The 243,793-nt window shown below is 40.2% G+C and overlaps 1 protein-coding gene and 2 long non-coding RNA genes across 6 annotated transcripts; 1 reads left to right on the top strand and 2 right to left on the bottom strand.

The window, feature by feature from the left end:
• Window positions 1-119,668: 119,668 nt before the first annotated feature.
• On the bottom strand, window positions 119,669-156,008 carry LOC146445534 (uncharacterized). Its single transcript, XR_014855308.1, has 5 exons — window positions 155,868-156,008; window positions 124,998-125,159; window positions 123,090-123,661; window positions 121,163-121,307; window positions 119,669-120,617 (listed from the first exon to the last, which is right to left on the bottom strand). It is a non-coding gene; the product is annotated as an uncharacterized LOC146445534 (long non-coding RNA).
• On the top strand, window positions 122,593-227,187 carry HTR1F (5-hydroxytryptamine receptor 1F). The gene is made up of 3 exons (XM_085075648.1): window positions 122,593-122,834; window positions 170,902-171,002; window positions 223,058-227,187. Exon 3 carries the CDS (start codon window positions 223,096-223,098, stop codon window positions 224,197-224,199), a length of 1,104 nt encoding a protein of 367 aa, XP_084931774.1. The 5' UTR covers window positions 122,593-122,834; window positions 170,902-171,002; window positions 223,058-223,095; the 3' UTR covers window positions 224,200-227,187.
• Window positions 162,749-227,925, bottom strand: LOC146445536 (uncharacterized). 4 transcript variants are annotated; one of them, XR_014855302.1, is made up of 8 exons: window positions 220,539-220,600; window positions 219,276-219,361; window positions 180,565-180,674; window positions 168,935-169,321; window positions 168,385-168,506; window positions 168,206-168,293; window positions 164,004-164,086; window positions 162,749-163,108 (listed from the first exon to the last, which is right to left on the bottom strand). It is a non-coding gene; the product is annotated as an uncharacterized LOC146445536 (long non-coding RNA). The 4 variants fall into 4 exon arrangements; XR_014855304.1 differs by lacking the exon at window positions 220,539-220,600 and adding an exon at window positions 227,831-227,925 and having other exon boundaries at window positions 168,206-168,506; XR_014855303.1 differs by lacking the exon at window positions 168,385-168,506.
• Window positions 227,926-243,793: the final 15,868 nt, after the last annotated feature.

Raw genomic sequence — 243,793 nt, forward strand, 5'->3', positions numbered from 1 at the left:
AAAATGCATCTCTGTCCATTCCAAATTTGAAGCATGGAGAAAAATAGACACAATTCAAAAGGTGGTTTTTCTGTTTGTTTTGGTGGATTTTTTAAAAAGATGATCAAAGCAATTTCCCATTTCTCCTCTCTCATAAAAGTGGAATTTCTGAAAGGGTCCATAAAAATTCATCTGAGACTCCCACAAAGCATGAAAAATTTGATTCTGAGTTGTCAAAGCCTGGCAGCTCTGGATAGCAACACACACCAGACAAAGGGCAGGGCAGCCTTAACAACAGGTTATAGCTCAACACGTTTTTTTTTAATTAATAGATATCTATTTTAATGCCTTGAATGAAACAGGAATTACCTGCCCCATGTACAGTGCCCACACACCCCAGCAGGGAAGGTGGGGAGAGAAGCAGAAAACAATCCTTTCATGAACTGGAGGGAGAGAGGAAAAAATCCAAATCAAATTTTAAAAAAATCCCACAAAAACAAGATAACAAAACAAACAAAACCCCAAACAAACAAAAGAGGCAGAGCTTCTGTGCTCCCTGTCCCCATATCCATGCAGAAAGGAGGGAAAATAGATCCCCTTGCAGAACTGTCCCATAAGTCCATATCCACCATCCAACTGAATCCACCTGAAAATCACTTCTGTGCTGTTTAGGACCAAAGGAGGGGCATGGAAAATGGCATGGAGCAGGAGCAGAGAGCACAGACTGCATGGCCTTCAACAAAACCACCCTGCTGCAGCAAGTCCCCTTCAAGCAGCTGCCCTGCAGCTCCTCACACCTCACATTTGGAATGTCACCCCTTCCCCTGGCTGCCACAGGGATGGCTCAGCCTCACCTCCACCCAGCTCCCACTTCCCAAGTCATCAAATGGCTGCTCGAGCAGCAGATGGCACACACTGCACAGGGTTTTAAATCCATAATTGCCAGGAGAGAGCTGGTAATTTTTGTGCTGTGCCAAAGTCTGTGTTATGCAGGAGACAATGAGATTAGCTCCTGAGGCAGGCTGGCAGTGGCCAGCACTGAGCTGTCACACACCCCACACCTTCTGGAGCACAGAGCATCTCCTCAGCCCTTGGCACGTTCTGAATGCACCTCTGAATCTGAGCAGAGATAGGAGATTTAAATGCCACGTTGTGCAGAAGATCTTCAAGGCAGTAGAGGTGTTGCAGGCAAAGGGAGCCCCTGGAGCAGGACACCTGCAGGGACAGGGTCTGCAGCATTGCTGTTGATGTGACAACCTGCAAATCACCACAGTCTGTGTGTTTGGGTTTGAGATAAAAACAGCACGGGCTCTCAGGTAGTCATGCCTAATTCCAGGAGGAAATCCAGAGCACCAACCTCTGCCTGTCATCTTAGTCGTGCTCTGGAGAACATTACATTGAAAAATTGAAAAATGAACAAGAAAGGCATCCTCCTCAGACAAAACAGAGACTGAGTATTCTCAGATTTCTTTGCATGCTGACTTCATCTCTGGGCACAAAAAACTGCTCTTTTCATCCCAGCCAGGTTTTGAAATGCATTTCAGTATGAGCTCTCCAAAGCTGCTATAGGCAAATTGAAAACCTGGAGTATTAATGGGATTACTAAATTCAGGTCTTTCAGGTCCCTTTGAAAACCCAATCCTTAAAGTGGTTAAAAAACCTGCAATAAACCAGAGCTGAACCTTGGTAATTTTTACAGGTTAAGCATTGCTCTTTGAATATTTGGCGATTTGCATAACCTGCAAATAAACCAGCAGCAAACCCACACAAATTATATTTGAGAAAAAGAACATCTATAGCCCCAGTCCCGGCTGTTCTTGCCAGCAGGGAGCAACCCCCAACAGCCAGCAGAGCATCATCCCGGGTTCCCAGCAGGATGAGGCTGCTGCAGCTGCAGTTTGTGTGTGTGCACATCTGCTGGCACACCAAGAGTTCTCTCTCACTGGTATGGAATATTCCAGGTTGGGCTACACAAAATGTGAGCAGCTGAGCCCAGAGCTGGGCAGGGGAAAGGGTGCAGTGTGAGCTCAGCCCATCAGAGCTGGCAACTCACAAGGATTTACAGGAATTGATTTGTTCAAATGAATGAACCATCCAACAACCAGCAGAAACAAACAAACATTGAATAAAAAACCACCCCAAATCCTGCAATACAAGAAATGAACAGATTGTAAGAAAGATACACAGCCAGAGGAGCAGAGCTTGGTTTCAATCCTCTGGCTGATGTTGGGTGGATACATCAGGATGGAGGAAAGGACATAAAACAGCCTAGTTGTTAAAATCAGAGTAAAGAACAGGGGGGGTAGGGGAACCATACCAGTTTGTGGATAAAGTGGGATTAATTTTCCATTTATTTCCAAGGCTGATTTATTTTACTTGATTTTAGAAATCGACACTGAAGATACCATTAGCTGGGTCTGTCACCTCAGACTTTCTTCATAATCAATAGGGAGAAATAAGCACTTCAGGGCCCAATTGTCTGATCTATTTTAGACTACATTCTTTTCCCCCCAGATGAGATCAATTGGAACAAAAAGTGTCTACTTCTCTCCATTGGCCATAAAGGAAACCCAGAACAACCAGGTCAGACTCAATAGGCCTATATACACATTTTCTCAAAGTTCCCTCCCATGAATCTCTGAAAAGCTGTTAACCTTCCTTTGCACAATTAGCATCACCAGATCAGAAACAACCCAGCTACATGCCTATCAAATGTCTCTCCATCTCCCTAAGAAAAAAAACAACCCAAGGTTGGTGCTCCAAGGAATAAAAATTTTTCCAACACTCTCAAGCCATTTCCATCACCCCCCACCCTCCAATACTTTTACTTCTCCCATACACTGGTTTAAAATATGAATGATTCCTGGCAAACAGATAAAGCTTCATACTTTAATTGCAATAACAATCCATTTTAATTATGTGACCACCTGTTGAGGAAATAAGTCAACTGATGAGAACTGAATAAGCCAAGAACAATAAATCAAGCTGACTGAGTAAAGCTGAGAGAATTAGCCTCTAAATATTTGATTTAATCCTTTGATAGAAGCATCTCATGTACATATCTATAGTAAAAGTAGTGAGAGAACAACAGGAAAAAATTAATTTTCTCATGGGCTAAACTCTCAGTATTAGACCATGTTCTGAATACAAAGGGTTCAAAAATCTTAAAAATCAGTGATCTCAAAGCTGTATTTATTTGATGTCTTGCAGAACTAAGTAATAATTACTCTTAGATGAGCATATTGCTCACTGGGAAGAAAAGTTTCTTCATTCAGAATGTTTAGTTTAGTACACACATTTCTGTCTTATTGAGCATAAACTGATAAATCTGTGGGAATAGTTTAATCCATCTCAATTAATCACACCAAAATTAAAACTCTTTGTCCAAATTTCAATACAGTATTTATTTAAATCAGCACCTAGCACACACTGTCATCTCCTGTGCTGACACTGAATACTCATTTTTTGAAGAGAGTGCTTAAAGAAATACTCTGGAAATACTCAAGTCAAGGAAGTGTCAGTGAATTGTTCAAAAGACTTCTCATCTAGAAGAGTCAAGGACAAGAGGACAGTGGTCTCCCACATGGTGTTCAGTTTTCACTTTCTAAAAGCAGTAGGACATCTGCTACAAACATGAACAAACACTGCTCAGTGCTGATCTATTGTTTTCTGAAACAAACAGAAAAATAATAGTAAACTCTGAATAAAGCTTAACAATGCCTGAACAGGGGCTACTATATCACTGCAGGGATCACTGTCACAGAATTCCAGAATCATCAAGGCTGGGAAAGACCTCCAAGATCATCTAGTCCAACTTTAGGCCAATCACCATCTCATCAACTAGACCATGGCACTAAGTGACATGCTGTTTCTTGAGCCCTTCCAGGGATGGTAACTTTCTCACCAACCTGGGAAGTCCATTCCAATGTTCAACACACCTTTCAGTGAAGAAATCTTTCTTGCTTTCCACCCTGCACCTCTTCTGGCAGAGCTTAAGACCACATCCTCTAGCCCTATGCCACTACAACATTGCTTCCAAAGGTAGAGACTCTGCGAGAAACTTGCAGGAAAACCCAAAAAAAATCCAAAACCCAGAAAAACTCCAAATCAGGTGTGATATGAGTGTGTGTGTGTTCAACTCCAGCAGCTGCAGTGCCACACTGCTGAGTCCACGTGCTGAATCAATGTCTCAGTTTAAGAGTCAGTACTAATGTTCAGTGCTGACACTGCTCTTGATTCAGCTTTACCAGACTAAGCTCTTCACACCTCCATTTTTCCTACTCTGAACCTGCTGCACTGAAAGGGAACAAAGATCAGTGCATGCTAATCTGAGGGGAAAACTGCAAGAACTTCCTTTCTGAGCTCTCTGGAGCAATCAGCACACCCATTTCAGTTCTGAAGCATCCTCTGATCACAAAAACCTTCTTGCAGTGGCTGCCACCACACTCAGAGATGCTGAGCTGGTTAAATTCCAAATGTCCTGTTATCTTTCACAGGGAAGAAAAAAATGATTCAGTCAATAATGAAAAATGGAAAATAAAAACCAAAGGAAAGATGGAATTGACAAGGAAACATCTGTTCTCTTAATAGATCTGTTTTCTAGCTCTTGACACACCTCAGTGTCTGTCTATGGCAGAGAAGTGGCTGATAGTGACAGTATCTGAGCCCAGATCTGCCACTGAGAACAGAATGCACAAAACACAGCTTCAAAGCCATGAGCAGCAATTTGATTGCTTGATTCTTATCCCAAGGGCTTGAACCTGGGGGTTTAAATCACTGCTGTTATGCTTTAGAAATATACTGCTAAAAAAGGTGTTCCATATCAAATGGGGAAGGTGGCTGCTCATTTGGGAAGAACAAAGTCATTTTAAAGGGTTGCTATCTCACCATCAGTTTTTGGAAATCCTAGAAATATAAATCTGTGTTCTCTGACACCTCTAACTTCCTCTCTCTAAAAAGACAAACTTTTATTTTCAAAGTTAAGATGCAATAGCCACTCAGATTTTGTCACCAATTCTTCTCAAAGCCCCTTTTCCTAGCACTAGGTGCTGCCTAGTGGGGTTCAGAAAATACATAACCCTAGATGTCTCTCTAAAATGAGAGCCTTGAGGCACAGGTTACATTGAATGACACTTCAGTGACTGCTAAAACTCCCTGCTTGGAGCTGGGCAAGGAACTCTTCTGTGCTCTCCCCTCACTCTTGCTCAGGGTGTTGGGAAGGAGCTACACCATTGCCACGCTTTAAAAAGCATTTTTCCATTTTTTAATGCCAGAATGTTAGATGTGAAAGCACATGAGACTGTTCAAACCTGGATTAGCCTGAAAGATTTCATTCATAGCTTTTTATGCAACAGATGGTCCTTTCATTTTCCTTACTGCATCAAAATTAATAATCTTTCACTTCTTTCTTGTCCAACAGATTTGCAGATTTTGCAAATCAGTAAATTTTCTGCCCTCATAAGCAATAGCAGTATCAATAAAAACACATGATAACCTGCAATTTTTTGTTGTTCTTGTACTAAAAATAATAAACCAAAGCAACCATCACTGGTCTGAGCTAATATTTAATAGGTATTGCAACTTTCATCAGAGCTCACCTACTCTTTTCTGATGTGATTTTTATTTTACCACAATAACTCTTTTCTGATGTGATTTTTATTTTATCACAATAACTTATTCTGAAGTGAAACACTTGTGCACAAACTAGGGCAATGACAACCTAAAATTTATGGTGTTCACCAGAGTGCAGTGGCAGCAAAATAACATCAAACCCTAGAATATTAGCAGGAACATGGCTCAAAAATCTCACGGTTTTAGAAAAAGCTTGAATTTGGAGAAGCAGTAGAAAACATTGTGCTTCCAAAATGACTTTAGGATGGATTTGGGACCAAAGGCACTGCACTGACAGCACAGGGCTGGCCCTGCTGCAGGAGCATTTGGGGATCCTGACTCCTGGGCTCTCTTCTTCTGCAGATTCACAAAGTAAACAGGTGAGGGGAGGGAAGACACTCAGCAAATCAATCTCTTCTTTGCTTAAGAATAACTGGAACTTCAAAGATGCATTTAGTCTAGGCAGAGATAGCAAGAATCAGAGCCACACTTAATCCTAATAATTTAACAAAAATTGCAATTTTCAGCCAAGTTCTTCAGAAACAGGGAAAGCTATACAGGACCTAATCCAGAGTCTGGGAAGTCAATGGGGCTTGTATAGCAGAGGTACAAACACTCATCGTGGGAGGGTGATGAATCTTTCCAAAGACAATGATAAACAGAAAATCAGGTGTGCAGTAAGTATCTGAAGGGAGAGGTGTGGGAGGTAGTGGTGGGAAGTATAAGCCTTTATAATGAAGGAGTTTCCTCCAGAAAACAGACAGTTTTATATTGATTTTACATTGAACTTTCCTTCTGTAAATTCCTAAACATAGTTTTTCATTTAAATTTTTTTTAAGCCCTCACATCAGATCAGTCTTGTGGGTCATGTTGTCTAAAACCCATCAAAGTATATTTAAGTTAGAGACACTTGCTGACAGGACCTGATGGTCACAGGAAAATTATTAGTTCTTTGATATCTTACCAGTAGAACTGGAAACAGAGTTTAGGTACAGAAGCAAAAAAATGAGACAACAAACCTGTGACCACCTCAGTTGTTTTTACACTTATCGTTATCTCCATTATTCTGTAATATTTTTCTCATGCATGGCATCCCTATTAATACAATCTTTCCTCCACTGATGCTTCATCTGATAGACAGTCATTGATTTTGATATTTGTCTACCTGGAAAAATATCAAAAGAGAGGAACCACTGCACTTGAAGCAGCTGCTTGGTGACCTCAGCAGTTCAAGGTTCAGTAAGCCAGGATCAAGTCTAAATATATCTCAGTTGATTTCATTTTGGCTAGATAATGACACTTCCCAATTCACTTTCAGAATATGAAATATGGGAGCAGCAAGGATTGACTCTAAATCCTGTGACTGTATAGGACAATTTCCTAAGCTTCAGCTCCTTGGACTGCTCCTGCAGATGTGTAACTATTTTTATGATTTCAAAAGGCATAGCTAGCTGAATGAGATGGGTTTTTCCCAAGGAAGTCCAGTCAGTTCTCTTGCTACTGAAGGGCTACTGCCTTTCAGATAGATAGTGATTTCTAGTTATGGGTCAGGAAAGCATGGCATGCTGCCAGGAGAATACTAACTAGAACTCAGATGCTAGGAAATCCCCAGCTTCCCAGAGTTTTAACAAGGAACACCATCTGTGCTATTTTTACCATTCTAATCCTCAGGTTTTCCCTGCTGAGGATTTCCTTAAATTTGAAAGCTCCTGAACCTTGGCTAATTTCCCCAACCCCTTCCCTAAGGGATCTGTATTGCTTTTGCTTTCATTTGCACTGTGATCTCTTTCCAGCTACAGAGTGAGAAACCATCATCCTTTCTTAGCATTGAAAATAGATCTCTGACAGAAATTACTTCCCTGGAAATTCAGTAATATAACTTGAAAAATAGTACCAGAAAGGTGCATATTGTAGTAGCAATGACTGATTATCTCAAAAACCAAGCATGTTTTCTGAATCTCAGTGATTTGGGAAAGTAATCAGCTCATGAAGAAAAGAATTAAAATTCCAGAGAGTTGCACCTGTATCGAGAATGCTTTAAAGAATTAGAAAATGAACACTCCTAAACAAACAACCAGGTCTGGGAATTTGGAACTTAATTATAAAACAATCCTCAGTACTTATGGATCAAAAGCTGGATAAAACACAGGGAAATGGCCACAAGGACATACAGAATAATGTGTATACCTTCCAGTAATCACCCAAGTTCTAATTGTGCAGGGAACGAGCTGGCTACTAGCTGAGAAACCAGGACTCATGGCACATCAGCAGACATGGTCAGTCCAGTCTCTCCCTCCATTTCTCTCCAGTTTTGGACATCAGACCAAACCTTTATCCTGCTGCTCTGCATGGTTAAATGGGGAGAGGGCTCCAGCCCAGTGCACTGAACTGTTTTTGAGCCTGAAGTTAATGGACTGCTGGTGGCTCAGAAAACAGCAGAAGGTGAACTGTGAAATGCTTGCTACATCAGCCCCTGCTCCAAATGCACATTCTCACACACAGAAGCAAAGAAAAAAGCAAAAACAGGGGGAAAATAAAGGTAAAAGAATATTCCAATTTCTGCTTAACATTTTCTTAGTGTAAAGCAAATGCTGTGGCAAAGCTGCCAACACAGGTGTTTTCCAAAAGGTAAGCTAGTTCCTAGATTAAAGAAACAACCACAAACCCAAGCACAAAGCACAAGACAGTGTTTCCCTTAGAGGATATCTCGTACGCCCTGGACTTCGGGTCTGTCAAGTGTCTGAAAAACTGCTTTCTCTTCAGGTAAAGAGTAAAGGGAAGATTGTAGAAGCAGCCTTCTGAATTCTGTGTTAGTCTGCTCCCACACATTCCTGTTTGTGATGTGCAGAGCCTGTGCTGTTGTCAGTGAAACCCATAAATGTTATTCTTGATGAATTCAGAATCTGGACTTTAGAAAATTAATTCTTGTACAAACCAAAAAGTATGACTTTTGCACTGATTGAAACTGACAGATTGTTTTTCTCCCTCAGCTCAATCTCTACAAGACCAAGGTGTTCCAACTAATTTCCTGACAGGCAGGTATCCAGATCACAAACACCACTCCATCACAATTAACTCTGACATTCTCACCAATAATCTCAGCAGAGATCCAGAGAGTAAAGCAAGTTTGCAGACCATCCCAAAGACAGTCAGATATGAATACAGTCCCAGAATATGAAAATAGCATATCCAAGAGAAAAAGCAAAACATTTACTATCAATGCATGTTCCATACTCCTCTAAAAGCTTCAGGTTCCAGAGCATCACTCACTGTCTTTAGAGGCAGGGGGAGGAGGGGAGCACCTGAATTAGTGACTGGTGGTTTTTAGGACTTTTCTTGTACTCTCTAGAAAGGATTTTCACTGTGTGTCTGACCTTAAGTTGCTCAGTTTCTGAAAGTAGACATTTATTCTTGACAAGCTCTAAGATCCCTGGATGAAGAACAATTCGAAAACACTTTCTTTTTAGGAAAGGAAAAAGAAACAAACTTTAATTTCCTCAATGATTTCTGGTAGAACACTTACCTATTCCTATCTTACTTCCATCATTCATGTTTAATTCCAGTTAATAAGCCAACAATGTAAGGCAAACAGGGAAAAACACCAGATAACCCACGGATGGGACCTCTCAGAACTACTGAAATGTACAGGAACAGGAAACCTGAATGGGATGAACTCTTTGTTCATTATTTTCATGAAAGCCCTGTTCTAGTGCTTCAGTTGTTCCTAAAATCCTTTCAAGGGAGCTGTGAACTTCACCAGGGCAAACTCTACAAGCCTACAGGTCTACGAATCTGTCTACATTTTCTGTTTGCTACAGATGAAATGCTCTTTGCTGCACCTCAGGACACGGGCAGTGATAGGGAAACAAAGCAAAGCAGTAAACACATTTACTACCTTTGCTGTTATGCAAGTTAATCTTCTCAAATATTCAAGCTCAATACTGCAGTGGTTTCCTTTCAAAGGAAAGTAACTCAAATGTATATATAAACATAGCCAGGAAATTGCATAAAAATGTTAGATGAATAATTTTTCTAGTTTGGTTTATTTTTTTCTTCAGTGTTCAAATATCTGATGTATTTTCTTTGTTTTCCAAAATTCATCAATTTGAAAGAATAAACTCACTTTTTTTTTTAAAGCAGTGGTTGTACTGGTTTTTGCCTTTACATAATAAGCCCACAGAAGAACTTGTCATTCTCTCTAAATAAAGAAAAATATACTACACAGCCTTAGAATAAATCCTGATTTAATACCAGCAACAGAACTTCTGTGTGGTAGAGACATCTTTGAATTTGGAGCATCTTTTTTTTCTACAAATGTCCAGAATTGCCACACTCCAAGTACAGGTACAATTTCTCAAGATAAAAATGTTGTTTCCCTGATGCTTAAGTGTGCCTGCCACTCAAGAGGAAAGATATCCACTGTTAATCATAGTCTCTGATTTACAAGTACAACCTTGCACTTCTCCAAGATCTTCTCTACAGTGGATCAGAATGAACACATCAGTATTTCTGCCCACAAAATAAAAGTAGCTCAAAATACCAAACAAACAAACAAACAAAAACACCCTGGAACATTCTGAATCACATGCATAAGGAGGTTAACTCCAAGCATAAACAATATGGGCAATGACAAAAACTACATATCCATTTAACAAGGAGAAATCCCTGTATTGCTGATTCACCCTGTCTCATGATGGCACCTTACTGCCAGAAGGAAAAGGGTGTAGGTGTTGCCATGAAAAAACCCAATGACAAACCCAAACAACACCCACACCACAATCACACCTGTTTGTCCTGTAGCACTGAACAGTATGAGATGACTCCATGCTTTGTCAAAGAGTATTTATTCTCAGAGTACTGCCTTTCAAAAAGTGGAATTATCTCCATGCTATGCTAAAGTAGTTGAAGAACCCTCAAACTTCAAGTTTCTAATCACTTTCCTTTCTAGTCCAAATCCTCCCTTTGGCAAATGTCATTGTCAAAGCCTCTGCCTCTCATTTTTGTGCAACAGATAACACAAACAAGTGCCATCATGCCCTACTGAAACCTGGAATCCAAACCACATCAAATATAGTGAACTGACTGCATTATTCAATACATGATGCCCAATACCTGCTTTCCAGGCTGTTAATGTTCATGGGCTTGGACAGAAACAACTTTGTCCAGATTGTGGCCATTACTTTTTACAGAGATCTCCTACACTACTTTATTCACCTGCCAGAAGCCAAACACGTGGTGGTTTTCTATTTCCAAATAGCTCTTTATGTCTAGGCAAGCTGTGGCCTCTCCTGCTCCTCACAGAGCACTCAGGTAAGCAGCAAATACTCAGGATGGAAGCACTACCAAACAGAATTTTTCCCTTTCCCTCCCTAAACTTGGCTCTGGTCTCAGAGCCTGCACTGAAGCAGCTTCACTGCCTACCTTGAGGTGACAGCAAATGCTCTCCACAAGCCACACACACCTTCCTAACCCTCTCCAGATATTTCCTAGGAGGCTGGACAAAGCTCCTCCCTTGAGAGCTGTTGAGGACTTTTATACATCACAGCTCTCAAGACAACCAGCTACTAATCTCTGTCTTTTGGGTTACACTGGAAACAGCAAACACAGCTAGAAAGTGCTGGTTTTAAACTCCTGACAGGACAAACAGATTAAAAAAAAAAAAAGAAAAAAAAAAAGACTGATAGGTCAAGTGGCATTGATACTGTTATCTCAACTCTTTCCATGGTGATTAGGACACCTACAAACTATGGACAAAACAGAGATTGTCAGAAGCTGAGGATGCAAGTTAATTCCTGTAGGAAGCAGGAGAACATAACATTCATTAGGTCACTGATATTTCACCAAATTAAGGTCAAGTGTCACAGCCAAGGCCAGAGTGGGAAGTCACCTCCAAATTCCCATTTGACTGGCAGAAGGATAACCTTGTCCTTAAACAAGCAAATTATTTTTTTAGCAGCGACAAACTAAATGAGCTTTTATTGTGGAAACGAGAACAGAAGGTGACTGAAGGCTTCAAAACCAGTTTTACTTAGACAACAGGGGTTTTAGAGAAATAACAAAATTAACATGCTGCTTGTTTTTCTGTGAGTACTTTCCTTAACTGCAGACCTGGACTTTAGGTCTGTAAAATGTCCCATAAAATAAGGCACAAATAACAGCTGCTGTCTCTCTGTAAATACTTTACATTACTGTAAATAACAACAGCAGCAGCTTGGGATCAGCTCAGAACCATTCTGATCCCTACATCAGCAAGGTCATCCATGTTATTGCTTCCTGCCCTGCTTCTGTGGTGTAACTCTATTCAGCTATTCCCTGTTTTGTTAAATCCAAGGAGGGGATATTAAATGTAATCCCAAAGAAAGATGGCAATAAAATCATAATATTATATATAATATTAGGATTATACATGATATATAATAATCCTAATATGATCCTCCCCAAGGTATTAACACACTGCTTTAAATTACCCACATTCTTAGCAATTATTAGCCAGTTAATCCATACTTTGCTGGGTATGTAAATGACAGGCAATGCACATCTCTTAGATAGGTCTGCTTAGCACACTTGAAATTGTTACTAGAAACACACTGATTTTGAAACAGGAATATCTTCTTTTACATCTGTGAATTTAAATGGAACACAACACAGAAGGTGATCCAATTTCTTGTTGCTGGTAGAGAGTTATGTACTCTCACTTATCCATTCCATGGGAAACCCAAATGAACACCGGGAAATATTTTTAAATGCATTTTTTTCCCTTTCTTTAGTAGAGCCATGAGTCAGAATTCTATCCTGTTGGGAGAGGGAGTTTGCTTTGATAGTGTGATTCTATGGAACATACAGAACTCCATGTTCATCCTGTGGTTCTCACACAGCATGGAAAAATGGATCAGATCTATCCATCTAGCCTTAAACTGATATTTTTTAAAGCCAAACTGTCCCTCTTGGAATGAAGGCTCAGATTCTTTATAAAAACACATATTTGATTAACAGTTGATTGGTGTGGGTCATTTCACAGCATGAAGAGACAGACTTCTTACTGAATTTCTGCTTTAAATTGTGAGTAAAATCATTCTCTTCTCTTAATGTACCTTGATCTACAAAATTACACCATGACTAAAACAACTATGCACAATCAAAAGAATGGAGCTAAATTCTTAGAATATTTCTTGGTTTACATCTGTTCATTTACTAGGGAAATATGAAACTTCTGAAATAGTTGCTTTTGCAGCTGTTTCAACCCCTATTTTGTAACAGAAAATATAAACTTGACATTTGGGCTCCTTGATAAGCTTTACAACATTCTGGTTACTACTATTTTGACTAAATTACTCCTATTTATGCTGCAAACCACCAGCAGTGAAAATTGTGAATTACATAATTGATTATTAAATTCAGAATTGGCTCAAATTCAAGCATGCAAGCTAACAATTTATCTGTGTATTCAGATTATTGTGTAAAAAAAACCTGAAACAAAACAAAACAAAACCAAAAAAACTAACCAACACAAAATAAATTAAAAAAAAATTAAAAAAACTAACCAACCAACCAAAAAAACCCCACCAAAACAAAAAAAGCCCCAACCAACTCTCTTTTTTGCCTCAAATTCTTAAGTCGAGGTTGCAAATCAATCCAGTTTCCAGTAGTAAATCATTCATGTTCATTGTATTCCTGTCACTCCACAGGCAATACTCAAAACAAGCACCATGCAAAGAATTTTCTCAGATTGACAGTATTTTCTCAAGCCCGAGTTTTCTCAAGAATAAAAGGCAGTATTGAACTGAAAGTGTTTATTGTAATATCATATAAAGCCCTTCACATTAACCTGGGAGCTCTGCATTTCACATGAGACATAGATCATTGTAGACACAATCCAAACTGCTGAAAACAAAAATCAAAATGTCCACGTGTTTCCAGGACAACTCAAGTTCTTGAAAAAGACACTATTGGTCTTACTGACAAAAATTTCTGCTAAATTAATTATTATGGAGGCATCCAATTTTTTTCACCTTCCCTGAGGGGCATTTCTCCTTTAATTCACTATTACTGGTGAGTAGATATTACTGGCATTAGGATTTCTGTCTCAGTCCACTCGTGCTGACAGTGGGCTCTTTATACACAGATTTTGAGAATATTATTTACTTATTTGGCTAGGGATTTTTTTTTGCTTCAAATACAGTGTCAAACTTCTTAAGTAGGCTGAATGACACCTAAACATCATTCTCTCATACACATGCAGTGTGAGATATAAGATATATAAGAAATATAAGAGCTCTGTCACCTCAATTTCATTTTTTTTTTACTACACAGAGGCTTTAAGACATACATTCTGGATATGTTGCATGCTTCACTTAAATAATATTCTGTTTCTGATAGGAATATTATAAAGAACTTTAGAGCATTTCAGTCTTGAGCAAACAGCAAATGTGAGATTTTTGCTGAGTATCTTCTTCCCCCTAAGTGTCAAATACAACATACAATACTGTGTTGCACCCCTAAAAATTTGAAAGACTGTAGTCTATGTCAATGGCTCACACAGGCCATTGAAAGTTCCATTCACTCACACACATACACAGAGGATTCTGCATTTCCAGCTCTGGTTTTGCTAGGAAAGAAACCCCAAACAAAGGACTGTCTTCTGTCCCTATCTACATTATGAACCCCAAATCTCTGAGTTCAGGACTTCTTTCATGTGCTAGAAATGTGACCATGTCACTCTGCCCAGCCTGCATTCAACATTCACAAATGTTATCCTGACAAGTTTCCTCTCTCTATCAACATAAGGAATACAATTTAAACCTGTGGCAGGAGAGACATGGAAGTCCTAAAGCTGGAAATAGGTAAACTATACTAAAAAGTTTACAACCCAATTTCCAAAAGATGTTTAAAGGCCAAAAGGCACATATAGACAGCACAAGGAGCATCAGATGTTTTTAAGAAATGATTGGAACTAGAAGTAAAGTGTTTGATTAACAGATTGAGAGATTGCAGGTTATAGAATCGCATTTGGTAAAGAGGAGATCACTATCAGGAATTTTGATCATAAAGACAAACATCAGCACAGTCCTGATGCTTCTGCATGGTCCAAGTCATGATTATCTCCATTCACAGTAGTTATTCTCAGTAACTTAGACTCCTTACAAATCTGAGCAAGAATGAATCCTCTCAGACTAAAGAAGATGTAAAAAACCAATAGTTCTGAAGAGAACTGATCTGCAAATAGCCAAATTAACATCTTCATAAACTGAAAGAGAAACAAGACAATATGACTTTATCCCCAACCTCATATACTTCCACTGGACACAAACCTGGGTCTCAATGGCACTTCATCTCCAAATATCTAAATACCAGACACCAAGGGAAGATGGTTTTGCAAAAGACAGGTAAATACAGATAATATACCCATGGCACAGCAGCAGGACAGACTCTGCTTTCCCCCATTCCAACAAGGGCACCATGATGACTTTGCAACCCATCCTGAAGATTTCCTCTCCCTCCCATCCTCAAGTGCACTTCCACAGTTCCAGACCTGCTGTAAGCACTGTGCTAGCACAGAAAAGGAGTAGAAATACTTGAGAAAAACTCCTTGAGAGTTCAAGAATTTGTGTGTGAATTCTTCACGCTCGAGGAGCTGCTGCCTCTTGAGGGAAGGCAATTACACATTTTCTCACCTGGCAGTCTTCAGAGTGAGCTGGGAAGCAGCACTGCCATGCACTGGATAGGAAAGCTAATTAGAGTCAGCTTCCACTTGGGAAAGGCTACAGGTAAGAAAGTAGTATGGAGCATTGTCAAGGCAGTCTCCTCAGACTCTCCTTACCCTGACCCTCTACAGCAAGTCACCTCTAGTGCACTTGTTCACTGCTGCTTGGAGCTACTCATGGGATTTGCTGTCCCTGGCAGTCAGATTTTTTAATTTTTTTTCCAGAGCTGGCCTTTTACCAAATGCCTCTGTATTCACTGCAGGCTGTCTTCCTCTGGCTGACAGAATCACCTGCAGATGAAATCTTTGTGTTACACTCCTATGCCACATGTGCCTGTTATTCTTCTGCCCTGTTATATGACAGTTATTTCTGCCTAATGTGCAGGTTTAAGTTCTGCCTTTTATCCACAAATGCATGGGAACATATGGTCAAATTATCAGGATGTTTTCTTTGTAAAGAAACTTGAGCTCAGCTAAGATTGTTGGTAAGAAAAATTGTTTTAAAAAACAATCAAAAAACCACACCAAATAATGCCACACGAAGAGCAAAATCTGCAAACAGCCAATAGAGTTGCCCCTCAAAAAAAAAAAGAAAAAATATTTAAGAGGAACCTAGGTTGCTTTATAATGGACTTAGCCTTAAGCATGCTCCATAAATATAAGTAATTCTTCACACAAGTCCATACTACTCACAGCCTACCACTCCCATCTCTCTTGCCTTCACATCTATGATTCTGCTTCACATTTGCTTACTGACAGATGCTCCAATCAAAATTATTCATCAACAAAAGTAAGTTTCACTTAGCAACAGTTTCCAGGCAAGATCTGCCATCCAAACCCACTGCAGAGGCATTTTTTTGAAACAAAGGAACATCAAACCTATTAAAACACTTCATACCAAATCTGTTCAAAATACAGCAATCTTTCTCTGCCCTAGCGACTACCACTCTCTTAGAAAAAATATTTACTAGGAAGACAAGCAGGAAAGTAAATTTGCATCACAGCAGGCAAGAGATAATATATTTACTGGACAGCATTTGTCAGAGGACCTGGGAAACAATACAGCTGTATAAGGAAGTTGCAGCTCAGACAGGAAGATTTCAGCTAAGCTTTGAAACAGGAGCACACAATGTTAAAAAGTTCCCAGAGGATCCTAAACTACCTGAGTGCTTCCCAGAATTCCCATACAAACACAGGACAGATGTTTAAAATGGCAATATTGAAGGAGGAGAAGGAAACAAAACCCAAGAACAGTGATGGAAACAGCTAGAAGGGAAAATGATGAATTCAAGACCAAAGGGTTGCCAAGAGGAACCAAAGTTCTTTACATAATAATATTATGGTGTGTGGGAACTCCACTATGAGGCTGGATTAGAGCAAGGAAAAAAACATGATGGAACTGAGTGCCACAGATTCTCAAACACGTTTTTAGGACTAATGGATGTTAACAGCAGCTGTCATTTAAATGTTTGGAACACTCAGCTATCAGAATGTGATGTTTCCCTTTAATCTGTGGTTAAGCATTGTATCAGCACATTTTATGTACTGCCACCATTGCCCATCAGACATTGAGCTCACAGAAGGGAAAGGAACCCAGAACTGCAGACAGACTATGCTGGAGTGAATCCACTCAGTCCTGATGCTAGAATAGATGTTCTTTCTTTAGCACATGCCAATACCAGATCTATCATCTTGACAACACTCAAGAAAAGTCATAGGAATATCTAGCTTTTCAGTGCTTCTAGATTTGGAGGCATTAAGATCAGACTCTCTACTTAAGCTATTAAAAATTACAGGAGGACCCCAATTATCAAGTTATTGCCTTATCTTTTTTTTTTCCCCTCTGGTCCTCCTGTTATACCTCCAACAGATGACCCTATAAATTTCTCTTTATAAGCAGGAAACCTTTTTTTAGGTCATTTCAATATAGAAAGAAAGCACTTTACATGTTTGGTTGCAGAAATGACAGACTTTTAGGGTCTCCAATACTATAGCATGAGCTGAGACTTCAGTGGAAATTGTGACAGAGGGATGGAGACTATACAGAGCAGGCAGATTTGAAATAAATCTCATGACATTTACAGTCTTTTCAGAGTTTTCCTGTCCATGAAGAACAAAAAAGACAGCTTTCTTTTAATTACAAATTCTTTTTGTTGAATTTTTTTGTCATTTGTTTCACTTTTGCTTTAATTTAGAAGCTAACCTGTTTTTTTTTTTTTTAAACAGCAACATAAGGAACTTTTCTTTGACAAGCTCCAATTATATGCTTTGTAAGAGTTCTTCACAGCAGAACTTTAAATTCACTTTCATTCAAGACAAAATGTCAAATTCATTTAATCACCAATACACTCAAATAGGAAGTTCTTCTGTCTCCAGTTATTCTTTAATGAAATACTCCTACACTCCAGGTAGTTATCACAGAGAGGGAGAAATGTAGGAAAAGATATTTTGGCAAAACACAGATGAAAAATTTTAATCAATATTAGTTTATATCTTCTACCTGCAAGAATATCTGCAGCCTACTTGGGGAAAAATTGCTACTTTCAACTTGGCTGCCATGGTAACTTGAAATGGTTCAATTTATTGCAGTTATCACAAATGCTATTAATCCTGGGGATAACGATGGGTGGCAATGAGCCACACTGAGGAGGATTATTTTCTTTTAAGTTTTGCTAAGGGATTTGGGAAGAAGTAGAATAACCAGTGCTGAAGAGAAAGGCTGAATAGGGACATCGAAAAAAATGAGTTAAAACTGAAGATCTAAGCAATTTTTTTGTTCATATTGCTATTCTAAATAGCACCAATCACTGGAAAGGTGGGGCACAAGTCTGCTTGCTTTTGGTAGAGAGTAGCAAGTTGAGATTTCAGTAGTTTCTTTTGCTGCTTTAGTACAGTGGGAAACAGTTTTCTGAATCTACAAGTCTGGTTTCAAGCACACTTTTCCTTCCCATGAGAGCAAAAGGAGACTTCAACTGTCCTATCTTTTCTTTTTCCTCTTAAGCATTTACAGAGAGAACATGCTGGTCTATGCATCCTCTTGACCACATGTCCAGATATGAGATGTTACCTGCTTTAAAAACCACAGGTCATTCTGGTGCAAAGGTCTCTGGAGATCATCCAGTCCAACCTTTAGCTCAAAGCAAGACAAACTTCAAAGTCAAACCAAATGGCTCAGAGTTTCATCCACTCAAGTTTTCAATACCTCCAAGAATGGAGATTTAACAGCCTCCCTGGGCATCTGCTGCAGTATTAGACTTCTCTGACATCAAATCCACCCCCCTTTCCCTACAACTTCTTATTTTCCATTGGAATTTGCCTTTTCACTCGTTCTGAGTGTTGCCCCTTTTACTCTTGCAATGCCCTGCCAAGGGGAGCTCACATCACCATCTCTCTAATGCCCCTCAGGTACTTGAGGACAGCAATTAGAACCTCTCCAAATCATTTCTCCTCTAAGGTGAAAAAATCCAGCATGAGGCCCCTAATGGCACTGACAGGTCTTACAAAGTTCTCACAAGGAATTGCTGATCCACAGCAGTTCGAGATATTTTATTGATCTAAGCAAAAATTTAAGAAACACTTCAAAATAACTATTCTTGCTGCAGAGTGTTTTCATGCTATACAAAAAAGAGGTGTCATCATAAGAAAATTACTGCAAGATAATTTTCCAGCATAAAGCAAAAACACAATCATTATTAGGAGCCAAGACTTGTAAGTACCACGCTGTGCTCTTAAAGCTGGAGGTGATACAGGTTGAAGGAAAAAAATTTACACCTTCTGTTCACATGATATTCCAGAGAAATAGAAATTCATACCTAAAAACTTGTAGGATCAGCCAAGGCACTTATTAGGTGGACCCTAAAAAGTGCCTCCTGATGCTCAGGGACTGAGCTCAGCTCTGAGTAAGGGTTTCAGGCTGCAGAATTTACCAAGAGAGCTACTAATTTCCAGACATGTGACCACGGTGGAAGGTTTTCCAGTCAGGCCTGAAGGACCATTGCCTCACTCCACACTTCTACACTTCATTTCCGGCTCAATTAACAGTTTGTTAAAAGCTGCTCAACCTCCTATTTCACAACATGTTTGTACCTTTGATGTGCAATCCACAGGGAACCTCCTTATCTCAAAGCCCCTGGTTGATGAAATACTTTTTATTAGGTTTTTTCTCTTCTTTGCTTGTCTACAAGCAAATTGTGTTTTGCCCCACAGGTATGACAACTGAACAACACAAATGTAGGCAGCAGAACATAATTTAAAAAGGGTATCCCAAAAGGAAGGAAATTATTTCGAATTAATTCTTTAGTCTTGTTCTGTGGATGACTGAAGTGTAAGGTAGGTATAAGATGCTTCACAGTCACTAATTAAGTGTAAGAAGCTTCTAAAGTGTATTATGCATAAATTTCTAAAGAATTATGCACAGCTGATATGTGTTTACTAAAAAAAAATAATACTTATTAATTTATTTGTATACAAGGCTAATTGTACACTGGCAAAGAGTAAGTCTCACTTTGCAAGTGATTTTGTAGGAACATCTCCCCTTGGAAATGAGTATAAAGGAAACACCTTTCCCTAACAGATATATTTGTACAGAAACCCTATTGAAGCAATTAAAAGCATTCAGCTATTTGTAAAAGGATATTCTTGTGTTATTTCTTTAGAATTGTAAGCAACTATATGCATGAAAAAACCAAACATTCTAATCCTGACAAATCACTAAAATGAAACTTCAAAATGTTTGCATGAGAAAAAATAGATTCCTCTGGGCTATATTTTAACTTCTCATTAAACAGGAGAATTTTTTTTAAAACAAATTATATTCCACGATTTCTGTTCAAATAGAAATTTGTAGGGGGCAGTTGGAATGAAAAGATTTAACAAAGGTTCTTAGAGATAATTGTTTTGCGAATACATCTTATTAACAGAAGATTTCACGAAGGTTAATTGTTACCATCAAAAGGTGATAATTAGACATTTCTCACAGTTCAGCTTACTGAGAGGAATACATCTCTATTTAGGAACATAATAAATCATACTCTTAAGATAAAAGGGAACTTCCCAGCATGCACATTTACAGGAGAACATCTATCATTCAAACCTCCTAAAGAATTAATGAAAGAAGCATTTCCACTATCTTCATATTACTTAATACTACAGATTATTTCAAATGGCAGGACATTCTCCTTAACATTTATTTTTACCTAACTTGAATCAGAGCATTTCTTTTTCAGCCACCTGGAACAAAATGAAGCCAAGAAATAAAGGGGCAGGCAGCAGCTTCTTCTTCACCCTCAAAACCCTTGGTGAATGGAATCCTAAATTAGGAGACACTGAAGAGGTTTGAATAATAAATGTCAGAACAACTAATACCAGAGTATCTGATATAAAAGAGACCAGGGAATTTTCTTTGGACTTGGACAGCTGTAGTTCAAATGTTCTTACACAAGAAGGTACTGAACTTCAAAATTCCTCACTATCCCTTATTGAATACGTCCTAAAACTTGATCTCCTGGTGAAGCCTTCTTTCCTAATTAAAACTATTTGACAAGCATAATCCTATATTAATGGGCAGTTTTGCATTACCTAAAGCCTGTGCTTTTCTACTGATAAGACTAGTGGATGAAAAAGTCCCAGCCTTGAACTACAACATTTCTAAACATACACTTTAAAAAATTCAACTCTAAAGAGACCTTATTTGTTTTTATTATAAAATTGTGTAAGCCTGTTCCTTCTCTTTCTTTTATAGCTAACACATCAAATCCATAAGACTGGTGCTATCTGTGTCACACTTCTTTACAAAGTTGAATTTTGGGGTGAAGAGCTTTTTCTTCTTGCCTTGGATGGGGTTATTTTTTAAAGGAGTCAGCCATTTCAGGAAGAAAATCATAATAAAAGTTTCACTTCTTTTAGAAATGATAAAACATTCCCTTATTAAAAATCTTTCACATCTACTTCAAAGCCAGCTGAAGGATGGGTAGAAGAGTGCATCCCTGATGTTGGAAACACATAATTTCATCTGTTCAAACTTGGCAAGTTAAATGACTTTCAAAACTCTGGGGTCATAAGTAGTCAGCAGACAAGATGACAAGAGCAACTCATTTTCAGGAGCCATCAGCAGCATTAGACAAGCTCCAGCTCTCTGGGGATGCTGAAGGCTGCTGACCTTTTTCCACCCATCACTCTCCTGGGGTGCAGAGAGCAGAACTGCAAGGGATGGGCAGGATTTTCTCTGTTTCCCTCACAGATGCAGAAAGAGGTGCAGGAACAACAAATGCCATTTGATGTCCTTGACCAGCCTGCTGCATCTGAACCCCCAAAAGGCGTGGAAAAGAGGATGCCTTACTGTAATAAAAGGCAAGAGGGATGACAAAGCAGATGGAGAAAAAGAACTGAAGCCATGCTGGTGGCAATGGCAGCTCTGGCTGGCCAAGGAGCCAGAGGGGCTGAGTAAGGAACCAGCTGGGGGGACACCGAAGGTGGCATTGATTTCACCTAGTTTTAGGTATTCATCTCTGAATTAACCCACCCCTCGTGCAGAAGGGAGTGCTAGAATGCAATTCTCTTGCTATATTTTAGATGCCATCAGTGAGAGTTCAGACACAAAAGCCCCACTGTAAATGTCCCCATTTTGTTGTGTCACCTTTTGTGGAGAATGGGAAGAGAGCTAAGAGTCAAAATTGGGATTGTTACTCAGCAGGAGAGCACCAGGACTGGGAGATTCTGCCTGTTTTTCTGATAGCCTTCATTAAATAAATGCTCTCTAGTCTGAACAGTGTTTCAGAAAAGATTCCACTTTGTGTGGGAGGGAGACATAGTAAAAAAAGATATTAATGAAGTTTTTAACATGCATGGGAAAATACTTCCTCTTAATTTTCAGCCCTTCTCTCTCCCTCTCTTTTTTTAGGCCTAAACCATTCACTGACAATCTGAACAAGCTCAGTATTTTGTTCCTGGACATATACTATTGTAAGCAAATCCTTTAATAAAGCATATTCAATAAATTAATTTGGTTCTCCTTGCAGAACACCTGCAATGCTGCACACCATTATTAGACAGTGTTTAACTCAATCTACAAACCCCATAAGGAGTGAAGGCATTGCCCCAATGGTTACAAAATCACATAGGTGAGAATAATTCAGTAATTTATCTTCACATCTGTGGTCTTATACCTAGCCAAAAGGTGAGTGAGTAATAAACTCTTTATAAATGCCAAGGGTTACACTGAATTAGTTTTATTCCTAAGAAATAATATATCTTTTGAGATTTTGGTATCAAACATCAATCCCAAAAATTATTCAGACAAAGGCTTTCTTGGTTCTATGTGTTCAAGTTCAGGATCTAAAAAAGAGTTTTAAGTGAGAAAAGACTAACATATTTGGATTATTTAGATATACAAAAACTACAGTTATGTAAAACTGTTTTCTGTGTGAAGTTTTCCAGACTTGAATACCCTTTCCCTTCTGCTGAAGCTGCAAATAAATCCCATGCTGTGCAGTGCCCGAGTTGTACACTACAAGATCCCAATGACTTTCACAAAAACACCATTTCCCCCCTACTAATCAATATGATTCTGTGTCAAGTACACTACATTCTCCATTTAGCAATTATTCTGCCCATGGTACATCCAACTCCTCCAAGGGTTCTCTAACCTTCATGTACTTCAATAGAGTCAAACTGGCTTTAAATCTGTAAATGCATTGTTCCCTGAGACCTGCAGCTCATCCAGATGATCCAGCATGCTGAAATTATTGAACAGCATAACTAAGCAGCTCACCCTGCACTATTCCTTTAATTTATGGGCTGCCATTTGGACTTGAACCAATGGCAAATTTCTGTGCAACCTGACTGATTGCCAGTACTCTGGAGGATCATGGAAGAATCTCATTATAAAGACAAGAATTAGAAGCAAAATCTACTGCATGCACTTCAGGGTGGATTTTCCTTCTGCCCCAAGCCTGCATATTTGTTTTCTTAACACTGCTCAAGTACTTTTTGCATTCATGCAACAATTTCTAGAGTTCTCACACGCATGACAAAAAACTTTATTGGAGTTTGTAACAGCACAGATCACTTTAGGCTTTACAAAGGTACCTTCATTCATTTTATCTTCCACATCTACTTTTTTTCCCTTTATTGTACTACTCAAAATTTGAGGAGCAGCTGAAAGTTTCAAGGATTGGAGGTCTTTTCTTGTGTGGGTGTGAATTAATGTTTATCATGATGGACTGAAAATACTTCATATACAGTAATTTTTGTTTTGCTAATACTAAAATATTTATCTGTAAAGTCTATCTTATCATATGCAAAGCCTCTTAACCAATCTCTTCAAAGACCTTTAGTGTTCTCTACTACTTGTAGCTAAAAACACCAAAAGATATGGTAAACATCATCTCATTTACCTTTTAATGAAGCAAGAAATTCAGAGTACAAACCCCACTTTCACAAACCCAGCTCTCTTTCCTTGGTGCCACTTTGCTAAGTTGGTGCCAGGGAAATTCTCTTCCAGGCTATGTGATGTTCAATACATCACACAATCACAATACAACACAGGGTTCCTTTCAGGTGTCAGACTTGTTCAGTGGCTACAATAAATCTGTAAATCTGTATTTTTCTCTCCCATTAAGATCAAATGGATCTGACACTCCCCATCCTCAAGAACTGAAGTAGGCCTGAAAACTGAACTCTCTGCTCCATATTTCCCTACATTCCCTCCCTTCTCCCCTTCTCTTTAGATATTTATGCCATTCCAGTTATTTCAGTCAGAGCCATCTGCTGGTCTTCTAATTATCAATAAAAGGAATGGAATAGCTGAGGTTGTCAAGAGACCAGTAACAAGCTGATATTTGGGCAATACACCATAAAGGATCTGTCCCATGACAGGCTTCTTGGTACCAAAGCTGTCAATTGTTCAAGACAAATTCTTCCCAAAAAAGATGGACAGGGTTTGGCTTAATATTCAATTATCATGTTCCATTTTAGTCCTTCTGAAAACAAGAATATTCAAGAACACAGATTATGCAGATAAGTTTTTCTGTTTCATTTGTCATCTCTCTCTTCACACTGTTCCTGGCAAGGATATTTGCACTCTCAGATGCATTGCTTTTTCTTTTTGGTACTTCAGATAACTAAATCACTTACAGACCGGTAATATAGTCCAGTTTGTTATTCCTTATTTAGTTTCCTAAAATATACCCTGTGCATCATCTATTTTATAATAATCTGTTTTATTTATGTGAGAATGCTTCATTGAGATTCAAAACAAGTGGGTTAAAGCTGCAAGCACACACTGGCAGTCAAAAGGCTATAATTTTATCTCAGTCTTCCTTTCAATTAAATACTATTGGCAAAAGTCCAAGGTACAGATCCAGAGATCAATAAGGGCCAGGTCCTGCTTGCTTCACTCTCCAGCAGACACTACCTAATGGAATTCATGGAGATATTTAACTGGGAACAGTGGATGTTAATCAGATATAAGGTATAGAGGCAAGACATGCACCTGCCTCAGTTTTTAGTCACATTATAGGACTTCTATTGCATCAATGGGTACTGCAGCAGCCATCAGAAAATTGTTTGTTAAAAGCATTTCCTCAGAGTCCTATTATAAAATACAGCAGCCTTCAGCCATAAATTATAAAATGTTCCCAAAAATCAAACATTTTTGGCAAAGAATTTCAACCAAATGGCACCATAAGTATAATTTTGCATCCTAAACTAATAACCTGTCATGCTTTACTCTTCATTTGCAAAACTGACTTCAGTCTTGCAAAAGAAGCAAACTCTCTTTGCTGCAAATTTCAGTTCAGAAAAGGACTTTAAAGTAAGTACTGAAAACAAGGTTTAGCTTACTGATTTTTTTGACACAGCATCCTTCTGACATCAGCCAATTAAGGTTTAGAGTGTGCTCAAGCTCTGTAGGAGTCAATAAAGCATAAACTGAGTACATTCCAGTGCAGTTAGGATGGATGCATCAGCATCAGAAACAGCTTAATTGTTTTCTCATGCATAAAAAGTCACCTTCCCAGTCACTCTCTTCTTTGCTGAAGAAAGATGGTTTTATACCACAGATAATTATTCAGCTAATAATAAGGAATTATTTAATACACATTGCCAATTACAATACCAGAAGCCTTGCACTACTGGACCATCTATCACCCTAAACCCTTTAACCATTGGATTTTTCTGCAGCCACTGCTACCTGTTTGCATGTGCCATTTATACAAAGAATTTGCCATCGAGAAGAACAAATGACCTATTTGATTAATGCTTTATTGACTCATTTGTTCAAGAAGCCTTTCCTTCACTAACAAGGATAATTCATAGGCTTTCCTTCACTAAGGGGGGGTTATTCATGGGTTTCCAGCTGGTTGTTCAGCAGTTACGGGAACTGCTGTCCTTGGCCACCGAGAAATGTTAAAATAATAAAGCTTTTGCAGTTACTTTTTGAAGAGAGGCTTACACTAAATGGCTAGCCAGAAGAATACTGTCAATGCCTGAGTGAATGCTGGGTTCTTTAGAGTTTCATTTTATCCTAGACCGTAATCACTTGCTCTTTAAACAGTTTTTCTCAGCCTTCTCTCTTGTATAGATAGGAAATTAGCTTCTGGACTTCCTGAGCACTTGCTGGACTTCCTGAGATTATCTGTGCAATAATCAATATACTCTCATAATTATTTTTGTGGTATTTTTCTCTATGAGTGATTGTTATCAATAAAACACCCAATTTTTCTAAAGACTATTAGCTTGCAGCAACCTGTTGACTTTAAACAGAGACTCAGTGGAATGGAGAAGGAAAAATATCCTCTTTCTCCACACTACTCTTGAAGGTCTCCTCCATTTGCAGGTGCAGGAAGTGGACAATGCAAAGGTGTGCAGGTCAGATTAAGAAAATAATTACTTGAACACTACATATTTTGGCTTAAAAGAAAATTACTGACTTTGTCCCATTTTATCGTCTGCCACTGAAATGGTGCCCTCAGGAAGCAGCAACTTCCCCTCCCCTGTTTCATAGAGAGCAGACAGTGATCTCTGGAGTTTATAGTTTCTTTGCAAGTCACTGAACAATTATCAGCAATAAAACACAACCCTGTCATCAGTTGCTACAGAGCCTCCCTTGCAAGCTGTTCAATTTCATCTGTAAAGTCATCTTCACCACAAAACACGTTTGAGATAAGAAAGTTAAATCTCTCAGAACTAACAACATGATGTGGTATCAACTGTTGTGATAAAACAACTTTTTGATTGCTTAAAAGCCATTCCCTCCTCCCCTTTTACATACTTATCAACTCCCTCAGGTATTTGCAGCCACTAAGTTTCATTTTACATAGAGATACAATTGCTCTGAATGCCATTGTCAAAACTGGAGATATTTTCCTACTGAGTATACTCAGACGTTTGGGTAGATCTATGATCTCCTCAAGAGGAAATAGCTATATTTGTATTACAGTCTCATTAGCAGTTTAGAGCATTTGCAGCATGAAAAAGATTTAAAATTGGTCCATGAGAATGTAGGAACCCCAAGCTGACAATAAGATATACTGAAGACTACACTACCAAGCAGAGAAATTCATAAATTCATGAGTAAAGTTGCTCTCAATGTTCATAATGAATATTTTGCCTCCTTTTCCTGACCTGATTCAATTGCAATCTCAGCACCACTCTTCCTGCTTTAAGCACACATACTGAGACATGAGAGTGGATACAGGTATTTTTATCCCAGTTTCTGATCCATTTATCACACTTGTGATAAAAGAAAGCTTTTCCACTTCAGCTTCTAGCTTGGTCCTCTTGCCAGAATTGCCTGTACTTACTAGCTGTCCTTACTAGCTTTCTAACTAAAGTCCCAGTGACTCCAGACTTGCTAGGGATGTAGGCAAAATCTGGGGGCAGCAGCAGGGAACAAAGTTATAGTAGGTCATGCTCCTCTTCAAAGAAAAAAAAAAAAGGTACAAAACCTACTCTTTGGACTGCTGCCTACACAAGCCAGCCTTAGACAAACCAGAAGTACCTGAGCTATTTCAGACACTCAATCTCTTCCAATTTCTTGCCTTTTCAATGAGACAATACATGATGCAGCATAACATCAAGTAACAGAATTGGATTGTCAGCATAAGGGAAATGCAATATCCTAAAGATTTCATTTATTTAGGCCCTAGAAAAACATGCTTTAAAATTTGAATAAGTTAAAAACGAACTGCTGCTTTTAACCAACATTTTGGCAAGGGGCAAAGGAAACAAATTCCGCTCCAGTGTTTCTATAAGCCAAGTTGAGCTCAGCCAGTCCCTCAGCAGAGGTTTCTGCTCTCACCAGGCAGAGCCCTGGCTGAAGCTCTTTCCCCTTTAGTGCAGAACCACACATCTGCTGGAGAGGAGCAGTCCTGCTCTTGCAGGAAATCTGAGGCAAATGGATTTGTGATCACAACAGCAAGTTTAATTTCCCTTTGTTCTGTGTTTTCATGTTAAAGATTTCTACCAAGTGCAATGAAATACTCGGGGGCTTAGCTGAACAGAAACCCAGTAGGTCTCTCTCAGGTACTGAAGATTCTGCATGTGGTGAGCAAACTTTTAAAAGCAATTACCTTGGCCTGCATTCAATGCTGTGCAGTTCTTATCTCCTACACTGCTGCCAGCCACTAGGTGGGAATGTTCACCCTGCAGACTTTTCAAGACAGCAGAAACCCCACATTCAAATAAATACTTCCCTTGCTTACAGTTGTGCAGCCACATAGTAAACCAGAACTGACTTTGACTTGTTTCCTTTCAGATCAACAATTTTATTTTTAACTGTGTTTAGCTTTATGATAAGCACAGAGAAGCATTGCCACAGCACTTCATATGCAATTGCTGCTGCTTGTTCCTCAGACCTGTGAGTTATTCCAAGGCAACTCCACCTACCTGAAATCAATTTCCTTCAGTGGAAGTTTCACAGAGCAGATGCATATTGCATCACTGCCATTCAAAGCTGATATAATAGCATTTTCCTTTGCTTCTCTGATATTGGAGCTAAGACATGAGCTAGGAAAGAATATGGATTTTATCCTCCCAGTAAATTCAGGGTTTATGATTCGCTCATAAAACTTTACATTTAAGTTACCATGAAAAGCATATAGAAGAGGTCAGAGAAACGATGCACTGAATTTAATGGAGACAGAATATTCCTTCATGCATGCAAATCCTTCTGTCCACTGAAGAACTTATGAGCAAATATGACAGAAAAATGAGGGAGAAAAATGTATTTCAGCACAAAACTCACATACTCCAAGAATTGCAGAGAATGAAAATGAACATGGAAATATTCTGAGTGCAAGAATGAAAAGCTAAAGCTCAGTTTCTACTCCAATCTATTTAATCACAGTATTTTTCTGATATTACGACTTCCCTTCATCTTGTACCTGTTTGTGAAGTTGAAGAAAAGCGGTAACTGCTGCAGTTGGTCACAATGTTCTTTTTTTCTTTTTTTTTTTTCCCCTGAGGAGCTGAGGAACAGGGAACAAAAGGAGATAAAACTATTTCTGATCTGCAGTAGAAACAATTTAAACGAAGGTTCGTTACATAGACCAAGAAAGAAAAGAAAGTTAAAGAAGCTGGTTAAGCTATTTTAGAGAGCTCCCCCAAAGCAGACTTATTCAGGGTTACACCTATGCCTGACAGAGCAGAAATGGGAAACAGATCTCTCCCACCTTGCAGTGTCCTTCCTACAAAGCCAGCAGAACAGTCTTTGTGTGTTCAACTAATTAAATCTTTCGAGGTTCAAGGGGGAAAATCTCCAAATAACATGAGTGAAAAACAGACAGAACTTCTCCCAGCCACACTTCCCCAGAGATTAAAGCCTCAAATCGCTACTATGCAATTAAATGACAAACAATTCTGCTCAGTCTGGTTTCTTACTGGCAGCTACTCAGACCCTTGTGCAAACGTGTGCCACATCCTCACAGATGTTGCCTGCATTGGGGTCTGAGGTGTGAGAGTCCTGTGTACAAATGCTTGCCCCACTAAAAAACAAGTCACTATATTGGCTACAATCATCCCCTTGGACAACAAAAGCAGGTGCTCAAACAGCAAACTTCATTCTTGGTTGCCAGTTTTGGACAGATTTGCATGTATTACTGCAATTACTTCAGAAAAATAGGGGAATAATTCATCTTAAATAGATAATTCATCAGAGAAGACAGCCACTGGAAGCAGGGGGAAATTGCAATACACAATATAATTTTACGGTTTTATTTCACCACTAAAGCAATCTTTAAGAGCAGTTAAGATAATTTGAATTGCAGATGAATAGAACTTCAGGTCTTGGATTGTTTCTCATGTGGATAAACCATAGTTTCAAAGGTCAAACTATGGAATAATACAAAGCAAGGAAAGCTAAGGACCTGCACCTACTTATACCACGACATAATTTAGCCTATTTGAGGTTTTTTCCCTGCATTTCCTCTCTGTCCCATTTCATGAGAACTCAACAGCTTATTCTAAGCATTTGCATTTGTTATATTAGTGCATTCTAACACTCTATCCAAGGCTAACCTTGAAGGATTCCTAACTCCTTGTGAGTCTCATGAGATGCTCCTGACTGCACTTCTTGCTGAACCTCGATAAGCTCTCAGCAATATTTTCATGCAAAACTGGATCAGACCGTATGAAAAGGAAATAACTTCTTTCTTTCCTTCCATACATCTTCATTCCATTTTCCTTAAATAGCTGCAGAATGGCAGAAAGGTCTGGGCAATGTCCAGTGAAACAGCCTGGCAGCTGAGCCATGGCCTGAGACTGAGCTTCGGTAGCAGCAAACAGGAATTATTCATGCAAGCACTCCTCGTGTATTCAAAGGTTGTGTTGCACATGCTGCTCCACAGAAGCAGCCCTGCTAGCTAACCACACCAAACCGGAATATTCTCAAAAACACATCTTGGCCATTTATCACAGAATCAGAAAAGAGTTTGGGTTGGAAAGGACCTTAAAGCCCATCCAGTTCCAACCCCCTGCTATAGGCAGGGACACCTTTGACCAGACCAAGTTCCTTTTCCAGGGAAAGGATGCCTTAGCAGAACAGTTTGCTCAGAACAATTGTGAAGATTTTCAACACCTGTCTTGATAAAGCCCAGAGCAACAAGCTCTGAGCTCATGACTGACCATGCTCTGAGCAGGAATTTGAACTAGATACCTCCCATGTCCCTTCCAACTTGAAGGATCCTGTCACCACATGAACTCACAACTTAGACATTTAATATTAAAGGAAATACTAAGAAACCAGCCATCTTTTGTACTTACTGCCTGTGATGAAAACCCAGATAATGCAATGGGAGTTTTCCTGTCTCAGAGGAGCAAAAGGATTTTAGCTCATTACAAGTATAATTTTTAAGATGATGGAATTTTTCCAAAAACTTTTAACAAATAATGGAAACCATAAAGGGACAAAAATACATTTGAACACTAAGCAGCCATAAGGCAACTATATATGTGGATAGTTTAATCAAACTGCTAAAACGGTAGGAGAGATCCAAAGAGTTAGTGATGCAAAAAAAATCTGTAATTACTTGCAAGAAAAAGATTAAAGAAAACTTAAGAATTCTGGAAGTCCTTTATAAGCTTAAGATAAAAGGTTCGAAGGCATGTGTTGTCAAGTAGCTATTTAAAGCGTTAGCTTTATCTCTGAGATAGCTCTGATAATGATTTAAGCAGGAAGGAACTGGGTTCTTGCAAAGCCAATCTGGTTAAAACTTCATGGTTTGGCATAATGATTTCTTTTTGATTGAAACAAATAGGAATTTTCACTTACTGAGCAAGTAAGAAGGAACATAGTTACTTTGACATCACAGACTTTTGTGAAACATGAATAAAGTCACTACAACTCCTATAGTAGGAGTTTTGATAGAAGATTTGAGAGACTTGTGATCCCAGCAATGTGGCCAATATGACAAATGAACTATTTTTTTAATTTAATAATGGAAAGATACTCCAAATAAAGCATATGATTTATACTTAAAACTGTATATTTATATTCTGCAATTAAGTCACCTTATTCTGCCAAGCAAAGTAACACGTATTAACAATCTTATTTTATTACCTCCTTCATATTCCAAGTATAAATTAAATTTTTAACAAGCAAGGATATTACCCATACATCTTGGATTCCTTCTGCAAATTTCTTTTACAATTTAAGTGTGACAGAGCAGAACCAATCTTGAGGAGAAAAAAAAGCTTAAAAAGCCAAACAAAGCATCAAAGACATTAAGCTTTGTCTTTAGGATCAGCCCCGGCAAGGAAATTTGCTCCAAGATACCTACTCTGCCTAATGTCAAGAAACACAGGCTTGTGATGGGTATTTTTCAGTTTGAAAATGCAGTGGGGAGTTGTATTCTCAGTAATATAGCTCTGTCTGAGGAATACTTCCCAGTACAATAACCTGTGTATTGTACTAAATCATTGCAAATGGTAAAATAATGACACATTCCCTTAATGGAAAAATCTACAGTCCCAAGATTTCATCTAGTTTTTAAAATAAAGCTAACAAAATAATTAGCCACCCAGACACTTGTAGTTTATCCAATACTAACTTTCCAGAGAGACCTAATAATTCTCTCTTCTTGCTGGGCTTTTATTTTGTATTTTTCTTCTTAATGTTATTAATTGCTTGTAATTGACTACCATCAAATCCCCATTTGATCAGTACTTTACTGTTTGTTTTCCTAGAACAGTTTACCTCCCTAGATGAGAGAACATGAGGCACTGTTAGTCATTTCCCCCTCTACCCATTATCCTGACTCTTACCTCTACTCACTGGATTCAGTTGTGAGCAATTTGACACAAAGACCAAACCTGACATAAAAAGGTTAGGTTTTGTTAAGTCAAGTCCCTGCTGAGGCCAAGCTTATGTACTGAAAGATGGGATTTTCTCCAGAAGTAGAGATGTAAAATAAAAACACTGAAATGCCTCAGGTTTTCAGTTTCTGGATCACTGCTCTGGGTATCTGCATGGTTCAGAAGCCTCAGTCAAGGCATTGCAAGGTGTCTGTGGAACCTCAAGCCCTTTAGACAGCCTGTGCTTTTATTCTTTTTCTTAATAAAACAGCGCTTAAGAGAGAGATTAAATCTGTTGAGGAGAATATCTGATGTCTGAAACTTTTTTTGAAAACAAATTTATCAGTGAATTTCGGAATATTGGAAAATTTGCTTAAAGGTAAAATATTCAAATTCAGGATACAATTCAAATAAAGACTAGCTTAGCAGTGTATAGAGAGATTTGAGTTCTCTCCACCCAGTGTCACCTTCAGCATTATTCATCTCTTTTCTCCAGAGGACTGTACAGCAAAATCTCTCTGTATTTTACTATTAGGATTTAAGTCCTATATCTGTTTTTCTTCCTTCCTTGATTTTAATGTTTTCCCTCAAGAGGATGTAGAATATCTGATTCTAGCCAGTGCATTTTTCATGTCAAAAGTGACTATTTCTTCCATTTTCATCACCTACTCTCCTACTTTCTCATCACTTTGCAGGAGTTTGACTCCCATAATTTCCACCTCAGCCAAAACATTCCTCAGTTCTTCTCATCTTTGTACATCAGTTCAGCTCATCTCACCAGGATAAATTTTCTTCTAGCCCTTTTCTTACCCCATGGTAATTGTAGGAGGCTTGTTCAATGAAACTTTAGTTTTTCCCTTGACTTTTAGGGCATCAGATACGTAATGTGCAATGCCTTGCCTTTATTAAAGCCTCAAGGTGACCCTAAATTAAAATTCAAAACAAAGATTGTCATGGGATATATTCAGAATGAGCTGAATAAACACTGACAAATGATAGGACAAAAAGTGAATAAAATGTCACTTGTCAGTGTCAGCCCTGTGTCACTGGTGCTGTTTGGAGAACAGACCTGGCTGAAACATCAGGCTAATCAAGTGACCGAGATGATGACTCAGATAAGAAATATTTGTTATTTTTAACTGAATCAATTAAGGAGCAGGTTTGCCACAATTCACCCCTAAAAGATCCACACAAAAACTGCTTTAAAAATTGTATTGAGACCATTAAACCAGCAGCACCCTTACACTCCTCTTTTTAATTTTTTTTTAAATTGTATGAAGCAATGGGCTGAGATAAGCAATCTAATGGTATAATTTAATACCACATATAATAGTATTATTATTTACACAACATGTACATGAAGTTCCATGGAATTTATGTATTTCTATAATGAGCACCTATGAGTCTAATTGAAGAACACCCAATTATTTGGCCATGAGGCAGAAGGGATCTGGCCTGAAATCCTTCAGCAGCTTGCTTTAGACCAGAGACAAAGGACTTGGAAACCTCAAACTGGGGATTCTACTCTGGGAAAAAACAAGGAATGCAATAAGACATGGAAATCTTCCTCAAGGAAAGTTTTGGTAAGTGGTATTTATGGATTGTGGAGGTCTGGCCAGCAGCAGTTCACCTGCTGGAGCCTTGTGCTGCTTCTCCAACACTTCTGATCACTCAAGCTGCTTTTTCTCACGCTGCTGCCAGAGAAAAGTTCTGAGCACCTGGCACAGAACTGAGCCTCCTGCTCATAAAAGATGTTACAGCTGACTGGACTGTAAATTATTCTGACCTCCAAAAAGAACAGGTCATGGATTAACAGATGTCCTGTAAACTATTTCCTTCCCTCTTCCACCCTGGTTTTATCCAGGCACATACATCAACCCTGCAGATTAAACATTGTGGAAACACCTCTGGATATCATGCCATGTTCCAGAAATAAAGGCAGCCCCACTTTACCTGCCATGATGCCAGACTACTGCTCTATTTACACTCAGGCACTCCCTACATCATCAGCTCACAGAAGGAAGACAGATCCCATTGAGGGGAAATTATAAATACACTTTTCTACTGAGTCAGTGCAGTACATTTAATTGTGGTTTTAATCTACCAATTTTATTCCACTGTTAAATGTTCAAACCACACTCAGATTTGGTTTTATGTGCTTGTGAATATTCTTTTTCTCCTCCTGTCTCCTCCTCTCAAGAGGGAACTGTGCACAAGGTAAAAACCAGCAGTCTTTTTTGTCTTTCAGTGGCAAATATACAGACAAACCCTACCCTGTGCTATAAACAATGAAAATCAGGTCCTCTGTTCCACATTGCAATAATGCACAGAGACCTTTTGTCCTCACAGGAATTTGATGTTCTGAAATGGATTTTAAGCATAAGGTCTCAATTCATTAAACCTATGACATTGTTCTCAAAGGAAAAAAAAATTATTTACTTAATTATACCCCAGTCTTCCTGTTTGCTTGCTATTAGTAGGCTGAAAGAGTAATTGGGGTTTTTTTTACTCCTGGTCTGCATGGGTTTCGTGAGTAAAATAACATTAGAAACCCTATTAGGCTGACTAACAGCTCCATTAAAAAGAAGCTAAGGATCCTACTTGAAATTATGGAGGGTGGATTAATTAGCTGGGTTGGCAACAAGCTGTAAGAAGGGAACAAGCCCAAATCAGCTGCAAATATTTCTGCTGGGAAAATGTGACCTACCTGCCTCAGGAAGCAAGTCCTACACCAGGGACCACTGGCCTGGGGCAGCAAAGAGAAGAGGTGAATTTCTGCTTTTGGAGTAGATTCCATGGTCACACACACATGGCTTTTGAAAGGAGCTTTTTTTGAGAAATTCACACAAATCAGACTTTTACTGTGAAAAGTGGGTGGGAAGGGTTTGTTGCCTTTTTTTTTTTAGTAAGAGGAGGAAATAAAAAGCCTCAATACTCATCAGCTGTGCCCATAAGTTTCCAGGGCTGAAGTTCTAGTTTTAATGTCAAACAACAACAGATTAGTTCTGTACTGCAGAGAAAGTTTGAAGTAGAGGTGTAATCCAAGAGTTTAATCAATCCATGCTTCAAAGTATCACACTCTCCCATCTGCAATCTTTTCCTCTATTTTCTATTGCATGACCTGTTTTGGCATTGACCTTTATCTGTAATCACAAGCTATATCCTAAAATAACCAACATTACCACCACAAGAACCAAACTAACTCCAAAGCTTCATCTGTTGTTTTTTGCTTCCTAGAATTGTAAGTTCAAAAAAAAAAAAAAAAACTTGTTGGAAGTTCTCCCCCTCTGAACATACTGCACATTTCTTTCTGTTTATGTTGCTTGTTAAATATTTTGGCCCAGCTTAGAGTAGCTTAGAGACCTCTACATTCCAAAATAGTAAATCCTCCTTGTAAAAATTTTTTTTCCTCTCTACTCTCCTTGGGTAAAGAAAAAAGCTTGAACAGTTCTCTGAGTTTGGTAGTTTAAGGGGTTATTTTCTAGGGAAGTGTAAAAGTGTTTGGTGTGTGTATATCTTAATAGAATGCACACAGCTTTTACTACAATAGAAGCTCGAGGGCTTTTTGGAGCAACTCTTGCATGGTTACCAAGAACTGAAATGGAGATAATGCAGAAAAACCCCCTTTTTGTTAGAGACTGGAATCTATTAAATTTCAATTTTCCATGCATTCCAGTTTAAGCAACTTGTACCACAGGGAACCAAACGTGTTTGGCTTGGCACTTCAGTACCAGAAGCTGCAGAAAGATAAGGAAGAGAGCCAGAGGGAAAAATCTGTTTGCAGACACATATAAAACACTGACTCCTTTTCAAGAACAGGTAGGAACCCTTGTTATTAAATACACTTTTCATCTTACTTTGTCATCTTAGCTAATCTCCAGGGATGTTTCTGAACCACAGCCAGAGCTGTGTAGCAAGAGAATAGTTTGTCACACCCAGCAATGAACAGCTGATAATGGAAGCTGTTGACAGTTTCTGCCCTCTCTCATAGTGTCTTATATCTCCATGCTCACATACTTGCACTTTTAATCACATCACTTGAAAGGACTCACATAAAACCTGTGTTCTGTTAATCATCTCTCACTTCCAAGCAGAAAAGAAGCTCCATGGCCACCAACAGTGTAAAACACCTCAGATTTTAGTGTAAAACATGTTGGTGGGATCGACCATCTCTGAGAAACTGGACATGTGCAAGCAGAGTGGCAGACTTAAATATGTCTGCATTTTAACCTGGCATTTTTTCTTCTTTCACCATTAAGCCTTCTGATGGCATTATTTAAAAAAATAAAATGACTGGCTTATTTCATATTAAGGAACATAGAACTGCTCCAACATAAAGCTGGAATAAAAAAAATATTGATGTATTTTAATGCAGTTGTAGTCCCCATTTCACCTTATCAAAAGCTGTTTTCCAATAAGAAATATTTTGAAATCTTACAGAAAAATACATAATTGTTAAGTCAGGCAATACTGTATTTTCAAAACAGATTTATGTTTCAGACAGTTCCTAACACAACACAAGCAGAAATACAAATAAATCTTTATGCAAGTATCTGAACATGGATGTTATAGACACGTATAAAACAAAGCATTGCAGGCTGCTGGTGGATGAGCACTGAGCTTAACTACTTCATTTATCTTTTGTGGGAGCAAAACAGAAATCCTGGCATTAGGATATTTGGGTAACCTCATGCTCAAGCCTTGCAGCTCAAGGATTTGAGGAGAATAATGTACTACTGGAGACACATGTTGCAAAGTGCCCATTTATCAAATACCAGGCAGTCTGGCAGAGTATTTCTGCTCCCCTCACAACATACCTGCAGGTGATTTTATAGAGGGAAATGTCAGGAGAAGGAAAACACCCAATTAGGACAGAACCTTAAGGAAGGGCAGAGGCTAACAAACAAGAGGAGGAGCACATTGCTCACACATTACTTTAGACACCAACAGAAGCTATAAAGTCTAATAAGAAGAAATAGTCTTCTTGATAAAAACTTCAACAAATAAGTGAGAGAGATACTCTCTTCAGGAAGGGGATGGAGAGAGAATTGTTTTCCAGAGCTTTCCTCAAATACTATTCTATTTAGTGACAAGTAGTGATGCTACTAAAAATACCTTTTCAGTGAAGCTTATAGAAACTCAGCAGGGGATTTTTTTGAAGGCACTAAAATGAATGTCATTATTAAGCTTATTCTCCAGTAATTTACATGCATTAATTCATTAATTAATTTCATGGTAGTCCTGTTGTATATGCAGTTAATTCTTTTTATTTTTTTGTATCATCATGTCTCTTGCCTCAAATGGAGATTCCATGAAGAGCTCAAATGCCCCAAATCTGAGCAAAAACTTTCAGTCTTTCTGCTAGCAGGCAAATTTTCTTCCTCTTTCACATGAAGTCACATGAAATAATTGACTGAAAACATTAGAGTTACATTTAAGAGAAGGCAATTCTTTAAACTCTGATGTCTTTCACAATACAAAGCCAGAAAAATGCTATGTACTATTAGAGTATCTTTAATTCATCTCCAATAAAGTAAAATATTTTTCCTATAGATCAGGGGTGGTTTTTGTTAATTCCTGGAAAGCACCATCATTAAAACATTGAGACACTTGAAATGGATGAATTAGTTTCAGATATGTCTATTTCTACTCAGGAAAGGTAGTACAAAAGCACTTTTCACTGGTCATCATTAAAGGCTGCCAATTGCTTAATTTGATGATCTAATGTAAGGTAATTTTAGTTCCAGGTCACAGAAATCAGACCTACTCAACACATACATAAAAAGGAAAGCTGGTAGAAGGCAAAAAGACAAAAATATCCTTAGACATGTATCTTGTGTTTAAGTAGCCAAAGTTTTCAAAGCAACTAACTTGAAGAAACACTAGTTTTAATAGTTAATTTGCAATATCTGTAGCACCATGTAAAGCCAACAAGATTATACTTTTTCTTGTATCAGGATTATCACTCAAGAACTGACATAATTTCAACTAAGCAATGATACTATGCAACTTTTCCATTTCTGAGGTCTGTTCCTCTATTCATGTCAATGGACAAGGTCAAGTAACCTTCTCCTTTATTCCTCAAATCACATGTCTCATGAGACACTTCTCAGTTTTAGTCATGTAAATATCAATCCCTATTAACTCCAGTCCTGATCACTGCTTTTAGGGGTTTTTTTCTGGCTGCAAAATCAGGATGGCACATTTATTTGGTGCTTTCAGGGACTAAGTTAACCAAGAGAGTTGCTGTAAAAAAATATAAAAGTATTTTCTACCCTCAAAAGAGGGATTATTTTATTTCTGTATCTAAGAAGTGTTTATGAACACTTGCATAGGAATTGTTACATCAAGACAGCAGATAATATTTCTATAAATTTCTATGACTTACTCTGGTATTTAAGTTTCCAAAATTGGCATTCACTGTAGTGACCAATTTAGGAATAAAGAAGGTACAAGAAAATGTTGCTAACTTTTCCACTTTGGAGATTGATACAAAGTTTCCAAAGCTATCCACAGGCAAATTCTAACTCCCAGCATCATTTCTGGATTAACATTTATGTAATTTCTGTGGTGTTACACAGGGCCTTTCCACAGCCTGTGGGACAAATCCCAAAATAAAAAGTAAAGAGTTGGGAAGCCATCCAAAGCTAACTAGATATGAGTGGAACTGTTACCTTCCCAGGTGGACATGACTGCCCATGGATGGTTTTGGAACTGCTGTAATTACTGCAAATTTTGGTTCACATTGTATTCTCAGCTGGGCTGTTTGCTAGCAATCTTTTATCATTTGCAAGGTACAGAGCCTGCTTAGTTAAAAATAAGAATAGTATTCTACAAAAGAGCCTCAAATCAGCAAGTGCCAAATCTACAGCTCAGACATAAATTAGACACTCATGTTTGCTTAGAAAGAAGGTGGATTTTAGTTTATTTTCCTCCCACAGGCTGACTTGAATATTTGAACACTTAAAAACAAAAATATCCAAACCCTTAAGATCCACAACCATGAGGTCAAGGTCTTGGCCATATTAGAATGTAAGGCATAAAGGATATACACTGTAAGAGCAGCCAGGCTTAAGGAAAATAGCTGAAACATAAATTTACTTCAAGTTTCCAGGTGGCAGAAAGTATTCAGGTGGAGTAGCAAAGGGAGGCCATGGGCTCAGACAGATTGCTCCTCAAATGACTCTGTTATACCATGTAATTTCACACAGCTAGGATTGGCAAGGAATAGTTGTACATTAGCCTGTCCTGCAGAACAAAACACGAGAGAGTGCAGCCTTCCCACTCTGGCCACTCCAACTGATTTTCCCTTTGGGCAGACTGTGTTCTGGGCCAGGACAATGTCCTGAATGGTCCATTTTGATTCCAGTAAGTGGCAAGAGATAATTATCCTACTCAGCAAGACCTTCTGAACAATACAAAGTTTTAAATATCTTTTAAAAAAACGGTGTCATAACATTAATTCCTTCTGATATGAGGAGAATCAAGCTGTTTAAGCCACAGGAAAAATCAGCTTCCAATATCATTACCAAGAGCAGGACAATGGCAAAGTAGAAAACAATTACAAAGAACACCAGAAAAACAAAAAAGAGTAGCAAGTGTGCAAAAGTATTTTTGGAAGGATTATCTCTCCATTTTTATAATTCAATAGCATTTGTAATAAGCACATCAGAGTTGGCTTTCCATTAAGAAGCTTGCTTCAGCTTTCGTATTTTTCACATTAGCAATGTAAAATCCACAAGTAGCTACAGATTTTATTATAAATTAAAACATACACAACATGGAGAAAAGAAATAGTGAAACTTCCAAAACCACAACTGCTTCCAACATAACTTACAGTAATTAAATGCCACCTTTAAAGTGTCACTGTCATCGAGGCACCTCAAAAAAAATAGTCATAGTAGGTTAACAGTGGGACTCTGTTAAAAATATTCAGAAACTAATTTACTTTGTTCAGAATGAAATATATCCCAGGATGCTCTTTGTCTTTCACTGACCTGTGGAAACATTTTGGCATTTCTTAAACACTTCCTGCCAGGCAGCACAGATTTCCTCTTGAATTTGTGTGGATAACAGAGTCAATACAAATCCAGCCTACTTGCCAGTGAAGGATTTTATTGGCTGGAAGCCTCGGAGAGAAGCCAAGATGAGCTCTACATTTCCACTTTACCAAGAGATGCTGCTACCTGGGTCCAGGAGGAGCACAAGGGAACATAAATGCACCAGAGATGTGTGAATGTGCTCTGCTCCTGCTTTGCTTTGTTGATTTGCTGCTTACCTGGCAACAGCAGGAACACAGAGGGTTCATTCCAACAGATATTTGTTTGAACATTCTAAAACACATCCCTGCCCCTCCCAGCAGAAAATAGAGCTGCATGATAGAGAAAAAAATACAAATGATGCAAAGGAATCAGGGTCAAAACCACCTCTCATTAAATGCTGTGTAATTAGGAAAACTGCCTTCAAACAAGGGCTATGTATGATCAATATTGCTCTTAAACATTTATTTCTTTCTGTTTTTTTTCCATTCTTGCTAGTTTATCTGCACCAGTCCCAAAAGAAATACAAGCATGGTTCAAGTTTCACAAAGTGACCACTTAAACAGCATCTGCAGACCCTGTGCAGATCTTCCCCTGCTGACAGGAAAAGCTCTCATATGAGCTAGTATATTCAAAATCCCCAGACAATCCCAACAAAAGGAATAGCTCCCCAAAGACTGTCATTTGGAGTTTGTTTCCTCCTTTCTGGAGCTCAGACTTGTCCTTGGTGACAGAGGCAGAGCACTGACACACTGTCTGAACACTAACAATTGGTATTTCCCACTGCACACCTCTGTTCCCCTCATTACTGCAGGAGCACAGCAATGCCACGAGCCATCCTCCATCACCTCCTCCTATAAAGACATTATCTGTCTGCAATTACATTACTAATTCAAGGGAAAGCAGGTGGTAGCTTTGAAGTTAATGAGAACAGAACACAAGCAATGTTTTGTTTTCAGATTAAGAAATCCCTAGAGAAATGACAGCTTTGTAAAATCACTTGCACAGGCAGGCTCTGCAGCAGCAGCCCAAAACCTGAGCACAGTCAGAGAGCCTTGCTGGGATTATTCCCACAGAGCATGAGCTCAAACAGCAATCAAACCATCTAAAGCTAAATGCAAAAGGAGTCTTCATACATCAAATGAGAATGAGATCCTGGGAAATCATGTTTAAGTAAGTTTTACAAGATGAAAATGAGGAAGGAGCCTTAGTCCTACAGCAGCTAGTCACACTCCTGAGTTTTTCCTCACTAATACTTCAGGGTTTTGTGCCTTTCACAAGGTTATCTTCTCAGTGCTCTCACTTCTTTCTTGCTGAGCTTAAAAAGTTCACTGTTGTACACCTCTTGTATCTGTTGGTTACACGTAAACTTTTTGAGCCTTCATCAGAAGCTGTTTCTAAAGATGATATCAACCAATCTAGATAAAGTACCAAAAGCAGTTTTAAGAGTCAGAAGTTCCACTGTACCTTTTCACTGTGGGACCAAACATGTTATTGCACCAAGTACAGAATTCTTTAAACTTGCATGACCTAAGAAACTCAGAATTAATACACATCTCACTTCATTTCTATTGACTGCAGAGTAATTATGCCACTATTAGAGTGCCCTAAAACCCCAGTGTTTCCATTTCTGAGTTTGTTAAAGGCACGAGCTTTTCTGTCAAGAAAAAATTCCACCACTGGGATGTATACAAAAATCAGACACAGCAAAAGAAATTAACTTCAATTTAAAAGAACAACTATTAAAACCAAAACCACACTATACACTAAATTAATCCCAGAGACTCTAACTCGAGTTATTTCATGATTATTTACTTTTTCTGCAGCTTTTGTTCCCTGTGCTTATCTTGTGGGCTATTTACTATTCTGGATAGGTGTGAAATAAATTAACTTCTATTCTGAGAAGTGTTTTGACTGCAATGAAGTACAAATTAATGGCATAATTGACTTATTGCAAGTCAATATCAACATTATAACAACAAACTTCTATCTCAAGAAATAAAACTATGTAAAATGATTTCAAAGAGGAACTATGGATAGGCAGAAAACAGCTGTTCAAACAACAAAGATGTTATATTAAAGTCAAATCTCACTTCTTGGACAGTGCTAAAATGGCTATGATAAATCACAGGTAATAAAGACCTCAGTTTTACAGTTTCTTTGAAAAATGGCTTTTCTGCAAGCATAACTCAGACAAATTACATCCTTCATTCACCCTAAAACAACCTAGAAGACATGAAATGCTGAATTCCAGCATTCTGTGAAGCTTTCCCAGGACTTCAGCCATGCTCTCCCTTACTCATGCCAGGCCAGACTGGTCCTGGCTAAAAGCAATTCTGGCAACATGGATGGATCCTGCCCATGGGTTTGTGTTTTAAACTGAAACCCATGCAGAAAGTTTGTACTAATCCATTTTCAAAGCCAAACTAACTTGTATGAAACAGAATTTTGCTTTCAGAGGTCAGAGTAAGCTCTTGCTAACTGCAAGGAAAATCCCATCCACTGATCCTACTGCTGCATTTGGACCTGTAGAGAGAGGGTTTCACAAAATATATAAAGTCAACATCAGGACTGAGTATAAAGTTCCTCCAGCTAATGTTTCAAAAATTTTTCTGAGAATGCACTGTAATTTTGGTTTGCTTTAAAATATGGTGTAATTATTACTCTCCAGTTCAATGCAACCAGTGCTTTGTTCTCAGTGCAAAAAGACTCCATATTTAGAACAGATGGTTCTTGTGTGTGGCTGTCAGCTGACCTGATCAAACACAATATTAATATCCTCTTTATATCCTGAGGAAAGGAGAGTAGCAGAATTTCAATATTCTAGAGTTTCAGACACTATGAAATAAGGCAGAAGTGGTTGCAGTGAAAGGCTGTGATAGAGAATATCCCGTGTCAGAAGCAGAAATCTCTAAGAAGTCCTATTCCCATTCCCAAGGTCTGCATGCATTTAGGTTTGGCAAAAGGTTCCAGCACTTCCCCTGGACTGGATGCAGAAATTGTGTTCCACACATGGATGTTCCTCAAACCCCTCCCCAGCTGCTTACTGCTCCTGATCTCGTATGAAAAAACCACCAATGTCCTTAGGACAGCTCACTACAGCTCAGAAACAATAATATTCAGTTCTCCAAGAATCTTACCCGACATCTATTCACATACTCAAAACAATATAAGACAACAAAACCAGAAAACGTTGCTCTGGTAGACAAAATTCCAGAACAAACCAGTACAACCTACTCTACATTCAGTAAACCTATGGGCTATATAGTGGCCTTCACAATTTCTGCACAATTATTAATCCTCAAAGCTGGAAAGGTACCATCAAGGCCAGCAGGCTCCTGAAGATGGCAATGGAGCACAGGTTTAGTTCCATATCCCAGCACTTGAGTTCCTTGACTCCTTTTGCTTCCTTATCTCAACTTGTTGTCTGTGCAATGGTCCTGAAATGTCCTGTTATGCTGATAAAGGCTAAACAGTGACACAGGAAATTCTCAGAGTTTTCTCCTTCCTGTTTTACTGTCAATCTCTTTCTCTCACTGTTCATCTATTCCATGACTCATGTCCTCAGATTTAAACAGTAATCTAATCTTCCACTCTAATCATACCAAAGCAGCAAAACTACAGCTTCTCGTGAAATCTAGCTGCACAATCTCCATTTTACACACAAAATGTCACTGAATTCTGAGATAGGACTCTGCACTTCAGATTTTGAAGCTCAAGACCCAAAATAACTTTGCTTCAAAATCTCTGTGAAAAAAGTTTCTGCTCTACCACTGGAAACAGACTCTCAGAAGATGCAGCAAACTTCATTATATTAAACCTTTTAGAAAAGGAGATTTAAGTCTGCTACCTTCTCGTCCCAATAACTTCAGTAGTGTGGTTGTTCTCTAGGCACTGCACATGATTCAGCTCAGCTCACCACAAACCTTGTGTTGTGCCTTTGTCATACAGACAGCTCCCTTAGACACTAAATGGGAAAAGCTATAGAATACACAGAATAGAATCTATTCTATCTGTAGTGATAGAATGCTATCCTCATTTAAAAACAGGGACTGAATGTAGGCAAGTCAAACTGGGCGTGTAATGATGAGAAGAGAAGCAACTACCTGCACAACACCTGCCCAGGAATTCCAGAATTCCTAGTTGCTCATGCCATCATTCCACTCCCTCAGAATCAGACTCTGCTGGGAGTCAAGGACAATTTGGGAAGGTGAAACTCCCTTCTGGCACTCACACTGAGTCAATGAAGGGGTCACTTCAAAGGACTGCAAACAAATGAAAAGCTAGAGTAATTGAGCATTAATTGTTTCTCATGAATCATTAGGAAAAAGAATCCAGAAATGATGTGGGAAATATTTGGAGACTCTCTCAGGTTGAACATACCCTGCATGCACAGGCTTTAACCCAATTCCCAGTTCAAGCTATAAAAGCCTTCCAGTAGCTCAGTAAGACAGCTCAACTTAGATCTCAAAAAACCCTTTGCTGTACTTTAGGTCACATTTCAAATATGATAATGCCAGTTTCCAATGGCTGGACTGATGGGTTCAGCAATTTGATCAATAAGATGTCATGTTTAAGACAACATATTCTTTATTCCATCCTTTTTCACCCTTTAGAGTGTATTGCAAAAATATGACAAAAATTTACTGCTGTAACTTGAGAGCAGGTGGCTGATTATGTGAAGCAGGTCTTGAAAGTAATTCAGTTGAAGTCCTACACTATCCAAAAATATCAGATATCCCATTTGTTCCACAAGAGGAAGGCATCTTTAATTTTAAAAGTACCAGTCAAATTACATCCTCCAGGGATTTAGTTTATATCCACACTTCTAATTATCCAGAAGTACTTGATTTTCTTTTCATTTTTATAAAATCACCATTATGCAAGTAAAAGACGCCACTTTGTCATATCCTTGCATTTACTTCAACAATCCTCAAAGGTACATCATCATTATTTTGAGCATGCTTTGAAGACTTCTCATGTTTTGAACTTGTCCCTTACCAGGTAATCAGTAAAAACAGTCTCAAGAAAATGATGAAACAAAGTTTAGCAAAAAATATCATAATAACAACATCATTCATTAATAGCTCCAGGTTAAAAACATAGTAAGACCTAATGTTTATTATTTTTACCACTTGAATCTGCCTAGAGGCAATCAAATCCTATGTTATTTCTTGTCTCTTCAGCAAACAAGGAGCTCTGATTTCTGCTCATCCCACAAGACATAATCACACATGTGGACTCTTAGGAGTGTCATTAATTAACACTGCTGCTGGCAGAGATTGCTTAGTTGTCTAGGAGTGAAGATATTTTTCTGAGTTGCAAATATCCCTTCACATTTAAGAGCAGCCCCTTGGGCCTTTAATGACACATATTCAGCATTGCAGGAATCTTGGAAAACAATTGTCATAATCAGGTTACTCCATTCAAAACTGTTCACAGACAATAACCACTATTCATCTTGTGAAGGAAACACATAAAGGTCCAAAAGGACAGTCCATTGACATATTACCTGCTACAAGGCATGCCACAGAAGGAAATTAAGTCTCTTAAAAACAGAAGAAACAGAACATCTGATGAAAAGTGCAACTCATATGCCTAACAAATGAGAAATTTCATGGAGTAAATTTAGCCTATGCTGTCATTGATTTTTCCACAAGAATGAATATGGCAACGTGCATGTTGTCAACTTTCCCCTGACATGGCTCATGATGACAGAGAAAAAAAAAACCTCATTCTGACAGAAAAAATTCTGTGTGTAATGTAGGGGTTTGGTTCCTGGGGCAAGGCTACCTAAGGCAAACCAACACCACTAATAACCACTGTCAGGGTTATTTACATACTGAAATTGTTTTACTTTGTTCCAAAGAGATTTTATGAACAGCTAAATTTCATCATAAAAACATAAGAGAATGGCCAACTCACGGCTGGTGGCACAGAGGTGGCCAAGTCCCACCAGTTTACACACATTGCTGTTCTGTGTGAGATGAAGGGAGAACAATTTTAGAAGCAGATTCCTCCTGAGCTCATGTAAACAGCACAAAAAACTGCACTCTGGGAACACATTTAGAACCCAGCTAATCCAAACCTCAACACACACTACTCTCTGCTGTCATTAAAACAAGACAGGCCAAACAGCAAACCATCTTGCACAACCAGTTGCTCAAATAGGATATAAATTACAGAGCATATGCTGCTTTTCAAACAGCTACCCAGAACTTCAATGCAGTGAAACAGAAAAGCATTTGTTTCCAGCGGTGGAGGCCTCTCTGAAGTTATTGGATATACTTTGGCTTCCATTTCTCTGAAAACAGATTAGTTTGTACAAACATCAGCTTCATGATTGATCACCTCAGATTGACTTCATGCTTCCTGGACCACAGAGAAAAGAGAAGAAAAATGCCTACTTCCTTCCTTTATCATCAAACCAAAAAGTTACAATATCATAAGCCTGGCCTGAAGTCCTTGCACCTTAGAATTAGAGCCTGAAGGATAAACACCTAGCAAGAAAAAAGTCACCATGAAGGTCAGGGAAGCCCCATTTTTACACAGAGGCTTTGTCAGCAGCACCTGGGAGAGAAGGAAATCTATTCCTCAAGCCTTTTCATGGCCATGATACAGCCAAGTGTGTAAGCCATCCCATCCAGTGGCACAGTCTGTTGGAAAGTTGAAGATTTTATCTCAGGACTTTCAGTGGCATCTGTGTGAGAGCCTAAAGCCTTCATACCAAAGATAAAATGGGTACTGGCATTTGTGTGGAGGTAAAAATGAGGCAATAGCATTATATTTAAATCAAACTTCTTTTATGACATTTATTGTTCATTTGAAGTGGGACACAGCCTTAAAAAGAGCCAGCATTTCATATATTCTGAACTGTTTTTAAGCTTACATACAAACTGATGGAAACTGAATACACAGCCTTCAAATAACTTCTATAATTACACTATTGCAAACCTAAAGGTAAATAAATTGGATTCCTCTTTGCCTCAGTCCTGTATTTTTTAAACACCCTTCTCTAAACAGGTGATAGCACCCAAGTTTTATTGTAAACCTTTGTTTTGCTCCTGCCAGAGATCACTTAATTTGGACTTCACCTACACATAAATCCAGACCTGTTTGCTAGGTCTGAATTTTCATATTACATTTCAGAAACAAGTAATTTAGGATTTACCTCAAATTGCATGTCAATCACACTCAGAGCTAAGCTATGCCATCAAATTATGTCAGCCATATGAGCATCTGAGCTCACAATTTCTGATAACCATCCCTGAGAGTCTGTCTTTTTTTCCTCTCTCTCTCTCTCTATAGCACTTCACCACTTTCACTGAAAAAGCAGTCCTGTCTAAAATAATGGTACAAGTGGAAAATATATTTCTTATTCTTTCTCTTCATGGCACTGCTCCTTTCCCCGACATGAGGAATAAAAGGCTTGGTAGGTATTTCTGTTCTCTGTGGAACTAGCTCCTTCCATAGTAAAAAGCCAGAACAGAGTTCCAGTGGCTGAAATATGTCAGTGTCCTGCATCATTGCACTGATAAATAAACTTTTATGACTATTTGAGACCTGCACAGCAGCTGGAAAAAAACCCATGTTTACTATGTGATTTATATTACAAATGAAGACCAAGGATATGGGAAACTTCTAGGGAAAGCAAAATGCTGAATAAAACCAAGAAGAGCCTGATATAAAATGAATACTTATTTGCTCTATTTAATGGATTTTAAAAGAAATACAACTTCCTTCCCATACAACAGATTTCAGGAATTCCTAAAGACTTCCCAGACTCAGCAAGAATAATTTTTTTTGTTTCCATTGATGTTTCACTAATGCTTAGTGTGTTTAGGAAGAGGATTAACCTGTAGCCTTAACCCAGATTGGCATCAGATTTCAGAAAGCCTCTCCATAAACATATTAAAGGTTTTTGATTTGATCTGAATGAGAAATAAGTAAAAATCAATGTAATTCAAGGTAATAGAAAAGCAAATGGAGCAAATATGATCAATAAGCTGACAATCCTTAGAAAAACACCAGAGATTTAGAGCAACACACAGTTACAGAAAACTTGAGGAGTGGTTATATTTCTTTGAGTATAAAACAGCCTCCATATTTGCCCAAGTCCAGTACCCTGACTGGGTTCTTTTAAAACATTTTGCACAAGGAGGGTTTAAGGTTGAACACCAAATGTACTTTTTGGTAGATATTTGATGTTACACAGTATTTTGATTTGGTGTTATAGATCAACATACTGAAATCACAATAAAAGCACAACATGAAAACTGCAGCATACAGTTCAATCAATACAAATCAATTCTCATTACCAGCCTCTTTATGCTCATCATCATTGCACTGGACTTCTTTTCTTTGCCAGTCACTTACTTTTCATCCACTATTATTGAGCTGAGCCAAGTCTAGGCTGCCTCCATGCTGATCTGGGTGGTTCTTTCAATTAACTTGGGCAAACACATTTGCACAACCAGTTGAGCCACTCAAATGATACAGCTAGTTTATCTAAAACAGAGGCCACCATCTGGTGCCCTTTCTTTTGAGGTAAGTTCAGTGTGGTTTGGGGTTTTTTTGGTTGATTGTTCAGTCTGGATTTTTGTTTGTCTGGGCAGATACACCAGAAACACTTTGAAACCCTCTCAAATATGCAGGAAAAGCAGCCAGCCCAGGATGGACACAGACAAGCACTGGATGAAAAGTACCAAGTACTGAGTGTGAAGTGTCACCCTCCACCTCCAGCATCACCACAGCCCCCCTACATCCCAACCAGCCTTTCACACACTGATGCACTTGCAAACTTCCAGTTCCTCTCTGTCTGTACATTATCACACATTCAGGCTTGGGCTGGTCTAGCCTTTGCCTACAGACACCACAGCTCTTTAAATATTATGCCAGCAGATAGGCTACCCATTACCTGTCTGCCCATATCCTGATTTTAGGATATCTGTAAAACAGTCACATAGCAACATATTACAGCAATTACAGTTTTCACTAAATAATTGGAATAATATCATGCCTCTGATCAGTCACATTATAACGAGCTGTGGTTTTACATCAAAAATTAAACAGCATTCACACTAACTCCTTTTGAAATGAAAACAAGGAATAAAAGGACTCCAAGGAAGTGCAAGAATCATAATTCAGATAATCCATAGCTAGGCTGCAACATACAGAAAATTCTGTCCATTAGAATTTCCCCAGATTTAGGTCAATCACATTTGTCTGATATTTCTACTTAGGAGACAGAGTGGAAAATCTATGTGTCAGTTTGCCGGTGAAATATTAGGAAAGACTTAATCCGTTATTTTAAAAATTAAGTTGCAGGTTGAGCTCATATCAAGTCTTTCAAAATACAAAGCTATAGAATTTTAGCTATAGAATTTATATATTTGAGGCTGAGGAGATGGCAGCTTCCCTGCAAGGAAGTTGAATTTTTTACGCACTGTCCATTAGGGGAAAAATCAAAACATTACTAATATTGCTAACTGAGCTTCACACTTGAAAAATGTTTGTCCTCCTGAAAATATGGTGGATTATTTCAAGTGATCCAAGTGCCAAAGCTGCACAGTGGTAGCCAGTGAGTACTCAGCATATTTGCTTTCCAAGGGTTATTTACCTTGTTGTTCAGGAAACAGAAATCTGATCCCACAGAACTAACCTTTATTATCTCCCTCTGAAAATGTTTGCTCGCTCAGCCAACAGCTTTTATAACAACTTTCACCTCTGTGAATATTTACCCCATGTAGCACCTCACAGCCTCTGGTCTTAGAGCTGCACAAGCTTCTTGAAACTGTCTCACTTCACATACAGAATTTTTATATTTCTGTATTTTTGTGCATGAAATTGATGTCTTTCCCTCATTACTGTCACACTGCTGTTTCTCCAGTTTTTATTAAAGAATTAACTCCTTACTAAAGAATTACCTGGACATCATGTAAGGATATTAAAAGTGCAGAGTTCCCAGCCCATTTAGTGGGACTAAAAATAGCTTAATAACTTGTAAACCTGAACTCCTTGAGCTTGAACTAAAATACTCTCTTCCCAAATACCTGCCAACTGAATTTCATGGAAATCACAACACCCTCCTTAATAGAAAAGGCCTTCTTCACAAGAACTTATTTACAGAAGCAACTTTTTTATTGAGCCCAAGTAATCAGAGTGCACTATGAAATTCCACCCATAGAAGTTATTAGCACCACCACAACAATTTTAAAAGTCTGTTTGCAAAACATAAAACAGCAACTACTTAGAAAACTTCTGAATCATACCAAATTAAAAAAAATAAACTGGTAACAAAATCAGTGAACACTAAAGGGTGTTAGGAGCAGCCAGCAAGCTTGAAGGATAAAAACAAAGATTTAATGTGGTCTTATCACAGAAATGCTTTTTTCTAGTACATTGTATCTTAAATTCAAAGTTCATTCCTTCAGCCTAAAGTATGCCATATTCTTTTTTCTGTTTTACTGCATATATTATCACATCACACCATAATCTAGTTCTGCTCACTTTTGAAAATGCTACTTTTTTAAAGACAGCTTTGCAAGAGTTACTGTGTTTATATTGCTCAATGTATAATCAATATAAACATTGCCATCTCCTACAGCAGATGGAAAGTGCAGTTCTTAAGTTATAGATTGGTGAGAGGCTGCTCCTTTGGGCTTATCTGAAGGAGCCAGTGAGAAAGATGAGGATTAAAATTCAGCTGAAATTACATAAAAGAACTTAGAAACAAATTAGACTTTTGGTGACATAACCATTCTATGATTTAATATAGATTATGCTGAAGCAGTAACTTAGAAAGACTTGGGCTATAAGAAATAATTGAGGGGTTTGGAGCTTTTCCCATTTTCTGCTGTGTCTTCACAGGGCAGTTGGGAACTCAACAGGAATTGTAATTTTCCACAAAAGGGTAACTCTTAGACAGTATCCCTTTAAACTGCTTACAGTATGTGTGGATAAATATAACATCAATGTGCACCAGTGGAAACTCAATCTAGCTAATGATACAGAATGAGGCAGAGAGAACAAAACAAAAGATAATGGGTATGCCATAACTCCAGTGCACATGAAGTACTAGGAAGTTGTATGCAAAGTAAGATCAAATGAAACCACAGCTAAAGCATTTTAATTAGAATTCAGCAAACTGGAGCTTGCTGGCTTTTCATCAAGAAGAAAATAATTTACATTTCCACCTGGTAAAGGTCAAAATTTTAATTCAAATTTGCGAAGAAAAGGTTTTTAAATACTGAAACTTCCAGCCAAAACAAAGCCCATGGCTTTTAATTCACCATGCTTTAAATAACTAGGCACACTGCACATAAGACTTGAATAAATAAGATGCTGCAGAACTGAGCCAGTGCTTGGGAAGCATTGTGAATGCCAGGGTGGGAGTTTTCTGCCTCCTGGATTGAGATCCATAAAAGCTCCAAAATATCAGCCCTGTGGAAACAAACCAGCATGTAACAGGGTCAGAAAGCAGAAGAAGGATCTGAAGAGGGCTTGTGGCTTTGATTATGGAAAGCCAAATGTGCACATGGAGCAGTTCTCTAAAGACTGCTGCTGCAGCCTTCAGGCAAGATCTGTGACAGCTCTGGGCCAGGAGTAGGTGGAAGCAAAGTGGGAAGAGGTACACACACAGATTCAAAGACAGCCCAAGACTGCCATAGCCCACAATATTTTCTTATTTGTTAATGAAAAAAATTGCCTAATTTCCTCATGCACCTGCAGGAGCTGTGTTATTCATTAACTAACTGGAGGTATCACCAGTTGGCACAGCAATGAAAAGCCCAAGGGCGTCGAACTGAAAATTTCAGCACCTGGGGAAGTTTCAGCAAGGAAATAACCTTGTTATTTCTACTCCAAATAGCAAATAAAGCTGTTTTGTATCTCATCTCAGGACCGTGATTTCATAGCCAAAACTCAGGAAACAACCACCAATTTTGTGAACTAGCTCTATTACAAATAATGACATCACCAGCTATAGTCACCAATGTGACTATAAAACACCTTGTAATGCAACATATTCCCTCATTTTGGATGTGAACATCACAGGAGGAAGGGGACAGTACCATTCTGTGGCACTGAAAGTACTGCAGACATCTTTACTAATTCTGCTCTTCTTTTGGAAAATTTTCTGTGAGAGCACAGACTAGTTCTTTTTCCCACACACTGATGTCACTGAGATGCAAATGGGCCATTGGAAATATAGTTACATACACAGATGATTTCTCAGGCTTTTGTATTCTTCATGGGAAACAACTCCTTCACAATCATTTTCTTGGCACAAATAGTCATGTAATAATAGACATGAGCAAATCTCTTTTCAGCTCAACAAATCTCCATGCAAACCAATTTTTCCCATTTCAGAGAAATCCTCCAGGTTTTAATATTATGTGCCAGAGTAATATGACAACTACCTACTCTTAACTAGCACATAATTTAACTCTTAGGCTTTTCTTTGGAAAGGTTCAGAGAGTTTTCCCTTGTCAAGCTGGGTGGAAGGGGAGAGGAGTGGGAAGAAGGCAGTGGAAGTCTGAGAAAACAGCTTTAGGAATGTCTTAGAATACTGCCATCAATGGATTAAAATCTGTCTCCATGTGTTATGGGGATGAGAAAAATGTTGTACACTGTTGCCTTAATTTAAACTTAGACTGACAGTGATTAAAATAGATTTTTTCTCATTGTTATCCAGACATTTCTTTCTTAAGTTTATACTGATAGAATAATTCCAGTTGGATAAATTAAAACCAAAAGGAAAAAATTTGCACTATAGCTGCCAGAAGTTAGCTTTCAACTTATTTTGCTGGGGTTACAATATTTTCAGTAGGTGACAGTTGGAGATGAAAGGTAGAAACAAGTCACACAGTCAGTCTTGGCATCTTGAAAAATTTAAATAAACCCTGGATTACTTTCTCCAAAATCAAGACACCAGCAAGAAAAACAATCCCAATGCCTCTGGAAGTCCTGTGATCTTTGAGTCAGTGACATGTGGTATTACAGTCTAGGCTTTACAACAAACTGGTGTGAATTAGTAGTTTAAAGAAATATGTGTAATTAAGCAGTAAATTATTCATACAGCCATGAACAGCTGCTCTGTAGGATTCAAGACATGATTCATGATATTTATAGAACTATTATGCCTAGTCCTGTTCAAACAACTGGTAAACATTTCAAGTGAAATGATTATTAGAAAAAGGAAAAAAAAAAAAAAAGAAAGACTGTAGGAATGCTAGCCTCAGCCTCTCTCAAAATAGGAAGGCCTCATTCACCTACATTCTTGCAAATATTACCAACAGTTTACTGGTTTAGTTTTGGATAACAGCTATAAAAATATTGCTAAATTAGATTTTTTTTTAAACTTCTAGTTCAGAAGAGACAGAAAATAGAGCAGGAGTAATTCACCTCACAAGCAGCATTACAATGAGGACATGAGAAATCTTTTGATGAATGAAGTTTGCAATACCCTTGGCAGCTGTGTTTTGCCTTCATTCTAGTCAAAAAACTCTGAGACAATTTAATAAAACATAACTCATTAAATCTGTTTATCTTCCAATCTGAAGACAAGTAAACTTCCAAGCACTATCACATCTTACTCAAGTTTCCTTCATTTGGAGTAAGTGTTCATAGCTAAATACAATTTTGTGTGTTTAGAAACACTATCTAGATTATTTACTTTGTAATATTGGCTGAGCTGATTTCTAGATTTTACCTCATACATTAGTTATATTAGCCTTTATATGACAAAACTGTCATCTGGCTTTGAATGGCATTCAGTTTTTAATGTGCTAATAGATAGTTGACAGCTTTTCATAGGGCAAAAGTAATTTTTATAATTAAATATTTCAAAGATACTTCTAGAAAAGGTTGTTATTTTTTAAATTTCATTTTTATTTTTAAAATGAAAAGGTGAACTGTGAGACAATCAAAAGAAGGGTTTAGTCTTAGAAAATGTTCTTACAATGTAACAGTGCATGAAGAGGGAAAAGTGAAGTCATAGCAATTCTCTTTTAAAACTGTTTTCAAAATGGTTGCTGAGTAATTTATGTGAGAAATAGTATAAAATTATGACAAATTGTTAAAATTATGACATTTTCATAAAATTCGTAGTACCTTTACAATAACTGCCTGAGATGTGACTGTATAAAGCTGATGTTTATTCTTGCAGAAATGTCCCAAATGTTACTAGGAAAATGTTCATGGGAAGTAAGCTAGAATAATTTAAATATGTCAGAGCTCACTGCTGTACCACTTTGAGTTCACAGACCAGATGTCATAAATAGAAACAGAGCCCTGGGTAATCCTTTACATAACACACCTATTTATTTGTCCTAAGCTTATTTGTTGTTCTTCTACATCTTACACCAAATTAATCATTTTTTCCCACTGCTATGAGGATAGTAACATTGGCATTGATGAAGAGAACAAAATCCACATGAAATAATCCTGCCCACTCTTGTTTCCAGATTTCTTTCTACTACAGTAAATTCCTGTTTTCAGTTTCTTGAATGCTGTCATTTATTTTCATTTGGTAAACCAATCTAAAGCTTATTCACATGCAAAGCTAAATCAGACACTGTTTAATCAATTCTGTTTTATGCCCAGATTTTACCATCTTTGATCACAATGAGCACCATATACCTAAAATTATTTCCACAGATGACAACACAAGTCAAGGGGCAGAATATGGTCTTTGGAGATTATTGGTCTACTTAATTTCTGTCAGAGATACCAAAGTGTATTGGTTTTTTTAGCCATATTTTGAACACTTATAGCCAGGTTTATGCTAAATGGGTAAGAGCACAAACTCAGGCTGGAGTAGATTTGACACAAAATCATTCTCAGAACAAACATTTCCAGGCAAACAGCACAGACAACAATGTGGTTGAGAATCATCCCAGTAAAAGAACATGCAATGTTTACCAGCCTAAAGTATTTAAGCTCAAAATAGCAGAAGAGAATTTCCTTGAAAACACACACAGTCAGCACTCAATGCAAAGAGTACAACCCAAAAGGTATCTCCCAAATGCAAGCAGAATACACACTGAGAGCTCCAGAAATGAAACCTGTATCCCCAACCATCTCTACAGAGGCAGATAAATAAACTATTGCTGTTGCTTCTCAATCATCTCTTGGGCATGTTTTCTTTATTAGAAGGGAGCTACAACTGGGTTAAGAAAGAATGAGGTGAGCCAGTGTGCTCTGTACACACCCAACCTGCCTTTGTCACCTGATGAAAAAGGGGAGATTTCCCTTCTTAACAGGATTTCAAAGAGTATTGGTGTTATCCATCTATGCAAAACCCAGCTGGAGACAAAGGAACAAGAGCAGCACATTTGTCACACTGATCAAAAATAAAACTGCCAGGTCACCAGTTTTCTTATTCCATTTGTACTCCCTTTGCCTCCCTCCCCTGGGATGTGTGATTAAGCAGCAGAAAACGTGGGGTTTGGGCCCAAAATTTTGCTTCTCATATCAGACAGAGACCAGCCACTGAAAAGTTACAAAACACAAAGCAACATGTAATACAGCTCCCAATTCAGTCTTCTCTGAAGCTACAAAACATCCTCAGCCTAAATTCCCACTGTAATCTGTGCCTCTCCTCTCCAGAGGTCCCCTCTAAGAAATATGGGCATATTAGTGGCTCAGCTGGAATCAAGATACATAAAGTAACCCAAACTTAAAACATATTTTGAACACAGTAGAGAAGGATGAGGCTTGGTTTTGCTCTTAATTCTATTTTTCTTGTTTGCTTCTACTTATACAGCTTATCCTTGGAGATTATCTAAAATCTCCTGGCAGATTATCAGCAAAGTCTTAAAACTGACCCAAACTGTTAAAATTTTTTAAAAATTCAGAATGCCAGAAGTGCTAATAGAGGAGGAAATACTTTAATCTCATGATTTGGATCAACATTAGGGGTTGATACAACCTAAAAGTTTGGCAACTAAATGTTTAGCATGATCCATCTGTGAGGTTTTGTTGTTTCCTCAGATTTAGGAGGCTGAACTGAAGAAGTTCTAACATTGTATGAGAAGATTCAATTTGCTTCACCAAGTCTAGCTAGGAGCCACTGCATTCACCCTCTGTCTCCAGATTTAGGCAGAGGAAGGTCAGCACTTGGCTTTCTGCAGGAGACTCCTGGTGAGAACAGATTTCAAGTTAACTTCTCTCTCCACACATATGTAAGGTGGTTTACAAGCCTGAAAAATCAAAATAAAAGCAGCTTGCTAACTGTGATACAAATTTGGAAGGACTTCCCTAGACTGAAATTATCTGGGTATTTATAATGCATTTATAAATGTAACTTTGGGGTCCTGCCATTCAACTAAGAACTATCTTGCACAGTAGAAAGCCAAAGTTTCTGTGGAAATAAAATCTCTGACAATGGAGAAAACATGAATGGCTAATTGCTGCAATAACCTCCAAATGCTTCTCTTCCTTTTCATTAGAGATCCATCTAACACATGGGCTGGCCTGAATGCTCCCTGCTTATGACTCAAAAGGCAAAACATGAAAGAAACTAACATTATGGAAGCTCTAAACTGTTGTTTTGGTATAACTACTCAAACTAATCCACCACCTGTACAAAACCTTCTGTCCTTTCCCCCTTCCTGTACCAAGCTTTATTCAGCTTCTATAAGGTTTGGCACACTGAGTAACAGCAGAGCCAGATATCAGCTGCTCTCTCTGGACCCCAGAATGTGAAAACTTCTAAAAAGTTACTCATACTGGTATTTTTCTCCTCCAGACTCCTTTTTCTTGATACTTCTGAGACAATGTAATAGCAAGGGCAGCACTGAGGGGTAAAAGGAGGGGCAGAACTGTTTGAACACAGAGTTCTAGCAATCCATACCAGGAGTAGGTAGTTCCAAGTGCTTCTGTAAGACTGCAGGGATATATCTCCAGCTTTCTCAAACACAAAGCCACTGACTACTTGAACAAGCTTTTTATCATGTGCTTCTACTCCATCATGACATTTTAAGCAAATCTGCTCTGATATGTTCAGGGTGAAAGTTTTTCATTCAAAACCACCAACATGTAAGGGGATGAATTTTCACAGACATTTTAGTGACATTTTCAAGGATATCTAACATTAAAATCCAGAAGTTAAACTGAACTTCAAGATAGACATTGGTCCAGTAGTAAAAACTTCTCCCCAGCTGTTGAAGGCCCAGTAGCTACTTCTTATTTGGCCATGTTTGGAAAAACCAGGAACTTGCTAGACTACAGGAAGTTCTTATGTTTAAATCATAAAAAGAAATAAAAATCCAAACAACACAAAAAAAAATAGCATAAATATGAAAAAAAGAAAATAAAGGGAAAAAGAAATCACAGAACTATTCACTGGATGCAAAATAAGGTCCCTTTCATGTTCTCATCCTAATCATTGAAGCAATTTCTACATAGAAACAAGAAGTGCACAGAGTTGCACAGAGGTGCAGAAATACATCCTGACCCTCATTTATTTTGTAACACACAAGAAAAGAAAAGGTTATGCCAATAGTGGGAGAACTCTCTGCTTCCCACTTTTCATTCCTTTGTCATCTCTTCCCCCTTACTCCCACTGTGTGTTAATGGACACAGCAGCACTACAATAAAATCCTGGCAATCCAGATGTCAGTGTTGCAATGACTAGGATCAATTAACTTGCAATCTGTGGGAATAGAGGCCCCAGGTGAGTCAGAAGCCAGCAAAAACACTATCTGTAAGGCAGCCAAAGTTCCTTGTCACACAGGGTGGCTGAAACCTTTACAGACCTCATCACAGTCTGCAGCTTCCTCACGAGGGGAAGAGGAGTGGCAGGCACTGATCTCTTCTCTGTGGTGACCAGGATCAGGACATTAGGAAATACAAAACTGTGTCAGGGAAATTTTAGGTTAAATATCAGGAAAATGTTCTACACCCAGAGGGTGGTTGGGCACTAAATAGGCTTCCCAGGGAATGGGCACAGCACCAAGACTGAGAGAGTTCAAGAAGTGTTTGGACAGTGATCTCAGTTGCATGGTGTGACTCTTGGGGTGGCCTGTGCAAACAGCCAAAAAAAGATTTCTTCCCCATTTTGTGAGGTCCTGAGCCTAACAAGGACTTGGAACAGCACAGCAACAAGCTACCCAATCCCCAAAGCTGCCCTCACCACTTGTGTCTGTGAGCTGGAGCCATGAATGAAAACAGTATTACTGGGGATTAATTTAAAAACCAAAATAATACCTGAAATAAGGAAACAGATATACTCCCAGCTCAGCTCCAAAGAGAGATAAAGACACTGAAAAGATGAAGCAATCATTTCCCCAAGGTTTAGCCTTTTTCTCTACAGGCTTTCAGTTAACTCATGTGAAAGCAAACTCCTGCTGAGACATCCCTGGCTGCCTCACTCCCTGAGGAGTCACCAAGCAGTGATATGACAAAGTGTTTCCCAAACAAGCCAGCAGTTCTTGATCAACATGCCTTATTTATCAATGTTTCTTACTACCCAACAATGTATCAGTGAAAGCCACAGCAATTAAGGATCTCAGTGAGTAAGTGAAACTTAACCCATCACAGCTAGTAACTGGAAATATTTTTAATTACAGTGGCTGTAATAAAGCAACATATTTTGTCTCACTGTACTTTTGGATTTTGCTGCACTCGAAGCAGAGGACTAAGTCCAGCACTTGTATGAGAGGGTTCTCCTGAGCAACAGCAACCCTGCTTTACCTTGCATATGAAAAACAAGTTGCTACAGGATTAGTTCACAATTCTGGTCAAAGTATCTTGGCAGCAGCTAATGCTCCTCAGGCAACACCAGCCCTCAGTTCTATTACTTGATGGTTTCAAAACAAACAGAAAAATCTTAAAACCATTAAGATGATGATTACTCACATTTATGAAGATGAATATCTGACAGGACTTAAACACCTTTAAGTCACTGGCTACTATAATACTGATCTCATTGCTGTTGCCATTTTAAGGCCTGTAAAACTTCTTTTAAGGATGAGAGAATCATGGGACAGTACTCAAATAGCTTTGATTCAAAGGGTTTGTTTCACAAAAAGTGTGAGTAGCACAGCAGGTGAATTATGGTACAAAATCAGCCTGGGATGTCCAGTGAATTTCACAGTAATTAAATGAGTTAGACATGCTGGCAGATGGAAGCAAGAAAGATATGCATCAGTGTGTTAATTGTGCAAGTCTGTCAATGACTTCATCAAGTTTAATCTGTTTAGTTGCCACTCTCCACAGCCTCTGTGACAAGACCACCCCATCTGTCCAGAATTAGACACATCCTCTCCTTCCTCGGTGGGTGTAGCTTGATCAGACAAGCAGCACCTGGCATGGAGAGCTTCAGGTTATTCAAGTGAAAGATTCCAAGAAACAGGTAAGCAATTTTCAAGGAGACAAACAACAACAAAAAAAAAAAAACAATGACAGAGCTTTGATGTGCACAGAAGTGCACGAATGGCAAATTACCAGGTAGAGCTGTAATGAGAAGACAGTAAAACAACTGCACAATTAGACTACATAATTGTACTGAGTCTGCCTGGGACAAAGAAGTTCATAGAAGCCTGCAGGATGCTGTGGTTTGGAATTATTTCTAAAACCATATCCATATACACCACTGCTAAATTATTTCCTGCTAAATTCTCATTTAGATAAGCAGGAGGCACAACAGCAGCAATATCAATGCAAGTATGTATAGACTGTAATTATTAAGACTATGAGAATATGTAGTCCTCACAAACAATACAAAATGCTGGTTTAAAAGTTTGGATTCAGAAGTAAGCAGGTTCACATTGTCACAACATTTATAACGTCTACATTGGGAAAGAGTTTGTGTTTCTACTAGAAAAAACTTACAACAGGAACCAACAGAAGGCTCTAGTTACAGATTCAAGAACAAAACTGAGATCAGCTCCAGAACTTGAACATTTCTAAGCCAGACAAAGCACTCAAATACGAGCTACAATATTTCAAGCTTACAGTCCTTAAAGATTATGCTGGCTGTATTCAGCTTTTTGTGCAAAGTGAGCCACACAGCCATGGAACAGAGGCACAGAAGTGCTGCCACCAAGTCCCTGCCTGGGTGTCCCCTTAGCTGTGTGTCCTACATGCCACATTTTCCCACCATGACACGCCCATATACAGAGCTACACGACCAGGTTTGACTGTCTGCATGGCTTATCAGAAGAGATGGATCACAGAAATCAATCTCCTGTGCAGTGGAAAGAGATGGGCTCAGTCCAGCAAGATCTTCTGGGTTATTCCATGCAACTGCCATGAGGTGATTTGCCAGATTTTTTTTTCCTCAAGAGTCAGCCTAGGAAATAGTTGAACAAGCAGCCTTATGAAGTAGGAAGCTAATCAAATGCACATTTGTCATAGGATAAAGGATTACAGAAAGTCTATCTATGAATGAAACTCAGTTGCAAGTAAGCACTCTAATTAATCAAACTAGTTACAACCCTGAACTAAAAATGTTGCATTTTTGCAACAAAACCAGCAGCAGGATGGGGTTCACACCGAACTGAGAACTTCCTCCCCTTTTCCCAGTGTGTGGAGGCAAGCAGCCTCCCTTCCCATCACATCATCACTACGTGAGCAGCCCCAACACCAGCCCAGCCCTTTCCCTCACAGGGAGCATCCAGCTATCCCCCTGGGTCCAGCACCATTCCTTGCTCTGAATTCCCAGTGTGAGCAATATTTTGATCAACTTGAGATTCCTGAATAAGAAAGGTTTCCTCAAGGGCACAAGGTTCCCAAGCCCCCAAAGTTGGCTGTTCTGAAGCAGTGGTAAAAAACTAGAAGTACTCTCTACTACTCCATATTACTGTCAGAGTCATCATGAAAAACCCTGATGAATTTAATGCACAGTTATTTTAACCAAAAATAGCTAAAACTTTACTCTGACTTCATCCACAACACTGCCCAAATAGGCAAAAGGATTTGTGATCTTACCAGAAGTGACAAGAACTTTTCAACCAGGTGGCCATCACATCTTGCAGGAAATAAATCAAGGCAACAATTATTGGCATTAACATCTTATTAATGATCAATAATCAGGGAGCCATTTTCAGTATACATATGTTTAGACTCCATAATTCTCTCTTTTCGTGTTATACAATAGACTTAAGAACAAATCCATTTTTACAAACCCAATATGGCACATTTTTAATGCCTGCACTGAACTACAAAGAGAAGTCAGTAGAAAAATAGAAGTGAGACAAGAGCTTAGTACCACCGAAATCAGCATTTTATTTTTCCTCTTGCTGTAACCAGGATTTCAATGGAATCATAGAAATCTAGAAACCACAGAGGAAGCTACATTAAGCAATTAATTTTGAAATCTTTGCTCAACTTGACGCCTAAAGAGATAGAAAGGTTAATGTTTGTCTTACTGACAGGTGACTAAAATGAATGTAATTAGAGTGGCTAAGCAGCAGGTTTTCTTGGGGTTTTTTTTGTATGAAACATTTTCTCCTTTGTTGGCAACATTTTCTCACAAGTTATTTCCTTCCACACAGAATTACTTCCTTTCATTTTCATCAACAAAAAAAACCTGATGAAAATGAAAGTGAAAAGCACAATCTCTTATCCTAAGTCCATTAAGAATAAACTCCTTTGCCTTCATTAATCCACTTGGCATATCCATTTTACTTTGCAATTGTTAAAGTTTTTCCCTCCTCAGATATTATCCTACCATTTCTAGGAGGGAAAAAAATGTCTCCTCTTCAGCCACAAATTCATCACATACCACCTACAATATCAGATTTCTCACTAGGTTCAAAGTATTTTCTTCAGTACCCAGAAAATGGACAAGAAAATAAATCAGGATAAAAGATATATTTCTGAAATAACCTGTAATATTAGTCCCTCTCTTCCATGAATATCCATTTTACTTGATTCACTGAATTCCATTGCTAAAAAATAGGTGTGAAACAGGTCTACTGGATTTTTTAAATTACTTTTGGCTAAAACAAACACCTTCCTTGCATGCAGTAAAAAACACAGAGCAGTTCCATTTCTGATATGAGCTGACATGACACCCTGCAAGGATGTCTCAACTGAGGCAGGAAACAAATAGCTGAAAATTGTTCCACATTTTCTAAGCTCATTGCAAAGTTTTATTTCCCCTTTTTACAGTTTTACTATGAGCACAACAAATATCAATGAACTTTCTGCCTATATTTTTATGAAAATGCAAAAAAACATCTGTTTCCATTTCTTGATACATTCTGCTTCATTTTCTGAAGAAAGGTACTGCTAAATTCACAACGACTAACAAACTGATTAGGAAGGATCACACCAAATGCTGATGTCTAAAGCTCCAAGAATCACCTTTGGCTCTTTTCCTAGTCATAGGAGAAAAATGGGCATTCACAGGGCGTGAGTCATCTGGTCCCAGCATCTACCAGATCTAAGTCAGGTCAGACAAGTCATGACCTAAAAGCATCCATGTCTTTTCCCTGACTGTGAAGTGCCTAAGCTGTCTGGAGCTCAAATAAAGACATCAATGCTGTGCAAATAAAATGGTCGATGATGTGAATCCTGCCTGTTGTGACCAGAGCACATCACCAGGTGTGACTCTCACCCCAGTGTTCTTTACACAAAGCTCTCCCTGCACTACTTATCTTTTGGTTTGGATCTCTCAGTCCGGATGATTTACACCACGTGAATAATAGGTATGTCTGTTCGGCAGCCAGACTGAGAGGATGAAAACGAAAAATTACATTTAGATTGTTACAACAAATGTTAAACACCTACTGGGAAAAAACTTCATGTACTAGCAAAGTAGGAAAAAATCTCATGCTAGATCCTAGACTACTCTTCAGAAGTACTTGTGAATAATAGAAAGGGAAAAGAGAACAAAAAAAGCATATTGTCAACATTATAGGAGCTGGAGGAAGCTCTTTGCTGGCCACAATTGCCTTTCCCCAATAACTTTATTTTTTCTTCCTAAATCACAGAGGCTTTATCACCATTTCTGATTCCATCTTGGAGCCAGCTGGCATTGGCACTCAATGCCAATGGCAGCTTCTCAAAGCCACCCCTGTAGCCCCTCACTACCAAAACCTGGCCATGCAAACCCAATACATTGTGCAATTCAGAAATACCTACAGATGCTCTAAACAATGCTATCTGTTTAAACTGAGCATTTTAACCCTGTGCTTTCTTCCCTGTATGTAGTCTGTTATGAGCACACACCGCAGTCAGACCACCTCCGTCTGAAGCTGTAGGAAGGTGGTTCTCTCTCTTCAAGCACAGGACTTGACTGCCAGACTGACTAAAAAATCATGCACAGCAGTCAGGACTTCATCTGAGTGCTCAATATTACAGCTTTCCTCTTTAAAGATAACTTACTCACACTCTTCCACAATAGCCAAACATCTGAAAAAAAAAACCCAAAAACCAAACAAACCAGGAAACAGGAAAACCACTAAGCTCTTCCAATGATATTTCTAAAGAATTAATGTCAGCACTGGGTGCTGCAGTCTCATTTTCCACCTCTCTGAGATCCAGAGAGGTGATGGTACCTATTTTTACCAGAAGTTGTTTAGAACTGTGAAGGAAAATGTCCTTTGTCTGCCAATCATACCTACAATTGAATAGATCCTGCTCTGTACAGGAAGTCAGGATGAAATCAAAGCTATACAAGTTTCCTCTCCCCTCCATCAACTCCTCCTGACTAGATTCAGCAATAAAGAATGTTTCCTCAGCTCTAGCTTAAATTAAGAAACCACAGAACCAGTAATTTCAGATAGCTGAAGGCTAATTAGTCCTGTTTGAATTTCAGCTGCAAGATTTTGCAGTGGTGGAGTATTGTACCAGCTTATGTGATCAAATATCTGGCTTTAAAATATTTCAGAGTGGACTAAGGGGATTGTAACAGTAATTACTTTGCTAATATCTCACAGGGAGGAGTATGAGATGTACCTGAGATGTCCTGTCGCTGCAAAAAAGAAGCAAAAGGTCATGTACCCCTCTGTCTGCCTACTTCTAGGTCAGTAACCAAAACTGAGATGAGATGATGATGATGGAGGTGAAGAATTTGGGCAGAACATTGTGCCATTGGGGCAACATCCTCTGCCTCCTGGCTTCTGAGAAGGCTTTTGAAGGAGCTTTCAAAGCCTTTTTAAAACATGCCACCTTATTTCTGGTTATTGCAGAAGTTATACAAGCAACTTGAGACAGAAAGCAATTAAAAACATGCAGTAATTCTGTCTGGAAGAGGTTATTTTCTTTTCATGTCAGTGAAAGACTATGTGAATGGGAATGCTGATAGTAAAGTTGATATTATCCTATAAATTCCCCTCTGTATAAAGCTACAGAAACTGACAGGTTTCTGTCTTTACCCTCGTGTTGCATCAACTACGGAAATTTTAAAAGAAAAAAAGGTGGTGATTTGTATCTAACACTTTCCACAGAGCAGAATGAAAGTGACAGGAGAAATGCCTACAGGATACCTATTTAAAGAGTTTTTAAAAAAACTTGTCTTTCATCACATTAAGCACAGCACTTGCAGAAGTATTATCCCCTTCATTTCCCTACAATATTACCTTGTTACACATTCCGTTGAGCAGTCATGTTATAAAACTTCACTCAGTCAGAGTAAGGGGAAAAAAAGATTGAAGCAAAATAGTCAGAGCCATTAAAACTTTCATACCTAGGGGAAAATTTTCAATCCTTGACTTCAAAAATTATAGTGTAACACAGTTTTCAACACGTAGATGTCTTGGTGGTGCTGTGAGTATTGTACATAATTCCTGCAGAGCGAGAGCTTCCCTCTGCAGCCACATCCTGTCTTTAAAATTGCCAAAGTACAGAGGGCAGGATGATGGCAGGCACAAGAACAAGGTCCCCTTGCAATAGTTCTGCCTCTTCAGGAAATAGAGTGTGAAGGTAAAAGCAAGAGCTTTACTGTACGTCAGAAGAACACTGAAGAAAACAAAAGGCTGGAACTGTGGTGTACAACAAAACAAACAGCTAAAGGCAGGGACTGGGTAAGGCTGAGTGCACTGCCCTTTGGAGCAGGAAGGCAAAGGACTAGAGAGCACTGGGAGAGCACAGAGATTGAGGCAGCAGGACAGAGGAAATGATGGTGACAAGGCCTGAGGAAAAGCCAAAGCTACCAGAAGCAAAGGGACACTAATCATAACAATTACAATTGAGGTCCTATTCCAGAACTCATAGCACTTGTCTGTCTTGTCACAATTTCTTACACAGCTTCAATTCTGTTTCACAGCAATTATTTGTTTTACCTGGGTGTTGTGTGGATAAATGTGTTTATCTAGAGGTTCAGATTCTACCACCAAGGCAGCAGCTGTGCTGGAACAAGCCTGTGCTTCTCCCTTCATCATTAACTGCAGCTCAGGCTTTCCACATTGCACCATTCCTTCCCTACCTGGAAATACCTCACTGGCAAGGTGCACATCCTCCCTAATTAGTGGGGGAACTGCTGAGTCCATGAAACCCTTTGGTTGCTAAGGGACAGCTTCATTCATTCACACTGCAGATAGCCCAACAGTGGGATCAGCAGAATTTCTGTTCAGCCTTTGCAGTTTTGGGATGGATGAGCCATTGCATGGAATGAGGCTGCTGAGGGATGAAGCAGTCATAGCAAAAGTCTTTTGTGGAGAAACTCTGCAGCAGCTGCAGCTATGGGTTCCCTCTAAGCTTTGAACTTGATGTCTGCTTTAAAGGTACATAATTCTCTGTGCTGGAGGCACAGAAATATCAGGTCTGTAGGGCCTTCATTTAAGCCTTTCAAATTAGTATTTATTTTATCCTGATATTTCTGCTTCTTCATCCCCCTTGGAAGGCAGCACTTTACCTTGAAAATAGCTGCATTAGTGATAACAAAACTTGTAAAATACTACAGATAAAAGCATGGTTATAACAAATATTTTCTATTCAGATCAGGATTTGGATGACACCATGTGGACAACACACAGGGCGACCTTAAAGCATAAAATCTTACACTAATATCAACTTGCTTTTAATGCCATCCATCTTACAAATTTCACGAGTCATAAATCCATGGAAGAACTATATGACCTTATAATTAAGAGCAATTGTAACGTACACATGCATGAGGGAATTTATGTAGGGTGATGTTTAAAGAGCAAGATGAAATACAAATTTATTACATTAAGAAACTGAGAAAATATTTGGGAGCAGTTGCTTAAAATAAGTAGGAATTAAGACATTACTACAGTAGCAGAAGACAAAGAAGAAAGTATTTTCTAGAAGTATGTTTTTGCTGTGGCATTGAAATCCAGAAAAAAGGACTTGCCCCTTTCTTATCTCTATTGAAGACAAGATCCCAAGCTAAATATATTACTACTGTAAACCACCATGGCATCTCCTACACTGCATCTCCCTTTTTTCAGCTGTGTGTTTTCACATAACTGTCACAGGACGGGTCAGGCTGGGAGGGACCACAGTGGCTTATCCAGTCCAACCTCCCTGCCCAAGCAGGGCCATCCCAGAGCACGTGGCACAGGATTGTGTCCAGACAGTTCTGGGATATCTCCAGTAAGGGAGACTCCACAGCCTCTCTGGGCAACCTGTTCCAGTGCTTGGTAACTCACACATTAAAGAAGCTCTCCTTCATGTTCAGGTGGAACTTTCTGTGCATTTGTTGTCCATTGCTTCTTGCCTTACTGCTCTGCACCACTGAGCAGAGCCTGGTCCATCCTCTGACACCTCCCTTTGGATACTTATAGACATTGCTAAGGTCCCTTGTCAGTCTTTCCTTCTCTCAGCTGGACAGGTCCAACTCCCTCAGCCTTTCCTCATAAGAGATGCTCCAGCTCCCTCATCATCTCTGTGTCCCTCCAGCAAACCTGCTCCCCCTGTTTCTCTTGCCCCCAGGAGCCCTGAGCTGGTCACTCCAGATGTGGCCTCACCAGGGCAGGTTAGAGGAGCAGTATGACCTTCCCTGACCTGCTGGCATTGCTCTCCCCAGCACATCCCACACACCTTGGCCTTCTTGGCCACACTGCTGGCTCATGGACAGTTTGGTGTCCACCAGGACCCCCCAGGTCCTTCTCCACAGAGCTGCTCTCATCCTGTGCTGGTGCCTGGGGCTGTTCCTCCCCAGGTGCAGGACCTGCCTTTGCCTGTTGAACTTCAGAAGGTTCCTCTCTGCCCATGTCTGCAGCCTGACAAGGTCCTTCTGGAGGTCTGCACAGAGCTTGGGAATGTCAGCCACTCCTCTTTCTATCGAAGTTTGCTCTTTCAGAGCATCTATTTTCCCAACATAAGCAATGGAAGCCTTCTGGCCACTGCAGAGTTGAGAAAGCAAACATTGAGAGTGCTTGACCTTTTTAGCAGAAAAGATAATTTGTTGCAACACGAGAAAGATCTTTAATTCTTATGCAGAGAAACACTGATGTTTCTAAATGTGGAATATCTACCACAGAAAATTAAGTCTTTAGCTTTAACTTTGCTTCCACGCCATCTCATTAGTCACTCTGGAAGTCTCAGATACAAATCAGATGTTTAACTCTTCTTAGCTTTTTAGAGGAAGCAATTCCCACACAGCTGCCATCCATGTGCAGCCTGTGATATGGCTAAAAAAAATTTCAACTTTCAGGTTCAAAACATATTAATGACATAATGAAGTGAGAGAGAACAGGGGAAAAAATACTTCAGTGCATAATATTTTACATGTGAGAAATACTAAGAAAATATCACAATACAGCTGCAAATATTTCAGTGAGCTGCTTTACACAGGTATTGCAGAGCAGGGATGCAGTCCCTTTGAAATCCTTTGATGCAGTGACCCCTAGTCCCAAAACCAAATGGTTGAGGGTGCTCATAACCACACTGCCAATCATAACTGAAAAATTAAATTTTAAATGCAAGAACATTTTTAAAAAAATACTCATTTTATCAAAATTAAATGCAATGCTAAAGTAGATAAGGAGTTATGATGTGAACTTTTTACTTTCTGCTTAAAGTATGGATGACATTTATTCTTCCACAGCATTTGCTTTTCATTGGCCATGGCTTAGAATTACGTTAATTAAAGCTATAAGCCACCCTCCTTTATGAGCAGGAGGATGCAGAGTTGCTAGGAAACAAAGTTATGATCACAGTGTAAACTTTCCTGACAGCTAGAGGAAATTCTTCATTAAAAATCCAACTGGGGCATTTAGGGAACAAAATAAAAGAGACAATGGAAGTGGGAGTCTTTTCCATATTTAGTTCCTCTAAATTAATAGGACATTTTGTGTAGGCAAATTTCTGCATCTTGTGCTAAAAACCTACCTTTGAGAAAACAACTTACTGAAAAATATTAAACAGAAAAGAGCTTCCTCCCTGACTTACCCCTCCAACCATCTAAAAGCCACAACACCCCACACAAAGTCATAAGCGCAATATTTGCAAACTAACAGCAAATCTTTGGATGGGAAATTTGGAGTTTATCAGCTGAATGTGGCTGAAGAGGTTCAGAACAGGTGTGCAACCATGGGATGGTGGGACCAGACCTAGAAATGGCACTTCTCAGAAATGCATGAGGCAAAAAGAAGGACAGCTTATGAGATCTCATCTCTAACATTACACCCTTTAATCAGGATGTTTAGTTTGAATCAATACAGAAAGGTAGAGACATATATGAAACACCCTTTTATTAAGCAAATGGTGTTACGACAACATGAAAGTTCAGGACCCATGTTATGCAAACAGAAACTATATCCAGGTACACACTCATAAACATGTTTATACAAATGTATTTGCATATGATTCTAAACCAAAGGTACTGGGTATAAGTTTTCTACAAAAAGATTTCATATTTACAGAGAATCACTGCTCTCTCTCTGCAACTCGGTGCCTCTAAAGAGTTCAGGGAGGTCTTTTTGCATTGAAGGACTAAGACTTTTGCTCGTTTAGCAAAGTGAGGTAAACACAGAAAGAAGGCCACATGCTGGGAGCAAAGCATATGGGACACAGACAGAATATGTGCTCTCAAATCCAGTCTGGGACACCTAAGGGTTAAATTATAACTCAGTCCTTATCAGACCTCTGTAACCATTGAACTCGCTCACTTCAGGAGCAGATGTTCACTCGAGGCTTACTGGTGCAAAAAGAACAGCCCTCCCCACGTCCTATCTTGCATTTGCTACATAGCTGGGTTTTTCCACACCCACAGCAGAAGGAAGTCCTTGTGAAGACAAGAACAATCATTCTCACCTCATTATCAGTCCATCTGTGAAAGAGCTGATTTCTGATCTCAAATCAGCTGCTGCTGCAGAAGACAACCACAGCATGCTGGAGGATGTAAGAGGTTTTGGTTTCTTTATTCTTGTTCCTGTAGGAGGCACAGCTCCCTTGCCATGCTACTTTCCCCTTCTCCAGCTTGGAGTTTCAATTAAAGAAAACCTCACAGGAAGGCAAGGAAACTGAAGCATAAACCTGGCTGTCTTCCCAAGGGTGTCCAAGAGCAGCCTGGCACCCAAGCCCAGCCCAGCCCCATGCTCTCCTGGAACCATGGCAGTTCCAGAAGGATGCAGCTCAGCTGTGTCAGAGCTGCCTGTTGGTGACACTGAAGGGAGAGGTCCTGATTCTCCCCAGTAACAGCCTTGCTAAAGCTTCTATTCTCATCAGCCCTTCAATCTGACCATCCAATTTCATAGGAAATCAACATGATTTGCAGGCTGTGCAAAGTGAAACAATCAAAGGGCAACTCAGAGATTCCTCCTTTATAATCTGTTTAAGCCATAGGAATCAACATTAATAACCACTGAGGGTGGATCATGAGAGTCTGGCAAAACACTCAGCATCAGCAATGCCCTGGGTTAAATACAGGACAAGGTGCCCAGCACTTCCCATATCCATTGTAACTTGGTTAAAACCATGGTTAGCAAAGCAGAGTGGGTGAAGAATAGCAACTGAAACACAAAGTCTGCACCTGGACTCCTTCCAAAGGCTGTCCTAAAGCAACCTTCATATTTACAGATGTTTACAGAAAATCTCTACTCTGGGCTCCAAATATTTTTAATAACAGAAATGCCTTACTCTAGAAACTTTACAGGCCAGAGCTAGTTATCAGTAAGTCTGAAAGTATTGTTTCTGCATGCAATGTTTACCTTGCCTTTGTTCTCAGATCACCACTGCTATAACAACCCCATTAGTATTCTTTACAAAACCTGCTAACACTTCACTAGGTGTCTATGTACACTTGGCAGTACTGGCCTGTCAAAAAAAAAAAAAGCTGAAATCTCAGACATCACTATAATAAACATTCATCTTGGAGAGGATGTTTTGTCACTACCTTTGTGGTACATTATTGACTGCACAGAAATCCAACACTGCCAAGTAAAATCTGTCATTTCAAAGACTACAGGATGCTTTGCAGCAGGGGCTTGGCAAAGCTCCCCTTTTGTTCCACAAGCAAATTCCCAAGCTCCTGAAGTTTGTCAAGATTCACAGGTTTCCTCACAGCTGATGCATCAAATAAGGTAGAGTGAGCAGGTTAAAAGCCAATTTAAATGAAGTTTGATGATGACAGATCAAGGATTTTTATTTGAAGCAATACATTCAGAACATATTTAGGGTAGATATGCAGAGCCTGAACTCACAAAAGGCACTGAAATAAATCAAAAGCTGAAAGGAGTGTTCTAGCACATACATAAAAAATAAAATAACTTTCCCATTGTTTTATATCTCTGATGATTTTTAAAGACAGACGGCACTAGCAAGGAGGTGAAAAGAGACAACTGAGAAAGTTGAATACAGACTCCCTCTGCACTTATTTTTCAAACACTCGCTCCCTCATTTATCAAGACTGTGTGTAGGATGTCATCTTTTAACAACAGGAGAGCAGAAGTTGTATCTGCAGGGATTTATGTGACAGGTAAGCATGTAAGGAATCACAGGCTTGACAGGGAAGCTGAGGATTCACCTTCCCCACTCCCATCCATCTACTGGGAGGCCTGCAATGCCCCAGGACTGCATTCCTGTTGTGAAAAGCATGCTGAGTCCAGCATCCTCTAAAGACACCTGCTGCTGAAGTCAGGGCAAGGCAGCAACTCAGAGGCTGTGGAGCAAACCTCCAAACACTGCTACTGTTCCTCTGGATTCAGGACACGTAGCTAGTTTCGTTTAGCACATTTAGCTCTCTGCTCTTCTAATAAATGTAAAACTCTTAAAAAAATTCTCATAATTGCTACTTGCTGATCAAGATGTTGTGTGAAAACCATTTAACATTTTAAAATTCAGGGGAAAAAAATGCCCAAAAAAAAAGCCCAGCTCTCATAAAATGGAAAAAGTAGGACAAGAGGATTCTTGCTGCACTTAGTCCTTTGTTAACCTGTGATTTCTGAACATGAACAGTGGAAGCAAGATTTCCATTGATTATCTCTTGTGGTGCAAGGAACAAAATTGATAGCCTCTTCTTCAAACATCACTGTTTGGGCTCCAAATATTAAGTCATTCCTCTGAGCAATAGAAAAATCCCTGCTGAGAGGGAAAGATTTTGGAGGAAATTATCTTATATTTAGTTCTGAATCACTGTCTGTAGCCAAGTAAAATCAGGGCAGAGATATTTGCAGGTATCCAGTCAGGCACTGTAACTTAATATTTACTTTGAATAAAATCCCAAGAGCTATTCTGGGATAGTCACACAGTGACAAGTGAAAACTACTCTTTTAGGTGGTTTATTTTAATGTGATCCAACCTAACTTGCTGGTCCACCAGTGGCAGAGATGTTTTGCTCATAATCCAACAGATCCTCCAGAGCAATTGCCAGCAGGATATCAACTAACAAAGCCTCATTATATAATATAAACTATTATAAACAGTTTGTGGATGACTGAAGAGAGCACGAATCAAGGGCACTTCACTGACTGAAACCTCTGGGCCACATCAGTTTCTGTTGGCCATTTATACTTGCTTCAGGCTTGAGCTATAAAGGCCAGCTTGTCCCTTTTCTGCATGCACACTCTGACCCTCTAAGACTGAGTAACTTACCAATTTTCAGGGCTGCATTAACTGCTGATTAGTTGGGTGCTAAGTTAATTAAGCCTGTCTCCTTTTCATTATCAGATATGGCCCAATACTCCATTTACTCATTAAGCAGAATGCCATGGTCATTAGAGGTGTTCTGAATGCTGTTTTCCAAAGAGGGAGATAAACAACCTGGTATCTTCATTAAGTATCTATCCATTTTATATATATACTAAAAAAAAAAAAGCACAGAAACCTCAAACTAGGACATGGTGTGACAGCAAGCTCAGGGGGTAGAGCAGGAGTGGATATTGTTCTGGTTTCAGCTAGGGCAGAGTTAATTTCTTCTCTGTGGCTGGTACAGTGCTGTGTTTTGGATTCAGAGCGAGAATGGTGTTAATAACACACTGATGTTTTGGGGTTTTGCTAAGTTGTGTTTATCCTAAGTCAAGGACTATTTTTTTTTTCCTTGTCTCGTGCTCTGCCAGTGAGGAGGTGCACAAAAGAAAACTGGGAGGGAGCATAGCCAGGACAGGTAACCAAAAATGGTCAAAGGAATATTCCACACCACAGAGCACCATACTCAGTATATAAACTGGGAGGAATTGCCCAGAAGAGTGGCTCATCTGGGTTTTGGGAAGGGGGTTCTGGCATCAGTCAGCACAAGGTGAGCAATTGCATTGTACATCACTTTTTTTCATTCCTCCCCTTTTTTTCTTTCCTCTCCTCCAGCCTGATTGCAGCAGTTGAGAATTTTAAAGTCACTCGGTAAAAAAGCTTTAGCAAAAACAGTCAAGCAGGACAGGGAGAGCAAAGAGGATGAAGAAGCAGGACCATTGAAGGGGTGATTTTCAGGGCCAGCATCAAGGTCCTCATCAGAACCAGAAGAGGAGACAGAAGAGACAACCACGACTCAATCCCTATCCCTGAGTGAACTGCAGCAGTTATAAAAAGATTTCAGTCATTGTCCACATGAGCTGAGACAACAGAGCGGAATTAGAGGGTAAGGAAGCCAGCTGGGATTACTTGCTAAGGAACCAGGCACTGGCAAAACAATGGGAAAAAACCATGAGTCCTCAGTCTTTGGAGGTGACTCTTATCAAGTGTGAGGGTAAGGTGTCCTAATAAAGATGATATTCCATGTTACTCAGGCAAATAGACTGCAACAGAGAAAGGTATTTAATACCTGGGTGAATTAGCCATGGGAGAAATTATGTCTTTTGGAATCAGGACTTCCTCCACAGTAAACCTTTTGATATGACACAATTTGAAAGCACGTCTCTCTGTCCTTTCCCATGGTCCATAATGAAAATAAATCCATCTGGATTGATCAAATGAAATCTAAGTGAAATTAAGTGTTCCATAATGCAAACAACAAATGTGAATCTTGGATAAAAGCAAAGGGTATCAGAGGGGTTTAATAGAAGCTGGGAACCACCATGAGCTTAAATGGCAGAGGAGGCAAGGAAGGGTTTGGAAGACAAATCAAGATCTGTGAGAAGAATTATTAATTCTGTCTGCATCTTCATTATCAGCAAAGTAATAAAATAATGAAACTTCATGGACTTCTGAAACCATAGTTAGAATGGATTTCATGTAGTGGCATGGGTCTCTAGCTAAGAATTCTGATACTTGATGAGGTTGATATTGAAGGAAACCTGTTGCAATTCCTTTACCTATTCAATGGCATATTAAATAAATAACTGAATAAAACACACCGCTGAATAAAACATATGGCTAAGGGTTGAAAATAATTCAGAAATAAAGTGTGAGGGCAAATCAAAGTTATTTGTGCAGCTGCAGCATTCCCATAGTGGAACAGTAGATTTGTCTATTATTTCCTTGTTACATTTCAATATTTTGCAACCAAAATTAACTGTTTACTGTTCATGTAAGGAACTGTGTACTGTTTATGTTAACTGTTTATGTAAGGAAAAAAGGTATGTCTTCCAAATATATAGAAGCTGGATGAGAGAAAGCTAAGTTACCACCTGGTAGTTTTCAGGGATGGCCTATTCCTCAGCAACACATTTACCCACTTTTTCAGAGCAATTTCAGTTAAAAACATTACCAAGACAAAAGCAGATTGAAAATTGATTCAAGACCTCCTCTGCACTTGCACTCATTTTTCTTATTGTCAGAGCCAGTCTATTCATATAATGGTGATAGGCACAGTGTTTAACCTGAATTTTAGGCCACCACAGATTATAGTTTTAGGTTACAAGCTTACACAAGTGCTCTATCTTGTTGCAGTTGCAGCTATTACATTTTTGTGATTTATAGGTACAGTCTCTCCTCATGAATTAGAGAGGCAAAGTGACACCAAGTATGTGATTTCTGTAATTTTTTTTTTGTCTCACCATGAAACACGTCTCTCCTATAAAAGGGCACCAGAAATAATTAAAAATAAAATTAAAAGACACAGACCCAGAGTTAGTCTTCAGATGGATTGCACATGAAGAGCAAGTTCACATTAGCATTGGGCTGAACCATAATTCTATGTTCCTACGTGATCAGTGAAGCACAGAGAGGGCAATTCAGGACACCCCAGGAGTATAGCTCTCTCCAGGGGCCACACAGAGAGCTATAGCTCTTCATTCCAGCCTTCTAATTTAGTTAAAGGTGAACTCTGAGGCATTCACGCCGTCCAAGTGATAAAATGAGGTCATTTACATTTGTCTGCTGTTCACCTAATGTGCACCTAGGAGGCTTGAAGAGCAAAACTCAGTCCTGGCACAAACAGAAGGAATGTTAATTGAGGTCAGTAAGGCTTTTGCTTGCTTCAAGGCTGTCTTCCACTCCCTGAGCACAGGGACATCATGTTGTTCAGCTCAGAAAATCCTTATCTCCTGCCTTCTGGTTAAATGATTTTCCACCCACCTCTTCCCATAATCGAGCAGTCCGTCTCCCTTTGCTTTTTCCAGGTTTCTGGAAAGGAGACTGCTGAAGGTCTAAGGCTATTTTGACTTATCTCATTATACTTGGGAAAGTTTTTGCACAACCTGTACTCCCCAAATACCAAATTTATCTGACTTTGAACATAACTACCAGGAACAGCATCTTCTACCTGACACTTCCATCGTATCTCACCTGTCAGCTTGGATGACACTAACATGTATTTCTTTCAGGCATCAAGGTACACCTCAAGAGCACAGAATAGGGAAAAAAAAAGGGAATTTGGCTTATATTATTTTTTAATTCTCACAGCACTTGCAGCCTTTCATCCTGATTTAATACCTTCATTGAAATGTGCACCAGAAAATTCAAAAGAACATTGACAGAAATCCCCTGTAATTAAGCAGAAAACTGAAATCTGATACTTATGCTTTATGATTCAAAGAGATGTGTCATTTCACCATATACTGACTTAGTAAGATGACAACAGGTACAGATTAAAGCTCAACCTATATGGTTTAACCTGAAGGTGGAGGAAGGCAGTGGATTGGATTGCATTGGCTGTCTACCTGAAGGAAATAACTCTGGTAATAGAAAGCTTTAAATCTACCTTCCAAAGCCTAGAAACCACAGCCAACTATTTCATGTTGCAACAAAGGTATTTGCTTTAGAAAGCAAAGACAATTAATTAGCAAGATGTCTGGCTTAAGGACACAGCTTTCACTCTGTAACAATTTTAAGCCAACACAAGACATTCTGTAGAAGGTGAGCCAGGACTGGAATCCCCAGACAAGCCAAGAACCACCAGACAAGTTACATCCCACAGAACACATTCTCAAGGTATGGTAGCCAAAGAGGACACTGAAATGTCATTTATAGCATTTCTGTCAAAGGCTTATAGCTATGTATTTATTTTAAACTAAAGTCACCACCACCATCAGTTTACCATGGAAGAAAGTTAGGATTTTAGTTCAGAGAACAGCAACTTCTCAGTAGCACCTGGATTCTCACCTCCAAGGCATCACTGGAAGCACAGACTTCTCTCACCAAGGACTGGCATATCCCAAATTACTCCATATCCCATTAAAGCAACACATACACTTTACCCCACAGGAGCATTCTATAATTGTCTCTAACCCCAAATGAAGCATGAAGTTGGGTTTTCTCTGTTTCAATGAAAATCACTATCCAATCAGAACATTTGTGTCCATGTCTACCAGACTTGCATAACCAGACTGCCAAAAGCAGCTGGCATTTTTGGTTCTGAAAGTTGCAAGATCTATTTCTCCCTCCAGTGAGCTTTTTGCAAAAATACCAGATGAGTCCCTTGATGTCTGCCTTTTTGCAACTTCACTAGAAGCATTTTTGTAATATCCAACTTGCCCTTTTTAAGAAAATTAACTGAGGAGAAACCACCTGACTTCACCCAGCAATTACTATATAAAGTACTGGCATTAGCAACAGCCACAAGACATATGATGTCCAATCCTGAGGGGAAATGCAAGGAAACTGAAGAAGGTAGATGTTTTTAGCAGCATGACAACACTGACAAAGCTGTGGGTCTGAACCAATCCTAAGATGTCAACAGAGCACTAATGTGCTTGTATTAAGTACTGCTGGCAGGATTCTGCACCAGCCTGGATGTGGGAGAGCAGAAGAGAGAAAAGTAAAAGATGACAGCAAAATAAAGTGTTACATAAGGACAAAGCATTACTAGATCAGGTCCAGGTGGGAATGCAGCTTCTGAGTTTCCAGCAGCCCACAACAGCATTCTGTTGCTGGAGGATGCACACCTGGCACACTCAAAGCCCACATGTATGATGCTGAACATCAGTTCTCTTGGGCTTCATTCAGCACTTGCCTCAAGCACAAGGCTCCCAGGGAAAGATGCAGCCACACAGTTTTGGAATTATCCCCATTCTGCAAAAGTTCTTTCTGAATTGAGCTGAATACATGAAGCAAACCCACTACACTTTCCCTAGAATCTACAGAAAGTCAAGTTCTATTATCTGTATTAACACATCTAGGGAAAAAAAAGTACACCCAAACATTCACACTCCTCATCAGAAGCAGCAGGAAAGCATTGGACTATCAGGGATTGGAAACAACCCTCAGACTTCAAGAAAAAAAGTAGTTTAGGGATAAAAAAAATCAGCAATCTCTGCACTGCAAAGGTAAAACAAGACAAAACACAATAACATCAGCATCCTTAGAGTACAGCACATATTTTTTTTAACTATCATTTCACAGATTGCACACTTGAATACAATGCTGTCCAAGCTAAAGCAGGCAGCACAAGTTGCAGAGCTACATTAGGAAGATTAACTGACATTAATTTACTGAGTTTTGTAAATGAAGTAGTGGTTTTAAGTTCAGCATACATTCTATGCCACCACAATTGTAAAAACCATAATTTTTTTAGGTCCTGAGTCAAAGTATGGATAAGAGCCTGCATGTCACAATCTGAAGCAGCATTACCAGAGAAATGCATATCTGTACCTTCTTCCTACCTGTGGTGAAAATATATATATGTATATCTAATCACCAAGTTTTCTTAACAGGAATCAACATATCAATTAACTGGGAAGAAGTGTGCAAACCTCTGCAGTGACCCAACCTTTATTCATGCTGTGCTGCCTTACAGAAGAAGGCAAAGATCATCCACCCTAAGTTAAAACAGATTTATTTTCTAGTAGATCATAAAGCTGACTCAAAATACTTCATAAACCTACAAATTTGCATGATGGATGGATGGATGTTGAAGGGACCCAGGGAAGATTAGGTTTGTTTAAGCAAACAAAGAGAAATCATGAGGAGCTGCAAATTTAGGTGTGTCCAGCATGTATCCTGAAGATCCAGTAACAGCCATTCACAGGAACGTCTGAGCATGGCAAGAAGGAGAAAGCAGCACCCTATGGACATTTATTAACCTCCAGATTCACCATCTCAGGAGCAAGGACAGCAAAACTGAGCAAGATTTTAACTACATTTGCACACGTGCCTCAGTCTGAGAATGAGCAACAATAAACTGAATGGCCATTTGGAGACTGCAAATATATTTGAGTTACATTTTTGTCTCAGACATCATTCTGGAGGTCGTAACTGTCCAATTTTATTTTGGGGAAGATTTCCTCCTTCACTACATTGAACTACTGGAGAAATAAAATCCAAACAAGTGAAATCTTCAGGTCAAGGGAAGGAAGATGGGCAATGTCCTTTTCCATGTGCACACTCTGCTGGGAGCCCAGGGGCAAAGCTTGTAATTCCAGGGGTTTTCAACCCAAGCACAGCTCCCCATAAATACAGGGACATGACCAGGCACCATCTCAACGTCAGCTTCTTTCACTGTTGAGCAGGGCTCAGAACACAAGTGAGTTTCTCTCTGCATTTATTGCCATCCTGTTATGTAAAGTCTTCCTTTGCTCCTGGTTCACAGGCCCAGGGTATCCAGGCAAGGAAACACACACTCAAGGCTGCACTTTGAGATCATTTAAATAAAAGAGAATTATAATGAAGAGCGGAGGAAGGGGGAAGAGGAATTTTCAGAATGTTTAGTTTAAACATACTTATGGTTAAAACCTCCCACTGAGTTAAATTCAGTTTTCATGCTTTAGTGTTCACCTTTTCAGTGACATAAAGACTTAAGGAAATATCAGAGGCAGCCAGTGAGCCCTTTCAATGATACTGAATCAGGAAACATGACCACAGTGTGAACCACTTAGACACAGACATCTATCTTTGGCAGTTTTTATTTTGCTGAAGCAAACGCTCCATAAACCTGTTCTCTGAACAAAGAGTACAGTCTTCAAACATTTTCTTGTGAGGATAAAAGGGGAAGATGTTCCTGTAACTGCTTTACCTTGCTTTTTTTTTTCTAACAATACTTGAGAATTTTTCAAAGAGAAAAATTCCAAGTGTCTTGTGCAAAGATGCTGCATCTATCTCATGCCCAAAATTTTATTTGCAATGAGACTCTCATATGGACATCAACAGGGACAACCCAATCCTTACAGTAGTCCTATATGAATCATAAGCTACAATATTGCAAACCAAACCTCACACCAAAACTCAGCAATTTGAACCAAGAAAAGAATAATCACTTCACCAAATAGCCTCAGTCCTGAATAAAATCCCAATATAAGCTGAGGAGTGATATTTCCAGCAGGTGTATATCTTCTGAATGATGCAGTAATGCCATGCACAGAGCAGGCTGATATAGCCCAGAAAGAATGGAAGGTGGAGAAGTCGCCCTATGAAGACCTTTGCAAAATCAAAAATGCAGTGCTGTCTCTGTAAGAAAGGGATCAGTGGCTTTACAGAACTAAAACATTTCCTTCCAGCCCTCCCATATCTTCCAGCAGGTTGCCACTGAAGCTCAAAAAGCCACTGACTGTCCTGAATGTATCTTTTTGACAGAGCTTGGAAGAGTTTTGATAAAGAACACATCATCTTTAATCTGATTTGGGAAAAGAAAGATACTTCCCTCTAAAGCAGTAGAAGTGCTGCTGAAAAATATTGCTTTGTACCATTCATTGACATACTATGAAACTTGACTTCTGATATTTCTATTTTCCATGAATCAAAAGAGTATTTCCCTGGCATTAGAAGTGTGAAATGGCATCTGAAGAGAAAATAGTGCTTTTACCAATCACTGACATTTCCCTCTCTCTCCCCAGTGTCTCAACCTAACCTGAACTGATGTTTTCTAAAATATCAGTTATATGCTTTCATAATACTTAAATGTCTTGGGGTTTAACTTGAGATAGTGAAATAAAATTTACTCAAGTAAAGATAGTAAATTAAACTGGGCATGGAATATTTGCACAGGAAATTACAGTGCACAGCTATATTTTCTTCAAAAACCCAGTGATTAGATAAATGCAGACCTTCCTGTCATTCTCTAGTGAACCCATACCCTATGTTCCTAGAAAATATGACAGCCAGGACAATTTAAGGTGAGAATATATATCTGCTCTCATCATTACACTCCCTCCTGTCTGTGACACCTTGGATAATGCAGCAGCCTATACAGATGCATTTTCTGAGCAAAGTTACATTAAGGGTATTTTTTTTTTTTTTAGAGTTGAATCCAAACCATTGGTTGAACACAGCAACCATACATTTCTATCACTTGCTGATAAAAATAAATATAGAGGCTCAATGCTGAAGCAGGGAGATGCACTCTAATGTAAAAAGAAAATTCATAAGAATGAAAAATAATTTTGTGCTCAAGGACAAAGCTTGCTCTGGTAAATTGTTTCATGCATATGAAGTCTCTCAACCTGAAACACAACAAAGTTCACCTGACTTGATGCAGCAGAATACAAGTTCAGCATGCAGGTCACTCCTTTGACCCCAGAACTCCAGGTTGTTTTAATAGCTATGAAGTTCAGGATGTCAGGCAAAAGCAAAACTTTAGTTATGGACATAAAAAATTCATAAAGTAATTTACTCTGATTGGGATAGTTCCACCCTAAACAACAAAACCAAGAGAACTTTTACTGGAAAATCATCCAGAATAAACCCAAACCCTACAGGTTAGTTTAAAGCAATAATTCTTCATTAACTTCATAGAATTTTCCTATTTTGGACATAATACACCATGCTGGTCCAATCTGGATGCAAGACATACTTCATAGTATATGAAAATACCTCAAAGGCACTAGCTATTCTTTAAAAGAAGAAAAGTGAGGTTTGCATATAACCAGAATAATCCTTCACAGAAGAACCTACTCTCTATGCACAGCCCAGACCAAAAATTACCTCAAATTTTTGTAAACATTTTTTATTAAAACTTTAGCACACAGGACCAAGCTAGGAAGTTTCTAGAATCAGAAAACTTGTATCTACCTCTTTTCAAGGGGATGACAAAACAAAACTGAATGATTAAACTTCTGCAGTTGAAAATTAGGCTTGGACACACCAATGCTTTCATGTGGCTGAAAAAAGATTTTTGTTGATTTTTGACACCTTATAAAAGTGTTAATGATGCTACATGAAAAACTATTCAGTGATTATGCCAAGTAAAATTCAGTATGGAGAAAAATTAGAAATTACTTTATTCCCTGATTTTTAACTTCATTCCCATAATTTGCATAAAAGATTGTTAAATACACCATCTGGGAAGGACACACTTCATGTGAAGGACACATTAAGACAGATTAGTGTTTATGAATAAGGTTTGGGTGCCATACTAAGGATCAAGTGTGAAAGAGTTGGAATTCTGATTTACTACTTGAACTGAAAGGTCATTTTAAGAACTAGAGAAATATTAGCATTAATTTGGAAGAGTTTTTCTTAAAATTTCAACTCTTCTGAAATGATTTTTGATGAGTTAGATGGATCCTGGGCTGCATCAAAAGAAAGGTGGCCTCCATCTTCAGGGACCTCAACATAAGGAGGACATGGACCTGCTAGAGGAAGTCCAGAGGAGGCCACAAGATGCGAAGAGGGCTGGAGCATCTCTGCTGTGAAGACTGAGAGAGTTGGGGTTGTCCAGCCTGGAGAAGGCTCCAGGGAGCCCTTCTAGCAGCCTCACAGTACCTAAAGAGGGCCTACAAGAGAGCTGGGGAGGAACTTTTCACAAGGGTGTGAAGTGATAGGACATGGAGAATGGCTTCAGACTGAGCATAGGTTTAGAATAGATATAAGGAAGACATTCTTTCCTGTGAGGGTGGTGAGGCCCTGGCACAGGTTGTCCAGAGATGTTGTGGATGTCCCATCCCTGGAAATCTTCAAGGCCAGGCTGGAAGAGGCTTTGAGAAACCTGGTTTAATGGAAGGGTTGGAACATCTTTTAAGGTCTGTTCCAAGCCAAACCACTCTGATTCTATGATGAAATCCATGGGACATTGCTTTAATCCAAAAAAGAATTCATCTTTGCCTCACTATTTTGCTCCTACTAGGAATAAGCAATGGTTACAGATGCCTTCACCATGATATCTTGGAAACTGAAAGTTACTCAAAGTTTCCTGGTCTAATTCAGACTCTAATAATTGAATTGCCAAAGCCTTTCATTTCAGGATCTGAATGACACATGATCAACATGCCATGAATAACCAGATTGTGGGATATTCCTGTAAGGCCTACATTCCCTTAGAGATAAGAAGTACATTCTAAAGGGCTTGGAAGAGAGATTGAAGATACATCAACTACTTGTGTATGGTCAGGGTGACCTGCAGAAGCAGTTTGGGCTGAGAAGCTGCTGAGCTTCAGAAACTGATGCACCCTCGGTCAATGCCCCATAAGCCCATAAGTTACAGGGAAGATGGTGACTTATTTTTCCATTTTCCTGTGGTTCAGGACCTTTTGCAATTGGTTTCCCTTCCCTCAGGGCAGACTTTTCTTCTGCTAGTGGGAGTCATATCTGTAACTAGAATTGTTTGCAGCCACGCCAGGCACATTTCAAAGGAGCTGGAAAGTTAAAACTTTAACAGTTAAAACTGTAAAAACTTTAAAACTTAAACTTGGTCATTCCCCCTCCTTTTTCTGTTATATTTCAGGAAGGCTGGCAAACCCCTTCACCATGCACTTCCAATATCTAAAGGCCTTCCTATCTGTACCTTTTTTGCACTGTGCAAAGTTTTATCAGAGATTCTGTGCCACATATTAAATCACAATTTTCAGAATATTCAATACCTTGAAGGTACAGCTTTTACCACAGTATGACAGTTTCAGCTTCACTTATGGGATCTAAAATGGTGCAAAGGCAGCACAGGACCTTGACATAAGGCATTTTCTGCAAAAGTGAAGTAATTTTCCCTGGAGTTTACAAAGAAAAGGGAAAGCTTGAATGCTCTCCACCTCTGCTCCCAACATCCTTATTAAAACTGATGACCTGTAGAGACCTTCTAAAAAGAGCAGAGCCATAAACACAACTGTTATCTGGCATTTAACTGAGGGACTACATGAGTGAGCTAATCTCATGTGCTAGAGCTATCTGCACAGAAGCAAACATTATGAGTTTTCCCTTTTAAAAAAGGAAAGAATTGCCTGTATGGAAGTCTGCCAGCAAGAGGCAAAAAAGGTAGCACAGCATCCTGCTGAAAGCCACCAGTTAGAGCTCCAAAGCTTGGCTGCCAGTTCCTCTGACCTCACATTACACACACAAAAACCAAAAACAAAACAAAACCAAACACACAAAAAAACCCACAACACAAAACAACAACCACCCCAAACAATCCATTTTGGTTTGCCTCCTCTTGGGGTCCAAACCTGTGAAATCAGCCCAGGTGAGATTGTGACCAAAGTGCTCAGGAGGTACATTTCCTCCTTTGATACCATTTTGGATTCCAAGTTGAAGCAGAATCTTCTAACAGACACATGGACCCACCCGCTTTTGAAGTTGAGCCAGAAGATCCTGAAGACTACTTTTTTAGTAACCAAGATGAGACCACAAGGCCACATACCCCAAAAGACAGCAGTAATAGGATCACACTGCAACTTTTGACAGCTTCTCCCCTCTCCTGAATTGCCCTGTCATGTGTATTACCTAGTAAAGAAGTCTCACTTGTAAAATCCTACAGTATCACATCAGGAACACACAGGGAGAAGTAATTAGATGCCAATGCAAATGCACAAAGACAACAAAGAACTGCACAGTGTTTCAGGTAAATTAAGATGACAGGATGCTCAAGAGTTCAATGAACAGTCTGTTCAAATGCTGTAGCACAAAAAGATGATCAAAACTTTTTAAGCACCAGAAAAGAAAAACAGCATTTTTTTCCTTTTCCCAGCTTTCATAAAGAAGATAGAATTCAACTTTCTGTTCCATCTTGTTCTGGCAGACTCAGGTAGTTTCTAGGTCAGACACTGAAACTACTGTTTCCAAAATAGCTACATGACCATTCTGCCAAGCATCCTCAAGCACATCTCAGTGCACAAACATGCAAACATTTGTTCAGGAGAAGGTACAAACTGAGTCTGATACCCGAGAGAAAAACAGTGGCAGTGAGGAAGAAGAATAGACAAAGCCACTTGGAAAATACAAGGAAAACACAGATCTGGAATAAGACTGAAAGAAATTTCTGCAGGAGAAGCAATGCATTGGCACAATGAATACCTGGAGAAGGGACAGGCAAGGAAACAGGATCAGAACTCAGCTGGCATGCAAAGACTGAAGGATCCTAGCTGGTCAGGAAACTGGGGATGTTATGGAACAGAAATGGGATGTGCTAGTATTGGAAGTGAAACCAGGGAAGAAAACACTGCTACAGGTTAAATTAGGCAGCATGCACAGCCTCCTATGCATGAGGACAAGCGGTGGGACACTGCTTCTTGCCTGCTCTCTCCCATTTTTCACTTTCCTCCCTTTCCTTCTTTTCCAACTGCTGCTCTTTTTCTCCCCGAGGTACTTAAACCCAGCAGTTATACATACATCCAGTCTGGCCTCTCCTAATTGAGCCTTGCTCGGTTTTGGTTGTCATAATACAGATGAAAACCGTGTCTAGTGTTTGAAGTGGAGAGATTCAAGCTCAGCCATGTAGAAATACACAGAAATACACACTGTAGAACAGCACAGTCTGTCCTGGAATGTGAGAGCTGAAAAAAGGAAAAGAAAAATAGTACTCTACATTGTCCCTATTGCACCAAGGCTTTTCCCAAAGTCTCACAGACCTAGTGCTGAATAATTTCAAAATGCAGCACAGTGGCTGGAGACAACCCCTTCATATACACTGCCACGTTATACAGTATTTACCATCTCCAAACAGCTGTCCTAACACAAAGTTATTTGTCAGTCAGGCCTGCAACTTCCCAAATTCTCATAGAGAGCTTGGAGCAAAGTGTTCAGAATGTCTCATCAGTTTTTTGCCGACTAGTATTTTAGGTACAATGATTTGTTGCACATCTTGGTTTAGTTAAATTCAAAATGCCTTCATTGCTGCCATGAAAAAACAGGACTGCAGCCACTGGAGTCAGGGAAAAACTGAAGAAATGCCCTAAGAACCTGCAATTCTGCCAATGGAAGTCAAGTAATTGAAGCAACAGGAACTATTGTTACAAATTACAATTGTTACCTTATTACAAATACACAGTTCATACTGAGAGTGCTATATTTGTACTTAGTACTCTAAAATGTACTCAGCACTTACAAATGAAACTCAATTTTTGTAATGCAATGAATCAAAAGAACAAGCAACCTGGCAATTCCATAGAGGTTGAATGGTGCACAAGGCTTCTCTCAACAGACCAGCACAACAATGGGATCTCAATACCAATTTTTTTGTAATCATGAAGCAAGTCACTCAAAGATCTGGGGAACTGACTGCTACCAGCTTAGCTAAACAAGACATTGTGAAATAGCAGCTTTTAAGCTTGCTTTTACTTACACACCAAATCAGATCAAGTGCAAGGGGTCCCTGCCTGCACTGCCAGTCACCATTATTAATGATCAGAGGAGAGCACCAAGCCAGGGCATGGCTGTGCCCATTTTTCTACTGATCAAGTACAACTGTTTAGTATAAAAACTTTCTGAAAAAGCGATGGTGGTTTTTTGCATCATATAATCCTTGATGGTCTCTCCCTCACCACCATGAATTCCTTCAGCTTTTAGTTTCCATAGCTTCCCATGGCAGGAGTCACACAACTCAGTGGGCACCATCACAGTGCCACTCAAGCACCTCCTCTGCCTGCATTATTCTGAGGACTTGAGGGTTTTCAGTGCTTCTCAAGAGTCAGATCATGCTTTCAGACAAAAGGCTTTTTCTAAAGTTCTCTTTTATACAGATGCTGCCGTGAATTTACAGCAAGAGCAGTATCTCTCCCACAGTTCTTAAAGGCACAGGAGCTTTGCTGCTACAGCAATGGGTCTTACATAGAAATTTGTGCCTTGAAGGTTTTTGTATCTCCTTTCTGACATTCAGCCTTGATCTTCTGAGCATAACCTCCCCAACAAATTCATCCCAAATCTTGTCACCTCAGGCAAGTGCAGATCTATGTGGCACAGCAAGCAGTGACATAACTTATGCAGGAGCCACATCACAAACAGCAGCAACACTTGCCACTCAGCAATACCAGGGAGAAAGTTTGCTGGAGCTGGAGCTCTTCTCCTCTGGATCCAGAGGAAACACCATATCAGGTATGATTTAATTTCCTTGGGTTTGTGGTGTTCCTCTTTTTTCCCCGAGACATTAAGTATTTACCAGTGACAATTCTTCTGCATTAGGCTTAAAAAAACCAACCAAACAAATAGTTTTTTGTGCTTATTGAGGGAGAGATAGGGTGCTAACATAAGAAAACAAATACTAGGTGATGTTTGCATTCCTGTGAGAAGTCTTGGCATCTTAGTCAAGTACTGGAGCACTTCACAGGCATAACATATCCACGTATTTAAAAAATTCTGTGAACCATCTACTACAGGCAACATAAAACTATATTAAGGCAGTAGAGCCAGAGCATGCATAGTGTGTTCATCAGCTCAGAGTTACATTATCCCTTTCTATTTTATGGAATAAATTACATAAGTAAATACCTTCCATGCTCCTCTGAGACACCTCTGTCATAACTTAGAAAAAAATCCAACAATACTACAGTGAAAACCTGCTTTTGAGCAGGTTAAAAATGTTTCCATAAATTTTAAGACACAAAAGCCACATATTTTGTAGTGATCCTGTTTCACTGGAGGAAGGTGTGAGGTACAAACACCACCTTTGCTAGCAGGAGCTCTGCAAAGAGCAGGAGAGGAGTGTTTGCCTGAAACAGCTGGCTCTGCCCCCAGAACTGAGTTGTGTCATCCCACAGATGACAGCCAGTGACACCCCTATCTCCCCATGGGAGCCAGCACCAGGGTGCTTAAGGAGGGCTCCTCCATCACTCTAAAACTACCAATCTAAAGGTCACCCAGCCTCTCTCAGAGCAAAAAAAGGAACTGATAAGCAAATTTAGCCCTGTGGCTAAAGCCAGCCCCTCTTAGCCAACTCTTGTTATCAGAGTTGTTTGCTGTTGTCAACATCCAAAACCCAACCTCATGAAGATGGTGCAAGCCAGACAGCACTGCAATATCTTTCCCCATGCTCTCCACTAAGCAGTAATAAAGCATAAGCAATTGTAAACAGATGTTCAGTCTTAAAGCAGCTTTCAGCTGCAGTATATAAATACAGCTTATGCTAAAGAAATGTCTTCAGTGAATTTTGTTAACAACAGCTCATCATGAGAAGCCACTGTGTTTATGCAGCAGCATTACAGATTGTTATTGTGGCTTTATGGGTAGAAGTAGGTCAAATGGATTTATACAGCAGCCCTGACAATATAGTTGTTATTAATATAGGGGTAGTTAAGTTTATCACCAAACAATGTATTCTTATCTCATTTCCTCAGTCCTCCAGAGCAAAGTCCACAATATGATGCAGATATTACGTTACACACCAGAGCAGCAGACAGCTGTGTTATTAAAGACACATAAAGTGCTGCCAAGAACACTGCTTCCTAAGCAGTTATGAATCATGAAATACAACATTAGAAGTGATTTCTTTTGTGTGGACATGAAAAAAAGCTTTAATAGAATTAGATATTTCATTTGGCTGTTGTTATGCCACAGAAGTGCTCATGTGCTATTAAGTAATTTGGTTGATTAACTCTTGTGCACCAGGAACAAAGCTGATAGGATCCCAAAGACAAATGCCATTACCATCTTGTTAAACAGCATCAGAAACAAGGAAAACATGTTTTGTTTTGCAACAGAGTTGTGTAAACAAACATCATTCTTACATACAGAGTATAAAAGCAAGACAATGAAACAAAAGAAAATCCTGTAATTGCCATTGAAGTATTCAGAGGCTTTCAGGAGGCCTTACATTTTCTTCCATAAAATATTGACTTTCTTGTTTGAAGCTAATTAACAACGCTCACCAAAAATCACTCATGTCACTCAAAAAAAAAAAAAAGTCAAACACTCAAAAAAAGATATACATCTTCTTTGGCTTTAAACCAAACTGAAGTCAATGAAACAAGTCAGGAATTCCTGAAGTACCTTGGGGCCAATATTTCCCATAACTTCTCACATATCTGTAGGAACACCTTTGATCATCTTGTAATGACATTGACCATGCCGAACAGCAACTCCCACAAGTACCAGCTTTGAAACCACTTACCCTCACATTTCTAAACTGAAAATTGTTATATTAAAAGGCAATTTAGAACTGCCTGTTTTTCTGCAAAAAAGCTTCATCTGATTATAGCATTATTAGTCAAATAAGGAACTTCCCCCTGTTTAACATGCAATTCAAATCAAGTTAGAAAATGCCTGCAGCTTTCAGCTTGGTTTGAGCAGCTCCCTGACTCCCCTCTGGGGCAGAAGGGCCAAGAAGCAGGAGGTAGCATCAGCCAGGTGGCACCTGGAGGTGCCACTTCCAGAGAGGCTGCAGAGCACAGAGCTTGTGGGCTTTAAACAACACGACCAGAGACACCAGGTACAGCTCAGACATTGCACAGAGTGCCCCAGCACAGGGTGCTGCTGCTTCTCTGCTGTGGCTCTCGCCTGCAGGAACACTCTCACACTGCTTGTTCAAATTCCACACTGCATTCTCTGATGTTTCCCCTCCAACTATCCTCATCTGTTGCCCAAGATCCTGATGGCTGCCTGTAGCACTTGTATAAACATAAAATGACTGCCCACACAGCTGAAAGGGTTATTCTGCAGTCATGAGAAGGTGGGGGAGAGAAGAGCTTTAACAACTCCCTTGCCCAGCAATCCAACAATACGCAACTTGTTCCATTTTGGAGCTTTCTTCAGTGGTTCTTTTAGTCATTCTGTCTTCAGGAGAATGCTCCCAGACTCTGCACGCCTCCTCTTAGCAGAATCTTTCCATACCACTAATTATTTTTGCTTCTTCCACCTCCATCTCTACACTCTTGTCAGCAGCAGGCTAAGAAGCACACACTGCTTTCCAGGTGGCTGCACACCACACTGAGGGTGACTGTCATTTTATTTCCCTTGTTCTCTCCACAACCTGCTGGCAATTGTGTTTCTGGATGGTGGCAAACCATTTGTTATTCGTGGACTGCAGTTAGCCCCAGGGCCAGTAAAGAAGAATGTAAACAGCACACATTACTCCTTCTGTTGTACATTAACTTGCATACATCAAGGACCAGTTTGACCCTACCACGTGCTACACAGTTGCTTTATTTTGCCAGGTCCTTGCAAAGCTCCTCAGTGCTGCACATATCTATTAACCAGCAAACAGGGTGCCTCAGGGTTCAAGAACCTAACTTGAACTTCCACTATCTGAAATTGGACCTGGTATTTTCTTTGACATGCCTGAAATTGTTATTTTAGTCCCATAGCTTACCACCCTCCTTTAGGGCCCATCCTCCATCAGTTTCCCTGGTATATTTGGTACACTTTGGCACTTTTCAGAGGACTGTGACCAGAAGGCAGGCACAAAAAAGGATTGAGCAGCAGGGCTCAAGCTGCTAGCAGCACCACACTGGTGCATGCAGCCCCTCCAGGCACATGCGGAGGCACCCTTTAGCCTGAAGCATTCAGAACTCCTCAGCTCCCTTTGAAGGCAGAAGATCCAAGGATATTTACACCTTTCCCACAAAGCTCCAAGTGCCTCTCCTGATATTTACTACTGCAAACTCAGTGTCTGGATATGGTTCTGTCTGGAACTGCTGCTCATAGAAATAACTTCCAATACATCCATTAGCTTATCTCCAATGGCATCCAGCCACAAAACCAGGTAGGCACTAGATGACTTCACCACTGGAAGCTCTCTGGTTGCTATTCAACATGAGCCAAGGTGGGCCATAACTGGGCATTGGCTGCTCTTTGTAGTAATCTCAATGTTTCGCCACTTGGCAGCGTGATCAGAAACAACATTGGGAAGTCCACCTGGCTAAATCTGAGATGGATCTCTCCAAGAAAATTCTTTTCTCAGACTAGAATGTTTCACCTATCTGGCAATAACAGTGTGTGAGCACATACTGCACGAATTTATGTAAAAGAGCAACACAGTGAGGGTGTTGCAAGAAGAAAAATGGGAACTAAGGCAAGAAAACACTTCCACCAGATGACTCAGGAATTTAAACATTTGCATGAAAATGCTTGAAAAGGAATATAATAAAATGCAAAAGGTGGAGGAGCTGTAAAATATGGAAGTCACCAAGAAAGAAACTACCAGAAGTAACAGCCAGTAGAAAACAAGCAGACATAGAAATGAGTTTTATTCTGGAGGTATTTTATGTATGCCTTGGGTTGCACAACTAGGAGATTGCAGAAACCAAATATATTTCCAGCTCTACTAAAGGTCATTTGAAAACACAGGGTGGGGGGGGTGAGGACAGCATGGGGAGAAAGTTTCTCCTAAAAGGAAAAAAAGCCTCCAAAGGCAATGTAAATGTCCAGGAGAATTTCTTTAAATAGTTGAGGTTTAAAATGCCTCAGAAATATAAAGATCCATCAAATGTCTGAAAAGCTTTTTCAACACTTTAACACTGAAAAAGACTACAAGGTATCCTTTGAACATGACTGTCATGAGATGGGGAAGTCTAGGATTCGGAGCAGTTTAGAACTAGAACTTTCAGGAAAAGCACAAAAACCTTGCTCTAAGTGCAAGACCCTACTAAAGCAAAACCTTACTTGGACTGACTTCACATGTGCTGCAGAGGCTTCTCCAGCTGGGTTATTAAGAGCAGAATGCAAGGCTGGAGAGACCTTACAAGGAGTTTGCCATCAACCTGCCCAGTGTACTTCAATAAATCCTCAGGCAGCTCTGAGAGACTCTATAAACAGCACCATGTTCAGAATTCACCCCACACCACTGCAAACTCCACCAGACCACCACCAGCATGAGATTTCTGGTAGGTACAGTCAAATACATCATTGATTTTCTTCTTACAAAAGCATCACTGGTATTTGTATTTCAGAGAAAGAATACAACCCAGGGTTCATTTGTTTTGTAGAAATTTGATTATGTCCTGGAAAATAGGTTTCTTTTCCCTTCCCTGCTATTTTTTGTTGAAGATATAGGAAGAAAAAAAAATTAATAAAAAAACTCTACAAACCCAGCTTGTGGTTACTTCATTTCTTTGGACTATATCAAGAGAAGTGTTTTTGTAAAGTAATATTACCCAAGGCAACAACTATCACTCAGATGATGAAGAGAATTTCACATATTTTCAGCCATCACTTAATCCAGTTTAGCATCTGTACTGACACTTCCACCTAGTTTTTTGCATCCACAATATCTCAAACTGATGTTTGTGACCTGTACTGAGAGAAAATGTCCTTCAGCACAAGGAAGGATCAAGTCCTCTTTGCTCCTATAACAGAAGCAACAAGCAGACACCTCAGGATAAGCAGCCAGATCAAATGTCTAAGGAAGAAATAAAACCCCAGATTCTGAACACAGAGAGCATCTGTTCTATAGCTGTGGAATCTCTCCCTGGGGCTTCACTGAAATGCAGTTGCTTGTTAAAAGCAAGGAGGCAGGATAGATTCAGCTGTTTTTCCTACAGCTACTCTTATTCCAGAGGAGAAGCTGAAAAACAGGGAGAGAGTGTCTGTATAAATCCCAGATGATGAGAAAACTGGTGCCATGGACACCTGGGCATTTACATTTGCTCTTAAAGAATTAGGGTTCAAAGCAGCAGGGAGAGATCCATGAGCACTCCTGACAGATCCATAAGGGAATTGGCCTAGGGAATATTTATTTAAATGAGGCAGCACAGGAAGGACAGAGGCTTAGAGATGCCTGCTGCACAAGTCCTGGCAGCACAGTGCACAAAGACATCCCAGGCATCAATTTTCAGTGTCAGCCTGCCCTATTTTCCTTTTTTCAAGGACAACAAGTGGCTTAGTAATGTGCCCATGAGGAGGGAAATCCAGGGTCTGCACTTTTACAAGAAAGCTGTTTCACTGAAAACCCATCCATTCTTCTTTCTGCATGATAGAAGCCTTCCAAGAGCATTTCCGAAAATGCACCAGGGACACTTAAAATACTTGCCACTCTCTCCAAACAGCTCCAGTTTGGAAGGCAATTCATAGAGTACAAAGAGAAACAAACCATAAAGCCACATAATAGGCTGAAATATTACCCAGCTGTGAGGAAACATCAGAAATGATGCCATGACAAACACTATCTACTGAGAGATAAGCAACACAAAACCTCTGTAGTGAAAGAAACATCCTCACCAGCACACACAGATCCAGATCCTTGAGAGAGCTGGAGTCTGAGCAACCTGGTCCCACACACACTAAAAACACAAACTCCAGCAGAAAGTGAGGGAACAGCAAACCAAACCTCTGGGAAGAAGTCAAACAAATTGAAACCTGCTTGGCTATGTCAGAAAAGATTTCCTCATCTTGGGAGTGCCCAGCATGCATTAGTTGGTAAAATACTGGAAACTTGTTTCTCAGATGGATTTCTGCATCAGAGCTGTTTGTATCTGCCTACAGAAGTACAGGTCACCTCTTGCTTTACCTGATAGTGTATTAAGCTCTACAGCTACAGGGAAAACACAAGAAACAAAGCAAAGTGGGCTCATCTCAAAGTAAATGAATGAGCTGTTTACCTTGGAAAATCCTGGTTTATTGAATTGTTAGCAGAGATTTCAGTTGAATATCTTCCTGCTGTAGCATGCAGAAACTAAGCCACAGCTCAACCACACAAGAATGATAGGTTCAATGCATTGACATCAGCATTTGTCTTCTATGCTTGATCTAATAAAACCACTTGGAAGTCATTTATTAGCTTGCTTACTGTCTCAGTGGTTCTAGAAATGGTGTCAAACTAAAAGGAAAACAATAAATTGAACCACATTATGATGTTCAGCTCTGGCTTGTGTCACTCAAGAATTGCTAACAGCTAAGGTTTCAGACATCTTTAAGACTAGAAATAAGACTGCATCATAACAGCATCCTTAACATCCAACCTAAACCTTCCCTGACACAATTTCAGACCATTTCCTAGGGTCCTGTCACTGTGTCCCCAGAGAAGAGATCCATGCCTGCCTCTCCTCTTCCCCTCACCAGGAAGTGGTAAGGAGAGGATGATGTCACTGAGCTCTCTCTTCAGTCTCCTCTTTACCAGACTAAAGAAGAGAAGGGAATAGCAAGCCTGCTTGAAAAATTAATTAATTTGAACCATTACCAGTTAAAATAGCTGTTATGAAAAAGTAATAGTAACTTTCAGGTGCACTGTTTGCTGAACTGCTCTAAACACTTGCAAAAAATAAACACCACTTGAATACTCACCCTGATGGCACTTCACACTTCTACAGCAAGTTGGGTTTTGCACCTAATGACTGTTCTCACAATTAATACCTCATTATGCACAAACTCACAAAGTCAGGTTGCTGAATGATTTGCATTGATGCAACCAAATGCAAAAGATAAATGCAGACAAGGCAACCACTACCTATTATTGCTTTGAGTATCAGAGCTGAGAGCTTGAACTTAATCCATCATTTCAGGTTATCATTGGTGAATTTGTTGTCTCCTAAAAACTTCACAAGATGCCTCTCAGCCAGCAAGAGCTCAAGTCACAGCCATGTTAAAGATAATTAGCTAACATTTACCTGAAAAGAAATTTTCAGTGTGGGAATCTGCTCTATTCATAAACTGGAATGTTTAGGCCTCTCCTGCTTTGTATCAGTGATTCTGATAGTTCAATAGCATCATTGACCCCAAGTACAGCACAGGATGCTCCTCAGGATCACTCCCATGATTGCATACAAATCCAAAAATCCAAACCTACTGCTAATTCACCCTTCCCAGCCTTATCAGGCCACTTGATGCTATCATAGAAATCCCACTGTGGCAACGGCAAGAACAATAATTTCCAAGTTCAAGTCTCTTTCACGAAGACTAGGAAGGACCAAGATTATACTAGTGCATTAGTGTTACACCTCTTTTGACACAGCCTGGATTAGGCAAAGTGTTTTATCCAAATCCCATTCAAAGATAATGACTGCAAACTACACCCATCCTGAGCTCTCCTTTGAAGGCTGGATTAAATTAAACCAGAATATATAAAGTCAGCTTCAACACACTTAAAAAAAAAAAACCACCATTGGTAGAGAGTTGCATAGGCAAACAACAGCTGTTGGGCTCATTTTGTAGTCATCCACTTTTGGAAAGCCCTTCCACCTTCCAGAGTACCCATTTCAGGGACAGCCACACAGCAGGGCTGCAATCAGTGGCACCACATCCATGTGCATGGCTTTCAGGAATCTGCAGCTCACATGTCAGGAAGACACTGTAAGGTCACTAGAAGTACTGAACAAGTCCTGTAGGTACTTCAGCCAGCAAAATTATTATCCACTTCAACCTGGAATGCTTCACCTGTTCCCCTCAGGCCCCTTTGATAAAAGCAAAGCCTCGATTTGCAGCAGGAGCTCCACAAGAACAGGCAGCACCACTCTGTAAGCACTGTTATCAATTACTGCATGTTCTTCATGTTTATTCACCGAGTCGGAAATACCGCAAGCAACACTGAAGGATTACAGACCTTGTTTCAGGAAACAAGGACTATTATAGCCCAAATCATTAACTTCCCCAAAGACACGATGAGTCAAATATTTTCCTGCATGATAACATCCACTGTGGCAGAGTAAAAATAACAGCATGTGTGCTCTGGCAGCTGAAGAATCACCATTTCAATGGTAACAGCTTTTCACCGTAAGGATCAACTAAAACTTTAATTGCTTCATGCTCACCTCTCCCTTTCCTGCTCATCTTTTTTTATGTTATACCCATCTTATTATGCTGCTCTGCAAGTGTTTTGCTGTTCTCAGTTCAAAAGCAGAGCAAGCTTAAATGGTTATCTTCAATCACCAAAAAGATATAGATACTTTCACATGACTCAGTCTTAACACTTCAAAAAACAGAATTTAATTAATTTTTGTCTTGAAAGATCAATTCTCTGACCAGCATCACTCCAACTATTGCTCTATTATCTCTTTCTTGCACCATAAATATTTCTTCTTCCATAGTCTCCCCCACATGAGACAATGTAGTTCTTTCCCTTCTTGCTTTACTTCATCTAATAAAACTGCCAATATAACATAGGACTGTGACCAAAATCACACCTGTTTATCAGATATTGTTCCATTTTCTCATGCCTTTTTTTAATTAAAACAAAAGCTTTTCAAACAGTGTCAGCAGGTTTTGTGTTTTTTAATGCAGTGTATTAGGTATTACAGCCAAGCTCCCTTTACTCTTTTATTATTATTATTATTAGTGGGAGGGGGCAGCAAGGAGAAGGGAGGAGAGGACAGAGCAAGCTCTCTTACCCCTTCTTTCAGAAGAACACAATCTGACCAACTTTCAGCAGAAGAATTTCTTGATACAGGGATTCTAAAAATGAACTTGACTTGATATCACAATGAAATGAAGGTGCAGAGACTGTTGCTAGAATTAAATATTTTATAATAGCCTCACTCTGCATAATGATCCAACATTTATCTAAATTTCACAAACATACATCTTTAGAAATTGCAAAAAATAGGAGCATTTCAAGATACTGCAAGTGCTGCAAAAGCACAAATCAAGCTGCCTGCAGTTCTCCAGTCCCTTATGCATCCATCAAATAGGGATCAAAAGATGACTGGCTTTAAATTAACTGTCTGACAAAGCACTACAAAACACAGCTCTAATGGAAAGATTGATATTTAGTCTGTTATGCTAATGAAAAAATAAATGAACACGTAAGCCTTACAGACAGACTCAGACTTTTAAAATATCTTATCCCAACAGCACTGATGTGTCATTATTTTCAAGTTCAGTTATATTAATCCTTGCAATCTTTCCAAATGCACAGCTTAAAAGAAGGTCTTCCAAGCAGTTGGCAGTACTTCTGATGACTAGAAGTTCATTCCAGGAGAAATCTTTATGTAATGGCCTCATCACCAGTTACACAGGTGAGAAAAAGAGAAGTCAGAAAGCCTTATTTGTAGCTGTGTGTTCCTATAATGACTGTTATAGCAACAAGATTATACATAGACCTAGCAATTCATTGCTATACCTCAAAAAAGACCACGAAAGTGACAATACGGCGTTTGTCCATGGCAACATACACAAGGGCAACAGTTACTAAAACTGATGAGTGCTAAAAGCAGCAGATAAACTCACAGATAAGATTCTCCTTGTGCAGATAGATTAAAATCTGGAAGCCCTGGTTCATCTTTCAAGAGCAAAACTTCCTGTTTGCTTAAAAAGCTCAACAGTTGGGGTTCATAAAGCCATCATAAATCAAGACTGCTCTTTTTCCAGCAGTTACCCTACATTATCAAAGCTGTCTTGCTTTACTATTTCCTCAAGTATTTCATAACATCAAGAATATGTGGATTTGAGGAGGAGCAAAGCAAAATAAAAATAAAAAGTATATGGGGGGAGAAAAAGCGTAGGCCACCAACAGGAAACACAATTTAACAAAGAGCAAGTCAAAACCAACTCCTTCCACACAGACGGCTGACAATAGTGCTCTCAGAACTGGAACTGAGGTTGATTCTTTCACTCAGTTTCCTCCCTGCACAGGCTCCTTGGATAAGCCATCTTCTAGCTTTGAGCTGAGCCCCAGAGGAGCTCCCAAGTTGTGTTTTTCAGTAGATTTAATTGCAGTACAATCAGGTCTTTAAAGAAGAGGAACACAGAGCAGATACAGCTCTCCTGAGCTGTCACAGTGTTGCGGTTTGGTCCAACTCCTACATGCTGTCCTTAAGCACAAGTGTTTGGTACATGTCTTTCCAGTTAAGAGCTGATTATATCAAAATACTCAGTAAGAAAAAATATCCCCCAGTTCATAGGAATGCCATACGAGTTCACTTCTGGTTGCAGGCAAGATTTAAACAGACAGCCTGGGGATACAGACTCACTGTGTGTGGGGAGAAGCAAACACCTCCAACGGCCGCACAGATCATCTGCCAAACCCCACTCCTGCATACCAACTCCTCGTGGTGCACAGCACACACTCCTGCTGGCAATTTGAGCCTTTCTGCCTAAGGCAGCATGCTTCTCAGCCTGCGCTCTGCTGGCTCAAAAAACTCTGTTTCTCCGCTTGCTCTCTGAAAAGAAATTCCCCACAAGCTGTGTTGAGGCTTTGCCTCCCCTCAGTGAGTTTTTTTGCAGAGACCATTGGCTTTCTGAGGAGTAGTTCCTCCAGTAAAGGGCTGGTTTTGACTTTTGGGCAGGATACAAAGCTGAAACATATTAAACACGATTTATTTACAGGATTAGCAAATCCCCAGGTTGTGGTTCAGGGGGAAGTAAGGATGGTGTTTAGATATAAAAAGTATGATAAGATAGTGTTAAGATTAAGGTGTTAAGCAATAAAAATTAGCATCTCCTCCTTGATCAACTAAAATACTGTGAATTCTCTTTTCTCCTAGAAATCTATTACTAGGAACAAGATGTACCTTCTAATGTTTTCAAGTCTGCTACTTTGCTAAACCTCCTCCCAAACTGCATAATTCACTCAGAGTAGCCAGTATGCCCAGCGTCCAAGAGGAGAAGAGCCTGAGATGCGCCATGTAAGCCTCTGGCTTTAGAGTTGCAAACACAAAGTAAATACCAGTAAATCAACAAAGAAGTCCCATGCCAACCAACCACCAGGCAAGACAAGGCAGGAGCCAGGCAGAGTCCCAAGGCAATCCCTAAGGCAGTTCTGTAGGGCAGGACCTGGCCAGAGGGTCCCCCATGCTTCACTGACGGAAGAGAGGTCTCTCTCCCACAGGCATTTCCCATCTCACTTCTCTCAGGAGAGTGTGAGTGATTTTTTGCAGAAGATGACCAGCCATCTGCACATTAACAGCACCAAGGAAAGTTTAGACTAATGCTCTTCCAGCAGCTGGTGGGGAACTATAGCAGAACACACCATCAGGCCACATTGCCCATACCAGCAGAATTGCCACTACTACACTATACTTTCCATGCTGGTAGACATTAGCAGGAGCAGCAGGTCATGATTTAACGATTTTTATGCACAGAATTAGGCTACCACAAGTCACTGGGTCACACACAGGGTCACACACTGGGCCTGTCCTAGGTCTACTCTACAGGGATAGCTGAGTCAGCCACCAAAGACAGGGCTTCAGTTACCCAAATCATCTTACACAAAACATGCTCTTTACACTGCATACAGGGTCTTAGTGGATGACTTGAAAGTGACTAAAATATTTTAAAAACCTCAACCTTCCCTTCTGCAAAACAGTTCCTGTGATTGCTTAAGCAAAAGGGAAGATGATACTATCTCCTCTACCAACATTTGCATCAGAGCAACAGCTTGCAGCAGCTAACACCACATTTCTGCGATCACACAATTTCTGGCCAGTACCATTCTCAAATTTTGTTTTTCCTGTTTCCTGAAGGGATGACAAGTCCATGCAGAGAGCACATCATTAGAAATGGGAGCAAGGGGCATGTAAAATTCTGTTCAGTTCCATATCCCTCCTGATAAATTGATAGTTCACAAATGTGTGCCAGCTGCTCTCAAATGAATACTTGCTCACTTGAATTACAATAGACACTTGTTTGGTATCGCTGCTGTTGATAAGCCACATCTAGCTCTTCTCATCCTCTAAGTCTCACAGAAGCTTCAAATATTTGAAACACAGTGGAAGTTTTTCATGTTTAAAAACAGCTTCTTTTGTAGTGTTCCCTGTATTTGTTAACTGTACAAAAGAAGCTGGAAAATAATAGCTACTTGCACCAGCAGGCAGCACCATCAACACCATGAAAGCACTGAGCAAACAGCTCTGTTGGATGTCTTGGCATGTAGTCACCTCTCCCAGGCTGGGATACCAGCAGTGGCACAAAGCAAACTGACACTTTTCCATGTTTACTTCCAAAGAACCAATCACTATTGGGGCTCTCCACGAGGATATTGCTCAGTGACTGCAGTAGAATCATAAAGATTCAGTAAAGTCATACAGGTTTCTTTAAGAAAAAGGGCACCTGCACAAACCTAGGCCCCAGAATCAAGTGTATAACCAGTCAGACTGCTGCTATGTCACAAAAATAGACTTTCAAATCCTATTTTTCAGTATCATTCCTTTTTCTCACAGCCCTCTGATTTTCATTTTCTTAAGAGCTTTTTCACCCTCTCTTTCCAGTCTGACTGCCAGGCTTGCCAGGACACCTCAGAAGCTCCACACAGAAGCAATGAGCACTTTGCTGAAAGCTCCCACATATTCAAAGAAGAGAGGTGAGAGCATCTTGAGATAAAAGATGCAAGAGCAAAGCTCCTTCATCAGGGAGAAGTCTGTCTGGCCAGTCAGTCACTAACAGCAAGGACTACAGCACAATCTGCTCTATTTTGACACCATTTTCTCTCCTCAGTTATAGGTTTCAGTTTGACACTGGACAACACATCCTCTATCCAGGATTACTATCCCACATCACTTAGCAAGGCATCCACTTCACCCAGAGTCTGGAGTTCTCAGCCTTGCCAGGAGTGTTTGAAAACCAGGAGTGCTCAGAAACCCCAGAGCCTCACCCCTTCTCACCAGAGGAACATGCTACTGGAGATATTTCACCAGACTCAGCTCTTTTGTTTCACAAGTGAATCTAGAAAGCAGTGCCAGAAAATGTGTAAGTGGAAAGGCTTTTTATTGCTCCCAAGCTGAGACTTCTACAAACTCAGCAAATGGTATTTTCAGACAGTTTTCCAGATTGCAGATGTTGGCATGAGCATATCAACTCTTGGATTCTTTACCCATCAGTTCAACCTTCAGATTTTTCCAAATCATTAGCATAAGTTCTCCAAGTAAAATATTTTCCCTGATGCAAAATATGAAATTATTGTCACAGAAATTGATTGCTGAACTCCCACTCTCTTTGTAGGAATCCAGATATAGACAAGGATGTGCATTATTAGTCTGATGGCATAGAGTGTAATCAAGCTAATTAATTTGACAACTTGAGATTGAAAGGTACAAATTGAGGCATGTGCTGTAACAAAAGTAGGAAAACATGACAAATTCAAGCAAAATATTGCATGGGAGAATGCAATGTTAAAAAAGGAAGTTTAATTAGAAGCACCATATTTTTTATTATTACAAAAAGCAGTAACTAGAATAATTTCCAAATTGTTAATTGGAGGGAAAGTGAAAAAATTCTTTCTTCAGAGATGAAACAGAATTAATTTACATACAAGCAAGCCAATGAACACTGTACTAGAAGACTTCTACAAGTTAAAAAAAATTCAAAAGTGGCTCAATAAACCAATTGAAAGAGAAGAATTTCTTGTTTCAGGCATGTAGTAACTTATCTTGGAAAAATCACCAAACCAGGCAACCCTGTTGAAGCAAAACTCACTGGAGGAAGCATTTTGCTTATGATTTTATTGCAAACTAGCTCAAACTGGCAGTCACTTCCAGTCCAAAGCTACATCTCTACCGTCCAAACCTTTTGACAGTACTGAGTAGAACATGTAATACTTACAGCAATATTCATTTTCTTAAGAGCTTAGGATGAAGCAATGCCAATTGCAATGGCTCCCTAAAAAAATTTTAAAACACCATTCATTCTCAAATTGAAAAATGTAACCCTAAAACATATTTGTGAAGAAAAGGCCACCAAGTTCAAGTTGTTTTTGCAACCAGTACCCAAATATACCAATTTTATTTAAATGATACAGCTTCTCATTTAAGAGAAAAGGCTTTAAACCTACTTCAAATGGAAAACTCTGGTTCTCCATCTCAAAACATTTCACTAATCGACTTCCTCCTCCCTCCATGTTACCCCACAATTCTTTCAAATCTTCCAGTGATCTAATTGTAAAGCAGAATATAACAGAGGTAGAAATTGATCTTTCATTTTGTAATTCATGTCATTAAGTGTTTGTAAATGTATTTTGGGAATTAAAAATTACTATTCTTTCTATTCTTGGAGTGTGATTAATCACTATCGACAAAAAGCTGTGAAATCAATACACTAATCCCACACAGAATCTTTTTAATCCCCTTAGGGGTTTTTATGAACTTTTATGACATTAAACTGAAAACATTGAACAAACATTTGTAAATCTTACAAGAAAAAGGATAGAGAGTTACATGGAAGAGATCAGTGGATTCCTAGTAGAGAGGATTTAGATCCCTTAGAGACACACTCAGGTATGACAAAGTTATGTCAACCATTATTCACAGTGAAGATGAGCACACAGTGATGCTGAAGAGGATTAGCAAAAAAATAAACAATTTGAAGAGATAAATGGTTTCCATCCAAATCCCCTTAAGTTCATATTCATACAAGCCACACCAGATAGGAAAGGGATCATTATGTTCAAACATCACTCTGACAAATTTTATCATCTATCCATACACATTAGCATCACCAAAATCAGAATTTCACACACTTCAAAAGCCCCAAAACAGCTGGGGACAGCAACAGTTGGACTCTCACCTATTCTAGAGACACAAAAAACCTACAAAAGAGATTTGAAGACACACTGATGATCTGCGATGTCTGAGCCATACATTCATCTCATGACAATGCTCCAAAGCTTTCTTCACTGCACCCAGAATTAATGGAGTGCTTTGCTCATAATTTATCAGTGCCTCACAGGCAGCAGAGGTATCAGACAGGGGCTTTCAGATGTAAAGGTTAATGACAATACACTAACACAAAATAGCATTTCATCTTGTTTTCTCTTTTGTGAAAGCTTTTTCATTTCATTATTCAGACATATTTTTGACCCCAGCTCATCTTTTTCTTTTCATTTTAATACTACACAGATTTCTAGTGGTAGCTGGGGCTGAAGTTAACACCACGTGCAAGCAACACAGTTCACAGCACAAGGTCTTACCTGTGCTGTGAACAAGATATTTCTTGTCACACAATTCACAAAGCAAATTAAACTTGTCAGAGTCAGTGAATATTGTGAAAGTGACTCCTGGAGAGCAATCAACAGATGGAAAACAGCAAGGTAATGATGGCCTCACTAATTACTTACAGGCTGAGCTTTTTCGACCGTCTCAGAACTGTAGTCAATACATCAAGGTGAGACTGAAAATTTTGGCAACTACTGAAAAGCAAGATCTCTCATAAGAAAAAAATTAAATTCTTCCTCTCCATAAAAAAGGGGCCAAATTCTCCCAAAGTGCAGAATTTGGATAATTTATAACAGGAGTGCTGAAGTAATAAACTGAAGTACAAGAATGTCTTACATTTTTTAGTGAGGCAGAAGTGTTTTGTACTATTGCAGCACTGCCTAGTGCATGCCAAACATGAAAAATTACAAAGGTGTGAGCGCAGCAATTTTAAAACCCTTTATGAAGGTTTAAATATACAAAGATTAAAAGTTTGGCATAACTCTCTCTTGTTTTATAGCATTACTAAAATTCCTTCATCCTCCAAGGACTTCACTTGTGTTAGTTCCAAAGCTGGATTAGATAGAAACCAAACTGCTCTGTTGCAAATGCCAAGTCAAAATGGGGAACCACTCCTACCTTGCCACAAATTTGTATTTTGGTCCTTCTCATCAAGAGGAGGGGATTTTATGACAAGACCCTTGGTATCCAGTTACCTTTCTGTAATAAATCACATCTCCTATTAATTATACCATCGCTTATAATAAATTGTGTCATCTTTTCATTACTGTGATTGCAAATTTGTCTCTGTCTCACCAGTCTTACAAGAAAGAACCAACTGCTCATTTTCATTGGAGCACCAGAGAGTAAAAGGGCAGAATCAAAAGGGAAATCCAAACAAATAAGGGGATTTTGGGGATGAGAAGAGGAGAAGAACTGGTGTAAGAAAGCAAGCAAAACAAGAATATTCAACATTTCACACCTTTGTGAGAGTTACCTTATACTCAAGGTTAGAAGAAATCGTTCATTATTCCATCCATCCAAAGCAATATATATATATTCATACAAGTTGCTGCTTTTTGTAGTGCTAAACCAAAATTTTTTTAGTTATTGTACCTGGTTCACTTTTGCTCATGGAGAAATCTTTTCCTAGGTAGAGAAATCCTTTAAATCTGAGCTAGCACAGCCAATTCAGGGTATGAACCAGACTTGAATTCTCCCTTTACTAACACAGCACAGGGAGCTCTCCAAAGCTCTCCCACTACTTTATCCTTTTAGGTACATGGATGCAGAACTCAGCAGTAGGTTTGCTCACAAAGAATTCATTACATTAAGAATGATAGGAGATCTCTACCTTTATAAAACTACATTTGAAATTCATATAAAATTATATTAATATAAATAATAAAGGGGGAACAAATAATTTTAATTTTTGTTAACCTTAAGTGGTACAATATGTTGCCATTAGTGAAAGAGGACTAAAATATTTCAGTTACATAAAATGAAATTCACTAGTGAACCTACATCAGTGAGTACCAGAAAAAGGTGACAAACTTCGCTAAACAAGAAGAGATACAATAAATATGTATGTGCACATCCATACCTCAAAATCTAAATTCCTTTAGAGCAAAGACAAAATAGGCATCCACATCTCCACAGTGACTCAGTGATGGTTTTTGCCAAGGGCCAAAGCTGCAGCTCATTGCACTTGTACATAAAGCTGGAAACAACACTTTTATTCATGCAAATTATGCAGCAGTCACCAAGCATCAGAAAATCAGCTCTAGCAACATCAAAGAGCAATTAGGTTCTCACCAGAAAGGACTTGTCAGTGTCACCATGTCCTACACACACATGGGGCCAGTGGAGAGAAATACTTTCTAAAAAAAATTCAAAAAAGACCCTATCAAATCAGATAGCAGAAGACAAATAAAAATTTCTATATTCATATTGCAACTACAAATCTAAATACTTTCAGTAAGTAATCTCCAAAAAGTGGAGCCATTGAATTTCCCATGTTTATCTTGCAGTATCAAGAAAACAACCATAGAGTTTTAAAGGTCCAGCCTCACTTATTCATGGGTGATATTTCAGCATGTGTTCTATCCATGCAGCAGCATTAGTGTTCTATAAGCATCTTTTTCAATTTGCACCAAGAATACCTCTGCCATTGTAATTCAACCTAAGATCCATTAAAGCTATTATATTGTGCATAAAAATTGATGAACAGCAAAATTTTGAGCAAACCTAATCACCCATATATTTGAAAACATCTGTTTGATTTTTACAGGAAGGCTCGGTCTGGTATAAAATGTGGCATAAAGCAATGCAAATCTCAGCTAACTATAAATCCTGTAACTAAATTAGAATTACAGCTAACATAACAAATCTGGGGTTACCCTCTGAGTTCACAGCAGCCTCCTGCTGTAAATGACAGTCTCAAAATACAGACCTAATGTAGCACTTACCACATTGCTGTTCAATCTTTCTCATAAGGAGTAACAAATAGCCTGATTTCATATCAGCACAAGAAATAAATATGAACCATGCTGTTCAACAGCTTAAGTCACAATCTGAACTTTGAGGAAGCTGAGAGCTCAAGATTTCAGGTCAGAAAGAAGTAATTCTTCAGTGAAGAAAAAAAAAGTAAAGAAGAAGCAAGGAGGTGTTGGTTGACCTTGAACTTGCTTTGGCTTGTTTTTCAATCAGTACTTTCAAGCACGATTAATTCCCATCTTCCTCCATGTTACACAGCTGCTTATCCTTCTACCTATATTTCCATGAGTTTACAAATTCATATTTCACTGAAAATGTGGAGGCAAACTTAGAAAAGCATCAATCTCTATTTTTCCTCCTAAAAACCTGCTTGTATCCACAGGAAAATCAACACATGGTGGTTGAAATGTTTTATACAATGGAAAGACATGCCAGCACTTCTTGAATCACCCAGCACAAACATCAGCATTTCACAACACAACAGGAATTAACCTTTTTGTGTCAGGATTTTTCCCATCTTCAGTATGGCCACTGCCAGCAAAGAATGAAATTTTGTCCTTAAACCAATAGGAAACATTGCCAGAAGTCAACCCTCAAGAAGTTGTTTGACCTTTGGATATTCTAGGGAGAAAAACAAAAGCTCTTGCAAATATCTGCATTTCTTTGGTTACAGAATTAATGGTGCCAGCCCATTTCACAGCTGACACACAAAGCAGCAGCAGCTGCTCTTTCAGACACTGACTGTAGCCAAGTGCCCATGCCTTGATTTGAGAAATGGATTGTACTTCATCAAACTTCTCTGTACTGTGATTTTATGAAGGCAGGGTGATTTAATTCCTGGCGTAGAAGCAGATATTTTCCTGCATGACAGATTTCACATCTAGACATCCAAGATGCTGGACAGATCAGGTTTTTCATAACTAAAAAACCAGTTTCTCATTAAATTGACAGCTGACTGTGCATTCATGCACATTTACATATTGCAAGGAGTTTAGGAAGCTCACAGAAAGCACAATGAGGACTCCACTCTATGGGAAAAGTCTCCTCTGGAGTATTCAGATTCCTATGGACACTTCAGAACCAGCAGGTATCCTGGATGTGGTCAGGAAGATGCAAATGGAGAACACACCAAAGAATTAGCTGGTTATTCTTACACAGAAACCACAGTCAAATCCCTGTTACATGATGCAGTCAGAATATTTCTGCTCAGTCTTAACTGACCCCTGACAAAGCCTTACCACAAGGGAGACCCACTATTTCTAATGGTTCTCCATTCCAGTTATTACAAGAAATTTTGTCCAGGACACAAGAGAATCTTATTTCTGAATTAAGTCCTGTCTGAACTGGGACCTTTTAAGACAAATTTCCATTGCAAATTCACGGTCACCACTATTTTGGAACATCCTCCTATAGCCAGCAGACCTCAGCAAGAGAAAGGGGTCACTGTGAAATTATTGCTGCCTACAAAGTTTTTGCAATGGGTGGAAAACTGGGCCGTTATTTCCACAACTGCTATTTTCCATACAGTTAGAATTATGCAAGAAGTGACACTTATATCAAAAAAGGTATTCTCCATGAATCATTCCATCAAATTTTAAAATACCTACTAAAAAGTTATTTGCCACTTTTTGTTATTCTCCTCAGTGGTCAGTTAAGCCAGGTTTCACAGCATTGTTTAAGATTGTTTTATAAGTGATTGAATACTAGAGAGATGAGCAAAATGCTGCCTGCAGTATTTATGCTTATTTGTCCCAGCTTGAAATTGGACTGGGATACTGTGAGCATTTCAGAGCCTGTGCAAATCCTCTCTTTGGATTATTTACAACCTGTTGATGCATATTCAGGAGCACACCATAAAATATCATTAAAATGATAAATCTGTCCTCTACTATGAGCCTCCCCATCTCCTCTTGCTCTTTCATACATTTTCAATTGTTTTCCTTTCACTGTTAACCCACATATGACATCTTTTCAGTAACAAAACTGACAGAAAGTGCATGATGCTGAGATATCTCTGTGACATCCTCACCTACGGTGCTGTGAAACTGAGCACAGAGACTATTTTACTGAAAAACAATGATACTGAGTGAAGAACAAGAGTGACAACTGCTGTAAATGGATGCCACAGATATCAGCTGGAAGCTAAGATGCATTTCATTGTCACTAATTAAATTTGGATACACAAGGAACAACAACAAAATTTACAAACACTTCCCATTCATAGCAGAAAATCTGTTTTCTTGAAATCAACCTCTGTGGTACTCACACAGCAACACTGCTGTTAGAGTTTACAGTGCAAATTCTTCCCCCTTAAATCTCCAAGTCACTATCCTGCAATTCTACCTTTTCACCCTACTGTTTTGATTAATTTTATTCAATAGATATCTTTAATCATAGTCAAGAGTTAAATTCCTCATTCCTGCCATCATTTCTGTTCCCATGTTGTAGGCAGAGTTGTTTTTGCTAGAAATATCCATATTGTAAAATAGTAAAAAAGTCAAATTCCCCTGGAGTGCAGTACTTCTTTACTTTATCACAAACATCCTTTATACTAAATGGCATCTGTCACCCTGAAGAAGCAAGTTTTCCCTCCTTCCAAAGCATTCAGATATGGAGTGCACTGCAAGCTCTATCTTGTGGTTATTGCACAAAAGAAAAATCCCAACCTTTATTCCCTTTCCCCAGGTGACTATCAAATTACAGCCAACTGTAATTCAGACAGAGATGAGGGAGAAAGCAGAAGTGCTTATTCAGCAAGCAGAATTGCTCACAAGTTAGAGGGAGGATGTGCATTTACAAGTTAGAGAGAGGATTTTGGTTGCAGGGGAGGTTGACTGTATTTTAGTCATGTGCTGCTTCTGCCAATGCCATCCCTGATATTCCAGGAGTGCACAGTTCCAGAAGAACCACACACACACACAAGGAGTAAAGATTAAACCAGCATTTTATTGCTCAAAGACTATGAGCTCTCACATCCAAGCACATGGGGGGAAGAAAGAATAAAATCATTTCAATGACAGCTACAGACAAGACTCTTTGTTTTTGCCAGGAGAACACTAAAGCAAGAGAATCTTCCCCACTCACAGTCTTCCTCAAGGCATTTCTGTGCCTTATCCAAAGCATCCTCTAATCCCTCTCCTCAGGGCTGTGCTACAGCAGCTGACACCATGCTAAACCACAGCTTGAGATTCACTGAGGCTTTTGTCCCAGGAAACACAGCTCAATTATCATCCCAGGAAAAATGGCACACGACCTGCTAACTGCTTTTTGCTTGATCCACAAGCTCTTAAAGCACTCAGCCACTAAAATAAAAGTAATCTTATCTCTGGTTTAACTGTGCCTGTATCACAGTGCCAGCCAAGCCCTGGCTTTGCACCTCTACTGATTAGAAAATGGAAATACTACATGCAGCAGCTGTCAACATGGTTTAAAAGATTTTTTTTGCTGTTGCTTGAAAACTCTTTCAAGTCCAAAAACCAGAAGTCAAGAATTAATTCCCAAAATATTATTTCAGATATTAAAAATGGAAACATGACCTGCATCTTGCAGTTATGACTATTTCCTATTCAAGTTATAGCCAAGTAATTGTTGCATTTTTCTAAAAGACCATTTAGATAATTTTAAGGCATATCCAGTATCACACAGGTCAGTGAGATGAAAGATAACAATAGCAGGCAACACAAGGGATGAGCTGTATAAAAGGCAGAGATGTCTCCAGTCTGTGAGCCTAAGTCCCACATTTTGTATAAACTTGCTTCATTTTTGTTATACATATATTTTTCAAGCCAGATATCAGCTTTTGTTTACAGTGTTAACTATTAGGCATTTCAAATACTTAAGATAGCAACCATACAGAATAATTATGTTTGTGCTGTTATTAAAAAAAAGTATTTGAGACTGCAGCATCAAGAGACTTCCACAGTGCTTGAAAACTACCATAATTATTGCCCAAAAGTTGCATTATGCCTAGTGCTTTATTTACCTTTCCTTAAAGCTGTCTGTAAATAACTTCAGACTTACAAGCAATTAACAAAGTCACTGAACTTGAAGTAAAACTATACCTATTAAGGAAATAAAACAAAATACATGTATTTAGTTACTGGTGATGACACTGAACAAGAACACCAGGAGAACATTAGGGTAAAGACCAGCTGTATAAACCAGAACTCCCTACCCAAACCATCAACATGTCCACATCTTTAGGCCTTTCTGAAGCAAAATTCCTTTCCTCTGCATATCAGGCAAGTTCAGCTGATCATTTCACATTTACTCCAGGTCACATCACACAATGAACTCCTCCACCTGAACAGATACTTGGGGGTTGTGTGGAACCTCCTCAGGAAGCAAGTTATTTCCAACTTTTCCACAGGAAAAGAGAAATTAGGGTGGTTAATCTTCATGCAGGCATTAATATTCTGTGAGTGGTCTCTGGCTATTGCAGCAGCCCTAGGAGAGAACTGCCCCTGTGAAGAGCTGGGCTGCTTTTCCACAGGGTAGGGACACTCATCTGACTGGGCACCAAGCCCAGGAAGATCCCCACTAACTGTGCAGGATTCAGGGGTCCTGGCTGGAGCACATTTTCCAGAGAGGGGGGGAATAAAAGAGAGAAGCCTGCTGACAGAAATGATAAATATTTTAGAGACTAGAGTAAGAAACACTTCAAGAATTCACTAGGATGAGCCAAGATTCCTGAACACAGTTGGTGGTGGTGTGGAGGGAAGAGCTGTGCAGAGTCAGGCACTGCAGCCTCTCAGAGAGGTTTCCCCAAAGAAGCCCAGGGCAGCTACAAAACAGACTCTGCACTTTTCACTTCATTTCTGACAGCACATCAATCCCAAAACACTCCCAGTGCAGTTTCTAACTCCTACCTTGACCTGAACTTGGAGGAATGATAGTGCTGGATTTGGAACAAATGCATGTTGGCTCTTGGAACAGAGGAAGAATCCTTGACCAATTTATGTACAGACAGCTGTTGGCATGAAGGCAGAGTGTAACAGGGCATTGAACATTGCACACAGGGAGGTGGAGGTAGACATGTTACATCAAGATTTACAGATATTAGGGGAAAAAAACCTTGGCAAAATTCTAAATCTCCAAAGTTTCTTTTGTAGTGTTGCAGCCTTGAGCAAAATTCTAATAGCATCATTTGGGTTTTACATTCACAAAACTGAGTGTGTAAATTCTACTGCATACAAATAAGACATTTGCATACATTTGACCAAATCCTGTAAGGCTGGATAAAATTTCTTATCTGCTATATCAGTACAGTAGCAAAAAATCCACCCTCATTTTGATATGAGCTACTCTGAGGAAGAAAAACAATAATAAATCAGGCTTGGCAGAAATTGAAATTCAGAAGGTAGGCTAATCATCAGACTCGAAAATGTTATTTAGTGATACACAATAAAACAAATAACCTGCATTCTCCAATTCCCCAGTTAATGTTTATTGATTAAGTTTTGTTAGAAAAAAGCTATTAGCAGTGCATATCCTTGGACAGGTGCTTAAAGCAAGTGGTGTAACTTATATCTAAACGTTTTTTCAGTGAAAAGCACTTACAAGGACTTGTTTTTCACTCTTGAGGGGGTAAAAAAGTGGGAGTACTTTGCAACAATGCAAGCAGAACAAATTGAAAAAAATGCATTCTATTTTATGGGGTTATAAAAACAAGTCATTGCCAAAGTTTCATAGAGGTACAGTTAGTATGTTCAGCCTTAAGTTGCATTGAAAAAGTTGCTTTTCTATTTCCAGACTTCGGAGCAAGCTTTGGAAAAGAAACCCCAACATTCCCTAGTGCATCAGAAATAGATATTGAATTATAAGTACATTAATTGCATGCAGCATTCCATTTACCTACAGCTATTTTAAAATTAATCCACTCTTGAAGATCAGAATTACCACCACCATTCTTGCATACTTTGTTCCTGCAGAGCAGTTTTCATTCTAAGTGAGTCAAGGAGAAGATAAAAAACTACAAACCATTATCAGGCAGTTATATTATTGCTGTAAAGGCATCAACCAGGTGACTCACTTAAATCTAGACAGAACAGAACACTGTGTTCTTCTTCAGTTCTCACCTTTCAAGAGAAGGGGTTTACTGAAACAGCACCATGATAGCAATGAACTTGTAAACAAGATATTTATGGTCATCTCTGGACATTCTTCCATAACCTTTGCTTAAAGCAATCACAGGCTTTTGTCCCAAGCCATTTTTGTTTCAAATTGTACTTCATGGCATCATGGTTTAATGAGCACAGCCCAGCCCCACACAGCTGCTCACTCACTCCCCCACACTGGGATGGGGGAGAGAATCAGCAAGGTAAAAGTGAGAAAACTCATGGATTCAGATAAATTCAGTTTCATAGGGAAAGAAAAAGCCATAGCTCTAAGCAAAGGAAACCAAGGAATTCATTCACCATTTCCCATGGGCAGGCAGGTGTTCAGCCATGCCCAGGAGAGCATAAGGGTGACTTGGGCAAACAGAGGCCACATCTCTGAATGTTCCCCTTCCTCCTCTTTCCACCCATCTATACGCTGAACATAATAATATCATCTGGTCTGGGATGTCCCTGGGGTCACCTGTCCTGGCTGTGTCCCCTCCCACCTCCTTGTCCCCCCAGCCCAGTCACTGCTGGGGTGAGAGGCAGAAAAGGCCTTGGCTCTGTGTAAGCTCTGCCCAGCAGTGAGGAAAACATCCCTGCACTATCAGCACTGTTTCCAGCACAAATCCAATACACAGCCCCATGAAAAAAGTTACCTAAGCCAAAACCACCATGAGGCATGATTTTTTCATCTACATTACAAAGGTTTTGGACAAAATTATTAGGGCCTGAGAAAATATAATTACAAAATAGGTATTCAAATTTGCTATATAAACTTGCAAAGCCAAAGTGACAAATCTTGAAGATATTTTGCACATCCCTACAAATACCTTCAGTAAACAACCACTTTCATTGTCCAGAGACCACAGGTACATTTTCAGAGAGAAGGTAATGGTCCAACAGTTTCCTGCTGGATGAGTTTTGCATCAAATAATTAATGCACAACATGTCTTGTAGTCTTTTCTGCAAAGCTTGTAGCATTTCAACTCAGTATTCAGCAAAATAAATGTTGTTCTCGACTTAAATACATGTTGGATCATCATCAATAAACAGCACATTTTAAAGGTCAATATATGCAAGTTCTCCAAGAAAGCATAAAGGAAAGTCAGCTTTAAACAGTGGGAGAGCAGGAAGAGTCAGAAGCAACTAAAAAAAATTTTATTAGAGAACAGCATCCTCTCAGGCACAATCTCTCAGTAATACAACAGGTGCCATTCTGATGAATCCTTTGTTTCTTTCCAAGCTTATATTAAAAAGAGTTATCACAAAGGGACAATTTTGCTTAGGAAAATAAGTGTGGAAAAAAGCCAGTGCTACAGGGTTTGAATTATCTGCAGTATTCAAAGCATTTCTGCAAACTGTCATTAATTACAAACAACTACACAGAAAAGGAATTCAACCTCTATCCAACTTCTATCATGCCATATCAAAGCCCTTTACAGATTATCTCACTACTTCATTAAAAAAATTCATAAAGTCCAATCTATTCCTATTTCCAGCTTCTCCACAGGATCTGATTTAAGCTAATATACGTAGACTGTAACAGAAGAGAACAAAATCCATACACTAAGAGTTAAAATAGAGTTAAAATTTAATGTCTTTTCAGAGCATCAAAGCATTTGAGTACCATAATTCCAAACATTTATATTAAGATTAAAGGCAAAACATAATTTTACATTCTCAAAAGCATGCTCAGCTGAAGCTTAAACTGTGAAGAACAATGGTACTCCTCAGCCCTCACTTATTGGCACAAACATTTCCATTCAAGGCCACACCACAAAACAACAGCAGGGCCAGATACTCCACAGCAGACACACCATCAGGCACAACAGCCACAACATCAAAGCCTTCTGTGCTTTGCCCCTTAAAACAGCCCCGAGAGCCAGGCAAGTGATATGGAGACAACCAACAAAGCCAAGACTGTTGGCCCAAGAGGCCCCTGAGGCAGCACAGGGTGAGGCTGAAGCCAATCCCTGCCAGTCATGCCCTGAAAAAATGGGAACCAGGAGCTGCATTCATCTGCACTTAACCTGAACAAAATGGAAATGCTTCAGCCAGAAAGCTCCTTACCTTGACTTCACCAAGACTGAGGAGAGCAGAGACGCTGCAGTCAGCAGTATTCACCTTTTCACCAGCATGCAACAGGTATGCTTGCAGAGCAAAAAAACAAGCTGACAACTTGTCCAGAAGAAGGAGAGTTACCACTAAGGTGTTGTTTTTCAGGATATTCTGTGTTGCTGAAGCACAGAGCTCCCCCAGCCCAGGCAGGCTAAAAGCAGTTCAGACCCCACCACACCTGCTCCCAACAAGCAATCCCAGCCCCTTGTTTCTGTTGCTTTATGGAAATCACCTGTTTCCCACCTGGATCTGATAACAAAGTCAGCTGGATCCAATAGCAAACAAAGTCAGCTGGATCCCAGCCTCAAGCTCCACCTAGTCTGCAAAGCAGGCCAACAGTTACTTGTGTGAACTCAAAATAACGTGCTCATAATTTTGAATGTGTTTCATTATTAACTTCAAGTGCTTTCCCCTCACAAACACCTTCCAAGAGGTTTGTGGATGATGTTCCCATGTTCGTTATATATATATGTCTGTATAAGAGTTCAGGAAATACATATTTAGGAAAAATTCTGGTTTTAAGACTTCCTTTGTTCTTTGCAAAGACAGTTTCACAAAAGTAATAGCAAACCAATGAGAGTTCAAGTTCAAAGAAAGCAGTAGCTGAGCTTCACACAGATGACGTCAGGAACAAACTAATGAGACACTCCTGTATCAAATAAATCTCACGATTATGGATGTGACAGATGTCCAAATGATACTTTACTATTCCTCATAAAGATTCTAGGTTATTCTGAGACAAAACAGGAGTAAGAAGCAAGACCTACCCTAAGGGTATGAAAACAATTTTGAAAGGTTGTCCCTACTAAATGTTAAGATCAAAGGTTTTGTTAGAGGTGGGGGAGAAGATTAAAGACTGAAAAAGAAAAAAAGTATGCATAACACAGGAATTAGAGGAAAGAACATGCTCAGAAGGAATTTTTCTCTGTGAGGGAGCAGGTGAAGGTCAAATAGCTTTGGATGAATGCAAGGGTTTGCAAGGTAGAAGAGACAGAAAAAAACCCCACAAATGGAAGGATAGAAAACATATGTAGAAAGTGGATGCTCCCAGGAAATGTACGAAAGAAAAATGTTCAAAGCTCCATGGTGACAGAGAGAGCCCAGCATCTCTCAGAAAAAAAACAGAGGGGAGGCACAGGAATGAGTAATGCAGGCAGAGCACCTAGCAAAGGTGGTTTTCTATTGGGAAACAATTGGACACCTAGCTAAAGTTTTTCATGGCAAAAGCACAACTGCCACTAACATCCTCAGTCTTCCCTTTGGTGAAAGACAACTATCCCTAGAAAATTTCCTTCCATTGTAAATAACTGGAAGACTGGATGTGGTGAATGACCATGACTTTATCAGCCTCTTTATCAGACATCTTGGGGGTCTCATCCAATATGCAGCCAATCAATATAAATTTGTTTTTTTTTAAGAAAACATGCTCTCCACTAGTACTTCCCCATGACAATCTCACCATCACTTACAAAGTTACATTTAAATCTCTTGAAAAATGAAGGCACAATCTAGTGATTTATGTAGAAGATAGCCTATATTCTTCCATCGGGACTTTTTAGTTTGAAATTCATCTGAACTTCAAAATAGTAGGTTTTTCAGGGAGAGAGGAAAACATATAGATAGAGGAGTGTGGGGGTCCTAAAACACAATTTACATTTTTACAAGACAAGAAATTGGGCAAAAAAAAGATTACCTTACACATTTCCAGAGATGTAGCTTGGTGACAAAGATGCTTTTTTAGAAAACAGAGATTTTAAAATCTCAAACACATTAATTCCATGGTCTGTACTCAAAGCAAATGCACTAAGTTTTTGCACAAAAGAAGATGAACAGTCAGCCAGGTATACACTATTCACTAATGATGCACGAAGCTTTTTCAGAGAGTGGGATCTTTAAAAGCAAACACTGTCATGGAAAGATGCATTTACTTAGAAGTCATTAGAATATTTGTCTCATCTATTCTTCCTTTTCCTCACCTGAGCTCAGTCTGTTTAAGAGCAACACAGTCAAGCTGTTTAATAATGGAAAATTCAAAACCTTTGCAATAAATATGTCTGTCCCCAGGCTATTTATTTTCCAATGGAATTTTTGAAATATTAATCAAAGCAGCAGAAAACAAAAAAGACTCTGAGATATCTGAGCAAATCTAATAATTTTAACTTCTATTAAATGTTTTCTCTCTTGTGTGAGCAATGTATTTTTTTAGTCAATCAGAACCATTCACAAGGATTTCTTTAAGAGAAGCAGTAGAAGCTATTTAGTGAAAAAGTGGGTTGGAAATTTTTAAATCTCTTTCTGGATGTGGTGGGCTGATGTCAGGTGCCCACCAAAGCTGGTCTATCATTCCCCTTCTCAGCTGGAAAACAGAGAGAAAATATATCGAAAGGCTGATCGGTCAAGATAAGAATAGGGAGAGTCACTCACCAGCAAAAAAGACTTGACTGGGGAAGTGGCATTATTACCCACCAAAGTCCTTTTTCTCAGGCTCAGCTTGACTACCAACACCTTGTCATGCAAATCGAATACACTGAATTTAAAAGGATAAGGGAAGGGGAGAAGGATTTTTTTAAATAACAAGTCCTGCAGTCTTTGTGGGAGTCAGCACTTGGTTGAAGCACGCAGTGGCAAAGACTGATCTAGCTGTGCAAAAAGTCATGTTGGTCTCATTTGGTCAAAATGATGACAAATGTCCATGAAAAGTGTGAAAAAAGCTTAGAGCAAGGGATGCTAGGCTTGACAGCACTGAGATAAATGCATACATACCATTAAGCCACCTTGGAACACTTGCTTTATTGCTCCTCTGCTGTTTGGCTGTCTTTTTCTGATCCTTCTCCAGCACAGATCCTAAGTTCACTTTGAATAAGGTTATGTAGAAGCCTCCTTTGTCACTCCTGATGACTGACATGGATGACTTTTTCTTTCCTGAAGAAAACAGATCTAAGTACTCTTAACATTTGCACTGTTAGACCTGCTTTTTTTACACCAGGTGGAGGCAGTTATTCCTTTCAGCAAGTTCTTATTAGCTTTGAAACTTCCTTGAATATGACAAAGACTCTCATTCTCAGTGAAAGCAACTAAGCCTCACAGACTTCAGTAAATCTTCAATAAATCTGAATCAGAACAAAATCAGCCCACTAACTGGCCAACACCCTCGGGCAGAGACCAGAGTGCTTCTTACCAAAATAATTCTGGCAGCTTACTGGAGGGAATTAAGCTCTGGGTTTTCTAGACAGGAGTCTGAACAAGATGTTCCTAGACTATCCAAAGGGAAGGAGTCTTGTAACATCAGAATGTGTTATGGGACATAGTTTACCTCTCCATCAAATCATAAAATTTTAATAGCTTTAATGATGTGCTGTAAGGTCACTATTACCTACAGTTTTTAGGATATTGTACACCATTTTGCTCTGTAATTAGCAATTTTTCCTTTTGCTAGTGAAACTCCTCCTTTTCCAGTTCCATGTTGCCCTGTTACAAGGCTCTGTGTGTTTGTGTGCGTGTGTGCAAACGTGATCTCAGCAGCTGACAGAACAGCAGCACCCAGCCAAGTGGAAAATACAATTTTCAGAAAATAAAAACATGCATTCCCAAAGACAACAATCTGTCTAAATAAGTCATCTGTTAAATGTAGTTACCCAGTAATTGAGCAGTGAAAATTATCAAGATTTGTCTAGTAGCATTAATCTAAAGTTCTTCTCAGATTTCAATGTTCTTTGTTGTAATTAAAAATAGATTTCATAAAATCATAGAATTATTAAGGTTGGAAAAGACTTCCAAGGTCATCGAGTCCAACCTTTGACCAAACACCACCTTGTCAACTCAGGGCTGTCATATCCACCTGCCTCTTAAGCAGTTATCACTTTGAGTGAATAATTTCATTTCATAGAATCTGAAACTTAAAAATATATAAAATACGAAGGATATCCTCACTTTTGAAGGAAAGAGGAAAACACAGGGATTTTGCCAGCTTCCATAGTTCATTCCAGTCCAGGAATGCATACTCTGGTAAATGCTGGCATGAAGAAAGCCCCAAAGTCCCAGTGGACAATTGGAATGGAAGTTACTAAATCTAAGAAAGAGACACTAAATTTCTTGCTGACACAATAAATTAGGATATAAGCATCCTTGTCCTCCCTCTCAGCTGTGTGTCACATCCAGTTTCCACATTCTGAAAACTCTAATGAATTTTCCTGGTAACAGTAAGACCTCTGCTTTTGTTCTGAGTGATTTCCCACTGCATTCTGCTTTTCCTGTCTGCCACGAGGAAAAATTCATGCTTTTTAAATTTCCAGTCTTCTTCAGTTGCCAAGTGCTGTACATCTCCCTTCCCACCCTCTGACATAATAGTTGTGGCATTTCCTTTTTCCAAGAGGCAGCCTTAGCCTCTCCAGTTGTCTTTCCAGAAGAGTTACACACCATGCCCTGCCCATATCCCCTGCAAAATGATCTGGAGGGCACCCTTGAGCTTAATGCCATGGCCTCTGTGAGGAGAGCAGGTTTGAATATGTGGAATGTAGGTATTATTTACAGGGAACAAATATTCTCACGTTTCTCCCTCTCTAGATAGAGAGCAATGAGATACACACATTTCATTAAGCAAAAATGATCATCTGTTTTCCTAAGCAGCACTCTTCATTCTCACTTAATAATCAGCCTTGAAGTGAACTAAGAGTGTTTTAATTAAAGGACGTAAACAAATGGTCTGATTTTGAGGGATGCTGAGCACCTGGCATTGCAAAGTGCAGATGGTCTGTCCCTGTCCCCCAGACCTGCTCCTCTGACCCTCATTAAGGGCACACCACAGCACACGATGGCCGTGCAAGGCAGAGTCAACTTCTAACTTTCTGGACATCATAATGCAAACAATAACATCATAACCCCTGTCATCTAACTCAAGCTAACCTGGCATCTGCATGGCATAGTTTATCCCAAATGTGTAGGCATTTATGGTAAAGTAGAAAAGGCAAGAAGGGTGAGGGATCAGTCCCTAGGCCATCCTGGGACTCAGCAACACCTCCTAAAAATGGCTCTGATGCCAGTGTTTGGCACATTCAGCAAGGTCCCTCATCTTTCCTGTTCATGAAGCCACTGAGACCCTTCACACTGCTCTGAGAGGGTTTTGTCCTTGGGCTCAGGCTGCCTCAAATCTCTGTGTCACACTGATCCATTCAGTCTCCTTTCACCCCATACGAGCTAGTCAGGATATGTACAACAGACAGATACGCTCAGAAAAGAAAGCAAAAGAATAGAGGGATTTTAAAAACAGGGGGAAATGATCAGCTAGAGCTCTTCTAAGAGCAGAGCAGTAAAAATCAAAAAGGCATGTGCATCCCCTGCAATGCTGAGTTATTGCCCTGATAAATGTCACTGCCAAGGAGGAGCTTCTTGCACAAGACAATGTGGCCCTAGAGACTAAACAGCAACTTTTATATTTACCTTTCACAAACCCAGTGGGAGGAAATTTTCTGACAGCACTATCTGCCACATTAATTTCTTACATCAGTTCAAGCTGCTTTATCTTCTGGTTGGTGTCTTTGGTTATATCCACACAAATGTGCTCAGGGCTTCTTCTCCACTCCTCAGAAAGCAAATGTGTCCAGGGGGGATCTGATGGAGGGCATAGTAGTGCCCATCCCCACCACAACTCTAAAAACCTCACTGAAACTTTCCTTTGTCCCTCTGTCACAGCTGATTTGCAGCAGAGGAATAACACAATAGAGGTAAGGTAACAAGGAGGTGTCAGGGAACAGCAGAAGCAGCAAATAGCAAGTTACAATGTGGAACAGATTATTACCAGGAGTTTTCACACTGGGATTTCCTTAGGGGGTAGAGGGGGTGGTCAGCAGGGTGAAATAGTTCACAGAGCTCCCATAATTTCAGGCATCAGCACCTCAGCCCTCACTGGGGATTTCCCCAAGGTCATGAAGGATAGGAATGTAGCAACTTAGGCTGAGAATGACAAAATGCAGGTGTGAGAAATGCTACAAATGGCCTTCACCATTTCATGTCTATTCTTTATTCTTTTCATGTTGCTTTCTGCTGCATAACGAAACACTCTTGTCTTCTTAGCATTATCTTGGTAATGAACAACCTGTCCTGTTCTCACCTGGTACAATACTCTTGTGATCCCCCTGTATTATAGGCAGAAACACACAACACTCCCTGTTACTAAATATTCTGCTGAAATCATCCCAGCTAAAATACTTTAAAGGAGCCTCTGACAGTGTCTATACACAGCTAACTTTAAATCCACCTCATCCCAGGCTGTCTCATCTGCAGTGCCCAGGAGAATCAGCCCTCAGCTGATGCTCTGATCTGAACTATGCCTGAGCTCATCTCAGCTGTCCTCAACAGCTCTTCCAGAACAAAAGCAAACCCATGACTGGAAAGGAAGAAGTACATGAGGGGAAAAACCTCAGCATCCCAATCTGATTAACCTCCAGACCTGCAGTTACAATCCAGGCAGAGAGGAAAGGTGTCTGCCAGCAAACCTCGGCAACCTGATTTACATCAGTGAATGGGAAAGGATGAAGAAGCAGGAAACAACTAAAGCTTCTTAACATTCCTGCAAAGAAACAGCCCAGAAAGAAAAAAGAGCCTGCAAAGGAATGCCATGCAAGAAATACAAATTATTGACCTGATTTATAGCACAAGAGGGATTTAAATGTGATTGAAACCTCCAAAAGTTTCAGATGTACAAAGTCTGTACTGCCAAGAAGGGAGAAGAGTTTACAAATGATAGTGGCTTACAAACAAGTTTCAGTCTTTCTTTCACTCCATACTCATGTGAGGCAGAGTTTGCAGAAAGAGGAAAAAAACCTGGACTTTGTGGCTAGATACTGGAATTTCAAACAATTTGCTAAACCAAGAGTTCCCTGCCCTGTTCCTCTCCAACACCAGCTTTACACACCAGTTCACTGTCATCTACCTCACCAAGCCTGGGGAGGGAGGACTGGGATACAGAAAGGCTGCTAGATGGCACATGGAGGAAACAAGTAACTCCAAGAGTCACATCTCTTCCCAAGGCTCTGAACGTGCTGCAGGACAGTGCTGCTTCTCCTGATGCCCCCCAAGGTGATAAATGAAAGCTGGCAAAACCTGTCTTTTGAAGTGCAGGGTGACTGTGACTCATACCAACCTTCCATAGCCTTGTTGATGTCTTCAGAACCAGATTTTCTGACTTAGTTTCTGGAGAGTTTATAGTGCAACAGGGAGAACACCCTCTTGGGATTCTCCTGGCCACAGACATACCTGGAGAATTGTCTCTAAACAAGTTTCTGAGATGCTGATGACTAACTGTCAGCTCAAGGAAGAAGCTGGGATTAGCCTCATCATTGGTCATTAACTCAGTAAGGAAACAGCAGATAGGAAATGTAATCTTGAATTCAACAAACCAAACTATTTTATTGTCCAGCTAAGAAAATGTTTCTCTCTGCAACAGATCTCTCAGAAAGGGACTTCAATGTACGCCACGAAACTCAACAGTGGTCTGCCTCCAGAGATCAGGCACCACATAATTTTAAAATTTTATTTTTATTTGTCACTCAAACAATCCACTATTACCATTTTAGTGTCAGTGTCTTGGAGCCTGAGTCCAGCATCAAGACTTTAATCCAGCAGGTTTTGTGCAAACTCAGGGCAAAAAAACTGTCTCAAAAATCTTGAGATCTAAGTACATCAGAAGTGTGGGCATTCTTTCTCAAATAAAGTCTGCAGGCAGCTGTTTCCAGTTCATTGATCTATTTCTGGTTTTGGTTTTGTTTTTTTATTTAATGTGGGGAACTAAATAGTCTTATCTAAACTAATGCAAATATCACTTAAGCTAAGTTAAACTTTCCCACCACTTTGACACACGCTTTTTTGAAACAGAAGTTTAAAACAATCAAGAAATACTTTCCCATAAGCCCAATGGCTACGTGTGCTGTAGAATGGCTTGCTGGAGTGACAAGAGTGGATACCAAAATTATAAATGTGCTCAAAAAATACCTATAGACCGTCTTATAAAAAAATACCTCTCATGGTGGTTAGGTGCAAAGACACAGGTAGTGTTTCAAACCTGCATTGCCTAAGCTTCAGATGAGAGGGTGTTCCAGGACGAGGATCTCTCTGTGTCTGCCTCTTCATGTGTACTCTTTTCCTAAGAGCCCACTGCCAGCTCTCCTCAGAGAGAAAACAATGGACTCAGAAAGAATTCCTGCCTGCCCCAGCATGACCATTCCTGTGCAAAAGAAAACAACAAAAAATTGGCTCAGAAAAATAAGCTTTAAATTGCTACCCGATATAATCAAAACAGAAAAGCCCCTTGCTACCATCAAATCTATTTCTGTGAGGCACAGCAGCTGAACAAGATGTCACTACACTGAGCAGGGCACAATCTGAGGATGAGCCACAGTTTGAAACCAAAGCAGCACACAAAATAACAACAAGCAAACTCTTAGCAAACACCACAGGAAGCAAGAGGTCCTAAGGAGATATTTGAAGGAGATGGAGAGACTACTCTCTCTCACTGTGACGTCCAATGCCCTTGCACACTGTTTTGGGAATTACTAGAGAGTTTCTGCCACCATCAATGTCACTCAAGCAGTTTTCCCTAGGAGAAAATATTTTTAAAGGTTTACAGACACAGCAGAAAACTAATATGCTAAATTGTCAGTTCAAGAGAGGCACTTTTATGTTCCTGCTGGACTGAGTGTAATGGCCTCAGTCTAACACCAGATGCAGACTACAGTGCAAACAGATTAACCATAAACAGTTGACTCTTACTGGTCAGGAGCAATGAACAGAGCAGGACTGTTTTGCCATTATTTCTGCCATTTCTAAGGCCACTTTTGGTATAATTCATTAATTCAAACAATAGCTGGTGATACATGTAGCTGAGGGAGGAAATTGTTTCCACTAGTGCCAAAACCTGCAAAAGAAAAAACCCAGTGTTCAGCTCATATAAAACTGGAACTCCAAAAGCCTCCAGAAGACAAGTCCTAAGCATCCACTTCAGCACCTGGCAGGTACCAAATGACCCAGGGAAACTGCATGTAATTAGACTGATGAAGCTACAGTGGGGCTATAGTGGGGCTACAGTGATGCAGGTAGCTGTCAAAACTTCTGTCTGTAAACGTTTTCCTTTGCTTTTCTTAATAAACAACATTATACATTACCTTCTAGTACTTTCAACTCTTTTAAGCAGTCATGGAATAAATAGTTGCAATGGAACGTAGGGGCTGATTTCACTGAAACACGTTTTGGGTTTGCTTCAAAAACAAAATCTCATACAAATAGAGGTCCAAGCAAACAGCAAACATAATGAGCTAAAGGAAAGGGCACTGAGTAGCACCCTGGATTACTTGGTACCAAGGTAACATGTGCACCATGGAAGGGAACTGCCAACAGCATGCAAAGATGAGCTCAAAGGACTGCGTGCAAACAGGTTGTCTGTGTGGTCCTCAGCCTTCTCAGCCAGATGATGGGCTGGAAACACCCCCTGAGAGGTGCTGAGTGAGTCCCAGGGCTTAGTGCTGAGAGCAGGGAGAGAGAGGCACTGAGTAGGTGTGCGAGTGTTGGTGGGTGCTGAAGAGCTGGTGGGGCTCAGCCCAGGGACAGCAGGTCACAACTCCCAGGCATGTCTAAGCTCCTCGGCAAGGGATCACTCACTTCAGATCCTGCTGGTACAAATATCCGACTCTGACTGCCCCGCTTTTCTCTGCGGAAGAACCGAGCACAGCTTGTCCACCTCTGCACCACCTGACACGCACCCTGGCACCCTTTCCTCGCAGCCCGGCCGCAACATTTCGGAGGAGGTGAACAGCCTCCCCCTCGAGCACGCACTTGCCAACATCCCAAATCCCACACAAGCCGGCTGCTTGGAACAGACCTTCCCTTCATCCCCGCACCAGGCAGCAGGATTAGGATACACCACCAGTTTAGGATACACCAGGGCCGCCCCCCCCCAGCCCCGGGGGACTCGCTCGGCTCCTCCCAGCCCACATCTGGCTGGACAAGCGCAGCGTCCGCGCTCAGCCCCGCGGCTGCAGGTGGGAGCATCCCGGGAGCGACGGGCGGAGCACGCCGAGCATCCCGCCGGGCATCCCCCCGGCCCACCCCCGGCCCGCCCCGCCCGGCGGCTCCGCGACGCGCAAGTTGCGGGGAGCGCGCAGGGCGCGGAGCTTCCTCTCCCGCAGCGCCGGCACGGAGCGCTCGGGGCGGCGCCGGAGTTTGCCCGGCCGGCCGCCGCCTCCCCGCCCCTCCCCGCCTTCTCGCGTTTCATTTTTGGCGGGGGCAGCGCCGGCTGCGGAGGAAAAGGCTTGGCTCTCCGCGCTCCGGGACTGGCGCCTGCCGCGGTGCGGATGCGTATGGAAGAATCCTCGTGAAAACAGCTCCCGACGTTTCCCCCCCAAAAAAACCAAACCCAAACAAACCACCCACTTGGATAATTAAAACGGTAAATCCAGCTAACTTTTCATTATCTTGCTTGCTGTATACTTATATATGTAGATATTTATGATTTATCTGGCTTCGTTTCGTCATCATTTGGTTTTTTGTTAATTATCTGATCTTGTGCTACCGGAGAACTTGAAATATTGGGGTTTGGAACAGAGGAGGACTCTGTTTCTGCTTTTTCCTAAAGTTGGACTGAGGAATGAGAATGTTCCTAGTTCATACCAGCCTTGTGAATATGTCTACTTGCTTTACCAACCTGATGAGATTTCCTGTGGCAGCATGCTCCTGAGTTTGCTTTTCCTTTTATTTTAATTTTAAGATGCTACCTAATACAGCAGATGTGTGTATGCTACACACACGCAGTCCTGTAGGCTGATTGATTTTGTACGCTGGCATTCACAGCTGAGATTCCAACCAGGCTTTGAATCTCTTTAGTTTATGATATTAACGAGTGAACTGTCTTCTGTTTTCATCCCAATTCAACTTGTGGATTCTGCCAAGAGATCATCCAAACCGAATCAAGTGGTGTTTCTTAGCCCTGTAATTATCTAGTTTCCTTTTCAGGGATTGAAGCATACTCTGGTTTGTACAGGTCACAATTGTACAGCTTCATAATCCAGAGGGCTTTTGTTTGAGAGGTTATTCATTTTATACAGTCCCTGTATTGGTTGGATGCTTTATGAGACTGGGCAACCCCAGGTTTGCTGCACATTATGAAAACCACCTTTAGAAGATTATGTCTTTGCTCTGTTAGATATAATTCCACAGATACTTACGCTTTCTTCTATTAGCTGTTCTTCTTGGAGTATTAATCCAGCAGATCTTTACCTGAGGAAAATAAAATTGAGCGGTTAGTTAAAAAAAAAAAATCAGTAGATACACAGAGAAAAGACTGTCTTATTCTCATAAAATATGAGAAAAGGAGAGTATCAGTTGCAGAGTTGGTAAAAATTACTGATCTGAACTTTGTTGTCAAATACAAGCTAAACTTCGAAGTCTGACTTGGGAAAAACTTAGCTCAGGGTAGACTCTGTTGCTCTTCATTGATTTTGTTTCTTTGCTTTCTGAAAAGTCAATCATGCATTGATTTACCTACCCATACATGCATGAGCATATTCACCTACACAGGCACACATCTGATATTGCTGAAGTGCAGGACCTGTGAGCTGAGTTTTTGAGACACAGAGGACTACAAACAAGGCAGGGAAAAGGAGGAGAGATTTACAATATTTGCTGTTGGGCATATATTTTAGGGACCTTTTAGGAAATGGGTCTCTAGTCAAAGAAGAGAGGCAGGGACCCCATGTGCACCTGGCACACGCTGCTGCTCTGAACTGCTGCTTGCTGTGATTACATCTGTATTTAAATTTATTTTTAAAAAACTTTTTTCATCCACTGTTTATCTTGTTGCTGTCAAAAATGGGATAAAATATGCAGTTGCTTATTAATTTGGTCTGCTAAATTCTAAGATCTCTTGACCCAAGAGACAAGTACTTTCCTTATGGACTAAAAAAACCTATTTTTGTTCACAATCATACAAACTGCTGTGTGCTGATGCTGCACCCTTCACTTCCTGCAGTGTTGCATGAAACACGAATAAGGAATTAGGAGTCATTGTTTCTCCTGCACATAGGACTGGTCAGCAGCACTGCTCAAAGCATTAGTAACACCAAGGAGTATTACTTTCTGAACACTGCAAAAGGTATAGCAGTGACTTTTGCCTCAGGTTGTTTTCAGGTACTGTAAGTAGACTGCTCTTGGTACCCCTGCCTCTTCACAATTACCATTCACACCTTCTGTCTTTGGTGGGACTTCTGCAAAGTCCAGATTTCCTCCAAGCTTGTGATATCTGGAAATTTCTTCTTTTTCATTGTGGAGACCAAAGCACTTGGAATGTCAAAGGATGGGAAAAAGTAATCAGCTCCAAGCCATTGTGAAAAGTTAATACAATATCTAAATCAGGATTTCTGACTTAGCTAAAAGTCTGCTTTTTTGAGAAGAGATTAATCAAGCCTTTGTTGTTTTGGAGTTTCATTGTAATTATTAATATTCCCAGAAGTTTTGGACTCTAGAGCTCTCCCTGCCCTCAGTGAAACCTGCAAAAAAGCAAGTTTCCTGGCATACTTCCTCTTCCTTCCTTCCTTCTCTGCAAGCTCCAAGTTACCTGTTTTTCCATCCAGGCAGCAAATGAAAGGGCTGACAGAACACACTCAGGCAGGAGGCACCCACTTCATGTAGAATCTACTTCTCAGTACCAAGATTCCTCTTGAGCTGAGCTTACAGGGCATCTCTCAGGTGCTCATGGTATTTTGTGCTAATTCCATATCTGAGGAAGACATACCACTATTTTAGTGTTCAAGATTAATAAGTGATTAAAATTCAGATATTTTTAATGACTTACTGATGCAGAGCTGTTAGAAGTGACAACTGAATGTATTTGATCTGAAAGAGTAACACCTTTTTATCACAATTTTCTCTAAGGTATTTACTGGAAAAAAAAGCCTTTTATGCTGCCAGATTCAATGGTTTGCCCTGCTATTAACCCCTTCCTTACCCAGAAACTGGGGGGGGGGGGAAGGCACAGCTTCAAAATGCAAGAAAAACTGACTTTAAGACAGCTTTAGCAGTTGAAATCAGTTTTTATACCTTTGTCTTTTAAATGACTAATCTCTATCTGTGGGTGTCCATTTAACCTGTGATATAACTTTAGAAACTGCTGGAGGCAATTTGTACTATAGGATCTGTCTTGAAGTGATTAACATTAGGTACACACAGATATAAAGCATTTCAGTATTTGATGGGCTGTATCTCTTGGCTTTGGATGCCTTTTTCTCTTTTTGTAATGTTACATTCTCATCTGCAGGGTAATTTATGAGCACAAGCAAAGGTTACAGACTCCCTAATTCAAGCTTCAACTGTTATGGCATTTTTATACAAATGCTCATTTACTTTGTCATACCATTTAGCAAAAAGGATCAATGTGATCCATTATCCTGCAACTATTGTGTGAAAAAAAGAAAAAGTGGTTCTATCAAAAATGTGTCCCCTGGTTGTATTTTTTTTTTTTGCAAACTAATTATATATGTCAGACATAATGTTGCTGTCTGCTATTACATTGTGTTTCCATATGTAATAAAGTTGGGGAAGTTTCAGTGCATGAAAAAAACAAAGTATTTTTTCCGTGGGCATTTGCTGTCCATGGTTGGAGAGTTGCTCCTGGCAGAGAAACAAGTCCTTCTGCCTATACAATTCACATTTTAATTAAGACCAGGGCACATTTCAGAAAATGCTGGGAATGTATATTATACATATTGAATTTCAAGTGTTGTTTTCTTCATGGTTCATCTTACAAATTAATGATGGAAAAAGAGAATGGAATTGGAGGTCATTTTCTCCACATTTTCTTTAGGTCCTCAGTTCTGCAATTCCTGAAGGAGGAAAAGCACTTGGGAGTACAGTGAAATAGGCAGACCCAGATATCCTAATAATTGACCAAACACTTTTGAGTTTGCCTTGCCTGCAGTAGGACTGTGTCACATGGTAATTTGGGAAACTTCTTTGGAAATGAAAGAGCTATGAAACTGGTTTGACTCCTGCAGCTGTGCACCCCTGTGTGTGCACTTTCTGTATTTTCTGTAGGGGAGAGGTACAAAACCCAAAACTAAAGGCAGGATGGCTAATTTTAAACAGGCATGCTCTGCCATGAAGCATCAGCTGCTCAGCACCACAAAAAGTTCAACCTAAGGACTCCCACATCACTGGCTCCTCTGAAAAATGGGAGGATTGGAAAGTATCAGAATATGAGCAAAAGTAGACTTGTTGACTATGTTTAAGTATTGAGGCTTTTTTGTCAAAATGCAAGATGAGTTTTGAAAGTTTTCAGTGGCAAACACCCCCAAATTCATGGCAAGGCTTATCAAAGTGAACAAATGGCTGCCTAGGTTATATTTTTCTTACTTATTCCTAGATTCTTGTGCCTAACTCATTGTATTTTGCAAGAAACCATTACTCCACTATGTTAAATGATAGAGTTATTTTTTCAGGCTTTGACTGAACCGGATTTGTGCTGATTGTAGAAAAGAGAATGGTTTGGTGGTGAAAACTTCCAAAAAGAATCAGCAAGTCAGCTGGTTCATGGACAAACACAGCAGTTATGTCCTAAGTGCTAAACTGTTAAAAAGTCATTCTCTGCCACAGGGAATATTGGATTGCAGAGTGACAATCCTGCTATTGAGCTGTCTGTGAGGTGCAAAGAGGGACCAAGGTGATTTAGCTACCTACTTGCATAAATAAGTGTCTGTGCTTACATATGTACACAAATACACAGAACAGTTCCTTGGAGACCAATATAAAACCCATGTGAAGAAGCAAAAAGTTTTGATTAATTGTGAAAGAGCATTGGGAGTATGATCTGCTGGAGAAAGAGGAAAGGAAAGCAGAAATGAAAACTAAAAGTCACAGAAATGTCTGATCCACTATGTAGATTTTTGACATAGGTGAGAAGGGCTGAACTGGCTACCTCACCCAGAAAAGCTTGTGCAGCAATGAGAGGTGATTATAATTTGATGGAATTCTTCCAAAGGGTACTTTGTACCTATTGAAGTGTGGTTTCATTTGGCAGCTTCTCCTGACTTAAGGAGAACTTCCAAACTCTGCTGCTATAAGTCACAATCAAAAATATGACAGTGTTAGAAAACTTTGACCTTCAAAATAGAATTTGAGAGTATTAAATTACTATAGCTGTAACACAGTCGTGTCTGCAATAACAATTACAGGCAAAAAGACAAGAGTCAGAATCCCCTTCCCTTTTTTCACAGCAGTGGAAATAAAAGTTCATTTTAGCCAAGTTTGAATCCTTTTCCTTTCTTCCTGAAGCTGTCTGTAGTTGGTTCTGCAGCAGCTGAGTGAGCAGAGCAGGACAGTTGGCTTGGGTCTTCTCATGGACGGGAATGCCAAACATTCTCTGGTTATTGTTCCTCCCTCTGACAGAGAACACGGTGTTCAGTGAATCACTCTTGCAGCCAGCAGCAAAACGTGACTTCAGCATCACCTTGCATCTTCTGTTCTCCCTCTTTCTCCCAGTCCTGCTGTTTTACCTGCCTCACTGCAATTAGGTTTCAGGCAGACCATCCTTCCTCATCCTCTGCTGTTTGAGTTTCCTGGGTTTTGACTTGCTGGGTTGCTACTGATTGCACTCACGTGGAAGCACTGGCACTGCCCTGCCTGGAAAACCTTCTGTGTGGGCAGCAATAATCCTTTGGGCTGTTGTTTCTCCCTGAATCCAGAAGCCAATGTGTATGACACTTACTGTAGGGTGGTTGTAATACATAAACCAAGTGTTTTCCAGTTTTAAGTGCAGATGATTTATTTGTATTTTAACCACGTGTGTTAGTCTCTAGATGCATACATTTGGGCCATAATTGGATCTTTCACTGGGTAAGAGTGATCCTTCCTCTGGGAGAAAAAAAACACATTCCTGTTTTTTTACCTAGCACTGTTAATTTGATAGCATTAAATCCATCCAGTTTATTTGTATTAAGCGTAAGATTATCTCTAAATTTAATAAGGGGGGGAAGTAGCTATCAATATTCATTTTCTTATCCTTAGCTTTGTGCTAGATTATGAAAGATCAGCTGGGCTTGGAGAACCAGTGCAGTAGGCAGTGAGGGAGCCCACGGAGTACAAGTTTGGCACCTCACTGCAATGACTGTGGCTCACTGAGTCACTGACGAGAAAGGGGTGCTCTGAAACCAGCAGAGACAACTGAAACAGGGAGGTCTGTGATCAAAATATGATCCTTGAGAGTGATTTCAGGCTGTGATATATTGGTAACCCAGCCACTAGAGGATGCAGGCTAATTTGGACCACATCAGTATTACTTACATGCAGCCCAGTCAGTTCATAGTATCTTCCTCTAATTTGTGTTATAATAAATCCGAGTAAATAGAGCAAAAGCTTTCAACAATGCCACAGACACAAAGCAATAGATGTGTGTTGGGTGAAAATATTAGGAGTATGTACCATTGTCTGGAAAGCTTTAATCAAAAATAGCTCATTATAACAACTATTGTTAAGTTATAAACCTTACACCACTTGTGATTGTTCAGGAGGCTCTCCTGGGTATAATGAAGTGCTTTAATTAATAGTTTAATAAAAATTAGTGTTTAATTATTCATTAACAGTTGAGCTGAGGGAATAACCTGTACCGCTGGTAAGAGTGCAGGTGGTTAAAGGTTGAGGAGGAATGCAAATGGATGGAACAACTGAGTTAGAATTAAAGGTTGTCCTAAAAAATGCAGCTGAATAGAACCAGTATCAAGGATGCTCTTGGGCAGGAACAGCCCAGAGTGCAAATCTAACAGTGGAAATGACTGACTGGGCAGGGATGACATCCCAGCAATATCACAGAGATGATTCATGTTCTGATGATGTAACCAGTGGATCCTTTTTGAAAAACTGCTATGTGGCCATCCACATCCTGAACCTGGGCACATGGGGAACAGAGAGAACAGGGCTGCTCTGCAAGGGGGGACATGCTGGGAGCTGAGATGACACCAGAGTAGGCACCCCTCACTGAGGGGACACAGGCAAGCAGAGCCAGGTGCCCGTAATGGGACCAGTGCCAGCCCCAGAACAGTGAGGGGATGAATCAGTGACCACACAAGGGAGCAGCCAGGAACAAAAAATGACAGACATTATTTAGTGACACAGAAAAAAATTCAAATGTACCAGAGAAAACAAGCAAATAATATAATTATCCTCTCAAGAAAAGAGGAAAGTCAAACTTTAGAAGTCTAATAGCATTTTGGTGTCTGTAAAAGAAGCATTTAAAGATGTTGATTTCTTTCCTAGGGAAATGACTTCCATTCTGTCCTCTCTTACACTTGTATCTACATAAACAATCTTCTGTATTGGGCTTGCCCAACATAATGGCATCATTACCATATCTTCTGCACAAAGAATTTTTACATTAGGGTCATAAATCAAGCTCATTCTCACTCTGCCTTTGGCTGAAGGCTTTTAATTTTTTTCTTCCAGTCAAGTCTCACTCTTCTCAAAGACTGTACTGCAGGTCTTATTATGAAATTACCTGAAGACTGACAGTTGCCAGTGGTAAAAAGGGCCCCTGCTGTTCTGTAATAGGCAAAATGTGTTTCTTTTCATCTAGACCAAAAGCCTTGTGTGATTATGGGGTTTCGGCTTTTTTTTTAATTAATATTTTAGGATGTTTATATGTAGAATAAACAACCACTTGCTATTAATAATGAGGATCTGTGTCTACACTGTCACCTCTCTGATTTGCTGTTAGTCCCTATCTCTTGATCAACCAAACTGTATCACTTTGAGTTTGTTTGGACCCTTTTATGGAGAAAACCAATCAGCTTCCTCCAAGACAAAAGCCAGATGTGGATTTAGAGGTGATTTGTTGAGGAGACCATTTCAAATAAGCACAATAGCCAAGACCATATTCACACTGAAATCTTTCTGTCCTGCACAGTATTTTCCAGCACACTTCCAGCAGATCTTCTGCCCTCCAGAGCTCACAGACCTTTGTACCATGCTCAAGGATGTGCAACTTATCCCCCCTTTGCTATTAGACTATCAAACTACCAATCTGCTCGTTCAGACCTCATGTCAATTTAGCTATTTTGAACCATAAAAATCTCTAAAAAACAGTGATGATGTGTTTCAGCCACGTGGCTCTGTGTTAGAGGCCACACAGTGTGGGCACAGCTGGTTTTTTCACACTCTAGATGGAGTTACCAGGAATATCATGGGCACCAACCCCACTTCAGCTGGGAGCAGGGAACTCCCAGCAAGAAACATCTTTTCTGTTTGTTTCAGAGATTCTTGGCTCAGGATGAAGTTTCTTTTGAATTTCAGATTTTGACAATGGCCTAGAGACATCCTAAGATTTCTCCTGGGCTCTCCTCAGCCCAGGGCAAGGCAGTAACCACTGGACAGATGACAAAATGAAACAACAAGATGAGCAGCCCAGGATGCATCCATTAGATTATGACGCAAAAGTCAGTGGTGCTTTGAACTCTCTGTAAAGACAGGTTTGACCTACAAAATGCCTATATTTGGATCCAGCTGCCAAAGAAAGACAGGTAAAGAGGGCATTAAGTGTGGAGCCTGCTCCTGACTGTCTGTAGAGGCAGCCAGCACCTGTAAGTGTTGTGCCACCCAGATCCCCTTGTAACAGCAAAGAATGGGAGCCTTACAAATGCTGACACTTTTCCAGAGCATGACTTATTTTTCGGTGAAGCAATTGCACAGTCCCTCGTGAGCAGCAGCCTGGGCTGTGTGTTTATGGTATTGGGACACACTCTGCTCTTCACACTGGAATTCTAAATCCATTGTAGTCTCTCAAAAGCCAGGGATGTCATCTGCACTCAGATATGTGATCTTTAATCAGTGCCAACAGTACTGGGCGTATATCTTGTTTTTAAGATGACCTATGAAGCTGTCATGTGTAGCTGCTTGACCTATAACAGATAATGCCACCAGGAGAAACAAGCACTAAAATGAAAAATAGCTTTCCTTGCTTTCCCTAACATTCATCTGACACTCCTAAAGGCTGGAGCTGAGCAGCACAACTGCATGCAGAGTGCAAGTTCACTCTGGTGCACCTTAATCACCTCTTTTAGTGGGCTTACATTTCTTCTCTCAGTTCTCAGGTAACAAGTCAAGTCTGCTGCTCATTAGCTCTATCCTTGATCTTGCACTGATATTATTTATTGGCTCTCCTGGTAGCTTGTTAGACTAATGGCACTCATTTTTTTGTCATATGCAGCTACATGTAAGAAATAAGCAAACCACATTTAGTCATTTCAGACATTTCAATCTACTCAATCTCCCTAATAGAACAAAGGGTTGCACAGATGCGCTGAAATTTCATCTGGTTTTTAGCATTAAGAAGCCAAACTCAAAAAAGTTACCAGAAAAGTGTGAAAAGTATTATTTAGGAAAACCAGGCATTAGATTTGCAGTGAGATTCTTTGGGGTTTTTTAGACATTATCCTTCAGAAGCAGCTGCTGTCTCAATGGCACACATCACTGGTTACATGAAAGATTCCTGTTGAAAGCATGACATCTAATTTCACAAAAGCAGTCACTAATTTCTAGCTTCAAAAGTCTATAAAGTGTGTCAGTCATTAATGACAATTAACAAAAATTCTGAACGTAGCGATAATTTAATCTCTAAAAAAAGAAGAGAGGATGAAATGTGTCTTGGACATTTTCGGGGTTATACGATACAGCAATGTGTCATGAATGGTTTCCTCCCTGGATAGTGGTGGGAAAAGGAGAAGGATAAGGCAAAGGTGGTGAAACCAAAGAGGAGGAAGAAGAGTGTGTGGGTCTGTCACTCTAAAGAGCAGCCCTCTGTATACAGTCACTCCCTGAGAGAATTTTGTTTAGGAGCAAAGTGTGAAATGCATGTTGACACTTAAAAGCTGGAAAATAAAAAACATTAACTGAGGGACACTAAACTAGAGTTTTTGTCAACAAGTTCTGCCTTCAGCTTCAAAATGTTTTTTGTCTTGTGTTCTGAAGAGCTAATGTTAAAGAACAACTGTAACTGATGGAGGAAATAATACTTGTAGTGGACTGTATATCCACCAAAATCATGCCACTTAAAGAAGTAAAATTATTTGCAGATACACCCATTTAGTTTTGCCAGAACAAACTTTAACTAAGCATTATTGAGCACAGAGATTTTTTTAACAATCCTGATCCAGCAGTTGCAACAGGATGGCAGTATTTCTGTTTCCCTGATCGTTCAGTAATTGGAAAGCACAGTCCAGACAGAACTTCTTGCTCTTTGGGGGTTTTTCATCTTCCACCAGTTTTAACCTCATGAAGGACCACAGTCACAGTCTCCTGCTCCTCCTGCTCATTACAGGCTGTTCTCAAACAGGCTTGGAGCCACAGAGCAGCAGCAAGAGCAGCTCTCTAACCAGCTTTTATAGCAGTCCTGAAGATTGAGATGCTCTGGTTCAAAGCCCTGTTATTTCCATTTAAGAGGAGGGCCTGAAATGGGCTGAGGTTCCTGCTGTGAGGGGCAGAGGGAAGAGAGCAGCACTTTGTGTTGCAGGGTGTGCAGGTGCCCACACTTTGAAGTGCTTTATCCATCCCCAGCACAGGCAGAGCTGACCTCTGCTGGAATCAAAGAGTATAGAGAGTAAATCAAGGGATTTATGTCCACATGAGGAGAGGAACATATTTTTGGCAAACTCCCCATTTCTTTTCAATACCCATTTGCAGAAAATCCCATTAAATTCTCCTTTCTCAAGACCTATTTGTGAAGGCTGGTGGATGCAACACATGATAAATGGGAAAAACAACACAACAGAAACACGAGGTCTGTGTTGCATCCACTTGCAAGAGTGGGCTGTATGTGATTATTTGGACATATCCTGAGGCAGGGATGGAGAAAGAGGAGGATGGGTCCTGATTCACTTTGGAAAATGCTTTCCCCTGCAGCCCCACAGAGATGCTTCTCTTCCTTTAAGGACTGGGGTGGTCTCCACTACTGCAGTGTCACCTGGGTTCTACTGAATGTCCATCCCACTGAAGTCTGTAAGGTTGGAAATGTGACTTTTCCTTTCATTTCATTGATTCAGAGAGACAGGCAGACACCTATGGAGGATATAGGAGGTCAGGGTTTGCCTCTCATCTCCCCAAATAACACAGCAACGATGCTGCCTGACTTCTCAGGTGTGTGGTGAAGATAAACTGGTGACCCTCTGCAGTTACCAGGACCATTGCAACACACCTAATCAGCTCATAAGATTCAAAAGCTTTTTTAGAAATTGCTCATCTCTGCTCCATCAGAAGAGTCACAAGAAAAAGCTCTTTATGAAATATTGGAAGAACAGATTTGGCCAGAATTTATCTGGGAACATATAGAATTAAAATGGACTTAAATGCAGCAAGATGACAAAGCAACTATTTTTCTGACCAGAAGGCATCTCTCTGCTGAAATCTGACATCCAGCATGTACCACAGAGGTATGTAACCAAGAGAAAAGGCAACCAAACATATATCTTCACTCCTCTCATAAATCTCTGAGGTACCTTGGTGGAAGTGGCACAGAAATCCAGATTGAAATTCAATGCAACAGCACAGAGCCTAAGTTAAAGTTAGGCAGACAGAGAGATGTGCTGAAAATACATATAAGATGAAGCACCATTTACATAGGAAGGAGAACTGGAAACTTGAGGAGCTGCTTTAATTCATCAGAACTTACTTCACATAGGAATGTAATTCTGACTTTTTACTGCCAATTCTTTTCATAAAAGTGGCACTTTTTTTAGGTGTTTCCAACTAGTTTGTTCCCTTAACTATTACTGAGAGAACTACTTATGCAATGACATAATGTAGTGATGCCTTTTCTGCATCTGTAATGTGTTGTACACCTGTGACTAAATGGTTTTTACTCTCTCATTTTTTATTGAGACAATATTGTACAGACTTCTTTGGCAGGAACCTAACATAAAGCTCTGTCTGTGGAGCCCAAACACATTTACTTTCTGGAAACTCATCCATTTAATCTAGAGAAGCATAGATCATTTGAAGAATGATAAAATTACATGGTCAGCCTGAAAATTAAGCCATTTATATGAAGAGGTTTGCTCTTATGCAGCTGTAGGTATGAGTCACTGACCTAAAAAGTTAAGGCATTGAAGGGATATTAAGAATATAAAAATAAAGATTTTAATAAATTGGTGAAGTAATAAAAGAAGACAGGAAATAAAAGACTTGTTTGTCCTGTCTGAAACAGAAAGCTTCTTTCTGTGGTAATGAGAACAGATCATACCCCTCATGTTTCCTGTTACAAATCTTCTGTCCCAACACCTGTCAAGTGCAATTGCTGGATGTTCTGCCCTTTAAAGAGCTGTAGGAATCAATGATCAAGAAGTATTGCTCTTGCTTTCAGCAAGGAAGACTTTGTTACCCTCTCTCCTTTCTTCAGACTCTTCTTTTCCAGTCTGCAAAAGCTGCCAGCCCAGAAACAGCTGAATTGCAGCAAGCAAATATCCTGGAGGGGTAGAGAGAGCCTTGTGGGCAGAACTGTTCTTTTCAGACACAGCTACCTCCCAGCCAGGGCAGAGAAGGTAGTTTCAGTTGAGGGTAGAGAGGGGAAAAGAAAGGGAGAACAATAGCTTTCTTTGTTTCTGTGCATCATCACCTACTTCTAAACCCTTTCCTAAAAGTGAGAATTGGTTTTTCTTCTGTCTAGTGGAGGGAATTACCAGAATCTGTTCTCACTTTGAGGGTGAACTGTGTCACTCCAAGTTCTCAGGCAAGAGCCTCATCTCCAGCATCTACAGGGGAGCAGCTCATACATTGCAATAAACTGGCTTGGAGTCAATTCAATTTAGATCAAAGTGATGATAATGCCTTAAAGGCACTAAAGAGAAAATCTGAAAGATGTTTCTGCCTTCTGGAAGGTTATCCAGCTAGCTATGCTTATCCCTTAGGTTTGTTTGCAAATTTAGATTCCAAGTTACTTCTAAGTACCCCTTGCCCAGTCACAATGGTTTTTGTGTGCAAGTGCTTGTCTGTTTTTCACTCTGTTTTATCTGTGTGATTTCAGAGGCCAGTGGGAGCTAGAAAGGTCCCTATCAGAACAAAGGTAATACCTTAACAAATAAATTGTGAGGATATAAATATTCCCAGTGCAGTCTGTTTTTCAGATTTAGATTCTCTGTGATAGGGAGGAGGCTGTACCACAGGCTGTGCCATGGGGCTGTGTGTCTGATTACAAAAGTAAATCCTTATTTAAATAGGTTTTCCTGCTGTTAACCTGCTGCCTCTCAGACACAAACACCACCACCATCCCTTTATTCTGCTTGTCAGGGACTTCTGAAGGCAGGGGTTTGTTTTGGAAAACAAGGTTTGGATCACACTGTCTGAGAGGCCTCTCCTCCTGGCACTGTGCTGAGGAAACCAAGCTAGGAGAGGTACAAAAGCTGCTGCTACCCCCAAGCCTCACACAGGCTGGTTCTGGAGTTTCCTGGTTCCTCTAAATGATGGGCAAGAAGCCCACCTTGCCCTGGAGAATGAGCTGCATGCCAGTGGCTGCAAGTGGCTGCAGATGAGCTGGGCTGGACTCAGGGACAGTGTCTGCTTGTGGGGAGTGGGGATACAGAAAAGGCATTTCTGAGGCAGAGGGATCATTCACGGATTGCAAAAGTTCAGCAGATTTGAACTAGGCATTCCAATAAAAGCTGAAATCAGATTGCAAATACGCATATTAATATACATGTTATACATGATCCTAAAGAGGCTGCTAAATCAAAGTGCAATAGGATAAACACAGACAGTGAGAAAAAGATGGAATAATTACAAGCCAGAGACTGAAACTTCTCTTATATCATCTACCTGTTTTTCCCTCACACCACCCCAGCATTCTTGCTAGACCTTTCTGAATCACACTTGTGATATATTGTCAGTTCAGCAGCAGCAGAGCTGGGGATAAGGCACCATGATTAAATCCTCACAGAGACTGTAACAGAATAAATCAAATTATGTAAGTAGTTAATTTTCATAATTTGAAATTACTTGTCTTTCATGCAGTCAGTATCAATCTAGGCTATTAGCAACTACTTTGGAGTATTTTTGGACATAGTTTATGAAGCTGTAAGGGAAGACAGCAAGCCATTTTTGTAAGCAGGTTTGTAATACCAAGTCTTGCACTGGGTTAGACTCTAAAGTCACTTCAAAAGTGATGGCATAATGGTCAGTTCTGGAAAACCTGATAGGCCAAAGCACAATCACCAAAGTGCAAGCAGGAATGAGAGCTGATTGAGAAAGGAAGAAGGGCAGAGAGCACATGGAAGAGCTTTCCACCTGCAGAGAAGAGAGCCCAAGGCTGCCCTTTCCCGCTGCTCTCAGAGTCACTGCTGTCCCACAGCTCAGAGGGTTTGGCTTTAACTTCATCCTCTGCCAAAATGAGTGACCTTGGTGTCACCATTTTGTCTCCCTGTGTCTCACTGACTCAAGGCAAGGTGAGGAGCATTCCCCTGATGAACAAAGAACTGGGAATAAAACCCACATTGAACACTAAAAGGCACTTGAGCTCTGTGAGGATGGGCCATTGCTGACACTGACAGATCTTCCTGTGAGGAGATTCCCTGCAGCTTCCAGTCAGGGTTACTCTGTACTCTTGCTATGGGAACAGGCAAAATACCTGCAAATAAGCTTTAAGCAGGACATGCAGTTCTGGAATTCTCCTCATAAGAGACGTGCCTCTGGTTTTATCTACAGCCAGCCATAAATTTAAAGGATGAGGATTTGCAAATAGTGGTTTGGCTCTCCCCTCCCACCAAGCTGACAGAAGGCTTTCACAGCTGCTTCTGCAGACCTTCACAAGACCTTTCCATCTTCCCTGCAAGCAGCAGTGTCAACTGAACATTGATTTTCAATGTGGCTTTTCATCACTGAAATGTTGACACTTTAATTATCAGGAGGCCCTGCACAGGTTTGAATTAGGAAACAATTAAGAGTACTTATATCATAGAGCTTAGTACAGCAACTCCCAAAAAGTTATCTGAGCAGTGACACTTTTGAAGCTTGCTTGCTGTAGTTTTTGTTCTTACAAAAGTTTTCAGTCCTTTTGTTCCCTCACACAGATTCTCTAATGTCTAATCATCTGTTGAACACATGCTGTGGCCTTTCCATTAAAAGGGGCTTGCCTTGTATCTACTTGTTTTCATCAAAGGCAAAGGGACTCTTGATGTCTCTGCAAGTTGAGTTGAAACTGGGCAATGAGTTCAAAAGGAGCTCATGGGGACTGACAATGGCACAGTCTTGTAATTGTTATTTCCCAAGGAAAATGGATTAAAATGAAGTATCTGGCTATGTGGTATGCTAATTCAAACCTTCCTTTTTGAGAGTTTAAAAAGAAAAAGTGAGAAAATATATCTTTACTCAATGTTTACTAGCTGAGTTTCAGTCAGAGGGAAACTGGCTCCCCAGATTTTTTTTTTCTCATTAATGGGTCTAGAAGAAGGACAGGTTTATGTCTTTGGATAACTAGAAGAAATTACTCTTTTAAAGTTCCTTCTTTTAGTAATTACTGTCAATTTGCTTTGTCAGGGGTTTCCACAGCATGATGTGTCCTTTGAAATAATTACAAAATAATTCTCCTTTTAAGGTTGTTTTGAGCAACATGATGGAAGTCTCCCATAGCCTGGTTTCCTACTGGAATTTTTATCCTTCTTGATCATAGGCTGTGTTCCCATGACAATTCCTGTACTCATGCATCCCAGAATTAGCTCCTAACACGTTCCAGCCTGATGGTACATTAAGCCCACTCAGTGCTCTGCAAACTACATGTACGCTCTAGGCTCTGAATATGTGGGGAGAGGAAGGTCTCTAATTTGGGTATTAAGGCTATGGGATTTAAAGATGGGAGAAGGTATGGACAGAAGGTAGTGGAGGAAGTAAAAGATGCCTTGGCTTCTTCCTTTTAACATTTTTTTTTTAAATAGAAATGCCTCATGTCTGCAGGCTAAGAAGGGTATATAAGAAGAGCAGTAAGTATTAACTTTTGGTGAAATGCAACACTTGCGTGAAAATGACATCACTTTATCTTCAGAGTCAGCTGACAAGGAAAGCAGTGTGATTTGACTTAAATTTCCTGCAGCTTTCCTAAACTGACCCTCAGCTTACCTGGAAGCTCCCTGTTTCCATGAGGTGCCTGTGTGGCATTCCTGCTTTAAGCCCCTCAGTGTTCCAGCTGCAGAGCTACACACCTTCCTAGAGATCTTATCTTAGTCCAAACCTGAGGAAACCTACCAGAGACTTTCTCAAAAGGAGCAGCTCTGTGCTCAGTCTTGGCTGCCAGAGCAGTGCCAAGGGTGATGCTAACACCCAGCAGTGTCAGGAGCTGAGCAGGGAGCATGTGGTTACTCCACCATGGTAAGATAAATCAAGGTCCTGTGACAAAAAAGGCCCCCAATAGGTGCTGGTTTGGCTCCAGATGGCACTGGTGGATTACTAGGAAGATCAGCATTGCATTCCCATGTTTTGTGGATAGCATTAATGTTTCTCAGCCAAGGCACAATGAATTCCAGCCAGGATTCCTGATGGATCTTCATGGCCATCCTGCACTGCCACCAGAACAAGTTCAACCACCAGAGCTACCAAGAGAGCTGCTCGCCAGCTCTTTTCCACCAGCAGTTACACTTCACAGATTAAAGCTGTTCTGAGGCTTTCTGGATGTTTTTGCCCCCAGCCTGCTCTTAAGAAGCTGTCCTGGCTGGAGAAGCAAAACTCTTCAACATGTTTCCATCTGAGAGCAGCGTACCACCTCACCATCTGTCACAACAGCACTTCCGAACATTTTCTTCTGCCTCTTGATGCTTCTTATGCCTCTTCAAAGTTTGCCCTCTGGCATTCTCCAAGTGGCACAGCAGTGTTCAGCAGTGAAATATACCCCTTGGGACGCTTGCGCTTGTGGAATATCAAAAAGTCTCCTTCCTCCCAGATTTTTCTGGCTCAGTATGATGGTACCATGAGGGTTAAAAAAAACCCCCAAAGCTTATTGTAACATAAGCATGGTTACCAAGATATCAGATATAGGAGAAAATGCAATTGAGATTATAGTTTGCTTTACAGTTTGAATGATGCTCTCAGCTATCAGCTACCTTTAACTTCTACAAGATATATTACCCAAGTAAGATATGTAAAGATGCCCACAGATTTTAAGATACTCAGTTTGCATTACTCACAGTCTCGCACTATTAATGATTTGAATTCAGAAAAAATAGTGCAAAATGTCTAATTTTTGCTATGCAGTTTGTGCATATGCAGTTTGTCACCTTCAGATGACCTAAACCCAAATTTCAAGGATAATACATTGAAAGGCAACAGTGTCTCTCTGAGGGGCCACCTATAAAAGTAACATTGACCTCTCATCCTCACAGAATCTCCGCGAGAAGCTGCCAACAAAACAATTGCTGTCTACTGCACCAGCTGCCAACAAGACCCTTTCTGTTCCTTGGTGACAAACCTCCTGATCAGATCTGTCCCACACCTCAGGGCCAGCCCACAGAGTTGCACCAGGAGGTTACTACTGATTTCCTCCACCCTCATCCATTTCCCAACAATTCAAAACCCCACAGGCACCCTCCCAGTCCCTGTGCCAGTGCTGGGCTCCAGGCTGAGCCCAGGAGGAGACCATAGGAGGGGAATTCCAGGAGTGAGGGAAAAACATTGCATTAGTGTTGCTATGGAGATGAAAATCAGCACAATAACTATTGTGTTCTGTTTCAAAGCTTCTCAGTCTTCAGTTTTAACTCCTTCCCCTACTCTACCACTGCTTCACTTGTCCCAGCAACATTCCAGCACACCTGAAAGATTTCTGTGCCAGCAACTGGAAAGTGAATGGCAGAACACATAAGAACCTGAAGTCTGGGCAGGGAGCAGAAAAAAGGGAGAAAAAAGGGAGAGAAGGCCTTGTAGAAAGTGGAGATGATAAAATAAAATTGGGGGGGAAAAAATTGTAAGAGGCAGGGATATGGAAAAATTGCTTTTGGAGATGGTGCAGAAACAGAATTGGAAAATACTTTGGTACCATATGGTCACCCTCTACCCTTCCTTAATGAAGCCTTGCCCCTCACAGAGAGCGAAGCACAGGCTGTGCACACTCAGCAGTGAATACTGAGATCTCTCTCTTCCAGGATGCAACAGCCTCTCACTTCTCTTCAGCACTGAGAGAAAAAGCAAAGCTTCTGGGAAGGAAATATACCATCATGCTGTTTTCTCAGAGGAAGAGCAGATGTTAGAATTAATACGATGATTTTAGAGTTTTCCACATCCACATGGTTACACTGAAATAGATGCCTGTGCCATTTCTGATAGGGTTTGTGTTTCAGTTCCCTAAAGATTGCCCTGCTTATGGCTGAGTTGTTGTTGACCTGAGTTCAATCCCTTCCATAAAATCACCTGGGCTGTAAACATAATGCTCTGTCCTTCTGCAGAAACACTGCACAAGCATTAAAGCAGGGTAATAAAGATTCAGTTGAGCTTGTAGATAAAATTAAGAAGATGAGGCATTTATGATCAACTAGGCTTCACAACTACCCACAGGGGCTAGAGGCAGCATGACCAGCTGTGTGAAGTGTCTCTGAACATACCTTTCACCCACAGAAAACTATTTCTCTTGCTGCCACAGCCCTTGTCCTTTTGCTTTTTGTTGTTCTCCAGCCCCAGCATTCTCACAGCTTCTTATATGATCTCTAACCATCCTCTGAGGAGGAAAAATGCCCACAATAATTTGCCCTCAGCCCTTCAATATGAGAGGGAGACTAACCAGTCATGAGACTAAACTTTTTTTAGGGTGCTGTAGTGTCAAAGATGGACTGCAACACAGATTTAAGAGTAGTGAGGAATGACAAATCTTGGCTATTACTTGCTGTGCAAAAATTTTTAAATAAAACCATAATTTCTCATAACTTGCATTGTAGGCAAGCCTTCAAAAGCAGGGAGATGAATGTTTTCCCTTCCAGAGTTCAAAGAAGAGGAAAAGGCATCAGTGCCTTATTGATCTATAAGGCATATTTTGTGGAAGCTCAAGGAAGTCCAAAACCAGAACGAAGTTCAATGGGAATCTCAGTCCAACTATAATTCTACTGTTGCTATCTCATTTCCATCTCCTTTCCCTCCTCCAGCCATGCAAAGGAAAAAAGCTTCAGACTAAAAAGTCCTATATCTGTCACTTCTGAAGGCTCATTCCCTTGCTTTCTTGTGAAGAACTATGGAAACACCTTTCTGAGAAAACCTCAAACCAGACAAACACAGACAGAAAAACTGCTCTTTCAAGCTCAGGAAGTTAAGGCTTTGGCAAATCAAGCCTTTCAATTAAAGTTTCTCCAGTCAACAAAACATCAGACTATCTTCTTGTTATTAAAAGGTTATCTTATTAAAAAGTGATCAGTTTAAACTTGAAACTCACATGCACTATAGAATGGATGAAGCCTGAAAATATGGGAATCATGGGGATGAGTGAGTGTGCTACAAATTACACCTTTCTCAGAAAATCTCATTTTCTTTTTAGGAAATATAATACATAAAATTATGACAAATAACTAAGATCTTCTAATTGAGGAAGGAAAGGGAGAAGCAGCAGGCTATGGATTTTGCTCACATGCCAAAAGCACAGCATATGAAATGTCATTGCAAAGTTCCAAAGCCACACTGAAGAGTCTTGCTTGGCAGCTGATTAGTTAGGGAAGATACTTATCTGCTCAACTCTCTAGTAATGCTGAAAGTTTTAAGTGCAATTCAAAATCATCTGTCTTTCTACCACATTTCCCTCTTATGCTTTTGGAAGACAGGGTGATGAAAGTCTTTATTTTGTGAACCCTAAAGGAAGACAAGAGATTACCAAGAGATCTTTTTTTGGCTACTGTACCATAACCTTTCTGGATTTCTGAGAAGGTTTGTCTTTAGGGGGATTTACTTATTTTTATCCTTGGACTTTTATGTACCACACAGGTAATGCAGTTTTTTAGTAACAGAGTACATGCTCATGTTTCTGTCCAGGGGTCACTTCACAGATAAAACAATGGTATGAATGCCTAAATTAATTCTCAGTCACACTGAAATGACCCAAATACCCAAACTAAAGTTTTGGAAAATGCTAAGTTACACCAGGGCTACACTGTCTTAATCTAGATATTCACATCCTGATGATGTCACTGAGAGAGGATTGGTTTTGAAAGGATGATTAATTTCATTTTTTCTGCAACATCATGAATGGTACTAACCACTCCATCTAATTCTGTGCAGTGTTGATGTTAGTATCATGATACAAATAAAACTTAGCATGACCTCTCAAGAACCTGGGTACCATCCATATTAACAAATCCTTCTAACACAAGATTTATTCTGTGTGGTTTTTAAGCCTTAACACAGTGTCAAGGTACAGGGAACTTTCCCATCTTTAGCTGGCATGGACAAGTTGGTGTGTCAAGAAATAGCTCAGGTGGGTCACAGTGAGGGTCTGGTAGATGGAAAGCCATGCCTGGGATTTAACTGAACAATGTCTGGATGAAAAGCAGTAGAGCTTCTCAGGTTGCTCCATGCCTCCTGTACCAATTCATCCTACAGGAAACTTGCTACCTCCCAGGGCTCTGTTGCAAATGCCATCTGACAGTGAGCGAAAATGTCTCAGGTGATGTGAAAAAGCCAGAAATGCAGGCTGAGCTCCATCAGTTTGACTCTTGAACAGGCAGAGTCATGCCACACGGTCCAGCAGAGAGCTGCTGGATGGGGACAACTGCTTTCTCTCTCCCAAGAAGTGCCATGCACTTGGGAAAAGGAATTCAGCCTTTTGCACATAGCTGCACACACAGCTGGGGTCTCCTGACTGCCATGTGACAATCATGGATGTTGCACTGAGTGCTGTGCTTTGATTGTGGTGTTTTTCAAGCCCATTTTCACTTTCCCTCACGCTCGCCTTTTCAGCTTTGATCACAGAGCAGCACAGCTGAAGGCACCTGAGAAACATTGCTAGGCAACAGATGCTGCAAAGGACAGCTTCCCCTCCCCTCACACCGAGGTGGCAAGAGACCTTACAATGCTCCAAGTTGCCTGCTGCAAAATATTCAAGGCAAAACCAGCTCAGTTTTATGCAGGCGGTCAGTTGAAGCAAGAAATTACTTTGGAAGTAGGAGTTGAAAACAAACTGCAATAGGGAAAAAAAAGGCAACTCAAGGAAATGAAAGAGAAACATGATGGGAGACAACAAAAGGCAACATTAAATAAGGAGTTATTAGATGTGTCGGAGCAGGTAGAGAATATGAGGAATGGAATTAGCAAAACAGGTACAAAACAGATTTGAAAACTTCTGTGTTAGCGTTAATATATCTAAGCTTAATTTACTGTCCTTGTTATAGAAGTTTATTTATTGCTGAAATTCCAGTTAGTGTTCATTTTACACCACCATATCAAAAATTATGTCTACCATGAGGAAACCAATACCACTGTTGTGTTTTTCTTCTGAATTACCAGTGTACTTCACATTCATTTTTGCTCAGTCCATAAATGTCATCCAGGGAGTAAATGGAAAAGTTTCATTTCATCACCATTTAGGAGGGAATATAGAAGCCACATAAAGCCACATAAATCTTTATAGAACACAAATGGGTATTTCACCCAGAACATAACTTGAAAGCCTCATATAAACAGAAAATGGTACATACTGAGCACTGCTAAGTAAGCAAAGGGAATGTTGCATCTGTCTAATGAGAGTTTCCTTTAGGACAACAAAAACAAGCTGCTAGAGTAACCTGACCTGGAAGTTGTGAAGCACAGTGCAGTACCACATTTAGGAAATGTGTTTTCAGCATTTAAATCCTTAATTGCTATTTTAAATGTGTAAAGAGGCTTGCCCAGTCAGATGAACAGTGGCAACAAAAACAGATGTTGGGTATGAAGAACCAACAAGTACTGAGCACCAAATTAAGCTGTTAGAAAATAACAAATGCTGACTTACAGTGAAAATCAGACTTGGCAAAGGATATTAAAATAAACTGGGGGGGCAATGGAGTTACTATGCAGGAAGGATGGGACAGAGATTAAAGATAATCTAGGTACAGCCCAAAAACTGGGTAAATAGTCTGTGCCTCCCTTCAATCAGAGGAGATGATGTTGAACATGGAACAAAAGGCAGAATGGCTAAGGGAAATCAGGTTAGGAAAATTGCTAAGGAGCTTATTTGGTCTTTGGAGACCAAGTAATCATCACAGCAGAATTCTGAAAGAACAGGATGCAAAATAGCAGGTAAAGCAACTACTCCCAATAATTCTGCTGGGTCAATCCATTCTTAAGTGACCATACAATTGCAAAGAGGTTGCTGAAAGACTGAGTTTGCCAAAGAAACAGCTGAGATGAGGATAAGGGTTCTGTCTACAAACATATAATTGAATTAAAAACCAGAAAAGAGAAAATAATATTTTAGCTAGAGGGTAATGCTGACATAAGAGCAAGCAAAACATGAAGTTAGAAAAACATATCCGTTAGTGATAAATTTGCCTGGGGTGGGTAGAAGAGAGACCATTCCAAGTCCAGCAACAAATGGATCCATTCTTTCTGTTCTCTCAGACAGCAAAGGTTTCTGTTGAACATGCTGCCATGGCACAGTCTGAGTTCTGCCAGTTGTTATTTGAGAGGATGGAGGAAATGGAAAAGTCAAGCCCTGCCTGCTGTCACAGGGCTTGAAATCCCTACAAGGCTCACCCTCTGCTTAGGGAGTTGACTGTACCTGTGCTGCCCAGATTAGACACACTTACAGAAAAGCAACCATTTTCCCTTAATCAATTACTTTTTTACTTTAACAGAGTTTGTGCAGTTTGTCAGAATTAAACCAAACTACTGACAGAGTTGAAATATGAGAATAGAACAGAAGCATGAGTCTCTTCAGATAATTACTGTTATGCTTTTCAAGTTTCAAGTACATGAGATATTCCCTCCAAGGGTTTCACCAAACCTGAGTATGTTTTGTTTGTGAACTCTTGAGCCAGCTCTCTCTGCCACTGACACATCACTTGGATAAGTCCCTTTTCATTCGCTTCAACACACCCAGTTTAAATATCTGACTCATTTCACAAATGCACTTTAAGGTTTCTTAATAAAAAGCTTTGCAATAGTCCAAGAGAAAAAGGGTTCTGCAAGTAAAGAATAACGTTGACTACTGTATTTTTGGAAAACAGGAGAGCAGTGCCAATTAGCCTGCAGCAGTCTATGGTAAAATTCCCTATGCCCTACTAGGCAAGGTCACTGGAGTTGTATCTGCATGTTGACACAACCTTTTAATGCATATACCCATTTAAAATAATTATTTTGCTTGTCAAGCCATATCTTCTTCTTCTAAGTTCATTTCCACTGTGTAATGGATGGCTTGAAAGCCAATTTAATTCATTTTCATGATGCAATTTTCTCCTATGTCTACTATTTTAAGTGCATATAATATCTTTACTCCTTCTAAATGCATCGTATTAAGTAATAATTGCAAATATATATACCATAAATTTCAATTCTGTAATTTCTCCTTTCAGTCAGCTCTAATGTTTGTCATTTCTGAAAGCTCAGAAAAAATCTGTTGAATAAATATGCACTTCAAATGTTCTTCAAATCGACTGAACAAAGATATTTCATAGCTAACTTGCATTTATTTATCCCTAAAATCAATTCCATTTTTTGTTGAATCTTAATGGTTTTTTGCCTTTATAACAATTGATATGTAGTTATGCAATTCAATTGGATCACAGAATTTTTTTTCAAAGCTGGAAATGAAATTTTCTAGCATCTCTTTTCTCATCCTCAGAACATCATTTTGAGGTATTTGAAACACTACTACAAACCAAAGTTAGAGTGAAACAAGAAAATTTGGGATTGTGGGAAGGTCCAGAGCATCTGCTCTCCTTCTAACCCTGAAGCATGAAGGGCTCTGGAGGGATGCTGGGACATTGTCACCCTTACAGCCCATATGGATGAGGCTTCAGGAGCTGCATTTTGGACAAGGGTTCCTTGTTTGGTTTTGCAATCCTCATACAAAGTTCTTCCTGCTTATGCAAGACAGTTCTTTCAAAAGTTTCAATAAGAAGAAAATCCTTACATTTATCTGCTTTAAAATAAACAGCAACAAAACCCAATCTATCTTAAATCTGGCAACTTTTGAGACACTAAACTTCACAGACCCTTCCATCAAAGCTGTTTTTTCTGCAATTCTCTTACACAGAAAGGACAGGCTGTTTATCAACAGGTTTTTCATGCTCCATTTGAAGGTGTTCTGTACCCAACTATTTCAATCTAAACAAATTTAGCTTGATCACAATAAAATCTTCAGGAGAGGGTGGTGGTGCTTTCTACTTCCATTTAAATTATAGTTCTGCCTGCAAAGTGGCCATAAAAGCAGCAGGCAGGAACTTTATAAGTTGTTGTCTGTCAGTTATTTTCATGTAAAGTATACATTATTAGCAAGTTAAATTTGGGTTGGTTTCCCCAATCTGTCAGTCCTACCAGCTCAAGCTGACAATCAAGCAAAGTCCTTCTCATGATAATTACCTTTAATGAGGAATCCTCTAGCCCAACTGGTTCACTGACACTTGAGCATTGTTTCCTGCCAGTATTTTTTGCACAGCCAGTACAGACCAGAACTCAACAAGCAATGCCAATGACATACAAGAAAATGTTGAACCTGGTGTACTGGCAGCACATCTCCTCTGCTGGGCTTGCACACCAAAGAAAATAGTTAAAACATCAGTTTGAAAGGCAAGCAAGTAGCTGTGCCTTTGAATACACATAAATAACATACTGAGTAGGCGGTAATTTTACATCGAAGTGGGAGATGTTAGATAAAGTCTCTTCTCAGAGCAGCTTTTGAAATACCTGGGACTGAGTGCTGCTTTCACATTCACTTTACTCTGCCCTTTGCTGTACCCTTGTAGCACCTTCTCTTTACCCAACCTATGATAAAAAAATTCCCAGACAAGTAAGTTTTCAGGGCTTGAGAAGAGAAAATTAGACAATTAGTTTCATTTTTTTTTCTCTAAGAAGCAGTGTATATTTTAGTGCCTAATGTCTCACTTGTTTTCATTCACTTTTGGCCTTAAAAAGTTGGAAAGTTCTACATGGATTGTGCAGAGGTAACAGCATGACCTGAGCACAAGTAGAATGTTCTCTATCTGACACAATAAGCAGTTATTTTAAATAGGAAACAACAAACTGATAGCTGCTACTTAAAGAATGAAAAATGCGCTTTATAAAACACACTTTACCACCTTATATTTGTCTTATATCCAACCCAGTGGGCCAAACAAATGTTGATTTTCATTTAGAACACAGGTCTGGAATCCCTGCCAGTGTGAGACCAATATTCAAGCCCTCACGAGCAGGAGTGAGCTGATCCCCTCTTTTTTTTTTTCTTTGTTCATACAGGGTAACATACACTGTTCCTGCAATCACTATTTACTTTTGCTGTACTGCTATCTGCTTTTCACAACAATTTATGGAATCACATTACACAGCACTCATTGAGTCGCTAGGAAACACCCATAAATTCTGCTCTGATGAAAGACCACTCTGCCCCACATAATATCTGTGAGACATTTATGTTGTACCCACTCACATCCAGAAGTCAGCCAGTCCCTCATGCCTAAGTGATTGCTTTCAGAGCTAGATGAAACTGTCTTCCCCACTTCTCCAGATGCATGAATTTTTCAGCTTATTGCTTTTTTTGGAGAAAAGGGGATCAAAGTAAAGATGATGATAAATCTCTCTAATTCCATCCAGTATCAACATCTTCAGACATAAAGATGAAGAGCTTAAAATATGTTTGCACAAAGATTCTTTCAGCATTATACTGATCTGCAAGAAATGATATATGTACTAGTGTCAGAGCTGCAGAACTTTATAAATACACTTGAAGATTAAACTGTCAGTTAGTAGCAAATAATCCTAACATTTGCTAACACAGTCAACAGAGGACTGTTTAAAACAGACAGATTGTTATTTACAGCTGTGCCAGATGGGACAGTTTGAGAAATCTTTAACTGCTCTTTAGTTAACATTTAAAATATATTCCTCAAATATTTTTCAATTGCTGAGATTTTTATTTTTTGAGTAAAATTTATCTGCAAATATTTTTATGTTCTTGCTGTCGACTACAATTATATGTGCGTGTATATAAAAGACAAACTGCTTACAGAAAACTACTAGTGGAGCTCACAGAGTAGAAACATTAAATATTAATAAATTTATACATCAATTTCATACAAAGTGAGTGAACTTTGTGGGAAACCTGAGTGTTATTTACTGTAATACATTATTTTAGCATGATATTTATCCTGCACTATGCATTGGCAGGGAATTAGTGGCATCTGTGGTTCTAGCTTTCAGATAAATGGTTAATAACTAAACCACTAAGGAAGGGACATTGAGGTGGTGCTGTTTTGATTCAGTGTTATTTTCATATTTATTTAGACCCTACATCTCTCTGCTGTCCTCTTCCCCCTTTTGCAATATCCTCTAAGAAATGTAAAATGACTTTAACAAAAGATTTTAGCAGAATAGCTGGAGTGATGGAGCAGAAACCACAGCCTGCAAAGCTGGACATGGCTTAAAACTAAAGGAAGTGTTAGTTTTTCTACAAAGCCAGAAGTAATCAGTAAAATATGATTACAATGTTCTCATCAGACCTCCAGTGAGGCACTGCACATCTAGTTCATATTTGAGGAGGAAACTGTACTGTTTTACAAGTCTTCAGAAATTTTGTTAACAATGTTTATGTACAGGTCAAAACACCAGGGAATATTTCTATGTGTGTATTTTTTTCTCACCTCCAAAAAAAAGCACCTGAACTCCATCATTATCTCCCATTGCTCCTTGGAAATGATTCACCTCAGATCTTCACTAAGATCTCTGGGGACATCACAGCTTCAGTCTCTGGCTTGTCTGCTAAGACTTCTGGCACTGCCATCAATTATTTTTTGAGGAGCATCCCGGGATCCACTGAAAGCTGGGGAAGGCTAATTTTACATACACTGAAACATCCATTGTTAGCTTGGGCTGGATTTGAAGCATCAGCCTGGAGAAGAAGCTTTAACCACAATTCCCAGTTCCCTAACAACCTAGGGACAAGGGGGAAAAAAAAAAAGCACGGATAAAGGAGAAGATACAGGGAGTGAGCTTGTCCTTCCCCATGGTACACCAAGGCATGATTTTTCTGCAGTTCAGAATGCCAAAATCATGTCAGTAGGGGGTTTGGGATGCCAGGCTGAGGGGTGGAACAAGGACACAGGGGTTGATGATGCTAGGACTGCCCCAAGCACAGGGGCCAGACCCAGATCCAACCCCTTCCCTTCTAACCCCACAAAACCATGAAGCAACTCTCCTCCCTGTGGCTGGGCTTTCTTTGATCCTCCTGGCCTCACATATTCAAAGAGGAAAGAAAACAATTTTTGTTTTTAGATGCACATAACACATTAGTGCCGTGCACAATGTGCATAAATAGAACACCAAATTTTTCATTTTGATGCACACCAGTAGCTTATGTTTCTCTGGTGGCATTGCCTAAAGCATGAATTTTAGCACAGGAGCAGAACAGAGTCTTTGAATTTGCATTGGTATTTTATTGCATTTTGGATGTTTGTCTCAGAAAACCCAGTGAGAACTTGATCTAACCTTTTATTTATACAAGCAGTTTGGACAGTCACTATTTTATTAGCTGTTCAATCATTTAGCCTGTAGATTGTTTCTACTGTTATGTGTTGGAAACACAAATTGCAAGATTCTTATAAGGGTAAAGCAGTGTTTATTCAGTTTTGGTTTACCACAGGGGGTGGCACAGTTAGTCACCATTTTTATACACCCTATGGCTACAAAAAGTGGTTCTGCTGGTTTTGGTGGGTTTGTCTTTTGGGGTGGGGTTTTTTGTTGGTTTGTTTTAATATTTTGCAAATAAAAGTAGTCTCTATCACTCAGGAAGAATGTGGAGTCAGAAAACCCAGTAGACAAGCTGGAGAAATATAAGAATATTTCTTTTGCTTTATTTTCCAACTGCAGTAGCTCTAATGGCAGTGGTAGAAGCATTAACACATTGGATCAATAGCCAAATGAAATCTGCTGCTCTGGTCCTTTTTCACTCTTCAGTAGATGAACAGGGAAAAGGAGGAATGAGGAACAAAAAGTTTTTTAAAAATCCCTCAGAGACCTGAAAGATGAGTTTAAGTTCTCTTGTTCTCATTTTAAAATTCAATTTGCAAGATGATAAAGGCAGAGCTGTTTAGTCATGGTAATTTCAGATTTGGCACAGTCCTCTGTGTACTGTGTGCACAGATCAGGAAAGGTCTTTATCCTGTTTCCAAAGTTCTCACTTGAGATATTAACTAAATAACACATATTCTGTACTGGAGTTTAGCACACACCTTCAAAAAAGATGTAGTATTAGGGAACAGATCTTTTCCAGGACTGTGGAAATTGCAGCCAGTTACAGCAATTACAGAGAGTTCTAGAACAGTTATAGGCCCCCTAAAAAACCTCATTTTGGGGGGCAACTGACTGTGGTGAGGAGCTGCTGCTGAGCACAAGCTCTGCTCAGAGCTCCGAACTGACCCAAAATTAGAACCTCAACTATTTCACTCACAGAGGAATTTTCAGAGTAAAGGTGTGCAAAAAATCTATGAGCTACCTAGCACCTCCTCAGCCAGGTGGATTCTGGACTGCATGCTTAAGTATAAAAGAATTGCCTCACCCCCATTTCCTCAGAAGGAAAAAAAAAAATCCTAGCTTAGTAGGGGAGTTTTGCCAAGTGGTATTGCTGATCCACTTTAAAGCACACTAGATTTATCACAGCCTATTTTCAGCCCAGACAGATATTCATACAAAAGATAGTAATTCGCCAGCCATATAGTTTCTATAAATCTATATTTTTTATGAAGTTACATCAAATGGTGCTGTTGAGACAAGATTTTCATATGTAATTTAGAAACCTATCCAGGCAGGTCATCCCATACTCTCTTTGTAGCCAATAAAGAGGAGAAGAGAAATAAAAATCCTCTCATCTGTTTTAGACATTTTACTTTCAGATGTAAAGCACTGCACCCTAGAAAGACTATTGAACATAAAGAAAATGCAAAAAAGAAAAAATAACCTTATGGTTTATAGATCTTTGTATTATATACATCCAAAGAAGTACAACAGAGCTGGGGAAAGGTTTAGAGCAGAAGTGTTTTGAGGAGCAGCTGAGGGAGCTGGGGTTGTTTATCCTGGAGGAAAGAGGCTCAGGAGGGACCTTATCACTCTCTACTTCTCCCTGAAAGGAGGCTGCAGCCAGGGTGAGGTCGATCTTTTCTCCCAAGTAACAAGAGACAGGACAAGAGAAAACAGCCTCAAGCTCTGCCACGGGAGACTTATATGGATATCAGGAAAAACTTGTTAATGGAAAAGGTTGTCAAGCCCTGGAACAGACTGCCCATGGAAGTGGAGGAGTCACTCTCCCTGGAGGTGTTTAAAAGATGCAGATATGGAGCTCAGGGACATGCTTTAGCAGAGGACCTAGCAGTGCTGGGTTAATGGCTCGACTCAAGGGTCTTTTCAAACCTAAACACTTCCATGTGTTGACATTTACAGAAATTTCTCTCTGCCCTGGAACTTTGAAGGCTGCAGAACTAAGTTCCATTAAAAGTAGAAACTGCACCTCTTCTTTTAAATGGATGGATTAAGGTTATATAAAAATCATGCTCCTCTCACAATTGTGTCACTGGAAATGCTGTGTTAAGTTCCTCAAGTAAATGGGTTCTCTTACAGTAAAAATGTTCTCAGTCACAGATTGAGCTGGTTCAGAACACTTAAAGTGGAATGCAGATTTTGTGAACATTCACTCCTCCTAAATAAAATTATGAAAAAAAAAAATCAAGCTAAAAAGTTGATTTCAGGGAAGAGTAATATGAGAGAACACTACACTCAGCATAAAGGATGTCTGGCTAATCTGAAGAATTTTTAATTTCATGACATATTCTCTTCCAGATGTAGATACCTCATCCATGTCACTGTGTGATTTTTTTAGCTTCTAGTATTACAAGATTAATTAGTTGTTCGTCAACTGAGATGAATATATGACATACTGCAAGATGATATTGGCACTACTGTGGTTTTTAAATAAATTTCTGATATTTGATATTTGCTGGATCTCATCTCTTGATTACTTAGCTTCTTTGTTATAGTCCAAATTGTCTTTACTTGCATTACTCCTTCAGTAACTCCTACAAGAAATTCTTGACACACCAAACAATCCTTGCACAGCATTTCAGTTCACTATAAGCAATTTATTTTGGCACTTCAGATATTAATTTTCTATGCAGCAATTTATTCCCTAGCTTTCTGCACATTTGAATTTATACTGTTCTGGTGAAACTCTTAAATTTTCAGATAAACTTTTCTTCACAAGGCTCTGTTTGTCTAGTACAGAGAGCTGCCCACCTCCTTCTATTATCAATGCTTCTGAGTGCACATGCTCCACTGGCAGTAAAGATGTTTTTCAGCCAGTGCTATTTTCAGTCATCAAAACACTTTGCAAACATTGTCTTTGGAAGCTGCAAGGATAAGATTTTGGAGTTTCATTAGTGCCTTTCACTACAGAAACACCAAGGAGAATAGATACCACAAAGCTTCTGAAGGAGCACAGGGTTATGATTAGAAGACACTTCTCTCCAAATTCAGGCTCTGTTTGAATCATTCCTTGACAAGCTGTGCCTTGGTGACATACATCACACGTAGTAACAATCCTTTTCTAATGCATTTTTAAACTACGTAGGTATTGAAAACACGTTGGTGTAGAACGGGGCTGTTTGCCTTTTACGCGTCTCAGCGAGAGAAAAGCATCATCTGCTCTTCCCTCCATCTTCCCATGCCTCCTCCATCCCACAGTCTTTGCAGCATCCCTCACAGCTCAGCATTCCCTGAGAAGTGACTTGTGTTTGGTCCCTGCAAGCATATCAGATGTAGACTTGTGGGAGTCATGGTACGTAATCTTTTGGAATCTGTCACTATTAGGGAACAGAAGAGTGCCTTTCTGGTTTAGATATACCTACTCTACACATTGTGAATAATTTCAAGTTGTTCAATTATTATTTTCTTTGACTGTGCCATTTGTACATTTACCTCCGTCTTCCCCATAACTAAAAATTACCTGATAAATAGTCTAGTTACAGACAGGATATCAGGGCAAACTCTGCAATATTTTACTACAAAGCTATAGGAAAAAATTCCAGATCATCCTCTAGTATGGCAGCTTGGAGTGGTTTTAACACTGATTTTGTCTTTGAAAGCACTTACTCAGAAGAAAAATCAGGGATGAAATTGTTTATACAATCAGAATTTATTTACTTTACAGTATTTTTATTATATCCAAATTTGTGTTTGTTTTGGCTTTTACAAATTTTAAACACAGAAAAAAATTGTAGGTCTGAGTATTGTGTCCAACTTAATTACGTTAGTTCTGCCTTTTTATTTATGACTTTAATCCAAAAGAGTGGATTTGGCAACCAAACCCATGTCAGGGCTTGTCTTGCTGTTGTAACCAAGATCACCAACCTGCATGTGCCACACTTAAGGTTTATATGAGTCTCAGGAAAGTTTGGAGGTTTTGGTTGATCAATGAGCAAGATTTATGCTTTTATGCTTAAATATGACCTTGCAGAATGCTACCCAACATGACTGGAGTTCTTGGGTTTCTATGCCAAGAGGCAATAAAACGATCTCACCAAAAAAAAAGGGGGGGGGGAAGTATTTTACTGTTTAGGAGATAGAATTTTTTGATCACTAATTCCTGTTTTATTAGGGATGAATAACAAGAGTTTGTACTATTTCCATAGAGATTATGTCACAGAGATGGCCAAAAGGAGGAAAATCAGGTTGCACTGGTCAGTCAGCATTTGTCTGTGAGCTGCTGGTGTGATGCAGGTGTGGAAGAAGTTAATGACATCAGAAAATGCTGCAGGCGAGATAATTTTGGAAGAGAAAAAGACTGGTTTTGAAAGACTTAAACACTATTTGGACTCCCTTTCTGGTCATTTACATTCTGAAAAAAATAACCTAAGGTAGAATGGGCAGAGGAAGAAGAGAAAAATGGTTAAAGGACTGGAAAAGTTACAAGACCTTGGACAGTTTTGTCTTGCCAAAGCTGACAGGGGCAAACAGGTAGATAAGGGAAGATCTGTTTCAAAGACATCAGTAAAAATTCAAGTAAATACAAATTTGTAATGAATCAGCTGGAGGTTGGGCAAAGAAAAAAATCTGCTTTTATGTTTATCACCATGAAACTCTGGGTCAACCTTCCAGACAAAGCAGCTGGGACAGGAAATTCTTGCTGTTTTAAAACAGGGTTCAATCACATTTTGCAGGGATTTATAAACCTAAGAATTACTGCAGACAGAAAACCAAGTCTGTGCTACAGGTTCTTGAATTGTTGGTGCAGCAGTACAGCCAAAACAATTACTATTAAAAAAAAAAATTATACCTCTACTGCATTAAGCCTCTGCACCAGAATTTCTTTTGTTTACCTGCCAAGAGCAAGAAAGTTCTTTCCACCTTTGACACATCATTTGTTTTCCAAGGTTTTTTTTCTCCTGGCCCAAATCCTGTGAGATTAAGTCTAGAGCATCTTTCAGCATTCAGCTTTATTGGCCCAAAGCTGGCCTCACTGACTGGCTGCAGCTCCAAACAGGCTGCAAGCAGCACATGCCAGCTTGGCTGCCAAAATTCAGTCCTCAGGTCTAGGGGCAGCAGCTCCTCTCCACTTCCCTCAGGCTAAGCCAAACCATTTCAGCACCAGCGGAGAAAAGCAAAAAGCTGAGCCAAGTAAAAATAAAAGCAAAGGGAAAAAAAGCAGTCCACTCCCTTTAACATGAGAGAAAACATTTTTGGACCTCTGGACAATTCTTGCATCATATTATGTAATCCTTCTAGTACTTAGGCTTTTACAATATCTTATTTGTCCATGGCTTCTATCAATTGAGCACATACGGCCTGCCTTGGTAACAGCATTATCAAGCAATTTGCTCCTGGACTGCTTACAAACATGCAAAGTAGATGTTTTCCAGACCTCCAGAACCAGACACCTGTGGTCAAACAGCCTGTGCGTGCAGGAGGCTGGCACAGGTCTTCCAAACCATTAATAGCATTTGAAAGAAATTTAATCCCGTAAAACAAACAGTTGTAGATGTGGGATGTACGTTGATGTAAGTGCTCTGAAACAGCAGTTGAGCTCTTCTGAAGCTGATAGTATTTACCTCAGGCAGGAGCACTTTTCAAGCTCTGTTTGAAAATAATTGGCAGCATGGCCTATATAACTTACTCAGAGAATTAGGTTGCTAAAACACAGTAAGACACCTGCAATTTCCTAATACCCTTCCAGCTCAGCATCTAATTTGAACACCTCCCTCTTGACCAGCAGCTCTGGCTGAAAACAAACTCCTGAGACCTTTTCCTGCTTAGAATAATGCATTCGAGTACTCACCGCACAGAGAGCCCAGTGAGCTTCTTCCTCTCCACTGATGGCTCTTACAGCCTTGGCCTCTCCCCTGCTTCACTTTGCAACTTCCCCTTCTCCAGGTAGCTTCCAAAAAGCCACCTGGCCCCAGCCAGTCCCCTGACCTCCCCTCCCAGCCCATTCCATGACCTTTCTCTGCACATTGCTCTCAGGATTAGGCAATTGGATCCATCCAATCCCAATTGGATTCAGCTGGAGCTGATCTTCTTACATGAGTCAACGTGTGAAGCAGGAGGGAATGCACTCAGCAGACTATTTTATCATGCTATTAATAACTGGAATTGTTTTAACTGAACAAAACATGCTGCAGGATGAGTAGGCAGCAATGGTAACTATTATCATTTGCACTATTCATGTGCAGTGACAAGGCAGTATGACCTAACTGCAGCTTTCCTGTAGTTCAGCTATTATACATATCACAGCTGTGATTTCCAAGAATGGCCTTGGCAGTTTGGACATGCTGCTGCCAAAAATAATATGTGAATTGTAAGTTCAGTGTCACAGCCAGCTTTAAACATTTATTCATCCTCTGATTTTGTTTACTAAGATCTAAGATCTCTGCTTTTACTTTTCTGTAAGCACAGTCTTAGCTGAAAGAGAATCTTGGGGATGTATGCAGGAGGATTTCTTCTCAAAATAGGAATAGACCAAAAATGAAATCACTCTACCATGTAAATGGAGGATTGAATTCCAAATAAAAGCAGAATTAATATGTTGATTGAAAACAAACGGGGGGAAAAGGAAAAAGAAAACAGCTATACCCCTTATTTAATAATGGCTTTTCATTACAGTTTTCAAAGTGTGATCCCCTCTAGCCACACATTGTGGTTTAAAAAACGTGATGAAGCTCCCCAGGTGTGGGAGTTACAATAAAATACAATATAAGCCATCAAGGAAAACCATATATAGATAGATATCCACGAATCAAAACAGAGGAAGATGATCTATGTAATCATTTACACAGGGCTGTTGTACCTTACGATTTCTCCTAAGTATCACTCACTGTAATACCAGAGATTAGTTTTCTCCATAGAATAGTATTTTAGAGGCAATCATATACCAATTAGTATTAACTAAGATCATAAAAGATGAAGTATTGTATAGGAAGCAACTCTCTAGGGTGAGAAACATTAAAGCATCTGTCTGCTTAATGGGTTGAATCATGTCTAAGCACTCAAGCCCACCCTGCTATCAGCATCCACACAGGCAGTCTCTTGCATCCTGCAGGTGCACTCAGCCTGGATCTTTTCCTGCTTCCTGGAGTTTAGTAATGGAGCCTGAAACACTGATTTCAGACATGCCTCTGCAAGAATTTGGACCATGTTACACAATGGGTCTCCTGTTTCCACATGTTGCTGATCCTTTTTAAATTCAAGATGGACAAATGTGTTCAAGCTAGGGAATCTGGGGGAAGCTGTGAGCTAGGTACATCTATTGATAGGTCCTTCAGCTCAGAAATGTTCTGTCCCCTTCCAACAGTCACATCCTGGAGATCAAGATTGTTCCTGCACACTGCAAGAGCATCCTTGGTGCACTTGTCACCTTGTCATCAGGGGAAAACAAAAACAAAAACAAACAAACAAAAAAAAAAAAAAGGGGGGGGGCGGAACTGGAAAATGAAACTGGAAAATCTACAGATCATAATCAATGATAACAATAGGGAAGGAGACTAAACAGGATCTTTGGTAGAGGAATTTGAGCCACCAGCAGTCCTGGAGAAACATCCAGAAAGCAACAAAGAGCTGACAAGAAATGTCACAGTCCTGAGCCAGGCCAGCCAAACCCCTCGAAGAGGTGACAGAGGGTGCTGATGCCCTCGGTGGCCTGACAGGGAACCCAACCCTTCTGTGGATAGAAAGGCAGCTCAGGGACAGGAGAGCAAAGTGCAGGAGTAAGGCAGTTCTCATATATGCAGATACTGGAGGAATGGGGTGAGAAGATGGATCAGTTTATTTGCAGAAGATTCTAGTGTCAAACCCAGTAATTTGGAAGAAGATCAGCCGGCGGGTTGGACTGCATGCTGTGCGGAAAGCAATGAGGAAGATGAAAGGGAAAATAGTAACAAGAAGAAGCAGCAGCTAATGGAATCAATTTCTGAAAACGAGCCTAAAGAGTCAGAGATGCATGTCCCTGCCATGGAGAGGTCTAAATGTGTGTAGGAGGAGAGTGGGGGTGGGAGTTCATGCTGGCAAAAGTTGATATCAAATACTGACTCTGTCTATTGTCTAAAGTTGTTGAAACCCCATCCTAAAGAAAGCATGCTTTTACAGAGATACTCTTTTAACAATTTCCTCCCTTCAAACTCCGAACAAAAAAAATTCAGGAAGAAGCTTTTTAAAACCATGATAGAAGTAAACACATATAATTAAAAGGTGACTGTTAAAGCAGGTATCACTTGAGTTTATTTTCATTTTCTAAATTCGAGAAGCAGTGTGAAATCAGAATATAGAAAGCTAGAGAGAAAGAGCTCAATGCTAGAAGGTCATTTAAACAAGGAGCTTCTTCCAAGATGTAAAGCCACTTCAGTATTATGTAATCCCAGTCACTCAGCAGCGTGTCAGAGACCCATTCCATTAACAGATATCCCTCCAGACTATACCAATACCTGAAACGCTGAAAAACACTTATTTATGCTTTTGTACTTTACAGTGATCACAAAGAAAAGCCTTCCCTGCTTCTAGGTGTTAGGTAACAAATTCCACCCAGTTTTGTGAAGCAATCTCTGCCACAGATGCTGTTGTGAGCCCACAGAGCAGAGTCACAAATGCTGGGCCTTATTTGCAGCCATGTAATCCTATTGCTTCCTGAAGAGAAAGCAACACAAACGATGGAGATCAAAAACACTTTGTGGCAGAGACCCAGATCCCTAGAGACAAAAAACAGCAGAATAAATGCTCTGAGTCATGAAATAGCCAAAAGGACAACTACTGAAACGAGGTAAAGCTGAAGTCTGACAGAGTTTGGGGTTTCTGGCAACAGTGAAGAGGTTAAACAGTCAAAAGAAATCTTGTTAAACACCTGTTCCCTCTGTTTCCTGCTGCTGCATCCAAATGTTAGTTAAAGTCTGTTCTCTCCTTAATTAGTTTTCAGGTTATAATATCACGTCACCCTCACAGTCAGTATACCCTGCTTCTCCTTTTATTCAACCTAGAAGCAACTCTGCTTTTAGTGAGAGCTGGAGACTCTTGGTGTTTCAGTCATATACAAATATATGCACAGGCACAGATATAGATACAAATATATATCAGTATAGATACACCTAATACCTTGGTATGTATTTTCTTCATGATCTACAGTAGCTGATAATTTTTAATGTGCTATTCCCGTGTTTGTGAATGATGAGGACCAATATCTAGAAATTTTAAGACACACAATCTAAAAACATTTACCCTCTAAAAAAAAAAAAAATCAGCTGTGTCCTGTCTTCTGCTGAAAAACAAGAGAAAAAGAGGCAAAAAAGCTGCACTGATCTCAGGATGCTGAAGTTTGCCAGGTCACTTAATCAGGCTTCAGATCATTTACTGTGAACATAAAGGAAAGCTGTAGCTTTCAGTTTTTCCCTCAGATTTTGAGAGGGCATGGGTTAAGTCAGGGTGTACCCTGAAGACAAGAAGGAGGATGGGGATGAAGAGAGAAGCCTTAGGAAACTGACTTTGGCTTTTGTCTCTTCTCTCACGCCTTCTCCCTCCCCTTCTTCTGCTCATGTTTGTTCTTCTCACTCTGAGCAGCCTCCCTTGAAACTCTGCTCCTACTGTCAGCATCCTGCATTTACCCTGCCTCTACCTACCCTCTTTCCAAACTTTCTGGCACATCTGGAGCCACCTGCTCTTTTTTGTCATCAATCTTTTCCTTAACCTGCCAAGCAAACACGTTAGGAGGCAAAAATAAACATAATTATTGAATTCCCATTGCCAAGATCCTTAACTGGAATCTTTGCCTGAAGTGCAGCCTTCACCAGAGTTCAGCAACATCTTCCTCATTCAAAAGCAGCCATTTGCTAGTAGGTTTTGTCAGCAGAAGTCCTAAAGGTCCTACACCAACCAGCAATAAATCTTAGCCTTCAGATCAGCGTCAACTATAAGCATTCACTAAGTTGGCATTACAAATTATATGTTCATTTTCCAAGTCTGCCAGTGCTGGAGCCCAATAAATTCCATTTGGCTGCCCTGCCTTCCTTTCTGCTCTACCACTATCCTCCCCTGTGACTCTCCCTCCCAAATCTGGGCCAGACCAGACCTTCATCCTTGGGATCAAGGATTTCAACTGTCTCCACCACTGACACACCTTGAGCGTATTCTGTTTCCACTGTTTCTGTCCCCAGTACTAACCCAGCTTTGATCACTGCAGAGACCTTTCCCCCAGCAGAAATCTTCTCTGTTCAACCAGCCCCGTGGGTCCTGTGGTAATTAAGAATAAACCTAATTCCTCAGGCTCTTGGACCACAAATCATAAACCCATACCAGTATTAATCACATCCATGCAGACCATGGCTAGTTATGAGCCATTTGCCTCATCTCCAGCATTGCTCATCCAAACTTTTCTTCTGGGGAATCCTCCATACCCTGAAGGTTATGGTTGAGCTGAGAGCTAGCAATATCCCTCTCTCCTGTACAACACTGTTCCATCGTTGTGGCATTGCTGTGCCCTCTTTCCTGTCTCTTGCCATGGCACAGTAGCTTGAGAACGAGCCCAGCAGGGCAGAAGAGAATCTTGGCTCACGTCACTCCTTCCCAGGCAAGGAAGAGCAGCCAAGGGTGCATTTTTCCAATCCTTCTTCATGTTCCAGTCCCACAAGCAGATCAGGTGCTGTCAGAAGTGGGAACAGCAGCAGTAGTTAGGAGCAGCCTCGGGGCAATCACAGCCTTCACAGGAGCCACCCTGGGGCCAGTGCCAGACCTCTTTTGCTTCACATGAAGTGAGATACAACAGCAACCATCAGCTTGCATGTCCCCTGTAAACACACAGCCAGCTGTTTGAGTCTTGACAGGGGCCACATTGGCTGAGAGGCTTCAAACAACAGGGATTGTCCTAAAACCCTGGGATCTTTCCTGTTTCAATCTCCTTGCTTAGGAGATTTGATATTTTAAGGCTGCTATTTTCCTTCCGGCTAGCTGAGCTTGCAGTTCTGCCTCAACTCTCCAGTCAGGATAATGAGACATTTGGTTGTACCTCACCAAGGTACAACCTCAACCTTCTGGCTGAGGTTGTACCTTGCTCCGACACTGGAAACTATTTTAAGAGGTAGGAGAAGGGTTTTTAGGAAAGGGAAGCATTACTCATGATAGACAAGTAAGCAGCTCTGTCTTCAGAAGCCAAAGGGGAGGATATGAGCCTCAGGTTTAGGACAGGAAAATAATGAGATGAAACACTTATCTGCCTTTCCATTATACAGCCAGTTTTCTTAAAAATGTTTTTTCTCTGAGGGAATCTGAATATGAAACTCTGAGATGTTCTGCTAATTGCATTCTTACCTCACAGCTTTTATCTAAAATTTTGCAGCATCAAGTCTTGGCTTCAAATTCTTGAACTGTCTATAAACAATAGTGGAAAATTTACAGTGGAGTGAGCACAACAGAATTCTCATAAAAATATAAAACAAAATATTCTATTACTCCCCTCCCAAAAAATGCTCTATGGGCACTTCTATATTTTCAGTATAAAATTGATTATCTAATCTTCTTCACAAACACTGTGTACTTAAAATCCATTTTTCCATTTTAAGATGTTCAGATTTTGAAGACTCATCTTGTTTCTACCTCTACATTCTTGTCATTTGCAATGTAGAGGGATGCTGAGAACAATGAAAAATTTGTTTTCTGTTTTCTGGAAACGACTGAAAGAGCCTGTTTAAATTATGGTTACTTACAGCAGCTTTGCCTACCGTTATCCCCTCCACTGCACACCTCATTCCAGCCTCTTGTTCTTCTCTGACCTCTCCTTGCCTACCCTCTGTCCTTGCACCTGGCAGGGGGGTTGGAACTCAATGATCTTTAAGGTCCCCTCCAACCCAAGCCATGCTAGGATTCTGCTGAATGTCTGATTCATTAGTAGGATATGGCAGGAAATGTCATGTCACTGGTATTTGTCTGCTTTGGAGAACATCTACCACCTTGACAGATTGTGTGGATTTTTCCATTAAGGGAGGAGCAGACTTACTTATTTAAAAAAGGACTTTAACCCATTGTCACTACTTATAGCTTCTACAAGGCAGGTACTTAAATAGTAAGAAGTTTCAGGTCCTAAAACTTTCTAACAAGCTGAAAGCACTTCTGCAGGTCTTGTAGTCAGACCAGTACCTCCTCCTCTCCCTCCCCTTATTGTTAGATGCTCAGTTTCTCAGAAGTGTTATACATGGTAAATTGATGAGCTGTATCTTGAAAATTCCCAACTTTTCTATAATATACATCTTCTCCAGAGAACTGGCAAGCCTAAAAAGTTCAGCTGCAAATATGTCAGCCTGAACCAAAGAAGCGCAGATTGAAGGCAGTGACTCACTAGCTCGCGATGGAGCAGCTTTGTGCACTCAACTTTTTCCCACATTAAACAGTTCTAGGAGAAAAAGTTGTGGGGCTGGAGGCTATTTTGGGGGTTTTGCCTATGGCTAGACTTCCATTACATATCAGCCTCTGGTTTTGTACAAAATGAAGTAAACCTAGTAAACCTTTTCCACAAAAAAAAAAGAAAAAATATATATTTAATAAACTCCTTAGTCTACCATCAATTTCTTCTTGGAATTTGCCAAGACAGGCTCAAGTGTGCACAGATACCCCCACCAACTCAAAGAAGGAAAAAAGAAAATTTCTGTAGAGAGACTGATCTGACATGTATGTGCATTTCTTTAAGCCTGGAGAAACTGGATGAGGTGCAATTGACCACATTAAAAAGTTTTCTGGTTTCTGATCCACAGTGAAAGAGAGCACTGGCAAATTTCAAATTTTTCCACAGAGAATAGATAACAGATAGTGCAGCTATCTCAGCAACTGCAGCAAATGAAAAATAATGTGGTTTTACTCATAGCAAAAGTCAAGCTATTAAGAATTTGCAGCCTGTAGCTGGAGAGGGAATGAACGAATTGTTTTTGTCTGAGAATAAATAACAGCAGCAATGGTCTGTGACTTACACTGGAATACAATAATTACCATGCTGGATCATATTTGTACCTCACCTTTAATCAAAAGCAGGCAGAATTCTAAGCTGGTCACTCCAGGCTGGAAAAGGACAAGCAAGAGAAGGGCATTTCTTACATTTGGTACTAGAAGCTGAACTGTGTGGGTTTTGAGCCCTTAATGCATAATTTTAAAACTGAACCATACTGTGAAGTGTAGGTATTTTTAATTGATAGAAAGATATGGATTAGTACACGACTCAGCAAAAGACTTTGGAGAGCTTGTCCCTGAAAATGTTTTAGAAAAATCTACACATCTTTACCTAAATCTGTGGTCTCTCTATTTGACATTTTTTTTTATCCTCAATGTAAAAGAAAGCTGGCTATTTCTCCCTCCACTGTCTTTTAAAGAGAAATGCAATTACTTTTGTGCAACTTTCAGGTACAAAGCCAAAATAAAGAGTGCACAGTGTTTTCAAAATTTCCTTATTCCTATAGCATTAAAAATTGATTTCTTCATAAAACAAGTGCTACTTTTTTCTCATTTAATTACAAACCTCTCTACAATGTTCTCAAATACATCAACAGAAAACATTCTTTGTGCAGAACATTAGAAGTGATTTATAACTCCGTATTAAAATGATGTGCTTAAGATGTAATCTCAGCCAGGCTGCCAGTGAATTTTCCTAAACTGATCCAGCTTGTGGGTATGGCTTCAAGATTGGAGTGCTGAAACAAAATGTAATTTAGCAGAAAGGAGAGCAATTCTTTATGCATCACTATTAAACACATCTGTTTCAAAAGGTACCTCTGTAGTGGCATCCTTTGGAGCTGCATTCATCAGGGCCTCACAAACACCAGGCAATTTTGGAAATATTGAGCAAAAGTTGAGATTCTTAAATTGACTTTAATTGACAGCAACAGTGCAGGATAATATAAACATGGCCCTATTTATGTTAGTCCTACAGGCCTTCTCTGGAAAAAAATATTATCAGCACCTTTAGTGGGCTCCAGCTCTATCCATCACCATTTCTGTGTTCCACACTAGAACTCTTCCCAAAATCTCTTCCAGCAGCAGCACCTGCATCAGGCAGAAAGGAATTAAATAATCTGAATGTGTTTCTGTGAGCCAGCATGATGTCCAGCACCCCAAACTCTGAGAGTAAAGATGAACCAACACAAAATTGTCTGTCTCCCAGTCAATTGCCAAGCCACTGATAAAGCTCATGGCAAGATTTCCTTTCTGTTTCCAAGCACTTTGTCTCTATTAAGCCTTGCATCACCACATTGAAAGAGAGTGACAGTTTCAGGAAAGCTTCATCCATATGATAACTTTGCTAAAAGAATGTTAAACAGGACTAAGGTGCTGCCTGCTCCAGAGACATGACCTTTTGATATGTAAGACTTTGCTCTGTGAGAGAGACAGCACACACAGCCTGCCTGATATACCTTATGTTGCAAGAAACAACATAAACATTTTTTTAATTCCATACTTAGTCCTCTGTCTGTTAATCCCTGGTTTTTCTCACTAGAAACAAATAAATGACATGAAAACTAATCCTTTTTAGCAACACAGCTTTTGCAGAGAGATACTGGTGTACATCATAAACTTAGATGACCAAGAACCAGTATGTTACACCAACAAGTCTATTAATACAGCAAAAATTGTTATTTTCCTTTAATTCTGAGAAGACTGAGGCATTTCATTATTTCCTTAGCTAAATCACAGATTGTACTCCAAATGACTTTGAAAAAGGTATTTTTATCCCCCAAACGAGAGCCCAAAATTTATCATGGGAGAGACAGACAGAGATGAGGAATTGTGGTTACAACTTTGTTGGCAGAGAAGGAGGTAGCTTTACTGCATATATCTTTATCTTTATTAATTAAAAAACCTTAATTTCTCCTTGAAAATGAATTTCAAGCTTTATTTTCAGTCTTAATCAAGAAATCATCCTTTTCAGTTTCCTGATCTGTCAAGGTTTGACAGACAAGTCCTGAAAATTGTGACAAAACTCTGCGGTTTCCATTAGATGTCTGAAGATAATTAAATTCATTCTAGCTTAGCTTTACCACTTTTTGGAACTCTTGAATCACTTTTGATCTTATTGCAAGGCCCGAAGAATGTAGAATTGTTTTTTAAAGCCGACAAAGGGGCATTTTCAATAAATTCTTTCCTCTACTTATGCAACTCACTGAGGGCATGATCCATACAGGAAAGTGTAAAGCAACTGACTGCTTGGCTTTGCTTCTTGTGTCTTCTCTCCTTAGACTTCAGCTTTTCAAACAATACTAGGCTTGGTGTAAAATGTCCTTCCAAATAGTTCACGGCCTTAGGTGGGAACTTTCAGGTTCTTTATGATATAATATTCATTTCCATGAGAAAAAATTCTCTCAGTCATGGTTAATCAATGCCTGGGAGCCTAAATGGTTATAAATATTGTATCCATTTCTTTGATTTATGTTTCATAATTGATTCATCCCGAAGCAAAAGAGAGGGGAATGCACGCTGACATAATTTTGTTGTAATTCTACTCAAGTTATGTAATTCTTTAACCTTATTAGTCAAACTGGTACCATTTTGTCATTAAGTAATGATAATACTCATAGATGGGTAGGGCTTGCTTAGGTTACCATTGTTACTTCCATACTCCCTGGAAGCACTTGTGTGGTGTATGTGACAATACAGTCACAGCACTCAGAAGTTTACAGTTGAATAGAAACAACAAAAATGTCATTGAGGAGAAAGAAACTATCCCAAAAGTGTAATCTGGCATTTATTTTGGAGTTTAGAAGAGATTCCTTTTTGCAACTGCACCTTCCCTGGTGCTTTATGAGCCAACTAACTCTATGCAGTCCTCATGGCAGACATGGGTCTTTAGGAACAATGTACAATAAAGAAATCACTCTTTCATGCTGCTCAACAACCAACAATTTTCCCTTGCCACAAGATGAGGATAGATGTGGGAGGCAGACAAACTTCCTGGTGCAGGAGAGGTAGGCAAAAAGCATCCATAGCCTGAACCAAGACAGGCCAGGCAATCTCATCTTTGTGCTTCTCCTGCCCAGCCCTGCTTTAAATCCTCATCTGCAATTAGTGATGACATGTTTCTAATCCTCTTCATACAAGCCATCAGAGGATTGAAACTTCATATAGAAAATGTCAGGGGAAGAAAAATACAGAATAAAAATCCTTCCTTCTTACAAAAGCATTAATACCAAAGAAGGAGGAACTAAAAATAAAAAACAGACAGACTGCATGGGAAGTTTGTTTAGAACTAAAAAACTCCAGAAAAACAATTGGGCTTTTGCCCAGCTTATTGCTGTTCCTTTGTGGGATTGAGATCTTGTTTGAGGGTGCAGTTTATGCCTGCAAAATTTCATATTGAAGTAGTTGCACTTGTGAGTAGGTATTATCTTCTTTAGGTAATAAAAGAAATAATGATAACAATCAGATTTGTTTCTAGAATTGAACAGTAGCTTAAAAATTGTCAACAAGAATTACTCACAAAACCAACCATCCTACATATTTAACTCTCCATTTTGCTGCCACCTTCTAGATTGCAATGGTTTCTTTTAATTTCATGGCAATGAACACTGGAAAGGCATAATTTATTTATACACAGATGATGTCACATAATGCTTCATTCTCCACAATATTTATCGTGCTCAGATAAATGTTGCTATTAATATTGTTATCATCATCATCATCATCATCATCATCATCATCATCATCACCATCACTCCTATACAGAGGAAATACATTTTGAACATATTTCTCTTTTTTTCACTTGTGGCAGGGAGTTTTTGACATTTGAGCATCAGCTCTTTCTTCTTATTTTATGCATTTGCCCTCTGGCCATTGTCAACCCCTGCAGTCAGAATAATGAATTCCTCTTTATTGCACTGTCAGTGTGCTGTCATTATTGCAGACTTCTTCTCCTCTGGAAGGCTGTTTGGTAAGTTATTTCTGAAAAGATATACCACATATGTGTTTGGGATTTATAGGACTGTACTGATCCATCATTTTCTGGAACATCCAATGCAGCCACTGTAAATTTAAAGAAACAGAGAATTCTCATCTGGCTATGGATGTCAAGCCATCCCAGGGAGTATTATCTGCTTCTAACTCCTTGCCACTTTTGTACAGGAAGCACCAACTCAGTTCATGATCACAGAGAGATTTCCATTTGCCTTTGCAGTAAGATTTTAATTTTCTTCATGCCACCTTCACTTCCTGCTGGCTTTTGAGAAGAGAAAAATTTGTGTGTGATCTTGAACTTAGGTCTTCTGCATGATAGGAAATGATGCTGTCAGCTGAGCTTTTAAAACAGCTGTTAGATTCATGGAAAGCTGGTTTTCCCCCATAGTTATTCTAATGCAAGATACCATTTTAAAAAGTCTTATTTAGCATCCTCCACACAGTAAGAAAGTCACTTCCAGTCTTCTCATGGAATTGTTGCAGATGCTATTTTTAACCACAAAAAAATGCTTGCCTTCCACACATCTCACAGGACTTTTCCCATTGTGTTTCACAAGACCAAAGCCCTCATAATATCAATGTCTTTGCTAGGAAAGGAGGGCTGGGATTGAGATTTCTGACTTCTAATTACTTGGCAGACTTCAACCTGACATAATAATATTCAGACCTGAAGCAGGAGTACCCTGACACTTGAGAAGCAACAAAAAGAACAAAGGTGCTTCAGAGATGGAAGCAGGTCCAGAACTACTTCTGCTGGACCACCTTCCTAGAGGAAGCTGCTGCCACACAGAAACTGAGGCTGCTGGGATTTTGAGCAGATGTGAAATGATTTCATATTGGGTAAAAAGAGGTTTGGGTTTTGTTCAGAAATATTAAGTCCTCATATGTACAAAAAAACTCAGCTAATCCGTTAAAAGCTTCGCTTCTGTTTATTAAACAAAACAGACTTCATACGACTTTGGGGAATTTGCCCATTTTTTTGTTTATATGGGGATGTTCTACCATAGGAAAAATTACTCTGATTGCAAATTATCTACCAATTTATCTACTTACTTCCAAGAATCCTTATTTCTGCAGTTTTATAATTACTTCCTCTCTGTCCTCAGTTTATAGGAACTCCTACTCTAAACCCAGCCTCAGTTACTCATTGAACATTACCTGGGATTTTTGGATGACCTTAGAAAGTCTAAAGAAAGCACAATTCCATATGAAAATTACTTGCCAGCACTGTTGGATTCATCTTGGAGATGTCTGTTCAGTTCCTGTGCTGATCCCCTAGGTCCAGTGTATTTACATTTTAAGTAAGCTGAAAATGATAAGGTAAAAATAATGAAATTATAACAATAATGATAAATGATGAGGTAAAACAGGTAAAAACGAGGAGGTAAAATCTATACAGCCGTATCATTAGCAAGGACTTCCACATCCTTTCTTCCTTCCCATCCAGACAAGGTCTTCACAAGAGCTTGTAGGCAGCTTGCAAATCTGCCAGCACAGGAGTGCCTGGCAGCACTCTAAACTAGAAAACAAAGAGCAAATAAATGATCTAAGCACCCAGTGGGCCTCCAAATCCCCTTCAGAGGTCACTCTCCCCATCCAGACAAGAATGAAGTCATTGGATGGCAGTGCCAACAATGAAATTCTTGACTATATAAGCATATACACCTCAGAAATATTCATTTTTGCATTAGAGGACCAGGAGAGGGAAAGGGAATGCAAAGAGCCAGATGCTTGCGAACACATTGGAGCTGAAGACGAAAATGTGAAGATGCAGAAGGTGGAAGGCAAGGAGGATGGGAAAAGGACAGACTGCAGGGGTAAGGGAATTACGAAAAGAACCTCAAGTTTGTGGAGAAACAGAGACTTCTTGTTTGTTTAGAAAAGCCAAACAAAATCCCTGAGATGTGTAGGTGCTGCTTAGACATTCTGATACCTATAATTTCTTACCTGGGAATGAAAGTGCAAGATCTCAAACAAGAACTAAATCCAACTTCCTCTCTATCCACCCCTGAAGATGTAAATCCTTTTGAGTATTTTAAGATTACCCTAAAATTGTCCCGACTCTTGTGCACTCCTGCAGTCCCATTCAGAACAGAGTTTTGCTACATCTGATGAGGTGTGTTGACAGAAAAGGAGGGAGACAATGGTTACACCAACAACTTCCAAACAAAACCAGACAAAAGGGCCACCCTGCCTCTGCCTTGGTCAGGTCCTGATGGTTATCTGGTGGATTCTTAACGAGATACAGCAAAGCAGATCATTACATCCCAAGTGCTGCATATTCCCACAGCAGGTCATGCTGGCCCCTCTGCCTTCTGTCCTTTCTGCCCTTGCCTAGAGAGAGAGAGAAATCTGAATTACAAAGGAGAGCAGGGAAAAACAGAGCACAGGCACTCATTTTGCTTTTTAAACTCTGGTATTACTGACAATAAGTTACACTTTGAAGGTTAATGTTCTGTGCTGAGCAGGAGACTTAATTTTTGAAAAATATCTTATGTCTACCAGTGGCATGGGTACAAAAGTACAAGAGCTTTTACTTTTCCAAGTTTTTCAACACATGCAGCACTGATGTTGTAACTCATGGTTTGCTCTCACCCTTCCTTTAGCAATAATGACACCAGGACCTCCCAAAGTTGCACTGACAACCTCAAGAAACCGCATCAGCTACTACCCTAGCCCAGCCCAGAGAATCATAGAATCATTAAGGTTGGAAAAGAACTCCAAGATCATCGAGTCCAACCTTTAACCAAACACCACCTTGTCAACTAAAGCACAGCACTAAGTGCCACATCCAGTCATTTCTCAAACACCTCCAGGGATGTTGGCCACAGTGCCAAGTAGATGGTACAACAAACTGGTCTGTAACCAACCTCAGTCCCTGCCCCAGAACACTCTGAGCTGTAAGAACTCATCTGATACCAAGTTACAGCCAAATGTTAGTATAATTATATTCTGGATAAATTACCATGTTATTTGATAATGTGTGAAAAATTATTAGGTTTTATCCCTTTTTTTTTCCCAGGAAATCAATGATAGTTCCTTATTTCTTTTGTCACTTTGTCTTCTTTTTATTCATTTTTCCCACTGACTGTTTCAAAGCTGTTCTGCTTTGAAACAAGAACTGCTTTTGTTATCTGATTTTCTACATTTTAAGCACATTAGCCATTTAAAGATTTTATATTTAAAATTAAATCAGCCTACTCTTGGTAGAATGATGTATTTCTGCACTTCACAGTGCAGACTTTTCACAGTGCATATTCTTTTGCATTATGTTTCCTCTTTAGGCAGTTGCTTGCCGTGAGACACTGCTAACTGGAGAAAAAAGATATTAACGTCGTGAGAGTGCAAGAACAATGCCTTGCAGTTCAGACATCACATACTCTGGCATGTTTATCTCTTTAGCTTAATAACAGGAGGTTCATACTGCAAAATGCCAAGTGCCCTGGGCTCCCACTGCAGTCGGTGGGAGTTGACAATTAGCACCTGATGGATGCACTGGGCTGCTAAAAGCATGAGGCACACTAAAACTGCTGGTTTGGCTAAACAGCACAGCCTTCCTTCCCCCTTCCCTCCAACTGGTCATTTATCTTCAGGAAAGTACAAGTCAGGTATTTCGATTTCTTGAGTTCCTCAAGTGGAGTTGATTTCTGGAGTGTCCAATCCTGCAAGGCCCTTGCTGGTCATTAGCTCATTACAAAGGATTTCTGTCATCACCAGCCATGCTCTTATGTGAACTCTGGGGGAGTTGTTCCTGACACTGGCCTCTAAGCTTTTAAAGAATCATTCCCACTTATTTGAAGAGATCCTGGAAATTACAGTTCAGGCCTTCTGAACAATTTTTTCCCTTTCTCTGAAGTAGACATCATGCACTGTCATTTACAGAGCCTATATTATGATTTTTTGCTTTCTCACAGGTTTTTGGCAGTATCCAGTGTTGCTAAGGGTGATTTAATTCCTACTTCCACTCCAATTCCCAGAGGCAGCTTTTCCAAGGTGATTCCAAACACAGGAGATGGTGAGTTGCTTTTTACTCTCCCTTACCCAGACTCTACCCTTGTGTTTGATGTACCTGCTCTAAAGATCAAAATCATTTGGTTGGGTCTTCTATAGGGAAGAATCCTGCAAAGCAGGTTAAATAGAAAGTTTTGCTGACCTCTGCCAGACTGACCTTTCCTTAAAGTAGTAAAGGAGAGAAAATCTTCACTGCAAAAAGCCTCAAGTAATAGAGCAGGAAAACACAGCCAAGTGAGGGTTGACCTGTGGGGTTATTGGAGGCTTAATGGGGCAATCTGAGCACACACAGTGCAGTGGAGAGCTGCAGACCAGCCAGGGAAAGATATCAAAGAGGACAATAAATTTGAGAGAAGGAGAGCAGTGGCTGACAGAAGGATGACTAAATGAATGAAGAATGTTCAGCTCAGTCTGAGAAATTCAGGCACTGCAGAAGAAGCTTAGTCTGCAGTCCTAGATCTGAGCGACCTTCCTCCACAGCCTTGGGCATTTAAACACTCAACATCTACTTTAACTGAGGGGAAAAAAACAATGGTGCCAATATAATGCTTCATTGCACAGATATATTTTAAAGACTTAACCTTTGCAAGGCATTTTGAAGATGGAAAGCCCAGCAGTGCACAGATATTTTGTGAGAAGACTTTTCTCAATCTTTGCATTAGCCTGTGCCCATTTCATGCCACAGTGTGCTTGATTTTATTTCTGGTTTTGCCTTGTGCAGTTTTACAAAGTGATTTTTTCACAGCCTAATTGTACATTTTTAACAACAAAGACAAAATCCCCAAATCCTTATTTCGTGTGGTCATTCAAATACAACAGCTTAATGATAACATTTCAGAAAGCACAACTGGTTTGAATAAAAACTTATTTAAAAACACAAGAGTAGAATTCCTGCAACTGTATCAGGAAAAAAATTTGTCATTTTATATAGAGACATCTGAATAATAAATCTACACAGGTTCTGAGCCCTACCATCTCAGGATTGTGTCCACACTCTGAAAGATACAGCAAATTGCACTTTAAAAGTCTTACAGCAAGAGGCAAAGACAAAGTTGGTGCACTTGTAATAACAGAACAAATAAAAAGTGTCATTGGGTAGCTGTAAAATGGACTAAGGTCACCCAGTTGGTTCATGGTAATGTTAATGAAACATACAGATTTTAGTGAAAAATAAGTCAGAATGGGGCCAGTTTCAGCCTTTACAAGGCTTTGCTGCTGCCATGAAGAATGTATACAGAAAGACAAAGTTCCCAAACTTGTATGATTTCAAACTTCTAAGCTGGATTTTTCCGGGCCAGGAATTCCTCCAACTGCCATGTGTACACATCATAGAGAAAAGAAGACTTTTATACTGTATCTGGAAAGCTCAGCAGATTCAGCTGTGGGGGAATGCTTGGTTTGAAAGCTTCTCTTTTATCATTTCAAAAACCTATTTTCTCTCTTCTATTTCTCTCTCATACTGTTTTGTATGTAATAAGAGAGAAATTTGGTCTGTTCCTTAATTTTACTGTAATACCTGTGGTGACATTACAGAGAGAAATTACCTGGTAGGAGAAAATGGAAGTGAAGTATAAACAGGGCTTCTGTTTCTGGTTCTGATGGAAATGGTTTTCCTGGCTGCATGCTGCTTTCCAAAAGACAATAACAGACTGGCAGCTTGAAGAAAACAGGTCTTGACAGCACGTGTCAGCGAGCCAAACGTTTTCTAACACCTTGTGTCACACAGAGCACTTTCATACCATCTGTGCTCCAGCAGAGAAGGCTTGTTCTGTCCCAGGCAGAACCTTTTGTCTTTGCATGGTCACAGGAGCCCAGGGAACCAGGTACCAGGTTAATAAAACCTGTCTGAGGTTGGATGTGTGCAGGGTGTCAGCTCCCCCTGCAAACCCTCTGTGTGTCCCTGGCTGCCCACAGCCTGTCAGGAGCACAGCACAGCTCAGCAGACAGAGGAGTCAGATAGGTACTGCTTTTCTGGTTTAACACTCCCTTGACTGGGTGAAAAAAAGAAATAAAGATGGGAGGGAGAGGAAGAGGGAATGTAATTGAAAGACAAGCACATGCCTCATTAGCACTCACTATGCAAGTGCCTTATACTCTGAGGAAGGTAAAAATATTTGAATGAGGGAAACAGCACCTTTTCAAATATTTCTTTTAACAGAGAACTTTAAAAGGACAACACATTTCTGAGATAAATATAGGTAGCACAGTCTGCAACCTTAATAGAGACCAAGAGGGTAATTAGAAAGCATAACATCTTGATTACATTAAATTGCCTTCTTTGAGCAGCTTTAGTGTTTGTCATTATTAAGTTGTACGTTGCTCAGTATTGAAAGAAGACAAATCATTAAAACTAACACATAAGTAGCATAAAGGATTATCCCTGATATCACTATCAGGCACAGGTTTTGTGCTAATAAAATCCCATGTACCTACGGCAGTTTAAAAGTAACTGAGTTGCCAAAGTTTCATGTGATTTGTCAGAATTAAAAAGGAAAAAAAGCAAGATCTCTGGAAAGACAAAACAGCCCCTCCCACGCAGTAAGCCAGCCCTAAATGCAGTCTCTGCTCTCAGTATTGTCATCTTTGAGGCTCAATATTTTTCTCATTATCATCCCTGTTTCATGGATTTTTTCTTACTTTAATGAATTTCTCTTCTTAGGCACATAGCTATTTTCTTGGCTATCTTGCTTCATTGTGCTGATGGAAGCAGTCTTTTAATTTAGAACATTATTATTAAAAGTAATGCATGAAAGGCTTATCTGGAAGATATATTGGGTTGGCAATAGATGCAAATCAAAATGCAACTGTCTAGGTACTCAATTATATATTTTAATGGAAGACTTTGAGTAAAGCTAAGGCAGGAAGGAGAAAAGTACTTATCAGCATCTATCATTTAAATTACCAGCATTCTGGTAGACTATTCATATATTTTACATCCCTCAATAAGGCTGAGACTGAAGCTGGACAGCAGTTGGCTTGTGAAGCCTCTGTCCTTGGAATACACAGACAGAAGTATTCCAGAAGCACAAAATATTCTTGCATCTTTTTTCTCCCATGCATTAAGTACTTGCATCTTCCAACATCTGGTAGCCTCCTTCCTCTTTTGTAATCCACGTGAATATTTACCATCTACTTGCCTTTGAATGGACTCCAAATGGTTTTGGGAGATTCTCTCTCTGACTTAGGCTAAGGGTGCTCCACAAGAATGCACACTGAGTGATGCCTCCAGTGGGACACACATCAGACATTCTGCTGTCCCAGCTGTATTTGGGGTTACCCAAATTTGCAGGGCTTTTCTTCTCAGTTCAATACAACACAAGTGACTCAAGTTTACCTAAGAGTGCTTAGAGCATCCTGCAGGCTCATGCTGCCCAGAAACTCACCATACAAATCCTTCTGTACATCAGCTGAGAGTATGGCAGGGAGTTTAACCCCTGCAGTGCTCCATGGAACTCAGCCTTTGCTCTTTGGAGCTGCTGTGTCTCTCCCTGCCCAGTCTCCTGGCAGCCACCTCGATCCAAGACCTTTGCAGTGCAGCAGAGATTGCAGAGATTGCTGTAAGGCTGAAATTCAGCATCCTCAACAAGTACAAGGTCAGACAATTATTCAGGCTCACAGAATCTTCTAAAAGATGAATGAGGACTCTCTGTGACTTAGTCCTTCCTAAAGGGGTATATAATGCAGATTTTAAGAGCCAGCCTATCAAGCTCACAGAGCTGATCATGTAAGGAGAGCAAGTATGCTCTGAAAGAAACCTCAAGGTTTGAATGAAGTATTTTGCTTCCCTGTAGAAGCACCTCCAGCAGGACAGAGACATGAGCTTGTCATCTCACCCTGTAACTGATTTGTATCTAATACACAGCTTTATTTTATTGTTTTTTACTGCTGTCCATCTTTTTGTTTTATAGCAGTCTGTCAGCTGAAAACTGGCTGGTTGTTCATACAAAATGTCAGCACATAAATATTAACGTTTCCCCATTGCAGATGGCTCAACTTAAACAATTTCTGGACTTTGTAGGCAGCAGCAGTGCTGGCAGTGGTAAGTTTTGCTTCAGCACTAAACTAGAGTTTATCACAACTTCTGGACCATTTGTTTTTATTTCTAATCTCTGTACCTGAACTCTTTCAACACATGCTCTGGCCTAGTCTTTTAAGAGCAGCTTAACAAGAAGTCATCACACTGGACGAAAAGTTAGGATTTAAAATGGAAAACTGAAAAGTAGATAGGCCCTGCTTGCAGAAGGGTTTCATTCTGGCACAGTATTTGCTCCCATTAATATAGAATAATAGCTTTAGCAGGGCTTTTTTGTTCAAATATTTAGGAATTTGCCTGACATTCACTCAACTCTTAGCAGCCTTAGCTACATTCAGAAGGACTGATAATGTAAAGGTTGTTTTACTTTCATACAATAGAGTTAATTCAAAGAGTTTTATCAAAATTCTTACCTGCTAAATTTGACTTTGAGGTTATTTTAATTATACTGGAACCTTCTTACTTGTTAAAAAAGTCACCAAACTTCAATCAGAAATTCAGGACAATTGGTACAGACACTGAGGCAGAAGAAGACCCATCAGAAGATTGTACTTAATGAGATTTCCAAAAGACATCTGAAAAGCTGACCTTTGCCAAGTGCTTCTTTTATCATGTATTGCCAGAAATATGTTACTTCTTTAGGTTATGTATCTGCAGTAGAGTCTATCAGCTAAAATCATGCAAGTTGTAATTCTGCTGAAGCCAGTGCACTCTGGAGAGGACAATTTTAGCTACAAATGAATAGGGTCATTTACACTTGAGATAAGAGAAAGCAAGTTACTGCTATTTCAGTAAAATACATACACTTATGATAATAGGGGGAAGAAACACTCAAACTTTTAAAATGGGTTTCTAAAAAAGATAGTAACTACAATATATTTGATAAGTTTGTGTCCTGTTTTGAACACAGTGTTGTCATCACCTAAACATGTTGAGTTGAATTAAACTAAGCTCAGTTATGGCAGATAGGCTTGGTACAGCAAAGCTCAGCAGATTCACTTTCAAAAGGCTCAGTAGATGAATGCTCAAATTTGGCATTTTAGTCAGGACCTAAGATAAAGTATTAAAGGGGGTTTTTCTGTTGCACTTCAATCCACTTCAGGGAAGAAGCACCTCTTTCCCTTTCAAAAATGTGGGATTCTCAAGATAATAAACACCAGGACTATGCTATATTAGGATCAATTGAAATCTATTAGAATCTATTCCTGCTGACTATCCCAACAAACAACTACAGATTTCCCAGCACAAAACTGCCAAATATCCCTTCTTGTTCTCAGTCAAAGCTTAAACACTCAGTACTGCAAATTAAGGTTAGAATTCAACTGACCAAAGGTGGACATCTTGAACCAATCACTCCAAGTTTCTCTTTGCAGTAATAGAGAGAAGCAGAGACTCATAAAGTGCCAGGCATCTGGTGTAAATAGATCAGCCCAATCTCACCCCAGTACTTGCTTCACTCCTTTCCCATAAAGAGTGCCTAAAGTGCCAAAGAGTACCTGTCTAGCACAGATTGCTTTCAGCTTAGGCAGACCCATAAAAGGAAGTGAGATTAATTCCACCAAAAAAGCTGAAGAACTTGGGAAATGGCAGTTTCACTTCCCTTTATAGAAACAGGTGCATGAAGCTTTCTCACTTAGTAGGAGTTGGTGACTTCAGGAAGAACAGTAGTTTACCAGAAACATAGGAGGAGGAAAAAAAAAAAAGCTTTAATTCGTAGAGTAGATTAAAATATGCAAATAGCTTTTGCAATGTCCCCAGTGCAGGGGAACAGGTAGCATGGTCTGTTCAAGAAAAACTGGGAACCTTCAGTGAGCAGCAAATTCCACGGGTTCCTCTATGTGACAGCTGCTTTGTGCTTTAAGAGTCCTTGCTGCAGAGTTTTTGACAAGGTCTGTGCTGTTGTGAGCCTTGTCTCTCATGACAGCTAAGGGCTATAATCCATAAAAATCAAAGCTTGCATGTAAATGTTGTCCTGAAAGAGTGTGTTGGGTTTTATCTGAGCCTGCTGTTAGAAATTTTCCCCCTGGGGTCTTTCAGGTCCTTGGAAAGAAACATCAATACTTCCACAGAGAAAAATACATGGCAGGCGATTGAAAATATTATTTATTCTAAATACAGGATTTCTTTATGTGCCTTTAACCCAGAGCTGCTTCCAAAGATTAATCTGCTAACAAAGAGTTGTTTGACAAAGCAGGATACTTCGGAATCATGTTGCTGACATGCTGGAGATGATGGAGCACCTAAGAGACTGATGATAGCCTGGAAATGGAATGGAAATACACTGCATTGTGCTTTTCCTATGAGCAAACAAAACCTAGCACTGGCATTCTTTGCAGAATTCATTTCTCAAAAATCTATAAAGTCTGTACTAAGCCTGTACACATTGCGAGATTTTATTTTTCAGTAACTCAGATTTAACTGAGTTTCCACAAAGATGTCAGGGCCATCTGTCTCACCAGCAAGGTCATCCCATGTCAGATGTCAAGGTCACAAAAGATAGCTAGAATTTCTCAGCCAAGAAAAATATTCATAGACATTTTACATTGGCAAGACAACTTAAATTTTCTATGTCTGCCTCTGAAAGAAATGGGTGCTGGAAAATATTCTAACATATATTTCCTGGATATTTTCTTTCTTCCTTTCCTATGCTGAAAAAAAACCATAACCCAAGGCAGAGTGAAATTTCAACCAGCTGGTTAAAGGTTAGCTTAGAAATTGATGAACATTAGAGAAACAGGGCTTTGGAATAGAAATTCTGAGACAGTGTTCATCAGATCTCTGCCTATCCCTGCACCAAGCTGGAAAATTAGATTTAGTTCTGTACTCATTCAGGGAGTTGGTATTTACCTGACCAGGCAAACAAAGGCTCAGTTCTCTCAGGTCTGTTATGAGAATAGTATTTCCTTTACTTTGGAACAGGATTTGGTTTTAAATTATAAATATGCATACTGCTAAGCTGAACAACCATGCACATTATCCCTCTGGTTGTATTTAAAAGAGTAGATAGCAGGATAGGAAAAAAAATCAGAAATTGCCTGCTTAAACATGATTAATATTAAGGCAAATTGCATCAATAAGCAGTTTACATTTTGTTATTGCAGCTTACGAAAAGGCAACCCTAAAACACAAAAATGCTGTATTTGACCAGGAGGAGACATTAAACCTGTATTTGAACTTCATGTCTTCAGTTATCTTGGTCATTGCCTCCATAAAATGATTTCTAGGGTTTAGTAATTAGCAGTTATTGCACTGATTAGTTACACAAAATAAGGAAGCAGCTGAGAAACCTGCTGTGGATTCAGGCTGGTATTTAAAATGGACTGTTTGGCAATAAGACTGATTGCCAGATGCTGAGCTGCTGCTCAGAGAGATGGATTTTGAATTGACCCATAAGAAAGAAGGGCAAAAATTGACCATTTTGCTGCTCTTGCTTGCCAGCACAAAGATATGCTGGTTTTGGTCTTTTTTCTTTCCTATCTCCCTCACTGCTTGAAGACACACAAACATAAGCCCCAAACTTCAACACCTGCAATTTATATTTCAAAAGGGTGAAACAGTTGCATGACTTAGAGGCTACAGACATATGTCATAAACAGGCTCAGATTAGCTTAATTAATTGATGCACTGAGTAAGCTGTGAATGTATCTGAGGTACAAAGATGTGACTATGAAGGTCTTTATAGAATTACCCCAGAGTGGTTATTTGTTCATAATTGTGATGCTGCAGTAGTGCCTCAAAATGGATCTCGTACCAAAAAAATACAATAATAAGTGGTCCATTTGCTAGAGAGCTTTCACTATGAATAGGCAAAATGAAGGCTTGGGGAAAAGTGATTTTGAAAATGCTTGTGATCCTTCTTAGCAGACAAATTGGAACAATTTAACTAAAGCCTTTCAGAAGCTGAAGTTATGCCAGGCAATTGAAGCCCAGATAGGCGAGGATTTAATAGTTTACATCTGCTGCCCATCAAATGTACCTTCAGTTGTAAACTTGCAGCCCTAAGAATGTTTCCACAGGCAGCTGTTTTATTCTGTACATAACACATGGATGTTCCTGTACCCAGCTCTCCTCAGGTATTGACTCAAAGCAGGTTAATCCTTCAAAAACATCACAACTATGAGCAACTCTGGTCTGAAAAGGAGGCAGGCCAGCAGAGCTCTCTCTGGCACTGCATGCTGTGGTTCCAGCTTTAAATAATATTTCCATCAAGAATGGCAGCTTTGTGCCTTCACTAGCTTCTCTCCTTGCTGGAAAGCAGAGAGAAAAAAAGCAAGAAAACCAAACTTTGCATGGATTTGAAGGAACCCTGTGCTCTCCACCTTTTGTTTGCAAGCTCTGGAAGAGGAGAGCAAGCAAAGGTTTGGGGTTTGGTGCCTTGCTGCTGCTGCCAGCTCTGGGTGGCTGGACTATTGTCACTTGGGTTGCAAACAGAGGGGTGGATACTCATGCCTGTTTCAAACAAATCAGCCTTTTAATCTGAAGAATAGTGAAAGAACATTTCCTGGTATCTTAGATACATCAGTGGTAGAAAGAGGTAGTGGCTAAACTTAACAGGTTATCCTACAGAAAGGAAAGTCATAATTTTGTGGAAAATAGGGAGGTATTCACATTCCTGAACTTACCTTAGGATCTAGCTAGGAAAAAATAAGGCATATAGAGGAAAACCTATGTCAAACTAACTAGAGGCATTCTGTGAATCCATCACTAAATGGGAAGCTGCTCTTCTGTCAGAGTTGTGCAATTGCAGTCACAGGTGATTCTTTGGAGTTCCCAACAGCCACTCTGCTTTGCATTTTCCCCATTAAGACAAGTTCAGTCTTTTACCATCCCTAGCCACACCATTTGTTTGCTGCAGAACAAATCAATGAGGAAAAAGAAAACTTTTCAGCCTGGTTCTCCAGGGTTGGAGGAATTCTTTCAGTCAATTAACCATCTGGCAGAAGCTTTCCAGCTTGCATGCAAGAATCCCAAAGCACTAAAAAGAACACTGTGTCTGTTAAGTTCTTTATAATTCACTGCTATAAACCAATAAGATCTTCCATGTCACTACAATGGCATTCTTCAGCAAGGCCCAAAACCCATGCACTTTGTGACACCTAAATACATTGGAACATTCCTGCTCAAAACAGCTTGGGAGTTCCTCAGATGGAGGTTACACACAGAGTCATCATGTTCAAGTAACAGTGGTGGATCCTTATCCATCAATTTGATTTGTTTTCAATCAATTTTTATTGTTGGCTGTTTCAGCATCCTGTGGCAATCAGTGCTGCAGTTTTAATAATTACATAGCCAGGGTCTCAAGAATTTGGTAGTGGGGCGTGTGTGTTGTTATTAAAAACGTACTTGCAGGTACCTTCCCTGTTCCACTGAAATTTCTCTGTAATTTATCTTCCATAGCTAGAAGACAAATTTGCAACTGTGGGCCTCATAAACTGAATATGCATTACAGTGAGTTGAAAAAATACAAGAGAGTTTTTTGTTTGCACATTCTGTCTCTCAGCAGTTCTAAATTACCTACCTTCAAATGACTTACCTTCAAATAATCACTTTGCTAGTGGAAATTAAAATTCATAAACTTTCTTCAAGTTTAGGATTCTTCTCCCCTGTGATGAGCATCTGGGAACAGCCTATAGATTTACAGCCCTGAAAATGATACATAAAATGCATATTTAAAATTTTAAACAAGTCTGTCACAACTGTTAAAATTTTATTTGAGGTAATTTGAATTTTGAAAACTCTTGCTTGAACTGCCCTCACAAAGGTATTTTAACACTGAAAAAAAAAACCAAACCAAAAAACATGTATTTGGCTACACTTTAAAATTAGGACAAAAGAGCCTTCTTAAGAAAGCTATTAGAAGTTTTACAACCAGAACAGAAGACTAGTACTTACATGAATTCATTATCTGCTTCAAAACAATTTATTCAGAAGCAATGGAAAAGAAACAAATTAAAATGTCCCTTTAGATTTCACTCAGAAAATATATTCTTTTGTAGGTCTTCAACTCCAACCTTCTGACAGCTGAAATTAACTTTGCATTACTGAAACAGATAATGCACTGTCCTTATTCTATTCAGAGATAATACAGTAAATACTGATTAGGTTTAACACATGAGGTTTACAGCAGAAACATTTCTTAATTTGTATTAGTTTGTATTTGTGAATGATGTCTAGCTGTCAATTAGGCTTCACTATTTCCAAATTTTATTTAAAACCAACATGTCAGCTTTAATATTTTTGTTGTGGGGTTTTTTTAGTGCTTCGATGTATATACATTTATACAAATATTACTTTAAGTCACTAAAATTTAATAATAAACATTCTCTTTATCTCCTGCTGCCTGCCAGACTGCTTGCTTGTACAGAAAAAAAAATACATCCTATTTCAGATTAAATCTGTTATGTATTTTCAGGGAATGTAATAATCTTCATACAGTAGCAGAAAAATTATGACTTTATGGTGCCATAAAATGTGTCCTTTTCCCAGGATTTTCAAGACTGCAATATGTAGGTTAATACAATCAAATCCCAACTACATAATGTGGCTCACAGTGATGACAATGGTGTAAAACCACCATGTGCATTATAGGTGAGGTGGATGGTTTGGTGGATTTTTTAAGGAATCTCATCCCTTTTCACTTTTGGGAAGACAACTTGGTCAGTGCACAAATTTTTAAGCCCCTGCCATGTCACACAGATCACTTGTCCAACACCCCTCACCACCCCATTTATTCCAAAGGCTCTGATATATTTCTTAATTAAATCTTGACAGTGAAATTGTAGCTCATGAAAACAATCCATGGTGGTTTGCAAGGCAGTGTCTGTGAATATTAAAGCAGCACTTGACCAGACTGGGCTTTTTACAGTTCAGTCAGGTATGCCTTGAAAGCATTATCAGGGATAAGTGGTGGGTATTTGAATAATAAGCACTCGAATTCTGCCTCTGGGATGAAATACAAAGCTCCTCAGGCAGTCTGCAGGGCCGGAAAGCTCAGTCAGAATGTTTGGTATTTTGTTCTGCTGCAAGCAGCCACAGTTTACTTAGACACCAAGCTGTTTTCCTGATCCTTTTTCCCTGGCAGCATCAGCCCATGTAGCCAGAGGTGTTATTATTCCCATTCTCTTTAAGTCCCCTCTCTGACCTATATTCACTCATCTGTTTGTTAGTCTTTCACTTATAAATAGACTTTAAATGTTACTGTGTGAATGCAAACTTATGTTAATAGATAACACCACCCACTCTTACTAAATAGAAATACTATTTTTCACCATCTTACAAGTTTAGAGCCATAATTAAGATAAATTTCAAGCACACTTTAAACATTTCAGTCCAAATGCAGGCACATTTCAGAAGTGCTCTTATTGGTAACCTAGTGATAATTATTTTTTTCTTACAGTTACACAGGTGAATTTTATTCCTGAAAAATAGAGTTGCTTTTCAAAGGACAAAGTTAATCTCCCCATTTATTTGAAATCCTGGCTTTCATTTGAAACAGTGACAATTTTGACCTTGCTTGTTCTGTGGTGACTCCTTTACAAAACCAAATGCACCAGAAAAGCTAGTGTTCAGCAGCAGGTAAGAAGCCAAAGGGACTGGAAGTGCAGTACCTCAGTTAAAAATTGTCACCAGAGGCCAATGTGCAAATTAGCATGGAAGTTACTTGAGGGAAACCAGGAATTCCCATTCCAGTTTAAGATATTCCTACAGAGGTATATGCCATTTCCTAGATGTCTGCTTCCACACAGAAGCAGACATCTAGAATTTAATCTTCATTTGGAAAAGGAAAACATTAAAATTGTAGAATAAGCACCTGAAACTACAGGGGAATCGTCTCCATGCAGCACACCAGCAAAAAGAAGCCAAGCCACCAAACCAGCTGGTGTAGATGGTCTGAGGCTGCTCAGATCTGGCACCCTCTGAAGCAAACATAATTTGACAATAGCTAATTTTTTGGAAAGAAATCCGTGGAAAATGAAATGCCAGGAGAAAACGTGGTAGACCAGAAAAGTTCCTGGGGGACGTGCTGCCTGTACTGCATTTTCACACTTATCCATAGGCATTGGGACAATATTCTGCCCTTTAGTTCTTATCATCCCTTTATTTGCAAGAGCCAAGAACAGAGATAAAGACTGTGAGTATGAGTGTGGAATGAGCTAGAATGAGACAATTCTCTAGGAAGGCACAGCTCATCACAGCAACCCATTTTACTCAGTTTCATGGTCAGCACAGGAGAGAAGTCAACAAGCCCCCCAGGTTTGAGCCCCAGACCAATCCCCAGTGTGCTTCCAGAGCCAGACCTAGCACCTGCTGGACCACTCCATTTGCCAGCTTTCTATAGTGGGAAATGCTGCAGCCAGGACTCAGGGCCAAAGCAATATTTGATTTGATCCTATAATCACGTCTCAGATGCTCTCCCTCAGGCTGGTAGCCCTTGTGGCACCAAAACTTAGTTATTACATATTATTCTTATCACATGGTTGGGTTTCTTTTCAGGTAAAAGCTAAAAAGATGAAAAGCCATGTCCTAGCCTAGCAGAGCAATGTTTTCACACCATAACACTTGAATTACATGGCTGTGCTGTGGCATGAGGGCATCAGAAAGTGAAAATAGAAGGTGTGGTTTTGGAGGAGGACAGATGTGGTGCTGCCCTGGGTCATTGCTACTGCCTTGCAGCAGGCTCAGGCATAAAGCCTCTAGGCTTTGCTGTTCAGGTCTGTCCTGTTAGAAATACACTTTTTCTCCAAGAGAGCCAATTTTAGTGCATGAGGAGTGTGGATAATAAAACAGGAGGCAAAATGGCAACACAGCCAGACTGCAAGGGCAGCATCTCCTCAGGAAAATGAGGGAGAGAGGGAAGAGAGCTTGAGTGAAATCATGACAGGAGAGGACTCATGAGGAGTAACAGCTCACAATATCCCACAGCCTTTTCCAGCTCTCCTAGAGGAGACATGGAGGTTGCTTTTACACCTTGGGAGGAAGTCTAGAGAAAGTCCTCTACCCTGCATCTCACAGCAAATGGCGGCAAAGTCAAACATCCCTCAGGTCTGTAGGTAAGGCAGAATCAAATAAGATAATTGTGTATGCCATAAAAATTTCTATATAATTTAGAAATAGTGTCCTGTTAGTTAAATAAAAATAATAGATATTCTTTCTGAATCAGATTAGTTTTTCAGATTTTTCCAGGATTCTAAATAAGATTAACAGTAAATGTTATAAAATGATATATTAATATTTATATGTGTAAATGATAGGAAGACTTTTAAGAAGAACTTCTTACATACAGTGCAGTCAAAATTTAAACCAAAAGTTTCCTTAAATAAGTGTAACTGTAAGAGATGGTATTCAAGGAGTTTAGACAAATTATCAGACTGATATTTCTGGATGCAAAGTCATTAAAAATATCTTCAGAATGATCTCCAGATTAAAAGTGACACACTGAAGGATGACTTAATTTATTCTCTGACATTGAGTAAGGTAGGTTTCTCTTGCCCAGAAATGCAAAATAAATAACTGCAAACACCCATAGTGAAAATTCTAAAGGAAATGCATTGATACTGAAAGTATTTCTTGTGAATCACAGTCTTTCTAACCTTGAGACAGCAATTTTTTTGCATAATTGTTTTTTAATGTGGTACCTGAAAAAGTAGATGCATTGTAAAAGCACAAAGGTTACATATGCTACCTTCTTAAACCTATTTGGAAAGGTAATACTTTTACCCCACAGCGACTTAGAATTGCTCATGGTGTTTTTCAGTGCTGTTCATCCCTAGATTTTCCCAAAATCCAGTGAAGGCCTCTGCCTTAACCCCCATGGGCAGTGGCCTTAGGTTTCAGCAATGCACAGCCCTTTGTTTTCCCTCTACACCCCCTGGATATCAGCTTTTCACATCATCTTACCACTTTGCAAATCAGAGATGGGCTCTCAAGTCAAGCACTGCAGATTACACAGAGGGACAAGAGCCTCACTGAAGTGAGTTCAGAGAGTTCCTAACTGATATTAGGACAGAAAAGGGGTTACAACTCATTTCAAGGTCCAGAGGCAACTGTCTAATCCTGAAGTCTTTGGGGTTTTTTTCCCTTTCATTACCATTTCATCCTAAGGCACAAAATCAGTATCACAACTATTTTTCTTTTTTTCTTCCTTTTTTTCTTTCCCTTCAAAGCTACAGGAAGTAAAAAATCACATTTAGAGTGAAAAATATGGGGACAGATATAGGCATCGGCACCTGAATGAATTTCATGATGATTACATTCATCTCTAAGGTATGAAGTAGCAACTCTATTTCCCTTTTCACTCTTCTCTAGCAAACCTGGAGATTCAATAATGTCATACAACATATTGCAATGTGACAGCAGAGTGCTGATTTGTCCTATACAAGCATTTGTCGTTTTAGGTGTGGGATGGCTTTTCAGTATATTCAACAACACTTTGAAATATTTGCCTAAATTAGATTTTTTACCTTCTGTTGTACAAATCTAGATTCCTTTCATCCATACAGGAACATTCAAGTTAAAAGGAGCTGTTATCAACAGTAACAGAAGTATTTTGTAGGAAATAGAAATGCCTATGAAAACAAACAGGATGCAGAAGGAAGATACTATACTCTGTTGCATGTACAGTAATAGAGATGCCAGTTTGACCACGTTTATAATTAACCAAGGAACAGCCAGACTACTGCAAATATTGTAGTGTTCCCTGTTCTATTCAGAACTAAATGCACACTCAGAACTAAAATACTCTCTTCATCCATTCATTTTGAACACAAGAATTAACTAGTGCTACAGGTAACAGAACTGAAGGGATACCAAAAAAAAAAAAAAAAAAAAGTTTATAGACTCATGTTAAAGTTCATCTTAGATTTGGAAAGCAGTAGTCTGAAACCCACATAATGCTGTTATTTTCATGCCTTGCTCTCAATGCTTCTAACAATGCTCAGGAAAAAACACATTTTGAAGAAATTATAATCTAGAATATGATGCATGCATCACTTTTACCTGCTCAAAGCAGTGGAATAACTGCAGTACTTCTACATATTTCCAGGTTAGGTGTTACAAGTGACTTCACAGTTTAGACATGACAACAGCCTGTTCTCAGATGCTGGCAGAGAGCAGGAACAATTACAAAAGTCATTTTGGAACTGAAGGAAGTGAAGACTCAATTATATATTTGATACCTATGGTCATTAGCTAAGTCAGAATTTAGTAAAATTAAATGGATTTTAATTTTGTAGAATCACCTACTAAACAAAGTTAAGTGCTTCCTTACCCTTTTGCATAGTTCACTTTTTGTTTTTTTCCTCAATGCGTTGCCATTAATCCTTGGTGTGGAACCAGCCTAACTGTTTATACTTAACTTATTTGAAAATTGCCATGACTTGTAGACCTGAGAAAAGCTACTACTTAAAGACACTAGGCAATGAACCTGACTTTTAAAACTATATGCTCCATTTTTTTCCTCAGAATATTCCCTTTTTTTTTTTTTTTTCATTTTAACCTTCCCGGAAGGCCTATGGTATTAATATCTCCTGAGCTGCAAGTAATTTTCTAGAACAACAGCTCAAGCACAGACAACTGTAAAATGTGTTCTTGATTGTGGCACAACCCTGACAACTTACCCCTCAATCAACATCTCTGGTCAAACTTTTTAAAGAACAGCCTCTTTAAAAAGAGAAAGATATTCATTGTCCCTAGTGAATTTCAAAGCACTCCACTGAGTTAGGAATAATCACCTGTATAAAGCAGGGATTCTGCAGAGAAGGATTTAAGGGATCACAAGGTAGACATGAGTCAAAAATGCTATTGGAGAGGGGGAATGAAATAAAATATTATAGTGTAATACATAAAGCATCACCCCAGACCACTCTGTCCATTTTTGACCACTTTAGGAGGGTCAGGGACAACTGGAAAGCACCCAGAAAGGAACAAAGCAAAAACTCAAGTAAGTAGCAAATGTGAACAAAGAAGAAATATCAGAGATGAAGTTCTCCAGTCTAAATAAGAGAAGCAGGGAGGATGCCCATTTGGAAGTCTAAAGGCTGGTGCAGAGAGGGAGGGACAAAAACAGTCTCCATGCCCACCCAGAGCCCAGTGTACCTGGCAACAGGGAAGGTTTAGCTCCAAATTCTGACTCTGCTGGGAGATGGTGCCTAGGAATTGTTTATTTCTATTGCTGGAGTGCCTTAAACAAGAGAGATGTAAATATTTGTCAGATGTGACAGTACCACTTGCCTGGTGAAACACTGAAGATTACTGCTAAAAACCTGTTTTCTAGCAGATTTTATTTCTGCCTTGCATATACTATTTTCATAAAGTCAGTTTTGCCTTCACAGAAGCTTAAAATTGGGACTGACATAACTGGGTGTTTGGCCAGTGTAAATAAAAGGTTTTAAGGGGTAATAACTCCTTGAATTTTATTTTATCAAGAGCACGGAAACTCTGGCAAAAGACCAAAACCCAGACTTGCAGTCCTTGGAAGTCTATCATTGCTCATTCCTGGAAAACTCAACAAATACTCAGACTTTTACATAAGCTTCTATTTCAAAGATACTCATCAAGCATTCTTACACCCATATTTGTGTTTTACCTACTTTGTATCTTCCTTTTGATCCCCTCTCTCACACTGAACATTGTCTGGGGACAAAACATCCTCTGCAGTTTACCTGAGCTGAGGTACCTCTGCACCAGAAGAATGCTCCTGCAGGAAGCAGGGGATGTTTGACACTCAGGGCTGGTTTTTGGGTTTCAGAGGACATAGCTGCACACTTGGGAGGCAGTAACTTCTTAATTACAGTCCTCTGGGGAGTGGGAGGAATCAAAGCAGTGGCATGTCTGAGAGGGACTTGACACAAGTGGCCAAAGTGGCCTAATCCCATCAGAGGAGAAAGCACTTGATCTGTGCTCCAGAAAGCACCCAGCCTTCTTCAGGCACTCTATAATTAACTACTTAAAATTGCTTCCCTCAGTGCACTTCTCTGCTTCTGCTCTCCTATCAGCCTCATCACTGAAATGCCCCCTGGTTAACCAGCCCTGATTTCTGCTTCCTGCCCCATGCACACTCCAGTTTCAGTGCCCTAGGGTGGGATCATGGCTAAGGCACCAGGCTGGGGTCAGCTCTCAGTTTCTTCATGGCCCATATCACACACGTTCTGAATTTTGGGAGTCTGTCATGAGGCACGTCAGCTGAATGCCCACGGGAATTCTGGATGCATGAAATTATCCTAGAAATGATCACTTTTTAAAAAGTTAGGGCCTGGACGTTGGAAAGAACTCATGCTTGGGAACAGTGTTGAAGCACATGCTGGTTTTATTTATTTCAAAGAATCATCCGAGTTTAAAAAGAACTAAAACACATTGCTGGATCAGGACGTGTGACTGACTAAAAAAAGGGAATATCCACACCACTTCTAAAGTGTGTTATTTAAAAAGGAATGCAATTATTCATTCTTCAACCAGCAGCCAACCTGCAGCTCATGGCAATTAGGAACAAGCACTTTCTCCAGGCGTGCTTTTCCATAATTGTCTATGCATCCATTTCTTGCATTTTCCTGCTTATTGTCTAGCCCTAGTGCCAAACAAAATCAGCATCTTGGAGTTGAAAGAGAAGACACTGATAGAGCCAAAGCAGTGTGAAGCAGGCACTTATTTTACCTGCTCTGAGGAGCAGAGTGCTGCTCAGCCCTCCAATCACCACCAATCCAGAGACCACTTTGTGAACCACTGTTTCAGGTCATTTTTCCTACTAACCCCACATTTCACAGTGGGAAATAATAAAAGAAACTGTCAGAGTTATTATCTGTAAGTTCATTTTCTGAGAATACAACAAACCACCAAATCCATGAAAACTAGTTACCATTAACACCACCAGAGATGTCCTCTTGTGTGGGTAAACAGGATGGAAAACAATGAAATTCCAAGCACTTAACATCTCTTATATAAAATGGGTAATTTTCTAATGCTACGACCAAGAAAGGAAGAAAAGAACAAAAGAATCTTTTTCCAAAAAAATTATAACATGCAAAAAACTAAACATTTTCAGACACTTTCACCAATCTTGAACTTTGCCATTAGGAAGACATACTCTACAGGGCTGGTGCCTCATTAATTACAGCCACAGCACTGCAATCCATGAAGGGAGAAATGGGGGAGGAGGACTGTGCTAATTTAGCTCCGAGTTCCACAGAAGAGAATGTCACACTCACTCCCCCTCAGCAGTGGGCTTTTCATATGGCTGCATCCAGGATGGTTGGTGGCTGAAAAGAGAAAGTGCTACTGCTGAGAGAGAGCAAGGCAGTCACTCATCAGCCCAGGGCCTTTTTGCTGCTGTCCTTAACAGCAGCACACCTCTTGCCCTGTTAAAATACTCTCTGGGTTGGGATAGGATGTATTCACTTTGTAGGAGAAACGACAGAATGAGCTATGTTGATTTCATGTTGTAAGTTTTGGTTGAAGAGGTCTATCAAAGTGAAAGATCTTTAGGGTTTCTCAAAAACAGGTTGTGTTTAATAGTCCTTTATCCCTCAGTGAACAAAGAGAGTCAAATGTGTGTTTTGCTCTGAATCCTGTAGGCAATACCAGCCAGATATATATCACATATACTTATGCCATGCTGCTTTCTCTGCTATAAGCTACAGCCTAAAGTTATTCTTTTTCTATTTTCCCATCAGATAAAACAAAGTGGTTATTTTCATCTTGGGGTCTATAAACCTTTATGTGAACAACTTCTAAGAGGTCCACTCAAAACAATTAGGCAATAAACAAGCCCACCACATTACTAGTGCAGGACATCAGTTATCACATGAGGACCTGCAATTCTACTGGAAGTTTTTTAGTAGTCTACAAATTGGCTGGTGGAAACAAAAAGCTTAAAACCACTGAAGCTAAATACACCCAAATAATATCTGCATGGTCAATAGCAGAAGACAGATAACCCTTGAGAGAGACTATGAAAATTAAAAGAAAAGAATATGCATAGAAACATATCCATTGAGATTTGTTGTCTAAAATAAAATAAAAGGCATAAAAATACAAGAAAAATTGGGGAGTATCAGATGTTAACAGGAAGGGTAACAAGGAAATCACACCATGGGTTAACTGGCCATAAGTTGCTCTGTTTACAAATAATGGAACATTAACAGAAGAGAATAGGCAGGAAGGCAAGCCAACATTTTATACCAAAAATTATTAATGCACCGACAGTCTGAACATTAAGTTAAGGTTCCATAATGAGGCTAACAGTCTGTGGAGCTGCTTCAGTCATAAGACTGTTCTCAGCTTAATGGGTGCCATAACCATTAAAGATGAAACACAATATTTGGAAGGCAGAATAGATACAAAGCAGAAGAACATCACAGCAAACAAAAAAAGTGATCTTGTTCCATTCAGGCTTGGCGCTGCACAGCAGGATGAAAAGAAAACACAATACTAGTTTCTCTATACCTCCCACTGTTCTCATGTCTGAAAACTAAAGATGAAGACACTCAAAAGCCAACCATAGCTTAGGGAATAAGTCTTCCATGGTTTCCTCTATGTTTAATGGATAGACAAATCTCCCACAAAATAAATCAGAGCAGAAACTTCCTGTGATTTTTTGTATCCTCTAGGATACCAGATTAGAAGTTTCTGATGTGACAAAAGACAGAGCTTCAACACAAAGGGATAAATAAATTCGAGGACTGAGCAAACAAGAATCATGAAGTTCAACACAGCCAAGTGCAAAGCTATGCACTTAGGGAAGAAAAACCCCAGGCACCTGCAAGGGCAGGAAACCAAATGGGCTGATATTAGCCCTGCCAAAAAGGTCCTCAGGTTACCATGGGTCAGATTAATACAAACCAACACTGCCCTCTTGTCACCAATAAGGCAAATGACCTCATTAAAATCAACATGTCCAGCAGACTGGGAGGTAATCATCCCCCTCCAGTCAGCACTGGAAAGACCACACTTGCCTTCATCCACTTTTGGAGAGAAGGATGAGATCAAGATGGATAAGGAAAAAATGGAAACAGTCCAGTTGCTGAGAAGGCCAGGGCTCAGGGCACATGGCTTGTGAGGAGAGGTTGAAGAACAGGGCTTGTTCCTTCCTCAAAGAAGGGGTTATCTAGAAAGATCATCCCTAAAGAAGGGATGATCTAGTGCAGCTCTAGAAAGGTTAAAGACCATGAAGACAAACTGGTTTTGAGCGTGGCAGGCAAAATAATGAAGGATGATAACATCTACAAACATTGTCTCAAGAGGTTCAGCCTGGAGTTCAAGAAAAACTTCCTCACTGGCAGGGCAGGACAGGACAGTGCTGCTGCCCAAGAGCTTCTAGTGTCTCAGTTTCTGGGGATTTTCAAAACTCCTCAATACAAAGCCATGGCTGACCTGGTGTTCAATGTCAGCAAGCCTCCAGCTACAAAGAGGCAACTTCCAGCTGCTCCAGCCAACCAAGACCTCTGTGATTCCCCACAACAGACTCACTATTAAAATGATTAAGGAAGACAAGCATCCCCACATGGAAGAAAGCAGTATGAATGAACTTCTCTGAATTTACAGGAGCACACAAAGCTTCAGATCTCTTTGGCCTTTCTATGGATTGCATAGGTTAGAAAGAAATGCTCACTGATGTCTTTCCTATTTCACCAAACCATTAATATTACAAACAATGTTTCAAAGAAAGAATCTGTAGGATCAGCCTCACACCTTGCAACAGGAAAAAGAAAGCCTTTGAAAATAATGTGGCACAGAATACAGCTATTCATCAGCTACATTAGGAGTCTCTAGATAATAAGCAAGTAAGGTGACAGTAAATTTCAAGTTGGTTATTGCAGGCTGGGGAACAAACTAAGCATGGGAGATGGTTAGCAAAATAGACCTAGACATCATATGACTGGTAACTGTACGTCTCAAGCCTTTGGCAGTATTTTTTTTTAATTGTTTTCAATAGTGGAGTACAGAATTTAAATGAGATCAGATTTTAACTGGTGCTGCATGTCCAGTATGGGAGGTGGAAACTGCATATTTAATAGGAAACCAATCTGAATATGTGCCCAGAATTTTAAAAAAAAAAAAAAAGGGAGGGGGGCAGTTGCTTGAGGTTTTTTGAAAACATTCTAAGGATTATTTGGCAGAGTCCTCACAGTCCTCTCCTGTATTTGTGGTGGGGTTTTTTGTATTTCTGCATTTCTTGAATAACTCCAGATCCAAGAATGCTGCAAACAGTAAGGGAAGGTATTTCAAGCTATTTGACTTAGCTTAAAGCAGGAACTACAACATTTGATATCCCAAAGAGAGCTTGTTACTCAGAAAGTTTTGGAAGTTCGAGTGACTTCCCCAGTTTTCATTGCATAAACATCCAAAATTGCCAAGGCTTATCTGAACAGAACTTCTTTGTGACTAACACAACACTGACCATCCATGTCATATCTAGAGATTGACTGAAGCATGGTGCAAAACACAGATTAAATAACACACATCCCTCTCCTTGCTTCTATATCTCTCTTGAGACTAGTGTGGTAGGAAGATTTTATCAGAAAGACTTAGAGGCAAAGAAGGGAATGAGCTATAAAGGCCATTCCATACAAATACTGCTAAAGCTCGTTGTTAGCATCTCCAAAATGATCAGCCTTCATTTCTGAAATTCAGAGCCCCCTTCTTCCCCAAGAATACATTCTCCTAGGGTGGATCTCAGCAGTGCTCCTGTTTTTAAGCTATACAGGGGAGAATAGCTTTCTGAATAACCTCTCAGGAGATCCCAGCAGGGTAACTCCTGCCCTGCATTTCTGATTTGTACAGCTTCATGTACAGGGTAAATGCAGTAGCAATTGGTTGCTTGCTTGATGTTCCAGGATGGGCAGTAATGCATGGATAAAACTGTTCTCTACTGACCAAATTAGAAATGAGTAGCTGAACGTACTTGAATTTATGCCAGTAGACTCAGTAAGGTAGGACAGAAACTGAGCAGTGACTTATGAGATCTGCCATCATCACCCAGGAGCTTGTTTTATAAATAATAGTTGATTGGCAGCAACTCCAAGAGTAAAAGACAGAAAGATTAATCCCCAGTTAAAGGACTTAGCAGCGTTGCTCCTTGTGGAAGAAAGGATAGATTACAAGTGACGAGGTGCCTCTGCAGCACGCCGTGGGGAAGCACGAGGTTGTGCAGGCTTTGGAGAGGAAAGGGCTCTGGGGTGAGGCAGGCAACTCACACGTTTTCCCCGGGACAGGCTGGGAGAGGGAAGTGAGGGGGCTGTTCAGCCAGAGGCACCACGCTGCACGGGAAGCAGCAGCACACAAACCCAGCAGGGCTTTCTGCTGAGCCAACAGCAGAGTTTCTCACACTACAAGTGCAGACAGGCACTGTAAACAGTGAACAAATGCCCACAAAATACATACGCTGGAGTTCTGGCTTACACAAGTTAACATACAGAACAACATGTACCTCTCAAAATAATTTCATGAGGCTCATCCAGAGCTGTAGCAAAGTCCTGATCTTTTATGGGGAGATTACTGTAGGGAGAGAGAACCAAAAGAGGTTTCTAGTGACTATGAAGTGAGCACTTCAAAAGAAACTCCATCTGTTTTTACCTGGCACACATGGGAAATACATTCTTAGTTAATACACGGAATGATCAGGAAAAAAACCTTGACTATTCTTCCAATCCCTAAGGCTGTCAGAGACAAAAATACTAATTTTGCCTTCACTAAATAAATCAGCACCTTAAATAATTCAATCAATTAACAAGACAAGCCTGTAGCTAAATATATCACCATGAACAACGGGTAGTAAAAATTGGGAGAATTCTCTTTTCTTGCCTCTAAAGGTCTCTGCTGTAAATGTCAGGTGGGAGGCATTACTGTATTATATGCAAATAGCTTTTCTCACTTAGGAAACGTGCTGATACAGATAACCAAATTCTAGCCATGACCAATCCACTCCAGCACAGAGGGAAAGTCTCCCACAACAGGATCCCTCCAGCTATATATTTTTATACCCTGTGATGAACAACAGTGCTTTATATCCAGAAATCTTACACTTGATCTATCAGCATAACTCCTGCTGTTATTTCTGAAAGGCCTAACTGGCCTTTATGAAATTACACAGCTGTATTTCTGTTTATCAGTGATGAACTACCAAGGGCATTGCAAAGACCTAAGTCTTAATAAAGTTCTCCAGTCTACCTACTGATTTACTGAGCACACAGGATCCCCAAGCAGCAGACAGGTGTTGTTTGATGATAATTATGCAGAAATCTGGCCCCTGGACAAAAGCAGAAGCTCAGCAATAGTTCAGCAAAGGACACACAGCACAAGACCAGTGCAGGATAGATAAACCACTATTAGGCCATCTATTGCCCAAGAACCCAAACTAACAATCTCAAAATTACCAAAAGTTCAGTTTTGTTCTCGTCAGACCCTAAGGCAGAATTCAGTGTCCATCTCACCCTGCTCACAACAAAACTCAGGTCAGCTCTCTTTTCCCTTCTTATGCCTTCTCTAGCTGTGAAATGAGGATGAGCCACAGACAATCTGGGCTCCAGATCTTGCAGCAGATAGAAGATGAAGCCCTATCTGGTGCTAAAAACCTTTTGCATGCTGGAAGACTTGTATCTGCCAGCCTCTCATGATCTCTTTTCTGCCAGAACTAGAAGAAAGAGCTGTTGTGACACCAAAGGAGAAAGGAGACAATTTTCTAAGCTTTATGCCTGCTTTTCACTTTAGTTTTATTGTATTTCAGGCTTTGTCACAGCTTTGCCACTACTCTCTAAAATTTTGTAGAATTGCCATAAAAAGTCAAAAGTTGCTGCTTTAAAAGAAGATTTCAAGGGTGAAGCAATATTCTGGAGCTAGACACTGCACCCTATAGTTCTTCTCCAGATGCCTGCAATCACCACTGACTCAATCTAAAGAGATGACTAACTGGGGCTAAGAGCCATCAGCTGCAGTGGTCAAATGGCTTTTGACTCAGGGAGCTGTACTTGAAAGCAGAAAGATACACAAGGGTTGCACATCTACCTGTCCTCTTCCTTTTCTTCCAATGCATTGAAATGTAGCCCCTTTGGGGCTTGGCCTTTGCAAGGCAGATGGAAAATCCATGCAGCAAGTAGCTACACTGTGCCTTTAATGGTGAAGTACAAATAATCACTCATTATAACAAGTATCATGCATTTCATGAATATCATTAAAACATTTTATCTGTGGACTAACAGATTAACAGAGATTTCCAGCAACCTCCTGTTCTGTTACTTTCTGATATTTAAAAGTAAAGAATCTCCAGCTCAGCTCTGTTAAAACCTCCCACTCAGTATTCCCTTAAGTCAGGGGCAATCCTCACAGGGACTTCTAGCCAGGGCAAAAGTATTCTTTTAAGAGAATAGATAATCCAGAAGGAGATGGAGATTTCCTCCATGGAAACACAAAGGGAAGAAACTGTGAAGTTATTTTGTGAAAGCAGTTTGTTTCATTTGTATTGAACATGAAATTAAATGCTCCAAGCAGCATTGAAAACAGTAATTATCTTCACGTAATATCAGTGACATTTTTCACCACAACATGTGTGGTGTTGGGTCTTGAGCTACAGCAAAATAAAACACAGCCAGGGGACTGGCTGAGAGGGAAAGAGGAGGTGTTTGGTTTGGTTGTTGTTTTATTTTTTTTTAATAAATAAAAATTTCAAACCCCAACACCCATCAGGTATTCCTGAAGGGGAACTAATCTTGCTTGATGCCTTCTGTTTTGACTCAAGCAATTTAATTCAGAATGCTGATGCTCTTGCTGTAACCAAGCTGGTAACAGAGCCTTCCAAACCCATCATCAAGACACTAAAGTGACACTCCACCTGATTCTCACCTGGGGTTTTTGAGACACCCCCCCCACACACACTCCAACTGGATTATCAGTCTCTGTAAATTCACACCCAGAAACATCCACTTCAGAGACTGTGCACTGCACTCTGCAGTCTGTGGCATTCCCAGAAGAGACATTTCTTGCTGGACGCATAGGTGGTCAGAGAACAAAATAATACTTAATAAGTTAGGAATAAGAAATCATGCAACATTATGTAAGTATTGTTTAGGATATTTTCAGCAGCCATGACTTAGAGGCCAAGATATAAAGATAAGTGATTTACTTTAAAAAAAAAATTAAAAATCTACCAGACTTTCCAGCAAATTTAGAGCACGGAAATTGGGCAGCTTTTACTGCTCTTTACCCTTCATTTCCAAAGATTTTACAAGCCAAAAGACTTTCTTTTCTCTAAGAGAAAACAGCTGTGGGCTTTACAAGACTGGATGGATGACCCTGCCATGTTTTGTAGGAGATCACAGTGGTTTTGGTGTATCAGGCTGTCCTCGGCTGACAGGAGGTCATAAATCTGCTCTAGATTTACTGCCTCTTCCTCCAGGGAAGGGAGAAATCACCACAAGAAGAAAAGGTTCAAGCACATAACAGAGGAAATCCATCCAAGCAGGTTCAAGTTTCAGTATTCAGGATAGTATGGGAAGGGAGGGATCCCTCTGGAGTTCCATCTCATAGTACAGGCTGTGGATTGCAGAAAGAACATGCTTGCAGCACCTCTCCAGCAAAATCCTTGTTATTTGCAATGGTTTGGTTCCTAAGGGCAGTGACATAAATGAGACAGCCTCATGCTGTGGTGCACTTTCAAGAGAGGTTGCATTTATTTTGTTCATGGGTGGATAGTTCTTCTGCCAGATCCACACACCCAGTGGCAAAAGTTTCATCCATTTCAACAGAATAGAACAAAATATATGTTTTTCAAAGAGAAAAAAGTCACAGCATGGGCAAAATCTGTCCTGTTTCTGGCTGTGAAAGCAGAAAAGTAGAAAGAAGGTGCAGGATCATTGACAATAGATTGCCATTCATCAAAGCACAAATGTTTACAAACTGAAATTAATACTTTCAAAATGCTAACAGCATCATGTAAATTAAGCTGGAGCTCTAAGAGCCCTCAAATTTGAAGCCTCACAGTAGGCCACGTCAGGCTAGACAATGTGGTTATTTCAAGCGATTGAATCCTGCCAAGATTAACGATATTCGACAAATCAGAGGTGGAAAAGCAAGAACAGGATCAGCACTAATGTTGAGAAAATAGGTTTGCAAAGTCTTATACAACACTGAATAAAAGCACTGCTCCAAGAATAAAGCTGTCTGTAAGTCTAATGCTGAACAAGTACATGATGCTCGCAGCAGACAGCACATATTTGTTTACAGTAGCTGCAAGAAACAGAGTACTAAACCTCAACGTGACTTTAGACTTCTAGCAATCCAGAGTGCCAAATTAAGTTTGTCCCATAATGAACAAGATCTTGGCAAGTTCCCCAAGACACAAAGTGCTGAGCAATGCATCCCTTCAGAGGGCATGACCCCAGCCCTCAGTCAGAGAGCTGCACCTCAAATCCCATTGGATCCTCTTCCTTTGGGACCCCCATGTCCCCCAGGTTCCCAGTAGAGCATTTGTAGCCCACAGGGTGATGCTTATTTCTGTTCTAGCACAGGGGAATTATTAGCTGTTCTCCCTGCCCCCTCAGGACTTGAGCAGGCTCTCCTTGCACCTTTGCTGCACAGCAAGAATTAATAAAGAGCAAAGCAGATCCAGACTGAATTGAAACCCTGCCAGCAGGACCTGTGGGAGGCACAAAGTCTGAGATAAAAGTGGTGGTGCTCACCTGCTGGACCCAGAGAGGTCTTGGAGCAAGTCAAGTGCCAGATCACTGTCCCTCAGCTGTCCCTTGGGTGCTGACTTGCTGCCAAGCTCTTTCTTCCCCATCAGACTGGCAGTGGATATTTTGGCAATTTATAGTGTTGGGCAGAGTCCATGGAAAGGAAAAGGGAACACTAAATCTCTGAACTAGACTCTCACATAGACTTAGCCTTCTCATTAATTAATAAACTAGCCTGCAGCTACCCTACCCTCCATTTTTAAGATGTGATGGGCCAGAGAGGTCCCTTTAGACTGGAAGGGCAGCACAGGAGAAGCCAAGTTACAGTCCTCCAACTGCAGTTTTTCAGTAAGCACTCTGTAGGATACATAACACTTTCACCTGGCCACATAAATTTTACAGCTAATTAGTACTGGCATGTCTTCAAGCATACCCAAAATTAACTATCAGAAAAGGAAAGCAGCATGTCTTAAAAAAAAAAGTTAAGTCAGTTCAGTTTTTAAATTACTATAAGGCTGTTTAAGGATGCTGTTCCAGTCCAGAAAGCTCTGGGGAAAAAAAAAATCAACTGGCCCTATCTTCATTTGTAAGAGAGTCAAGTCTCCCATAAAGGGATTTGCTCACATAAAATAACTTAATTTTCATATCATTCTTATCCCAGAATAAAAGAAGCAAGTTCTTATAACCATAATGCCTGACCACCAAAATTTTCTAAATACCATGAGCTACTAATAGCATCCATGAACTGCCTCTTTCATTTGCAAAATACTTTTAGAACCGTCATTTTTTTAATGCATTGTTTCCATTGGCTGTTTGGTACAGGTCATTCTTCCTCCCCTGGGGTAGCTCAGCTTCCACTGCTCTGATGAGTAACTTCTGCCCAAAGAAACTTGCTTTCAGCTGGGCTCTGCAGAACAAAGTGCTAATCAAAAAAAGGTATAGCTGCTTTTACCTACCTGGGAACACAACTGGGATAAGGAATGTTGGCCACAAAACTAAGAAGCTTCTTTCTTGCTAACTGACCTTTCATAATACACTCCCTAGCTGTATTCATGATGGTTTGGATATCCTTCACTGTTTACAGCTGAAAACTCTTTCTTACTGAGCACTTTATTTTTCACTTTATTCTATATTGTTTCAAACTGCCAAAATTGTCTTCTGAAGCAAATCAATTCGTGTAGCTTTATAGTCTGGCAGTGTAAATCAAGGTAGTTGCAAGTCCTGGTCTATCAACACAGTCTTAAAAGAAGCAAGTTAATTTCTTTCTGGAAAACATATGCTGTTCTTTGTTTACAACAAAACCAAACTGCAGTTACATTCACTTTGCAGACCATATGTAACAGCTGATGCCCAGCTCAGTCATATTCCCCTAAGCCAAAGCAAATCTTACAGCATCTGATCTATAAGGACATATTTTCCCTTACGTTACTCTGAGGTATTTAAATTCATGGAAAGCTGTTTGTGACAGCTGTCAATTGCTTCCTGGAACTGGCACCCATTGTATCGAGCAGAGAACAGCATTTCTATGGCAACTGTCTCATCACATTTCAAAAAATGGACTAACAAGAAGCATTTGTCACCTTCTACACTTTCTATTTTCTCAGTAGCACCTTGTCTTTCCATTCACCCAACTCTTTAGGGCCAAGAAGGGAAGAGAGCACATTTCAGTTAAGCTCTAAAGAAGTTCCTGGCTCCTTGGCCACTTGGTTATTAAAGCTCTGAACTGATGCTGCCAAGAGAGCTGTGCTATTATTCCTGCCTCCCCTACTGACCCACAGCAAGGCACAGCCACCTGTAAATTTAAGTATCCCCATTTTCCTAGGACATGAGGCTGCCAAGGATATCCAGTTTATCTCTGCCAGAGGTAAACACGGCCAGGCCACCCTGGGCTGGCTGCTATCACCAGCTGCACAGAGGAAGGAAGGCTGTGGCTCATCCCAGCACAGCTGCTGCCACAGCCCCTGCCCTGACAGATGCAGCCCAGTGGTGCCCTGGCTTTCCAGTGCAGCTCAGTTCCTCCCCTTACATCTCCCCTTCACCTTCGAGGCAGCTTCAGTCACCCTTTCCCCACACTTCAGAGGAGACCTGAGCCCATTCTGCAATGCCATGAGCAGCTTGCCCATTTCTGAATCATACATTTTCCCCAGAGGCTTCCAGAAAGGCATCACTCGTGTTTGTTCTGCTCTTCTAAATGCTTCTCTGCAAAGCACCTCCTGTAACACTGAAGAAATTGCTGTATGAGAAGTGCAGTCTGACAGGCAGGAGGGGCTGGGGAAGAAATACACAACAGTAGTATCCCCAGGGGAACTGGCCTTAGTGCTTGCTGAGACTGCAGTGATCTGAATGCAAGGCAAAGCTGCTCAAATTTTAGAGTTTCTGAGGAAGAAACGTAATGGTTATTTTTAACAAGTACTTCTCTGAAATAGGAAGAGACCTGGAAATATTTTCTTTTTTTTTTTTCTCCACTTCTTCCCAAAATGGCCACTTTAACATCCTCAGACAGAGACAAGTATTTAAAGCATTATGTGCATATACTCCATTCCTCTTTGAAAAAGACTATAAACAGCTACATCTCGTTCTGCACATCAAACTGGCTATCATGGAAAAGACAGGCAAACAGCATGATTCAACCATTCTTACTCTGAAGGTCTTTTTTGAAAGATGCTCAAACTTTTACCATTTTCAAGACTGAAACCTGTCAGTCACTACTCCCACATTTCTTTTTGCTTTGTTCAAAACACAAGATATGTGATTTTGTCTGTTAAGGAACTTCTGCAAATCTTTCAAAGAATGAGCAACTTTTGCTTCATTTCACTCCTCTTTTGTTCAAGTTCTGAGTAGTATCAGTGTGCTCAGAAACCCTACACTGATCTGCTCTAAACATAGACATGCATTGGGATGAATTTTGCATTTCCAAACTTGCTTCCCTGTCCTAACCACTTTATATCATCAGGGAGAGGAGACCAGAGCAAAATTGCACTAAGCAGAACCTGACAGTACTTCCTAGGTAAAATTTCTTCCTAGCACTAAACAGATTACTTGTTTTTGATATGCAGACTTGGCACTTATATATTGCAAATGAGCTCATGTGCATCTCATCCTGCTACTACAACACTGAGCATTAGGATGTGGACACTCAATCTTCAACAAATGTACTCTAGAAACAGAAAATTTGCCTGTAATCAGCTTGCTGTGTACCCCGTGAACTCCATTAACAGCTTTGCATACTGTATTTGTACTTGACTTACATGGCTTACTACTGAAAATGTCATTTAAAAATAGTTGTTTTAAACATTTCCATTAGATACCTAATGGATCGCCTAAACCATTAGTCCAGCAAATTTAAAAAAATCATCAAGCCAGTAAAACTTGCTTCCTTAGCAAATTTCTATTCTTATTTCTCCTTAAGGATCACTTACTTTGCATACACACACACAAAATCTTTCAAATAATCTCGCTTTCCCCAATCATTTAGCATTAGCTATACGCAAGGTTATATTTACTATATCAATGAAATTGTTCATCCTTTAGTACTTCCCACAAAAATTAAAGCAATAAGTCTTGTAATTGTTGCTCTAAAAATAGCTATATATTTATCACCAAAAAAAGGCATTAGTAAGAAAATGCATAACACATTCATTGTTGAGCTGTTACTGCTTCATGCTGCAGCATTATGCTAATCAGCTTTCTTGTACAAATTATTTTTATAGGATTTGAAACAGAGAGAATAATATAATTATAGAATTGATAGTCTATTAATGAACCAATACCATTATTGCAGAACTAACATGATTATTGCAGAAATTGTTGCTCATCTACGCTGCACTGTAGTATCCCAGATGGAATTCTAGAGGGCTGGACTGTTCTCTGAGGAAAAGAATGTCTGGAGAAGACCTTCAACATCTTGTAATTCTTAAAATCAGCAGGGAATTCACATAAAGTTCATATGACAAGATTATATCTTTTTTTCCGTATATTTACATAAAATAAGGAAAATTAACATGGCAACCCCAATGTTCTTTGAGATCACCCACTTAATTTTTGGCTCTTAAAGGCAGACAATTCTGGGAGCATTTTGAAGGAACTGACCAGTCTGAGCAAGGCCAAGCAAGGGCTGGTGCTCAGGTACAGCAAGGTGGGCAGTGAAATATTGTAAAAAGTGAAACTTCCTCTGTTTCTGGGTGCACAAGTCTTAGAAATCCCTGGCAGCCATCCTTTCTAAAAACAAAATAACTGCACAAACTCCCAAAGCTTTCCATATAGAAAGCTGTCATTGCAATGCAATGAGGATGTATGGAGCAGTAGTTTGAGGACTCTTACCAAATAGAAACATTCACTGCATTACTTGATAATGAAGAAAAGTCTTTTGCTTACCAATATTATCAAAAGTGTTACCATGCAGGAAGTACTTATGTCTCTCCTACTAAACCAACGCTTCCTCCTAGCCTAGTAGTTAAAACTTTTAAATCCCAAACTCTAGGTCAAAGGAATGAGCAGAAAATTGCAGTAAACTGTCAGGCAGCACAACTGAATGAACAAGACAACACTAATCTGATGATGAGGGGGTGAAAATTTGATAAGCCTTTCAGAACAGATGTTTCCTCAACAATCTCCTGTTATGCTGGTAAAACAGTTAATGTAATTTTGAACCTGGCAAGAAACTTTAAACAACTCAATTCTCAACTTCTCCTGCAGAGAAGTTAATAAAATACTTCTGGCTGAACTGAGGAGTAAACTTATGTAGGACGCTGCTTGACTTAATAAATTTTACACTGATTTAAGAAAATTAGTCTTAACTGACCTGAAATTACCAGTAAGCCAGTCTAGCCACATACATTACCAAAAGTAACTTTCTGTAATTGTTCAGTTACAAAAAATGCTGGGAACAAACATGAGTTCAAACACAGATTAAGTATCAAAGTCCCTTGCAACCCATTGCAGGCACCAGAATATTGGATCAGCTGGGTCATAAAGAGAGTGTGAGACACTGTGTACCAGCTTCCCACAGCGGCATCACTCACAACTGCCAGCTTCAAATAATGGCCCAAAGGAGTCTTTCCAAGTTATTCATGGATCACTTAGGAAGAAGGATTGGAGAGATATTAGAAATTACTCCCAGTGGCATTGGTGTGGCAAGGGTGAGGGAACCAAAATCCACAAGGGGAGGATTGATCCAAGCCTGGCCTCCAAGACCTCCCCAGAATGCTGTCCTGGGGTCCATGGGCACAGTGGGTGGGAGCAGCAGGGCAGGAGAAACACCTCAGCTGGCCCAGAGCAGGCTAGAATCCAGGAGCTGGGAACACCAAGCCATGGCATCCAAGAGGACCATGGAACAGCTGCTGGGATTGGGACAGCAATTTCTTTTGCCCACTCTCCTCCATCCCTGCCAGCTTTTGCTTTGTCAAGGAACACAGCATGCACTAAACTCTCAAAAGTCCCACCAGCAGGTGATTTTTATGTGCCCAGCCCTGGCTTTGGGGTCCCATCTTTGGCTCCAGGTGTCCCTTTCAGGCTATGCTGTTTCCTCACAAAACCCTACAACAACTTCTGCTACCACCTCCTCTCCCACCCACCAGTGCTACTAGGAAAGATGCCTATTCCTTTTTATTGGAAGGAAGGTACTTTGGGATTTTTGTGTGTATAAACACCCCTATATATCTATGTGTTTATAGACATTCTTCAATGTTATATCCACATAGAGTGTTTGAACACAGAAACGTTCTTCAAAACTGCCAAGTAAATGCTTCACAGTTGAAGTTCTCTACCTTTAAATGCCAAGGTCTCCCCAGTGATCCCGAATATTCACACATCTGCTGCAATTTCCTTTGAGAGACACTTCTTTCATCCTGGAGGAAATTTATTAAAACGCTGACTTTTCATTTAGGACACTTTCTAATTAAGTACCAATCTTTAAAGCTTCTGCCTTCTAAGACTTATTGTTCTTTGCTCAAGATGAGAAGGCAGTCACAATTCATTGTCTTTATAGAGACACATATTGGTTCCAAAAAAATATATATATTTAGCAGCTTGCAGTTTCATGTCCTTGAAGTAAGAAGTGCTTTTATAGTTTAATATAGGGAAATAACCAGCTTTTGCTGTGCTAGACACAGGCCTTCAACACAGCCCAATGTCCATGGTAAGTTTTAAAATATATAAATTCTTTTAGACTGTAATTATGTTGCTGAAGACTCACTGAAAGTTCTTTAGTTCCATAAATTGGGCCATTACCTCACATCTTATATTTCCATATTCTCATTTATGAGAAACTGATTATTGCCAATGAGATAAAATCCAAGCACCCCCACAGATGATTTTCCAAATAGAAGAGAGAGGGAAAAGGAGAATTTTAATGCCAGAAGTTTTACAGGAAAGCACCTATCTTATAAGTAAAGAGTTACATGCTGAAATGAGGTGAAGCTTAAGTTCTCTTGCTTTTCCATCGTTGCCTTTGACAAGGGTGTAAAGACAGGTGATGAACCCTAATGGGATAAATTCCCCAGCAGAGGTCATCTGAATGTTGACATTACTACAACCATCCTAAAAAGTGCTCCTTGCATGCCCTGCTCTGTTGGTTATTTTGCTGATGAACCACTGCAGCTCTGAAATTTTCATGTCATTTCTACAACCTTCTCAGTCCACTGTGTGACACCACAATGAACATGATAAACATTCTGCTTGGAAATCTTATCTGTCAGTTTTCTACTATTGATATCTTGGGCAGGGCTCATTTCCTGTAGCTCTGGAGGGTCACACTGCACACCTCTAGGTCTGAGTCAGCCTTCCCAGGCTCCCTTTACAATCAGTGGGGAGAAATAAGCACCTCCAAGGATAATTCATCTGACTCAACTGAAACAGCTACTTTGACTGAGAATAACTCTGCCCCAGAGATGACTGGTGCTCTGTTTAGGGTGACAATTAAGGATTAGATGGCTGCATTTAGTCAGTTAAATCCCACCATTTGTGGTTGGAAATGTTATTTTCCCCCAGTGCTCCCAGCATGGAGCATGAGCCAAAGGTAGTGAAATCTCACATAGTCATAAGGGGAACCTGTACACAATAACATGCTGGAGAGTTTGCCCTCTAAAGAGCTGCTTTTCTTTTGGGAGCACAGACTCAATACTTCCCAGCAGAAGAAAATCATCAGTTTGCTCTAATTAAAGTGGCTGAATACGTGTACTAAAATGGACTTCCTCCATTTTTCACCCTTATGCTCAATAATTTGACAGTCTACTTCATGCTCTAGGTGCCTATTTCAATCCAAAACACTCTCTGAATAGCACTTGTAGCTAATTGATTTGTCGTAATTTACTTCCAGCTTGCTCTCTCATGCTCCAGCATGGTACTTTTTTAATTCTGAATGCAGCAGAAGGTCCTCCTGGGAGAAAAGCTTCTCTGAGCTTCCCCATGGGGCTTTCAGGCTGCAGTTCACAGATGAAGGAGCAACAGGAAGACAAACACCACCTCCAGCCATACTGGAGGTACATGAGGCAGCTGTCACTCCCACACACCTCCTGAGTGATTACATCTCATCCTTTTGACCAGCACAAACAGGGTGCTCCCTGAAGCTTGCCCCTTTGGGATTTATAATATGTGTGGCTGCTAGGGCCATTCCTCTCTAGATTATAAATGGAGTTTCCCAGAGGGAACACAGAGAGGTCACTTTGGGAACTATCTGACTTTCCCAGTTCCCAAGCCCAGTGTCATCAGTGCAAAGACAGACCCAGCCAGGTTCTGTTTTGTCCATACACTCAAGCAAGGTAAGAATGAACATCAGCTGCAGATCTTTCTCCACTACCAGGAGCTTAAGCCTAGAGTCACCTTTCTCCAACAGAAAATGAACGTGCTTTCTGTTGCTTTTAATCCTTCTTGTAGCTTCTCCTAAGAAAAACAAGCTCAGTGTGCAGCATGAGGGTAAAGCTCAGCCTGAGAGGAAGCTGACAATGTTAAATGTCATTTAAGACAGTCTAACAACTACACAGATTGCTTCAACTTTCCTTCCTGAACTTCACGCATGTGCTTTGCTTCCTGAGGTGCCAAGTGCACAAAGGATAATGCCAGATCCCTTTCTGGCCCATATGCAAGTGTGTGGCAAGGATAATCTACCCCAGAACAAGACTGGTGAGGCCTCATCTGGTGCTGGGTCATCTGCCATCCTTGGCAGAAAAGTCTCTTTTCTGGTCCCACTGCTTTCAAACAATAGCCCTTACCAACAGCACTGGAATCAAATATGCATCACAGTTTAACTTTAGCCATCTGAAATGGAAAAGTTTCTTTTCAAGTTAAGCACCAAGTTAACTTGAGAAGGAGGAAACTATGACACTCTGAAGCACAGTTATTTTCAGCCATACTCTTGCCTCTGAAAAAATTAATTTTCTTACTAGAGAAAATAAGACTTGGAGAGAAATTCTACAAAAATTAGACTTCATGGATACATCTTTGAGCTACATCTTTTTATGTAAGAGATCTCCAACCTGTACCTCTGCTTTGGCTAGAAGAAAACACAAGGGCCTCCTTATGCCTTATTATCCTAATGCACACAAAGTACTTAGTCCAAGGATTTTTCCACTGGCTTTACTTGGAGAGAAGTTTACAGCTGCTGGCCAGCTAAATTGTCTTTAAGTTATTTGTACATTGCTCTCTTGTTCACTAGCAACTAAGAAAATTAACACAGCCTTCTGTAAGTCATGGTAAACATGCTGATTTGCCATGTCTGAATCCCTGCTCTTAGAAGTTTAAGGCACTTAAGATGCTTTTCTTGGGAAGAGGCACCTTTTGGCAGGGGGATTATGATTGGTCAATTAACAGGATCAGTCAGCAGGTGATTTCAGCCCACCCTGGGCATCATCAAGGCTCCCAAGCACTGGTGCAAAGTGCACCTTCAAAAACCCTCCTACAGTACCACACCTGGGTGAAACCATAATTGCTTCAGGATAAAAAACTTTATAAATGCAAATTGCCACTGAAACCAGTATGTCATTCTTAATGGTGAGCTCCCTGTCTCAAATGGCTTTTCAGCATCCTAGAAACCCATTATATTTCCATATGGCTCTCCAGGCTTAATAAATCACCATGTGGAGCTCAAGCAAGAGCTCACAAAGTCCTCTGTAACCTCTCAGTGCACTTAGGCTGGATTTCTACCTGGCAGCTCAGAAGCAGCAGACCCAAAAAGCAAATCTCCTCCCCAGGAGATGCATCAGGAAGGATTTGCTGCTGGGTTCTGTGCTGCAGGACTAATGGACAGTGCTCATTGCTCAGCCTCCTTGCAGGCTGGGCAGAGATTGGCAGAGGAAATGCGACCAACTTGCTGCTGCCAAGGGGTCTGGATTGGGAAAGGCAGCCAAATGGGAGCATTTGGTCAAATTGCTCAGAAAGATGTTCTAAAAGCTCTATGAAACAGGGGACTGAGCTCAGATTTTCTCCAAGACACTTTTGCCACTAGAGCAAAAGGAAAGTACTTATTCTACCTCTCCTGGGGCATTAAGTCATCCATATTTTACATTTCTCTGCAGCTAAAGCAAAAAGGCAAAATCTTGTCTTTCACTTTACTAGTGTCTGTGTTTCTAGTAGATGAGGAGGAAAATGAGAGGCCAGGAAATATTCAACTTCTTCCCCTACTCATAGACACTCTATTGCTAATATCAAACATCTGAATGGTTAATTAAAAAACCCCAACAGCCAATTTAAGTGCCGTGTGTTGTTGGCAATCCAGATGTCCAAACACATAAAAAATGGATAATTAAAATTATACGTGTGTGAATTTTCCATTGCCACTCATTATTAGTGTCATAATTCTGTGTACTGAAAGAAGGGCTACATCTCCTTGATGGAGAAAGTTTATTTCATTAACTCCATAGGTACAGGTAGGAAAATTGCAGTAGTGCCTAGAGGGACAAGTGCACCATTAAGCCTAAGTATTGAAAATACAATTAGACAGACAAATACACTTCCTGACACTGTTTGCAATATAGTAGATGAGGTAAATGTCATTTAACTATACTTAATTATTTTAAATCACTACCATTTCAGATACTTAAGTATAACATTTCCTAAGGTTGAGACTCATTTGATTTCAATATCCAGGCAAGATGAAATGTTCTTTAAAAGTATGGAGGAAGTCACCTAGATGTTGAAATGCTTTCTCAAGAAAATGGTACATGAGGTTCTTTATCCAGTTTCATGGAGAATAGGAGATCTTCATGAGCTTTTCTCTGGTCATAAACAGAGCTGTAAGAAAAGCAAGCAGCTGAATCTATGACTTTTGGCTAAAGTCAATAAATATAGGCAGTATGGTTGTTGTCTTTTCAAACAACTCTCCTATATATGACTACAGCATTAGCACTAAAAGCTTCTTTATAGCCAATAAAATATAATTTCTAACCACACAAAACCAGGTCCAGAAGGAGGCGTGTGGATTCCTCACTCCCTACCAACTGAATAGTTAATTCTCTAGAATCTGTAGCATGCATATAGGAATAAAAATATCCTGATTGAACAGGACACAGAATTTGAGCATGCCTTTAATGTTCTGATCAAATGGCAGTAGAATTTTAAATGAAAAGCAAAGGCTTGAAACAGCAAGAACTGCTCAGACTGACATTTTTACTGTAGTCAGAAGAAAGTTCCTGTGCTCATCAGTCTCTTGTTTTGATAGATAAATGATCCAAATAGTGCTCTCCCAGCAGTCCCAAGCAGCATTTGTGACATTCTTAAAGGCAGTTACTTTTCAGACTACCTGCTCTGAGACCGCATAGATAAATACTTAATAACACAGCTTATGAAAACTTTTCAAAGTCAATTGCCTTTCCTCTGACACTCCTCTTGCTGGTTTTACATAACTGCTTCTGAAGTGCAAGTGCAGTAAATATTATCCACGGTGAACTGAGAATGTAAAAAGACCTATTCCCAAATATATTGAAATCTATAACACCACTTTTATTAGCAACCTGCAATGCAGCCAACACATGCAGAGGAAGAAGCCTGAAGAAGTAACTGCTGTTGTTATTATTATTATTATTATTACTGTTCTTATGAGTGTCTCATACAGTTGCAGTCAAAAATCCAAATACTTGTTTCAGTTTCAGACTGGAAAATAACTTTGTCAAGCAAATTAGGAGCCCCCTGCTACCAATTTCCTAAATGGATGTCTCTTCTCAACAATTATTCTGCAGACTTCTGTTAGCACAATACTGTCACTGACGCAGCCCAGCTTCCTTCTCAGGCATACTTCTCACCCACACAAAAACTCAAGGAAGCACACTCCCAGCAGTTGAAAAAAAGGTCACAAGCACCTCTTCCCTACCCTTACAAGTGAGCAAAAGAAGAGCCACAAAGACCAACTTCCTGTCATTTGAAGACAGCTCAATATCCTCCTTCTGGATATTCTGTAACAGCCGTGGCAGTAAAAGATGTTTAATCATGTTAGGCTGGAAAAATGCATTATTAAGTAACAATCAAACAGTTCTTATCTTAAAACCTTTTAAGGCTTACAGGCCCCAAGCCTTGATCTGGCAAGTGTTCAGCTAGACCAAGAGTTCAGATACACATTTTATATACAGAGACACTGAAATCATTTATTCATCAAGATGTCCTGATATATCATGCAGCAGAATTTCCCAGCAGTCTCAAAGGAACTGCAGGGATTCCACCACCCTGCTTGTCACCAGCTGCTGGACACTGAGGGCTCATGGCATCCTGGGCATGCAGGGTGGATGCCAAGGTGGCAAAGAGGTGCCCTGGTACAGAAAAGAGAAAGCAGTTCAGGGAGGCAGGAAGGGACCAGCACAGTTGCTTGTTTTGTATTGTCCTGCTCCAGCATCCAACATGGTCCTTCCCAAAATAGCTTTGGCACCCATATCAACTTCTCCTGACTGAATAACAACCTCTAGCATTTAAACAAATTCATGTTCCACAGGCCTGAAGAGGCACACCTTGACACAGTTTTCTCACAAAGGGCAGCAGCAGAGACAGCTGCTTTTGTCCCACATAGACACCAACTCCACCATTGCTGCTGCAACTTCCACACAAAGAACATAAATCCTTCTTGCCATCCAACTTCAGCGCTGCTCACTACAGGAAAAGTAATTATCTGCTAATCATCACAGAAGTCAGAAGCCAACATAAAAGCAGCAGTTATATAAAAAATAAAAAACCCACAACAACAGACCATGTTAGGTACCCATTTATCTAAATTAAAATCTTTATCCATTTCAACGTAATAAGGAGCATAAACCTACTGATCCCATTAAATACAGCTGAAAAACATCTCCCAGCAATGCTTTTCATCATAACAAAAGGTTAATCTAATGATCCTGTGCCGTACTTGATGGTTATAAGACATAGTTAAATTTTAATTTGGGGTGTTGGTTTGTTGTGGTAGTTTTTTTGTTGTTTTCTGTTTGGTTGGGCTTTTTCTCAGGCTTGGGGGATTTTTGCTGCTTTCTTCAGTGCTCTTCTGCACCTACTTTCCACATAATATCTCCAACTGAGATAAGAGAAACCTTCATAGTATTTAAAGGTCTGCAGCATTTTTTCCACTACTAGCTGAAAATAAAATGGAAGCAAGGATTTCAGCACATTGGAGCATTTTTACCTCCTACAACACTACCCCAAATCACAAATTTTCTGCAAGTTCTTATGCTGATTTTTGTAGGGTCTTTTCCAAAATAAAATTCAAATTTGGACTTAGAATAGTTGATGAATAAATGGTTGTGTCTTTGCAGTTTTCTTCCATGCAGTGCTGCCTATTATGTAGTGAATAGAGAATATTGACAGTCAATATTGCAGTCAAACCAGGTCACACTGCAGTAGTCAAAAGAAAATGTGTAAGTGTATAGTACAGTGTTATTGCCCACACAACAGATACTAAGATTTTAGGATAAAGTTTGCTGTATGGCCTAAATTAGCTCCTAATGATTTTTTTTTCTTCATTAGGAGGCATTATCAGAAACAGAGAGAACAAAGAAACGCAAATAAATTCTTTGCAGGCAGAAAATACTGTGGTTGCTTGCCTGGGTCTAAAACAATCCATTTGAATTATCAGAAAGGATAATAATCTTGCAGTAGAGGTCAAGTAGCAGCAGAGCCAGGAACTGCAGCTAATGGTGTTGAAACTTTTCAACCTCAAATCCCAGAGTTCAGCAAGTACAAACAGATGGAGCTTCCAAGTAAAAATAGATATAATTTCTTCAGGTACTGGTAACCCCATTCCTTTTTCCTGTTCCAACAGCTGGTGATTTGGCTATTTCTCTCCAGTCTTATTTGAAGCCTTATATACTCAGGTCAACTGATTAGAGAGAGCATCCTCTTAATGCATGTATATGTAACTACCTTTGTTTTTCTAAGAAAGCCTCTAAATCTTGGGACTAGGAGGGGGAATGTTCGATATATATGAACTAGTTACATCCTAAAGATTGTGAATCAAGAGACAAAGAGGAAAAAAATACAGAATGTAATGTCAGCATTTAGACGCCAAAAATGGGAAAAACTGAAATGAGAAAATATACCCAAGGGACTATACAGAAGTGGGCACTTGCCTGAATCTGTTCACTGCTCCTTTCCAGAAGGGTTAACGTTATAACATTCTTCAGCTTCAAAGAGCAAAGAAGCATTTTGAATACCAAGCTAATGTAGTTATCAATGATGACTTCTTAAAATAGAAAACACAGAAATGATGGGAAAAAATGGGATGCAATATATACAAGTGGACCTCCACTAGGGCAAAGGATGTGAGAACCTGTACTACAGTTCTCATTGCTTGTCAACAGTACGTTGATGTTAAAATGTTAAAAGCCTTTTTCCATAAATTTCAGTCGCTTCAAAGGTTATAATTGAAAAGGCATTTTTGAGCAGACAGCTTTGAAGTTATAATTTAGTCTTTTCCGATCTCCTGGTAGAAAAATAGTTTCTCATGCTATGTAGTCCATAGGGAAATCCTCCAGCTTCCCAATGTGACAGTTGGGCTGTAAGCGATCCAGGGAAAGGAATTCAGCATTTCCAACAGTGCTATGTATGGGAGCACAGTGTTGCTCCCATACATAAAAAATGAGCCAGATCATACAGAAGCAAGGGCTCACCTTTGATTTTTCCAGGCCTCTTCCAGTCTCGGAAGATCAGCACTTTAACCATTTGCCTCTGTCCTTTACTCTTGCTTTTTACCATGTTATTATGTGAAAGCACATCTCACAATCTTGATCTCTCTCAGAAACGACAGGGGCCATAGAGAGCCTACAATTGCTGAGAATCCACTGGAGGATTCCTGAACTCTCCTGCAGCAGTTCAGAGCACTGATGTGCCTTGTGTGGATTTGGGCAATTAGACACAGTCTGTTTAATGCTTCTCCTTCACCACCAAACTAATATTACATGTTTTCATGTGCAAGTACTGTCAATCAGCTTCTTTTAAACAGTCATTGTGAAATATATTGAAACATATTGCAAGTATGCAGCAAGATTACAAAGAAACATTTTTATCATATAAAAATACAAGCTTCATTTTTTCAGCATACAACTTAAATGGAAATCAGCTGCCAGAACTCTTTATGTTATGAGTACAATCTAAATCTAAAACCTAGACTTTCACAACCCTCTTTTGAAACTGCTGAGGTTTTTCTTACTCAGGAAACTAAGAGCTGAACTGTTGACGACAAGAATCCCTAAAGTTGTACCTAAACTTCTCTACAGTGCTGAAGGCTTTCGTAATCACAAAGTTATATTTTAAAAGATCTTAGAAAGCCAACATGGATATCAAAGAGGGGAAAAAAATCAACAACAATGAAAGAGAAAACTTCACAATTTTGTTTGTAAATACTTCCTTAGGCTATCATTCAAGATTCTTCATCTGCTTTATCAGTGAGAAGTTTTGGAGATCAGCTAAAGTTGGGTGATCTTCTTAGACAATGATTATTCAATGTACTGAATTCCTGGGACAACTGTAAGGTTGACTTTCATAATTAATTCTGAATCATCTGTTTAAATTTTAAGGAGCCATTCACAGTCATCTGTGCTGTATGCCAAGTGTCACAACTACATCTGAATTATGCAAAGAAAAAAGTTGTGTGACAGTCTGTTATTTTCCTATCAGAAATGAAAATGAGTTCACAAAGCATTAGAGAGCTTAAGACCTGATTTAGTAATCACAGCATCTACAACAAGAGACCTGGCAGATCCAGGAAGCTTCCTAAGTTAGATAAACCCTTGTTTCTGTGTTTGGACACTTTTTTTTCTGTCCTGCTGCTACAAGCTTTCTGGAGAGTGTGGTACACCTAAAAATATACCCAAGGCCAAATGTTTCCAGGAATTACTCAGCAATCTGTGATGGCAGCTGACCACAGAGACAATCATTCCCTGCCAAAATAAGATCTTGGGAGATTTTGCTGGGCTCCCTGTCCTGACCACACACCAGTCATTTCCAGACCAGCTGCCAGTCTGGGCTGGTGGCAGCTGCTCCAGTTTGCCTCCCTCTCACCCTCACTGCTGCAGACACTCCCTGAGCCAAGGAAACCTGCCAGAAATCTCAGCAATCCCACACGCTGACTTTCCACCGCACCGCACGGATGTGCTGCTTGATGCATCTTAGTTCCTCACAGAAATTGCTCTATTTGTATCATTTCAATGCAGTTCAGCAGCAGTGTGGGATACAGACACATGCAAATACTAAGCAGGGGCTACTCTAGCACCCCTCATTCCCAGCCATTCCACTTCCCCAAGTGCTCCTCACAATTTTTCCATGTGATGTACTCTCCCCTCTTTCCACAGTTCTCCTCACCATGCACTTGATTTCATGCAGGATGTCCTGGAACTTATTCTGCCTAATACTGCTGCTTTTAAAGAGAGTCACATTGCAATGCAATAGGAAACTGAAGTAAAGAGAAAGGAAGACATGCTCAAGAGCTGCAGAGTAGTTGGAAACTGTGAATAGGAGGAAAGCTAAAGCCCAATCTGCACTAGAGAAGTTTTGCCAGCAAAGCTGCATCCCAGATCTCAAGACGCAGATGGTTTAAACAGGCCTGGAACAAATGGGGTTTCTGCCATTAGCATTTATGCCAATTCACGGAGGGAACATAATTTTTCTGGCTAAAATATTCATTTGTGTCAATGCTAGGATTTAAATCCCTAAAAAAATAATTTAAACCAAACAAAGAAATAGAAAAACCCCAACAACAAAAACTCCACACAACAGGAAAAGTGCATGAAAGTAGCAAATGAGGACTTTTTTGTTATCCTGTGGTGCTCGTGGAAAGTCTGATCAGTTCCCTGCCCACATTAATGCTCTGCCTCCATACAGGGGAAAGCAGATTCAAGAAGAGTTCTCATATTGTATTACCAGCACTGTGGCACCCCATGCAGAGCATAGCAAAAATCACATCCTGTTTACTACAGACCTAAGTTTGGAGGCACAGGATCTGAATTTTGGAAAGATAGCCCCCAACCTAAGTGTGAAAGTCATCAAGGCAAGGCAGCCTGGCATTCTCTGACAGAAAAGCCTCATTTGAAAGAAAAAAAACCACTCCTCCACAACAACATCCTTTCCCATGGATGCATCCCTTTGAGAAAGCTTTCCACAAATTCTTCCTGCTTTTCTGACAGCACATAGATTCTTTCTTCTTGGGAAAGATGTCTTTCACAAGGAGACTGAGCAAAAAAAATTTTATTTCTACTTCCTCTAAAAGGTTGATGCTCTTAATTTCCCTCCCTATTCCAAAACCATCAGCTTTAAGGACTGCTTTGTTTGTTTTGCTTGAAGTACTTCTTGGCCAGGGCTACATGCACATCATCCAGGGGAAATGGCCTGAATTGTCTCAGTTAGTCCTGATAAAGGAAATGTTAGAGAAGTGCTGTTTAGGGCAAACCCAATGCAGGGTTTACATCTGAGAGGGTTGTCCCATGCCATATGGATAACAAGATCCAGGGAAAGACCTTCAGTCTCCAAGATGATCAGGTGAGGACTAGAACAAAGACAAACAACATGGTGAAAAGAAGTACAGAGAAAGACACTGGGAACTATGCAGTAAGATAAATACTATCTAGAATAGCATCAGTCTCCAAAAATTAGAGATAATATTTATGATTAAGTGAATTTTTCTACCTCTCCAAATTGTAAGTGATCAGCCCCAGACTTGTGCTGCTCTTGTGTCACAGAATCCCTGCTGCAGTGGAGGAACACAGTGATGCCTTCACTCCTCTTCCACCAAACTCTTCAGAGACCAATTCTCCCTCAAAGCTGTCCTGGTGATCACATAGCAGAAAAGTAATTCCCCAACTGTTGGACCAGAGTATAGTTTGAGAATTATGTTTTCTTATATTATAGATTGAAATAGAGATCTTTTCCAGGCACACATTTGAAAATATTGATCTTTTTGTTTCTGAACCTCCCTCTTGTAAAAGAGTTTCATATGTAAGCCTGTCAAGGAAGGAGGTTTGGGACTTGCAGCTGCACACACAAGTGTTTTCAGAGGGCTGTCAAAGAACACATGGCCTCAAAGCAGAAGGATGAGTGGGAAGTGGGAGAAACAAGGCTGCATTTTATGACTGTTCAGCCAAACTAAAACTGCCTCTCAACCTCCATGCTCCAGCATTGCTTTGTGATTCCTGTGGGTTCCAAGCCCTTACCTGAAAGGGCAGTGTTTTGGAACACAAGCAAAGCCATTCTGCATTTTCAGCCCCCTGTACAAATTTAGTTGATAACAATGAAAACAAGTTACTCCTGCATCATAAGAAACTAGTCGTAGTTAAAAATTTAGATTAAAAAGGGTGATTAGTCACTTCTTCAGTTCACAGCCAATAAAAAAAAAAAACAAACTTCAGATAAAAACAAAGAGGAGCCTTGCTTTTTCTTCAACAGGATTAAAGTAAAAAATTTAAGCACCTTTTCCTACTACAGAAAATTTTTGGTTGAATGGAACATTTCAGGCATGTTGGATACCAACTAAACAAAGAATGGATGCCAAAGAGCAGGGATAGGAAGTCAGTGGCCCACATATATAATGGAGGGTTCAAGTTCAGATCCCAACCACAAGTCCAAGGAGGTATGTACCTCTAAGGACAGGGTGTTGACCACATGGTTACATGGGATTTTGTCTATTTCTATGGAACACTTGTTGTCATGAAGGCACCATTCTGCTCAGTGTGGAGCTCACACTGGGGGATGGGGTGCCCAGACACTTCTTTCTTACAGATATTTATTTATTTAAACAACTATAAGCGTCAGCAGCAAAAGAGATTACAGGAATCAGCTCCCATGGGCACTCTTGTCCAGGACCTGATCCTCTGGGGCTCTTCCACAACATATAAAATACAACAGACAACTAGCCAGACCACTGTCTTGAGAGGTCTGGAATAGGGATTCAGGCCAGCCACAAATAAGAGAGGAAACTGAATCCCTTAATCTAATGAATTATAGAAACAGATCACTGTCATCTCTTCTGCAGGATTAAGAATAGAGGAATGAAATTTTCCCTTTCTGCAGCCAAAAATGATCAAATCATAACAGGTTCACTCTGTGACACCCAAGAACTGAAGCTGGATTTGGGAGTCATGTGTTATATAAGCAAGTCCATCATCCTGTGTTCTTGCCACTCCTCCTTCCCCCTTTCCCAAAAGCTGGCTTGTCTCCCCCCACACCCCTCAGCCAGACTAAAACAGATGGCAGAGGGACATGAAATAAAGAGCAAACACAGGCGAGTGACTAATTTTCCAAAAGGAGACAGAAAGCCAAACCCTCAACTTCATTAGAAGCAGTGAGGAATGCATAATTACCCTCTGAACATCACATTCTTCCACATAAGCAAATGCAGTGGTTGCTACAGATATGATGACAACAAGCAGGGCAGGGATCTTCCAGGCAGTCCTGGGAATCTCTCCTCTGTGGGGTTGTTGAGTTTGGGCTTGAAGAGTCTGGTATTTTGCAGAACATGGGGCACTTGGCAATGCTCAGGAAGGAAAGAAGCAAGGACCAAAGCCTCTGGGAGGGAGATGAGTCAAAGGAGCCACAGCCAGCACGTTGCAGTTTGTACAGTAGGAAATATGAAGGTGAGTTAATTCCACCAGGGAGATGAGGACAGAGCTATTTCAGTGCTTCCCTTTTACCAGAGAGCACTGCCTTCATTCCAGTCCTGCTGGCATTGGTGCTTGCATCTGTCATCAGCATCAAGTGGCAGAGGGCAAATTCCCCTTTCCTGGCAGCTCAAGGAAGGCTTCACACTTTGCATTTCAGTGGAAGCACTACCTACCTCTGCTGATTTTGCTCCAGGAGCAATAACATGACAGAGCAGTCATTTAGGGGTGGTGATTTTCAGGGCTAAGTCTATCAGACTTTGTCATTTTAGCCATTTGGGATTATTTCTGCTAGATGAAAGAGTTTAAAGAGACATCCAGAAAATTAAAGCAAGCATAATCCTTGTTGTGCCTGACACAAAGCATACTGCAGCACATCATTTTGCCAACAGGACTTTTAAGACTGTAACACAGCTAAGAAAAGCACCAAATCCAGGTTCAAGGCACAGAAATGGACTTTCCTTTGCCATTCTGTAAGAATTCAGGGTGCCTGTGCTCAGACCTGGAGGTACCTATTCCCCAGGACTCGGATTTGTTTCCTTCCAGCGTTATACTGGTATTCAGGGCATGCTGCAAAGCTTGTTTACTTGCCAAGGCTTCTCCTGAGGCATGCCTGGGAGACAGAATTCCACATTGTCTTTACTTGATATTAGTTCAATTGATTTATCTGTAATTTCGCAGTTATTTGTCGTCTGTGTTTCTAGGTCTGTTGTAACCTTTTACAAGAGGAAATTATAAATAACTCCAGTTTGTGGAGACTCACACAGCAAAACATAAACAGCTTTTAAGATACTCCTCCAGTTACCAATACTTTTCAGGTGCAGAATGTGCTCAGTCCCATGGACTGAGACAGTATCGCCCAAACAGGGAATTCAAAGCATTACTTCAGCATGCGTATACAAATGATGGATTAAGATCTGGAAATAACTCTACTTCTTCATTAAGTTGCAGATATGGGAAAAAAAAAAAAAAAAAAAAGGAAAAAAAGGGGTTTTAAGCATGCAGAAATGCACACTGGGTAGGGAGAGTTGGCAACCTTGTAATTTCTGCTTCGCACTTCAATCTGCTGACAGACATCTACTTTGCATTCCAGGAAAGGCAGGTTTGCTGCTGCAGCCTTCAGCTGGCAAGTAACTTCTCCTACAATCCTTCCCTGCCTTGTCCCAGGGATGCACTGTGGCTTTAGGAGCCTTAGCAAGAGTTATTGGGAGGAAAGGATTTAAGGACAGGACATTAAGAATCAAGTGAAAGTGTCCCTCTACCCTTGCTCCTCTGTTGGGACACCAGCATTCAAGCTCAACACAGTCCCCTGTCAGATCCAAGTACAAGCTCAACCTTCTTAAATGGATTTTTTTAATCCAAAGGTGCAGTATTTCCCTCTACTCACATTTAATATGATGGATCAAGCTAATTGTCATGAGTACATCACTCGGTTCGTATCTAAAGACATGCAGTCACATTAGGAAGGATTTTTACAAGCTCATAAAGCCTCATAAAATTTTTTTAGATCCCAAGCAAAGCTTATAACTACTTCATCCTTCTATGGTTATTTTAGCCTTACCTTCTGGGAGGATCTCGCTGGCCTATACAGAAACAGTCGATAAAAACAGCATAGCTGAAAACAAGTGTAGTCTTCCCTTTCATCAGGAAAAGAACTCGTAGGATCAGTTTCCACAGACCAGGAAAGCTGGGCCTTTCCAAGAAAGCTCAGGGTGGCCAACAGAGCAAGGGACTCCTGCTGGCAAGTGAAATGTTTCATTTCAAAGCCAGTTGAAGCCTGGTGGAAGGTGAAAAAGCAGGAGCTTTCTCTGCCCCTGGCACAACCCTACTTAAAGCACAAAGGCTGCTGTTGCTACCTGTGGCAGTTTAAATACCCCAGGTTCAATCACTGGCTCATTTTGCTGTCTGATTGCTCTTACTGTTTTTTAATTAACACACATTTTGCTAATGAACCCACATGGAAAAAAAAGCAAACTCCTTCTCCCACCCATCCCAGTACACTCAGAAAACCTGTATTCAAAAGCAGTACATAAATCCCAATCAGCAAGTTTTTCCCCTGCCAGTGCTTTAAGCAATATTTTAAAAAAAGAAACAGGCCAAAGAATTGAGAGTTGTACCATTTCTAGCAGTTCAGTCTACATTCAGAACCCCAAACAGCAGACTGATGATGCCCTTCCCAAAGGCATTCCCAGCCACATTCCTCCAGCAATAGACATTTCTCATTATTTTCCAGGTTTACTCAAAGGCAAAGTAAGTACTCTTTTCCATATCTGGAAGGGCAGACTAATGCTACTGAACAAGAGCTGTTGGATTGCTGTTTTGTAAATCTTGGTCACAAATAGGTGATTATGGCCTTAATAACACACACATGGTCAGGAAAAACTGTGGAGCACCAACAACATCCATTTTCCTTGGGTGGCCACTAGACAAATTCAATGTTTACTTCTGCAATAAGGCTGCACAGACATTTGCACCTGTGCCTCCTAAACACAATCAGGAGGATAATGTGTATGTATGAATATAAACAAGGAAGTACTTACCTTCAGGTCACCTTAACATACCAGATCTGTAAGGGAAGGAATGAAGATTTGTAGAAGTGGCTAATTCCTCAAAAATAATAATGTTCCTGTATCCAAGATAAGAGACATACTATCTTAGGTGAACAGCAGCTTCCTTTGTTTACAGAGCTCTTATTCAGAAATCATAAATAATAAATAAATAATTAATAAAGTACAAGACACCATTTTCACTAATCTTAAATTCAGGATGATACAATGCAATCAAAATTTCAAGTCTTTCCAGAGTTTTCCAACAACAACTGAGTATTGAAAAGGTAATAATAAAAGACAACACTTCCATTTGCAGAAAAAGCAACTGCCATGAAATTTGAGTTATCAGGGATAAGCTGATAGATCCTTCAAGAGGAGCACTGAGTTGCTAGTTCCACAAAAGTAGCCTTACGAACATCTGGACTATAATAATTCTTCTGAAAATAGCTGCATGCTTAAAATAGTCACTGCTAAACCCATTCCACAAGAGATAAATCATGCTACTAAGAGAAAGCAATAAAAATAAACAAACTAGGGTTACAGGGAATTACTCATGTTTTACAGTGAATTAGTGGGAGTACAGTAATGAATTTGCTCAAAAATTGACAAGGAAAGGCTAAAGCAGAGGGGCAGAGGGCAGCTTTCCTGCACCCTAATCCAGTGCACTCTTTACAGGATCATCCTTCATACTCCTAAAAGTGGGTTGGTTGTTTGCTGAGGACAGAAGACAGTGATGGCAACTGACTGAACTAAGTTCAGCCTCAGAAAAAATCCAGAATTAAGTCATTCTGGCCATCATCAAAGAGAAAGAGGCAGCAGTCCTTAGATAGCGCCAACGCTTCAACTCCACATATTTATAAAACAGTCTTTTTAGTTAATGATCACCCAGTAAAGTTGCACAAATTCCCAATTAGAAAGAATCCCCATCCCCCTGAACAGGAAAACCGCCAAATTTTGTGAACTCTGGTTTGCACAGCACCATTAAAGAACAGGTTATGTCCCACAAACAGAAGACCCTAACATAGCAATCTGTCTAACACCAAAAGCTCAGTGTGGGAGCTTCAATTCCTCTGTATTGCCACATGAGCAGCCTGAATGAAAGCTGAGAGTGCCACTTGATAATCCTAAAGAGAGGCATAATCACTGCACATGGCAAGCCAGCACGTTCTGCCACTGTGCTTCCTGCCAAGAGCCTCCAAATCACAGCAGCACTAAGGAAACTACTTATTCCTACACATCAGTTTTACAACCTACCTATCCCATCTTCCTCACTCCACGGTCTCAAACTGAAGAATCTTTCCAAAGCAATTAATCAGCTTTCATTAGCTCTAAATTGCTTTTTGCTTGCTTGCAATTAAGGACTAATAGCCAAGAGTTAGAAATTTATAAGGTAATTAACCGTAATGAGTAACTGTTTTAAAGTATGATCAGCTGCTGACTATCAACAGATATATTAGTTTTTCCCAGTAAACTTTTTTTTCCCCGTGTATTTATACAAGCTTGAAAAAGAAGATTTATTTAGCAGAGGTTGAACATTCACCAGATAATAGTATATGTGTCTATTCCTTCCCTAGAAGGCAACTAGCTATAGATAAAAATATCTGCAAACTAGCAATTAATGTGGATTCAGAAGGTTTTAAGGTGACACTGGCATGGTGAAAGATCTATTTTTACATGTGTGAAGTGTATTTCAAGTCCGGAGAACGGAACACAGAAAGCACACACGTGATCAGCTCATGTACAGGACAAGAATCTGCTCAGCACTTGTAAATATCACCACATAAAATACATTTTCTCTTCTTGTGCTTTCATTCAATTAAATGTTGGTCAACCAATGCTAAAAACATTTTTGAGTTGCTCAGTAGCATATTAAGCACTGCCCAGGTTAGAATAGCAAACCAAGTGAGTGAGCTGGGTCCAAGGTTATAAACAGTAAATGAGATTCTTTTTCAGCCACTCTGGCACAAGATCAAAAGCTTTAGTTACGTTAATGTGACCAAATTTCTGAAAGAAAAATTACTCACTTATTTCACATATTTCCCTACATGTGGCATCAAATGTAAGACATGTGCAACTCACTCACTACACTCAAAAATCTGTCAGAGAAAACCCCACTTAGGTGTTCATCAAGTAGATCTTAGACAAGAAATTGCAGGTCAAAACTCTCAAGAGGATAAAACCTGATCCTCTTTAGAGTAGAGCTTGTCACTCACAGTAAAAGCTGCAAACTCCAATTCAGCTGCAGTCTGCAGGGTACTCAGAAACTCTTCCTGATAAGAGTGTAGGGTGCACATCCCCAGAACTCAACCAAGAACTTATTCCATCCAAAATATTTCCCTGCATTTTCCTTCCTGCAGAGCCGTAAGAGCAGTCAGGCTGTTTCCATCGAGAGAGTCATTAGCAGAACAAGTGGCATCCAAGTTTTCTGCAGTTTTCTTCGGCAGAAACCACAGAGCAGCAAAACTTGAGTCAAAGTAAAGATGTTCTCAGGACTCTAACCTATGTACAATATTTCAGTTAGACAAGAAGTCAACTATTTGAAATTTTAAAATATATTTAGCTGTTTAATTTTAGAGCTGTGTAAGAGAAAACCCTAAAATGACACTGTGGCAGGACCTTTCACCCCCTGATACAGCAGATGTTTATGTATTCCACTTTATGGGAAAAGTCAGTCCAGGATGGTTTGTCATGTGATGAATTGTCTCAGCTGAGAACCTCCTTAGCCAGCAAGAAACATCCTTTCTTGAATGGTGGGAAAAGTATAAACCAAAATTAGTGGCTGGCAGACAACTGTAAAAGATCACTATGATTTTCATGAAATCAGAAATCTCCTATACACTCTCTGAGTGTGGAGAGTTCTCGATGACAAAGACATTGGTAACAAGTTAATTTCCCAGGTGATTGAGAGGAATTAGGAGATTCTCTGCATACCACTATCATCCATTGGTAAGTGACACTGACTCCTAATCTATGCTATTTCTTTGCTAGCTGTAAACAGGTACCTTTATTACTGTGCACTGCATTTTTATCTACTAGTAGTCCTCTTTTGTTTTATTCCTGTGTAGTAAGTAGTCTGTTTAAAATTTTACCTCTGTTTTCCTTGATCTATTCAATAAATAATTCACGTTGTAATAGGCGTGATCCATCATTATTAAGAACTTGTGAGCAAGAGTGGTTTTGGGGTGCTGGCCACCTCAATAAAGCTCCTGTCTACTGCCAGAGGCCTGGGCAGAGGCAGGGACTTGGCCAAGCTCTCCCCTCTCATTCATAACAGACACTTTCACCACACAATGTTTTTCTTCTCCTGTTTGTACGGCAATGTTTCACATTTCTGTTTTCTCTTCAAAACTGTGTCCCAGTTAAGAAAGCCCATGTTTAGTTAATACACGAGGAATGAGTCACTTATGAATGGAGGAAAATGAGTTTGTATGGAGCAAATAAGCATTATGCCCGCTGGATTAATGTTTTCAGCAGTTATTACATTGCTTAGTGGAGCAGGCAGCACGAGCCTAAAAGCAGTATTGGTGCTTACTTTAGGATGAGGTTGTTCACATTTAACCAATTTCAAGACTAATCTACAAAGCCTTCAGAGTAAGTATTTTTAGCTGGAGGGGAAGTAAGTATTTTCAGCCTTTCAAGGAACCAAGGCTGGAGTTGGAGCCAGCATAATTTCTAATGGTGAGTCTGGAGCTCTTGTAAGCTTGGGGCCCACAGTCTTTTAAGATGACAAAAGTCAAGGGTACACTATCTGAATGTTTTTACTTTTCCAACAGGTAACTGCTACAGGTAAAGATCATCTTTAAAAGGGAACATGGATTTAATAAACTCAACTGAACAAAACAGTACCTCAGCAGAACCTTTCAAATGGGCGACATCCAAGATTCTTATTTCCATCACCCTGTCTGCGCTTGCTCTAATGACAACGGCCATCAATTCTCTCGTGATGACTGCAATAATTGTGACAAGAAAGCTCCACCACCCTGCCAACTATCTAATCTGCTCTCTTGCAGTGACTGACTTCCTTGTGGCAGTCCTGGTGATGCCCTTCAGCATTGTCTACATTGTAAAGGAGACCTGGATCATGGGGCAGGTGGTGTGTGACATTTGGCTGAGCGTGGACATCACGTGCTGCACTTGTTCCATCCTGCATCTCTCCGCCATTGCTTTGGACCGGTACAGAGCAATCACAGATGCCGTGGAATACGCCAGGAAAAGGACACCTAAGCACGCTGGCATCATGATAGCAGTTGTATGGATCATATCCATTTTTATCTCCATGCCACCTTTGTTCTGGAGGCACCAGACAACCAGCAGGGAGGACGAATGCATCATCAAACACGACCACATTGTTTTCACCATTTACTCCACATTTGGCGCCTTCTACATCCCGCTGGCCTTGATCCTGATCCTTTACTACAAGATCTACAAAGCAGCAAAGACATTTCACAGGAGAAGCGTCAGCCGGATCGTCAGGGAGGAGGGGGTGAATGGACAAGTCCTTTTGGACGCAGGAGAGAGAAGCACCAAGTCAGCTTCAATGCCCAGCACAGCGGAGAAGACCTCAGATGCACTGGCGAACTCCGATAAAATCAACATCACCCTACGGAGCCCCAGGTCTGAATCTAAGCATGACAAGTCCTGGAAAAAACAGAGAATCTCTAGCACGAGAGAGAGAAAGGCAGCAACTACACTGGGTTTGATCCTGGGGGCGTTTGTGATCTGCTGGCTCCCATTTTTTGTAAAAGAAGTAGTTGTTAATACCTGTGAAACATGTCACATCTCAGAAGACATGTCTAATTTCCTAGCATGGCTGGGATATATAAACTCCCTTATTAACCCTTTAATCTACACAATCTTTAATGAAGATTTCAAGAAAGCCTTCCAGAAGCTTGTACGGTGTGGGCAATACCTTTAAGAGTTTTTGTTCATATAAGAAGAACATAGTCATTGTTTTTTAACCTGTATAAATTTATATAACTGAGATGACATTTGTTGTATTTAAGGCAAAGCACCAGGACTCCGCATTATAAAGACTTTTTTTGTATAGGTATTATTGGGAGCATCAATTGCCCAAGTTTTAAAGAGATGGATCAGCTGGGATTGGTTTTGCTCTAGAAAAAGGGGTAGCATATTATGGCTCTGATTCAGCTGGGGTTTGCACAGCTGCCTAGCTTGAAGCATAAGGTATTACCTTAAATTCGAAGGAAATATACACTTGGAGTAGACAAAGAAACAAAACTTTTTAAAAAGCAACTCTTAGTCATCAATTGAACATTAAGTAAAACAGCACACATGTTTTAAACCCTACTGATATAAGGTAGAAAATACACCATGGAATCACAACATGATTTTAACAGTCTGGCACAGGCCTGCAGCATAGAGCCAAGCCATTCCCAGCCAGGGGTAGTAGCTTTAAATATATCTACCATCGTCCTGTGTCCATCAGCTGAGTGAGCTGCAGCCCTGCCTTGTCCCTCAGATGGACTTCCCTGTGTTACACAGCACTCCAGCAGCAGGCAAGGGGCTCTCATGGGTTACCAGTTTCATAGCAAGCCAGTGTTGGAAGCCCTCTGCCACTGTACACCCACAACAGATGTGAGCATAACCCCAAGGGAAACAGCCAAACATCCAGAGCACCTCCGGTGAGCTGGGTACACGGAGCACTCAGTGCTCTGAGACACCACTTCTGTGGGGACTGGGGAGGGAAAGCTCATGGAGAGCAGCTGGTTCTCCTTGTGGAGGTATTAGAAGGGAGAGAAGCATGAGACACTCCTTTCCCCATGTCCTCACCCCTGGCAGACACACCTGGCCAGGCACGGAGGCTGTGACTTGCAGCACCAAACCCAGCCACAACAGCTCGTGCCAGGGCCAAGCATGATGGAGGGTGGCTCAGTGAGGTTTGAAGAACTGGGGCTGAGAGCTCCAGCTCAGCATGTTCAGCCCTCCATCCTCAGAAGCCTGATGCCCCCTGAGCCTTTTCTCAACTGCCCAAAGCACTAGGGCAATGCTCCCTCTTCCCAAGCAAGTGAGAAAGCACCAGAGTGCTGGCAGCATGGGTCTCTGGAAAAGGCTGTGCAGCACCTTCTGCAGCAAGGGCAGAGGGAGTGACCTTGGTGTGCACTGCACACCTGGGCAGGGGATCCTGTGGGATACTCTCTGGGAAGCTTACCTCTAAACCCCTCCTTCCCCCAGAGCATCCATCCATATCCCCATTCCCAACAGAGCTAAAAAGGCCTTACAGGAACTCCAGCCAGCCCTGACCAACTTATTCAGTTATCAAAGATAACCTCAGTGAACAAATCCCTTCCAAAGCCTCAGAGATGGCACCTTTGCCAATCCTGACTGACATGCTCTAAATGCCAAGCCACAGTGCAGGACCATTCCTCACCTCAAAACCAGCCGTGCAAGCTTCCCAACAGCCAAGGGTATGAACAGAGCAGTAGGCATTTGCCCCTGCATGCAGAGGAGTTGTTAAGAGCCACACCAGAGCCCAGGGACAGGTCTTGCACTTTCCAGGACAAACAGATTCAGGCTATGTCACTAAGAGCCCAGCTTCAAATTCACTGCCAGGCATTCAGTGCTGGCTCACAGGAACAGGGACCTGACGCTCCTTACAGGGACTACAAACCCCTCTTTGCAGCAGTCTCCTGCAAAGGTGCTCCAATTTGGCACCTGGGCCAGCAGCTTAGTTCCACAAAGGAACTGAGACGTGAGACCACCCTTTCCTCACCCTTAGCTGGGGAAAGTCACTGGCCCTTGCAATTGTTCTTCCAAGAGACTTTCAGTGGTTTGCATTAGACAAAAAAAAAACCACCAGAAAAAAAGTCATCACTGTCATTTCTCTCTCCCTCTCCTGTATTACAAACTCTGGAGTTTGTAATAATTTTTATATTTTGCCCACTGGCTATCAGCTGACACAACAGCTGTCAAAAGGGCTTCCTGCAAGATGACAAGGTTTGAAACTTGAGACGCTGAACTAATTTGTTTCAGTCACTTACAACTTACTGTATTCTGCTTTCACATCAAGGTCCAAATGAAATGCTATTCAGAATTACCAGAAATGGTGCATTTGCTTTGCTGTTGATTTGAACACAGCCAATGGAAAGCTCACTTGTCATACCATGGAGCTCTAGCACAGCAGTGGCATAGTGAAATTTTGAAGATACTGAAGATGCTGGGATGCGACAGAGTGGGATTGGCTCATGCTCAGTGCAAGCCAGCACACTTTATTACCATTGCAGTCAGAGCACAGCCTCTGCAGCCCCTGTGACCTCAGCAATGGCTGCATTATGCTGAAAGAAAAAATTGCTCTAAGCATCAGCTGTGCTCTGCTGTCTCCAGAAAGAGACATGAAATTTAGCTTTCCAAAAGGATTAGCAGATTAGCAGGAGGCAGCAAAAAAAACCCCACTAAAACATCCAACCTTGAAGACCCGTTTCCCACATTTCCTGAGTCATAGCACTGGGTATCTGGGGGAACCCATTCCTCTCCCCCTGCCTCTCCCTTGATAGCTGCTGGAGTACAGACTTTATTGTTTATTCTCTTACTCGTAAGATGTTTGACAATATCTTGTGAAATCAAATTGGAAGGAAAAATAGGGGCTGCTTTTCAGGAGAAAAGATACTTAAAACACTCATTTAAATAATAATGGGTGAAGCTCAAAGAAGGGAACCATATGTAGATAAACAGAAAATAGCTGTCATTTATGCACTGTTAACAGTATTATACTCTGAAACTAATTAAGCTGCTAAACATTTCTCAAGATGCAGGGTGGTTTCTTTTGTATCGTTTTCACTGAGCTGTATCTGCTCACCCTTCAACACAGCGGTGGGAGAGGCAACTACAAGATATCTGATCAAACAAGTGGGCAGTTATTCCATTAAAAGCACTTGCTGCTTGTGGACCATCATTTCTTGGTGTCTGACTGCGACTCATCACTTGTTCCCTAACAGAATCCACTGTGCCAAACACTTCCCCACACAGCACCACACAGCATCGTTTCATCTCTAGCATTTACCCATGGATGTGATGTGTCCAGAAAAAAACATGAATTTCTCTTTCAAAATGCATAAAGGTTAAGATTTCTGCAGAACGCTGCTTTCCCTCCCTGTGCAGCACACAGACATCCACTGGACCTTAGCACCAGATTCAAGGGCAAGATGGAGCACGATTTTATGCACTAAAGGAGCTAAGATTTTTTGCAATCAGCTCTGTGCCTTTTTTTCTCTTTCTCAGGAAAGAGAAAAAAATCTGTCTGGTTTCCCACCTCTGTCAGAAGACTCTGTGTGTATTTCAGGGACAGGGTTTACATCTCCAGAGTTTGCACAAAGCTTCCTGAGTCCCTATCCCTGCTGCAGCTGCCCTGCCTGTTGCTGTTTGCTGCCCACCCAACAGTGTAGATCTTTTCCAACACCCAGAGAACTGGATTTGGAGGAACTGACCCCCTCCCACTTCAGCTTTCACAGAGAACGATTCCTGAAGCAGCTGTGAACATGATATCCAGCTCAGGTGGATGGTTTTTACTAACAACAAGTAGTTAGACACACCTTGTTATCCTGTACTCATTTCTTTGCCTTTCCTCACTGCCAGATGCTTTATTGGTGTCCTTTCCTCCTGAGGCTGGCATATCCCTACAAAGAGCTCGGGGACACAAAAATACATTTGTTGTAGTGATGCAGTCACACTTGTTAACGCATGACTGTACCACCCAGAAACACCCACCTCATCCAAATGCGCTTTTGGCAGTCGCTGTCTTCAGCTGCTGCCTAATTGTTCTTGGTGCTGGGGAGGTACACGGAAATAGCTCTGTGCCAAATTATTTTCTCCACTAGTTACAAACTCAGCACGTTATTTCTAGGCAAGTACACATTACTACTCGACCTTTGCATTTCAGATTCCCCTCACAGATGAGAAACAGAAAATCACCGCTGTAGCTGCTGCTGGAAAAAAAAAAAAAAAAAAAAGGGCTTTTTTGAACTCTACACACCAAAGAGTAAATCCTGGAAGAAAGTGAGAGGAAACCCTTGTAGCAGCCCAACAAAGATTAAGCAGAAACCTAACACTTGTGTCAGTCCTACCAGAGGGACAGTACTACCAATAGCAGAACGGCTAAAAATTACCAGAAAGATGTTGACATATCCTTCACCGTGAAATCCTGAAATTAACTAAGCCAATTATTTTTTTCAGATTTTTCATTGTTTTCTGGACAACCAGGGTTAAATTTCTTATTTACCTCCTCAGCCAGGAAAGCTAAACCTCTAAAATAAACATAAGTGGTTTTTTGATCAAGTGTTGCTAGCTATCATAAAGTAACTCAAAAAAATAGAGCTTTGATGATACTCATCTTGGCTAAGAGGAAAGATTACAGAAAACAGAACAAACAGAAGTCAGCAGCAAGGGCTGTGAACAGCCAAAGTTACCAAACAAATTCAAAACAGCATTTCTGGTGTCAAATTCCCCATTCATAATGCACACCAATGACTGAAAGCAACCTTTTATCCTCAATTTCCATCCTAACTTACTGAAGTATGAATTTCATAAATTTCATGTGTTAACTTCACACTCAAGTGAGTTACTTCTTAAGTAAGAACTCTGCAACTCAGGAAAATTTCAGAAGGAAATATTTTCAGGCAAGGAAAAAGTACTGTGTTTCATTAGTCAAAGTACAGTAGTACAATTATGAATTAAAAATCCTGGTTGGGGCAGTTTAAAGCCAAAGATGCTGCTTATCAAATGCTATTGCTTTTTATCCACTAGTAGTTCAAATCAATTCTATACACTCTCATTTATAATATAGTATTTTAATAGATATACATGAAATACAATATAGGCCTAAAATTATTTAAAATATAGTTTTGAAGGTATTAATTGCTATACACCAGATGGGCAGCACTAATAAAGATTAGCCTCTCTTTCCACTTTAAAGCAAGATACCTCCTCTACATGGATGATATTTTCCCCCTCACTAAATTAAGCCTTTCCCTTTCTTCCTGTACACCCATTGATTTGAAACTCAGAGCTGTATTTCATGGTTTGGGTTTAAAGATGAGAAACATGTTTAACACCACAAAAAGTGCTAACTGCTAAGGTAATGCTGGAAGAGCGATTAATCTTCTCACTTTCGCTTTAGATCATGACTGGTAGTAGACATTTCATGCAATAGCTAGTTCTGTGCTGGCAGCACTCCAAGATGCAAAAGCTGTGGCTAATTTGTATGACAGCAAGCATCTGCTAAGCAACTCACTCTTGGCTAAGCCTGGTTTCCCATCTTTCACAGCACAAAGCTGCATGAAAGAGTCCACAGCCATGAAATGAAGAATCAGTCAGTTTGCACTCCAGTTGTTTTCTAGTCTGGCAGGCACTAGAAGATAGTTGCTCCACAAACACACCCCACTAACCAGCAGCAGCAAAGCTGTGCCTTTATGCACAGCAAAAATAGTCAAAATCTTTCAAATCCATCTAGTACTTCGGAGGCAGCCTGACCTGACTCATGGCCAGGTGGGCTCAACACAGAGCAGCACTGCTCCCCAGCCAGACACAAAAAGAGATCCCTTCAAGGAGAATGCCAGTGATTAGCAAATCAGTGTTGAATTACCTCAACAGCTCTGGTCAATACAGGGCTTGCATTCCCCATCATCAAAAAGTTCAATTCTCAAGCTTGAGGTGATCAACTTAGGTATATGCAAAAATACTGGAATTTAAGATAAGAAAAATTCAAGCTAAGTGTTTTCAGGTTGGGGTGTTTTCTTCCACATCTACTTGGATAGCTGGTAAACTGCAGTAATTTTGAACCCAAAACAACTTCCCAAGCAAGACATATCTATAACAGGTAAGCATGAATTCATTTTTCACACACATAAATATAGTTTATATTACTATTGGACTGTTTCTAACCTCATTCGTTGATGGTCTTCCACATGTTGTCAAGTATTTATCTCATCTGGTTTTCAAAGTGTTGAAGAAATACTAATTAATTATTATCTCAGGTAGATAGGAGGTCATGTCTCATTTTTACAGTTAGAAAACCAAAACTCAAGGGAAGTAGGCAGCCAGCATCTCATCCTGAGGTCCTGGAGTGGAGAAGGGGAGAGAAGGGGGAAGGAGGAAAGGGGAGGAGAGGAGTCCCTTTGTTAACTGCACAAGGAATCACACACTACTGTCTGAGGGATAAACATGAGAGCTGTGGAGCAAAGCAAATCAGGAAAGGGGAAGGAGGAGGGGAACAGGGAGACACAAAGACTGAGCAGTTTTCTCCTTACAGAGCCAGGCAGCCTTGAAATAAACTTGCTTGAACTCATCACAGCTCAGATCCAGCTAACAAAAGTGCCAGTTCACTTTGGAGCTGCCTGGCACCTCCCAGAGCTGAGAGGGGGAGAGGAGGTTGTTTTGCCATCTGCATCCCACGCAGGGTCAGTACAGCACTGCACAGCTGAGCACACATGATCCTTCTCCAAAACTGGTGTGACAGCTCTGGTCAGAACCAGCCACACTCAGCCAGTGAGGCTGGGGAACTGCAAGTACTGAGATTTTGAGGGGTACAAACAGCAGAGGAAAAAAAAAAACAAAAAAAAAAAAAAAAGAAAACGTAGCCAAGAAAGGACATCTTAAAATCTTATCTACATCACAGTACCCTCCCACCTTCTCAAAAGCTCCTTCAAGTAAATGGAGTGATGAACAGAGATTTTGTCCCTTGCTTTAGACATGGCAGGGATAGGTGCTCAGCTTGCTTTACATTCCACAAATACAACTTACACAGTCAAACCACTGCCATGTTTCCTGCTTCTCTTAGTTAAATACCCCAGAGCATGCCAATCCTGCCCAGCTCCTGCCAGCCTGGCCTTCACCTGCATCTCCAGCTCACTGAACATGGTGTTAAAGCACTCCAGAACTATTTACTCCACTGCTTCTCTCTTTCATTTCACTGGACAAGAATAACAAAAAGCAACTGAAACACCCTCCAAGCTCTAAACCTGCAAATAGGACATAAAATAGAAATAGAAGGAAGCAGTCTAGATTTAACAGAAAATAAATCAAGTGACACTCCTCTGAACTACCCTTTCTACTTGCCCCACTCCAGGCTCTATTCTCACTCACAACACACCATGAGTGAAGGGGAAGAGTTATTTCCGTAGCAGGTTTGACTTATTTTGTGTAGTTGGGCGAAAGAGCTCTCGTTTAAAGATCCTTCAGAGGAATGACAAAGGCTATGAAATGTTGACCTGCTTTGCCTTCTCTCGCCCTCGGCTGTACAAAGAAAACCAAAAGAGGAGCGAGGCATTACTGACTCAGGGGCAGACAGGGAACCAGCACAGATGAAAGGGGCTGTGAGGGAGAAAGAGGAAGGGAGAAGGGGAAAGGAGCAGGCTCTCACCGAGGGCTGGGTTCTCCCGGGACAGAGCAGCTTTGCCTCAGCCCCGGACACTCCGTGAGGGGCAACCCCAGCGAGACATCACGAATGCACAAACAGCGGGCTGGGAACAGGAACGAGAGGCCATCGGGGGCTGTTCTCGCCGTGCCAGGCCCCTCGGGCCCCGCTGAGGGCCGGGGATGTGCCCACAGCTGTGTCCCGCTGAGGGCCGGGGATGTGCCCAGAGGTGTGTCCCTTGCTGAGGGCCGGCGATGTGCCCAGAGCTGTGTCCCCGCTGAGGGCCGGGGATGTGCCCGGGGCTGTGCCCCGCTGAGGGCCGGCGATGTTCCCAGGGCTGTGTCCCCGCTGAGGGCCGGCGATGTGCCCACAGCTGTGTCCCCGCTGAGGGCCGGCGATGTGCCCACAGCTGTGTCCCCGCTGCTCGCCCGGCCGATGAGCCTTTTCCCGGGCCGCAGGGTCCCTCTAGCGGCTCCTCATGAGGCTGCCTTAGGCCGCAGTGAGGTTTCCCCTCAGCCTCGCTCCTCCAGCTGAACAGGCCGAGTGCCCTCAGCCGCTCCTCGTAAGGCTTCCCCTCCAGTCCCTCCACCGTCCTTGCGGCCCTCCTTTGGCCACTCTCTAATGGCTTCATGTCTTTTTTATATCATGGCACCCAAACGCCCTCAGGACGCGAGGTGAGGCAGAGCAGAGCGGAACAATCACCTCCCTCGACTGGCCGGCGCTGCTGTGCCTGATGCACCCCGGAGTCTGCCCCTCGTTTGGGGCACCGCACACACAAAAGGAAGAATTTCAGCCAAAGGTTGATTCACTGGGACAACAACCTGAGAGGAGTCACTGAGCACGGAGCAGGTTGAAGACTGGGTTGGTGGAACAACCAAAAATTACTGCAAAACAGCTTTCCTTTGTGTTAATACTTTTGGAGCCTGAGGCTCCTGGGACAACCACATGCCAGGGGCAATGGAGGTTTCCTAGAAAGGAGAAAGGGAACATGACATTCGCACCCTCTCATAGCTCAATGTTACATACAACCTCACCATAGAGGTAGTATGTAACATTTTGTTAGCTGAGTGAGACCCCAGGGCATTTCAATTAAAGTTGGCACCTCTAGGGAGTTCAGCAGTGTTCGCACAACCCCCCAGGCAGAGGTCAGAAAGGACTGTCATTTGAAATGGGGTGCAGAAACACCTATGCAGTTGGAAAATGTACAAAGGGGGGAAATGAAAAATCACCAGAGATCAGGGGAGCGCATAACAGTTAAAAATACAAGCCTCAGTGACAGGTATATGTTTCTGAGGTGGTTGTTAGATAAGCTCTTTCTTTCTTCATGTATCATCAGGTTTATTTCAGGATTTAATTCTAAATAGTCATGAACAAAGGGCACTACAGAAACAGCCACTCATGTCTCTATTTAAAGTAATGGCATTAATTATAAAAATTATTTTTAATTTGGACTTGTTTGTGGTTACCGTAGTAGAGGTTTTGTTCACAGTTGCTCTTTACCACCTTTTGCTATTGCACAGTACTGTGTGAAGTGGCCAAAACTTCCTCATTCCCAAAATCTTAGCCCCTTTCACCCTGCACAAGGACAAAGCAAAGCACAGGGCAGTGGAGAATTGTGCTCTGGAACTATAAACTGGTCAGTGACTGGAATTTCATTCTAGGAAAGAAAAATCATGGTGATAATGGTGAAGTGGGAAAACAATGTCTTACCGTCTTCATACATTTTCTGAGAAATTCTACCAACAGCATGGCCGGATTTGGTGGCACACTGGGCAGCAGAACATCAATGCAAACTCTGGGTACTGAGGAGAAGAGCTTTAAAGTCTCAACCAAGACCAGAACAAGTACACAGAAAAACACATATAAGCCACACAAATATTTTTACATGAACATAGAACTAAAGTGTCACAAACAATCCTTTTCAGGTATTAGAAATTACCAAATATAAGGGATTCATGATGGCAGCTTTTTCCTGAGCAAGAGAAGAACTCACAAGCTGAAAGGGCTCTTTCTAATTCCCCTGGCATTTTTCATGTTAAGAAATTGTCTCTTGCATTGCCTAACCATTGATTTATACCCAAGTGCTTCAGTTGGTTCCTGTCAGCTGTCCAATTCCATTCCTGTTTCTGAAAAAGTGAATCTAGAATTGTTTATGCAATTCACTTGCAGCTTGAATTATATTTTTCTTCTTTTTTTAAAATATAAGCAGCACAAAAGCCACAGAAGCACTTGAGCTGCTTTGCAAAGCAGAAAGAAAAATTATGACAGATTTTCTGACTCCTGTGCTTCTGTCAACATCTTTTTTTTCCTGTCCTATATGCTTTCTTCCACCTCATACAGACACAAACCAAACCAAACAAAGAAACAAAGAAACAAAACAAAAATCAAACAAACAAAAACCAAAACAAAATAAAAACCCACACCAACAGCTTTACCAGACCTGGAAATTTCTCTCCAAAGTTTTGTTGAATTCTAAGGGGGAGGGGAAAAAAAAAATCAAACCAAGGATCAAAAATATCAATCCAAATCTTTCATAACAACTGTGAGGCCAGTTACAGTTATATATGCTGCATTTTCAAGGGAATACACAATGGCGAACTGACCCCATCTCATTCCCTTCTGCTGTGGAATATTTTGCTCTAAAAGGCAGTAATTGCAGATATTCAGACACCTAAAGACAAGCTGGTTTCAAATAGTAGAAAACTCACATTTTCATGTTGTTTAGGGAACTGTACAAACAGTAACCCTGCGTTCAGTGTGGTCATAAGGTGGTGCAAACCACATCCTCCTATTCAACTGCCCAGGAAGCGTGGGTAGGATCTCTTGCCAGATAATAGTCTTTACAACATTTACATTTGTTTGAGGCAGAAATACCATGGGGACTCTTTCTGTCTGCAGCAGTTCACCATACAATAAAGTAAATGTGGAGTAAACTCCTTCCCTTATTCCCCTACCTCAATTTATTTCTTTCTGTCACTACATGACATATCCAGACAAATGTTCTGGCTTGGGAGGTCTCCTTGCTCAAATGTATCTCCTAGAGTTTCATTGCTGTAGCAAGGAAGTTCAAACATTTTATCAACAGCAGAGATCACAGATATAAAGTGAGCTATGGTCTTTGCATCACACAAGGTACCTGTCAAAGGCCTCGATGTAAAATGAGGCAAGTTAATGATCTGAAACAAATAAGGATAGGAGCTTCCCCAGGCCCTGGTAAGGAAAAGAAAAAGGAAGACTGATGGTGAGCCAGTGTGCTGAATGTGGCTTGGAGCACAACAAAAAGGAGTGAAACCCACAATCTAGCATCTAGAGAGAGCACCTGCCCAAGAGGTCTCTCTCTGTTCAGCTGAGTGTGCAGCACAGTGTCCCAGCAGCAAGTGCAGAAGGACAGTGTGGGGACATGCTGGCTCACAGGTCCACAGGGCTGAGGTCACTGCAGGCAGGGAAAAGCCAAACACACAGCCAAGGAAGATGACAGGCCTGTGTCCCTTCGGTCATTCCAGTCAAATACAAACACTGCTTCTGGATAGTCTCTTGTCATTAAGGGGTGTTCAGGTATGGTCACTTTGGAGCCTTTTGAGGGCCTTTTTCTTACAAAGAAATCCTCTGCTGACCAATTAGTCCAGGTTGCCATTTGCTTGGCATCACACTGGTGGAAACAACACAGCATGAATATGCTCCAGATGACTCTGGCCTTTGATGCCAGAGAATGGAATGGAATGGAATGAGGAGTATTACTGCCCTCAGCAATTCATTTTCTGATCTCACTGTATATACTTTTAAAACATTGCTTAGCAGCCCAAAATGTAAATACGAAATAATCCTTTATTAATGCAGCAAAAACCTGACACATCTGCTACGATTTCCTCCCTGGTTTTAGAGGTGTATTTCACTTCTTTCACACTACATCCCCCACACTGTGGTCATTTCCTTACTCTAACCCCATCATGATCTTCCCCTACACCAGCACAAGCTATGTCTTCACAGATGACCCACTGCTCAGAGAGGCTTCACAGACCACAGGGCAGCCAGAGGCTGACACGTAGCTTCTACGTGCAGAATTACTGCCCACAAATTCATGGGGTTTTTCCATTTGTACGTTTCCAGGAGTGTCAAAAGAGCAAAGTCAAGCACCTGCCGTTTTTCCAAGTACAGAAATAGAGACATTACCGTGCCCCAAAAAAGTCTAAAGAGTGTTCCCCAATCAAACGGGGATTTAAAAAAAAAAAGAAAGAAAGAAGCTGACAATAAACCAGACATTGATCTGAATGACAGCACTACCTGCCAGCAGTTTTTCCTGTCAGGTGGCTGTTGTGCCCAGAGGTTGGAAGGAAATTCCTTCCTTCCAGGCTGCTTCTGCCTGAAGTTCATCAAACCCAAAAGCCAGCACCATTTGTGGACAGTCTTGATAGATATGACAGATCGATGAGATGGGCTGCCTCCTTGCTGATCAACTCATCTCCTATTCAAGGTTGGTTAAATGTGTTAGTAAGCCCAAGCTGTAGCAATCTAGCCACAAAACTCAAGCAAGTCAAGAGCAATTCACTAAGTACCTTATTTTCTACTTTAATAATAACACCAACAAAAAAAAAAATAGCAAGTTCATCCTATACTTCCATTTCACAGGTCAGTATGTTGTTTTCTACACTCTTTTCAACATCGGAGATTAACAGTTGAAAAGACATTTGTAAAAGTAAGACCAAGGTTTGAGTTGGCAGCAGAATTTGGATCTCTAACCCAGTAAGGTGTCCCCAGTTCCCATGTTCACAGAGGGCACAACAAGCTGATAGAAATATTTAAACAACCCAGCCTTAATGCAGGAGCCTGGGAATGGTTTTGGGGTTTTTTTCTTTTTTTCTATCAAGCTGTGGTATTTAACACAATCCCCTTGCTTTACTGCCTGAGTTCTTCATTGTCTTTTATAGTAATTAAAATAATGCATCTCCAGGAGAAACAAGAAAGTTTCCTTTATTCTGCGTCCTCAGAGATAAAAAAAACCAAACCAGAGAGAGAGAGACAGAGAGAGAGAAACTACTTGCCTGAGATCACAAAAGAAAAGAGCTGCAAAGAATTAAACCCAAATCTCCTCGCTTACTATGACATTATTTGATTCTCTGCTTAGGCTTCATTATATCATTTTTAAAAGTCTATAAAATGTTAAAGTCAGGAAACAAGCAAGGGAGCTCCTTTGACATAAGAGTGCCGGGTCTAGAGTAGAGATGTGATGAAAGAATATAGAAATTTGTTCTTTTTAGGTAGTCTCTTTAATGTTAATTCTTAGTGTTTGCATGGCTGGGGCTTCAGAAAATAGTACCGTTGAGATTTGCTTAATTTGCCATTAACAGCTGTGGTGTCAGATCCCCTGGGTTTTCAGTCATTTTAAAATCCAGAAACATAGATAAGCCAAACACCAAAACTGGGACTCAAACAAGTGGGACTTTAAGGCAAAACAAAGCACAAAAGCATCAGAGACTCCGTGAGTAATCAGTGAAAACAAGCAAGGCTGTAGTCAGCCTGTGTTTTCAGAGATGTTGGGAAGTGAAAAATTACTTCACACAAGGAAATTTTGCATGAAGCCAGTAAGAAAAATGTTAAGCAGATTTCTGTGGAGGTCCACAATCAAGCTTTCACTCTGTCCATTCAACATTACACTAAGATGACACCTCAGGCTACCACTTGGTAGCCTGAGGAAGAGGTGTGACCTTCTGAACATTGAGCAGATATCAAGCTCTCACCACATCACCATAACCAGCAGTTTTCTGATCCAGATACAGCCACCACAGGATCTGAGGAGGGGCACATCCTCCTGAGGCAGGCAGTGAATTTTGGTGTGTCCATTTATCCCCCCACATTGCCGAAGAATGGACACAAAAAACATATAGCAGTCATCTTGAATGTCTGCCTTGCATCAAGACAGATTCATTCATTTCCATCTCTGCCCAAACACCTGCTGACTCCTCTGATGTGAAGCCATCACACATCAAATTAGCGATGAGACTGATAATTAAAATTTCCTAACACTTTGCAATAAAAGACTTCGTTGGTATTACTTCTCAAAGCTTTTCACGGCTCAGACTAACCCCCTTCTGCCTCAAACACCAGGACTGTCTGGGCCAATACACGAACCTGGCCTGGCCCACCTTGCCAAGTACCAAAAACAAACTTGGATCAAAATGCTCTCCTCATTACAGAAAAAACTCCAAATATTTCTCTGTAGCAGCTCTTACCCACACCCCCTTTTTCTACTTGCAGAGCATGCACTGAGCATGACTCCAAACACCAACCCCACAGGGTCCCCTGGCTCTCCCAAATTACAGGGACACAGTGAGAGCTTTGGGGCTCAGGGCTGCTCCCAACACAGCTCTTCTTGCACAAAACCAAGTAAGACCCCTGCTCAGCATGTAAAGGTATTTTGCCAAGCCATCTGTGCAACTGCAGAGCTGTTGGCAATTCCCATTTTCTCCCTGAGCTTCTTGATCCTTAAGGCAGCTCTTTTTGCAGGGCAACCATCTTCCCCATCCTTGCAGGGTTTCCCTGTGTTCCTAATGTCCATTTCAATAGAATTCACCCTCATTTCCAGAGCTGGCTGGGCTGATGTTTCCTCTGGTTTAGAAGAGAAGTCCCCAACATCTTTACATCTTTAACATAAAGAAATTACCAGCTTCATTTAAAATTAAATCCTGAGTTTCTCAGTCCATTCTTCACCATTTAGTTTGTTCCAGTTATACTTGATTTTCCCTTTTTGAGATAAGAATGAGATCACAAAGCCATGTTCCAGGTCACAACAACTAAATCAACTTCAGTTACTCACTCAAGGTTTTTTTCTACAGCTATCTCCTCTAAGTTGTTTATGTTAGTGACAAAACCAAAATTTTAAGTCGTATCGGCCTCTGGTTCATTGACTGTTAGGTTAAATAGATCTTCTGTTGTCACTCCCATGGCATATGATTGATAATGGATTTCATTCTGGATGACTAAGAAAATTTCCTGTGACACAAATCTCTGGAGTATTTCACTCTCTAAAAGCATTCAGTACTTCTTTATTCGTATCAAAATTCAACTCCCCAGTCTATCCCAGGAGGGCCTCCTTTGACATCTTTTCCTGGAATAATTCTGATGGAAACTAATCTACGTTATCCACATTACCACTTTTTTTTCTTAACATCTTTAAAATATGTTTCTACTCCTCCAATACCTTTAAATCATTATTCTATCATTTCTCTACAGCCCATTTCCAACATGATTGCTCCTGTCATGTAATAATCACTGCTGCTCTTCCACCTCAACGTAGTTGATGTCATATTCAGTTTCCTGCTCTAACACCTGCAGTAAGTTTCCTTGATGTGAACACACAGGCACATCTGTTGTCTCCTATTGACTATATAGCCATAAAAAAGTAAATAATCTAACTATTAATATTGCCCACTAAACTACAGTTGGCAGCAGTTTTACTCCCTTTTCTCCTTCTCCTTGTATTATAAAGATAGCTGCAAGGATTTCACTATTTTCCCAAACAATTTTATTAATTTCTTAATTTAGATTTCTTCTCACAAGCCTTCTTAAGTGTGATACAAGGAAACCATGTCTTCAGCATTATCCACCCTCAGATAAATCCCTTTTGCATGACTTTTCCTTCCAACCACACTCCTTGCACTGACTGCACTGATCTGCAAGAACTTTTCTGTCCTTCCATTCAGAGCATTTTACCAGAGTTCACCTAAACCAAGTCTGTCTTGAATATTGCTTTCACACAGTTATTTTTTATTCACTTCAGCCACTGACACTTGTTTTAACAAGGAAAAACCCCCTGCTGATCCTTCCTGTGACCTTCAGATTGTTTTCAGCCTCAACACCGTCCTACATCCGTCCTCGAGGATGTGGTTCATGAGTTTCCCACTCACCAGTGGAAACCTGACCAGTTTTTCCTCAAGCAGGCTTGTTCACACTCCTGCATGTGCCCTTTTGGGGACAGGTGAGAATCTTTGAAGTCTTCTCCCTTACTGTCCCTCTTCCTGACTCTTGCCTCTCTTTTGGAGTGAGGTAATTTGCTCCTCTGTTTTAACCCTTGTTTCCTTTGCTACTTGTTGATTGTTTTCTTCAACTTCACCACAGTAGTGCCTCTTCCTCTCAGCATTTAACTACCAAAAGGTGGGTTTCCACCACCAGCATCAATATTTTTTCATAGAACATAATTCAATTTGTGGAACTCCTTGCTGCAGTTTGTATCATAGATCAAAAACATACAATAAGAAAGGTTAAAAGAGAGTGAAGTAATTATGGAGGGCAGGTTTATGAGTGGCTGTTAAGAGAAGATTCAAATGCAACCTCTATCTCACAAAGTCCTAAATACCTGACTGTAAGAAGCTGAATAAGTTGTCCAAAGAATAAGATAGGTGTAGATTTTCTATGTTTTTTTCTCTTCTGGCCCTTCTGAACCATCCTGTCAAATATTATACAAAGTTAAACCAGTCCCAAGCCATCTCCAGAATGTCAGTTCTGTGTTCCTGAAAAAGAGATGGGTTTCACAACGTCAGGGCTTGTTTCACAGCCAGTTACTTATTCAAATCATGGAATGGTTTGGGTTGGAAGGAGACCTCCAAGTTCATCTGTTCCAATCCCCTGCCATGGGCAGGGCATAAGGCACCACAGAGGCATTCAAGTATTGCTTCAGAGCAAATTCCATCAAACTCTACGAGGCTGGGCTCTGCATTGATGGCACTAAAACTGGAATGGCAAAAGAACTGCCTGCTTATCAGGCAGTGTCTGTATCTACAGGGTTTGCTGAGGGTGAACTCCAGGTATGGGACTGGCCTTGACATTGTACCCAGTAGATGTATTGCAAGAATTTGACTTTTTACACTTTTTTTGGTCACACAAACACCCTCTTTTTTTTCTTTACAGATATGCTAATTCTCCATTTGCACTTAAGCACAATGACTTTTTAAATGCAAGCTGTTGTGCAGTAACAGTAGAAATTCTATGCCAGTCTTTCTTTTATGTACATACATTTATATATATGTAACTACTGAATAACTACTGAAATGGGACAAATGCATTTGCAAATCATTGTGCAGATTGATCTTAAATCATTCTTTGTGGTATTTCAGCATTTCTGAAGAAAATGTGAGACTTGGCCAGCAATAATGCCTGCGTGCAACCATGGCTCCTATGTTTTCTTGCCAAGCAATCCAGCTTGAGCAGGTCAAGAATCAGTCTCCAATGCTTTTTGCTAGACTGAAAATCACAGGAGTACTCAGTATTTGGCCCCATCTTTTCCATGCACATCCTTTGTGTGATCAAGAAAGATCTTCAATACGTGAGCACTGCAAATCTGCATTTTTCAGTGCCTTCTTGGAGCTGATGCTGAAGTTATTTCTTGCATACAAAACAGATTTAAAAAAAGAAAAAAAAAAAATCACACTGCAGGAAGAGCTTGTTTAACAAAAGCTAAGTTTATCTCATCAGCTGCGTAGCTCAGCAGGAGTGATTTGACAGAGCACAGCACGGGTTGGGGGATTTTATTCTGGGCTAGCTCTGCTCTGATCCTGTGAGCTGAACACCCGTGAGCAGCTGGAGAGCATTGGGTGAAGCCCTGGGGTGCTGCAGAAAAGATGCAGCGTTTGCTGTGTGCTCCAAGGCTGCTGGACAATACCAACCCAGCACAGAGAGCACGAGACCACCAGGAGTTTCTTTTCAAAAGCACATTCCTGACCCAGGCTAACACGGTGTGAATGCATCTGCCAACAGATGACTGCAGAAAACAACAGCAACAGGAGAGTCCCAAGGACAGAACATGGACACAGCCTTGGTGTGATCCAGCCTCTCGATACCAGAGCTCAGATCTCTTTTTGCTCATTTGACAAGCCCTATTTGAAATGTGTTTTTCTAATAATGTGCTACAGGGGGATGGTGACAGCTGCAAGCTGAGAGCTAAAGAATGTTTTGTGTTTAGCAGAACATTTCCTCCATGCTTTAGCATCTTCTATGGCGTTTCTTATTCTCTCCTCTATACCCTACCCCAAGCTGTCTCCTACGCCAAAATTAGCTCCAGTGAAGGCACTAAATATCATCAGTTCCAAACTGCTGCAGCTGGTCAGAGGTGGGCAGTACTGACCAACAGGGATTACATTCTTTTCTGCCTTACACCAGATTGATACCAGGACAAGAGAAAGGCTCAAAATACTCACAGGAAAGGAAAAAAAAAATCCATTAGTCTGAGATGCACTTTACAGTCACTGTCAAGATGGGATTTCCATTTGTGTATCAGCAATTCAGATTCTTTCTAAAAGAGAGAAATTATATGCAAACAATATTATAATGGAAGACAAAGACTGGGATTTTGACTGCACAGAAGAAAGATTTATTTCAGGTTATGGTTTCCACAGCAACTTTTCGTTTTATCCCCTCATGTGTCTATCTGTCTTATAAGGTCTTTCACAACATTTATATGTAATGAGATGTTCTGTTGATAGGAAATTATTAAGAAATTAATTTCTCAAGGAAAAGAACTATAACTTTTCCTGTATATATTCACAGCTTCACACACACAGGCAGAGCAATGTACCTATGAATCAAGATATTTGCATATAGGTTTACATTTTTATTTTTGCCATCTAGAGCAGCATGAAATTGGCAGCCGCTGTTGATTACACAAGAATGACAATGATGAAGGATGTGATACTAAGTGTAGCTGGTAGATATTCAGACCTGGAGGCAGGCAGTGCTCCTGAAGGTATCAGAGTTTTGCAGGCACTAACTTGCCTGATTAAGGAGGCAGCCCTAACTATACCCTATCTGGTGCTGTTGGATTCTAATCTTCCTGATTTGAATATTTCAAGCAAGTTGTACAAAAAGACGAGCAGCCAGACCAGAGCTTTGCAGTAGCTGGCTTGCTCATCTGTTTATTCCACACAACACTCCTCTCACACAAGAGATGGAGTTTCAACAAGACATTTATGTACTAAGCATGTTGTTCTGCTGCACGTGGCCACATGTTTTGCACAGAAGAGGGGGTTGCATTCTTCAGAGATCATAAATCTAACACAGAAACAATTTCAGGGGGGTTGCCCATGGATTCTTTTTCAGACGTACACATGGAAATCTAAAATATAAGCACAGCTAGATATGAACATTATGATATGACAATATAAACTCTGTTGGGCTGTGGCAGAAGTGAGACAAAAATCAATCCCAAAAGCACTTAGCCTTGTTTGCTCAGCAGTACTTATTGACAGCTGAGAGAATAGAATGAGTGGAAATGAAATTCTCAGAGCTCAGTACACAGTGATGAGATTAAAGTCAGAAGACCTAGAGAGGGACCATCCACATAAAAATGCCTTAATAATGTAGAATCTGATGTTTACAGCATCCTCTTTCCTATTATAGTTCTGCTGGTGACTAAGCCTGGTGTGGTGCACTGACCTTGGCTGGCTGCCACCTGCCCAGCCAGACACTCTCTCACTGCCCCTCCTCAGCCATACAGGGGAGAAAATATGATGGAAAAGTTCAAGGTCAAGATAAGAACAGGGAGATCATACACCAGTTACTGTCATGGCAAAGCAGATTTGACTTGGGGAAGTTAATATAATTTGTTAGTAATTAATAATAGAGGAGGAGAGTGAGAAACAAAAACAAAATTTAAACCCCCCTTGTTCCCACTCCCTCTTCTTCACAGATTTACCTCATGCTCCCCAGCAGTGCAGTGGGATGAGGAATGGGGGTTGTGGGTCAGTTCATACTTCATCTCTGCTGCTCCTTCTTCACACTCTTCCTCTGCTCCAGCAAGTTCCTTACCATGGCATAGAGTCCTTCCAAAATTGCTTCAATATGGGTCCTTCCCACAGGCTGCAGCTCTTCATGAACTGCTCCAGCATGGGCCCTAGCCAGGGGTGCAGTCCTTGAGGAACAGGCTGCTCCAGTATGGGTCCTGCCAGAAAACCTACTCCTCCTGCATGGACACCTCTCCAGGGTCACAGCTCCTGGCAGGAGTCTGCTCCTCCATGGGATCCTCATGGGCTACAGGCAGAAATCTCCTCCAGCATGGGATCCTCATGGGCTGCAGGAGGAAATCTGCTCCTCCATGGATCTCCATGGGCTGCAGGGGCACAGCTGCTTCACCATGGTCTCAGCACAGACTCCAGGGGAA

This window comes from Lichenostomus cassidix, chromosome 1 (assembly GCF_008360975.1).
Source record: "Lichenostomus cassidix isolate B80296 chromosome 1, HeHo_3.0, whole genome shotgun sequence".
Classification (NCBI taxonomy): Eukaryota; Metazoa; Chordata; class Aves; order Passeriformes; family Meliphagidae; genus Lichenostomus; species Lichenostomus cassidix.

Excerpts from the sequence above, each read along its gene's own strand:
- HTR1F (XM_085075648.1), top strand. The coding sequence starts at position 223,096 with ATGGATTTAATAAACTCAACTGAACAAAACAGTACCTCAGCAGAACCT.